Below are 288,358 nucleotides of genomic sequence, written 5' to 3' on the forward strand. Positions count from 1 at the left end.
TGTAATAGTTTTAGGGACTGCCTATGCTGCTGGTTCAAAGTCACTTTGAGAACCTCCTTCACTCCCCACAAACCAGGTGTCCAGAATGTGTTTGTGTAGTATTCATGTCTCTTTTCATAAAGATGGGTACATACTTACAGTCAGATCCTGCTCCCCCAGTTCAGGCCTACAGTAGATAGTATGACACTTGGCAGGTGATGGGCTCTGTGGAACTTGTGATAGAGTCTATGACTCCCATGAGCTTGATGTAGGTATCAATAATGAAGGCCTGGGATCCTATGTGATTATAATACCTAAAACTGGCTTAACCACTGTCCTTATCTCTGGGCCTGGACCATATCAGGACATTCAAAGACAGTGGAAAAACATAGATCTGGAAATAGAAATCACAAATCTATCTCACAATCTTGACCTACCTTTCCAACTCCACCATCCCTCACCAGTCCTTCGCATCCTTCCTTGGCCCAAATACAGCATAGTAGCCATTGTGGCCTGGGTCATTGCTCTGGGAATGCTGTCTTCCTTCCTCTCAGCCTAGAAGTTACCCCTCCCAGCCTCTGGGTCTTGATCAGCAGCCAGCTGCTTGGGAACATTGTGTCCAGTCCTAGTAGAGCCCCTACCGCCCACCCACCGGTGCTTCTCTGTTTACATCATTTTTGTCCCTTATGGGGATATGTGTTCCTGGAAATAGGAACTGGGTCATATTCTCTGAATCTTTAGCACAAAAAGACTTTCTATAAATATTCATTGAATTACTATTTTCCATATTTCTAAGATTTAAAAAATAGCACATACATGATCAATTGTTTTAAATATTTAGGGTTTCTTTCTTAACCATTGGCATATATTTCCTGACAGTCTATCAAAACGCATGAAAGGCACTTTGTGCTCTTTTTTTTTTTTTTTTTTGGCTGTACTTAGATGACACAATCTGCATCTGATTTTACATCTTAGAAATATCTTTTTTTCTGAAATGAGCAAAATGCCATTTCACTTCATTAAGCAGCTTTCACACCTTTATATTTCAAAGTTAACATAGCTAACCAATGTATTGATAATGATGATTACAATTATTGCTATCTGTTTTGGACTACTGACTTATAATTTATAAAATGTATTTATATTAACTGTTTCATGTAATCTTCATAGTAATACAGCCAGATATCTATTACATATTAGATAATTGAGACTAAGTCAAGCCTAAATGGAGAAGGAACTTGGTTTACAACTGAAGCCTCAAATTTGTAATTCCAAATTTGAGTTTTAATTTTGCAGGGGGTACCGGGGATTGAACTCAGGGGCACTTGCCCACTGAGTCACATCATCAGCCCAATTTTGTATTTTATTTAGAGACAGGGTTTCACTGAGTTGCTTAGTGCTGCACTTTTGCTGAGGCTGGCTTTGAACTTTCAATCCTCCTTTCTCAGCCTCCCAAGCTGCTGGGATTATAGTCATGGTGCCTGGCTGAGTTTTAATTTTAATCAACTCTATTGTAAGCAATTAATCATTTGTTTTTAGTTTCTAGAAGGATATACTAGAAGATGTAATTCTTCTTGAGATAATTTTTTGTAACCAGGGTATTTAGATAAAGCCTGTGGTGCCAGGTGGCTTCAGGAGGTGGCTCACATCATTAGTTCTTCAATAGGAGGAAGCAGAGGGATAATCACATAAGTAAAAAGCCACCCCCATAGGTCAAAATGACACCAAATCTGTCAAGCCTCTCAGAAAATCATAACCATCTTTCTAAATCTTTCCGTTTTATCCCAAGGCCCTGTGTATGTTTCTTTACTGATGTGTCATCACTACTTGGGATTACCTGAGACACATGAAATACTCTGTGTGTGTTGAACGAATGAATGTAATACAAACTATCCTATTGCAACGAGCCTCTGAATATCCATAACCACATAATTCCTTATCTTCAATGGGTGGTTTGCATATATTTGTGGATATGTTCATAACACATTGGCCTCAATTCATCAACACAAACCTACTTCTTTTTTTTTTTTTTTTAGTACAATCAGAAGTGATGGAGGGTATGGGTGGAATATACCATGGGCAGACAGAATGTCTATCACTCCTGGTTGACCTTGTCAGTTTTATTATCTACAGCTCTCATGAGCAGGACCTTAATGGGATTGTAAACAGGTCCAACTCTCCTAGTGCCTGTGTATACTCTGTCCAAAGCACCAAGCATATAAATTAAAGGAATGGGATTAAAGAGGATGTTTCTTGTTCTAAACCTTACTTATGAATAATTTCTGTGATCTGGAATTAATTGCTCCATCATTGCATAACTCAATCAGCTTTCCAAATCCCACCAAGTCTTGGAGAATGGCTCAGTGCTTGACACTCCTGTACTTCAGTTAATACTTACTTCTCCTATCTTCTGACCCAGAAAACCTCTTCCTGTCTACTCCTGCCTCTGCACAGCTTCTTTGACTGGAAGTGTCACTTTTTTCCTAGATCTTTCTCTGGCTCCAGTTTTTCTGAGAAGGCATCCCAACCCATGTTGCTTGGACTCCAGATCCCTCAGAAAATATTCTCAGTAGACAGTGGCATGCATTATGAGGCCTCCTGATTCACAGCTGCAGGAGCCCTGAATTTCCGGATTTACAACAAAGCAGGCTTAGGATGACTACAAAAGCTTGGAAATTTTAATTTTTTAACAAGCCATGCTGAGACTTTAGCAAGGAAAGGAAACACAAAATATATCTAGAAATGGAGAGATAAAGATGTAGAATGGGCCATATTGTTAGAGACCAAAAGGAAAAGAAAAAAAAAAGAGGAAACTCTGAGATGGGGATCATATTTCTTTTGAAAAAGTGGGCTGAATAGATAGACTATCCAGGGGCCAACAAAAAGAAACAAGATGGAGGAGTGACCTCCTCATCAGGGGAAGCATCTCTGTTTTTCCTTCTGCTCTCATCTGCATCCCTTCTCTACACCCTGACTCTCATCTGGTAAAATAGTGGCACCACCCCAGGACACACCATCCTGCAGCATTTACTGGTAGATGACTTCTCCTGAATTGACATCCCACCAGATCATGAAGGTTTTTGTTGTTGTTGTTGTTATTGATTTTTTTTAAATCAAGCAAATTCTTATTTATTTATCTATTTATTTATCTATTTATTTATTAGCTATAGATGGACACAATGCTTTTATATATTTTTTATGTGGTGCTGAGGATGGAACCTGATGTCTCACACGTGCTAGGCAAGGCTCTACTGCTGGGCTATAACCCCAGCCCCAGATCATGAGGTTTTTAAGGCCAGAGTTCATGTCTGTCTTTGATGTTTCCTCCCTCCATTCACAAACTTAGCAATAAAATATCATACAGAATGTGGTATAGACAGTTTCTAGGGCTTCACAGAATACAAGTTAATTCAGCAGGAGGCTTAGGGCTGTCCTTCTCGCACACTGCTGGGATTGACGAAGTCCACTGTAGGCTGGTTATGATTTCCAGATATACTTTGTGTTTCCTTTTCTTGCTAAAGACTCAGCATGGCTTGTTAAAAATTAAAATTCCCAAGCTTTTGTATTCATCCTGGGCCTGCTTTGTCTTAAATCCGGAAATTCAGGGCTCCTGTGGCTGTGAATAGGAGGCCTGGCTTGCTGCCACCCGACTTCCATGCTCAGGGGCGTGGGGAATCCTTTCCACTTATTTTTCAAGTTCTTTCCTTACATCACATTAAGACATTCTTTTCGTCCCGCCCAGCGGGTGAGTATTAAAAAAACTCATTTGCAATAATTGTCTATGGCATATATAATTTGTACATATTGCCTATCTATGTATACACCATTCTAACATACTGTGTATGTACTATAGTTTGTATGTGAAATGTCCCCCTGAGGCTCATCTGTTGAAAGTTTTGTTCCCACCCTGTGGTACCACTGGGAGGTGGTGAAAACTCTAGGAAGAGGGGCTAGTGAGAGGGAGTAAGGTCCCTGGGGACATGTCCTTGAAGGAGATATTGGGACCCTGGTCCCTCCTGTCTCACTCTTTGCTTCCCAGACACTTTGGGATGCGCAATTTCTTCTCCCATTTGTTCCCTTGCCATAACACCAGTGGCAACAGGGCCAAGCAACCATGAACTGAAATCTCCAAAGCTGTTATCCAAAATAAACTTTTCTTTCTTTCAAGTTGGTTACTGTAGTTCCATTATCAAAGTTAACAATATATATATAATTGTATATAAAAATACATTATATGTAAAATATTTTATTCTAGAATGTATACATATTACTATGTATGCACATATTTTATAAGACATATTTTCATGTAAATATAATTATAAAATAATATGTACACATTATAATATGTGTGCATATAGAATATAAAATAAATGATACACATATAATAGGTATACATGTACATATATATCATATCTTTTTACATTTGAAGGGGAGAGTTTATGTCGACTTTGAAAAATTGCTATAAATAATATCCCCAAACATTTCCAAGTTGGTCACAAATTTTTGTATGTCCCCTAGGATGGCATCATGTCAACAATTCTCAATTCAACTTAAGAATTAAGCCCATATAAAAATATTTTTTTGTCCCTGAATTGGCTTCATTTTTTTCCTTTTTGTTGAGTATGAAGATATATGCCTCAATGAAATTGGTTACATTAATTCTGGAATTTTTTTTCATGAAAATTAAGAAAAAAGTTTCATATTTATCAAATTAATTAATGAAGATTACATTTTTTATTATTATTATCCTGGTGGTGTACAAATGAGTGCATATATATCTGGTAAAAGCTCAGAAAGCTGTATGGATTGTGCCAGTGTCAGTATCAGAGTTTTTCTGCTTTGCTATTGATATGTACGATATTAATATTGTGGAAGTAAATTTGGCATCTTTTGCACATTTTTTCTACCAATTTCTGTGTATCTACAACTATTTCACAAAAAAATAAAGTTTTAAACAACATCATGATACTGTTACTTTTGCTCCATATTGGGAATGGATCACTAGCATGGATTGGTTGCTCTGTTAGACTGCTTTCCCCATACTGGTCATCAGCAAAACTTAGAAAAGTTTCCAAATGAAAGAGCAGCAGGTTTCCAGGAAAATGTTTCTCCTTGAGGGGATGGCCTTGCTCACTCAGACACCCAGGAGATATTTGCTTGAATGAGGGTGTCACTAGACATTTATGGATTGGTTTGAACTTAAAATTCATTTCAGATACACCAGAAGAGAATGGTACAATGAGGTAGAAGCGGAATTAGAATTTTGTACTCAGCAAGAAAACAAAAATAAAAGATTTCTTTCTTCATGTTTCTCAATCTAATAAGATTTAAGCACTAGATAAGCTACATAAATATGTCTCTGTTTTTATGACTTATAGAGGGTAAATTATGATCAGTTTATTCTTCCTGTAAGCAAGCGATGATAGATCCCTGTTCTCGATGTCTATGTTCTGGGAATACAGTAGTGAACCAAGCCAAGAAGCCAAGAAGCATGTTTCGTGACATTAGCATTTGTATGGTCAAAGCAGTAGACAAAAGGCAGTATATCCAGAAATAAAAATATTTCAAATTTTAACACACAGAGATTTTTGAAGGGAGATTTTATGGATTGTGGATGGCTTATGTCCTGGGATATTTCATGTTTTTCAAACATTTCTCTCTGTTTCCAGCTTGAAAACTAGTAGTGGTGCCATTTTCCAAGAAATAAGAAATTTATTTAGGTGAGAGTAAGCTTAAGAGATTCATTGTGGGGATATAAGAATGAACATTTAATAATTCCATAAAACAAGGATCAATTATGATAATATGAAATTCGTAGATCTTTCTGTACTGAACCTTCACAATCATGGTAGTGACACCCATCATTTGTCCCTCTCTTCACTTGTTCTGTCAATATTAATGCTTTTAACCATCCCTTGGGTCCAAAAAGAAAACACTAGAGTACTGTTCAGAACCTAAAAGCAGTTCTCAGAGTGATTTCACAAATGCTTATCCTGTCTTTCCCTCATGAAAATCCTGGGATATACACATTAGTATCTTCACTTTCCAGATGAGAAAATTGAGCCTCAAAAAGGATTTGGTTGTTAATGTTTATTTAATTGCTAAGCACCAAAAACATCAAAGCTAAGAATCAGCCTTATAGCCTCTGCTTTTCCCAGAGTAATTTGTATGGGAACTTGCTCTGCCATTCTGGGCATCTGCCACTTACAGGAGTCCTCAGGCTGGTCATCCAGATGTAACTCTTTGGACCAGATAGACTTACAAGAAGTCAGGGAACAGAGAGCTACATCATAGAACCATTCTGAGGAATTAGGAACTAGATGATGGTATCATGAGGTGACAAAAATAGAAGGTGTTTATAAACTATAAAGCACCATAAAAATATAAGAGAATGATTATTTTGAGTTTTCAACAAGGAATGGAAACATTCTTTGAGAATAGGCTTAATATTCTCAAATTGTCAACATGACCTTTCCTTTTAAATGAAAAAGCTTTTATTTTCTTCTTTTCATAGGAAAACCACATAACCTTTCCAAAACAACTCTAAAACATTTGAGTGGTACAATCATGAATCATGCATAGGAAAGATTTGCCATATTCTCTGCTGGTACCATGAGCAGATGCCTGAAGAACAGTTGTGATAAATGAATGCACCCACACCAGGCTATTTCACATAATCTTCTGTAAATTCACAGCCTTCCTAGGAAGCCATCAAAAAGTTCCCTCGGGGGATTCATGTCCTTTCATAAAGTTCTTTCCAGGAACAAATGGTCTCAGCTAACCAGAGGTAAACCTGGGATTACTTTAGATTGACAAGGGTTTTGCCTTATTTCTCTGAAGTCAATAAAACTAAATGTGGTATCAGAAATCCATCTGGTCTTACAAGAGTTCAAAGACAGCCAGCAGAGGCATGAGTTCCTTCCTTTAGACCACATCCCATCAAGGCAGTAGATTGCACAGGTGACAAGGTAATGACAAACAGGTGTTTGCTTCATTTATAAAAACTGAAGTAATAGTGCTTAGAACTTAAAGCATTTGGAAAATGCGTTCCTACTCCTATTATCCCCTGGATCCTCTTAAATTTTTAAATCCCTGCCCAAAATATTAGTTTGGATGCCTGCTGTAGATCTTTCATGGTGGGAAAGGAAAGCAAAATAAAATACTGACCACTGTATTATAACGGTTCCACACCAGTTAGGTTACAGGGTGATTTCCTCAGGATGTCAGGAGCTTTGGGGAGCCAGATTGTCTAACTGCAAGATGGAGTTGTCGACTTTAGGAGTTTTCTGCAAAGAATAGATAAGACAAATAATAGAAAAAAAAAAATCCTCACAGAAGCTGCCACAGAAAGGGCATGAGATAAATAATAAAAATTATTGTTAATATCTTTTGTGGCCATTCAAAATTCTGTATTATTATCATCTTATGGGAAGTCCAAACTCTTTCCTCCTCCTCCATCTAATTTCAAATATACCAAACAATCCATCTGAAAATGTAGTTTCGCACAAAGAAAACAGATGTGGATACTAAACAGAACAAAAAGAACAAAAGCTCAATCTACACCAGGGGCTATGGCGCATGCTTGTGATCTCAGCGGCCTTGGGAAGCTGAGGCAGGAACGTCTTGAGTTCACAGCCAGCCTCAGCAACTTATCGAGACACTAAGCAACTCAACATGATCCTGTTTCTAAATTAAAAAAAAAAAAAGGCTGGGGATGTGGCTCAGTGGTTGAGCCCCTCTGAGTTCAATTCCCTGTATCAAAAAGATTTAAAAAAAAAAAAAAAAAAAAAAAAAAGCTCAATCTTTAGTAAAAGTTCTGGCAGGCCAGGCAAATGAGCCTTATGCTAATTTTATGGTTATGTATGAGCCATGTTGCTTCATCCTGCATTGGCTACTATTGCTTCTCCAACAGAAACCAAGTCATAGGAAGTTCCTAATTTCACAGGCACATACATCTATTCCAAACAACTTACACTTGTCTTTAAAAAAAAAGAAAGAAAGAAAAAAATTCCTTCAAATTTAGTGTATCGATCATATGAAAGTTTGAACTGTGAAATAATGATGGAAAAAAAATGGGCTGGTTTTAATGATCTTGAGAAAGTAGTTTATCTTTTTCCAACTTGGGGACATGCTTGAGTTGGATTATACAGGGACAACCATGTGATGTCTTTAAAACATCAATATGTTTAGCACAATATATGCATCTATATTGAATAATCAAGAAAAAATAGTTACTTTTTCCTCATGTTTTGGTAATTAGATTTTACATAAGTTGAAAATAAACAAGGAGAATTCCTGAAGCAGCAATCCTGAATTTCTAGGGTTTTGTTTGTTTGTTTGTTTGTTTGTTGTGTTAAAAAAGAATTCTTTTTCTTGTAATTCAAATCCATTTATGTTTCAAAGAAAATACAGTCCATATGTTTCTTATTTATTTACACTTACTGTAATTCATCAAAGTACAATTTAATAAGCTATTTAATGTCCAAAGAGTCACAAGGGTTTTTTTTGTTTTCTTTCATCTTTTGTACCAGGAAACTTTGCTTTTCTTTGAAATAAGGTTCTTAGTTTGGAAAAATGTGACCTTCCCTTCATATTCTGTAATGTTACTAAGTCTCTCAGTAAGGCTAAGAGAAGTGTGGGTTTGAGCAATGCCTTCATGAATTTAACCAATTCTAAAATGAGGATTAATATAATCCTCCAAATTCCTTAAATTAATAGTGGGGGTACGTTTTTGGAAGGGAAGGGTAATATCCTCTGCTTTTCTTCAGCAATCTCTCAAAAATGTCAAGCAAATACAATGTGCCTGACATTATCCCATCTGTGCAAAAGTTATCTTGACTTATTAATATTATCAAAATGAATCATCCTTAATTGCCGGAAAAAAAATTGTTCTGTTTTTTTTCCTATGGGTATGTGTGTCCATGTTTCTATGAATGTACATACATGTTTGTGCACAACAGTGCATATGTGCATGCATGTGGTTGTGTACCTATCCATGTGTATGCATGTATATGTGTCTGTTTTGTGCACATGTGTATGTGTTTACTTCTAGTGTATGTGTGTATGTGTCTGTGAATAGTACACGTGTGTGCCTATGTGTATGTGTGCATGAACACATGTGTGCATGTTTTGTGTTTATATGTGTGTGTGCCTATGCATGTGTGTATGTGCATGTGGGGAGTGTCTATAAGTGTGTGTACATATATGTGTTGTGGTACTTTTTCGTAGCATATAAGCATTAGATAAGATGGAGAAAGGCATTTCAGGCTAACCAAACACCTAATACCATGTAAGTGCTCAAGACACCCAGTAGAAGGTCTCTTAAAGCCTCCTGTTGCAAGATTTCAAGTCGGCTCCTTCCTCTGGCTTGGAACTCCCCATTTCTCCTGGCAAGCATGGATACTTCTGGAGAAGAAATTCCTGACTACCACTGAAAAGACCCTCAGGTAACAATTCTGCACGATGTTGTTTTTGTTGAAATGCTTTAAGTTTTGGAGAAGACAAGACAAATTTTAGAAGCCAGAGCTCCATTTTGAATCTCTGTAAGTAAAATCTGAAATGAAAAGAAAAAGCTGGAGCATCTGCCAACTTCAGTTTATATGCAGCCTATCTTCTTGGTTTTATGAATTTATTTTCTTTTATTAATTCAATAAACATTCACAGACAGCCTACGTAGTTGGACAGGTAGCAAAGTATATAAAAACAAAACAATCATTTTTCCTGCTGTTGAACAATGGTTTATTTCTATAATAGATACTTCTTTGAAGAGGAAATCCTCATACCAATCAATACAGAAAACACTGGATAATTTTAGGTTCATTTACCCTGCTTAGTTTTGATAACAACCCTTTGAGGCAAGGTCGGGACTTGACGTCCAAGTTAAATAACTTGCCCCAAATCATGCAGATGTTTCCAAGACAAACTGGAAATTGGTCCCTGATTTCTGAATGTTATCTCACTAATGCAAATTCCATGAAATTTCAGGGCAAGAAGGGATTTAAAATGTACTGAATTTGAGATGTGAGTCTCCAAATCCATTTTTGCTCCATCAAAGTGTTACCATAGCACACAAATACCACCATGAGCCAAGGGCACAGGGGTTTCTTCATGACATTGACTTTTGATCCTAGAGACAATTTTCATGGCTTTGGGTGGGAACAAGTGTTGGCAGGAGGACCTTAGCCTGCTCGGTAAGGAGTGCTCACTTGGATCAGTATAGCCTGGTGAATCCGAGGCCAGGTGGCTCCATGATTGTCTACCTTGTGTACTTCATATAAATTCACTGATCCTCAATTTCTTCACCTATGAGGTGGATAATAGTGCCCCACCTCACAGGGCCATTGTGTGGACTGAGTGCATGGAACATACTCTCTGGTGTATACTTGTCAAGGTTCATTTCTTTAAGCCCTGAGTCCAGGGCCACTAAACTTCAACTTCTCATAGATTTAGGTGCCTTTGATCTCTGACCCACTCAAGGATGAGAAGAGTGGTTTCCCTTTCAGCATGTTTGTACTTGAGAGTCTTTGGAAAGGTGAATGGAGGATGACTGTCCCAGAAAAGACGGGTTTGCAAAACCCACTGGGTCTCGATTGCAGGCAAGGATGAGTGTGGGTGGGGGGCTGTTCTTTAGGCTTTAAAGAACATTAAATTGCCAAATGCAACGTGAGATTATAAAGGAGGAATACAGGTTTCCTTGTGAAATTCTTGTTATGAGATTGGGAGTTGGGTTAATAGTTGTGGATAGTGTAAGAAAGGTGATTTTCTTTCGTTTCTCTAGAAAACCCTGGTGGCTATTCTGTATCCTGGGCACTATAGTGAGCATATCCCACACGACATGAAAGATCCACATGGAAGCTGATTAAGAAAAAGGCAGAGGCTTGGTCAGGATACTTGCTTACTCTAGACACAGATCTCAGAACATGACAGTCTGATGAATGTAGTTGCAACCATGTCTCCTTTTTATCTGTCTTGTAATTATAAGAGAGAGAGAGAGAGAGAGAGAGAGAGAGAGAGAGAGAGAGAGAAAGAGAGAGAGAGAGAGAGTGTGTATGTAAATGCATGCACATACTGTTTTCTTGATGATAATAAAATTTCTCCTTTGTGGCCATCAGGGGATTATGGATAACTATCCAACCCTAAAATAATGAGAAAAGATGTGTTCTTTTAAAACAAAGTATTTATATTATTTATGTGTGTTGATATTTGTATATTATCACTTTAAATATAAGAACATATTTCAAAAAAGGAAAAATTTTTGAAATCATAACACATAAGCAAATTTTATGAGCATTTGCACAGTCAATTTTTCTGAATCCTGGACTTTGGGAAATATGGTTCAGAGTCAGAGAAGGGCCTCAATCCAGGTGAGATTCAGAGAAGGCTTTAGGGCAGAAACATGGTTGAGCTTCAAGGTGAGGTTCATCTACTTATCCCATCCTTCATGACTATGAAGAAACACACACCAACCCAAGTGTGCAAGATGAACTCTGTGACAGGTCAGAGGTTGCAAAATATTAGAGAAAATAATCTATTGAAACTAGATCGTAAGTGCTATACTCTGGTTTTCCTTGAAGGCTTGCTTGAAACTTAATCACATGATGATTTGTATTAGAAGAGTTTTGTGTTAAAATCCTGCAGGCAGATTAGGTCTTTCCAGGTTAGTTTTACAGCTTTCTAGAAGGTATTTCCCCACTTTGCTTCTCAAACTAAGGAATAACCAAAGTTCAGAAGAAACAGAAAGTGGAAAGAGCATCATGATGCCACTGACATCCATTTAAAACATGTTAAATATACTTAACTGTAATGAAAAAACAATACTATTATTAAATGTTTGGAAGATTATAGCTTGACATCTAATTATTGATATACACATCAATAATTTTTCCTACATAGTTACCCTAAGATTAAATATTACTTATTATGTTTCAAATATTATGAAACACTGCTTAGAATGATTTACCTATAAATGCAAACCAGTAAACATAAATGGTTTTATCTTGCTTTCTTTTACTGTTTTTAAAAAACCATGGCCTCTTTATTATGTAAATTCACCGTAGCCTGATTTGTATTATTATATATTCCCTCTTTGGTTATACTCGGTGCTATACAGTTTTTGAAATTTCTATAGCCTCCACATATCAGAGAAAACATTTGACCTTTGGCTTTTGGGGTATGGCTTATTTCACTTAGCATGATAGTCTCCAGACCCATCTATTTGTTGGAAAATGTCATAAAGTCATTCTTCTTTAATGGCTAAGTTGTACTCCATTGTGCATATATGCCACATTTTCTTTACTCCGAGTACATATATGAAAACAACACAGTGAGTTCCACCATCATGTACATCCACAAGACTGGGATCCTAACTAGAATAAGATATATATTCCATGCTTGTATAATCATATAAAAAGGATTCTACTGTCATATATAACAGAACTAATAATAATAATAATAATAATAATAATAATAATAATAATAAACTTCTATAGCTTTCTTTTTTGCCTGCTGTCATTTATCAAAATGACCTAAGTGTTGGTGATATTTGTGCCTATTATCAGTCCATGGAAAGGATGGTTTTCATTGGGTTTTTAGGAGTGCCGTGGTGTTTTCTCTTAACTTGCTGAGTGAAGCTTTCTTATGTTTTTCAATATCCTGAAGTTTTCTTCTGCAGTTTTCTCTCCATTGGTGGGAAATCCACTCTGAACCACTAAGAAGAGGCAGAAATTATATAATCAGGAGAGACACAGAGGACATTAGGGTAGGGAAAGGTCATACTTTCATCTGGGGAATCCTAGTTAGAAGAATATTTATGACAATGGATTTAGGCCAGAACTCAGAACATGGTCTGGTGAATGCAATCACAAGGTTGTCTCTTTAACCTTCTTGATAACTGCACCGTCTTTCAGGAAAATGAAAACTTGCTATAAAATGACTTGGCAAATCTAGTTCTTAATATGACACAAGAATGACAAGAATAAACTTTGGAGTGAGGAGGTCTTGGATTTAAGTCCCAAACCCTGCCACTGTTCTGTTATATTTTTTAAACCTAATGATTCTTTTTCTCATTCCTAAAATGAGAATCATAACGGCCCACAAAGAATTGTGGTGGGGATGAAAAGAAGTAGTGTAAGTTAAACGTTAACTCCAATACCTGGTACATAAGTACTCAGTAAACAGCACATATCTAGGCTTATGGCTTATGCCATTATTATAATTTGGTCTTTGCGATTTAAAAACTTGAGCTTAACTGTCATTTTAGAAGTCACATAGGTAAATTATTTGCTTAGATAAACATAAGCACAATTTCATGGAAAGCAATCTAGATAGATTTTTTTTTTCTTTATTCCTGAACTAGTTTATGCAGGTTAGATAAAGTATGCACACAACTTCAAACTTAGGAAAAAAAAAAGATGAAAACAAGATACAGAAGAATTAGATGGCAGTCATAGTTATGGATCTCTTTCGGTTTTCTTGGTACTGGGGATTGAACCCAGTGCTATATCCCAGTCATTTTTTTTTTTTTTTTTTTTTGTGGGAATCCGATCTCGCATATGACTGAGATACCTCCCTGACTGGGTGTGAGGTGCTCAGACCAGCTGAGTCAGAGCTTTCCCCACCCTTTCCGGGTGCCAGGGCTTGTCCATGTGGGGGTGTGGCTGACCATTGACCTGGAAACCAACCACTGACCCTGACTTTGGAATGCTGTCTCCCTTGACCTTCATTGGATGGAATTTTCCCCTGAATTTTTTGTTTCCCTAGAAAAAGCCCACTCTCTGGGCTGACTCTGAGCTGGGCAAGAAAAAGGTAAATTGAGTTTATGTGTCTTTATTTTTATCTCACTAGTTAACTTCTATGTTTAGGACCTCTAGTATGAAGCTAGCTTGCTGGTCGTATGGCAGATTTTTTTTTTTTTTTTTTTTTGTATACTGGGCATTGAATCCAGAGGTGCTTAGCCACTAAACCATATCTCCGATCCTTTTCATTTTTTTTTTCTTTTAATTTTGAGACAGGATCTTGCTAATTTGCTTAGGGCTTCATTAAGTTGCTAAGGCTGGCCTGGGACTTGAAATCCTCCTGCTTCAGCCTCCTGAGTTGCTGGATTATAGTCATGTGTCACCATGCCCAGCATTACAATCCTTTTTATTTATGTATTTTTGAGACAGGATCTCACCAAGTTGCTGAGGGTCTTGCTGTGTTACTGAGACTGACCTTGGACTTATGATTTTTCCTACTTCAGTCTCCCAAGAATCTGGGATTGCAAGCATGTGCCTCTGTGCCTGGCCTATGGAATACTTTTAATAACAATCAGAATTTCTGATTTGTGGTTCAGTTATTATAATAATTTTACTTTGTGTTTGTAGAATATTTGCCACATATCAAACACCATATAAGTGGTTCAGAATAAAACAATTTATTTAAAAGATTTTCTGTAGTTAAAACAAAAATTATATATTTTTTAAACAGAGCATCAACAGTGTACTGTGTTCATGAAACTTCTGCTGCATGGAGATTAAATATATCTGTCATCATGTGGCATTTGCTTTCGTGGATTAATCTGATGTCTTTCTAAATGTCATTATTTTGTTAACAACCCCTCTCTCCCTCTGGAGCATCTTAGGATTTTGCCCCCACCCCACCCCCATGATTTGGGTGGTACAGAGTCCCACTCTAGCATGTTTAGATGTAGATGAGGCTATAATTTTGTTTAATCTAGGATTCTGTGTGGTCTTTGGATTTGAGGAATCCTTTCTTTATTTATATATAAAACCCTCATCAAATATCTATATCCTTTGTTCTTTTCATGTTCTCCATCTGCATATCCTATTAGAGGCACATGCCACCTTCCTTCTCCTTGTCTACAGTGGAAACATTTGCTTCTGCCTGTTCGTCAGGCTGGGATAAAAAGAAAATTCCAGCAGCACAGTTAGCAGGAAGCAATATTTCTCCCAAGCACACATTGCTGCTGTAGTATCTCAGAGCAACTCCCTTTTTTTAGTGACAACTGGCTTTTTACTGGGAAACTTTGCTGTCTAAAATCATGGAAGTCTGGTCGTGTGATATTCTATCAGTAGGGATGAAACATCTGCCTCTCCTCCAAAGGATTTAAATCATAGAGAAACGAAGAAGCAATCTCAATATCCAGCCCAGACCCAGAGTTCCACATCAGGGATTTCTGAGGACAACATTCCATATTTTATCTCTACTTCACAGTTTCCAAGAAAGTAGAACACTGGGTCCACTTTGTAGTGCAGACCTCACATTAACCATTTTGCAAAGAGCCCTGATGGCTTGGAATCTATCCAAACTCTGCATTATTCAAATGTCACCTATTCCTCACTCTTTCCATGGATGCTGTAACTAGTGTGTTGTTTTCTTCATTTGGTAAAAAACAAAACAAAACAAAACAAAAAAACACCATATTTCCTCAAGTGTGGCATCCTTCTTGCATGGAAATAATAACACCATGCATATAGATCAGATTGTGCTAGATCATAGGTTTCCCTTGAATAATCGAGCTTCTGGATTGGGCTGCAGCACCCCTATGCAATCAGTTTCTTTTTGTTGTACTTATTCAGTCTCCAATTAACTTTGCACATACTATTTGTTTTATTTTAACGTGTTCTAATTTATTATGAAATCTGTGTACACAGATATATACATATATGCATATGTATGCATGTGTCTTAGTCCATTTTGTGATGCTTTAACAGAATGCTACTGAGTAACTAATTTATAAAGAACAGAAATTTGCTTCTCACAATTCTGAAACCTGAAAGTTCAAGGTCAAGGTGGTCAGAGGTTCTGATTTCCGGTGAGGGCTGCACTCTGCTTCCAAGATGGTGCCTTGGATGCTGTGTCCTCTGGAGGGGAAGATCACTGTACCTTTACACAGCAAAAGGGAGAAGGACACAAGGATTAACTCCCTCCCCATAATATAGCCTTTATTAAGGGCACCTAATCCCCTTCACAAAGGAGGGACCCTTATGGCCAAATTCCCTCTTAAAGGCCCCCACTTTAATGCTATCACATTGGCAACATTTGAGTTTTAAGTAGCACAGATTCCAACCACAGCAACACACACACAATTCATATAAACTATACATACATAAGTATGTATAGTTTATACATACATATGTATAAAACATGTATCACAATTTAAATACCTGGAAACCAGTGTACTGCTGAGCTGAACAATAAAGGCAATGTCTTTGTCATCCTCTGTGATCTTAAATGCCAATCACCTGCCCATGTTTTTTCTTCTCTCAACCTTGAAAGAGCCACTGTTGTCTACTGTTTTACTTTGTATAAAATTCCATTTGCAAATAAATAGTTTTTAGTTTGGTATTTTTTTTATCCTTGTTATAGATTTTATTCCTCTGGGATGATATTCTTCTGTAATGTGCTTTAAAAAATAGTTTTAGTTGTAGATAGACACAATACACTTATTTTATTTGTTTATTTTTATGTGGTAATAAGGATTGAATTCAGAGCCTCACATAGGCCCGGAAAGGGCACTACCACTGGACCACAGTCCCTGTAATGTACTTTAAAAAATAAAATTATGTGATTTTTTTAATTTAGTTTTTTGTAGTTGTCAAAACATAGGATTAATTTTTTTATAAAATAGTGGTTATAAAGGTTTTTTTTATTCATTCATTTAGTTAAAAACTGTTTTTCATTTGTCCTAATTAGTTATACATAACAGTAAAATGCATTTTCATTCATCATACATAAGTGGAGTATAACTTCTCATTCTCTGGTTGTACACGGTGTAGAATCATACAGGGTGTGTGTGTCCACAGGGTAATGCAATGTGCTTTTATAGACAATAGTGCTTTTAATTTTATGTGTGTAGTTGCATTTTATTATTTTGTATTGCCATAGAGTGTCCTAATACTTAAGAATACCACAATCAATTTTTCCATTGAATTAAAAGATGGACATTTCAGTTATTTCTACTCTTTTGACAGTATGAACAGCTTTGAGTTTGTGTCCTGTGAAATGGACAAGGGACACTCTGTGGGACATCCAAGCACTTCAGTTACTGGGTGTTAGATTAGACACATCTCCACATCTTCAGCTTTATCAGGTACTATGATGTGGTTGCTCCAAGTGGTTCTGTCAATTTCTATCCCCCTGATGGAGTTTGCAGTATGTGATAATGTCAGACTTCCACAAGTCCCTACATAGGATTTTTAGTGTAGCTCTTTTCAGAGCTAAGGAGGCTAAACTTATTCTCCTCTTCCTTTACTCTTTCAAATTTTTGCTTCTGATCAAGTTATTGGGATTTTACCTTTTTCTTTCTTTCTTTCTTTTTTTCTTTGGTACCCGGGCTTGAACTTAGGGGCACTCAACCACTGAGCCACATTCTCAGTTCTTTTTGTATTTTACTTAGAGACAGGGTCTCTCTGAGTTGCTTAGTGCCTCATCATTGCTGAAGCTGGCTTTGAACTCTCAATCCTCCTGCCTCAGCCTCTAGAGCCACTGGGATTACAGCCATGTGTCACCACGCCCAGCTGGATTCTACCACTTTCAATACTGGTTTTTCAATAGTTATTTATACATCTGTATACTAATCCTTATAAAAACAAAGTAACTTCGTGTGGGGCACAGTGGTGCACACCTGTGATCCTAGGACAGGGGAGGCTGAGGCAGGAGCACTGTCAGTTCAAAGCCAGCGTCAGTGACTTAGCGAAGCCCTAACCAATTCATCCTGAGACTGTCTCTAAATAAAATATTCAAAAAGGGCTGGGTATGTGGCTCAGTGGTTAAGCACCTTGGGCTCAATCCCTGGTACAAAACAAACAAACAACAACAACAACAATGTCTCCCTGTATTTAACTTGGTTAACTTCCTTTTTGGCTTCTTTATGGATCTGTGTGTTTTTTTAGTTTAATATAACTGAGGCTAACAGTCTTTTTCTTTATGATTTTTATATTTTATTGGAGAAATCTTTCCCTCTTTGAAAGTCATGAAGAAATCTTCCTATCTAGTCTTCTTAAGATTTTAAAGCTTTTCCTTTTATGTTCAATTCATGAAGATAAAATATTTCCTTGAATAGAGAAAACTCTCCAGGACCAGGTTGTTTCTCCTTCCAATTATTAACACGGGTTTTCCCCCATCATGAATGTCACTTCTGTCCTATACTTATTTTCACAGGATCAGTCCACTTATATACTCCCTATTTTGTTTTGTGGGTCTGTTTATTCTTTCCTATTCTTTTAGAGAAGAAAACTCCTTTCAATTTAGAGAAGAAAACTCCTCACCGCTTATTATTATTTATGAATCCATAAAAACATTAGAATCACTTCATCTAGTTCTAGAAAAATCTTGGGATTTCACGGAAGTCACACTGAATCTGCAGCTCTCTTTGGAAACTCCCCTTCCTCTTCCAGCATTGATTTTTCATGAGACTGTAAATTCCTACATTTCCCAAATCTCCTTTGCTTTCTTTCCATAAAATTACAATTTTATACACATAGGTTTGGCTAGTATTTGTCAAATATCTTTTTAGAAATTGTTTGGTTTTATTGCTATTATAAGTAATACTGAAAAATATTTTTGTATTTTCTAATACCTTTGTTTAATCTTTTAGGATGAACTCATTATTTTTCTCTTTATCCTTGTTTTAAAACAGGCACTCTTCCAATGGATTTTATAACATAAAACACCTTTGCAACATTGAAATAATACAAACTTAGTTGAGACATGATATCATTTTATAAATTGCTGGATCTGGAGTTTTTTGGTATGTTTCCTACCTATTTATACCATTTTTGGTCAGGGCCAGTGGTCCATGTTTGTAATTTCAGTGACTTAGGAGGCTGAGATGGGAGGATCATAAGTTCAAGGCCATCTTTAGCAACTAAGTTGTTCCTGTCTCAGAATAAAGTATAAATATAACGGGGATGTAACTCAGTGGTATGGAGCACAAATTCAATCCCCAGTACCAAAAATAAATAACTTTTTAAAAATATGTTTTAGTTGTTGATGGACCTTTATTTTATTTATAAATATGTGGTGCTGAGAATCAAACCCAGTGCCTCACACATGCTAGGCAAGCACTCTTCCACTGAGCTACAACTCCAGCCCCTAAATAAAAAACTTAAAAAAAAAATCTTTAAGTAAAACTTTTATATTTTTTTAAACTCTAAAACATCAAAGCAGCACCAATGACAGTGACCCAGAAGCCTATGACATAAATCTAGTAAAAGAAGGATTAATGATATAGTGGTACCTCCAAAATACATTTTGTTTCCACAGTTTCAAATGAAATACATTTAGTGGCTTGATCACTTTTCTCAATAATATAAACAACTCCAGAATACTTAAGGACTTTATATTTTGGTAGTTCTCGCTTTATAAACTATTAAGGGCTTATTTACTACATCATGGTATTTATTTTCAATTTCCTTTGTTTTTAATTTGCATTTTTTTTTTTTTTTTTTAGTGGTGCTCAGGATTGAACCCAGGACCTAGTGATGAGAGGCAAGCACTCTACCAACTGAGCTATATCCCCAGCCCCTTCCTTTGTTTTTAGATTTTCAGTCTATTATATAAGTAGCCTGTGCCTCCTCCCACATCTTTTAAAAGCTAGTTTCTGGTAAGCTTTTTCTTCTACTGGGCAATCTGAGTCATTTCTATTTATTAGGAGTAAGAGACTACTTAAATTTCAATTTATTTTTACCTTGTTAGTTTATGGTATTTGGGCCACTTTTCAATGATTCATTTGCTTTTCTTCCTTTTATGGATCATTTGAATTTTTCTTCATTTTCTTCGAGATCTTATAAGTGTGAAAGTTATCTACTTTTCTTTTCTGTTTGCAAATACTAAAAATTTTAACATTCGTATTTAACCTAACAAAGCCTTGTTGGTTTTTCCTCTCCTTTCAGAGCAATACAGGAATTTAGAGCTTTAAAATGCAATTCTCTATTGATTTATAGCTAACACTTTCCTCATATTTTAATTTTGTAGATTTCTAATCCTACATATTAGATATTATTTTTAATACCTTTTATTTATTTATTCATTTATTTCTTTTTATGTGGTGCTGAGGATCGAACCCAGGGCCCCACACATGTTAGGTGAGCACTCTATTGCTGAGCCACAACCACAGCCCTAGATATTATTATAATTATTATTCTATGCTATTGAGATTTATTTAGATTTATTCACATGCTTGTAATTTTCTTTGTCCATTCTTTTTTATGAGCCAGATATTCTTATTGAAATGATTTACTTTTCTTGAAAGTCTGCTTTGCTTTTTTTTTTTTTTTTTTTTTTGTCATTGGTAATTGAACCAAGGACAGGGCCTTGTGTATAGCTAAACATGTGCTTTGCCACTGAGCTCCACCCCCATTCCCTGAAAATCTTTTAAAAGTTCTCATCGTTATACAGAATACATGTATGATGTTGTGTTAAAAAAAAGAAAAAAAAAGTGTCACATTAGATTGGATAGAGAGAAATGATGGGAGGGGAGGGGAGGAGTAGGGGCGATAGGAAGGGCGGCAGAATAGAATAGACATTATGATTGCTGTATGTATATAGGTGACTCTGTGACCAGTGTGATTCTGCAATCAGTACAATTAGAAAAATGAGAAATTATACCCCAATGATTCAAATATATGAATTGCCAAGATCATTGTAATGTCACAAGTAACTAATAAAAAAAAATTTTAAAAAGTTCTTCTTGAGAAGGTTTATTGGCAATTTAACTACTTAAGACTATTATTAAAAATATATATCTTTATAGCAGCTCAATTCACAACAGCTAAACTATTGAACCAAACTAAGTGCCCTTCAACAGATGAAGGGATAAAGAAAATGTGGTATATAAACACAATGGAATATTACTCAGCCATAAAAGAACGAATGAAATTATAGGATTTGCAGGTGAATGTATGGAACTGAAGAATATCATGGTTAGTGAAATAAGCCAATCTTCAAAAATCAAAAACCAAAGGCTGAATGTTTTCTCTGATATGTGGATGCTGATCCACAATGGGGGGTGGGGAAGCTGCACTAGGGAAAAATGGATTTTGAAGAGGGGAGGGAGTGTGGGGATGGGAAGGATAGTAGAATTAGTAGAATGAGTTGGATATTATTATCCTATGTACACATATGGCTGGTGTGACTCTGCATGGAATATGGCCAGAGAAATGAGAAGTTGTGCTCCATTTGTGTACAATATGCCAAAATGCATTCTGCTGGCGTGTATAACTAATTAGAACAAATTTCAAAAAAGAAAATATTTTCTCTCAGACAGTCCCATTGGCTCCATATTGGTGTTTTTTTATTTTCTCTCACTGCTTTGAGCATATTTTACAATCTTCTGGCTTCTATTGGTGCAGTAGAGAAATCAACTGGTGATCTATATTTCATGTGTTTATCATGCATGATCTCTAGTTTTCATTTGGCTTTTTGGGAATTCATCTTTTTCTTTACACAAACACAATATAACTTCTCAGTTCCCCGTGTCTCCTAATTTTAAAAAAGATAATTTATTACCTTCTTTCCATACTATATTCTGCTTTATTTCCTCAGCTATGATTTAAACTTTATTAATTCTTTATCGACATGAGTCTGTGTTTTAAAAACTATCAATTAAACCCTAATTTTGATTATTTTTTCCAAGATTTTATTTTTTTTTCTATTTCACATGGCTGTAGGACAATTTTGTATAATATATATTCTAATATATTCTAATAATTTAAAAATTTAAAACTTATCTCTTTAATAATTATTAAATATATTTTTATATTGTGTATTTAATATTAGAATATCTCATTCTGTTTTTCTTTGCTTTGCACGGAATTTTATTCATGGTTAACTCTTGTGCTTGAAAATGTTTTTAATTTGTAAACTCTTTTTCATGGAAATTTCCTCTGCAGCACTTGTTTCCGGCTCCTTTCACCTGTGTTCTTCTAGAAAGCATTTTCACAGGCTTCCAACGTGTGTCAGGACTTTGGACAACTCCCATGTGAATTCTCAACTTGTATTTGTGTTTGTCTATTTGTTTGATGAAGATGGCAAGACTTCATGTCCCAAGCACATAAAGGACAGCGTTTGCAATACCAATTCTCAGGAATCAAGGGAAGATGCGTTTATTTATTTTCTTTTCCTCCTCCTCCTTCTTTTTTTTTTTTTTTTTTAATTTTGGTAACAGGGATTTGAATCCAGGGGCACTTAACCACTGAGTCACACCCATAACTGTTTTTAATATTTGATTTAGAGACAGGGTCTTGCTAAATTGCTGAGGGCCTTGCTAAGTTGCTGAGGCTGGATTTGAACTCATCCTCCTGTCTCAGCCTCTGAGCTGCTGGGACTATAGGCATGGCCAAGACACCTAGCTTACTTTTCCTTCTAATCAAAGACAGGTCGGGTAATGCCAGCTGGTCTCGTCATCCCTCAGAAGTGGCTTTCTGTCAGGCTGATCTTCTGAGCACTCGGAGCTGGTTTCATGCTGGGGAATTTGCTCCCATATCCTCTCTGCACTGGCTCTGGTCACTGATGTCTATCCCCTATGTCCACAGCCTGCATCCATGCACTTACTTCTCTCTTGCACCCCATTTTCTAGTCATTTAGGGCCTCTGTGAACCTCCTCTGTCTTGAAGGCACACCTATGCATTTATTTTTGTATTTTATCTATTGCATTTCCATATCTCATGTTGTGAGGCTTTAGGTGTAATGTGGAGTTTGCAATGTTGTCAGAGAGAAAAACTTTAGTCCCCCCTTCAGGTATATCCCCTATGACAGTCATCACATCTATTAAGAATGGAGGCATTTTTTAAATTGCATGATTATAGTCTTCCTTTCTAATGTAATTTTCATCTTAATTTGCAAACACACACATCCTTAAGGGACCCCTGGACTAACAGCATCAACACCACACAAGAGTTTGCTAGAAATGCAACCTCCATTTGACCCAGCTATCCCACTCTTGAGCATATATCCATAATAATATGTGCCTCCTCTGCCTACACCAGTGATCCAGCCATGCCAATGTTTATAGCAGCACAATTAACAATAGCCAAACTATGGGACCCAGGTGCCCTTCAACTGATGAATGGATAAAGAAAATATGGTATATATACACAATATGAAATAGAACTCAACTGTAAAAAAGAATGAAATTATGGCATCTGCTGCTGGAACTAGAGACTATCATGCTAAGTGAAATAAGCCAGACTCAGAAAGCCAAATGTCAAATGCTTTCTCTGAAATCCAGAAGTTAGTCCAAAATAAAGGGGAAAAGAGAGATAGAAAGGAAAAAAAAAAGTGGCTGGTGGGGGAATTCCATCAAAAGAGAAGAAAGACTTGTGGACTAGGTAAGGGGTACTGAGAGAGGGGGAGAAGAGACAGGACAAGGGAAGAACAGAGGAGTGAACCTGACATAACTTTCCAATGGGCATATATTAATAAGCCACAGTGAAACTCACCATCATCAAGACACTAACTAAAAGAGCAAAACAGAAAAATGTAAGTAAATAGCAGAAAGATTCATAGAGTAGAAGGATGGGAACAGGGGGAAGGGGACATAATGGGGACTGGATTAGAGCAAATTATATTTCATGCTGTTTAATTATGTCAAAATGAATTCTAATGCTATGAACAACTAAAAAGAAACTATAATAATAAGGTTTTTTAAAAAAATGAAGAAGAAGAAATGCAAGTTCTGCAGATCTACAGCCCCTGGGGTGAAGTCCTCTCTGTGCCTTACCAAAACTCTCCCTGAAAATGCACATGACTGATGCTCTTAGTACACACTGGTGCTCAGTGACAAGGGACTCTAGGGAGCAATTCTCAACCACAACTTTATTGTGTGCCTGTTTTCTCTGAAGCCCATGAACTCTCAATGGGAATAACCAAGGACTTTAGGAATAGTATTTTAAATCCTACTTAATTAAATGAATTATAAATTCTCCTGCCTTTCTTAGATCTTATAGTCTTATAAAGCTCCCTCACATTTTCTTTGAAAGCCCCATGAGAAAATTGGCCAAAAAAAAAAGAGAGAGAAAACTTCCAAAAACAAATGAAAAAAAAAATTAATGGTATAAGTTGAATGTTTGCTAGCATACCAGCTATTTTGCTTGTTGTCAGACATTAGTAATTTATGCCAGTGCCTGAGTTCCCCTGAGTTCCTGGAATGTCATTGTATTTTCTCTAAGTCTGCAGAAGTTGACTGTAAATATTGTATTTATAGTGAATAAAGCCACTTAACATGAAACTGCTCAAACCCAGGGGTGGGTTTCAACAGTAGATATCTTTACTATTATCATCATCACCTCTTCTAATATAGTAAAACCCCCTAAATCAGTTAGAATGTTTGAAATGAGAAAGAACTTCCCCAAAAAACACACACAGGTGTGCGTGCATACACACTCTCCAACTCCAAGCCTGATCAGGACAAGAAAGAAAATAACTAGATTTTTTTTTCCTAGTCATCAAAATTTAGTCTATTTTCGACCTTCTTGGAATTATAAGCCTATTCCATAAGACACTTATTAGCAAGGCTTAGAGAAATTTCTCTGAAAATGTGGCTGCCAGAACCTCTCTTTTACCCACTGGGCTCAGCTACCCAGGTCACTGAAGCTGGAGCTGTCACAATAAGCAGACAGCTTCCCAGTCTTCCAAGGCATCCCAGGATCACTCCACACTGCAACCCACCCATGCAAATAACAGCATTCCCTTTAGCCAAAATAGCTCCTCAATATTTTTTAAGTAGATAATGGAAAACTCTTTAATTTCAACCCATGGAGGGAGGAGATGGTATAGTAGAAATGCATAGGCCCAGGATTGCGACAGTAGGGTTTTTGTTGTGAACCTCTACTATACCATGCGGACAGGTAATTCAGAGAATGCCAGATGCTCTCTTGTACTACATTTTCTTCCCCCTTAAAATAAAAGATTTCAACTATGATACTATGTAGTACTTTCAGGCTCTATCATTATATGATGCAAAACTGATGAATTCACAGAAACTAACAACAATAACAATAAAACACTAAAAATATGTTCGTAGAGAGCCCATGGGTATGGGTACCAGATTTGAAGGCTTTTCTTTCACATATAGAAAGGAACATGAGAGGAACACTTAGAGCTAAATTAGGGGAACTCCAAACTGGATTGAATAACAGGACAATGGAAATAATCCCTTCCCACACTGAGAAATAATTCTTTCCTCATAAAACCCAACAGGTGCAGAAGAGAAGTCTTTGGACAGCTGGGTCAACATAATCCAAACAGGGTTTGTCATGCTACATGATAGCTCCCAGCACTGTGAAACCAGGCTCTGCATTTTCTTTTTTTTATGAACAACAAATGTTAATAAAATGCTAATGTTTCCAATGCTGTGCTGTTTCGGGGAGATCTGGTTTCAGAACATCATCTTTCACAGAGATTCTAAAGATGCTTTCAATGTACAATAGAATCTGCAAATACAGTTGGCAAAGGACACAGTGATATGGGAGGTGGCAACTCAGCCTGGTCACATGTTGGGGTCACAGAAATCTTACTTTTGAGGGTATTGTTTTATGTTTAAGGAAATAGATGTCAAGAGAAGAGAAGAGCCTGGAGTCTTTCATGGTACACAAAGAAGAATGTAGGACAGAAAGTCAATAATATGTAGCAGGAGTTGGTCATTTAGCTCAGAAGTAAAGTGCTTGGCTAACTTGCAAAAGGCCTTCAGTTCAGTTATATGTATGTATGTATATATATATATGGCACTGGCCCTCTTGTGTGGAGCTGCCTGGAGTCACATGGCATGCTGCATGACCTTTCTCAACAGTAGGCATATTTTTACCTAAAAGTGAGCATTAACTTGGCCTATGCACAAAATGATTCCACATTCAGATATCCAAGAATCAGCAATCAGAGAAAACATGGCCTTAGAGCATCACCGCCATATGGGTGACAGATTCAACTTTAAGCACAGCATGGAGCCATGTCAAACATTAAAAATGCATTTTGTTGTCTACATCATTTGGATAATACTGGGTGGGGGAAAGAACATTGGACTGACTCAGGACTAAACTAGAATAAATGCTGAACCAGTTAATTGCTGTAAGATTTTGGGAAAATTTCTCATGTGTAAAATGAGATTATAAAACCAAACCTGCCTGAATTTGAAAGGATTAAACATTTAAAACTGCATTCTTTGTACAGACCTTATGCCAGAGTTTGGTACCTAGCAGGCTTCCAATAAAGATGTGAGCCTTTTCCCCTCCCCTCCTCCAGACCTGGGTCTATATTCAGAGTCCTGAGACTCTTCATATCTGTCTTTCTCCCATTATGTGTTCTGGCTTGTCTTCTGCTCTCATGACCAAGAAAACCAGGAGTCACCTCTGAATCTCCCAAGTCTCCATCCACCCTAAGTCAGTCTCCTGAGAAGTTGGCCCAGACTATTCTATCTTAATTGGAGTGTTTTTGTGTTGCTCTCTCAGATAATATACTGTTTTTTCCTTGATAACACTTATGGTTTTATGCACAGATACACACACACACACACACACACACACACACACACACATATGCACTCCTATGGTTATTTGTATTATATCTCAGCTGTTGCATATATTTTTTTTGTGGGGGGGGTGGAACCAGGGATTGAACTCAGGAGCACTCAACCACCAAGCTGCTGCATTCCCAGCCCAAATAGGGCTGTATTTTACTTAGAGACAGGGTTTCACTGAGTTGCCTAGTGCCTGGCTTTTGCTGAGGATGGCTTTGAACTCATGATTCTCCTGCCTCAGCCTCCTGAGCCTCTGGGATTACAGGTGTGCACCACTGTGTTCATCAGCTATTGTATATTTTTACCAGAGAACAGTGTTGGTATATATTCATCAGGGCTCTCCAGACAAACCGTTGTTCCTCCATATCTATGTGTTCTACGTTTGATTGATCATAGCTCAAAAAGTACTTAAATATTACATTTTTAAGTATAAAAATAGTTTATAATTAATTATTCAATATTTTTAAAAATTACATCTAAATACATATAGTCTCATTTTTCTATTCACTAATGAATCACTGTAACAACTATTTATATAACATATTATAGTATGCATTGGAGATAATTTAAAATATGTGGGAGAATTCATAATGACCTTAAAATAATACTTGAGTTGAGTAAAAGAGCTCAACAATGAAAATTAAAGAGCACTGAAGAAATAAATTGAAGAAGACCTTAGACCATGGAAAGACATCCCATGTTCTTGGATAGGCAGAATTAATATTGTCAAAGATTCCATATTACCAAAAGCAATGTACAGACTCAGTTTGCACCCATCAAAATATCTTTGACATTCTCCACAGAATTAGAAATAAAAACAATTCTTAAATCCATTTGGAAAAATAATGAACCCAGAATAGCCAAAGCAATATGAAGCAAGAAAAGCAAAGCAGGAGGCATCACAATACCCAATTTGAAATTATATTACAGAATTATAGCAACAAAAAGAGCATAGTATTGCCACCAAAATTGATATAAAGATCATTGAAACAGACTAGAAATCACAGAAGCAAATTCACACACTTACAGCCATCTAATATTTGAAAAAGGTGCCAAAAACATAGTTTAGTTTAGAAAAGACATTATTTTTAACAAATGGTCCTGGGAAGACCCATTAGCTATATGTAGAAAAATGAAATTAGACCCCTAACTCTCATCCTGCACAAAACTCAAATTGAAATGAATCAAAGACATAGGAACAGAACAGAAGCCTTGCAACTGCTAGAAGAAAACAGGGTCAACACTCCATCATATAGGTGCTGGCACCAACTTTTAAAATAAGATCCACAAAAATGCAGGAAACAAAACAAAAAATCAGTAAGTGGGATGCCATCAAACTAAAAACTCCAGCAAGTGAAATGTTTGAAAACATGAAGAGAGAGCCTACAGAATGGGACGAAATCTTGGCCAGCTACACCTCCAATTAGAAATTAATATCCAGAAGATATAAAGAACTTAAAAATTTTAACATTCATCAATCAGTCAGTCACCCAATCATAAATGGGTAAAAAGACCAAAACAGAAACTTCTCAAAATAAGAAATATAAATGGCCAACAAATATGAAAAAATGTTCAACATCTCCAGCCATCTGGGAATGTAAATTAAAACTACACTGACCGCCCTCAGCAACACAAACAGACAAAGATGTTGTGTCCGCCGAAAACTAAAAAATAAATATTAAAAATTCTCTCTCTCTCTAAAAAAAAAAAAAAATCTACACTGAGATTTCATTGAGTTAACTCCAGTCAGAATGGCAATAATCAAGAATACAAACAACAAAAAATGCTGGAGAGGCTGCAGGAAGAAAAGAACACTGGTGCACTGTTGGTGGGATTGCAGACCAGTATTTACCAGTACACAGTTTCCATCCTGCATTCTGGAAAGCAGTGTGTAGATTCCTCAAAAAACTAGGGAAGAAACCATCATAGGATATTTTAGAAGTAGAGAGATTTACAAGTGGCAGGGCTAGTAGGTGAGAAAAGAGGGCTCATGGGCACGAAGGACGGAAATGAAACAGATGCACTTGGTGGTGAACAGACTGGTGGATGTGAAGGAAGAAGACAAGCATCTTAGGAGAGGGGGTTCCACTGGACCATCCAGAGGGAATGGCCTCTGGAAACAATGTTGTGATCAGTCAGGCACTAGAAAATGCCTATGAGATTCTGTGTGAATGAAAGAAGGTCCTTGTACCCAGATCCAAGGAGTAACCATTGACAGGGCTCTCTGATTGTCACAGACTCTCTTCCTCCAGTACAGGCCATCTCTTTTCCTGGATCAGTTATGATAAGGGAAACTTTGCTGGTCATTTGGTGCATGTTAAATACCAGGGAGAATGGCTGGTTTTAGCCAGTAAGGATGCATCCTCTTGGGGTGCCTTCCAAGCCATCAATGGCCAGTTGAGTCCTTTTCTCACTCTGAGCTCCTCTTTTATGGTCACTCCTTCTCCCACTGATAAGGATTCATAAATGTAAGGGATGATCCAGAAACTGTCCTTATCTCTTTTTTTTTTATTGTTTGTTCACAACATTACAAAGCTCATGACATATCATATTTCATACATTAGATTGGGTGGGTTATGAACTCCCAATTTTACCCCAAATGCAGATTGCAGAATCACGTCGGTTACACATCCACAATTTTACATAATGCCCAATTAGTAATTGTTGTATTCTGCTACTTTTCCTATCCCCTACTATCCCCCCTCCCCTCCCCTCCCATCTTCTCTCTCTACCCCATCTATTGTAATTCATTTCTCTCCTTGTTAATTTTCCCATTCCCCTCACAACCTCTTATATGTAATATTGTATAGCAATGAGGGTCTCCCTTCATTTCCATGCAATTTCCCTTTTCTCTCCCTTTCCCTCCCATCTCATGTCTCTGTTTAATGTTAATCTTTTCTTCCTGCTCTTCCTCCCTGCTCTGTTCATAGTTGCTCTCATTATATCAAAGAAGACATTTGGTATTTGTTTTTTAGGGATTGACTAGCTTCACTAAGCATAATCTGCTCTAGTGCCATCCATTTCCCTGCAAATTCTATGATTTTGTCATTTTTTATTGCTGCATAGTACTCCATTGTGTATAGATGCCACATTTTTTTTATCCATTCATCTATTGAAGGGCATCTGGGTTGGTTCCACAGTCTATCTATTGTGAATTGTGCTGCTATGAACATCGATGTGGCAGCATCCCTGTAGCATGCTCTTTTAAGGTCTTCAGGGAATAGTCCGAGAAGAGCAATAGCAGGGTCAAATGGTGGTTCCATTCCCAGCTTTCCCAGGAATCTCCAAACTGCTTTCCAAATTGGCCGCACCAATTTGCAGTCCCACCAGCAATGTACAAGAGTACCCTTTTCTCCACATCCTCGCCAGCACTTGTTGTTGTTTGTCTTCATAGTGGCTGCCAATCTTACTGGAGTGAGATGGTATCTTAGGGTGGTTTTGATTTGCATTTCTCTGACTGCTAGAGATGGTGAGCATTTTTCCATGTACTTGTTGATTGATTGTATATCCTCCTCTGAGAAGTGTCTGTTCAGGTCCTTGGCCCATTTGTTGATTGGGTTATTTGCTATCTTATTGTCTAATTTTTTGAGTTCTTTGTATACTCTGGATATTAGGGCTCTATCTGAAGTGTGAGGAGTAAAAATTTGTTCCCAGGATGTAGGCTCCCTAATTACCTCTCTTATTGTTTCTCTTGCTGAGAAAAAACTTTTTAGTTTAAGTAAGTCCCATTTGTTGATTCTTGTTATTAACTCTTGTGCTATGGGTGTCCTATTAAGGAATTTGGAGCCTGACCCCACAATATGTAAATCATAGCCAACTTTTTCTTCTATCAGGCAAAGAGTCTCTGATTTGATATCAAGATCCTTGATCCATTTTGAGTTAACTTTTGTGCATGGCGAGAGAAAGGGATTCAGTTTCATTTTGTTGCATATGGATTTCCAGTTTTCCCAACACCATTTATTGAAGATGCTATCCTTCCTCCATTGCAGGCTTTTAGCCCCTTTATCAAATATAAGATAGTTGTAACTTTGTGGATTAGTCTCTGTGTCCTCTATTCTATACCATTGGTCCACCCGCCTGTTTTGGTACCAGTACCATGCTGTTTTGGTCACTATTGCTCTGTAATATAGTTTGAAATCTGGTATCGCTATACCGCCTGATTCACACTTCCTGCTTAGAATTGCTTTTGCTATTCTGGGTCTTTTATTTTTCCATATGAATTTCATGATTGCTTTATCTATTTCTTCAAGAAATGCCGTTGGGATTTTGATTGGCATTGCTTTAAACCTATAGAGAACTTTTGGTAATATCGCCATTTTGATGATGTTAGTTCTGCCTATCCATGAACAGGGTAAATTTTTCCATCTTCTAAGGTCTTCTTCTACTTCTCTCTTTAGGGTTTTGTAGTTTTCATTGTATAAATCTTTCACCTCTTTTGTTAGGTTGATTCCCAAGTATTTTTTTTTTTTGAGGATATTGTGAATGGAGTGTTTTTCCTCATTTCCGTTTCAGAAGTTTTGTCGCTGATATACAGAAATGCCTTTGATTTATGCGTGTTGATTTTATATCCTGCCACTTTGCTGAATTCATTTATTAGTTCTAGTAGTTTCTTTGTAGATCCTTTTGGGTCTTCTAGGTATAGAATCATGTCATCTGCAAATAGTGATAATTTAAGTTCTTCTTTTCCTATTGTTATGCCTTTAATTTCCTTTGTCTGTCTAATTGCTCTGGCCAGTGTTTCGAGAACAATATTGAATAGAAGTGGTGATAGAGGGCATCCCTGTCTTGTTCCAGATTTTAGAGGGAATGCCTTTAACTTTTGTCCATTCAGGATGATGCTAGCCTGAGGCTTAGCATAGATAGCTTTTACAATGTCAAGGTAAGTTCCTGTTATCCCTAGTTTTTCTAATGTTTTGAACATAAAGGGGTGCTGTACTTTGTCGAATGCTTTCTCTGCGTCTATCGAGACGATCATATGGTTCTTATCTTTAAGTCTATTGATGTGGTGAAGAATATTTATTGATTTACGTATATTGAACCATCCTTGCATCCCAGGGATGAATCCTACTTGATCATGGTGCACAATTTTTTTGATGTGTTTTTGTATTCGATTTGCCAGAATTTTATTGAGGATTTTTGCATCTAGGTTCATTAGAGATATTGGTCTGTAGTTTTCTTTCTTTGAGGTGTCTTTGTCTGGTTTCGGAATCAGGGTGATGTTGGCCTCATAGAATGAATTTGGAAGAGCTCCCTCTTTTTCGATTTCCTGAAATAACTTGAACAGTATTGGTATTAATTCTTCTTTAAAGGTTTTGTAAAACTCCGCTGTATACCCATCTGGTCCTGGGCTTTTCTTGGTTGGTAGTCTTTTGATGACTTCTTCAATTTCATCCATTGATATTGGTCTGTTCAAATTGTGTGTATCCTCCTGACTCAGTCTGGGCAAATCATATGACTTAAGAAATTTATCGATGTCTTCACTATCTTCTATTTTATTGGAATATAGGTTTTCAAAATAATTTCTAATTGTCTTCTGTATTTCTGTAGCATCTGTTGTGATATTGCCTTTTTCATCCCGTATGTTAGTAATTTGAGTTTTCTCTCTTCTTCACTTCGTTAGCATGGCTAAAGGTCTGTCGATCTTATTTATTTTTTCGAAGAACCAACTTTTAGTTTTGTTAATTTTTTCAATAGTTTCTTTTGTTTCAATTTCATTGATTTCCGCTCTGATTTTAATTATTTCTTGCCTTCTGCTACATTTGCTGTTGTTTTGCTCTTCCTTTTCTAGGGCTTTGAGATGAAGTGTGAGCTCATTTATTTGTTGGTTTTTTCTTTTTTTGAGGAATGACCACCAGGCGATGAATTTTCCTCTTAAAACTGCTTTCATTGTGTCCCATAGATTCCGATATGTTGTGTCTGTATTTTCATTTATCTCTAAGAATTTTTTGATTTCCTCCTTTATGTCTTCTGTAACCCATTGATCATTCAGTAACATATTGTTCATTTTCCATGTGATGCAGGATTTTTCCATCCTTCTTTTATCAATGATTTCCAGTTTCATTCCATTATGATCAGATAAAATGCATGGTATTATCTCCACCGCTTTATATTTACTGAGGGTTGTCCTATGGCATAATATATGGTCTATTTTTGAGAAGGATCCATGTGCTGCTGAGAAAAAAGTATATCCATTTGATGATGGTTGATATATTCTATATATGTCAGTTAAGTCTAGGTTATTGATTGTGGTATTGAGTTCTATAGTTTCTTTATTCAACTTTTGTTTGGAGGATCTGTCCAATGGTGAGAGAGGTGTGTTGAAGTCACCCATAATTATTGTGTTTTCGTCTATTTGATTCCTGAACTTGAGGAGAATTTGTTTTATGAATATCGCAGCGCCATTATTTGGTGCATAAATATTGATAATTGTTATGTCTTGTTGGTGAATGGTTCCTTTTAACAGTATATAGTGTCCTTCTTTATCCCTTTTGATTAACTTAGTCTTGAAGTCGATTTTATTCGATATGAGGATGGCCACCCCTGCTTGCTTACGAGGACCGTGTGCGTGGTATATTTTTTCCCATCCTTTCACCTTCAGCCTGTGTATGTCTTTTCCAATCAGATGTGTCTCCTGGAGGCAGCATATTGTTGGATTTGTTTTTTTAATCCATGATACCAGCCTATGTCGCTTTATTGGAGAGTTTAAGCCATTAACATTCAGAGTTACTATTGATATATGGTTTGTACTTCCATCCATGTTTGATTATTTATCCTTTTTTAAAAAAATTTAGTTTGTTTCTCCATGATTATCTTTCCCCTCACCCTCTGTCTTTACCGAGGCACTTCCCTCTGATGGTTTTGGTTATTGTTTTTCATTTCTTCCTCATGTAGTGTTTTGCGCAAAATGCTTTGCAATGCTGGTTTTCTGGCTGCAAATTCTTTTAACTTTTGTTTATCATGAAAGATTTTTATTTCGTTGTCATACCTGAAGCTTAATTTTGCTGGATACAGAATTCTTGGTTGGCATCCATTGTCTTTCAGTGTTTGAAATACATTGTTCCATGACCTTCTTGCTTTCAGTGTCTGTGATGAAAAATCTGTTGTTAATCTTATTGGTTTACCCCTGAATGTAATCTGTCTCTTTTCTCTTGTAGCTTTTAATATTTTCTCTTTGTTCTGTATATTGGATATCTTCATAACAATGTGTCTTGGCGTTGGTCTACTGTGATTTTGTGTGCTCGGTGTCCTGAATGCATCTTCAATTTGTATATCTGTTTCCTTTTTTATTTCTGGAAAGTTTTCTGTAATTATTTCATTCAGCAGGTTACTCATTCCCTTGGTTTGAATCTCTGTACCTTCTTCTATCCCGATGACTCGTAAATTTGGTTTTTTTATGTTATCCCATAACTCTTGGATGTTTTTCTCGTGATTTTTTACCAGCCTTTCTGAGTTGGCTAGACTCTTTTCAAGATGATATATTTTGTCTTCATTATCTGACGTTCTGGCTTCTACTTGCTCCACTCTGTTAGTGATACTCTCAATTGAGTTTTTAATTTGGTTTATCATTTCCTTCATTTCTAGAATTATTGTTTGATTATTTTTTATAATCTCTATCTTCTGATAAAGATGCTTAACTTCTTCTTTTATCTGTTTATGTAACTCATTCTCAATGTGTTCTTTTGCTGCTTGAATTTGCTGTCTCGTATCCTCTTTAAGGTTCCATTCCATCTGTCTAAGGTGTTCCTTGAGTTCTTTATATGAACATTTTTCCGATGACTCTAGGTCCTCCTGAATATTTAGGCTGTCCTGCATTGTTTGTACTCCTTTTCTTCCTTGCTTTTTGAAGCTGCTCATGTTACTTCTTGTTCTGTTTGACTGCTGAGTTACTGTTTACTCCTATAAATTTATTTGATGCTTGGGAGGAAAGGTATTAGAAGGGAAGGGAAGAAGTCACTGTAGCCGCAGGATTCAATGAAGCTATCTCCTCCGCCGCAGTCTGATGACATCAGTTCTCTGCCATGGTGGTATCTCTTGCAAATGGCGACAGTTCGTTTCCCTTTGCCGGGTGACCAATGCAATGGGTGGGTCCTTACTGTCTCTCCCAAGACCCGTTTGAAACCTGTGGCCACTACCTATGAAGGCTCGGTTGCCATTACCTCCGTAGGATCAGAAGGGCTGACCAGTTGTTTCGGCCGGATGGATTAGTGCTGAGTCACAGCTGTTTGTCTGCGGGAAGCAGGCGAATGGGAGCTTGAATTCAGCCCATCCGGGCTCAGTGTGTGTTCTGAGAGGTCCAGATTGATCACCCCAGATCCATGTCAGCTCAGCATTGCTTAGTGATCCTGAGCAAACAGATTTAGGCTGTTTACGACTCCCTATGCCTGCACAGCTGAAGAGGTCAGAGACTTGATCTCTCCGCGCCCGCCGCCATGTTGGAATCCTGGTTTTGTGTCCTTATCTCAATCACATCTGCAAATCTCTTCTGCTACTTTAGGGTGCATATTCACAGGCTCTGGGGATTTGGTTGTGGATACTATCAGGGACCATTTTTCTGCCAATGGCATCACCTGAGATGTAGAATCCCAGTTTTCCTTTGCCCTGTCCTTTCCCCATGATGTTCTGCCTCATTTCAGGCCCAGAACAATGCAGCTAGCTGATCATGGACCGAACCTCTAAAATTGTGAGCCCCAAATACACTTTTCCTCTCTCTGTGTTGTTCTTGTCAACTTTGATCACAGCGATGAAAACCTGAATAACAGCCGGTCAAAAAATAAGAAAGATTAGTCATTCTCATCGTTCTCCGTCTGGTCCCATGATACTTCCTGAATCCCAATGTTATCATTCACCAAATATGACCTGTCACTTCTGGAAGGAGTTAGAGATGTGCAAGCCTACCTTCCCATAATGAGTGGGTTCTAGATCTTGCTTCTCCTTTAGAGGGATTTTGAAAATGAGTGTATCAACCCAGAGTCTGTATTCAACCCAGAGTGACATTCATATGAGCAAAAATTAAACATGGGTTTGTTTCAAGTCAATAATATTTAGAGTTTGTTACCAAAGCATAACTGAGCCTATCCTGATTCCTTTATAAAAATTACAACACAAATCAAATTTTTACTTCTAAAATCTCAAGGATTTAAGAAATGTTATGTATTCAAGCTATCGGAAGAATAACCCTACTTGTTGACATCGATAGTGATAATTCTATGAAAATTTCCATTTCAGCTATTCTTTAGTGCTGAGGGTTTAGCTCATTTGGGAGACCAGGTGCTTAGCGTGTTGGAAGCCCTGGTCTGATCTCCAGCATTGCCAAAACCTTTTTCTATAAAGATAATCTATTATTTTATAAATCCAAAATAACAAAAAAGCACATAAGTAGAGGTAAGACTCGTAGGATCTGTCAGGAACTGGACTAAGCAGTTTATATACAGTAGCTTCTTTAACCATGTAGCTACAATTTATAGCTTAGGTGAGTAGAGGATTGGTTACCATTTTATTTACTCTCCAAGGACATGCTTCCAACAACCTAATTCCTCCAACTATACCTCACTTCCTGGTTTCCAATACCTCTCAATAACCACCAACTGGGGACCAATCCTTCTACACATAAGCCTTTGGGGGACATCACAGACCCAAACTAAAACAATGACTCAGTTTTGATGGCTTCAGCATTGCCTGTGGCCAAAGCCACATCCTCGATACATTTATTTAAAAGAAAATGAATAATGGCCACATTTGTTGAGACCTGGGTCTAGATACCTGGTACTCTTGCAAAATCTCCTATTTTTTTTTTTTCCTGACACTGATTCTTTTTCCTTTTTCATTCTTGCAAACTGCAAATTTGACCAGGAATGTCTTCCCTTTCTCTAGCACTTTCAGTCCTTCCCTGTCTGGATCAGTTGTCTTCTTTCAAGATTCCTCTTTCTGTATCTTCAATGGAAATCATTGTAAATCACTCACACAATGAACTCAAAGTTCCCAAGGGTTGAAGGGGATGGGAAAAGAGGAGCAGAAGAATGAGTCAGCAAAACATTCTTTTGACAAGGTAGAAAGTGATATGCTAAAGACAGAAGCCGGGTTGCTCCATAGGAGAATCCATTCATTCTTATCTGATTGGAGCAGAATCAAGATGGAACTGTGGAGTGCTAGGAACATAACCACAATTAGGAACAATGTTACTTCTGATAGAATGAAATAAAAAAAGGAATAGGTGAGAACACTCTTAAGCTGTGGTGTCCATTATAGTTCATTGCACCATGAGAGCCACATGCACTCCCAGTTAGTTGTGATTTTAAAATCCTATCTTTTAACAGATTTGAAGTTGTAAGAATATGTGTAATCATGATGTGATGCCTTCACTCTTCAAAAAACCCAAAGCAAGGAAAAATCCCTGGCTTGGATTATGCCCAGGTTCTGAACTGAGAGCTCCTAGAATTGTATGTGGAGATTCAAAGCAAGAGTGAAGCACAGCCAAGAATGAGGTATCCTGGAGGATGTGCCAATTCAAATTTATTAATCCTGATAATTACAGTAATTTTCACATCATAACTTCACTCGACTTGTCTATTGCGTTGTTCTTCCTAAAGTCCTGATAACACCCTTGAAGGAATTTTCCTCCTCTGCTCATTGCGTCTCAGAGCACTGAGCTCAGGAGCAAAGTATGTATGCAGCAGGTATGAAACGTGGTCAAACCAGCTGGCAAGTCATGCAGCTGAGGAAAATCACCAACGCGTCAGCTCCTCTAGGGCACAGTTTGTGATGGAATTTTTCATGAGCCTCATGAAGCTTCAAAGTATGTCCGAAGACACTTTTCAAATAAGGAATGATCATTGCAGAATGAATGGGTGCAAGAACCAAGGAGCTGAAACAGAAAAGCTGGAAAGCTTCTGTTTCCATAGCAACCACCTCTTTATTTTTTAATTTTAAATTAAGATTGAATAGATGTGTGAAATGATGATGAACTAGTAAGGCTGACTCTGACCTTCTAAGTTCAGTTCCAATGGATGAATCGGCCAGCATCTCTTCAATGTCCACAGAGATTACTGACCTTCTCTTGGGTTGGGGACATCTTTAGCCAAACAAATTCACAGCCAATATAAGTAAATATAAATCTATAAATTTGCTAAATAACACAAGATTAAATGTACCACGAAGTTAAAATATACTATGAAGTATTATTAAGGGGTACAAAGAGCTCTTGATCTCGGGATGCCAGGGAAGGAGGGGATATTAGATTAAAATTAAAACTAATTAAATTGAAGACTAATTTGAGCACAATGGTATAAAGTTAGAAAAGGAACATACAGGAGGTACAGCAGGCACAGAGAGAGAGGACACAATAGTTTAAACAGTACCAAACTCTTATCAGTTTGGGGAAATGGAAATGAAAATCGAGAGTAAGCACAGGTTGAGGCAGGCAGCCTTTCTCAGTGTTGAGCACTGTCAAGTCTGAAAGAGACTGGGATGTTCAAGTTGGAAAGACTTAAATTAAAAACATCATTTTCACACTTCTCCACCAGAAAAACAGAGTTTGGAGCCAAAGAATATGTGTAACCCAGGTAGACCCTTGGGCACTACAGGATTTGGGGCTTTAGAGAGGCTTGACAGTTTCATGATCTTCCTAACTGTCATTCTAACACCAACTTCTTCATTCCTTTCAGATCTTCCATCTGATAAAAAGATTTCATCATCCAGGATGAGAAATTCATTCACTTGCCAACACACCAGGCCCACATTTGGTATAATTTCATAATAAAGATAAGAATTTATCAGATTCAAGAAATATTATGAATTTATGTGTACAATATGTGTGTTCCTGTTTCTACCTGTTTGTTCTTTCACTATGCCACTCTTTTTCCCCACATAAATTTATGTTTCCTTTAACATCAAGACAATTATACATTCATGGGACAGAGAGAAAGAGAAAATTCACACACACAACACACACACACACACACACACACACATTTTTTGTGTTAGCTTTCTATCGCCATGTCAAAATACTAGAGAAAATCGACTTAAAGGAGGAAAGATTATTTTGGCTGATGATTTTAAAGGTTTTAGTCCATGGCCCCTTAATCCCATTACTTTTGGCTGCCAAACTTTGGCACAGACCATAGGGAGAAATTTGAGATCCAAACCATAACACTTATGTTAAAATTTCAGGGTCAGAGGCATCCATCTAAGGTTCAATCTAAGATTATAGGAAAAGTCATATTATATAATATTACACAAAAGGTGAAGGATGTAGTGGTGTGGACTGGAACACACAGAGCTGGCACTGGTCTCTCTCTTTTTTAAAATTTTTAATATTTATTTATATTTTTTAGTTTTTGGCAGACACAACCATCTTCTGTTTGTATGTGGTGCTGAGGGTCGAACCCGGGCCGCATGCATGCCAGGCGAGTGAGCTACAGCTTGAGCCACATCCCCAGCCCTGGCACTGGTCTCTTAATGGAAAATTATCCAGTACAAAGGGTTATATGTAAATGTTGTAGCAAACTCTAAATACCTGTCATTAAAGGATACTGATTTAATTATTCTCAGTACCTAGTTTATCACAATTAGTAAATATAAAAACTTGTTTAGGTATTGTTAAAAATAACTACCTGAAACATCCTGAGTTCTTCACTCATAAGGAAAACAAAGAAGAAATACATGAATTAGCACAAATTTGAAGGGAAATGATGAATATTCCAGCAATAGGACAGTGTAAGATGAACTATAAACAGAATAATAAATTCATGTCTTTGTTTTAAATACAAAATAAGAATTAGATTATTAGAACTTCTCTCTATTCGCATATTTTGCCAAGTTTCTGTTCCTAAATCTTTAAACAGTCATGGAAAATATTTTTACTTCATCAAATTATTTCTTTGGTGCATTCCTTTCCAAATGAAACCTATAGCCTATGTTTAGGTTTTTCTGTTTGAAACATTTACAATTCTCCTAATAGCAACATTGGCCTGTGATGAGAAAAAAATTCAGTCCCAAAGAGAGCTCAAGAATAGTGATGACTCATATCAAAGCCATGCTTGTTAAACACGAAACTCCTATGCTATCTTTTTCCTTTTCCTAGCTCACTGAAAAGGAGAAGGAATTCCAGAAACATTAAGGCAGACAAAATACTGAGTAGACATGAAGTTTGAAAAGGGATTGTTTATCATTATTTTTTTAATGTCTCCCTTGATAATCCGGTGAGTAAGATTTCTGTAACAAATAAAGACCAATGACTTTCTTATCAGATTTCCCCTTTGGATAAATTGAAGTCACAGGGATATAGAGCAGACCAGTGGCAACCAGGGAGTAGGAGTTGGGAAAGAAGATGAGTACAAACGGCAGCATGAGGGAATTTTTAGGAAAGATTAAATCATTCTGTTTCTTGACTGTGGTGATATTTACATGACACTACACCCAAGAGGGGAGTTTACTGTGTGTAAAATAAAGAATAAATTAACAGAAGAAAGAAAACGAGAGAAGTAAAGTCAGAAGATGCTTAGGGATACTAAAAATAAAATGTCAGAAAACTGTAGCGCATGATGGTCTTGAAAATGCTTCTAAAAGAGTAGACAAAGAGGTCAACTATGTAAGTTGCCAATATGAGCATCATAATTGATCACATTTTTTCATAAACATGAGAATCACATACAGGAAAGATTATGTGTCTATGTGTGTTTTTTTCTATTTTTTGCTTGATTTTGTTATTCCATTCCTTTCTTCAGAGAAAGAATATATATATATACATATGCATATATATATTCTTTATATATATATATATATATATATAATGAAATTCAAAATTCAAAATCTAGAGGCAGATATGCTCATTTAAGATTCACTGTATATGATAGTAAGATTCACACAATGATAAGATTCACAGTATATAATACTCCACCAAACATGAAGGATGTGGTGATGAGATGAGGAGAGGACTAGCCAGCAGCAGATTCGCATTAATACATTGGAGGCGAACCAGTTACAAGGTGGTGACAAAATGCAGGATGATTTGACCTGGGAAGCAGGTAATTGAGCAGAAATGGATAAGAATGTCTGTGAAGATCAGAGTCAAAGAACCTGGGTGAACTTCCCACATATCAACCAGACATCCAGAATGATGAAAGAATTTGGGCAGGGCCAAAGTCATTAATGAAAGAGGAAGAGTGACTGTTTTTTTTTTTTTTTTTTTTTTTTGAAGATAAGCAGGTGAGAGGGATGCAAGGACTGGGGTGGACAAAGAATAACCAGGATGTATTATTAGCATCTTAGTGATGATGGTGAAAGCATGTGAGTCTGCTGGGAAGAATCAGCAGAATCTGTGTGAGATGAGGTCATTTCATAAATACTTTAGGAGGCTTGTTTATTTTAAGCACAATCCCCTTTTACTTGTATCCACTAATCCACTAACACTATTTTCAAGAAACAACTTCCATGGGTCAGGATGAGTATTGGGAATATGTGTCAGGTGAGTTGAACATGAGGAATGTTTCTATCCTTCAGATTGTAGGTGACTTGAGCCCCACGTCTCCCCAAGCTTTCCTTTTCGTCATTTATTATGGGCATAAAATTCTACCTGCTGCTCAGAGTCTAAGTGAGATTCAAAACAAATAGATATGCACAAAGAGCTTTGTAAACAAACAAACAAAAAATGCTAAACAAGTAGAAGAGTATGCTACTGGCACTGGTGTTAGAAGAGGAATTTGAGTCAATTAGTGTACCTTTCCCTTTATTCCCATGAGAAGTGTGAGAATCATTGACACTTCAGTTTCACGCCTCCTGCCTGAATCCTGCATGATAAGCCCTGAGTACCAAGCACAGAGAGGGAAGGCCCAGGCACTGGGCCAAGGAGAATGATGCTTTGGAGACTTTATCCTCAGAGCCATGCAATGAAATTGGCCAGCTGTAAATGTAATGACATTAGAGGGTTTGTATTTTGACAACATTGAACTGGTAGCTATGAAAGGACAACTCTTCAAGGGGACACATATGCTGGGAAACTATAGATGGCTCTTCCACAAAGTTTGCTTGCTTGGGCAGAGGGAGCTGTAGGGTGTCAGATAGGTATGTTGCCAAGATAATTTTCCTTAAAGAGGAGAGAGGTTGTAGCATGTTCTTTAGTGGACAGTTATCATTATCTATCCAGGAAAAAGAATTCGAGCCCTGAGCAGTAGGAGGGCTATTAGATAGCACAGAGTTTCTTAGAAGAGGATAATGCTAAGTGAAGTTAGCCAATCCCCCCCAAAAAAATGCTGATTGTTTTCTCTGATATAAGGGGGTAGGGAGGGAGAGCATGGGAGGATTAGGTTAATTCTAGATAGGGCAAAGGGATGGGAGGGAAATCGGGGGAAGGGGATTAGCAAGCATGGTGGAATGAGATGGTCATCATTATACAAAGTACATGTATGAAGACTTGAATTGGGTGTCAACATACCTTATATACAAACAAAGATATGAAAAATTGTGGTATATATGTGTATTAAGAATTGTAATGCAAAAAAGTAAATGTATATGGCATAAATTGGTGTGAACATACTTTATATACAGAGATATGAAAAATTGTGCTCTATATGTGAAATAAGAATTGTAATGGATTCCACTGTTGTCATGTATTTAAAAAAATAATAATAATAAAATTTAAAAAAAAAAAAAGAAGATCATGGATGATGATGATGAGGATAGAAGGTGGCCAATCTGAGATCTTCCTGTTGCACTTTCTTAAAAGGACACCACCCCTTTTCATACCAGAGCTTCCTGTTTTGCATCACAACTCTTGTATCCTGCTACATGGTTCTGAGCAGCATCTGGGGTCCAATTGATTGGTACAGTTGAGTCTGCCACAAGTAAGGCTGACCCATAGGTTGCTCATGGATCTGCACACTTCTGGAATCTGGGAACCTGGACTGCAGACACTCTGCAGAAGTCGCTGAGGAATTCTGGGTACAAAAGTTCAAGCTTGAAAGGCCATCACAGGTCCCTGCATCCTGAGGTGAAGAGCAGTAAGAGTCTAAGAGAACCCTCAGAAGGAAGAGGAGATAACAAGCTCAGAAGGAAAGTATGTGGCATCTGTAATTTTAGATAACAGATGCAAAGTGCTTTAGAGCAACTCATCTTTTATATGGAAGTGAGTCAGTGATTTGCTCACAAACAAATGGATATATTCCATTTTGCCTTTGCAAATTAGAAAAAAGAAAGAAAGAAAGAAAGAAAGAAAGAAATAGAGAAAGAAAGAAAGAAAGAAAGAAAGAAAGAAAGAAAGAAAGAAAGAAAGAAAGAAAGAAAGAAAGAACGAGCATGGAGTAGCAGGAGAGCACTGAGATGTCAGAGTTTATCTAAATTCTACCATTTTTCCACCTACTCTTCAAGCCATATCCCCTCCCAGAGCTTGCCTTGCCATCTGCTGTGAAGGGGATGATGCTGCCCAAAGCCTCTCCTGCTTCAGAGAGCCAGCACCACAGGGTGCCTGTGACAAGGGTCAGTGATTGTACCACACTGACATGCAGCCAACAGTAAGTGCTGGAGGAACCTGTCCACCAGAGTCTGCAGCTCCTCGCAGGTAAGGAGATGTGCCTTTGCCATTCATGCCTGCCAGGGTGATAGCTGAAAATCATAGGTGAACAGCAGGGTGTCAGACAAGAATAGCACATGACAGGTAGAGGACCTCAGAGAATGTCCGGTTTGGTGGACATCAGGAGAAAAAGTGTTTCAAAAGGAATCCAGATGTGGTTTTGGAGGTGGAAGTCAAAGCACACATTTTTACAAAAGTTGTATGCATTTAATATATATTTATGGAGAAAAAAAATATGAACCACATACTATAGAGAAAAAAGCCCCATTTTTGAGGGCTTTAGAGTCGGATGGTGGGAAAAAGAGTCAAAAGATAAATAAATGTGAATTAAGATGAATTTTTAAAAAATTATTTTGGCATGGCAAGGCCAGAAGATTAGGAGATGACTGCTACTAAAAAGAGGGTTTGTCCTCACAGTCTGAGAGGAGGCGGGTGTTGTGCTCCACACAGTAGGAAGATCCAGAGTAGGTCAGGAGGCAGAGGGGAAAGGGAGCAGGAGCTTTGTTGTGGTCTCTGCGGGAAGGAATCCTGAGGTAGGGTAAGCAGGCTTAGGATTGTCTAGTTTGAATCATTTTAGGGTGCTCTAGGTCCAGGGCTGGGACTGGTTATCTGGTATCCAGCCTTGGGTACGGATGGGCAGCTGGAAAATGATAGAGTAAGAACCCCACAGAGGTGAGGGGGTGGGGAGCAGTGAGCTCTGGATTGGTGATTTCCATATGAAAAGACAAATCTCTTGCTGTCTCCAGGAATTGGCTAAACTGGGAGGAGGTAGTGTCCCAGGAGTTGACAAAGCTCAGATATCCAAGAATCAGAATACAGAAAACAAAACGGATGCTTACAACAAAAAGTAAACTATATTATCTAGCAGTACAAACACTCTGAAAAACAAGAATGAAGCAGGTAAAGCAATGCCTTCAGTTGGTGATCTAGTAATAGATCACAGGTGCCCTTGTGGATGGGGTGCCACATTGAGACCTGCAGCAGGCAGTGAAGAAGGAGCCAAGCAGAGTCTGGTGAAGAACATTGCAGGCAGAAGGACTCCAGAGGAGGAGATCTCGAAATATAGCAAGACAACTAGAGGAGAAAAGAGAGGAGTTCTGGAAAGAGATTCAGGACAAGGCTAGAAGGTGGTCGAAGCCATTCTCAGTGACAGGAAAACCACCAAGGGATTTTACATGGAAGAAGCATCTGAGTTTTGTATTTATGAGGTTCATCTGTCTATGGTGTGGGGAACAGACTCAATGACACCATTGTAGAAATGGGAGCTCTCTTAGGAGGCGGCCATGGCCCTCTGAGTCACAGACAGAAGCTGGGGCTTGAGTGTCGGGTAACACGGAGGACGTGAGAACTTGGAAATCGGAGATGGATTTTGAAGGTGGGAATTGTCAGGCCTGTTGGTGTCTGTGGGTATGAGGGGAAGTTATTGCAGGAAATTAATAAAGGGAATGCTCAAGAAGAGGAAGTGGTAGTCAACAACTGTAAATGCTCCAGGAAGAAGTGGGATAAGGATCCATTGACGTCTGCTTGAGTCACAGGGGATGCCGTGGGGGGGACTGCAATGCCTGCGTCATAGTTGCTGTGCTGCGTGCTGGGACACAGAGAAGGGACCTCCAGGAGACATGGGAATGCTTACAAAGAATGGGAGAGACATGGGAAAGACGTTGAAGGCAGGAAGCAACAGGGTCTTTTAGGAAACCATAAATTTTGTTGCATTTCTCCCTTTGAAAAGTCCACACTCTGTCACTGGTCGCTGGAATGTATGTACACAACAATCTCTGAAGGACAAGTAGATTTATTGCAAAAGCCCCATTTGTATGTTGAAGCTGCCTCCATAGCCCAGTCAGGAGAGTGGATGGCCTTCATCACATGAGAGTCTTCCTCAAACAGCAAAAACACTGTTTGTCACTGCCAGGCACCAGTGCTCAGCAAGTGGGTTCCGCTGGGTTCCCAAAAGTCCTGGGTGAGAGATGGAAGAACCTGAGAGAAAGGCAATTATGGAGAAGATCCCTCTGTAAATAACACAATGCCAAACACTCTTGTGTTAAGCATCCTCTCTGCTACTGCTGGCCACAGTGAGCCTGAACAGGTCTTGGGCAGAGCGCACCAGGCAAGGCAATCTGGTGCAGAAAAGGAAGCCCGTGAGGCTGACCTCTCACCTCCCAGGTTCTCTGCCAGACCACACAAATCACATGTTAGGCCAAAGTGGTCATTTCTGGGTCCCTTCCTCCCAGTGAGGAAGACCCTACCAAGGCCAGAGTTCAAATGAGAAAAAAAAAAAGTTTGCCTCAATCTGGAATGGGACAGTAGCGCAGAAAGACCAGGCTTGCCATCTAGCCTAAAGGATCACTGCAAAGTTTTCTTTCAGTGAGAATTACCACTGTGTACATCCAAATACACAAATTACACAAATCTTACAATTGTGCATAATCCTGTTGTCCACTTCCACCCCAGAGGCCTGTCACAAATCCTCCCTTGAGCTCACATTCTGTGGGAGCTGTCACCACTCCATCCTCAGGACATCTGATTTGCACAGGGTATTGAGTAAGGTGTTACCTTAAGGGTTGGGCCTTCTATGGAGGTCAGGAGGCTCCTATCTTGAGTGTAGGCATTGTTCAGAATAAAGGTCTATTGGGACCTTAGCCTGAATGAAATCACAAGGAATGTGGTAGAGGATACCAGGAGATGATGCCATGGGGGAGCTGTGGGGCTCCTGCAGGGCATTTGTTGATCAGGCTGAATTGGGATCCAGGGTTGTACCTGCTTAGCAAAATATATTCTGATGGCTGATGCATCTGGAATGCAAACCCATGCGATCCAATCTGACATTCAATCAGCAATAAAATTGGTAATATGTGACCTGCAGTTTTGCCTATGGATAATTTGGGCCAATAATTTAAAGGCTTCTCACTCTAGCCCACCTAACTGTAGGGAGCCTCAGATACAGTGTGAATAGAGCTAAATCCAGCCCATCAATGCCTGTGCTCCCTTAACAGGCCATGAGGCAAACTTCTTAGAATGCAAAAGCATGCTACTTTGCTACAGTCTGAATATGCCCCCCCCCCCCCCATGCATTTGTCCCTAAGGTGGCAGAGCTGGTAAGTGGGGACTTTGAATGGCATTAGGTGTCCTTATAAAAGGGCTTGAATAAGAGAGTACATCCCCCTTTGCAGTCCTTCTGTCCCCTCTGCCTGGTGAGGACACGGTATACTGGGCAATTTATTTTGTTTAACAGCATAAACAACTAAGACTCATTCCCTTCCCAGAGCCCTTCTGTGGCATCTATCATCTTTATTGTTAAAGCTTGTTTCTCAAAGAAGAATTCTCATCCTTTGGGATTTGGCTCAGTCACACTTTCAGGGATAGGCCCTTGTACTCATGGCCCATCTCCCTGACTAATAAAACTGAAAAATTTTGTCTTTGTCTTTGAACCTCCTAGTGATCTTGCCATCATTCATCACTTAGATAAACCATTTGCATAGCCAATTTGTACCCAGGTGAACTTTTGCTTAAACTGATAAAACCAAATTTCAGTCTTTGTGGACAACTTTGCAAGGTATCCTTCAAATTACGGTCTCAGTGAATAGTATCTCCTAGAGGTATATGGTTCACAGAATGCACAATTGTACAAGACAGCTCTTCTCTGGGATGTCTCCCCTAGAAGACCCTTCTGTAAGTGTTAGTGTGTTCATATGAATTGCCTTATCTGAATCCATCACTTCTCATTGGAATGTTTCATTGCTGATAAGTCCAAAAGACCTATAGCCAAGAACGTTGCTAGGTTTATCTCTGTGGCAACTGCTAACAGTGGCTGGTTCACATGACCTCTTGAACTGAATAGGAAGTCTGCCTGTGCACATGTAGATCTGGCTGGTTGCAGGGCACAGTCCCCAGCTGAGAACCAATTACCATTCTCAGACTTGGCTGCTTGACCAACTGTGAACTCATTGGTGAGGCTGAGGGCAGCAGAGACAGGTCAGTGAGGACAGAATGGGGATGCTGTGGCTAGAAGAGGAGGACTTACAGAGATATCAGGCCCCACCAGCCACCTGTACCATGCTCAGACCTTGCCTTTCTCATTCGGGCAAGGTGATGCCCATCTTCATCTTCTCTCACCAGCTATTTCTGGCAAGAAGCTGCAATCTAAGTTTGAAAGGAATAAAGGAAACTGCCATTATTTCAAGATGACAACAAAGATCAAGTAATGGACACGTTGATAGATGGTGTTCATCAAAGTTCTTGAGAATCAACCCTAAAATTATTAGTGTTTCTCTGTGAGTCTCTGTTTGCTCACAAGAAAGAATACCCACCAGGTTACCAAAATGACACTTACAGATAAGCACCTGGCTTGCTGTCTGAGCCAACTGGGCATGGATGTGGATTACACGCTGTCAGGGACTAGAAGGAAATTCTCCTTCAAAGATTAGCCTGACAGCCCCCTGGGAGACATCCTGCCTGGGAGGCATCCTGCAGCTACCTATCTCCCTGGAACATCCTGCGGTTATCAGGAACATCAGACATCTTGCAGCTGGCAGTTTTACCACCCACATCCAGCAATTGCTGATTAGAGAGCTTCCCCATCCCCAGCATATAAATACCCCTGTGTGAACAATAAAAGTTTGCAGCTTGATCAGACTCCTGTCTTGCTGTCACCTTTCGTGTCTCTTGTCCCTTCATTCCTCCCTATCTAGGTTCCCTGCCCACGTTGAGGTGTCCTGCTGGACGGGACAACACGCTTCCCTTTTCTTCCTGAAAATGGGTCCATGAGTCAGGTAGGCACTGGTCTTGCCACTGTGACCATAGGCACAGATTAGACTACTGAGGAAGCCCAGTTTGAGGTGTGGTGTGGAACACACTGGCTCAGCAGGGAAGCAGAGATGAGGGATTTTTCTTTTTTAGAGAGTTGAACTTGTCTTCCTCCTCCCTTTTCCTCATCACTTTCTCTCTCTCTCTCTCTCTCTCTCTCTCTCTCTCTCTCTCTCTCTCTCTCTCTCTCTCTCTCCTGCAGACCTTCCCAGACAGAAAAAGAAAAGAGCTACAGTGAGCTGCTCCTTGAATCTCTTTCCAAGACTCCGGACTCTTTCCATTATGCAGGAGCCAGAGAGGCTGGATGGGCAGCCTCCTGCTGTGCCTCTCCTGATTAAATTCCCACCTTCCTTCACCATTTTTTTTTATCTTAAACAATGAAAACACAGTGAATTTTACAAAGCATAACAAAAAGTTAATTCAAATCCTAAAACGTTTTGCCAACAGGGAGTCCTTGGGCAGGGCTAAGAATGAGGACAGGCAGTTGTCAGGGCTCCATCTAGGTGCTGGGAGCCACAGCATTCCCTATTGTTATGCAACCTGAAAAGCTTTACTGTAGGGAGTTATTTATTTTATACTGTGAAGGTCTCCAAATTGACTTTTTTTTTTCTTTCCATTTTTCACATGTGAATGGGAGAAAAAAATTTCCTTAGATTTTAACACGTGGATGGTTCATGTGAGACACGATGAGATCTCATGTGATCTAGTTCCAAGATTCTGAATTTCTACCAGCTCCTTGTCTTAGTCCACACTTTTAGTATCCAGTTCCTAAGGAGCCTTCCATCTGTCCTGGCAGGTAGGTGGCCATGAGAACCCTAAGAACAGAATCAGATGTGAGGAAAGAAAGTTGGAAGGTGTCCACCCTCAATCTAGATTACGGAATGCTTTTCCTCAAAAATACAAAAAAATAAAAAACAAACTCAGTATAAGCAGAAAATTTAAAAATAAAATGATGAAACCATTCCTCCTTGCGCAGGTGAAAGTACCACCAGTCAGTTTATGCCCAGTAGGTACATTAAAACTGATCTGGGAAAGAGTCTTTCAAGGTCCAGTAAGTGGGACCACAGGGGCCCCAGAGGCAGAAAGAGTGGGGAGCTAGCGACCCCCAGTGTTGAACCTGCAGTAGGACGCAGAGTGTGCCTAAGCCTGCAGTCACTGAGCTGTGGGCAGCTCTATCAGCAAGGAAGGCCGAGGAAGGAGAGAGAGAGACATGGATGGAGGCAGCAAGACCACCCCCAGAAGAATCAGATGGAATGATACCTCCTTCTCTCTGCCTAGCTCCATGCCTTGCTGGGGCTTCTCACTGGTCAGAGCCTCCAAGGGACCAGAAGGCAACCAGAGAAACATCAGAGAGATGATGTGGGTAGACTAGGAGTAGCCTTATATCCAGAAATCTTTCTGGATTCGATTTATACTTCTAGTAATTTTTTTTCAGATTCTTTGGAGTTTTCTATGAAATATCTGGAATAAACTCTACTTAGTGATATTTTGCAATCATTTTCATATATTACTGGATTATATTTACTGACATTTTGCTAAAAATTGCATTTTATTATTCATAAGAAAGATTTTTTATAGTTTTCTATGTCCATAACTTTAATTTTTGATGTCAGAGTAATACTAGCCTCCAAAAACGAGTAAGAAATGTAGAGTGTTGTTAAAATGGTCTTCCTATTGTTTGGTGTCTTCATAGTATAATATCTCCCATTTCATTAATGATGCTGATAATCTTATCTTCTTTATTTATTATTGGTTTTTGTTTTATAATATCTCCCATTTCATTAATGATGCTGATAATCTTATCTTCTTTGTTTATTTATTATTGGTTTTTGTTTTTCTGGTTGGTGGTTTGTTAAGTAATCTTGCCAAAAGGTAATTGATTGTTTCATAGAGTTTTCCTTTTTCTGTTTTTATTGATTTTTGCTCTTAACATTATTTTCTCCCTCTCATTGTGCTATTCTTTTTCTAATTATTTGAGGTAAAATTATCAATTTGAGACATTTCCTGATTTTTATTGTAAACGTTCTGTATTATAAATTTAGCTCTTGGCTCAGCTTCAGCTATGTCCTGAAAATTTAGGCATTAAATTGTGTAATTGTTCTGTCAATTGTCCAGAGACCTCTCTGGTGATACTTGCTATTTGTCTATTTCTGTTTCTTCTTTTAGTTCTCTCATGTTTTGCTTCATGATTTTCAGCTTTAGTGTTTGTTTCACAGACATTTAATGCAATTATACCAATTGACGCTTCATCATTATGTCTTATTCCTTTCTGGTAACTTTTTCTGCTCTGAATTCAATTTCTTCTCACATTAATATAGCCAGTTTTTCTTTGTTTTCATTAATATTTTCATAATACTTACATCCTGTACCTTTCAATCTTCATAGATCATGAAATTTGATATTAGTTCCTTACTGACAGCATACACTTGGGTCATATTTTTTGATCCTTTTGCCACCTTTCTTTAATTAGCATATTTGATCCATTCACATTTGATGTAATTGTTGATAATTTAGGTTTGAAGTCTTTCATTATTATTTATTTTCTCTCCTTTATTCATTTTCCTCTGTCTCGAGTTTTTAAACTTTTGTTTTTCATCTATCTGTACTGCTTTTACATATTCTCTTTGTGTAAATATATTTTAGTGGAAATTTTAGTTTTCAAGTCGGAGAGATAGAATTGAAATTTTATCAGTTTGAGTAAAGTCTAAAAAAATCCCTCTATGTTCCTTTACCTCCATTATTTATAATTGTCAAGTATTTCCTCTTCATATACTGAATCATGTCAGAAATGTAAAAACGTCAACCGTCAAACTGTACAGGAAACATAAATGAAGGCCTGGGTGTTATGCATACCCACATGTTTATGTCTTCTGTTGTTCTTTTCATCTTTCTGATGTTCCAAAATCCCTTCCTTTTTCATTCTCTTGTCAGTTTACAATACTTCCTTAGCCATTCCTTCAGGGAAGGTCTAACCAGCAACAAGTATCCATGACTCCCCTTCATGTGATAATGTCTTGATTTCCCATTCATCTCTGAAGAATGTTTTTTGCCAGATATAGGGCTATAGATGGACATTTCTTTTCCTTGTTGTTGTTTTTCTTGCAGCATCTGAAATACATGCCACTTCCTCTTTATAGTTTCTGATGAAAAATCCCCTTATCGTTGAAATCATTTTCCCACCAAGTGAGCTGTCATTTCTCTTGCTGTTTTCCAGATATTTTCTGTCTTCATGAATCATAAACTTGATTGTGATATGCCTTAGTGTGGATATTTTGGGATTTAGCTTACTAGGAGTTTACATTGCTTCTTAAGTCTGCATTTTATGTATTTTATAAAATTTTACAAAAATTGTAATTTGTTCACCCACAGAGCCCTGCCCCTCTGCTTGTTTTGTAGACCACGCTTTCTCTTGTGGTTTTTTTTTTTTTTTTTCATTCAAATTAGGACTTTCCTAGTCATTTCTGTGAACATTTTAGGCACTCTGTTGTGATGCTTATTTAAATATTCTGCTCTCATCAACTTCCTTGGCCCAGATCTGGCAGGCCAAGAGATGGTGCTAACTCCCATTGTCAGGGAAGGTAGAAGCATGGCTAACCAAGCCTCTGCTGGTGCCATCCTGGTTGGGAGGAGTAGAGACACCTGGGTACTGCTTCTGGAATGCCCCCTCTGACATGATGGGTGGGTAAGAACTTACTATGGCCCAGTGGGAACAAAATAAAAATAAAAAGCCACTCAGGGAGCCTAGTGGGGATTGAAGTACCTAATGATGATGAAGGTTGATGTGTGAACTCCTCACTTGGTGTTGGCTGATGTTTTCTATATCATCATATTCAATTTGGTTAGATTATATATGATAGAAATTTGTCAACATATTCTAGATTTTCTAGTTCATTGGAATACAAATTTTCAAAACAGTTCCTAATGATCCTCTGGATTTTAAGAATGTCTGTGGTGATATTTTCCTTTTCACCTCTAAGTTTGTTGATTTGGGTCCTGTTTCCTTTGGTTCAGTTTGGGTAAGTGTTTATCAACCTATATTTGGCTCTCTGGTGAGCTGTTCTCTCACTGCTTCAATTCAGGGCTGTGGAGATGTTGAGACTTGCTATTTCCCCTCCACCGTCTCCTGGAGCCAGTTATCTATTTTTCATGCTGAGGTTTTTGAAATAGAGGCCTTTATTTTCCAGAGTTTTAGCTATTGTGTGGTTTGTTTAATTACTTTGTGACCCAAAGTAATGGAACTTGTTAGAGGAGTCTGTATGCATAGTTTCATTGCAGAGTTTCTCTCCCTTTTTGGCTGGCCAGGTGACACACCCCTCTTTCTGGGAGTGTCAGACCATGCTCCAAGGGGAGGAGTGTGGGAGATGTAAGTCTATCTTTCAGTCTCTTCTAGGCTTGAGGGAGATGACTCAGAGGATCACCAGATTGGGTCTAGTGTTGGCTCCTTATCCCAGAGGTCAGATCCCCTGTTTCTTTCTTCTCAGCTTTGTAGATCCTCAGTGCTGAATTGCTCTGCATTGCTCTTGGGGAGCTGCTGTGATAATGTGGCTTCCTCTGATTCGCCTTGTTCCACTCCCCAAAGGAATAAACTACATAGATTCAAAGGATGTTAAAAATATACTTCATTAAAAATAAGAAAATTGGGGTATGAAGGCATAAGGAAGCTTAGAATAATCAAAGGTGAGAGGAGAGAAAGTGAAAGAGAGGTAGCATAGAAGTCCCTAAAGAGGGAGAAAGAGGAGAAGATGAGAGAGGAAAAGATAGGTTCTACTGGAGAGAAAAGCAAGAAGAGTAACAAGTAAATAAGTAGAGCAAAACTACAAACCCCCCAAACCAACCAACCAAACAAAAAGAAACTAAAAAAAAAAAAAATTCAATTACTACCTCCTAGGAAAACAAAAATAGCAACAGATTGATAAAAGAAAAAGAAAGTTGTAAAATAGAAAAAAAAATAGAAATATTGTGTATGTGTATATACATGAGCTGGTCAACAAATATAACCAGAACAACTGAAAAAATAATTTAAAAAATGAAATAGAAAAATATATTAATTAAAAATGTAGAATTTTCCCTCTGATGTGACTGGATTTGTGAATATTTGTATCCTATATGGATTGTCCTTTTTTTTTCTCCCTTACTTCTTAGGCTGTGCACTCTTAGAAAAAGCAAGGGTTGGGCGTTACTAAACCTATCCTTTTGTGACTTTTTGCTACTCTGCCTGCTGGAGTGTCTTGCAAATATAGATGGTTGAAATGGCTCTCATCGTCTTCGCTTTCCAGTGCATGTGGGCATGGAACTGGAAGCAAATTCTATTGGAGTTTTATCCAGATGTCTTAGATTGCTTCTCTTTCTGGTTGGAAGTGGTGCAGAGATCTTTTTAGGATGTTCTAGTGGCTGGGACTGAGCCTTAAATGAAACTGAACCTTTGTGTGTGGTATCTACTCCAGAGTCATTAAATCCTTTCATTCCTAAGGCCAAGTAGATGCTGATATTGACTGGAAGTCAGCATTTCCCAAGAGTTCTCTTGGTAGGGCAGGGTAAACAACCACTCTGGGTGGAGGGTGCACACTAGGTTTCCTGTAGTACCACCAATAAGAATGTCTACATCTCCATCCTGAAATTGCAATCATGCCTGCCTGTTGAATTTCCCCTAATCCTTTCCAGCTGGTTGTTAGCAACACAGAACTCAAAGGCAGAGCAAATTTTACTCTCTTGTCCTTAATGTATTTACACCTGCTTGTTAAATTTCCCTAATCATTTTCAGCTGGTCATTCATACCACAGCACTCAGTGGGTTGCACTTTCCCCCATATCCCTTTCTTGAATCCCCCTGAGTCCATTACTCTCTAGAATTGTTTTGGGATTATGATTTGCCAGGTGCCCTTTGGGTCATGCAGTAAGCTCTGGCAGAGTCAGAGTAGAAGTATTTGCTAAGATCTCTCAGGTTCCCTTAGGAACAAGATTCTGCATGTACTCCTGGGCTTAGATTTTTAACCTCAGTTCTTTGCTTACAAGTTGAGGAAGAAAGGGTGCATTTCAAATGGCAGTTAGCTGTGCAGTCTTTGCATCAGCTAAGTACAGACTGTTTTCTTCAGCTGCTTATGTGCCAAATTTCTCTACTGTGTTTCTCTTTCTCTTTGTATTGCCCCTCCTTTTGCAGTGATACAACATGACTGCTGCTACTGAGCTCAGGTGTATTCCCTTTTATCCTCCGTTTATAACACCAGAATCTCTGGGATTCTCTGAATCTCTAAGAGACAAATAATGACTTATTTCTTCAGAAAGCCACCTTGTTATCAACCATTATTTCTGCTATTTCAATTATGAACAGCAGAGAAAGTGGTAAGTAAATTCTTCCTCAGCCAGCCGTCTTGGAGCACTCCGAGTGTGGTAATATTAATTACTTCTGTATTCCAGACTTACTCTTCCTTGTGGAGTAGTTTGGTTCCCCTTTGGCCATCCAGATAAATCATCCCAGCCAGCATAATCTTGTTGATTCAAAGGCATGATAATGGTGAATGGTATCAGTCCTTTCCAATCCCTTGATTCCTTGGTCAATAAATATTGGCTATGGGAGGAAGATCGTCACATATTAGATACGGATTCAGAGCATATACCGTCTTCAGGCAATGTCCATCCTTGCAAGTTATTGCTATGTATCTGGTGTGTAACTGAGTCTTTATAGGGTCATTCCATTATTCTACCAGCCAGTTGTTTCAGGATGGTGAGAAACATAAGACCAGTGAATTCCACGAGTATGAGCTCATTGCTGTACTTCTTTGTGAAATCAGTTCCTTAATCAGAAGGAATGCTTGCATAGAATAGCATGATGATGGGTAAAGCATTCTGTAAGCCCATGGATGATAGTTTTGGGAGAAGCATTGCATGCAGAGAAGGTGTCTCTTCAAGAAAAATGTGATGCTGTCCTTTATATGATGGGAGTGGTGAAATGTAATCAATCTGGCAACAAGTCACTGGGTGATCACTCTGGAGAATAGTACCATAATAGAAGTTCAATGTTGGTCTCTGCTACTGAAAAATTGGCACTCATAAGTGGACATAGTCAGATCATCCTTGGTGAGTAGAATTTAATGCTACCAAACCCCATGTATAGCCTCCATCCTTGCCACCATGGCTATTTTGCCCATCAGTCCATTGGTTTATAGCAGAGGTGAGTAGACAAGAGAACTGACTGATATCCACAGAATAGTTATCTTATCCACTTGAGTATTAAAATCTTTCTCTGCCAAAGCCACCATTTGGTGATATTTACAAGGAATCCAAAATACCTTAACTTTTTTATCCATTAAGAGAGGTCTATCCATATACTTTGTTCCCAAGTTCTCTAGTCACCAGTTTTCCAATCACATTCCTTCCAAGTCCTTTACCATCTAACCAAACCATCAACTAAAACCCATGGATTAGTATATGATGCTGCATCTGGCTATTTCTTCTCCAAACTAAAACAAACATTCAGATGCACCCTTCAAAGTTCTGCTCACTGGAAAGATTTACCTGCACCAGTGTCCTCTGGAAAAGCTCCAAAGAGGGGTTGTAGTGCTGCATTTGTCCACTTTCATGTGGTACCTGCATATCATACTGAACCACCTATAAACTAGACCTGAGTCTTCTCCTCCTCTGTCAGTTGATCATAGGAGGGCACTCCCCCTGAGGTCATAGGTACATATTCGGAGAAAGAAGACAGCATAGAAGAAGTGGGGACCGTGTGTATATGGGCCACTTTTCAGAAATATTTGTGCCTGAAGGACACGTAAATATCACTTCCATTTGGTGATAGTGTTGCTGTGCACACAGAACTTTATGACATGGTAGGTTAGTCAACACCACATTTGAGATGGATGGGTCAGAAAATTTGGTGAACATGCTCAAATGTTCAGTTTCCACTAATGCTCAGTAATAGGTAAGATCTTTCTTTCAAGAGGATAATAATTATATTTGGGTAGTGGTAGTATATTTATTCAAAATCTCAAGGGTTTCTGATGTGATTCACCTTTAGGGGCTGCTAAATTCTCCAAACAACATCCCTATCTACCACTAATACTAAGTATCATTGGATCTTCTGGATCATGTGACCCAAATGGCAGCGCAGTCTGCACAGCTGCCTGGACCCCTTGCAAAGCCTTCTCCTTTTCTGAACTCCACTCAAACAAACTCACAGATCTGCCAGTCACTTGGGGGAATTGGCACCTAAATGAGGAATATGTTGCCTCAAAATCCAAATAGATCCATTAGATAATGTTCTCCTTTCTTGTTTGTAGGGAGGTCAGATGCAACAACTTGTCCTCTGCCTTAGAAAGGGATCATTCAAAATATCCTATATAACTGGACCCCTATAAATTATACTGAGGTAGAAGGCCCTTGATTTTTAAGTAGATTAAGTTCTCATCCTCTAACCCACAAATATCTTACCAATCCGTCTAGAGTAATTGAGTGCCTCCCACTTCTTATTTACCAGATCTAATTAACATAATGGCATCCGTGTAATGGACTTGTTGAAGGGAAAGGTGATTGAGATTCCTGCGCACTTGATTATGAAACAGGGCTGGAGAGTTGATATATCCGTCAGGACAGTGAAGTTGTATTGCTTGTTAGCTCAGAGTAAGCTGCTTCTGGTACACCTTACCAGAGAAAAGACGTTTGCCATACTAATTGCTGCATGCTGAGTAACGAGATGTGTTAATTTGCTCAAGTAGCAAAACATCTGATGCAGCAGCTTTAAGTATAGTCACCACCTAGTTAAGCTTACAGTGATCACCATCGTTCTCCATCATTCATTTTGTCCTCTGCATAGGTCAAACAGGAGGGGCAAATGGGGAATCATTCTCATTTCAGAGTCAGTGTCCAGTAATCCCCAAAGACCTGATCATTTCTTTTCAACCAATGCTGGAAAAAAAAAAAAAAAAAGTTACTCTGAAAAAAAGTCCTAGGTCCCTTTGGGGAAAGCTGGAGGAAAGATTAATGATATACCTTTTTGGCAGTGTACTTTTTTCACCTCTGAATATTCCACAGGAATTTTAGAGGGACACTTCATATCCAAACCGTAAGACCCTCCAGTGAAGCAGTTCTGGGTCTGTAAATCAGCTCAATTGTGGGAATGTTCTGAGTGATCATGACTGCTTTTATAATTTGGGTTAGACTTTCATTCATTTGGCCTGAAACCTTTTTGCTTATACAGAACAAGAAACACTGTAGAAGGCTTTTTATCTGCTTCACATCCAGGAACACTATGGTTGGCCAATTAGTCTGCCCAAGCCCAGAGCAGGGCAGCTGCCCATTATGGTAATTACACTCATCTTGTTTTGGTGGCTTAGTGTATCCTTTTGGTCCTGTCTACCCTGAGATCCAATTTCTTCAAATTTATTTGAATTTCCCAATTTTATGGCTGTAGTTCTTACTGTAAGTTATGACCTATGGATCACAGCAACCACAGAGCTCTCAAGGATGCAGAGTCCCCTCACAAATTTTTTTTTCTAGAAAACATATAAATTGTGTTTTCTGGACCCTCCCAGTGCCAGCGTTTAGGTCTTAAGTGAAAAATAAGACTCCAACATTTTGTTCTCATTAGGCTTTTGAATCCCTTTCCACATTAAACCAAGGCAAGTCAAGTATTTCCAGCTTACTGTGAACCAACTTCTTGTCAATATTTTAGTCAACCAACAAAAGAGCCTTTTCTCACCCCTACGAGGTGCCACGTTAAACACAGCATTTCTTATTATTGAGCCCATGCCAGTCAGTTGGGTCTGATACAACTTTATGTTCCTTCTACCTTCTTTCACATTCTTAGTATCCATTCCCACACGTATTGAAGATTTATGTCTGGGTAAATCAGAAAATTCAAGTAGTACATTTGGAGTGTAACATACTTCCTCAGGGGTCACATTTGGTACCTTCTCTCCAGTCTAGTTATAAGTCTCAAAGCAAAATAAAATTGTAGATGTGGATAGAGTGGAGAATCAGATTGTCTTGCGAAGGAGATGCAAAGAATAATCCCACCATGGGCGCATAGTCCATTGTCACTTGGCCTGGGGTGCTCTTGAGGCCGGGGGCACGGAGACTATATTGACTTCACCCCTCACTTTGTCTCACCGTGGGCCCCAATAAAGTCTTGTTTGGATGATATTGCTTGCCAATTTATTATTTCTATCTCAGATGGAGCAAAAGATCCCAAGGATGTGCTGATAAGACTAAGATCTGGGAATAATATCCTCCTTCTGTTTTCTGAGTAAACTCCATAATGGTTGTATTAACGTACATTCCCATCAACAATATATGAGAATTCTCCTTTCTATACAGTCTTCTCAGCCTTTGCTATTTCTTGGCTTTTTGATAGCATTCATTCTAACTGGCATAAGATAATATCTCATAGTTTTGATTTGTGTTTTCCTGATGAGTAGTGATGTTGGAAACCTGTTGTTTAAGTATCTGTATACCTATATTTATCGAAGCACTATTTAAAATAACTAAGATGATGGAATAAATCTAAGTGTCCATTGATGGATGAATGAGAGGGGCAGTGGAATACTCTTCAATCATAAAAAAGGATAAAAACCTGTCATTTGCAGCAAAAAGGATGACCTGGAAGGACATTATATTAAATATAATGAGCCAGTCACAAAAAGACAAATACCATGTAATTTCTCTCATTTGTGGAATATTAAAGGAAATTGATCTCATAGAAGTAGAAATTAGAAAAATTATTGCCAAATAAGTAGAAAAATGGGAAAAGTGAAGGTGAGGGAAGAATGGGGGAGGCTGGACAGGAGAACAGAGTTACAGAAAGTGGCAATACGTTCTAGTGTTCTAATGAACTATAAAGTGAGTAAAGTTAGCAATAATATATTTTATATTTGTAAATAGCTAGAAAAGAGAATTTTGAATGTTCTGGCTACCAAGAAATTATAAATGTTTGAGATGATAGATAAGCTAATTACGGAAATTTGATCATTACATGTTGTGTCCATTTATCAAGTCATTACACTGTGCCCCATAATTATGCACAATTATTTCATGTCAATTAAAAATAATAAGACTGTGCTTCAAAGCTGGCACTTGGAAGGTGAGTGTGGAGTCACAGATGTGGCAGCTGCTGCTGCAGCCACCATGGCTGCTGTGGGGCAATAAGTGGGGATCTATCATTGAGTAACTGTGGAAGACTACACCAAAATGGAGAAATTTGGAGAAGGTACTTATGGAGCTGTATATAAGGATAGACACAAAACTACAGGTCAAATGGTAGCCATGAAGGGAATCAGACTAGGAAGTGAAGAGGAAGTGGTTCCAGTGTTTCGACTGGGGAGGTGGTGGGACATATAGAAAGTGGGGAAGGTCGTTAGGTCATTGGGAGCAAGCCTTTGAAGGGACCCTGGACTCCCCTTTCTTCCATTTGCTATTGGGTGAGCAGTTTTCTCCACCACATAATTTTTTCCATAATGTTCTGCCTCACCACAGGCATGAAAATAATTTGGCCAAATAACCAAGGACTGAGATCTCTGAAATTGTAAATTAAAATAAACCTTTCCTCCTTTAAGTTGATTTAACTCAGGTATTTTGTCACAGCCATAGAAAACTGACAAACACAGTTTCTGTCCTGGGATTTGACCCTTTGGGTTTTAATTGCAGTTCTATTGATTATAGAGTGTGTGATCATAAATCATTTACTTAACATCTTAATCTCAACTATAAGAAAAATACCATCAGGTCATTTCTTGAGAGGAGCAAATGAAATGAGGTATGTAAAGTCATTAGCATAGCCTACAGCCCAAGGACCAAGGTCATTAGCACCCCCCAAAAAAGAGGGACTGTGTATAATTTGACCAGGAATTTTATATCTTCAAATACATACATGCATAAAAAGCTAGAAAAAAGACAAGGGCATTCTTCCTTACAGTAGAAGGCAACTCATAAATTGAGAAGAAATAATAGAAAGAGTGTGAAAATCATCACCTTGCAATTATCATTTTAATAGCTGAGTCAGGCAGGAGGAATCAGTGTATAGTAAACTGTGGGAGAAAGTTGGATGATGAACAGGAAAGTTACATAATCTCAAAGCAGCTCATCACAAATGAGTCACTAATTATAATAGTAAAAGTCCACACTGCAAAAAAAGTTGGCAGATGGCATCATAACCAAGTGATTGAAGAGAACACCCCCAATCATAGGGCTTGCTCGTGGCCAGAGACACCTGGAAAGTTACACTGAGAAGGACATGTTGTCACTTTGTGGCATCCTGATGAGAAAGCACAGCTGAACACCATCAGGGAGGAGAGCAGACAGACCCAAATTAATAAAAAAAATTCTATAAAATAAATGAACACCTTGAAATATTTAATTTCTTTAAAAATTTTAAAAAGATTGGGCATAAGTTCTAAATTAAAGGGCATGGGACAGTGATTCTTAATTAGATCCTGAAAAGGATAAACACCTAGAGGATATGTTTGTGACGATTGTCGAACTTTGAATAAGCTCTTTAGATTTAAATGAGTATAGAATCATATTAAATTATTTTAATCACGATATTATGGTTTTCTGAGACAATGATGCTTTTGTTTGAAAGTAATTCTCACTAAAGCATTAACAGGCCAAGAGACTTGATAACTTCAGTCTCTCTAAGATGATTTAGACAAAAACAATGCACATATATGTCAATATGTTATACATGTATATATGGGGGGAGCAAATGATGAAGTATTAGGGCAAAATGTGGGAAATCAGTGTATCTGTACAAAGGGCATGCAGAATTTTGTACAATTCTTGCGATATTTTCTAAATTTATAATTATAGGAAGTTACAAAATGTCAATAGTCATATGCATACACATATATAAACAGAAGAAAGGAAAAAGAAAGTGATCATCAGAATACACAGGAGTTTGAACTATTTTTGTAACTCTTCCACAATTTTGAAATTATTTCAAAGTAACAATTAAAATATACATATACAGATGCAGCCAATTTGGAAAGCAGTATGGAGATTTCTTGGAAAGCTGGGAATGGAACCACCATTTGACCCAGCTATTTTCCTTCTCGGTCTATTCCCTAAAGACCTAAAAAGAGCATGCTACAGGGACACTGCTACATTGATGTTCATAGCAGCACAATTCACAATAGCAAGACTGTGGAACCAACCTAGATGCCCTTCAATAGACGAATGGATAAAAAAAAATGTGGCATTTATACACAATGGAGTATTACTCTGCATTAAAAAATGACAAAATCATAGAATTTGGAGGGAAATGGGTGGCATTAGAGCAGATTATGCTAAGTGAAGCTAGCCAAACCCTAAAAAACAAATGCCAAATGTCTTTTTTGATATAAGGAGAGTAACTAAGAACAGAGTAGGGACGAAGAGCATGAGAAGAAAATTAACATTAAACAGGGATGAGAGGTGGGAGGGAAAGGGAGAGAGAAGGGAAATTGCATGGAAATGGAAGGAGACCCTCAGGGTTATACAAAATTACATACAAGAGGAAGTGAGGGGAAAGGGAAAAATAATACAAGGGGGAGGAATGAATTACAGTAGAGGGGGTAGAGAGAGAAGAGGGGAGGGGAGGGGGATAGTAGAGGATAGGAAAGGCAGCAGAATACAACAGACACTAGTATGGCAATATGTAAATCAATGGAAGTGTAACTAATGTGATTCTGCAATCTGTATACGGGGTAAAAATGGGAGTTCATAACCCACTTGAATCAAAGTGTAAAATATGATATATCAAGAACTATGTAATGTTTTGAACAACCAACAATAAAATAAAAAAGAATCTTGTGATTAAGGAATTATCCAGATTATCTGGGAAAACCCAGTATAATCGTTGGGTTAGTAGCAACACTACTAACACTGGTGGAAAAACTAATACTGGTGCCCACCACAGACATTTTTTAAAAATACTCTGGTCTGAGAGGTTTGTGTTCAATAGTAGGATGAGATCAATGATTTCTAAATGTGAGTCATGCTTTTTCACAGAACATACTTGAAGCACAAAAGCATTAAAATGTATGTTATACTCAAAAAAAATACACATATACATATTTCTGTGACAATTTAGAAATGGCATATCTCTGAATTCCAGGGGCTTTCCATCTTGGCCAGCTGCTTGGACAAACCCTACTCATTGTGATGATCCTTCCAGGACTCAAGTCTCAGACTCAGGAAGAATTTTCCTGGAAGCTGTGTATGAGTGGAGGGTCTAAAGCCAAGGAGAAGGTGACCAGGTAAAGATGGCAAGGGAAAGCAACTTGGGCATGGTGTCAGGGTCAGAAGACAGCAGGACACTGAGAGACAAGTGACCCTTGTTCTTCATGTTGTAAAGACAATCTTACTCATGATCCTTAAGCTTTATGGAATTTAGTTGGTAGGTCACATACGAAATTAACTTTTGACACATAAAACTTTAAAACAATTTTAAAATTATTTTAAGTAAATTTGATAAAGTCAAAGTAGATTTTCCTAAGCACTTAGGACAACTAGGATGTGTGATATTTTTATGATTTTTAACAACTCATGGAACTTCATGAGGGAAACATCAGATCCTAATATATAAACACATTAATGCAAAAAGAAAAATTACAAACCAAAAGGAAATGAACACAAATATTCTAAGTCTGAAATACATAGTTGTGAATAAACTCCTCTGTGAATGCGGAAGGCCAGGTAAGTATCTCAAAATAAAGGTCTATATGCTTTCAGTAGTAAAAGGTGATTACTATATTAAAACCCATTAAATCATGAATTTTTAATTCTTTTAATATTTCAACAAAATTAACACAGGCACATTAACATAGGTTGAAATCATAATCTAGGGCATTTATATTATATATATGTAAGCCTGTATACATATATAATAAAACTTTTTCTCTATTACTTTTACAACATAATTGAACTCTAAAAACAAAATATCTTTTCAAGAATTGACATAGTGGTATATTTGTTGCTCAACTTAAATTTTTACAAGTGTCCTACATCTAGGCAATGAAGCTTAATGGGTTAATCAATATATGTAGAAAAAGCAAAATATATAACATTGCATTAGGAAGTTAAAAAAGTGAAGAGATGATACATAAAATTAATCATGGTGTGGTAAATTGTTATTTTTTAAGTTATGTTTTCTATATTTCTTAAAATTTCAACCAAGGTTATGTGTTATATTTAAAATGAAGAAAAAATAGTAGTGATTGATTGTAAGACTTTGCATTGTTGATTTGTCCCTTTTGTTCCCATTTTATGACTTATACAGTGGTTTACCTCATAGGGAATTTTACTACTGAAATGAACTTCAGAAAATTACCAAAAATTAAAAAAATATTTTAAAAGCAGCCTATTCTAAGAAAAGAGATTTTTGAGTAATTCAGAGATGAGTATCGAGAATAGAGATCTGTCACACATTTTGGCTAAATAACTTTTTGGGGGAGATTAATCTTGAGTTTGTTCTGCAAATACAAGAGCATACCTCTTGCTGTGGCTGACATAATCACAGTTACAGAAAGAGGAACTCCCTGTTTAACACAGGCATCACTTTTCCCGGTGGTGAGACTCTGAGAATGAATAAGGGAGAGATTTCATTGTGTTGGCACAACGTGGCCATCTGATTCTATGTTTTAAAGCCTTAGAATTGGCATTGGAGTTGGAGGAGTAAACAGTGGAAGCTCTGTGCTGATGAGCAGCAAGCTCTAATATGGAATCCCCACATGGAGAAGTTAGTGGGGAAGGGCTCTGAATGGTTACCCATTTGATAAATAAATGTTTATTGGCACACAGCCATGCTATGTCCTCTATGGTTATTTTTTGTGCTACATGGGCAGAGTGGTTGCAACAGTGACCCTTTTATTAGCAAAACCTAAAACCAAATTACAAATTTACAGGAAAGAAAGAAAGAAAAAGAAATTGCCGGTTCTTTGCTAGCCAATCTCCCCAGGTGCCTCTCTTTAACTTGATGATGTTTTTATTTTTTGTTCTTACGGGAAACGTTTGTTGTTGACACCAATAACAAAAACAAAAGTAAAGGTTTCACTAAAGCTTTTGTTCTGTCAAGTTTATAACTACTCCGGAAATTTACCTTGGTAGGAAATGCCATTACTGATATGAAATGCAGACTTACCACAAATTTCAGAAAAATCGTGCATTTAGCCATTATGCTACTACAACTTTATTTACACAGACATTGGGAAGCTTTCCTGTGAACACTGTGTATAGAAAACAAGAGCATAATTTCTGTGATCCTGGGATTCACACAAAACCAAGTAAAATTTATGGTCAAGGAAAACACTCTCTCTAGGAAGTCAATATTATGAAACAGGTCAGAGATCAATGACAACATACATGCTGCCAGATTTCTTTGTGTTTCTCAGTGTTTTCTTCTAAGATGGTCAAAACAACCTTAAGAATTGCAAGATTTTTAAATACTTCCAGAAAATAAAGAACAATAGAAGAACATGGGAGGCCGACAGATCTATCACCTAGAGAATGGTAATAATGGGACAAAATGATGTAGATTAGGCTCAATTGGCCATTGTAGATGTTGGCTCTGAAGTTCAGGTTTCTTTGTACATGTCTCTGGATCTGTCTATGGAACTACTCTCTGCTTTCACCACCTTTTCAGATGAACGAGTCATGTGTTAGTATTACTATAACCATTTAATGATGATAGAATTCAACATTCATGAAGTCAAAGAACTAGACATAATTTGGAGGGATCTAGCCCTTCTCCCAAGCTCTACCGTGTTTAAGGGTTTGAATTCAAAGTTGTACTGCTTCATGTTGAATTTTTGTTTGTTTGCCTCTTCCTGATTGTGTGAGTCTGGGCAGAAAAGAATCTGTCCTGCAATTCTCTCACTCATACAGTGGGAATAATATGCATTGAATGCTTTCTTTGCTTTCTGTGTATCATACTTAGAATGCCTGCCTCAGAGTAAGTCTTCAAGACCCATGAGGGATGGCCTATGGATTGAACAACAAGCTCTCTTTTAAGTTCAATCCTGAAAACTGGACTTCCTATAAGAGTTGCTTGTTTCTCATCAGATGAAGGGGACTTATTTCAGTTAAATATTCTAACTGTGAATAGCTGTGTAAAGTACTGTGCATCTCTCCTATCAAGGAATACCTCAATTGCAAAGCAGGACATCACAAAAAAATCATTTTGGAGATGGAACATGCTCCATGTGTCAAGACAAGAGATATTGATCAGCTTTATAGTGGAAAAAACACTCAAGTTTGAGTGGCAAAGCACTACATGCTAATATTGATGTAGCTACTTCTTTATTCTCATTTTTTAAAATTTAATTTTATTTTTTAAGAGAGAGAGAGAGAGAGAGAGAATTTTAATATTTATTTTTTAGTTTTCAGCAGACACAACATCTTTGTTTATATGTGGTGCTGAGGATTGAACCCGGGTCGCACACATGCCAGGCCAGTGAGCTACCGCTTGAGCCACATCCCCAGCCCTTTATTCTCATTTTTATAGTGATAAATAGATGATCCCATTCCATAGGATTGTTGCATTGGTTAAATTATGGTATAAAATTGCCAGCCCATGGTAGCTCTCACTAATCTTTTGCTGAAGTTCAGCAGATCCATCATTACTCATATTTCACAAATAGTGGCATATGCATAAATTACAGAAAGAAACAATATTGTTCACCTACCAGGGTACCAAATCCAGACACTTGGCTTTTATTATGCAAATTACATTACCCCAGTTCTGAGATCATCCTTTAATGGTATCACTCTTCCCATGATAATTCCAAGAACCACACATCTATGTCCTCATTGCAACAGATAACATCTGTTTATTATTGCTTCAGGAAACTGGAAACAGAAAAGCCTTTGCCACGGGCTATGCAAGCTGTCCACACACCACTTGTGCAGTCCCAGGGGAATCCAAGGGCAAGCCTTTTTATTCCTAATCAGGCAGTTTGCCTGCAGGAAGGGAGTAGCCTGCTCATTTCACTTATATCTAATGTCACTCTCACTACACCAAGGAATTGTGTACCTCCACTCCAAATGCAACACCTTTTAAGGATGCACCTCTATCCACCAACTCAGGAATCAATTTTACCAAGTCACAGCTACCTTGGAAGAATGTTTTGGAAGTCTAGCAACAAACTCATACCATGTCACCCTAGCTTGTTTTTCAGAATTGGAGCAGACACAGCCCTCCTGCTTGTTTGCCTGTTGGACAGGGATCATCTCTTGTACTCTACTCCAATAGCATTACCAAAGGAAAGGTCTGGGCTGTCATATCTTTCTCTTCCTGATTTTCCTTTGTTGCTATTGTCTTACCAGAGATGGCGTGCAATGTTCTTGTTTATCTCCAGTACAAGTATGGAAACATTTTAGACAATGCTTATGAAACACTTTTTGCATCTATGGTAGGTCTTTCTAATTAAGCAATATCACTAGAGATGGAGTACAACACCATTTATTGTTTTCTAATGACAGTATTCAAAGAATGAGCACAAGTCCATTTTGATGGAAGGAAAAGACAATTTATAGTATAAGTAGCTATTGCTAATGGCATGTTCTCATGAAATTCTCCCTGTAAGGTATACCTGGTGATGTAAACAAAGATGAGGGTCATTCATGAGAATTGATGGCAATTAAATGACAGGAAAGGAATTGGGATGGAGATGTGAATGGTAAAAACAAGATTCTGAAACAAATTACACCAAGTAACAAAATTATTCCTCAGCTCTCAAAAATTCAGATCAACAGAGAGAAAATGTGACCATTGAGTGATTTGGGCACTGTGTTATTTAATTGTATTTCAACTTGAGTCAGTGATAAGATGCTCAGACACTGGGTCAAACATGTCTGGGTATATCAGTGAGAGTATTCCTGGATAAAATCAGCATTTGAATGAGTAGTTGTGTTGGTTAAATTATGTTATAATATATTCAGATCTGAACCATTACACATTTATAAAATGAACCTCCCAATGGAGATCAGTCTCATCCAGTCAGTTGAAGTCCCCAAATGGAGCAAACTGACTAATTGGGAACTTCTCCTTCCTGACTGCTTAAGCTGGTATCATAGTCTTTACCAGTATTCAGTCTCAAAAGGAAACATCAGTTATTTTTTGCCACCTTTCAAATGGGAACGTACACAATTATCTCTCCTTGGTTTCCAGTTTGTCAACTGCAGATCATAGGACCTGGAAATCTCCATAGTCAAAGTAAGTCAAATCCTTAAAATGTATCTATATACCTCCCATTGTTTTTTTTTTGTTTTTTTGTTTTTGTTTTTTTTTTTTTTTTTTGGAGCACTGACAAATACAGATATCATGTTACTTTTGCCTCTTTGGACACTAGCTATGTGGTCAACTGAGAGGAATCTCAATTTAAAAGTCCAGTCTAATGTCAGCTTCAGGCATTTAGACAATTCTTGAATCCACTTGTTTTTCATATTGTCATCTGAAAAACAAGATAGGAAAATAATGTTATGCATAAAAATGAAACATTGTTTTGGGAAATTGGACGTATTACCACCCATTTTTCTCTCCTTTTCTATCAGAAGTAGTCCAACCAAAAGGCACATAATGAAATTCAATGTTAGCATATTAACTATTCAATTATGTTTTCAAATATCTGAGTTTAGTGCTTCTAGTTGAGTTATCTTCTTCTCAGCAGTGGATTTCCCATGAAGTTAATGAAGCTGAAATTTCACATACTAACTCTTCTATAGAACCTTCTAAGTTACTGGTAGGGACCCTACTAATAGGTTCATATGGCCATGTCTTGAAAAATTTGTAAAAGTAAATTATTTTGATCACAACTGGTTAATGCTATTTTCTTCTTCACTGAGTGCTGCATCATTCTTGCCCTTATGTCGAATGGCACTGGAGTGGTTTAGAGGCATTTTTAGTACCCAGTTAAAGAGATAATAACTAATTCTTAGTTTAGGTGTACTAAGATTACACATGTCATTCACAAACACTTGCATAGGTATTAACTAAGTTAGTGCAGGCTGGCCCAATGAGGAAATAGCTTCCAGACATACTCCTTCCTCCAAAAGTATCAACAGCTGGCATTGTGACAAGAAGATATAGTATAGCATTTTCATTGTGGTATAATTTTGTCCTGTAACACTCAGCACTGGAAGCAGGTGCGTATCATTAAGGAAACTGTGTATGAAGTACCCAGTGTCAGAAGTTTGCCTGAGGAAAGTTCCTCTACTCATCAAGTGGATAAAGGAGAGAGCTAAGAATTTGGTCCTTGTTAAGACAAGGAAGCTGTCTCCTAGGAGGGATAAACTGTGATGAAGACTACATGTTTATAAAATGTCCCTAAGGCTATTTTTTCATTATGATGCTAATTCACAAAAAATTAGAATGTATCAAAATTCTGTTTCTATAAGATACAAGCTTATGCAGAATGTAGTGTACATTTGAATATTCATGTTTATAAACACATAATGGTTCAGATCTAAAGTGCCTTGTCTTGAGAATGTCAGAAAATTCCAGTTGAATAATGGGCATGCACAGTGGCCCTAGCATAGCTGCACAGGGTGAACACGTAAGTATCCCCCAAACAAAACTTTTGCATATCCTCATCATAAAGTCCACTTACAAACCTGAGAATGGTTCTATCACAAAACATAATTCAACACTTCAAAGAATTCTATTGCACTGAAAACAAAATTATTCTGAAAACAAAAACATTCTGAAAACAAAAATATAGGAAAAAGTTACTCCAGAGTTTTTTAAAAGTATATTGTGTTTCAAACAATTTTATTAGTCATTTTTTAAAAAATTGATTTGTGTTGCTATTTCCTTTATTCTCATAAATATATAACTTTATGTTTGTAATTTTATAATCTTTTATTTATGAGGGACCACAAACTGAATAAAATTCAGACCCCATATTATCTAATTGACTCTGCTCTTAATTCCTCTGTGAATGGGGAGGGACTTTTCCCACAAAGAAGTCATTTTATTCTCTGGATGAAGTGAAATGGAGTAACAATGGATCAGAAAATGCTTGGCTTACTAATCATCAGGGAAATGCAAATCAAAACCACATATATCTAAAAAGAACAAATTAAAAAATTAAAAATCACAATCATATATCACCTCACAGCTATCAGAATGATTAGTACAAAGAATAAAGATAATGAGTATTGCAAAAATATGGAGTAAAGGGGACCCTCCTTGAACACTTCAGGTGGAATGTAATTTTTTTTGGGGGGGAGGGTGCCAGGGATTGAATTCAGGGACACTCGACCACTGAGCTGCATAGTGCTTCACTTTTTGCTGAGGCTGGCTTTGAACTAGCAATCCTCTTGTCACAGCCTCCTAAGTGGCTGGGATAACAGGTGTGCACCACTGTGCCCAGCTGGAATGTAAATTTGTATAGTCATTATGGAAGTGGTATGGAAGTCCTAAAAAACTAAAACAGGATCTAGAAATCCTACTTCTAGGTATATATCTAAAGAAAATGACACTGGTTTGTTCAAGAGTTATCTCCACCCAAATGTTCATTGAAAATTTTTTACAATAGCCAAGATATGAAGGCAACCTGAGTGTTGGTCAATGACTGAATGGATAAAGAAAGGTTATACACACACACACACACACACACACACACACCCCACAGTAGGATAATATTCAGCCATCAAAAGAAGAATATTCTGCCATTTTCAGCAATATCGTAAACCTTGAGGACATGTTGTTAAGTAAAGTAACTTAAATTCAGAAAGATGATACAGTATAATCTCACTTACATATGGAATCTAAAAAAATGTTGAACTCATAGAAGAAGATTGTGGAATGGTAGATGAAAGGGGCTTACAGGTAGAAGAAATATGAAGGTAGTAACTATGGTTGGTGATGGCCATATTAATTTGATTGATGTAGTTCAGTGTACAATGTCTATACATATATATATATATATATATATATGTCAAACATCACAATGAGCATGTATAATTTTTGTCCATTAAGTATTAAATTCCTTAGCTGATTTTATATATGGCGGGAAGAATAAGAATGAGATTAATTTGCTTATTTTTTCTAGAGTAATGTGACCCTTGACATAAAAGTTATCACTGGACGTTCCATCTGTCCTAGTGTGTTGGGGATAACAGAAGCTTAGTGGGATTAATCTTTACTGGAAAATCCTACTGGTTTCCACCTCTTGATCTACTGGCAGGTGAGTCCTCCTCCCCAGATGACTTCTGCTTTATTTAAGTAAAATATTGACTTAAAGGCTAAGCATTTAAGTATAAGTTATATACTTGATTTAAACACGAAATATTAATACTTAAATACTGAGTATTAAAATACTTTATTATTAATGTGTATCTTGATAGATCTGCTATGTGTTAGCTCTAAGTTAACCCAAATTGAATTCAAGCAAAGCTTTTTACGTCTTTAAATTATAAGCCCTTCTCAATAGCAATTGGTTTATTTCAAAACAACAATGTTGTAACTAATATTTCAAATAAGAAAATAATCTTCCCATCAAAATTGTAGGAGGTCAACTTAAGACTGGGCTTCAGAAATCACCTGATAACTCACTTTACAGAGCATAAAATTTAGTCTAGAAGCTGAGAGAGGAAGGCTTAAAGGCTTCCAGGGAGTGCTGGTCAGGACAAGAAGAGAGCTACAATCCCAGGGCCTGACTTCCCTTCCCACTCTGCTCTGCAAGGTCCTGCCCTCTCTCCATTCCATTCAATTGTTGGGCTCCACCGTCACATCCTTATAAGACAACATGGTTTGATATTTAGTCCAGAAAAGATGTCCATTGTTCTAGTAATTGCAGAGAAAACAAAACAAATCATCTCCTTATTTGGCCTACCTTCAACAAAGATATTCTAAATTCTGCCAGAAAACCCATTAGATGGACAATTCCAACCAATTTCAGATCAAGTTAAAAAAAAAAAAAAAGAAGTCAAATGTTTATTTACTTCTCCAACCAAGCCTTTTTTTTTTTTTCTTGCCTTGTTAAGCATCTCTATGATGCACTGGCTCCATTAACTTACCATGGAAAAATTAATGAAATATGTTTTTTTTTCCTTTTAAGGTTAGAAAGATCTAAAGCTGAGTAAATTTCAAATTGACCTGAGATTACTCCAGTGCTTTCCAATGTTTCTAAGTTGTTTCTCCAAAGATAGGTTACTCTGTTCAATGTCATAGAATTTCTGTGTGCCTTCTGGAAGCTTCTCAGCACTGATGTTCAAGTAGGGGAGACAAGAGTTTGCAGGAATCCACAGCACTGCAGAGCTATATAGGCAAATTATTCTATAGCTTGTCTAGCTATAAAAGCCCCCTGCCTGGTTTGACCTTTCCTCTTGCATTCACCCTGGAAACAAATCATGTCCCTAACAACGAGTCAGATAACCCCTAGTGCTCTCTGTCCCCTGAGATTGCTCAACCTGGAAGCCTGCACAGCTTCCCTGGAGGCACATAGACTCTATCCTTCTTAGAAGGATTTATACACATAAATACATATAAAAACAAAGTTATCACTTCTCAGTGCTGTTTTTAAAAGCATTACGAATGAAAAAGTCTGAAAACTGAGTTGAATCAAAACTGCACACCCTTCCCTTAAGCCTCAGAAGGATGGATGAAGTCAATAATCAGTTTGTCCCAGTGTGTTAGGGATAAAGGGAGCTTGAGTGGGCTTAATCTTTACTGGAAAATTCTACTAGCTCCCGCCCCTCCATCTATGAACAGGCACGTCTTCCTCCCCAGATGACCTCTACTGCCTTTTGCAGAAGATTTCCAGACACATTTTTTTCCACGGTCCCTGGGCTGTACACTACAGGGTTGTACGGGACCCTGTGCACGTCTCCTGCAGTACAGATTGGCCTGAGCACATACCATTCTATAGTACATAATGATCACAGGAACCCACAACAAAAAGAACAAAAATTGCCCTTGCAAGGCTTCCCCTTCTTTATATATCAATTTTCCTCACCCCAGAGCCATGCCACCTTGGACTGGGATCCCATCCATCCTTAAACTTCAAAGTTAAGCTATTTCACAAGTGGTCAGCTCTTGTCTGGGAAAATCCCAAACAATCCCAGAGGGGGAGAGGTAAGTGGAGTTTGTTTTTCCATGTGTTGTATGGTTTCCTTTGCATCTGCCTTCGATTTACTTAATCATTCAAACGATATCTTAAGTCTAACTATTGTGGGGAGATTTCTATTCCCTTCTCTCTCACCTAAGATTGCCCTAGTTTATACCTTCCTTAGCATACAAGTACAGATTCTGATAACTGACATTTTTTTAAAAAAAATCACTCTATGATATATATAATTTTTGCTAATTATACCTTGACCAAATTGTGGAGAAGTAAATTTTAAAAATAGCTTTACAAATGTGGCCAGATGTTATGAAGATAATATGTATGTAGAAGAAATACTGTGAAAATACAGTCCAAAACTACTACTTACAAACAATAGAGAAGACCTGAAACCATTAAAAATAAAATAAATTTTTAAAAAAGTCTACTGGTCTAAACAAATTAGATGCCTAACAAATTGAACTTTTCCTTTATAAAAATTTACATGCAGTATTTATGCATATTTATGAGTATAATATGTTGTTTTGGTACCTGTACATGTTGTGAGATGATCACATCAGGTAATTAGAGTGTCACCTTACATATTTCTTTTTTTGTGTGGTGAGAATATTGGAAATCCTCTCTTTTAGATATTATGAAGTGTGTCTTATACCTGATAGTTACCATTAACTGAAGCCACCCTACTGTGTAATCTTTTATACAGCACTGCAGAGCCCTAGTCAAAACCACATTAGGAAAATTCTTGCTTTCTTCTGTAGAATATGTAGCTCATGGGAGCACAGATTTGTGGAGGTGCCAAATGAAAAGTCACCCAACTGAGAACCCAACTCAAAGATATGACTCAGAGACAAATGGACTAGAGATGAGCAGAAGGAAATGAGAGCAGGGAATGAATATGGGTCAGAGAGCTCAGGCAGGAACAAATGGCTGAGCCAAGAGAAACGATGGCACCTAGATTATTCTATAGAGTGCTACTGTGTAGGAGTAGGTAGTGGAAACTTTGGGACTGATTGTGTGCTGTGAACTCCACTGGGTACAGAGTTGCATCAATCAATTGATTAGCATTATTTCCAATGAGACTATGTTCGGAGGGTGTGCAGATCCTGTGACCTAGCGAGCCCAACGCTAAGGGTGTCTTCCAGAGAAATCATTAGGCCTGTGCTTAGGGACATGTAGGGTGCTTCCAACAGCATATTCCATGTTAGTAAAATGGGGACCACCTCAATGCCCACTGACAGTAGAGAGGATGAGATACTGGTGAACTTAGTATTGGATGTCCTATGAACAAATAAATAAAGCAGTGAAAAAAAGTGAATGACTGATAGGCACACCACCATAGTTAAATCTAATAAACTTAATGTTGAAGGGTGGAAGAAAGAACAAGACTATTTATATAACAGCATAAAGTAGACAATATGAAACAAGATGCCACTCAGAAATATAAGCCAGTGAGATCAAAATATTTTTGAGAACATGAAAATAAGTAATATTTGTGGGGAGAGGCAGACACTCAGAAGGCTTCAAAGATGATAGCAGTGATAAAGAGAGATCACTGATCTTTCAAATATGTGCATGGGATATACACTCTATTTTATAGGCATCATGTATTTCATTGTAACAGAAAGGAAAACTAGACAAGAAACTTGGGTGAATAGAATTCTTCCTAGTATTCATGACCCAAATGCCTTCTGCAATATCAAGGAACTCAATACTCAGCTTTTATAGACCTTTGGGAACCACACATAAAAGTTCTTAAAAATATTAATTTCAAAAACAAAAACATCTAGATGTGAGCATGCAGGGGAAGTCCACACCCAACACTTTTTGGCCATGAGTGGACCTTTTCAACCAAGGATGATACTTCTTATTCCATATCTTCTCATCAGCATTTTCTTGAGCAAATGATAGGACAGAAAGAAAGACCTCCTTTCTTCCTACAAGTAGAAATGTACCAGAGGTAAGACAAGCTTTCCAGAATGGTTTTGACTTGCAGAGATGCACAGGAAGATTTTGGATGGCTATGGCTGCAGAACTGTGAGCACATCTAGCAGTTCATGAGCTGGAGGTAACTTCCAGCCAGGTGCTCCCCATCTGTCCCCATCAATTATTAGTGAGAAGTTATATCCAAAACAACAAACTCTGCAAGCATAGGAGTTAAGAGAAGTTACAAGAACAGAGAAAAGGCAGAAATCAGAAGAAACTCTTCAGCCAGTGCAGTGGTGGCGCCTACTAGAGATAGCCTTTCATGCCAAATTGGCACCAAGTTACTGTGAGGGAATGTGGGGCAAGTATGAGCTTGACCTGGACACCCAGTCCTGTCACACCTCTGGTAGCCAGGTGTTACGAGCCATCCATGGGCTGTGTGTTTGAACTATGCACATTGACGTTATATGAGGGGACAGGTCTGGCATTGCACGCTAATTGGGTTGTACGATGCAAGTGTGCCTCTCCTCTCGCTTTGCCTGTGATCCCACACATCACCTAAGATGGGTGTGACTTGCCAAAATGTCAATCAATCTGCTGACCACAAGACATCACAAAGCCAGACTCCACCTTTGAAGCCTTATTTGGTGAACAACATTCCATTGACTCTCTTTTGCATGTCCCTCCCCCCACCCCCAAAAAAATAAAATAAAGAGATTCTGGGTGCACACTCTCTTTCTAGTCCCTTCCAGCATGGAATCTGACCCTTAAGTTTGCAGAGCCATCCTACCCTCAATATGAAAACTGCTTCTGTGTTGAGGGATTTCTTTGCTATTAATTTAATGTTTCAGTCAGCTCCTTTGAACTCAGCTTATCTCGTCAGCTCAGGTCACCAGCGAGAGACAGGGTCAACAGCTCCACCAAGCATCTTCCTTCAGGCCAGAGTACAGACACTACAGTCCCAGGGCATATCACTACCTTGAGCCACTGAATCTGGTTTTTCCACTAAGGAGGGCATTTGGGGGCAGAGCAGAGCCTTCAGGGACAGATAGGTAACCACGTTTACCAGAGACAGAGCACTGAACTGGCTACTTGAGTAAGCAGGTCCTACACAAGCTTCCACTATTCTCCCTCTATGAGATTGTGAAGTTATCATTTCTTTGAAAGAGGAGGAGGATGAACTTTGTTCTATTTCCTTCAAAATCACATGCATCAAGATCCTTTAGTATCAACCTTTAAAACTTTGCTGTGTTTGCTCTCTGACTCTATCATGACAATCCTTATACTTCTTGTCTAGTCAAGGGAAGGATCCTAAGGAGAGAAATTCTGTGAAGCATAAACAGGTTAAAAAGGACAATTTAAACAGTAAAACTTGGAAACTTGAGAAACGTTAATAAAATAGTCCTCCCTTATCCAAGGTTTTGAAATTTCAGTTATTTGCAACCACATTCTTAAAATATAAAATGAACATTCCAGAAATAATAATTCATAAATTTCAAATATCTATTATTGCAGTATCTTGTTGTAATTGTCATACTTTATTACTTGTGATTGTTTCTTTCTTACTGAGCCTTGTTTATAAATTAAACTTTATCTTAGATATGAATGTATAGAAAAACACATGGTATGTAGAAGTTTTTTATTCATACTTGTACACATCTCCTGGAGTCTTGGGACAAAACCCCTACAGATAAGAAGGGAGTACTCTAATCTGAATCCAAATTAGAACTTGACCCCCATAAACAACTCATGCTGCTATACTTTGCTTTTTCTTCTGGAGCCTAATGGAAGTTGTTCTTCCTTCTTGTGTTAAACACCTTGAGTATCCTCCAGACTCTCCCTGGACATTCTCATGAGATTCATGCCTTAGGGAATCAGAGACTATCAAAGCGAAAGGACTTTCTATGATTGTCTAGATCTTGCAAACTGTACTCTTAGGGACCTTGCATTATGGTGCCATGACACTCCCCAGTGCCTGTGATATGAGAAGTCGTGGCCCAGCAGGGGCAGGATGGGGTAGAAATGGGCCCTGTATGCCAGAAAAGTTCTGTTCTTTAGCATATGGCGTCAGACTCACAATTTTGCTGGAATAAATAGTTCTGCAGCTAAAGATGCCATTACAAACCACAAATCTCATAAGTACTCATAGATGGAATACAAAACCAAGAGATTTGAATGTATTCTTACAAGATCAAATCCTATGGACTTGATCTGAGCTTTAGTGACTATGGTTTTCCTACTCATTGGTATAATGCCTTTTGACAGTACCCTACCTACCTATCCTGGATTATTCATTAGCCATCATGTTTCTCTCAACCTGATAAATGCCAAGGACCCTACCTACATGTATAATTTGGTAAGCATGGTGAGGCCTGCTGAAGAATTCTGTTGGTCAGCATGATATTTTGGTAATGGGATTTTCTGAGATCTAGAAATTCCCACCCCCATGATATTCTACCAGAGAAACTGGGTTGTAATACTGTCTGGCGATGCCTTATCACAACAGTGACTCCTCAAATGCTCTGGGTCAAGCCTCCCAAGAGCCTACACTATTCACAATGTTGTGACCAGATCTGGAATGTTTTCTCTGTGATTTGGAGTTTTTGTTTTTGTTTTTTCCCTGGTCCCTCATAGTGTCACACCATGGAGATCATTCACATGGAGGCAGGGGACATAGCATGTTCATATCACAGCTAAGGAACCCCAGACTTAGATATTTTTAAATGGCCAGAAGGAAATATGGCCCTTATTCTGGATAATGAGAAAATCTGCCCCTTATTTTCAAGATAGTGCCTCTATCAGAGGCTGTTTCTTATACCACCCTACATGAAAATTGTTCTAGCACCAAACTATGGGTGATCACAAAATAAGCAGAAATGTGAATTATGCATGGAGAATCATCTCCCAACAAAAAAGTCCTGTTCCCACCCTGCGCCCCAGGGATTAGCCTTAGCAGTCTTAATACATATTTCCTTTCCACCAAAATATTACCAAATCCTGTCATAACTTTCAATATGTTGGCATCTCAATTTTGCTTTTAGCAACAAGAATGATCACAAAATTTCATCTTTTAGATTCTGTGTTCTAGTTTTGATTTTTAGGGAAGGGGAAACTAAGTCCTCCGAGAAACATCTAATTTGTTGCAAGTAGTATAGACACAGCCACATACATCATGGATTCATTGAAATATTCGATTTCAACATGAAAGCAGTCATCCTGGTAACCATGTACTCAGTGTTCAAAAATATCCTGGAGGGAATGGAAATGTCAAACATAAACACAGATCAGCTTCATAAGTGCTGTTGTCCACCATTTGACTTTAGTGAATTGCTCCAGCATACTTGATCATTCCAAGATTTTTCAGTAGAGTTCCTGTCTGAAAGTCACTTATCTGTTTGGTCTTGAATGTGGGTAGTATATACACCAAAGCTTTACTACTCCCATGTTTTCAGTGTTGCAGAGAGAAAGGTCATGCAGTTGCTAAAGATTGTTGTTGTGGCTGTAATTTAAATATTAAACCATAATTGGATAATGGTATTTACCTTCTTCTGCTTTTTAAAAATTTTTTGACAGAATAGATTGGCAGGACAGGGGTACACACATTTGTAAATGTTGTGTGCTAAACTGAAAGATGATCACATGATTCTACTGTGGTTGATTTTCCCAGCTTGTTATAAGAAACAAACAAACAAAATAATCATAACAGACTTTGGGCTGCCTTTTTTATTTTTGAAATTCAAAAATAGATTATTTCTTTTCTCCTTTTATGGAAACCATCCGTGGTTCCTCACGTTGGGGGAATGTGTTACTTGTTAAAATTTCCTAGACCACATTAAAGAAAGAAAAAGATGGTTAAGTTAAAGAAAGACTTAGAATGTTCTAACCCTTGGGCCTGTATAAGGTAGCATTTACTTAACTGATACAGGTTAATTTCCTGTGACTAAGACCAGTCATGGATGTAGAGACAGGTCATGCTCTACCTCTGTGATTAATTCAACTGCATAATGCTGAACAAGGTCATTGTCATAGGCCTTGCCATGCCCACCTGCATTTGCACTTGTATAGCTCCATTAATACCCAAGGTGAGGTCCTTCTGGGGCAGTAGTATTCTGCTGGCACCTATTGGAATGTTTATAAATAAAAAGAACTGGTCTCCTGTCCCCATTTTTGACCTGGAATTTCATAAATAACCTGACCTTCTACTCTTCAGAGAGACTTATAAAAATGTATTCTTCTGATAATCTACCATAGCAATCCATTTTTTCCTTTTTAAAGTTATATAACTAACAGTGTTAAGTTTTTTTGCATTAAACAACTAGATACCTGGAGCATACAGCACAGGCACTTGCACACAATTGGACTCTTTTCCTGCACCACACATAAAAATAAACTGAAAATGGACTAAAGATTTGAACATAACCTGAAACCATAAAGTAACTAGAAGAAAACAGGAGAAAATAGTCTTGATTTTTTGAATATGATACTCAAAACAGAGACAACACAAACAAAAATATGAAATACATGTGGCCAATTGCTATATTAAAATGTGGCCAACATCACTAATAATCAGGGAATGTAAATCACAACCAAAATGAGATATCACCTCATACTTCAAGTTAAAATGGCTCCTATCAAAAACTAATAGATAAAAATTGGATGTGGATGTGGAAAAATGTCAACTCTTGTACACTCTCAGAGAGACTGTAATATGGTACATCCACTACAGAAAATGGTATGGAAATTTTTCAAAAAATGGAAAATGCAATTACCATCTGATCCATAAATCCCAATTCTAGGTATATATATATGTAAAAGAGATCTCAAAGAGATATCTGGACTTCGATGAATATCGTGGGATTATTTATAATAACCAAGATACAGAAACAACCTAAATTTCCATTGGCTGATCCATGGATAAAAATCAATGTGGTATATAATGCAATATTATTTGGAACTTGAAAAGGATATTTTGCCATTTACAACAGAATGAATGAGCCTGGAATACATTATGCTAAGTCATAATAGTCAGTCAAAGCCTTGGAAGACAAAGAAATGAGAAGTTGTCCAGTTACTCAAGATGAATAAACTCTAGAGACCTGCTACACAACATAGTGTCCACAGTCAGCAACAATATGGAAATGAAAAGTTTATTAATAGGGAGACTTCACATTGTATTCTTAACAAACAAACACACACACACACACACACACACACACACACACACACACCCCTATAAGAACTGGAGGAAACTTTTGAAGGTCACGAATATGTGTATTAACTTGAACGTGGAGATACCTCCAGAGATGCATGTATTTGTCTAAACTCATTAAATTGTATGTTTAATATATGCATGTTTTTCCACATGAATTTTCTTCAATACAGCTGTAAAAATAAAAATTAATTATTTGGGGCTGGGGTTGTGGCTGAGCGTCAGAGCGCTTGCCTAGCACGTGTGAGGCACTGGGTTCGATCCTCCGCACCACATATAATAGATAAAAAATAAAGGGACATCAACAACTAAAATATATTTTTTAAAAAGTCATTATTTTACAAAAATATTTAAAGGGGTTACATCTTTGTTTCCAACAAATGAAGAAAAGCAAGGCGAATACAATTACTCCTGTGTTTGGGGGACTAGGGTATTTTGACAATGAGGGACAAAAATCTGGAAAATTATTAGCTCAGAGGAAAAAAAAATGCTCAGTGATTAAAATGATTTCAACTGAATCCAGATGCAGAGCTCATAAAAGTTTACTGGGACCCAAGTTCCCTTTCTCCCTCTCAATTCCTTTCTTCTTTTTCTGTAGTGATGGCTGGAATCAAAGACAGGCTCTTTCTTCTTGGTTACAACATTGCTTTTGGTAGCTAATGGGACCAGAGCCTCTAAGACTCATGAAGGAAGTGTGTGGAAGGACCCTCTCCTTTCTGGAAGTTCCAAGCAAACCTCCTCAATCCTGACTAAGTATTGTGATGGGCAAAACTGAGACCAACAGTATCGGGGAGCATGCCAATTTATTCCATTCAGTTTTAGTTCACTATGTAGCTGGGCATGAGGTGAAACTGAACTGTAAATTTTAGAATAGTAACAATGGTGATTAGAATAGTAAATTGGTGGTTTTCTTAAAGCAGAACATTGATGCAGCAGCTAAAAGGATAGGGACCAGGAGTTGTTCATATAAACCACAATTGTTCTTGTCAGGTCTTTTGGTCATAGTAGCCCAAAAGCTGACTTAAACTAGCTGCATGTTTTATCTTTTTCAATTTGTTAAAATCACTGAATCTCCATAAATTGATGATCAACACTATATAAACATCTCCACCTTCCCTTCCCCACACATCTTTTCAATTAGGGGTTAACTGAGAACTGTGAGTAAATAGGGAGCTCTGCAGATTGTAACAATTGTTTATAAAAGTAAGATTTTTTTTTTAAAGGCAATGCATATAATTATTGATTATATCACATTTAAACAACATTAGAGGAAGTTATTTTGTCCTTCTTATCATAGTTTCATTCTCTATGATGCTGTAGCCATTTCTTAGTAAATGAATGAACTGATTAGTTCAAAATCATTGCTTCAAAATCATGATTTGTTGCCAACACGACTATAAAACCCATGCATGCATTCTTCAAAGAGTAAACACAAAAGGATTTTCCCCTACTGTGACATTATGCCATTTTGGAAAATCAAGATGAATACTTTACTAATTCTTTAAAAGTATTCTGTTGCTGTCTTCCTTTGCTCATTGTCACTAAATAGTCTTGGTTGGAGGGCTTCTGAGGCACACTAATGTTCCCCTTCTAGTTGCATGTCATCATTTGACTTTGGTTTGTCAGAATGAAAACTGTCATATTTTTCTCATGATCCATATATATTTCTTGAGTGGCTAGTGGAGAACATTATGTCATAAGACCTGGAGATTAGTGTCAGTACTGGCTCAAAGTAGATGCTCTGCCTTCCTTTTCGTTCTCAGCTTCTATGCCATAAAAGTATGTAGACAATACAGATTCTATATTTCTGACCTATTCAAAATTTCAATTATTTTACATGTTTTGTTCTGTTCAGTAAAATATATGAAACTTGTGAAAATAGGATCTAATAAATTAAAAGTATTGCCATTTAATAAGTTAGATTACTGAATCAAATTTACTACTAATAAACTAGGCTTTGAAGGTGAATGAGGGAGTAAAGTCATGGAAATGGGGAAGAAGGAAGCTCCAAAAATAGGTCGCTCAATTCAAGCAACCATTGAGCTGGCAAAACAATGTTGGATCCAGAGAAAAACCTTACAATGCAAATGAAGTTTGTACTTTAAAAATAAAGTAAATAAAAGAAATAGCACAAGGTCACAGTAAGTAGTTTTGCTTACCCATCAAGCTTCCCCCATTTCCCAGATTATAATACCATCCTTCAGAATGGAGTGGGTTTCCAGGAGGCTTTGATCAAAGCATGTAAGACATGCAATAATCATAGGTCTCTGAAAAAAGGGAGAGTGGATGGGATAAGCAGCAGAGATGACAAACATCCCGAGAGGGATGCTGAAGAGGGAGATTATTTGGGGGAGGGGAACGAAGCCTCTGAAGGACTGCCATTTCTACTAGAAAACATCACACGTAGAATGTACATGCTTAAGGTTGAAGGCACACTGAGAAAAAACCTGGGAGATTCTAGACTTTCACCTTTAACTAATCTTTGTTCTTCATGTGAGAAGGAACTGAAGGCTAAGGCAGAATTATATATAGTTTAGTTTAGTAGTGAAGGAATGCCCTCCTTGGAGCCAATCTGCAAAGATCGACAGACTATACTTATCAGATTCTGGACATTATATTAACTCTTTGCCAAGTTAACTTCAGGTCAACAGTGAAGATAACAGCACAGAAACTTTAGTGACGACACATGACACAGAATACAATATTTTCAAAATAATTGAAAAAACTCCCTAAGAAATGGATGATTACACCCCTCAACAATACACAACAGACAAACCTAGGGAAGAGAGACTCTGATTTCTAGTGTGACTGCATTATAGTTTTCAAAATCTCAAAATTTCATATCTAAATGGTAAGACATGCACAGAAACTTAAAGTGTGACCCATTCACTGGAACAAGAAGAAATTGACAGAAACTATCATGAGGAAACTCCTGTGGAACTTAATAGATGAAAATTCAACCATTTTAACTATTTCAACAGATCTAAAATACATGATTCATAAAGAAAGAAAACCACTAGAAAAATGTATAAATAAATCACAAATATCAACAAAAAGAAGCTATAAAATAAACCAAATAAAAAAAAATCTCAAGATTAGAAGTATGATATATGAAGTGAAAAATTCAATAGAGGGGCTCAACAGCAGATTTAAGTGTAAAACGAAAGTCAGTGAATATGAAGATAGTTGAAATTATCTTGCATGGGAATTGGAAAGAAAATAAGCAAGGCCTTGTAGAAAAGTCCATTGGTTTTGGTTTTAGGCTAATGTTTTGTTACTTTTCTTTAGTGTATTTACCTCATGACCTGAAAGAATTAACGCAGCTTTGAAATTTTTCTCAGTATCTCACAACAAAGTCTAAAGAGAGAACTAGAGAATTATAGCATGATTTCTCATTTTGTTTCTTCAAAGTCCTTCTGTGAAGTAAAATTTGCCTTAAATGTTAAGGAAGATGTCATTAAAACTGAAATGGTTTGGGACTGGGGCTGTAGCTTAGTGGCAGAGTGTTTGCCTAGCATGTGTGAGGCACTGGTTTCAATCCTTAGCTACATTAAAAAAAAAAAAAAACACAAGTAAATAAAATAAAGGCATGATGTCCATCCAAAAGTACAAAAAAAAAATTGAAATGGCTTGCCATAAGAAAGACTTTTAACAGGGAATATAAATTGGGCTGTCCTGATTTCTGGTTTGTGGCTATTTCTACTGTAAGTTAAAAATCCTAGCATTGCCTGGGGTCTATTCATGCCAACTATGTATTCAGAAAGAGAAAGAATTTAATATTTTTAAAGTTTTCTGAAAAAATAAATGCCTTTAAATAAATAAAACATTTTCTTTTCGTGCATTATTTTAAAGCAACGTAATCCAAGATTTCATGTTAGGATTTACAAATCAGTATTCTGTTGAACTTAGATCTTTATGATTCATTTGTTTTCCTTACAAGACATCTATAATTTGATAAATTATAAGAATTTCAACCAAGTCTTAAGACATATAGCAGCTGAATGCATACAAAATAAGAACAAACTATATGTTGTTTACAAAAGACTCATTACCTGAGAAATAACACACACACTCTGAAAGTGAAGGGATAGAAAAAGATATCTCATGCAATTAAAACCAAAAGGAGGATGGAATAGTTATATCATGTTGAGTCGACTTTAAATTAAAAACTATTTTAAAAGACAAAGAAGGTCAGTGCACAAGGATAAAAGGATCACTAAACAAGAAAGCAATGTTAAATACATAGGCACCCATATGATATTATTAAAATATCCTCACTACCTAATCCCATCCTTATAAAAATGCCAATGACATTCTTCATAGAAATAAGAAAAACAATTACAAAATTCATATGAAAACACTAAGGATACCAAATAACCAATGCAATTCTCTTCCCTAGGAACAAAGATAAAGGTATTATACTACTTTATTTCAAAATATATGACAAAACTAAAATAACCCAAACTACATGATATTGTTTAAATAAAACAGACACACAGGCACATCGAATATAAATAAATTCACATATTTACTGTCAACTGATTTTTAACAATGATGCCAAGAATGCACAGTGAAGAAAGGAGAGCCTCTTCAGTACATGGTGCTGGAAAACTTGGGTATGTATCTGCAGAACATGAAATTAGACCTCCATTTCTCACCACATAAAAATCAACCCAAAATGGATGAAAAAGTCCTGAATATACAAACAAAAATGATAAAACTACAACATGAAAACATAGGGAAATCTCTCCGTGACATTGGTCTAGGGAAGGATTGTTAGGATAAAATCCCGTAAGCACAAGCAGCAAAAGCAAAATAAATAATATTACATCAAACTAAAAAGTTTCTTTACAACAAAGGAAACAATCAACATCATAAAACATAACCTACAGAATAGGAGAATACTTGGTAAAAAATACTTGCACACTGTGTCTGACACAGGGTTAACATCTAGAAGATCTAAGGAATTTGAACACCACAATAGCAAAAAAAAAAAAAAAAGCACCACCAACAACAATCTGATTAAAAAATATGCATAAGACCTGAACTGATAATTTGCAAAAGAAAATATAAAACTAGGCAACAGATATATAAACTAGTTTGACATCACTAATCACCAGGAAATTAAAAATCAAAACTGAAATGAGATGTTTCTAACCCTAATTAGAATGACTACTATCAAGAGGTAAAAAATAAACAAAGGCTGGGGTGGATGTGAAGAAAGTGGAACATTTGTGTACTGTTGGAGGAATGTAAATTAGTACATAATGGAAGACATTATAGAGGTTCCTTAAAATATAGAATTATGGAATTATCCAGTAACTCACTGCTGAGAATACATGACAAAAAAAAAATAAAAGAAAGAGAGAAACCATATGTTGAAGAGATCATTGCAGTCCCATTTTTATTATAGCACTATTCATAATAGCCAAGATATGGAATCAACCCAAGAATCCAATGATGGAGGAAATCAATTAATGTAATCATGCAATCAACATATTAAAAAATAAAAATCATAGAACATCATATCAATATAAGCAGGAAATATTTTGGAAAAACCCAATACCCAACAATAATAAAGACTCAATAAAAGAGGAGCAGATGGGAATCTCTCGACTTGATGAAAAGCATTATAAAAACTAACAGCCAACATGATACTTAATGCTGAAATTCTACATACTCTCCTCCTAAAATCAGGAAGAGATCAAGGCCCTCTTCTCACAGTTCCTATTTAGTATCATACTGTAAGGCCTGCCTGGTGCAATAAGACAATAAAAATAAATAAAATAGATACAGAATGAGAAGGAACAAATAACAGTGACTTTAGACATGAATCCCAAAGAATCAACAAACAAACTTGGAACTACTATATAATTATAACAAGATTTCAGGAAACAGAAAAAGTCAATTGTTTTTAAAATGATTGAAATTTTTTTTATTGGTTGTTCAAAACATTACAAAGCTCTTGACATATCATATTTCATACATTAGATTCAAGTGGGTTATGAACTCCCATTTTTACCCCAAATACAGATTGCAGAATCACATCGGTTACACATCCACATTTTTACATAATGCCCTATTAGTAATTGTTGTATTCTGCTGCCTTTCCTATCCTCTACTATCCTCCCTCCCCTCCCCTCCCATCTTCTCTCTCTACCCCATCTACTGTAATTCATTTCTCTCCTTGTTTATTTTCCCATTCCCCTCACAACCTCTCATATGTAATTTTGTATAACAATGAGGGTCTCCCTCCATTTCCATGCATTTTCCCTCTCCCTTTCCCTCCCACCTCATGTTTCTGTTTAATGTTAATCTTTTCTTCCTGCTCTTCCTCCCTGCTCTGTTCTTAGTTGCTCTCATTATATCAAAGAAGACATTTGGTATTTGTTTTTTAGGGATTGGCTAGCTTCACTAAGCATAATCTGCTCTAGTGCCATCCATTTCCCTGCAAATTCCATGATTTTGTCATTTTTTAGTGCTGCGTAATACTCCATGATGTATAAATGCCACCTTTTTTTTATCCATTCATCTATTGAAGGGCATCTGGGTTGGTTCCACAGTCTAGCTATTGTGAATTGTGCTGCTATGAACATCGATGTGGCAGTATCCCTGTAGTACACTCTTTTAAGGTCTTCAGGGAATAGTCCGAGAAGCTGGGTCAAATAGCTCGGTCAAATGGTGGTTCCATTCCCAGCTTTCCCAGGAATCTCCATACTGCTTTCCAAATTGGCCGCACCAATTCACAGTCCCACCAGCAATGTACAAGTGTACTCTTTTCCCCACATCCTCGCCAGCACTTGTTGTTGTTTGACTTCATAGTGGCTGCCAATCTTACTGGGGTGAGGTGGTATCTTAGGGTGGTTTTGATTTGCATTTCTCTGACTGCTAGAGATGGTGAGCATTTTTTTAATGTACTTGTTGATGGGTCGTATGTCCTCCTCTGAGAAGTGTCTGTTCAGGTCTTTGGCCCATTTGTTGATTGGGTGATTTGTTTTCTTATTGTCTAATTTTTTGAGTTCTTTGTAAACTCTGGATATTAGGGCTCTATCTGAAGTGTGAGGAGTAAAGATTTGTTCCCACAAATGATTGAAATTTAAAATAAAGTTTAAAAAGGCACAGCTCATACTATCACTATTATGGTTCCTATATGAGGTGTCCCCCAAAAGCTGATGTGTGAGACAAAACAGGAAGTTCAGGGGTGAAATGATCAGGTCATGAAAGCCTTAACCTCATCAGTGAACTGATCCTCTTGAGTGGATTAGCTCAGTGAAAGCTGTAGGTGAGCACAGTGTAACTGGGAGAGGTAGGCCATTGGAGGTGTGCCTTTGGGGTATATATCTTTTCCCTGATGAGCAGAGCTGTCTTCCTGCTTGTTGCCAAGTTTTGAAGTGCTTTTCTCTCCCATCCTTCTGCCTTGATGTTCTGTCTCACTTGGGCCTAGAGCAATGGAGTTGGCCATCTATGGACTGAAACCTCTGAAACCATGAAACCCAAAGAAACTTTCCTACTTCTAGTTTGCTTTTTTTTTTTTTTTGTCAACTCTTTTGGTCAGAGCAGTGATAAAACTGACTAAAACAAGCACGCACGCACACACACACACACAAAAAAAGAAAGAAAGAAAAGAAAAATTGAAATACACACGCATTTTTAACTTTTGCCACATTAACTCCAAATTCATCTTAACTCTGCATTTGAAATGCAAAATTATAACATTTCTAGAAAATTATTTATGAAAAGTCTAGTGGATATTGGTTTTAGTAATGACTTTTTAGATATTACACCAAAGGTATTATCCATGGAAGAAAAAAAAAATGGATGAGTCAAAGTGAAAATCTTTGCTCTATAGACTACATTGTCAAATGAATGAAAAATGAACTACAAACTAAAGAGTATTTGTAAAACACTACTTGATAAAGGTCTTGGGCATGAAATATACAAAGCATTATTAAGATTTAATGGAGAGGAACAAATAACTCGATCTAAAAATGGAAAACATTTATGAATAGACACCTCTCCAAAAATGACATGCTGCTGAAAATTAAGCATATGAAAATGTGCTCAGCATCTCATGTCCTCAGGAAATTGCAAATTGAGATTATAATGGGAAAGCACTACTCACCATTTAGAATGGTAAAACCCAAATCACCAAAACAACAAATGCCGACAAGGTTTGTAGAAAAACAGGAACTTTCATTCATTGCTGGTCCAGTGCCTTTGGAGGACAGCCTGACAGTTTCTTGTAAAACTAGACATATTCTCAACATTTGATCCAGCAATTGCAGATTTTGACATTTGCCCAAGTGATTTGAGAACCTATACTCACTTGTAAAGTTTACACAGATGTTTGTAGCAGCTTTATTCATAATTGCCAAAACTTAGAAACAACCAAGATGTTCTTTAATAGCTGAGTGGATAAACTCTGTTGCAGCCATACAACACAATATCGTTCAGTGATAAGAATAAATAAGCAATCAAACCTTGAAAAGACATGGAGGGAACTTAAATTCTTATTGCTGAATTCAGTCAGACTGAAATGACTATGAATTTAGCTACATCATGGTCTAGAAAAGGCACAATTAGTGGTATAGTCCAAGATTGGTGGTAGTCAGGGGTGTAGGTAAGGGAGGAATGAATAGGGCAGTGAATTTGTCCTCTATTACAATGGGGGTTCATATCATTAAACACTGTCAAAACCTTTAGAACTTTGCAACAGGAAGATTGAACCTTAATATAAATTATGGAATCTATAACAATGCATTGATATTTATTGACCATTTTTATGAATATTCCACAATTATAATGATTAATTTTAGGTGTGAAGTGTACCGAGGCATTTGATCAAATATTATTCTGGCTGTATCTCTGAAGTTTTTCTAGATGAGAACATTTAAATTAGTAGACTGAAGGAAGCAGATTGCCCTCCCTCGTCCAATCAATTGATGGCCTGAACAAAACAAAAGGCTGAGTCAGAGGAAACTCCTCTGCTCTGACTATTAAGCTTTCATTGGTTCTTTTCCTGCTTTTGGACTTGAATTGAAACATTGGTTTTTCTTGGATTTGAATCTACTAGATTTCAGACTAGAACCTCCACCATCTATTTTCCTGTGTCTCCAGCTTGCCAGCTGCCCGTCTTGTGACATTTCAAACTGCGTAGTCATGTGTACCAGTGGCTTATCATAGATCTGTCTGTATTTATATAGTCATCCTTTTGGTTTTGTTTCTCTGGAACACTAATGCAAAATATTACAGATAGAAAAACTATCTGCGGAGAAAAAGGGGATTGTAGAAATTCTCTTCATCTTTATTTTCTACATTACTTTTCAAAAAATAACATCTATTATTATTTTAATGTAATAGCAAATAAGGTGAATAAAAATTGCAAAAAATTTATGACAATAATTGAGAAGAAACTTTTTAGTTTGGTTCCATCCCATTTATTGACTCTTGGTTTTAATTCTTGTGCTATAGAAGTTTTATTAAGGAAGTTGAAGCCTAATCCCACATGATGGAGATTAGGGCCTACTTTTTCTTCTATTAGACGCAGAGTGTCTGGTGTAATTCCTAGGTCCTTGATCCATTTTGAGTTAAGTTTTGTGCATGGTGAGAGATAAGGGTTTCATTTCAATCTGTGAGGTGAACAGAGAGCCTACATCCTGGGAGCAAATTTTTACCCTTTACACATCAGATAGAGCACTAATCTCTAGGGTATATAAAGAACTCAAAAAGCTAAGCACTGGAAAAAAAAAATAACCCAATCAACAAATGTGCCAAGGACCTGAACAGACACTTCTCAGAAGAGGATATATAATCAATCAACAAATATATGAAAAAATGCTCATCATCTCTAGCAATCAGAGAAATGCAAATCAAAACTACTCTAAAATTTCATCTTGCTCCTGTCAGAATGGCAGTTATTATGCATATAAACAACAACAAGTGTTGACAAGGATGTGGGGAAAAAGATACACTCATACATTGCTGGTGGGACTGCAAATTTGTGCAGCCAATATGGAAAGCAGTATGGAGATTCTGTGGAAATCTGGGAATGGAACCATCATTTGAACCAGCTATCCCTCTCTTCGAACTATACCCAAAGGACTTAAAAACAGCATACTACAGGGACAGAGCCACATCAATGTTTGTAGCAGCACAAATCAGAATAGCTAAACTATGGATCCAACCTTCATGCCCTTCAGTGGATGAATAGATAAAAAAAAATGTGACATATATACACAATAGAATTTTACTCATCATTAAAAGAGAATAAAATCATGGCATTTGCAGGTAAATGAATGGAATTAGAGAACATAGTGCTAAGTGAAGTTAGCCAATACCTCTCCCCCCAAAAAAACCCAAATGCTGAATGTTTTCTCTGATATAATGAGGCTGACTCATAGTGGGATAGGGAGAAGGAATATGGGAGGATTAGATGAATTCTAGATAGGGAAGATGGGTGGGAGGGAAAAGGAGGGGGCAGGGGATTAGCAAGGACCGTGAAATGTGATGGACATCATTATCCAAAGTACATGTATAAAGACTCAAATTGAGTGTCAACATACTTTATATATAAACAGAGATATGAAAAATTGTGGTATATATGTGTAATAAGAATTGTAATACAAAAAAAGTACATGTATAAAGGCATGAATTGGCATTAACATACTTTATACACAAACACATGAAAAATTGTGCTCTATATGTGTAATAAGAATTATAATGCATTCTGCTGTTATGTATTAATAAACATAAAATCAATAAAAAAGTGACAATAGTAATATGCGTGGCTATGTGTTTTTACATGGGAAAAAATCCCCACATTTAACATTGAAAAACAGGAAAGATATATGTATTTAAGAACCTGGAGCAATAGGCCAAGGTAATGGGGATGACCTTTCATTAAAGCACTTAGAAATATTCCTATTTAAGGCAGAAATTCATTTTTATTCATATTTTTATTGTTGCATTATACATCTAAATAATGGTGGGATTTGCTGTTACCTATGAGTACATGCACAGGCTATAACAGTATAATTTGATAGATATCCATTCCCAGCACTTCACTGTCCCTTCCTTCCTCCCATCCGCTGGTCCCTTTTCTCTAATCTACTAATATCCCTTTGCTTTTTTTTTTATTAGTTGCTCAAAACATTACATTGATCTTGACATATCATATATCATACATTTGATTCAAATGGGGTATGAATCCTTATTTTTCCCACATGTGCAGATTGCAGGATCACATTGGTTATACAGCCACGTTTATACATACTACCATACTAGTGTCTGTTGTATTCTGCTTTGCTTTTTATGTGATAACCCCAACTTTATTTTCCTTTTTCTTCTCTAGCTTCCAAAAATGAGAGAAAGCATACAACCCTTGACCTCCTGATTTGGGCTGATTTGCCTTAATAAAATGAAGTTCCATCCATTTTCCTGCTAATGATATAATTTCCTATTTTATGGATGAATATAACTGCATTGTGTATATATGTCACATTTTCTTTATCCATTCATCTCTTGATGAACATCTAGGCTAGTTCCATAGTTTGGCTATTGTGAATTGGGTATGCATGCATTACTGTACTATGATGATTTAAATTCTTTTTTTAAATTGATTTTGTTTTTAAAATACATGACAATGGAATGCATTGCAATTTTTATTACACACATAGAGCACAATTTTTCATATCTCTGTTTGTAAATTCTTAAGGATAAATACAGAGGGCTAGAATAGCAGGGTCATATGGTGGTTCCATGCCTACTCTTTTGATGAAACTTCATACTGATTTCCACAATGGTCTTACTAATTTTCATTTCCACCAATATTGTAAAAGTGCTCCTTTTCCTCCACATCCTCTTCAGTATTTATTACTGATTGTATCCTTGAGAAATGCATTCTGATTGATATGAAATGAAATATTGGTGTTGTATTGATTTGCATTTCTCTAATTGCTAAAGATGTTGAACAATTTTTTCATATATATCTATCTATCTATATATATATATATATTTTTTTTTATTGGTTGTCCAAACCTTACAAAGCTCTTGACATATCATATTTCAAACATTAGTTTCAAGTGAGTTATGAACTCCCATTTTTACCCCAAATACAGATTGCAGAATCACATCGATTACACATTCACTTTTTTACATAATGCCATACTAGTGACTGTTGTATTCTGCTACCTTTCCTATCCTCTACTATCCCCCTCCCCCCCATCTTCTCTTTCTATCCCATCTACTGTAATTCATTTCTCTCCTTATTTTTCTTCCAATTCCCCTCACAACCTCTTTTATATAGTTTTTTATAACAATGATTTTGTTGGCCATTTATATTTATTCTTTTGAGAAGTGTCTGCTTAATTCATTTGCCAATTTATTAATTGGGTATTTGCTTTTTTATGTTAAGTTTTTTGAGTTTTTTTTATATTCTAGATATTTATCCTCTGTCAAAAGAGTAGCTAGCAAAGATTTTCTCCCATTCTATAGGTTCTCCCTTCACATTACTAGTTGTTTCTGTTTTAGTGTGGAAGCTTTTTAATTTGATGCCTTTTTATTATTAATTCTGGCATCATGTCCTAAGATTTAGGGGTCCTATTGAGAAAGTCATTGTAAGTGCCTATATGGTGAATTTTTGACCCTACATTTTCTTTTAGGAGTTGTATAATTTCTGGCATAATTTCTAGGTATTTTATCCATTTTGGGCTGATTTTTGTGCAGGGTAACAGATAAGGGTCTAATTTCATTCTTCACATATGGAAAACCAATTTTCCCATCACCATTTGTAAAGAGGCTGTCTTTTCTCCAACATATGTTTTTGACATCTTTGTCAAGAATAAGATGACTGTAGATATGTGGCTTATGTACTATTCTGTACTATTAGTCTATGTGTTTGTTTTTATGCTAGTGCCATACAGTTTTTGTTACTATAGTGCTGTAGTATAATTTGAAGTCAGATATTGTGATGCCTCCAGTATTACTGTTTTGGCTTAGAATTGCTTTCACTGTTTTGGGTATTTTATTTTTCTAACTGAATTTTAGGACTTTTTTTTTAGTTCTGTGAAGAATGTCATTGGTATTTTGATGGGGATTGCATTGATTCTGCATGTTGCTTTTGGTATTATAGCCATTTGAACAAAATTAATTCTGCTGATCCATGAGCATGGGAGGTCTTTCCATCTTCTTGAATCTTTCTTGATTGTTTGTCTTCAATTATTACAGTTTTCATTGCAGAGGTCTTTCACTTCCCTAGTTAGTTTATTGCCAGGTATCTAATGTTTTTTGAGTCTATTGTAAATAGAGTTGTTTTTTTTTTTCAATTTCTTTCTCAGAAGATTTATTGTTGGTATATAGGAAAGTGATTGATGTTTGTATGTTGATTTTGTAACCTACTTTATTGATTTTTTTTAGTTCATGCTATCTTTTGGTGGAGTTCTTTGAATCTGCAATCATTATAATTTGACTTCTTCCTTTCTTATTTATATTTTTAAAATCTCTTTTCTAATTATAGAGCAGATATTAATTTGTACCTAAGTCTAAAATAAGTAAAAGAGAATTCTTGGTTCTATGATTAGAGTAAAGGAGAAATGAAAGTCATGAAAGAAGGAGAACATGCATTGACTGGCCATGCAGTAATCCATAGATGTTTCCATTCCTGGTATAGGTCTACTTGGAACCTACCTGTCATTTGGGGGTAGAGAATAGTGGAAGTAGCTACAGGCCTGGGAAATATACTTGAGACCGCTTAATCTACTTCCCATCAGTGAGAAGTGAAAAATAATACTCTGACAGAAAGTCCAAGGAAAGTTCAAGAAGTTCTGTGCCTTTTTGCAATCTCAGGAACTGAAAAAACATAGAATCAGGTATGAAAAGTTGAAATGCAAGGCCTATACCACCAGTTGGACAAGAATACAAGTTTATGTAAACTCCTCCATAAGGGAATCATGAAGCCAAGGTATCAACATAAAATCTCATCCAGGACTATAAAACCTGATAGCTCCCATGAAGAAGCAGCAAAGGCAAATTTACTCCACAGAGTACTCAAATAGTCCAAGGAACTTTGACTTCCCACAAAGAAACCATGCATAAAAAAAATGGAACATGGAGAAGAAGACCCTGTGGTCACATAAACATAGGTCAGATCTTCAGGAATAGACTATTTTAAGAGAAATCAAAAGCATTTTGTGTGTGCAAATGATATAAAAATATAATCTAAAAGTAAAAAGGTGCTAGATAGATATTTATAGAAGGGAAATCTTCTGAAGTAAAAATATAAATCCATTAATAAAAATCTAAATAGGTGGATTAATGAACAAATAAGACACCAGTGAATAAGACTGAATTTACATTAAAAATAAAATCACAGAAGTGACTTACAGTGCAGTATGATGAGATACAAAGACAGAATATAAGGAAGATTGGTTAATAAATATGGGAGAAAAAAATCATTGCTAGATATACTAGGCCCTAACAATGAAAATATGCACCCTGTGGAAAGGTTAGTTGGATCAGTCCTGTATTGAGTGCTCAATGGCTGGGTGAACTTGGATATGTTACTCACCTTTGTCATGCTTCAGTGTCCTCAGCTGTAAACAGGGATGATAATGGAACCTACATGGCAGGGTATTGAGATTGCAAAAGCTGCTAAAACAACTATAATGTATAATATCAAATGCCAAAATCGGAAAAGCACATAGCTGGTGTTCAATGAATGACAGCTATTATTAAGGCACAAGGTTTAGGGTCCTCATAAAATAAGAAACACTAAGACCTATGAGAAAGAATGGGGAAAAGAGGAACAAAACAAAAGTCACTTCTGAAAAATTTCCTCATTTGCAATTTTTTTCCTCTAATTCTTTTTTTAAAAATTTCTTTGTTTTAATTAGTTAGACATGACAGTAGAATGAATTTATGCACTTTGATACATCATACATAGATAGGACATAATTTCTCATTTTTCTGAGTATACATGTTGTAGAATTACATTGGTCACGCAGTCACATATATATATATAAAGTTATAATGTCTGTTTTGTTCTACTATCCTTCCTATCCCCACATCTGCTCCCCTCCCCTCCCTTCACTTCCCTCTACCTAATCTAAGGTAACTTTATTCTTCTCTAATGCCTGCCCCCACTTATTGTGAATTAGCATCCACGTATTAGAGAAAACATTCAGCCATTTGCAAATTAATAGACACATCGCATGATAAATGTCTTCTGGAACATGTTAGACACTAAAAGAACATCTAAGTGAATAAATACAACATTATCAGGATAAATAACAATAAAAAAATGAACATAAGTAAAAGTGGGAGCAGGTATCCATGCATGTGCATAAGTGTGTATGTGTGTATGTATGTGTCTGCTTGTGTGTGTGTTTCTGTTCCGTGTGTTGTGTGCATATGTGTACCTTTGTGCATGAAAATGTACGGGGTGTGTATAAACTGCAGAACATTAGGGCAAAAGTATATATGCAAAAATTAACACAGAACAGGTAGAGAAGCTCCTTCTTCACCCCTAAATATTTATTAGGATGGCATCAGACTTCTCTTTGATTAAAAAAAAAATTTCAGAAGACAACAGAATACTTCTTTCAAAGTGCTGAGAGAAAACAGCTGGTGACTTAACTAAAAACATCATTCAAGAAGAACTGCAAAATAAATATTTTCTTTGTAAAACAAGGACTAAGAAAGTTCAATGTCATTAATAAGAAGTTACAGGCTGATGTACTTCAGTTAGAAGGAAATTAGTCTTAACATGAAAAGTGAAATTCATAAAGAACTGGCAAGCAAATAAACTTCTGAATATATGGGTAAGTCTAAAACTTGATTGAAAATATGTGCTTATGTGTGAAAAATTATAATCTAGGGTAAGCTTAAAACCAGAGTGTCTATCCTCCCCGAGTGAGACTGCATTCCTTGGGATGTTGCTTTGGCTGCCTTGTTTCAATTTCACTGAAAGCATTTAGGGACTTTTGCCCTGACCCAACCACCAACGGATGTTTGGGGTTATTTTTGCCCAAGTAATTAAATTCAAATGATATTAATTGCATGTAATATTTTTGAGTACTCTCTTATGTAAAACTTCTTTCTTTTTTACTATGAGCCTAAGAATAGTGCATTTGGGGTTCATCAAACACTTAGATTAGTCACAGGGAATTTTGATGCACAGTTTATGGCCAGGAGTAATAGCAAATTAGTAACAACCCAAACTGAAAAAAAAGTGGAAAAATTGTATGAAGGTATCAATTCTAAGTGAAATAATAGTTCTCAATTTTAAATTTCCTTTAAAAGTGGTAAGGGAAAAAATAAAGCTGAAGGCAATAGTAGCTGCAAATAAGTGTTCATTGGCACTCTGCACATATTTACTTGGATTTACCTTAGACCACTCCTGATTTCAGTCCAAAGTGCTCATGACAGACATTTACTGAAGATCCTTAAATAAGCAGCCTACTGATGTGGGCTCTCCACTCAATGCCTGCATGTTCTAAGGTACATGGAAATGGGTACTGGGAACATATACTGGGATAAAGAGAAACTAAAATCAGGATTAGTGGACAGTGCTATGTAGGACCTGGAGCTAGGTGGACTGATAAAAATCAATACCCTCTGCTTTGATCTCCAATATGGATGAATTTATACAGACATTACACATAGTTGAATCTTCATAAATCTGCCATTCAAAGAAAAGTGCTATTTCCCAGATGAAACCCCATCTTAAAAGTCTGATCTCTAGTTTTAAGGAATGAAGCAGAGTAGTCACAGGGAATCTCATTAATCAACAAAAATCACTGTCACTGGTATGAAGTTAAAAGGCTCGTCTTTTCTTCAAGTAAACATTAAACTTGTGTTTTTGAAATAGCAAAACTGCTCGACACAATCCTCTTTACCTGCAAAGGACTGACCCAAAACATTTCAATTTCTAATCCTATAACATTAACCATTTTTCTTTGACCATTGGGACATACATCATATACATGGTGTGACCATCGAAAATATTATGAATAAACATGTTATGTATTGGTAACTTTTGAAACAAGAAAAACTATGTTTTGTATATAACTATTTTTTATTAAAAATCTACTTCAAGAAGTCACTTTTCTTGATGTTACTGATACAGTAGGATATAAATACATTCTTGATTTAATAATTTAATGACTTCTTTAATTTTACTTATATGTTACCATTGGATTTGTATTAAAATCTTATAATATGTGTGGAAATTGAAAGAGCAGAAAGTGATAATTAAATAGACTAGGTAGGTAAGGATTCTCAAAGGGTGACATATGAGAAGAAAAGTTACTGAAGGAAAATAAAAAAAAAAACAGCTAATATCTTTGAGGAAAGGGTTTAAAGAAGGAGTAGAGTAAGTGCTAAGACCTGGAGATGGAACTAGATGACTTGCTAATAAACATCAAAGGAACTGAAAGATCCATTTCATTTAAATATGAGCAATAGAGAGGAGTGTGCCTAAAGCCCATAAAAAGTTATTATGAGAAAAAAAAGAGAGAATAATAAGAAGAATGTACCCCAAACCATGAAGAGCCATTAGCATGATAGGCACATGAAATCTAAAAAAAGAGAAAAGATCAGAATATACATTGACATTAGAAAGAATAGAGATTATAAAATAGAATTAAAAGATTTGACAGAAAAGAGAACAGAAATTTTAATAAAATTTTTAAAATCATTTCATAAAATATAAGTAATATAAAGAAAAAGTAAACCCTGGGATAATGTTGTAAGACATAACATAAAATGAAGACAGAAGGTTAATTTTAAAAGAAAAAATAAACTTAAAAAGAAGTAAGGACCACACTTATAGTTGGGTGAGATCAATGAATCCTCTTCTCAAAAAATCCATTGCTGAGATATAGCTGTGGTACAGTGTATGCTTATCAGAGTTCAATCCCCAGAACCAAAAAAACAAGTAAAAAATAAAAACCCAACTATAAATATGGACAAAACTGAAAAGTGACTTTCAGCATCATTTTGAAAATTAACCAAAGACATAAACAAACTTTTGATTCAATCTTAATTAAAATTTTAAATTAGTAAGAACAGAAACCCTTCTGGTAAAAAAGTATCAACTTTTTTTTGTAAGAAACCCTTCATGTTTGATAACAGATTCACAGAACTCAGGAAAGTGCTGTGCCTACAGTTAACTTTTTTTTTTTTTAAAGGCTACAACTTGGGAACATCACAATGGAAGAGACTCATTGTGCAAAATGCCCATCTATTTTCAGTTGAAAACTAAGGCTTTCAAAGCTATGACTTGAGAATATATTTTGGGAATCAAAGACAGGCATTTGACTCTTTTTGACTCTTCATCTCAACTGTGCTCAAAGTACCCTGGGACTATATATGAAGACTCCTGCTACTGCTTCTGAATCCTTGGGGGAGGACAACACACAGGAAGATATGCACCCTAAACAGTGGCACCCATGGGTGATGGTTCAAGATACATTGGAATGGTGCACAACTTTTTCTCCAGGTGGATTAGATTTTAGGTGGTTGTGACTTGGGCATAGTTCTGTTTTCTAATTCTCAATTTTCACATCTTACTAGGTACTATTTGTGTCTTCTCATGGAGCATTTGGCCCTAAGAGTTGACAGTGATATCTGTGGTCATCTAAGGCAGTCAGCTCCCCTTTATCATTTCCATAAACCTTAGTGAGACCTATGCCTTATGAAGGGACTGAAGAGAGGGCTGGTATGGGAGGCGGTATGAGAAATGAAAAACACACAACCCAGCAGAGTGAGTTTTTAAAAGGATACTTATAAAAAGTGATCAGTGCTCTAAAAAAAAAAAAAATGCAGCATATTCCCAAGGAGCTTGGGAATATTTACAAAAGAAAATGGTATTGTACAGAAGCACATTGTTAGCTAGATTTTTGAGAATAAACAATAGCTTTCCAGATAGAGATATGGGGAAAGAACATTCTAGAAATACAGGGCAAAATTATTCATTGAGTCTACTGAGAGTCAGGAAGCTGAGTCATTTCCTCAACTAAATTGTAGTAGTGTTACGTATTTATGGATAATTTAGTCTGGAAATTATCTATATAACTGCCAGTAAAGTGGATAAATGTACAGTTTTCAGAAATGTTGAAAATTCTTTTTCTGAATTCTGATCTGAAAAAGACATCTTGAATGGTTAGGACCATAGTGTTGTGCATTTGTTCTCCCATTTTCCCTAGAGCGAGTTCCTCCCATCTCTCTTCTGTCTGCCCACATTGGCTACTGGTCCCCTATAATGTGTAAAAGAACATTCTCCCCACCATAGCATCTGGAAGTGGGACCCTGGAACAAGGACCCTGGAACAATGTCACCATGACCAAATGGCCCTCATGGATCACTGCTCTCAGGTTCCTCAACATTTCAATGGATGCCCACCAAGCATGAGTGTCTCCAAAGGTTTTCTTGGGTAGCTGGAATCCCACAGAAATGTGGTTACAGAAATGTTGTCTTGTTACAGGTGTTACGGTGTCGTTAAGGACTCCATCTGATGTGGCAAAAGGAGGTAAGCCACAGAGACTTTGTGTCAAGGCTTTATTCCTCAAACTCCAATTAGGTGATGTCATTTTAACAAAATAAAATTTTCACAGGTAAGATGATGTAATCGATGACATTAAACTTCAGTTGTGATGACTAACTAATCGAGGACTGCCAGCATAATTTTTTTACCACACTTATATACACAGGTACACGTACTTGCAGGTGCATGTTCAGTCTTTCTGACTCTCTGACTCACTCTCTGTCTTTTACACAAACACACAACTAACACACATATACACATATTATATTAACCAACAGATGGTTTCATCACAATAAGCAATAGGTTACCAATAATAAACTGTTAAAGAAAAATACATTTAGGATAAAAATTATCTTGTTGGTCAGAGCCAGGCAGTCTACATTCAACTGAAGTCACATACTGGATATTTGTTGCTTCTTTATTTTGCTTCTTCTGTATTTGTTGCTTCTTTATTTTACTATGGTCAAGACAGAGGAATGCAAAACAATGGGGTATGATAACATGGGTCTTGGCTACTCCACCCCACCTCAGCCCAAAGACCCACATTCTTGCCTCTATAGTGTAAGTCTTAATTTTCAATCATGGGCTAGAATAGACAGCACTATAAGACAGACAGTTCTGGATTTTCTATGTTATCTGCTGATGCAAGTATTTTCTACTAAGAGAAGTCCATTCCCCTAAAAAAGTTCAATTCAACATCAAGAACATTGTAACTTTTTTTTTTTTCTCATTTGGGGCTTGTCTGTTGGGGTTTATCTCAAAATGTCCTAGCATTTATAGTTAGTCTCAAAACTTTTCCTGCCTTGTGTTTCATATCATAACAAATTCTAGAATAAAAGCAATGATACAGTGAGAGCCCACATTGGTCAGTGTTCAAGATGTGCCAGGCACTGGGCTTCTGACACTCGCTACAGCCTCTAGAGATGGGTGCTGCTGTTTCTACAACAGTGTGGGTGTGGAAAGTCACATTTAGGGACATCAAGCAATTTGTCAAAAGCCACAGAACAAATAAGTAGGGTAGACTGCACTTGAATCCACACTTTCTGCTTCTCCATCCCATGCTCCATTTTCAACAATGCAACAACTGTATTCATGTTTATTACATGTGTATTTTTAAAAAAGTATTGTATAAGGTAATTGCTAACCAAATTTGAACTCCCAATCCCCATGCTTTGATCATTCTGTCTATTTATTCTTCTTGTAATCCATTCGCCCTGCGGTGAGGCTGTGTAGAGATCAGGCAACTGTAAGGTGGGTGAGGGCAATCAGTTCCAACAGGATAACCTAGATCTTGTGGGCCAGGAGAAGCCAAAGAGCAAGAAAGGTCAGATTCTTAATGTACATAAATCAAATCAACTATTCAGTAGGGGATGGATTTGTGCACCCAAGATTGAAGGTAGGGAACCCAGATAGCTGGTTTTCAAATAGTGCCAAGGGAAGAAATTCTGTATGCCAGTTACTATCTTGAGAGGCCTTGAGTATTTGGAGACAGAAATAGAGAGTATTTGTGTGGCAGGAAGGGATGCTCCCCAGGACTAGACAGACTGCCTATCTGAGAAGCAGAGTCTCATACAGGAACCTGACTGTGGGAAGAGACTTTCTAACAGCACCACTGCATGCAGGGGGCATTGACCTGCAGTATCAGGAAAAGTCTTTCCCCGCAAAGTCTAAGCCTTTTTTAATTTTATTTTTTTTCGGGATTAAGCAGCCTGACTTTGACTGCAAAATAAATTCTAGTTAACAAACAATTTAGAATTTAATCTAACTTTTACTAATTTCTAGAATAATAAAAAACAGCTCCCCATTAGTTCCTATAGATTTTTCTATATATCCCTTCAAAGCTAAAATTTTCCTTAAATTCTACCACTGAGAAAGACCATGAGAAGTGTTGGAACTGGCAGGGGCTTTGTCTTGTTCAAACCTCTCCTGTATGGATGACATTCAGAGACAGGAAGATTAATTCCCTCCGATGTGTGAATTGCCTGTGGAAACGAAGTCTCCCTTGCAAGGAAGGAAGCTCATTGTGCAATTTGGAGAACACAGTGAGGTCTGTGAATTTATAATTCTCAATTATAAAGAATTACAAAGAAGAAACAGGAAACAAGATTTTTGTTTCTAAATTAGAAGGCCTGTTTGGGAAAATTGTAAAGTTTGGGGTCTGACAGCTTCCATAATTGTTCTAAAACCATTCTTGGGCATTCATGATTCAGCATTCTTTTAGCTCTAGTTGAACATCAAAGAAAAAAAGTTTCCTCTCATATATTTCAGGCAGTTCTTTTTTTTTTTTTTTTCAGATGATGCTGTGACAGACATTTTTAAACACTGTGGTTGTATAATAACTGCCTGGCCCCCGACCAGATTAGCAATTTGTTGTAAATAATGGGAATGTTTAGAGAGCAGTTTAATAATATTAAACTTTGTGAACTTTATCTTGTTTACTGATCACTCATGGTAACAGACTAAAACATGCAACCGTCAGGCACTTTTAAAATGCTGGACAGAAGTTGTTTGATACATATTTTAAAGCGTAGCAATTTAAAGCTCCATACAAAACTGTTTGACAGATTTCTACACTATTTTTGATGTAGCACCAACTCCCTTTTGATAATGACCACCTCTGGCACAAGGAAAACGTAAAACTATTCCAAAGTGTAACAAATTTCCTACAGTCTTATTTTAAACCTCAACATATAGATGGTAGTTAAATTGAACCTTGACGGGGGCCGGTGGGGGGGAAGACAGTAAATGAAAGAATAAGTGGAAAAGTATGTCAGCAAGGAGAAATAACCTCTGTCTTTTTCCTAACATGAATGCTACTTAGAGGTTTTCTTAATGCCAATTTTCAGGTACATAGAATCAAAGCCTCAAAATTGAAAAGCAACTTCAGAAGATATCTGACCTGATTTTCTGTAGCCATACTAGTAGGAAATTTCTAGGACCTGTTTAGATATTTCCATTAATTGTAACCAATAAATAAATAGTCGAACCTCTCATTGAATCTAGAGGTGCAATAAGAAACTTCCAGATAACTTTTTAGGTAGTGTGTGAAATTAAACCATTTTCAATCCATGACTAAAAGTGGAAAAAAAAATGTGACATTGGAGGAGCACTATGAGGATCACCCACAAATGCATCTTAGTCATTACAACATATTTTTATACTTGTTCTTTATAGATTTATTTCTGACAGTAATTATCTGTATATGCTCTATGATTCTCCCAATAAACATGGTAGCCCTGGTCATAATTTTCATTATTTCAGAGATGACTTGCCAGAGACCCAGAGAAGCTAAGTAACTTGCCTTAAATTAGACACAAATCATGATGTAAGGACAGTCTGTTTCCTTTTCACAAGTCATCAGGTTGCTGGAGGGTTAACTGGTTATTTTATGAGACTACATTTCCTAGTCAAGGAGAGGTTCCTAACAAAGGGAACATAGCTTTGTCCAAAGTTTGCTGGGGTGAGAGATGACACTTCAGAGCACACGTGGGCAGCAGATGGTTCCCATACTTTCTTTTTTTTTTTTTTTTTACAATCCAATAGAACTTTTTTTTTAATTTTATTTTTTTATTGGTTGTTCACAACATTACAAAGCTCTTGACATATCATATTTCATACATTAGATTGAAGTGGGTTATGAACTCCCAATTTTACCCCAAATGCAGATTGCAGAATCACGTCGGTTACACATCCACAATTTTACATAATGCCCAATTAGTAATTGTTGTATTCTGCTACCTTTCCTATCCCCTACTATCCCCCCTCCCCTCCCCTCCCATCTTCTCTCTCTACCCCATCTACTGTAATTCATTTCTCTCCTTGTTTATTTTCCCATTCCCCTCACAACCTCTTATATGTAATTTTGAATAGCAATGAGGGTCTCCCTTCATTTCCATGCAATTTCCCTTTTCTCTCCCTTTCCCTCCCATCTCATTAGATTATGCTTAGTGAAGCTAGTCAATCCCTAAAAAACAAATACCAAATGTCTTCTTTGATATAATGAGAGCAACTATGAACAGAGCAGAGAGGAAGAGCAGGAAGAAAAGGTTCCCATACTTTCATCTTTCTTTCCAAACCAGAAACTTAATGATCCTTTTTACTCTAAAGATATGTGTGCAGGGACAGGGGATTACAGGTATTTTATTGACTGTGCCATTAATCCTCTGTTCCACACAGTTACCAGGCACTCTCCTAGACAACACCTGATCTCTTCTTTTGGCACCTTTTAAAAATACTAATGTGAGAGAAATATAGGACTTGAAAGACCTGCATATCTTCCAATATACACTGGACCAATGCAGGGCTGGGGAGGTAGAGTGCTTGCTTAACATGCCTGAGGCCTTGCTTCTTTTGCCATACTAAGAAAATTCTACCACCTGCTTAAATATTTCCACAGATTCAATTTTTTTTAAATCTAGATGTGGACTAAGAAACTTCCACATATTCTTCTAGATAGTGTGTTTGATCCACAGCACTGCAAAAAGAATAAATAAATAAAATAAATGAAAAATAAATATGCTGGAATAAGAAGAGAGCTGGACTGAGATGATGTATTTCTTCTCTCAAAACTGTTTGCAGTTCATGTATCCATCTCATCCAGTTTGCCTTGTTGGTTTTGAAGTCAGACAGATGGGTCTGATACAAAAATTATTTAACTTTTTGATCCTGAGCCTGAAAAGAAAGAGGAGGGAGAGAGTATATCATTACTTTTTTTTTTTCCAAAACTTCATTTTCAGAAGTAAATAGAATTTTGAACACATGTGAACTTCCTAGCATGGAACCCCATTACCCCAAAGTGAATTTTCCCAAAATGTTAATGGTTGTTCTTCCTACCACACCACTTTCCTAGACAAGATAGGTTTAGCCCTAGGCACTTCCTTAGCTGGTAGAGATTGGTGTTTCCTCTGTGTGCTCTGCATAAAACAGCCAGAAATCTTAGATATTTTACTAAAAAGTGTCCCAGGGCCAAAATTCCCCATGGGAATGATGAGGTAGAAAAAAAAATTCTGTAAAATCTGCAGTGTTCACTGTTGAGTCGTAAAGAAGATGATACAATTAGTGTTTATCCCAGGTTGTGGCTTCAGACGATGCCCTCCCAATCCAGTGCAAATGGCGGGTGAAATGACCCAGAGGAGAGCCTGTGAGATGGTAGATTTCAGATTCTCTCTAGTGCTGTGAGTTCTCATCTTCCACTGATGATAGCAAGACAAATGAGGGGAGCATTTTAAAAGCATCTTACAAAAGTTATAAGAACCTACAGATTCACCTTGAACTTGCTCCAATATATGGAGGTATACATAATCCGAGCTTTCCTCTTTCATCACTTTTTAGTAACAAATGATTAGGCCAATCCTCAGGATGAAGGTTGGTGAAAACTCCTGTCCTGGTGGTCACAGTCGTTCATCTCTGGTGGGCCAGGAGAAGATGGTTTCACTCAGCACCACCTGTTTACAAAGACTCTATTCTACCTGAATAGAAACCAAAGGAATTTCTTGATAGGAAGTTTGCTTTTTATATTTTGTTTCTCATTTCTTTTTCTTCAACCCTCAGCAGCCTTGACCCCAAGTTTTAAGACAGGCCAGAGCAGGCTGATGACCTCAGTGTGTTCAGCCTCTCTGTGCTCGGGGCGAGATTGCTGTTTTCCCACAATCTGCAACTGCCCAGCCAGAGCGAAAGGCTGGTGAGCTTTGGCCAGCAGCCATTATTCAGCAGCCAGATCAGAATTTTCTAGGAAACTTATCTCTCTTCGTTTTTGTTTCCTGCTGGCCTTGGAAGTTCTGACGCCAAGGTCAAGTATAAAATGTCAACCCTAAAGCTTCTCTTTGACCCCCATGATTTCTTTTTTTAATCCTCAAAATACAGCATGGGAAGAGTCTGGGCTAAGAACCAGCATTTAATCTCAGCCATGACCCCGTGGGTAGGGCCGGGGCCAGGGCCATATGGCTTCCTCCATAGTGCTGTGGGTTCTGGTCTTCAACTGTTGATAGTAGTTATATGGTGCTAGGTCAGGGTGCTTGTTAAACATCCTGCAACACATGAATATATGTTTACACTTCTGTCCTTTTATAATTAGCTTCTCCTAGACTTGTGTTCATTCTGAAGCACAGAAGCTTAAAACACTCAAGGGCTGATAAAGACTCCAGATGATTGAATAAATGACAAGCCAACAGTGTGGCTCCAAGTTCAATCTCACAAAATAATTCCAAGTATCCTCTCCAGTGAAATTTACTGTATTCAGTAAATTTCCTAGAAACTAAGCTTAGTCTATACAAAATTATTATCATTTTATGAGTTAATGTTAATCTTTTCATTTTATATTTATAAAGCACAAAAACTTGGGAAGCTTCCCTGAGAAATAGACGTTTGAGATACAACTGAAAAACCTGATTTTCAGACGACCACACTAGTAAATACATAGATTAAAATTCTTTTTTTTTTTTTTTTTTGGTCTGAGTTTTCTCTCTTCTCTTTATCTCATCAAATCCAGAGTTTTGCAAAACTTTGTGTGTGAGTGCCATGAATTCCTTGTTAATTGAAAGAATTTAGGGATCCTTCTCAGAGTATTAGACTTAAACACCGAATACAAACACACACAGCAATTACAATGAAACTGGAAAAATATCTGCAATTTCAATTGAGGAAAAAGTCACAGATATTTCTGACACTATTTTATTTTTTAAAAAACTAGATTTGAAAAGTGCTCAAGTGCTAAATTTTAGTTGGTAATTAGTGAGTTTAATAATGTCGGATTTTTTCCCAATTTTTGAAACATGATACCCTCCTCACACCATCCTCCCCAAAGAATTCTACCCACAAATTTTGATCAGTAAGAATTGAAATACTTAATACTAAGTATAAGGCAGAAGAAAAGTTATAAAAGTATTTTCTTTTTCATTTTTTTTTGGGGGGGGGGTGGAGCGGTGGGCACCAGGGATTGAACTCATGAGCACTCGACTCCTGAGCCACATCCCCAGACCTATTTTGTATTTTATTTAGAGACAGGGTCTCACTGAGTGGCTTAGTGCCTCACCATTGCTGTGTCTGGCTTGGAACTTGTGATCCTCCCTCCTCAGACTCCTGAGCTGCTGGGATTACAGGCTTGCACCAAGGTACCTGACACAGAAGGATTTTCTTTTTCTGTTCTTGAACAAACTTACTCCTGTTTCCCTAAGTTGGACTTGAGTGGAAAATCTTGAAGGAAAGAAGAGATGAGAAGACTCAGGAGGATTAGAATAACTTTTCAAACGTGTTGATCACAAGCACATGCCATGTTTTGATTTCAAACCAGCTGCAAAGGGGAAAAGGCCATTGGAAATCCAATTCAAAGAATTCTCTAAGGGACATTTACAGATAAAAAAGGAAGCAAAACATGAGGGAATATTTACTTAGGGATTCCTAGAAGAGTTTCAGAGTGTTTAAAGGGTTGCTCTACTGTCAATGTCTTGTTCCAGGAAGTCTGACAGTAGAGTAGGAGAGGCAAATCTTCTTTCCAGAGGGATTATTAGTCTTATCTAAGAGTATCAGTAAACTGCTCAAACACTTTATCTGGATTCTAAATACTCCCTAGAAAAGGGGTATAATCTATATCTTTAGAAAGATTTGGAATAATTTTCTTTTTCGGGGAAAGAGAGGGAAGGGCAAGGAACAAAACAGACTTAACAGATACCAGGAGGAAATGGCCTTGGAAACAATGAGCAACATTTTACGTGGTCACACGTGGGTGGGTGGACATTTCCCAGCAAGATGCAGGATTTGAAGGGGTGAGGGTTGCAGCTCCAGGTCATGGTAGTTGGGTAAGAAACTCAATCCACTGAAACATTAGTTTTCAGCTGCTTTCAGGATTAAATGTGACATATCTGATGGTTTGTACAGTGCCTAGTGCACGGTGTATATTTCCAAAGCTATAAGTCATGCTTTTTTACTTATTATCCATTCTGTAACAGTTACACAAAGTAGTATCTTGACTTTGCAGTCTCATGTCTAATACACAAAAGATAATCAATCAGTTTTTACTGAGGTGTTTGAAAGCCCCTCAACTCATTTCAAACATGACTTCCTTTCTTTTTTAAAATTTTATTTGTTCTCTTTAGGTAAACATGACAGTAGAATGTGTTTTGGCATATTATACACACACAGAGTATGACTTATTCTAATTAGGATCCTAATCTTGTGGTTGCGCAAGATGTGGAGTAACAGGCTGGGGTTGTGGCTTAGTGGTAGAGCATGTGTTTGCCTAGCATGTTTGAGGCACTGGGTTTGATCCTCAGCACCACCTATAAATAAATAAAGTAAAGGTTTGTGGACAACTAAAAATTATAAAAAAAAAAGATGTGGTGTTACCTTGGTTTTGTATTCAAATATAAGTCTAGGAAAGACATATAAATTAATTCTACTCTTCTTCCTGTTCTCCTTTCTTCTCTTCATTCCCCTTTATCTAATCCAATGGACTTCTATTCATTCCTTCCCAACCTTCCTTTGTTGTAGGTTAGCATCCACACACCAAAGAGAACATTTGGCCTTTGGTTTTTGGGGACTGGCTTATTTAATTTAGCATGATAGTCTCTGGTTTCATCCATTTACCAGAAATGCCATATTTTTATTCTTTATGGCTAAGTAACATTCCATTATGTATGGTCAAAAAATATAAGACTTCATTTCATTATACTTATCCCTAAGTTTGTCTTCTAAGAAACAGGCAAAGTATGTGTTATTGAATTGAACTTTCTTCTTGTCTATAAGAATAATAGATATAGTAATAGATAATCTGAGTTACTAATAGATAAAGATGAAATATCATCACAAAAGTTCCAACTCATATATTTGTCTTTTACACTATTAGCCTATTTCTTTTTTTTTTTTGAGAGAGAGAGAGAGAGAGGATTTTTTACTATTTATTTTTTAGTTTTTGGCAGATACAACATCTTTGTTTTTGTAAGTGGTGCTGAGGATCGAATCCGGGCCACACGCATGCCAGGTGAGCGCGATACCGCTTGAGCCACATCCCCAGCCCATAGCCTATTTCTTAATACTCCAGCATCTACCCTTCTTCCCAATTACTATATTTTTACTCTAGAAACCCCTCAATCACAAGTGTACCATCTGTGGCATTATCAGAGCAAAAAAGTGAATTTCTTATTATTTTAGGATTCCAGATCCCAAGACTAATTTCTCCCTTGCAGATAGGGCCATAGCCATCTGTTCACACCAACCATCTTTCCTGCCCATAGGTTCTCTATCACAAGGCACCAATTTTGGCTGCTTATCCTCCTCAGGTTTCCTGACTCCTGTCATCCATCTGTGTTTGAGGGGTCCTATATTTCCAGGGTGATGCAGACTAGAACAGTTTCTTTCTGTTTTTTTTTTTTTTTTTGCATGGGGATTGAACTCAGGAGTGCTTAACAATTGAGCCATATCCACAGCCCTTATTTTATTTTTTTTAATTTTCAGACAGGGTCTTGCTAAGTTGCTTAGGGTCTCGCCAAGTTGCTGAGGCCAGCCTTGAACTTGTGATCTTCCCGTGTCAGCTTCAAGGTTCAGGAATTACAGGCGTGCACCACTCTGCCTGGCAGAATTTCCTACTTTTACTGTGTCTGAATCAAGTTAAGGATTCTACTGCTGTAGAACTATAGATAGAACTGTAGCCTATAGATAAGAGGAAACCCAGGACAGAAATGGGTCTGGGTTCTTCAGCATCCCAACAGGCAGTGAATTCTTACCAGTTCTGGCTCTGCTCTTAGACAGCACCTGAACTCTCGCTCAGTCCACGATTCCTCAGGATGGAGCTGAAAATCATCCCCTGTCCTACTTAACCTCAAATCAGTTTCCTCCAGAGAAAGCACCTCTCTCCATCTGAAGACCAGGATAGGAGGCAAAGCTGAGAGAAGCCCAGAGTCCTGAACAATGGGACAACTCGTGCTTATTCTCTAACTCTTACAGGTTAGTTACACTCGGGGACCCTGACAAATGCCCTCAAGACCCTCTCTCCTCTCAATGGCAGAGATAGGCTTCAGGAAGAGGGAAGCCTCACAGCTTTCTCCTCATCCAGGTCTCATTTCCTGAAGGAGCCTGAGCCACACCTGGGCAGGTAGGATAAAGCCAGTGCTCTCTCCACCAGGCCTGGCTTTCTCATTCACGGTGGAATCAGAACACTATTCCTTTGAAAACATCTTCAGAACGTTTTTTTTTTTTGTTTTTTATCAGAGGTGCTGTACTAGCCACCCTAGGGAAGGAGGGTTGGGCCAGAAGGAGGATTTCCAGATCCAGGCAGACTTGACCAAGTGTGCTGTTGGCCAATGATGCTTTGTGGATATTAGCATCGAAGTAGGTTGAGTACAGGATGGAGGACACTGTGAGGTTAAGCAGTTCATGAATTTAACATTCACTGTGCTTTCCAGGTTCTCTGTCCACCCCCAGCCTTGGCCCAGGGATTGGTGGCTTCTCATGTGAAGGAGGATCTTTCACAATCTAAATCAAAGCCATCAACTAAAAATTTGAAAACTATTAAATTACACAGTTCTGTAAGGGTCATTTTAGTTCAGTCATCTAATTTTGTTAAGTATTTGTCTCGTGACCATTCAGCTTCTCTTGGACAATAGTAGAGATGATCCAATCAACTCATCAGTCATCCTTCTCTTCTTCCTTTTTTCGTTCCTTCTTGCTTTTTGTCTCTTTTCTTTTCTTTATTTGAATGTGTAGAGTTCAAAGTACATTTTTTTTTTAAATCAATGTTTTGTGTTTCCATAAATTATTAAGTGTTAGGGATGGTCAACCCATCCCAAGGGCCAAAAGACAATGCAAATATATAGATTAAATAAAGAGTCCACAATACAAAATATTTGAAATAGATTTTATTTTATTTTTTCCTTCTTGATTAGATAAGCTTCAAAGAGTAGAAGTTGCCAGTGGAAACAGTGTCATGGGCATGAATATATTTGGAAACATGTCCTTGGACAATTCGCTTGGGGCAGTGGTGGTATGGTCAAGTGTCATGCATGGGGCATCGGGACCTGGATTGAGGTCTTGGTATAGAGGAATGGCTGTAGGGTTAGCCTCTCTGGGTTTAATCTTCTCTAGGTTTGGAAATGCTTAGATATAAAATGTATTTAGTAATTTTACCTACAAGATAATTATATGGGCTTCAGTTTTTCCATTTCTGAAATAATTTTCTTAGGATAAAAAAATATTAACACACATCTGAGTACTACTTAATAAATGGCAACTATTAGGACTATTTCTAATTTTAGATGGTTGTTTTAGAGAAAATCCTTTACCACTTTGAACTTCAGTTTCATCTTTTATCAAAAGTGTATTTATACATCTCCTATCTTCCATGTCCAACAGTGACCTGAATCCAGGCAGACTTGACCAAGTGTGCTGTTGGCCAATGATGCTTTGTGGATATTAGCATCTAAGTAGGTTGAGTACAGGATGGAGGACACTGTGAGGTTAAGCCGTTCATGAACTTAACATTCACTGTGCTTTCTTTTCTCCAGAGCTGTTGAAGGTGCTCCTGCAGTGGTCAGCATGAAGACCGACATGGTAATCTGACAGGCAATCACATTCATGTTTCAAGGGGTTTGAATGATGTTTTGTTAAGATACAGAATGTTCTTTGATATTCCACCCATTCATCTTCACTCTCTTCTGTGGAAGTGAATGCCCCATTTCTTCTAACAGAATTTGAAATACTAGTCACTCAACTGGAGTCACTCCTGCACCCAGCTTCGAAGCTGGCTCCTTCCTCAGATTCTATCAGATGGCAAACTCAGCTCATGACTTTCTATACTACTGGTGCGTGTGTTTGTGTGAGTGTGTGTGTGTGTGTGTGTGTGTGAGAGAGAGAGAGAGAGAGAGAGAGAGAGAGAGAGCGCACAAGGCCAAACACCTCTGCAAAACTCGATTTGGGGCTAAAGTTTTAGGATACTATCCATGAGAAAGTTATTCTATGATAAATCTCTTATGAAATCATTGGCTAAGTTTGTTTCAATTTTGCTTTTTTTTAAAAAAAATTAATATTACTGGAAGAAAACCTTTAAACTGAGAAATGAGAGACTCTAGGTCAAATGAGAAATAAAATAATCATCTGGAAAGAAGTAAATTACTTAAACTTTAACCCGTACCTTTTTGTAACCTTCTGAAAATGTTTGTGTAGTTGTTCTTTTATATTTTTAATACTTGACACTCCTTGTTCTTCTTGGCTCTGGCCAAAATGTGAAGCGGACATGCCAAGATAATGGAAGAGTGATTCTGATGTCCCCAGTTCAAATAAAACATAAAATAAAATTGAGCTCCTCTTCCTCATTTTCAATCCCAAACTCCTGAAAAATAAATAATGAGCCCTCCTTAGGTTTGATGATCTTATCTTTATTTAAATAAAAACTTGCAGATATTAAAAATAACTGAGGTGACTTAATTTAAGGTTCATATGCATATGGTTAAAATGAAAAATAAAAAGCTTTGAAGAAAGAAGAGATATAAATATGTCAGTCATCTTGACATATCCTTATGATGATTGAACATCAAATTGACCACTTCTGGGCATCTTCACAGGCAATAGAAAATGGGAAACACTATTGCTCAAGTGGTCCTCATGGCCATTTTTTTTTAAATGAAACCTATTCCATAACCATTAAAGTGTTCCTAGCATTTAATTCTAACAGAAATGTACTATGATAGTGCATTTTCACAGAATGTTTTCTAATACAACAAATAAGAGTTCTTTAAAATGTGTTTCTAAGACACAAATATGAAAACTATAGATACAACATATTTACAGCATCAAACCCCAAACCTTCAGCTATCTGTGCCTTTTGTGATCAAACATACTAGAGACTTGTTCCTTTCTTTTTCACCATTGTTGAACTAATTTTTTTACTACTTCAAGTTATGCCAAAATTGTTCTCTAAACTGCTGGCACCAATGTGCAAAGACTTTAATAGGAGCTTGCAATAAATTTGAGAAAAATCCCTGATAACTTGGTTAATTTTTGCAAATCATGTAAACATCTTTTCTGACAACACTATTCAAGAAAACAACACAGACAAAAAAAGCATTTCAGAGAAGGTGAGCAGACCAGGCAAGCAGAACACCCAAGTTCATATAGATTTTCATCTGGCCAAGTGCTAGAGAATGTATGTTTATCATCTTTGCAGGAACTTGTTCAGGCACAACATACAAAAATAATAAATTAATTGAATAGCATGAAGGGATACCAGGTGAGAAGCAAAATCCTAACTCCCACATGTACCATTATTAAGCTTCTTATCAATCTTAGGAATTTGTGATGCAAATATGAACAGAGGGGTGTGTGTGTGTGTGTGTGTGTGTTCATATTTTACAGATATTTACATAAATATGGTTACTATTATATGATTTTCTTTTGAACTTAACTATACCTTAACTACATATGTCAAACATGTTTACAGAATGGCTTAAATAGATTATTCTCATAGCTTTTTAGTATAGTATTCAAATATGTAGATGAGTCTTTGTTAATTAACTTGTTTTCTATCAGTGGCCATGTAAATATTTTCAATTTTTACTATGATATAATAAAACTTGGAATTGATTCAAGGTATAGTGTGCAAATATATCTGAACATAAATTTTTAAAAGTTGGATCAAAATGTATTGATATTTAAAATTCTGGCAGATTACTGAATTATTGTCCACAAAGACTGAATTAATTTTTGTATCCACCAATAGTATGTGAGCATGCCTATTGCTCACTCATTGAAACAAAACTCTTCCCTCATTGCATAGGCAAATATCATACATAGGTGGAAAATAAATTCTTATTCAATTTGAATTTATTTAATTGTGTGCAATTAAACATTATCCCTTATTGCATTTTTCTAATTTCCTTTTTTTAATTTTTAATTTAATGATATATATTATTTAGATTTTACCATCATTTGTATTATAAATGTAATTCTCAGTTTATCATTTGACTCAAAATTGACTGAAATGTTTAAATATTATGCAGATGTACATGTATTCTGATGTGGTATCCAGGTTTGTTTCATCCTTAGGAAGGTCCATATTCAGATCTCAAAATATACTTATAATTGACAGCCAAAAAATCTATTAGTAAGTGTTTTCTGAATGCACAGAAACATGTAACTGCTATGACTCAAGATTGAGGATGCTTTTTACATGAAAGGGCATCCTCAAAAGAGGAACTAGAAACATGTGTAATGATATGGGTGGTTTACATGCTAGAGCATCACAACACCATATCAGGATGTCTTTCTTAGGGGATGATTGGAAATTGCCAGGAGGAGAGAGTGGGAGCCTTTATCAATGAGCAAGAATCACACCAATGGCTGTATTCAACCTGATAGATTTAAGGAATATATCATCATTCTCCTTTTTTCCTTAACAGCTAGAAACCACAGATCTTTTTACTATCTGTATAGTTTTGCCTTTTCCAAAATGCCATAGGGTTAGAATAATATTCATGTTTTCCCCCATGTCTTTTTTCTGGCTTAAAACTTATTTATTATCTTCAAATAATATTCCATTGTATGGATGAACCACAGTTTATTAATCCATTCATTTACTGAAGGACATCACAGTTATTTCAAGATTTATAATCATGAATATGGATGTTTTAAACATCCATGTGCAGGATTTTGTGTAAACTTATGTCTTCAATTCCTTTGAGTAAATACCAAGGAGTATTTGGTACTGGATTTCCTGGGTGACCCAGCCACATGCAACCAAACTGGAGTCTCCCAGAAGCAGACCTCCAGGTCGCAGTAGCAGCGGTAGTGGTGGTGGTTGTTGGCAGCAGGCAGCAGGTCAGCAGCAGTGGCGGCTGCAGCAGTGGCTGCATCGGCAGCTGCAACTGCAACTGTGAAGGCAGCCTCACCAGGCGATCTCCAGGAGTCGGCAGCAGTGTTGGCCTCAGTTGCAGCCAGGGCAGCAGTGTCTTCTGTGACAGCAGCACCCAGAAAGAAGACCTCCAGGTGACCTCAGACTGGCAGCAGCAGAGTCAGAGGTAGCCCCAATGGCAGTAGCAGGGCAGGCCATGGTTGACTGACAGGAGACTTTCTCAGCGGCAGAGACCACAAAAGTAGCCTTGGAAGTGGTGTTGAAGGTGACCAAGGAAACGGAGGCTATGCTCAGAGAAGAGACTCTAGGCAGGATGCAGTGTCTGCAGCAATGGCCTAGCTGTTATTTCTTTAGATTTGGAAAATGGGACTTTGTATTTGTGACAATTTAGTCCACAGAAACTTTCCTGTGTGATTTTTGGACTGCTACAGTTTTCTCGTGCCAATGGGCTTTCATTAGCCCAGACCCTGTTGGTGTCACCTGGGGAGACAAAAAGTGTTTCCCATCCAGGTGTCTTTCCCTTGGGAAGGACTATGGTGGAATTCCTTGCTGGTACCAGACAGGCAGCTTTGGGATAGACAGAGGAGTCTCAGAAAAAAATCTTCAGACTGACCTCTTAACTGTGGCTGTAGTCCCTTTTTGGGTTCCACTTGCCCAGCCCAGTATTCCAGTCAGGAGAGAGGGCTCTCAGGATGCTACTATAGCTAGGTCTCATCTGCCACCTACCTACAAATGCTCCAGAGTATGTATCTCTTGATTCAAAAGAAAATCTCTGCCAACAGGGAAAGCTACTGATTTCTGGAAGGATTCCCAGTCAGCCCTCCCTGCCTGTAGTGTTAATCTGGCCTTTTTGTGTGAGAGAAGTGAATTCAATGCATGAGGAGAGTGAGACTTCTGGACTGGCTTTGTTGCTACATTGAGTATCAGGAAATTTGAGTAGGGGGTGGCCACATTTTTGGGGGCGTGAGGTTGACATAAGACACACTAGCTTTGTGTTCTTTTTTCAATCCAAGGGACCCACAACTAGCTCTTCTATCACTTTCAGAGTCATTCTTTGGTTGTCTTTTGTGCCATTTCTAGGATTTATGGTAGAGCCCTGCAGGGAGGTACAGAGAAGAACAAATCTGCATCTCATATTGTTCGGAATGGAATCCCCCCATCCCACAGACTTTTATGTTTCACATTCATTTATATCTTGTTTTATGCAGTTTTCATTTACTTGAGACTTTCTTTTTGACTCAGGGATTATTAGAAGTGTTATTTAATTTTCAAGTGTTTGGACATTTTACTGTCCAAACATTTTACTGTGCCTTTCTAATGTTGATTGCCAGAGTTTGACCCACTGTGGTCAGATAGCCTATGCTACATGATTTCAATTATTTTAAGTTTGTTCTTATTTTTAACAGCAAGGATATGCTCCATATCAGTAGATGTGACATGAGGACTTGAAAAGAACACGTATTCTGGCATTGTTTACTGGATTACTGTGTAAATGTACATTAGACCTCCTTGGTTTATAGTAAAATTCAATTCAATAGCTTTGTTTACTTTCTGCTTATGACTCCTTTCATTTGTTAGGTGTGGTATGTCAATATCCTCAAATAAAATTTTAGTCTTGTCTATTTTTACTTTTAGCTCAATTGACTTTTGCCACATATATTTTGAAGCTCCAAATCCGGTGTTCATGTACTAAAGAATGAACATCGAGTACCAGTCACAATAATTTAGTTTTATGAGTGTTCTTCCCACAAAATTGTTAACCACAGAAGACAGGGGATTCTGAAATTCAAAAACAAAGATGCTATAAATTTACTGCTTTATCTTTGTCTCATACAAAACATGCATTTGATGCCATTCAGCTATAGTAACAAAAATGACATGATATTTGCATCAACTTAGACTTGTAGACCAATGGTACAGGATAGAGGTCACAGAGACAAACCCACATAAATATGGTTATCTCATACTAAAAAAAGGTGCCAAAAACATTCACTGGAGAAAGATAGCCTATTCAACAAATGGTTCTGGCAAAACTGGAAACCCATATGCAGCAAAATGAAATTAAACCTCTATTTCTCACGCTGCACAAAAATTGACTCAAAGTGGATCAAAGACTTAGGTACTAGAACAGAGACCCTGAGACTAATAGAAGAAAAAAATAGGCCCAAATCTTCACCACGTTGGCCTAGGATCTGACTTCCTTAATGAGACTCCTAAAGCACAAGAAATAAAATCAAGAATTGATAAATGAAGTGGAATCAAATTAATAAATTATTATCATAAAAGAGAATAATCAATACCATGAGGAAATAGCCTACAGATTGTGAGAAAATTTTTACCACATGCACCTCCAATAAAGCATTAATCTTTAGGATATATAAAGAATTCAAAAAAGTTAACATCAGAAAAACAAATAACCCAATCAATAAATGGGCTAAGGAACTGAACATACACTTTACAGAAGAAGAAATACAATTGATCAACAAATATATGAAAAAGTGTCCAACATCTCTAGCAATTAGAGAAATGCAAATCAAAACTTCACTAAGATTTCATCTCACTCCTGTCAGAATGGCAATCATCAAGAATACAGGAAATAATAAATGTTTGCAAGGATGTGGGGGAAAAGGTACACACATACATTGCTGTACACACATACAAAACAGTATAAAGGTTCCTCATAAAATTAGGAATGGAACTACCATTTGACCCAGCTATCCCACTTCTTGGTTTATACAAAAGGACTTAAAAACAACATACTATAATAATTCAGCCTCATCAATGTTTGTAGCAGCTCAATTCACAATAGCTAAACTATGGAGCCAAACTAGATATCCCTCAATAGATGAATGGATAAAGAAAATGTGGTATATGTCATGTATAACTAATTAAAACAAAAAATTAATAAAAAAAGAAATAACATCTAAAATAAAAGGCTTACATATGACCCATTATGCCTCTAGATATTGTGGACAAAATGACAATTAAAAAAAATCCATCTTATAAGAAACAATGAGATCACAACTTGAATGCTAAAAGGTACTCAACTTGATGCCAACACCAAAATGGATATAATGCTAAAATTACCTGTCAGGGAATTTAAAGCAGATATCATAAATAAAAGCTTCAACAGAAAATTGTAAATTATTTTGTAATATATGGAAGCATCTGAAATTTCAGAAAAGAAATAGCAACTAATAGAAGAGAACAGAATGAAATTATAAAAAAAAGAAAAGAAAGAAACCCACAATAACAGACAAAAACAATTATATTTGCAAGAATGCTTCAGTAATACAATGGAGATGACAGAAATTAGAAAGGGTGAGCTTGACCACAGGTCAATAGAATTCACCTGATCTGAACAGAGAAAAGAAACTTAAAAAGAATGATCCTAAATTCAAGAAACTGTGAGACAATAACAAAGTCTTAAAATTTGCATTTTTGGAGTCCCAGAAAGACTCCAAGAGAAAGAGAATGAGGCTAAAAATTATTTCAAGAAATAGTGGCTGACAGTTTCCCCATTTAGCAAAATACATAAGCCTGCAGATTCAAAAAACTGAACAAACCACAGAAGAATAAATCAAAAGAAAAGCATAACAAGGCACAGAATAATTCTTTGAAAACAGAAGGAAAAAAAAAGAAACATAGAAGCAGACAAAGAGAAACAAATGAATTACCTATAAGGGGATGGTAATTTTAATGACAGTAGATATCTCATCTGAAATAATGCAGCCAGAAAAAACTGAGTGAGTGAATGAATATTTTCCAAGTGTTCAAAGAAAAAAAAAAACACCTATGCAATATCTGGCGAAAGCATCCCTACAGAATGAAATAGAGAAATCCACCATTGTGGACAGAGGCTGCAACCCATTCTTTACAGCAACTGCCATAACTACTAGAAATATAACCCAAAAGAATATAGACACTTAGGAGAACACAGAGCAATGGCAGCCAACTAATAGGTCTCATTGCCACAGTATTCGAGAACAGCAGAATGCATTTTCTTTCAAGAGTCCCTCGAACATTCACTAAAGTTCATCAAATCTTGGGCCATATAATAAGCCTCAATAAATTTTTTTAAAAAAGTTGAAACTAGGCAGAATGTGTTCTCTAGACACAATGGATTCAAACTAGATATTGATAATAGAATGATAACTGAAAAATCTTAAAAACTTGTAAACCAAACAATGCACTCCTAAATAGTCTACAGATCAAAAAAAAAATCTGAAATGCAATTTTAAAATATACACAGTTGAATAGAAATGAAAATGCAATATAAAAATATAAGCTGTGTCACACAAAGCAGTTCTGAAAGGCAAATTTAAGTTTATTAAATACTTATATTAAAAATGAGAAAACATTCAAGACAGTAATCTTAGTTTTTCTCTGAAGAATTATTTTTAAATCAGAATTCTAAATAAAAATGATAAAGTAACCTTTATATAATTTTGTGAAGAAGGATGTGATCCAATGAATTTATTGTACTTTATGGATCAATGTAAAAATGATGTATGATTTTAAAATATTATAACTACATTGAACATTTTAACAACTTAATTAAAACTAAACTCTGCACAAAATTAAAATTTAAAGACCTTGAAAACCAATGTTTAGTTAAAAATGCAATAGAAGCTTTCAGGAAAGGAATGATTTATAAGTTTGGTGTTTTTTTTTTTTTTTTTTTTTTTAGCTTTAACCTATTCTAAACTGATAATTTATTTTCTTATTACTGGCCTTTATCCATAAGTGGAGAGGCATTCAAGTTCATACATAATACAATTAGAGATAATTTATCTATAAATTTGGCAAAAGAAAAAAAAACACAATTAGTGTGAAATAAAAATTTCAACATACACTTCTAAAAATTGCCTGATTTAGATCATAAAAAGTTTATGTTTCTATATACTGGAAAGTCATTACTCCATTCATGTCTATTTTCATCTCTTTAAAAATAAATTTTTGATATCAAGATAGTAAAAACATACTATGAAATGCAATAATTGTTATTGTTGTAACTCTTGATATAAATTTGTATAACCTGACATTTTCATGTACATAATATATTACATAAACTACCAAAAAAAAAGAATTAGAAAAAGAATAGCAAAAACCAAACCAAAACAAAACAAACAGAAAGGAGAGTAAACAAAACCAGAAAAATCAGTAAAATTAAAAATTGGGAAAAATTAGAAATAAAGTCAATGAATAAAAAAAGATGGTTTTTAAAAACATCAATGATATTGATATATCTCTAGAAAGACTGAAAATAATAAAAAGAGGAAAAAAACACAAATCACCAATGGCAAAAATAAAATAGAGGATATCCATGCAAATGAAAGGAGTAATGTGAAAGTACTCTATGTTCATTAACTCTACCACTTCAAAAGAAATGAATCAGGGCCATAGAATGTTTGCCTAGCATGCCTGAGGCCCTGGGTTCAATCCACAGCACCATACAAAAACAAAAAAGAAAGAAAGAAAAGAAAAAAAGAAATGTATCAAGTCTTTGAAAATGAGAAACCACCAAACATCTGGAAGAAAAGAAGTTTGGAAGTTTATTATAAAAATAGATATACAATTACATTGAAACCATTATCCCAAAGAAGTGAAAACTTGTGTTTACACAAAAATCTGTACACAAATGTTCAGGGTAGCGTTATTGAAAATAGAAAAAGGAAAAAAACTGGAAACAACCCCAGTATCTTTCAACAGTGACTGGTTGATGAAACCATGGTAGTAGATCATACCATGGAATAGTTCTCATCAATAAAGAGAAGAACAACCTGGAGGGAAATAAAGGGAATCACGTACTATTGGTGCTCTTGTTATTCAAATGGTAGATTCATAGAATGTGTAAAGGATACATAAGACCTCCCTGTGCACTTTACTTAGCACTTCATTATGAATTCCTTCAGAATAAAAAGTGAGAAATAAGTAAGTTTTGTGCTGATCATGATTGAGGTGCTTCACACTCTTCATACAATCATGGACAGCTCCTAATGCCGTGCTGTATGTTGTAGAATTGACCTTTGGATTTATGCTCAGTGTTACTGGATGCTGAACCTGTGTCAAGTCCCTGGTCAATGTCACAATTCAACTCAAAGTGCTTCAGGAGCTTCTCCATAACTTCCTGGCAAAAACCCATCTTTCTAGAATGATATATAATAAGTCCGGTTTAATACATGGGGGAAGTGTGCAATGAGTCCCCCATGGATGCCTAAAATCACAGATCCTACTGAACTCTATATATTCTATGATTTTTCTTTACATATACATCTATGATAAAGGTTAACTTATAAATTAGTCATAACAAGAGATTTGCACAAATAACTAATTATAAAACAAAGCAACTACAAAATGTATTGTATTAAGATTATTCAAATATAATCTCTGTCTTTCTCTCTCAATATATAAATTCCTCATTGCACTGTATAGAGTAATATTTTGGACAGTAGTCAACTGCAGGTAATAAAATCATGGAAAGCAAAATTACAGAGTAGAGATTATGTAGAATCACTGTAAAATATCTAGCATAGCCTGGCCTCCTGCTACCTCTCAGACTTCATCTCATCTTTGTCAACAATGAACAGTATCTTAGAATCATTGGTCAAATATAAAGAAGATGGCCATTCCAAAAAAAAAAAAAAAAAAAGAGTCATCATGGTAGCATTGGCCAGGTTTTCTTCACAGATACATTCAATTTTTGAAGGCAGGGGAACAATACTCAGAAAGTACTTGAGATTGAGATAAATATTTTGATTAGACTTTAAGCATGAGAGAATTCAGGGAATCCAGCACTCCAGGTCCATCTTGAACAAAATGTCATTCTTTCCTTAACAAAGTGTAAGAGGACAAACGTCAGCCACCTATGTAATGAAGCCAGAGAGGATGACAAAGTGAACGATAGCAGTGAGTTCTTAATTGTAGGACTAGGGCAAAACTAACATGAGATTTGTGATTGGAAAATAGAAAGGAAACAAGACCTGAATATATGGAAACAGCATGTTGAATAGAAATTTAAGAGAGTAAATGGGAGAGAAGAGGAAGTAAAATGATTTCTCCTTTTATGATATAGAGACTTTGTCATTTAAAACTATTTAGTCAAGTCACAAATCTACCATGTACATTTCAAGGAACATGAGTTAAGCTGAGTTTGGGTGATAAGAGGGAGAGAAGGGAATGTAGAAAAATTATCCTCATTCTGTCATTGTTAATGCTGGTGAGTCAACATATACTCACACGTATAATACTTCTAGAAGAAACTAGATGATTAATTAAGCACTGGGAAAAAATGCATGCCTTCCAAATTTCCATTGAAGCACATAAAACTAAAACATTAGTGACAAGAATAATAATCCAGAACCATTGAGGAAAGGAATAGTGAAAAGGTGAAAAGGGTGGAGGAGGAAATAATATGACTCAAGTAGAAGAACAAGCCTATCTATCCTATTAACAAAGGTACTAAGCTTACATGGCTTATGCTCACCTCCTATAATGATAGTGTCACAAGGCCAAACCCATGAAACGTATGAAAGGACAATCAGACTTCTGGGTCTATATGCAAAGCAAAGTAAATGAGCATACAAAGAGATAGCTGCAAGCTCCTTTGTATCATGGCATTATTCATAATAGCTAAGATATGGAATCATCTTCAGCAGGTGAAGGGATAACAAAAAACAGAGTAGTATTCAGGCACAAAGAAGAATAACATCCTGTTCTTTGCAGCAAAATGGATGGAACTGGAAGATAGTATGTTATATGAAATAAGTCACACAGAGACAGACAAGTGTCTCATGTTCTTTCTCCTATGTGGAAGCTAAGAAGAAGGAGAAGGAGAAGGAGAAGAAGAAGAAAAGAGAAAAGAAAAGAAAGGAAGGAAGGAAGGGAGGAAAGAAGGAAGTGAAAGAGAAGAAAGAAAAAGAAAATTCAACCTGAAAGTGAATAGTGATTGCTAGGGACTGGGAAGGGTACTGGTGGTGAGGGAGAGTGAAAGAAGGGTAGATGGATATAATCAGTGCACACTGTATGCATGTTTCATATATCACATATGTTAATATGTTCAACTAATGTGTTTTAATAAAAAGTAGATATTAAAATTTTTTAAAAATTTTGCTTAATTAAAAAACTATAACCCTCCCCCACCAAGTTACTGCAAAATGAGGTGTGAAGGACCATGAATGAAGGCCAACTTGAATTCAGCAGAAAAGTAGGTAATTGACAGAGGAGACAGAGAGAGAGACAGACATGGAAGGAGGGGAGAGAAAGAGGAAAGAAAATATCTTTATTCCTTTCTTTTGCTAATGCTAGGGAGGGAGAGAGAGAGGAAGGAGGGAGGAGCTGGTATATGCTGCATGTATTAAATAAGATTTTTTTTTAAGTTTTCAGAGAGAGTGGGAGTTCATCAACTAAGCAATTTCTTAATGTCTTCCACATCTGTGATTCTAAGTCTGTCTAAGCCTGGGCTCATACATCTCTTAACTCCTTTAAATCTCATGTATGTCATATTCTAAATAAGTCTAGTCACAGATTTGGGGGATCCAGGATGGTGTACATCAAAGTTTTGGAGACGTGCCTGTTAAATGCATAGTGTTCATTGATCTGCCCAAGAAGATGTTTCTCAAAGAATGTTTTAGCTAAGACTTAAGCCAAGCAGTGTCACCCTACATATTTCAGACCAAAGAACATTTGTCAGCCTCTTCTTTGGGTTTATATTTGAGCTAAACTCCTTAATCCACAGATATAAGGAATACATCATCTTCTAGGCTGGTTCTCTTAATGTCTATAAATTAAAATCTGTTTATCTTTTTCAGATATTTTAAAGATAAAAGCTGTTTATCTTTTGCCTCTTAAGAGGCCAAGCCACAAGACGGGTCAAAGTTTACACTATTATCTTAAATGGAAGGAATCTTGGTTATGGAAAAGGAAGGGGATGAGAAACTTCTAATTCTATTTTTTCTTCCTTATTGAAGTGAAATCAAACAAAGGATTAAACATGAGGATCACATAGCAATATTTAGCTTTATACTACGATACTACATGTTGGTAAAATGAAGACCAGAAAGTCAACAGCAAAATATTGCCTCTGTTTTCAGCAGACATTAGTATAATACAAAGCTGCCTAAATTGGGAGCCCCATCCTTGAAATAAGAGCTTTGTTGAGATAGAATTTATGTATCTCACGATTCACCCATACAAAGTATACAATTCAATGGTGTACAGCATAATTATAATCAGGACATTTGCAGAAAATTTGCATCATTCCGAAAAGACACCCTGTATTAATTAAGAGTCTCTCCCAACCCCTCCACATCACCCACTCCTAGTCCCAGGCAAACACTAACTTGTTTTCTGACTCTATAGATATGCTTAATCTGGACATCTTATATAAATGGATTCGTACATGATCTTTTGTGACTAATCTCTTCCTCTCATCATAATAATGCCAGGCTTCATTCATGTTGTAGTATGTATTATTACTTCTTTTTTGTTTATTGTAAAATAACATTACTTTGCATGACTGTATCACATTTTTATTATCAATTCATCTATTGATAGACATTTTTATCATTTCCACTTTGGGGCTGTTTTTCTTTTTCTTTTTTCTTATAAATATGTAGAGAGGAAATTGCTGAGTCAAATGGTGTCTCTGTTTAACCTTTTGAGGGACTGCCAGATGGTTTTCCAAAGTGTCTGCAGGACTTTACATTTGCACAGCAATGTGTCAGGTTCTGATGTTGCCCCATCTTCACCAACTAATTATGTTATTATCTATCTTTTTTTTTTATTATACCCATCCCAGTGGCAGTGTTGTAATGTCTCATACTTGTCATGACTTGCATTTCTCTGACAACTAATGATGCTGAGTATCTTCTCATATGCTTATTAACCATTTGCATATTTTGCTTTGGAGAAATTACTATTTAGAACATTAGCACATTTTAATATTTAATTATTTGCTTTTTTATTACTGAATGTCAACTTGAAAGTTGGATAGTGATTACTAAGGACAAGGAAGGGTACTGGGGGTGGGGGAGAATGAAAGAAGAGTGGATGGGTATGATCAATGCACTGTTGTGCACATATGGAAATATCACAGTGAATTACACTAATATGTGCAATTAATGTGTGTTAATAGAAATCAGACATTAAAATATAAAATTATTTTGTCTAATTTTAAAAATAACTACAAAAGAACCTCAAATTATTGCAAAACAAATTCTGAAGTCTACATCAAAGAGGATCAGTAGGGAAGGCTCAGACCAAAGACCAAGTTGAATTCAGCACGAGAGTAGCTAATTGAAAGAAAGAAAAGACAGAAGGAAGGAAGTTCTTTATTTAAGTCTATTGTTTGAAAATATTTGCTTCTATTCGCTGGATTGACTTTTCATTTCCTTGATGGTAACCTTTAAAACACAAAAGTTTAATTTTATTGAAGTCCAATTCATTATTTTCTGCTGTTACATATGATATTACCTCAAAAGACAATGTCTAAGAATCCTTTGCTAAAAATGGAAATCATCAGTTCTCCGATATGGAGATGTTACACACAACAAGAGTGGGGGGAATAGAAGTTCAGTGGATTAGACAAAGGGAAATGAAGGGAAGGGAGTGGGGATAGGAATAAGAAATAGAGTAGAATCAATCGGACGTAACTTTCCTGTGTTCATAAATGAATATGCCACCAGTGAAACTCCACATCATGTACAACCTCAAGAATGGGATTCTAATTAGAATAAATTATATTCCATGTATGTACAATATGTCAAAATATACCCTACTGTCATATACACCTAAAAAATAAAAAAAATTTACAAAAAGATCAGCCAGTTAAGTTCTCACTTTAAATGTTTGGACTATTTTGAGTTAATTTCTGAAGTGTAGTTTCAGGTAAAGATCAAACTTCACACTTTTGCATGTGACTTTTCAGTTTCATAGAATGATTTGTTGAATAAACAATCTTTTCCCTATTGAATGGTCTTTTCTGCCTTGTTGAAAATTGGTTGATCACATTGCCATGCTTACTGTTGCTTTGTGTAAATTTTGCAGTCCAGAAGTGTCTGTCTTACTTTTTTCTTTTCCAGGATTGCTTTTGTGATTCTGAGTACCTTGAAATTCCATATGAATTTCAGACTCAACTTATGAGATTCTACAAGGAAATCACCTTGAACTTTGATAGGGATTTTGCTCAATTTTCTGGGAGGTGTGGGAGGTATTTCAGGGATTGAATCCAGAGGCACTCAATTACCGAGCCACATCCCCAGTCCTATTTTATATTTTATTTAGAGACAGGGTCCTACTAAGTTATTTAGCACCTTGCTTTTGCTGAGGCTGGCTTTGAACTCAAGATCGTCCTGCCTCAGCCTCTTGAGCAATTGGGATTACAGGTATGCAACACTGTGACTGGTGGGATTTTGCTCAATTTTTATGTCAATTTGTGAATTATTGTCATCTTAACAATGTCTAGAATGTTTCCAGTGAATATGGGATGTTTCTCCATTGATTTAGATTTTCCTTAATTTTCTAAACAACATTTTATAGTTTCTGCTATGAAAAGTTTGCACTGGGGTTTTACTAAATTTATTCCTAAATATTTCTTATGATGCTATTATGAATGGATTTTTCTCTCTTAATTACAAACATTGTAATTGCATGGAAACACAACTGATTTTGTGTATTGATGTTCTGTGCTAAAATTTTGCTAAGCTAAATTATTATTTCTAATATCTTTTTAGTGAATTCCATAAAATTGTCCAACATGATATCATGTCACCTCTAAATGGAGACAGTTTAATTTTTTCCAACTATATTTTATTTCTTTATCTTGTGTAGTTGGTCTGATTAGAAGCTCCAATATGATGTTCAATAAGAGTGGTGAGCAGATGTCCTTTCTCTGCTTTTGGTACTAGGGGAAGGTGTTCAATTTTTTCCTCCTAAGTGTGATGCTGGCTATGAGTTTTTTATAATGTTCTTCACCAGGTTAAGGAATTTACCTTCTATTCATAATTGATCAGTTTTATTTTTCTCAAAGGGCGGTGAATTTTGGAAAATTCTTTACTTACTAATATGTGGTGTATTTTTATCATTTTTAAAATATAAGATGTTTTACATCAATTAATTTTTACATATTAAACAACTAAGAGTTCCTTGGATGTAATCTATCTTGTTTTGCTGGGTTTTAGTCCATTTTTGGCTTCTGTGACCAAAAAGACTTGACAAAAACAATGGAGAGAAAAAAAAAAAAGGTTATTTGGGACTCACAGTTTTAGAGGTCTCAGTCCACAGATGGCTGACTTTATAGTTCTGGGCCCAAGGTGATGCAGAATATCATGGAGGAAGGGTGTGGTGAAGAAAAGAAGTCAGGACATGGCCACCAAGAAGCAGAGAGAGCTCTGCTTACCAGAGACAAAATAAAATCCCCAAATGCACACTCCCAGTGACCCACCTTTCCAATCATACTCTACTTGCCTGTAGTTACCACCAAGCTAATCCATTTCAGTGGACTGATCCATCAATTAAATTTAGATTCTCATAATCCAATAATTTCACCTCTGAAAATTCTTGCACTAATATATGAGCTCTTAGTTGACACCTAATATCTAAACCCATAACATGCTATATGATGATTTTTATGTATTTTAGTTTGGTAGTTGTATTGTAAAGGATACTTGCATCTATGTCCAAAATACATATATTTGTTGTTCTTTGTTTTTGTATGTTATCTTTGTCTGGGTTGGTATCAGGATAATATTGGCATTGTGGAATGAATTGGTTATATTTCTCCTCATCTGTTTCTGGAAGAGTATGAAGAATATACATCAATAGTTTATTAAATGTGTGGTGACCTTCACTCAGGAAGCTTTTATATGAAAATATGTTTTATTACTATTTTAAAATCTCTGCTTTTTATATGCAGGTGACTTTCTATTTATTTTTAATCCATTTCATTAGTTTGTGTTGTTCTAGGAATTTTTCCATTTCAGCTAGATTATCTAATTTGCTGACATAGAATTCCATTATCATCAGTTTATTTCTCTAAGGTCAGTGGTAATGTGAACCCCTAATTTCAACAATTTAAGGAAGTTGATCCTCAGGGTTATACAAAATTACATATAAGAGGAAAGGAGGGGTAAGAGAAGAATAATACAAGTGGAAGAAATGATTTACAGTAGAGTGGGTAGAAAGAGAAGAGGGGAGGGGAGGGGAGGGGAGGGGGGATAGTAGAGAATAGGACAGACAGCAGAATACATCAGACACTAGAAAGGCAATTTGTCAATCAATGGAAGTGTAACTGATGTGATACAGCAATCTGTATACGGGGTAAAAATGGGAGTTCATAACCCACTTGAATCAAACTGTGAAATATGATATATTAAGAACTGTGTAATGTTTTGAACTACCAACAATAAAAAAAAGAACTGAAAACTCCTAGTCTCTCTGTCTCTCCCCTTCACCCCTTTTTTACTTAATAACAATATCTATAGGTTTGAATATTTTTATTCTTTTAGATGAGTCATAGTTTTTTTATGATTTTTTTATTGTTTACTAGTCTCTAGTTCATAGCATCTACTCTAATTTTTATTATTTACTTCTTGCTCACTTTAGTTTCACTTTTCCCTAAACACAATTTCAGTATTTTCTGGCAGAAGGTTTATTAACATTTTATGTTGTTAAATATGTATTTTTACATTTATAAATTTTTCACTAGGCACTTCTCTGCCTTCATCTCAAAAGTGTTGGTATGCTGCAAATTCTTTCATTCATCACACAGTATTTTCTAAGGTCTGGTGTGATTCTTCATTGTTCCTCTTGCTAAAGGGCTATGTGGGCTATGCTGAAGAACAATCCTTGTGCACTTGAGAAAAATATGTTCTGCTATCCCAGTATAAAGTGTTCCATGGATGTGTTTTAGTAGCCATAATTTAAAAGTAAAATGCAAGTGTATGAAAATAAATCAGTAGTTTTAAAAATACTGTAATGGAGAAGTATTGAGGGAAAGAACCATACAAAAAGCTTTTATTCCTCATCCTTTTGGCAAACATTTTTGGATGAACCCTCAATGCAGATTACAAGGCTGTACCCATCCCAAAGAGGAGGAGTTACTGTCTGCGTATGCAGTGTGACAAATCAGTAAGCTATCCCTCTGCCATGAGTATGAGGAATAGTTCATTTCAAATGTGTCTCTGTATAAGTAATATATTCTAGTGTTGTGCTTCATTATGTTCCTCATTATCCCCCAAGTGTGCTTGTAGATAATTTCTTCCCCATAAAACTTTAATATCACTTCAATAGCATAGATAATTGGCAAATCTATTCCTATATTATGTCTATGTAATTTATAAATAAAAGTGTAAGTTATATTTTAGCACTCCCAAACAATTTTTTCTTTACATATCTGTACTGAGATTACATTTTTTAGTCAATGTTTTCCAGAAGTCAAGTGAAAAAGAGAAGTTTGATGAAGCTTTGGAAGTGAGGAGAAAGAAACACCAAGACTAGGAATTTCTTAAACTAAGAGAGTGCTATTTCTATATTTTAGATGAGATAAAACAATCTCCAGCCAGAGTGGCAATTATCAAGAATACAAGCAACAATAAGTGTTGGCGAGGATGTCGGGGGGAAGGTACACTCATACATTGCTGGTGGCACTGAAAATTGGTGCAACCACTCTGGAAAGCAGTATGGACATTCCTTTAAAAGCTTGGAATGAAACCACCATTTGACCCAGCTATCCCACTCCTTGGTCTATATCCAAAGGACTTAAAAATAGCATGGTACAGTGACACAGCCACACCAGTATTTATAGCAGCTCAATTCACAATAGCTAAACTGTGGAACCAACCTAGATGCCCTTCAATAGATAAATAGATAAAAAAACTGGGTTTTATATATTTATTATATAAATATATTACATATATATTATATATATTTATATAATATATATATATAATATTACTCAGTATTAAAGGAGAATAAAAGTACGGCATTTGCAGGTAAATGGATAGAGTTGGAAAATATCATGCTAAGTAAGCCAATCCACAAAAACCAAAGGTCAATTTTCTCCCTGATAAGTGGATGCTGATCCATAGTAGGGTGAGGGCATGGAAAGACTAGAGAAACTTTGATTGGGCAAAGGGAAGGTTGGGGAGAGGATGAGACATGGGAGTAGGAAAGATGATAGAATGAGATGGACATCATTACCCTAGGTCCATGTATGACTGCACATATATGGTATGACTCCACCTTGGGTACAACCAGAGAAATGAAAAGCTCTGCTCCGTTTGTGTACAATGAACTGAAATGCATTCTGCTTTCATGTATAACTAATTAGAACAACAACAAAGTCTGGTTAAAATAAAGTAGGTAGAGAACAAGTGAGAGAAATAAATTTTGGAATGAGAATTATCAGGAGGAATTTCTACTAATTTAGTGGGGAAAAGTTAATGAATAGAAAAAGAGAGGCCCTTAGTTGATTTAAAAGGAGGCTAAGATGCCTTGTATATTAAAATAAAAAGAATAACATCTGTGGATATAGAGACTGGAAGAGATCATGGGATTATTAGCGGCTCCCTCTGGCTAAATCCAGAGGGAGGAGTCATTTTAACATGGAGAACAAATAAAGAGGAGAGGTACAAGAGAGTTCTCTCTATTGGTAGAGAGCAAGCCTGTGTAGCCCAAGGATGCACAGGGACTATAGAAGGGTGTCTGACAACAGAGGTGCTTGACCTTGGAGTTATAATGGATACTTTCATTATTTAAACTTCAAAATAATGTCCAGGCTCTCCCCACATGTGTTGTACTGAGCAGTTCTACTAGGGAAAGATGGAGATACAACACAATGCTGTTCTCTCTTGGAGGCAGCCAAACAAACACAGAGTTAGGCCTGGATTATGGAGGATATGGGCTAGGGTATGGGGGTAGGAGTGGGATGAATGTAAGTATCAGAGCTTGTTGGGGACCCTGAGAAATAATCGATGCACTCAATGGATAGCACAAATAAAATAAATCAAGTCTCAAGAGTTTTCTTCTGGCCACTGGAGAAAAAGTGAAGCCAGAGGACTGAACAAATTGGAATGGGTTTTTTTTTGTTGTTGTTTATTTGTTTGTTTGTTTTTCCATATGTGCTAGCACATTAATATTGCGATTGCTTTGCTTTGTATGTCACTAGGAATTTCAGTCTCCATCTCTCTCAATTAGACACAAATCTTATGAAAATACAAGCCTTGTTTCAGTTATAAAGGTGGGTACAGATTATCTAATTCTTATAAAAGAAATAAACTAAAACAGCCAAAACAAACAAAAAAAAAGTAGGCAATAGTTACGTTCCAATGTGTTTCACTTCAGTAGACAGCATCTTGGTCAGGCTTGACTTGAAACTGTAGGACTTTAAAATTAAGAGGGCAGGAGTGCAAACACCACTGTAGCTCAACAGCTTCTGCAGGTCTCCCAAATCAAATGATTTATGGAGCCGTGACCCTGCTTTTCATCTAAAGATACTGTATTATACACCCATAAATTTCCTAACTCAACACATCAAAGGTATTTTTAAATAGCATTTTGATGACTATTTTGTCATCTAAGTGTACAGAGATACAATGTTCTCAGATATTTAGATGAAACAGAGGGTGACTCCTATTTTCATGGAGGTTCAGTAGTGAGATGAAAAAGATATGTATCATATTGAGTACTGTAAATTATTAACAGAGCCTTGGCTCAGTTACTGCAAGTCTCTCAATCTTCCCAGAATTTACATTTCTTATCTGTAAAAGGATAAAACAGAGCCATGCTATCTTAAAAATTTATTTATTTTTCAACACAATCAGGACAAGAGAAAGGAATGATACTGTGTTCCAACTCTGGGACCTCAAGGTCACACTATAGAAGAAGAAAGTAGTATAACGGAGAACTACTTTGGCTCTGCACAAAGTTTCATTACTTACCCACTAAAGAGGTCATTGTAAGGTGACATTCCTGAAACTGAGCAGGAATTCCCTAGAAAAAGACACATAACTGTGAGCAGAGTTCCAATAAATTTTGCATTTGAACATATGCAAATGGCTAAAGATTTGATACTTTGGTTTGTAGTTTCTTATTTAACCCATAAAAGGAGTACAGCCAACATGGTGGAAACTCCAGTTAGTTTTAAGAGCTGTCATGTCAGAGATATCTACGCTGGTACTATGTAGCCTCAAAAAGAAAACTCAGAAACCTTTGAAGTACTTCACAAGAAGACATCATGAATAGAATGGTATATCAACAGGGCAAGTGGTGTGCTGGCTGTTGCTGGTGCTCAGGCAAAGCATGGAGAATCAGGCACGGGGATTTCCCAGACACCAGCAGTGTGGGCATCAGGTGGTTTGTTCCAACCTTAAGGCTCTCACTGTGAATGTCAGTCACCAAGAGTTCACATCACTTCCGCAAACACACATGAGGACTTACCAGATCCCCAAAAGTATTTTAAGAATTAATGTTTTTTTCTTTCTTTTTTTTTTTTTTTTTTTAGCCCGTGGCCAGCACAGGCTTTATAAATGAAGGTTCAGCTACATGAGAAAACCTAAGGGAATTTGAGTTAAGGAGACAGGCTCTAATTACCATTAAACCAGCTCCAGGATGGCTTCTCCTACCTCCAGCCTCCAGCCACCTATTATGGTAGTGAGGTTTACTGAAGAGGCTAGTGAGAGAGAGAGAGAGAGAGAGAGAGAGAGAGAGAGAGAGAGAGAAAGAACACTCCGGGGAGTGGACTTTTATTGGGAAACAAAAAATTCTGGGGAAAATCCCATCCAATGAAGATTAAGGGGGGCAGTGTCCCAAGGTCAGGTGCAATGATTGGGTCTTCGGGGTAGTGGCCAGACACGCCTTCACATGGACAAGCCCTCGGACCTGAGAAGGGTTGGGAAAGCTCTGGACACAAGGATATATTTAAGCACCTTTTGCCCAGCCAAGGAGGTAACTCAAATCACATTCGAGGATAGCCTCCCACAGGTTTTGAAGGTGAAAAATAAAATAAAAGCATTAGTTTGGAGGAATACCCTAGTAGAGATGGAGAGAAATCCATACTAAGAAATAACAGGACCTCATTGCTATAGGAGCTGAAATATGCTCAGTCAGCCTTCCCTGACCCTCTGACCAATGCAAGATCCTTATGGGACTCCTCGCCAACTGTGCTTATTCTCCTGTGTCTCTTGTCTCTCTGCATCTGATTGAGTCACTGGGGGCATTTCCATTAGACAGCATGTTCTTTTGTTGACAGGATCTTTGTCTTATGTATGATAGAACAACAGTACTAGATACAATAGGAAGCACACAATGAATTGTTGCCAAACTTTGTTCTGAGAGTACATAACAAGTCGTATAACGTGGTTTGCTAATATTTTATTGAGTATTTTGCAACTAGGTTCATGAGAGATTTTGTTATGCAGTTTTATGTTTCTGTAATGTCATCTGGTGTTGCTAAAGAATGATGCTGGCTTTATAGAAAGTGTTAAGAAGTGTTTCCTCTATTTTGGTTTCTGATAAAAATCCTAAATAAGCCTTCTCTCTCCCTCTGATTTTAGTTACTTTTTAAATCATTAGGTTTGGAGGTCATGCAGCTGAGCAATATATTATCAGTCTTTTCCTAGCTTTGCTGTAGGCGATACCTCTGACTGAAGCCACCTAATGGGTTAAAACTATTGGTAAAGAGTTGTATTTTGATATCCAGGGGAAGTTGAGTTTCCATTATCTTCCCCTGTTCTCTGGGGGGAAATTACCTTTCACTATCTGCCCTTGTTCTTCAATGAAAAATGCTTTATGTGTCTTGATTAAATACACATTTAGCTAATCTTGGGGAAAGGAATTAAAAGGACATGGATCGTAAGATGTTTTAATCAGCAACCTTTTTCAGATTCACAGAAACCAGAGCATCTGTTGACCTATAAACAACAGCTGCTACCTGCCAGTGAAGAAGTAAAGAAGACCATGTTAAATTTTTACTTATGGTAGAATTTGATAACTACCCTGGTGTCCACTTATCTGATTGATATACCTTCCTGCAACCCCCATATAAGTCTTGTACCTGCACCAAAGTGAGATGTTCTTTATTGGTGGTGATAGCCTCCATTTTCTTTGGTTTGCTAACTAACTTTCCAAATAATTACTTTTCCTGTCCCAACAACTTGCCCTCTAGGCACTGACCTTTTCAATAGGCAAGCAATGAACACAGGCTCACTTCTGAAAGCCATTGTGTGAGAATTTATATCTTTTCATACCTAAGTGTTGGGTAGAAATCACCAATAGAACCATGTGATGTTGATATTTTTCTTCAAAATGTATCAATTATTTGTTTTATTTAATAGATATAGGTGTATTCCGTTTGCCTAAGTTCCATTAGTTTGTGTCATTAAGTATACTTGAAGTATGTGTCTCATAGTATTCTCTTATTATCCTTTTAATCTCTGCAAATTATATCTAGATAAGTGTATTCCAAAGAAAACTAGAAGGTGACTGTACCCCAAATATCAGGGTAAGATGATGAAAAAGCAGCTTTTTCCAGGTAAGAAGTGAAATAAAACTGAAATATATTTTAAAAATTACAGATATCCCCCATTTTTCATATTTGTATTTTCTTTTTTTCATTTATCGGTCTAGAGGTTTATCAATTTTATTGATCACATTAAGAAATTAACTATGTTTCACTGATTTTTCTTTATTGTTTTTGTTCTAAGTTTTATTTACTTTTGCTCTTGTTTGTGTTTCTTCCTTCCATTTTCTTGCTCTTGGTTTATTTTGTTCTAGTACTCGTTTCTCAAGATGAGAATTTAGGTTATTAATTTAAATCTTTCCTTATTTTTTAATGTAAGCATTAGTACTATAATTTTTTCCTATCTGTACTACTTTAGCTTAATTCCACAATTTTTCTTTGTTGTAGGTTCTTCTTTTATAATTTGTTCTTTTTATATATACATGTCATTAGAATTTATTTTGACATATTATACATACATAGAGTATATTATATTCTAATTAAGATCCCATTCTTGTGGTTGAACATGATGTGGAGTTACACTGGTTGTGTTTCATATATGAATTAGGAAAGGTAGATTCAGTTCATTCTACTGTCTTTCCTATTCCCATTTCCCCTCCCCTCCCTTCATTTCACTTTAGTTAATCCAATGAACTTCAATTCTCACCTCCCCCTGATTGTGTGTTAGCATCCACACATCAGAGAGAACATTTGGTCTTTAGTTTTTTCGAATTGGCTAATTTCACTTAGCAGGATAGTCTCTAGTTCCATCCATTTACCAGCAAATGCCATAATTTCATTCTTCTTTATGGCTGAATATTTACTACATTTTTTTATCCATTCATCTGTTGAAGGGAACCCCAAGTTGGTTCCATAGCTTAGGTATTGTGAATTAAGTTGCTATAAACTTTGATGTGGGTGTATCACTGTAGTATGCTGATTTTAAGGCCTCTGGGTATATAACAAGGAGTGAGATAACTAGGTAAAATAGTAATTCCATTCCAAGTTTTCTAAGGAATCGCCACATTGCATTCCATAGTGTTTGTAACAATTTGCACCAGTAATGTGTAAGTGTACCTTTTTCCTACATCCTTACCAATATTAATTGCCACTTGAATTCTTGATAATTTCCATTCTGACTGGAATGAGATGAAATCACAGTGTGATTTTAATTTTAATTTCTCTAATTGCTAGACATTGAACATTTTTTCTATTATTTGTTGACCATTCATATTTTTTTTTTCCGTATAGTGCCTATTCAGTTTCTTTGCCCCTTTATGATTGGGTCATTTTTTTGATGTTAAGTTTTTTGAGTTCTTCATATATACTGGAGATTAATGTTCTCTCTGAGGTACAGATGGCAAAGATTTTCTCCCATTCTGTAAGCTCTCTCTTTATGTTCTTATTTGTTCCCTTTGCTATGAAGAAGCTTTATATTTTAATACCATCCCATTTATCAATTCTTGATTTTACTTCTTGTGCTTTAGTAGTCTTGTTGGGGAAGTTGGTTCCTAAGCCAACATGATGGAGAGTTTGCATACTTTTTCTTCTAGTAAGTACAGGGTCTCTGGTCTACTGCCTAGGTCCTTGATCCACTTGGAGTTGAGTTTTGTGCAAGGTGAGACATAGGGGTTTAATTTCATTTTGCTACATATGGATTTCCAGTTTTGCCAGCACCATTTGTTGAGTAGGCTATCATTTCTCCAGTGAATGTTTTTGGCACCCTTGTCTAGTATGAGATAACCATATTTATGTGGGTTTGTTTCTGTGTCCTCTCTTCTGTACCATTGGTCTACAAGTCTATTTTGGTGCCAATAACATGCTGTTTTTGTTACTAAAGCTCTAAAGTATAGTTTGAGGTCTGGTATTGTGATGCCTCCTGCTTCACTTTTCTTGCTAAGGATTGCTTTAGCTATTTGGGGTCTCTTATTTTTTTCAAAAAATTTCATGATTGCTTTTTGTATTTCTATGAAGAATCATCACATTGGCCTAGGATCTGATTTCCATAACAAGACTCCTAAAGCACAAGAAATAAAATCAAGAATCAATAAATGGGATGGATTCAAGTTAAAAAGCTTCTTCTCAACAAAGGAGACAATTAATAACATGAAGAGAGAGCCTACAGATTGGGAGAAAGTCTTTATCACATGCACTTCTGATCTCTAGGATATATAAAGAACTCAACAAAATTAACACCAAAAACACAAATAACCCAGTCAATAAATGGACTAAGGAACTGAATAAACACTTCACAGAACAAGAAATACAATTGATCAACAAATATTTTATTGTTTGTTTCTATTGATTTTCTCTTATTCAGAAAAAGTCCTTGTTTCTGTTTTCTTGATTTCCTGTGAGCTGCCAAGTATTTTTAGGATTCTGTCTTGATTTATTTGTTTTTTTAGTGTATTGCTTTGTGTAGTTGTTATAGTTGTTGTTCTGGATATCATAATACCCTTATGCAAGTTTCCTTCCTGCTGGGAGAATTTCATTTAGACAATCATTTAGAATAGATCTGGGAACAACAGTTTTCTTAAGTTTCTCTTTATCTGAGATTGTTGCATTTCCCTGTTGTTCCTGAAGAATGTTTTTACTGGTCACAGAAGCACAGTTGATGACTCTTTTCTTTAAGTACTTAAATGATGTTGAGCCCCCTTCACTCTTTCTCCTTGGTATGAGTGAGAAGTCTATGTCATTTGAATTGGTGTTCCCTCACAGATAATGTGTGGATTCTCTCTGGTTACTTTAAGGATTTCTTTCTTTTTTTTCTTTTTGTATTTAGTTTCAGAATTTGAATTTTGTGACTTGGTATCCATTTGAGGGTTTATCCTATTTGAGATTTGCTCAGCTTTTTGAATTTATAAGTTTGTCTTTCACAAAATTTAGTAAAATGTCAACCATTAGCAATTTCATCCAAAAGTCTTACAGCCCCACCCTCTGTTTCCTGACCCTTTGGCATGTTAATTAAGTGAATATTTTGTTATTGCTTCACAGGTTCATATTTTTAAGTCTATTTTCTCTGAGTTGTTTGAGTGAATTCTAATTTTCTCTTTTCAATTCACTTGTTTTATCTCTTTCATCTCCACTCTACTATTGAACCCATCCAATGATTTTCCCCTATTATTGTAATTCTCAGTTATATAATTTCATTTGGTTATATAAGTCTTGTCAGATAGTTTCAACTACTGGTTTATTTTTGACTTGGTGTCTTTCAATCTCAGCATCATTACTAAAGATTGTTTAGAATAATTTTTCAATATTGAAATATAGTATTCAAAGTCAGTACATAGGGAATGATTAAATGTTTAGCTGAGAAATGTATAAAACTAGAAGGGCAAAAGTTGAAAAAAAATCTTCTGAAGATTGAAAATAGTAAAAACTAAATCATAACCTAGTGGCTGAAATAAATGATCTATAGGATATACTGTGTCCCTACCCTGGTAATAAAAAAAAAAAGGTAAGATGAAGGAAAGATAATGTTATATTGGTCTATCTTCTTAGGTAAAAGAAAAGGATGGACAATAGTCAGAAGTTGATAAAGTTGAATAGTCATGAATAAAGAGTAGTGAGTGAATTTTTAAAGAGCTTCCTGGTGGGTCACTAAATAGGGAAGAATACCTGCTGCAGGTGTGAGAAAAAAGATCACACAGTAAAGACAAAGCAAGGAAGATTTAACATCTTGCAAAGGTGAACATGAAACAGTCTGAAGTTCACAACTATTTCAGTGGGAAAATGGGAAGAAAATTTGTAAAGAATCTGAAAATGGTGCTGTACCCCATAGCTCTTTAAACATCTTTGGTTTGAAGCATGATTTAAAACATCATGTGTAGGGTTGGGGTTGTGGTCAGTGGTTGAGTGCTTGGCTATCATGTGTGAGGCACTGGGTTAAACTCTCAGCACCACCTATAAATAAATAAAAATAAAGGTCCATCAACAACAACAATTACAACAAAACCATAATGTGTAATTGGTCATCAAGAACTTTGGAAAATATAATCTATGTGTAGGTGAAAGAAATAGTGTTGCATCTAAGGGAGAGCAGTGAAGGAGGACTGATGTGCCAGGCTTCTAACCACACATGCAGCAGGGCAATCCTGACCCAACAGCACCCTCAGGAATCCTGGCTTCTGGAGTGTGGTCCAAGTGTGCCCTGAGACTTCCTCTCTGGCATGCGCTGCACACACTGACCATACTCAGGAGCCTTCTGAACTTGCATTTGGTTCTTTCCTGTCTGATCTTTCCTCAGCTGAGACATTGATTATCACATCTCGAAAGTTAGACCAAAACAAATAGAAAGGCGACATGTTCTTCATTTGTTCACGTTGAAGAGTGGACGTGTTGAACAATTTTTTTTTCTCTGCATTGGGTACATTTTCTCATGTTCACTAAATATTTTTCCTTTGTTTTAAACAGGACATCTTTGGCCTGATACATGCTGGACATAGACAATAAACATCAACAGAGGAAGTTTCACCAACCTCCCAACCTTCCACTACCCACTGCAGTGAAGTAGAAGACGTGGGAAGATGCACTGAGCTCTTAATCTTGGATTGAAACAGCCACCGCTCCTTCCCTAGGGGTTCTAGAGTCAGTCCACCAAGGAGAACACTGAGCACAAGAGACTTCTCATCTAGATCTCCAATCCAGCTTTGGCTCTGACCTGTAGATAGCTATGTCCAAATGCCTGCTAGTACCACTCTGTTGGGAACCAATGAGAAGCTGCCAGTTCAAACAGAAAATTTCCAAAGCTGTTAATATCTTCTAAAAAATCTAACACTCTCTGTTCTGTTTCTTAAATTCTGGATGTGTATTTGGCATCCATGAATCACAAACTGCGTGCCAAAGTGTCAACCTCTCTCCTCAAAGTCTCCCATGCTCCTGGTCACCTTCTTGTCTGACTCAAACACCAACCCAATACTTCCCCTGCCCTAAATTATCCCAGGACCAGGGATGAGGCAATGGACCCCCACCCCCATAAGCCCAAGCCCTCTAGAATCCTTAACACAAGCCAATCTTGGGTTGTACACTCTTCTCTGCATTTATCTTCTACAGAAATTCTAATGAAAGTCTGGCCTACACCTTCCTTTTATTTCTACCTTCAAACTATCCAGAAGCTTTGCAAGGTACCCTGCATGGTATGGTCCCCTTATGTTAAGAATCATGAGCAATAAATCTTTCAATGACCTTGATTTTTTTCTGCAGGGTCATTCACCTTCGCAAATTAAAATCCTGTGGGTACAAATACTATTTGTAGCTGGCAGGTGACAACCTCAGTCGACCTCCAGGCAAGCTCGCTTAATGTGGAAGTGATTACAATTGATATATAATGCGTGTTCCAATCATACATAAGCAAGTAGGTTATACAACATCTAGAAACCAATAATCTTATGATTAATGTAAGCCACACTATGAGGAAGCTCTAAATATTGCTGTTGTGATGGAAGGCAGTCTGGAAGGGCCTTTGTCCCTAAAGGAGGGGGGCTTTATGGGTTTGGGGGTTTCACGCCCTGAAGCACCTGCCTCTTGGTTTCCTGACCTGGTAGTCTGGTAGCTTGGCAATGCTGACCACAAGTACTGAGAATGTGGTTTCACTGATGGCTGGCTAGAGCAGAGCGCCCCGTCCTGCAGGTAGGTGTTCCTTTTCAGGCCTGTGCAAGCGCAGGTTTTCCTAGCACTCTGAGTTGCTTGTAGCTACTAGCTGTGAACCAAAAGTTATTCCAACACTTACTAAAGATAAAGAGGGACTTACTGTCAAAATGAGAAGATTTCAGTTCCCTAATACTCCTGTATTTCCACACCTTCCTCTTTACCATTGAATACTGGCTGGTCCTTCAGGAATTTGTTGTGAAATGGTACTTGTTGAGTGTAAGATGTGAACTAAACACAGATGGAATTGGAATGAATCTGTGTGCAATAAGGTGTGCATTTTTTATGCCTCTTGGTCTGTCAGGTATGTAGAAACCCATTAAAGTGATGCAATGGTCCCCAAGATCCTGTGCAGTATCTGCTCTTCCCACAACTCCATCCTGGCTTCTCAGAAGGAACACAATAAAAATGTGACTTTCTGGAAGATTTTCCCCACAAGAGAAAGGATAGGAAGTCAGGGAACCCATCCTGTGATCCATGGAGAGACTTCTCACTCAAGGACCTCCTCCTACATGGTGGGTTTCCAAACATTTTCAAAGTTGGGGAGGTTGGGTCTTGCCAAACTCTTCTTTCTTCAGAAGTTTTTGTTTTGCTTTGTTTTTTCCTGGTTAGGTCAAGGTCAAGGTGATTTAGTGTTAACATCTGTGGTTTTCTGGTATCCCACCTTCCTCAATCACATGTCATTTTAAAGAAACGATTCCCGAAAGATCTGAACCACATTGTGAACCCACATACCAAGTGAAAAACAAAACATTTCCAAGGAGGTTGTACTTAAATCAGTAAGCCATCCTCTTATCTTTTTTTTTTTTCTTGTAAATATGTTGGGTTTGTCCTAAATTCCCAAAGTGGAGTTTATTACAAAGTACTTTCATTTGAACTAGGATATTTGTATACAATTTTGTATGGTTTCCGTGGAAAAAGTGAATAAAACTATCTTAGATTATTGTGGTTTTAAGGATTAAATGTCATTTCTGCCTTTGTGAATTTGCATGGAAAATTTATGCCTGAGTAACATTTTTTCCTATTAGAGAAAACTTTGGTTTTTCACACCCGGCACTGAATCTAGAAAATTAATATCTACCTCCATGATTTCCTCTCACCAACATGAGTGTGTTTACATTGACTATGCTGATGTTACATGATAAGGGATGAATGTAAGATTTTGGAGTTGGAGGGAAACATGACTTCTCACTTAGTGTGTATTCTTAGCAAAGAAAACTAAGGAGCCCAACCTCCTGGAAGACCCAGCAGCATTCTCTGTTCTCCCCGTAACCTCATCTCATCCAGCACACTCTCTCTCTCTGCTGTAGGTTTACCAGCTTTCCCTCATAAGGCCCATGCCTTGGGGTCTTCATACTTGCTTTTTTCTTTTCCTGAACCACATTTGCCCCAGAAGTCTTAGTTGCTCCTCTCAGATATCTGCCCCAATGTCAATTTAGACAAAAGGGCACCATTAGCCCCCTGGAGGACAACGGCCCAGACCCAGCACACGATACCTACTCTTCTTTTTGTCAGTCTTTTTTCAGTCTTCTGAAAAAAGAGCATATTTCCACATTGTTCCACGTGATTTGTGGCATATAGTAGGTGTTCAGTCAATGTCTTCTGAGGGGCTACATATGGAAAAGTGATGGACTTGCAAGTGTTCTGTACCCTAAGAGAGTCTTTGTTCCTCTCAGTTACACTGTGACTTTGCTTAGTTTCAGTGCCAGTCAAAAGTGTCATAAAAGCTGCTCAGATAATATGAATTGATAGCAAGAAGGGATTTCACACTTTCAAAGGCAGCTACTATTGCCTCTTATCACTTTGACTATTAAATAAGTGTGTCTTAAAGAAAGAAACACCTGCCAGACTTGATGGTACCCACCAGTAATCCCAGCAGCTTGGGAGGCTGAGTCAGGAGAGTTGTGAGTTCAAAGCCAGCCTCAGCTTAGTGAGACGCTAAGCAACTCAGTGAGACCCTGTGTGTAAATAAAATAAAAAAATAGGTCTGAGGATGTAGCTCAGTGGTCAAGTGCCCCAGAGTTCAATCCCTAATATGAAAGAAAGAAAGAGAAAGAAAGAAACACCAGGAGACAGTGTGGGGAAAACAATCAGAATCATTCTTTGGGAAAAAGATACTTAAAACTGACTCTTGACTGTCCCAAGTGAAATACAAGTTTTTAAGGGCTTTGTCACATTATGTCATTACCCAATGTTTAGTGCAGTATCTCTGAGGCACAGGGAAAGCAGAGAGGAGGCCAGAACCATCAACTGTGCAGAAATCACTGAGAAAAGGACCTGTGTTTTTAATCTGATTACAGAAAGATTTCACTGAGTTCACATGTCTATTTTTAACCCAATGACACATTACATCATCTTCCAAGTCTCTATAATTTGTACACAGCAGCCAAAGTGATCTTCCTAAATGCAATTCTCAACATGGCCCTTGCTGTCTCACCAAGAACTCCCCTGGTGTTTTCCATTGTCTTCTCCTGTGACTTCCAAATGCCCTTGGACAGCATATACAGACAGACATGGAAAATGAAAGGAAACTCACAAAGCAATGCTTTCAGGCTCTCTGTTTTCAAACTAGGCTGATGTTCTCTGCTCTAGTCTACTTTGCTCTGTTGCAATTGTCTTTAAGTCTTAGTTATGGTCTACTAGATGATTTTTATAATGCATCCTTAGATCAACGCCAACAGTTGAAAAGTGCCAGGCAATTAGATCCAAATTCCTTGATCTTACAGTGCCCATGCTTTCCTAAACTGATCAAGGCTGCCTTCCCTCTTTATGAACTTCCCATCCACACAGAGTCATCATTCCCCCCGCACACCCTGAGCTTCCTTTCCTTTCCCTGTCAGTTCATCAGGCTCTTATTCTTATGTGTGTTCCTGTGCTTAGAAACTGCCCAGAAGGTGCCTCTATCTAGCTACTGGATGCTCAGCATCAGGCCTGGTCACGTGCATGCCATCTGAGGCTGTGTCCATGCAGGATGAAGGAGTTCTTTCCTGTGTCCATGTGAATTATGTTCACAACCTCACAACACTTAACACAAACTACAGCTATTGCTCTATCTGCTCCTTCAGAGTTTGAACCTTACATTGTTTTTTTCATAACATCATTGTCTAACACAATAGCCAAAGCTGAATTAATAGATAGCATTATTATTAAGATTATGATTGATATAGGACTGGGCAATAAATTCCAAAAATGATCCTTTAATCCATTTATTCTATTTATGTGACACATGCTGGCCTCAGTCAAGAGTGTTAAAGATTTGATAATCAACTGGAACAAGTCACTTTGTGATGCTTAAGTAGCAAGGAAGAAGAATGTTTTCAAAGAACTGTTTGTTTATAGTATTTCTTTTTTTCTCCTCTAGGATAAGCACATAAAGTCTTAACATGTTGTCATATAAGAGGAACCTGCCTGCAATCTGAATTGTCAGTTACCCAAAATGATCCACATATTGCAAGCAGTTCCATCTACACTGTGGTACTTACATCATAGCCTCCAGTGCCCTTGAATTTAATGGCACGCTTCCATGTGTATTTCAAGGCCCGGAACAATGATCACTTCCTTTTTATAGGCTCTAATTACTGATATAAATGACACGTGCTGCCTGTTGCCTGGGAGCTTACTCACTACTGCAGAAGGATCCCTGGGAATGTCCCTAGCACTATGCTCTGAGGATAAGATGAAGATGTGAACAATGTAATAGAGCAAGACAGAGGAAGTGGGTCACTCTCTTTACAGAGAAGAATGGGGAACTGGTTGGAAAAGATATCCCAACAGAAGGGACAGAAGATACCAATGAACACATGAACAGACTTCAAAGTTTTAGTAAGTATCCTGATTATACTCCTCTCTTCTGAGATGTGTGGAGATCCTGTTGAAATGGGTGACATTTTGGAGAGCTGGTTTTAGCAGGTGCAAAAATATGCTTCAAAGGCTGTGTATATCTGTCAGCGAGTAGAAGCAGGGAAAGGAAGAGGGCAGGGGCCTGGCACCTGTGGACTGAATGCTGTGGATCTGGAGACAGACAGAGTTCAGCGATCATGAGACAAATGGGTATTTTTAGGCCACCAACAAGAACCAATCCTTCTCAGGAAGAAAAACATGTAAACAATGTTCATGGTGCAATGGAAGTCACATGGGGCAAGGAATTATAATACTACAGTGGAGGGGGTGAGGGAAGGTTACACGGCAGGCTCTGAGCTTGATTTCCTCAGATGAGATGACTCAACAGGAGAGAGAAAAGGTCAGCAGAGTGAAAATATAACTCTGCCGAGCTGCCCAATCCCAATGCCAGAATCCCTGCCCAAGCCATGTGGCATAAGGAGACAGAAGATCTGTGTGCAGATGGTAAGTGGCACAATATATATTGCAATTGCATGGCTTGTGCTTTGAAATACAGACTCCAGCTCCTGAGAAAGAATCTGTCAGAGCTGTTTCAGAGGACACTGCAACAGGAGGAGTCTCCTTGGGGACCTTAGCTGATGCTACTGTGAAAACTGTCCTGTCACACAAACATCTTCAGCACCCCTGCCCCGTGAGACCAGACCTCTGTGTTATTCTGAAGATTCAATATTAGAGCAGCAAAGAAATTTAAGGAAGCTTATTCAACCAAACTCTCAATCTTTATCCAGATTTTTGAGGAAAAAACAAAGGCAATCCTTTATTGACCAAATTATATTGTTATAGTGTGTATTGTGTTCATGTACAAATATGTAACAACAAATCCCATCTGTTTGTACAACTATAAAAATGTGCACTAGATCTGGTTCAGTGGGATCTCCAGAACTTATTGGTCTTATAACTGAAACTTTGTACCTTCTCACCAACATCCCACCATTTCCCCTACCCCTGAATCCTGGAACTCCATTCTATGTTCTGCTTCTGAGTTAACTGCAACAGGCGGAATCTCCTTGGGGACCTTGGCTGATCTTAACTTTAAGATTCCACATGTAAGTGAAATAATTTCCTGTTGTGTGTCTGTGCCTGGCTTATTTCACTTAGCATAAAAACTTCCAGGTTCATCCACATTGTTGGGAATGGCAAAAAGTCCTGTTTCAAGGTTGAATAATATCACTGTGGGTGGGTGGGGGAATGAGAGTGTGTGTGAGTGTGTGTGTGTGTGTGTGTGTGTTTCACATGCTCATTCACAGACAATCTAGGATAATTGCCCACTTGTTGCATCTAATTTCCCATTAGTCTCCTATGTCCATCTGCCTCCTGCCCTGTCCCATGTGATGATAAGTCTTATTTACAAACTGACTACAACAGACTCAAGGCAACTGATTGCATTTTCATACATAATCATGAAAACATTTTAAATTTAATGTATGTGGAACTAGGAAAGTTAAGCTGAAAGATGTGCATTAGGATCTAATAAATCTCCAAATATGTTTTCCTTAGATTTAGCATTGAATAAGTTAGGGTTTTATGTATATGCTCCTTGAATGTACAGAAACCTTGAAATAATTTTCACTTTTCCATCTAAAAGCCTCATGCCAGGAATGATTCAGGAATACCTTGATGTTCTGGTTCCTTCCATATTCTACCCTGCACGTAGAAATGGCCTTGAAGTCAAAGAGGCCCAAGTGAAAGGCAGACACATTTTAAATATGCTTCCAAGTCCATTCACTAACTCTGCTAAAACCCAGAATAAGACATTGATTAATGATCCCAATAACAACTGAAGAGATTGCACAGGAAGAAGCAGAACAAATTAATAACCATAAAGGGGAAGTACATACTTCCTACACTTCAATTTTTTTCTTTTAATCTACTATACTATCAAGCTTAATAGTGATTGAGCAGGATGAAATCATTGTTTGCTTTTCATAAATCCACAGGGGTGATGTGTGAATGAAGAAAGATCCGGCATTTCACCATTCATGAATGCATAGCTCTATTCATATTCATAATTACATAGCACTTTTATATGCATTTTTTGACTTTCAACTCAAAGTTCCCCTGCAGGATCTATATTTTTACTCCAGTTTTACAAATTAGGAAAATGAGTCTCAGATTGCTTCATATACTAGTGAGTAGGAAACTACTGTCTTGTGAAGAAAAGGACAGTGGATGCTACTACAGTTTGTCAAAAATTTTCCAAGTTGGAAGTTCTTGGGCAGGTACCTAAGATCAAACAAGTTTGTGTTCTTGGAGTTAGAATATAAGGTTCCAAAATCAGATTGTCTGGATTCAAAACCCTATTCTGCTGTTTTACACATTTTTCTAGGTTTCAGGGTTGTTTTTTTTTTTTTTTAACCTGCAAAGTAGCAATTGAATAGTATGTTTAAAAATTTAAATATGCCAATGCAAAAAATATCAGAAAGAATGGATTAGAGATAAGAAATAGGTGGTACAAAAATTAGTTCAGATTTTTTTTTGAGAGAGAGAGAATTTTTTAATATTTATTTTTTAGTTCTTGGCGGATACAACATCTTTGCTTGTATGTGGTGCTAAGGATCGAACCCGGGCTGCACGCATGCTAGGCGAGCACCTACCGCTTGAGCCACATCCCCAACCCCAGTTCAGATTTTATCTGGTGCTTGGCACTCTCTCTATATAGACTCTCTATATCACTGAAATTGCTATTATTCTCCTAATCAAGAGTGGTATTGAAGAACAACACATGGATTAAGAACTACTCAATGGAAAAAGAGAGTCCCCTGGAGCTCTAAAGTAATGGAAATAGCAGAGGCAGGAGCATAGACCTGGCATCAGATTCTGACCAGTAGAGTGAACCACGGATGGAGATACCAGAATACACAATCCCAAAATAAGACTCACCTCCCTCCTCTAGCACCTGAGTCTGGACACCACCATGAGTGTCCTCTTACCCAATGTTTATGATGCACTTCTGTCTCTTCATTTCAAATTAGAAAGGAATTGAGGAAAGAGCTTGAAATGAAAGGCAATGGATCTTGGGGAACCAGCAGCAGAGAAAATGACCTTGCATATGAGATACTAAATTGGGATAAAAATAAGAGGTGAATTCAACTAGAAGGAGAGAATTGGAAGGTGGAGAAAAGAAGAAATGATATGAGCAAAGGCATGCAAGAATGACTTTGGATTGGTGGAGTGGCATTACCAGGACCCTGTTGTGGTCTCTCCGGGTGGGACTCATGCAGGAAACCTAGCAGCCAGGGGAGGAAGACACAACAAATTCTTTTCTCTGCTCCCTCCTTCCTCTTGGATTAGTCAATTTTGGTGGAAACATAAAAAGGAATTACAACTATTCTTCCTTGTTTGATGTTTTGTTTTTCTTCCCCTCCTTTTTGAAGCATCGTTTTGTGTCCAGCCGTTTGTCCAGTTTGTGGACACAGTAGGACCTTGAGTCAGTCCATGAGCTTCTCATTCTGTCCCTGGTGAGTGACCCCAGTCATGTCACATACAAGAAGAAATAATGGAACATATGTCTTTCTGGGTTATTGGGAGGAATAAGTTAAATAGTTATGGAACACATCACTCAGGAATATGATTTTAGTCGTGCTTCATAAAAAAATAGCTCGTGTTTCTTGACATAGTGTAAGCCATAATCAAGCATAGTGCCTCACAGGAGACAGAGATTCAATAGCAAATTTTTTAGAGAACAAACAAAAGAAAGATGAGTTAAGCAAAGGAGAGAAGAATTACATCAATTTGGCCTTGAAACAGGGACACAACCTTAGAATAACTTTCTTGGGGAAGGTTATAGGCCAGAGATGAGACAAAATGCAGGAGCCTATTTAACTATGTACCTAACACCAGCTAAAGGACAGGTTGTGCAAACACAGTTAGGCTACCACCATCCAGTCCCTGGTAGAGCAAGACTCTCAGAAGCAGCTGGAGTCTATGCAAGGCTATGGGAGGAGAGTCAATTGACAAAAACAATCTGTCTTAAAAAGGTTTGCTTCATGCAGTTAAGTAAAATTTCAATAAAGTAAAAACTAAAGGATTCAAAATTCAAACTCAGAAGAACATTGATTTTTGTTGTTGTTGTTGTTGCTCTTATTCATCCAGAAGACAAGGCCAATCACTTGAGAGCAGGCTGGACCAGATGACTTCATTGTACAGGACAGAGAGGAAGCTGATCTCACAGCTCACTCCAGGGGCCCCACGACCACCCCCTCCAGGAAAAACATTTCCAGCACATGAATCCTGGCACAGCCAGAGCCAACCCACCCCTTGTACTAAATTTTTAGAAAATCTACTGGTTTTGATGTAATCATCAAAGGCTAATGGAAAAAAAGTATTATTTCATAGTTTAAGGAAAAAGAAAAGGACATCTGGAATTAACTTTGAATGGGAAAGATACTGACCTCATAGACAATGCAGAGGAAAAAAATGGGATAAAGTCCCTGAGGCAGTCAACACCAGGGACTACAGTCTGAAAACATAGATTATTTTAACTATTGAGGTACAAAACTAAAGAATTATTCTATGAACATCAGGCCTTCTATATACCTGCGTTCTGATACATACTGGCTTGTTTCAGTTTTAGAGAAAATTGAGCTTGGAAATACTAAAACATGGTCCTTAGAATCAGACAAAACAGTCAAATTCTTTTTTTTTAATATTTATTCTTAAGTTTTAGGTGGACACAATATCTTTATTTTATTTTTATGTGGTGCTGAGGATCGAACCCAGTGCCTCATGCATGCTAGGCGAGTGTTCTAACCACTGAGCCACAACCCCAGCCCCAAACAAGTCAAATTCTGATTTTAACTCCCAAAAGCTGGTTGTTTTGATAGAGAGTAATTCAAGTTGTGGCCCTGAGTTCAGGGTTGAGTTCAAGATAAAATATAGGACACCCATATCTTGAATAAGCAGCAAATAAGGTTTTAGTATAAGTTTGTCCCCATGGAATATTCTAGTATAAAACATCATTTGTTACTTATCTAAAATTCAAGTTCAAATGAACATCTGTCAACCTTAGTGGAGGCATTCATCTTTGACAGTAGGAATAAAAATATCAACCTTTGTAGTAGGGTAGGGACAAATATCAATAGAAATACATCATTAAGCAGAGGGCCTGACACTTAGGAAATACTCTGAACAGTAACCACTAGTATTTTTTTTTTGTATTTTAATTTCATCAAGAATAAAAATAATGTATTATATATTTTATTTACTCGGATTCATTTTTGTTAAAGTATGAAGTTAAATCAGAGATAATTTCCATAATGAAACTTACTTAAAAGCACTTAATAAGTATAAATATCCAGACAGATAGATAGACAGACAGACAGATATGTCATATATACTGTACCTATATTTACACCTAGGCTGCTCACTGGAGTCTTCAAAGTGTTTTCCATCATGCACTTGCATGCACATCTGCATGTGTGAATGCACAAATGCACATTGCACTTATCCATACAGTGCAATGAACCGCTGAAAGGCAGACAGGTCATGTCCCAGGGTGCTCAATAAGAGGCTGGGCTTGGATGCACTTGCCTTCAGGATGCCTTTATTTAGTGCTGCTGTGTTTATGCAGTTAAACTTGAGTAGCTCAGAAAAATGTCTTCCAGGTCCATTCATGTTGATACATGTGGTAGAATTTTCTTCTTAAAGCTGAATAACATTCCATTGTATGCACATGCACCACATTTTAAAAAATATATTCATTCATTGATGGACATTTGGGTTATTTTCGTATCTTAGCTATTTTGAATAATGCTACAACGAACATAGGCATGCAGATACCTCTTTGAGATCCTGATTTCAAAATTAATTTTTTTGTATTTATACTTAGAAGTGGGATAGCTGGATCATATGGCAGCTCAATGGGTGTACTGTTTTATTTATGCAAATTGAATAAATTCTAACAGTCTGTCACACAGCACCATGACTGCAGTTAACAATGCAATATTGTGTACTTTAAAATATGTTAAGAATAGGGAATTGTGGTGCATGCCTGTAATCTCAGTCATTCAGGAGGATGAGGCAGGAGGATCACATGTTTGAGGCCAGCCTCAGCAAATTAGTGAGAACCTAAGCAACTTAATGAGTCCCCAAATAAGAAAAATACAAAAGGACTGGGAATGTAGCTCAGTGGTAAAGTATCTCTGAGTTCAATCCCCAGTACCAAAATAAAATGTGTTAAGAGTGTATTTGGAGTAAAAATGGGAGTTCATAACCCACTTGAATCTAATGTATGAAATATGATATGTCAAGAGCTTTGTAATGTTTTGAACAACCAATAATAAAAAAAGATCTAAAAAACAGAGTGTACATCTCATATTGTGTTCCTATCATATTAACAAACAAACAAGCAGAAAAGAATACTAAGGGTTTTATTACCTTGATTGTAGTGATAGAATCACAGCCATATGCATATGTCTGAATGTATATAAATGTGTGTATGTATCATATATGTCTCAATATAGGTTTTAATAACTTGAACAATTCAAAAGCATCTAATTTAGAAAACTTGGCCTAAATAACAATGCTTCCTTACCCCTAAGATGGAAAGAAGGAAGGAATCAGTCTTATGTCTCCTTTTAATCGAATGTACTCGGGCATTTGTCCTGTGAGCTGTCTTCTGGAATCTCAGAAAACCCAACAAAAGAGCATTATAGGCTTCTTGCTGCATCTCAAATGAAATGGGTAAGTTCTCAAAACAGATAGAAGAAAAAGGGAGGCAGTGGGAATAATAAGTGAAATCATATGAATATACATGAACACAAATGTGCATGAATGTCCATGACAGAACTCAACCCCTATGGTAGATGCATCACTATTTGTTAGAAAGAAAGGGGTACCTTAAGAGCTAGATCTTATTTTTTGCATAATTTGAATTATTGATCTCAGAAATGGTAGGGACAACAACAAACTAAAAAATTCCAGCAAGTTACTTAAACCTGGGCACCTGACCAGCTGGTGGTAGGGCTGAACTTGGAAGCTGGGTGTCCTGCAGCCCAGGCACAGGCTCTTACCTGGGTCATCTCAAGTTGCCTGACACCATTCTTTCCAAACCACTGCTCAGAGAGCTCTTGGAGTGGACAGATGCAAGCTCCTTGGATCAGGTCTGCCCTTCCTTCTGTTCTTAGTCTGGTTTCAACTCTCAACCAGGGAGTTTCTGAATTTGTCTTCTTTTTTTACTTCCTTTCACCATATTTAAATTGTTTTCACTTTCACAAAAAAGCAGTGAAGTATTATGATAAATATCTGTGAATACACAACTGTTACTTAAAATATTTTTTCTATATTATCTTGAGACCTTAAAAACAAATAAATAAATGACCCATTTTTCAATAACTATTTAATAATTTGAGGACTACTTATAGTCATACATGCAATGATGTACTGTGACAGGAAGATTTTCAAGACATTCTTTCCAATAGAATCTGTCAGTAGGTGACACTTCGACAATGCCAGGAGCATTCATAGGTGGGGGGAAGTACTTGGAATCTAAAGTCTTTGGTTATGGTCCTGCTACCACATATTTACTATGGATAAGTTCTTTGACAAGTAACTTAATTGTTTCAAATATTTCTATATTGCTTCTAAAATCAGAAAAAAAATATCATTCTACCCACCTTTCTGGTTTTGGATGAGGATGAGACAATGTATAAAAAAAATTTAAATTCTAAATATAATTTGCAGTATCAATGTTAATATTATAATGACACTGTGAGAATTTGGTGAGTAATCTTCAAGACTTAAAAAGGTATCTCATTTTGTACTCAATGATTCGCTTGAAATGCAAAAGCTACTAAGTGGCACTCCAATGTCTTTTGTACCTGATATGTCACTCCTGATATTTGGCTGCTGATGGTTAGTGGGGCAATGTCAAAGACAACCTCCACATACACACAGACCTCATTCATGTGAATCATACACATGGCCTAACTTGTGCACACTTAGACAGTAAGACTCAGATTGACAAGTTAATATCTTTTTCTGTTTCCTTCAACATTAGAAGCCTAAAAATTGGATTTTTCATGGATCTTTATTGGAACAAAATGTGAAATCACATATTCTTTTTCTTTTTCCCTAGTTAATGTACCTAGTTAAAACTAAAAAAAATATATTTAAAATTATTCATTACTGGTTTAATTTCCTTTTGTGCCTTTTTTTCCCCTTAATCCCTGAAAGCGCCATACTCCTTTCTTGAGAATTGAGTGTGTGAGGCATGTGGAAGGAGCAAAACTTGAGGATATATTTCTGTGATTGGATTTTGAAAGGCTTGTTGTTTGCATTTTCTGAAACCTGAGCATAACACAGATCTTAGTTTTTCTATCTTCAGTCGTTCCAAAAGGGTGGTCGGTGGAAGACAGGTGGAAGGAAATCAAATCTTTGTAGTTTGTGCCAAAAAAGTTAAAACTGAAAGACCTGTCGAAAATTTCATAAGCTTTCCCTTGGAACATATACATTAAAATACATTAAAGTTAATTCACCTGAAATTTTTGATCAAACTGAGGAACACTAGTAGTCAATTATGTGCATCCCTCTCATACATGAGTGATCCCCACATTGCCCACTTCTGCAAAGCTCCAAACTCATATCCAGGTGCCTGCTTAAGTTTCACTGAGATTCATGGGCTTGCCAAGAGCAATGTGTCTAAAATTGTGTCCTTGGTCTTTTATTTTCCCCATCCTACCACACCCACTTATCCAAACCCAAACCATCCAGGAGGGGTAAAAGAGAGCCTCTGTCCTAAGGGCAGCTGCCTCCAGTCAGGGCCAGGATGTGCTTCCATCTAAGCTCCCCACTCCATGTCGTCAGGAGCTGTACTGTGTTATAAATCACATGACCCTGTTCACAAGGAGGTAATGTCATGTGATACAACTTCATGGGACTTCAAAGAACCTGTTGTTTTCTTTATATTGGACATATCCAACCATTCTCCACTGATGGACACTGATTGTCTCCAAGTTTTCACTATTACAGATGCTGTACCATTTAAAGTCAGCATTGCTATAACACAATTTAACAGAGGATATGTTATGGCCACATGCAAAAGAGCTCAGCTTGGAGCATGCCCCTGTTCAATTTTACTGGCTATTTTTAAATTGCTCTCTAAAGTTGTGCCAACTTATGGGCCCTTGAGCAAGCAAAATATCTGCCCACATCTTCAGCACCATTGGTATTATAACATTGTTGTATTGCTGCCAATCTGATTTGTGTGAAGATGTTACTCAGTGTTAGCTGAATGTCTTTATCTCTGACTGAGAATCTTTTAGCTGTTTATGAGGCACTCAAATTTTCTCTTCTGTTAACTTTTTATTTGCATTTTGGCAATTTATAATTTTTGTATTGTTTTCTAATTTCAATAAGTCCTTAAAAGTCTAGATATTGATCAGTCTGTTTATCAATCTCTAAACTAATTTTAAAATGAATTTGATACCAGTTAAGTTAATCCATCTTCTTTGTTCATTTTTTTGAAAACTTTAGGTCTCTCTCTGGAGAGAGAGACCAATTCCAAGTGCATTTTAGAACACATGTATACCTCTTTTTTTAATGGGTGACAGTTTTTATAGTTTTTTAATTTGTTCTTTTTAGTTACTTGTGACAGTAGAATGTATTTTGCATAGTATATATACATGGAGTATAGCTTCCCATTCTTGTAGTCATATATGATATGGATTACACTGGTCACGTTTTTACATGTATAACTCTTATTGCTCACTTGGAAATGTTTTCGATTCATGCAGCCATAAATAACAACTTTATAACTTTCATTCTTTTTGTATTAATTAATTAATTTTAATTGGGTATATATCACAGCAGAATGTATTTTGATTCATTGTACACATTGCAGTACAACTTTTCATTTCTCTGATTGTACACGATGTAGTGTCACACTATATGTGCAGTCATACATGTATCTAGGGTAATGATGTCCATCTCATTCCACCATCTTGCCTGCCCCCATCCCCTCTTCACTCCTCCCTCCCCTTTGCCCTCCTCCATTTTTTCCCATACCCCTGCCCCCATTATGAATCAGAGAGAACATTTGGCCTTTGTTTTTTTGAGATTGGCTTACCTCACTTAGAATGATATTCTCCAACTTTCCATATTATATAGACCTTCTCATTACTACTTTACTCTTAGACATCTTCAATAATATTTTATATTTTCTGCATACTATTTTGATGAACACTTCATTACCTTGATTCCTGGGTTAACTCTTAGCTGTGTTTCCATTGCAAGTTTTTTGGTCCTACTTCTGCATTTTCTAATTGCTTCTCATTTGTCCACAATATACATAGATCATATGTCAAGGTACACTGATGAACTTACATTTTCATTTTGATAGTCTCTAGATTAATATAGCTTTCTGAGCCTTGGTTTAGCTACTTCCACAGTAAAGTCAAGATAATAGTATCTACATATGAAAAAGACTCTGGATATTTACTGAAATACATGATGTATATATACATCCATATAATAAAGTCATGATTCTCAGCATATAATATTGCAAAATGAGCATTCATTTTCTTAATTTTTCTTTCCCATAGAAGAATGCAGCAAAAATTATGATGTCATTTTATATGTTAACTCTGATTTACTATTCTCTTCCTGTCTATAATACATTTTTTTTAGATTAGCTAGTCATTTCTTAGATTTGCCTCATGATGTGTCCCAGGACCTACAGCATAGTGGGCATTCAACTGATAAAGGAGGAATGAAAGAAATGATGAATTCAAACATATAATAACTGAGGAAGATCATAATTTTTTTCAACCCAACATTTAAAGTAGAATTTGCTACTTTGACAACCTTACTCTTAATCTAATATTTTTGAGCCTTACTTCATTTAGTCAAATTGTGTTGAAGGTAATTTTCTTTTAGTCACATAATCCGCCCACCCATTGATGTTCTAATTGGTGGACCATCTTCATGAAGGTTTTCTAACTTATCTTTCTTTGGATTTTGCATAGCTCTCTATGTGCCCAGCCCATTGACTATTCCAGTGTCTAACTCTTGACAAGAGGTCTCCCAGGCAAGACTTACACTTCTCAGGGTATATATTGGAGATTACACTAAGTGCCTTTGAGCCTTCTGGACTCAGAACATCTCTGTACTATATACCTAGTACTTATTGCCTAGAGTTTATTGAACGTATTGGAAACTAATAAGTGAATATTTGCTATATTTCTCTGTACACTTGGTTTCTTGTCTTTCAAGATTAAAACCCATCAGCTATCCCCATCACTTAGAGGCATGTTCCAGGACTCATCCCATGGTCTATGAGTCTGTTCACTGTGACCAAAATTCTGCCAGCTTCCCACATAGATGATGTGCGTGCACCCCATCAAGCATCTGCACATTGCACCATTTCACTGTGCTTGGGAGGCCTCCATGTGGATGTGCATTTCCCGTAGAGAATAGATATCTCAGAACCTCACACTTGAGCCATTACTCTTTGTCCTTTACAATAAACACACCTGGAAGGGATTTCATGAAAGTCACAGGGAGATCAGTAAAGGAAAGGGAGGGAGGAGTGGAGGAAAAAGGGAAATACTAGGGAATGATATTAACCAAATTATGCTGTTATACTGTGTGCATGCATGAATATGTAACAAAGGATTCCAAAATTATGTACAACTATAAGGCACCATTAATAAGAAGACAGATAACCTACCTACTCCTATCTGCCACTTCACCATGCCACTGATGCGCGTACAGCCCTTAGTGATGTATACTTTCCTCAGTCTCTGAGGAAAAGAGCTGTCAGTCATTAGAAACCTGTCAGCCGCGACAGTCTCTGGCAAATTATAAATGATGCAGAAATGCTAAGCTTTACACTCCTTTAAGATAACAGCTTTAAAAAGAACTCCAGAGGCAATCTTGGTTTGTACTAAAACCAAAGAGCAGAGATTTTTGCTTATTAAGATCAGTCAGAAGAACCAGGAAGATGTTGTGGAGGCTCCTTCGGTAGGGATTCTGACTGGCTGATTAAATCAGATTATGGTACCCATTCTTGGAAAAACAGTCGATGCCAGTGTATGCACTAGAGACTATTTGACACATAGCACAAGGCCATGAACTCAGCATTTACATGGCTTTTCCATATGTTATATGTACATCATACCTGCATACATCTGTTTAAGAAAAGGAAAAAAAAAAGAAAAGAAAAGCATATCTAGCCTCCAATTTATATTACACTTGGAAATAATTTTGATAGGCACACACACAGTTTACCTTTTCCTCATGATGTGCCTGTTTCTGTCTTCTCTGCATATACCTCACTGTTTATAGTGGGAATTAGTTCCCTTTGTCCCCAGAAAACATGGGGAAAAAAATTCAACATTGTAATCAATGTGCTGACTTGAAATTTTTTCTCAATCTCTCTCAAAGATAATTTGCATTTTGTTAGATATTATTAAAGAGAAAACAATATATTTTAATCATGAATGTTGGTCAATAGTTATATTTTTAAACTAGTGTATATATATATATATAATATATATATATATATATATATATAAACAAAAAGACTTGCTTTCATGATTAAAATATTTTTTTTATAAAAATGTACCTAAACGTTAATACCAAAGTTTATTTATGGTAAGTGTCTTTTGTAATTTCTGTAGCGCAAATAAGGAAACATTTAACAATGGAATCTTAAAATTTACCAAAGCATTTTGCAAGGGAGTTGATTATTTACAGGCTTTTTTTCCCCCTAATGTTATAACAGCAAAATAAATGTGATGCACTTTAGAAGCCTTAAGCAACATCTATTGTTTCACAAGAAATTCTGTGTGCACAGAGTCCCCCTGGGCCACACCATGTGTCAGTAATAACAAGCAGCTATATTTGGAAGTTGAAATGCTTCCATCTGTAACAGTGCTGGGGGGCTTCCTCTCAAAATGGAACACTAGACATGGCCTCTTTTCCTAACCAAAATTGTTCCAGGTGGTTTGTGACAGATTTTAAATTTGAATCATTTAACATGTATAAGTTAAAAATCGTCCAGAAACACAAAATTGCTGAGGCAGTGGTTCTTTCTTCTTCTGATAGGATTTTTATAGTATTAGGCCCCCTACTTCTCCCCCATGTAGCCTGTGTGCCTGAGGGCAAGAAGAAACAATTAGACCCCTTAGCAAGATTAATTTAGCTAAATGCCACAACCTGTCCCCCATCATAGAGGCTTGGCTATTTGTTTGCAAAAACAAGCCAAATAAATACATGAAGATGTTTTCCTGTGGCTTCCAGAAAACTTCTTGTTTCCCAGCTCTTCACTCCCATTCTCTTCCCTTCTGTTCTCTCTCTCTCTCTCTCTCTCTCTCTCTCTCTCTCTCTCTCTCTCTCTCTCTCTCTCTCTCTAGTTTAAACAAGGACTTGGGATACTAAATCCAGACCACATTGAACTCTGACCCATAATCTGCAACAAGCAGCCCAGAAAGCCACTCAATTCTCTACAGTAGCCTGCCCAGGACACCACCCTGCTCTCTACAAGTCACTCTTGCAGGAAGCCAAATCTCTCACACTAGCAACTGATTTAGGAAGCCAAACAACAACCACCATAATAATTGGTCCCAAATAACTAGTATTTGATGAATAACTTACAGCTTCCCTAATTTTACCCCTGCTTCCAATTTAGGACTAATTGAAGAAAGCCAAATATGCCCTCAACCAATCACACAGATGTCCCAATTCTACCTTCCAAGCCCACAACCACCATCAGGGCTCAGTGTTGCCTGCCTGTAAGTCTCAGTCACATGCAAGAGAAGGTGGATGGTGCCCTAGTAGTAAAAAGCTCTGGATGAATAGGTTTTGCTTGTTATCATTGGGCAGTCTTCCCTTACTTGCATGAAAATGAAACAGATCATCTCTCAGTCAGGAAATAAGACAGCATGATCCCACTCCCCCTGACTGACAGCACCCTAAGGCTTCCCCATCTCAGATATCAATTGATGAACTCAAAACTATCTTTCATCACTTATGCCAATCCATCTTTTGGTTTCTATCATTTGCATCTCAAAAACTAGTCAAAAATAAGGATTTTAAAAGTTGGTGCAGAACTTGAAATTGGCAGTGCTGGCAAACCAGACTCTAAAATATCAATCTAGCTGAATGACAGGGGTATGCCTGGGGGTAATAGGGACCCCACTATTCTGAGCCAGAAAATGATTAAACCATGGTGATATGTGCCAAGCAGTGCTCTGAGGTGGAGAGATGTAGTAGGACTTAGGCAGCCAGGGCAAGATGGAGAGTGAGGAGGTCAGGGGCAGGGGCAGAACAAAGGAGCATGGAGAGGGTCTTCTAATGAGGTCAACTTCTGGTTGACAAAAGTGCTTCTGGGCACAAGCAGAGGGAACCAACCAGACAGACATTTCTATATTTGTGCTCCTAAATGGAGGACCAGAAGAAAAACTAAAACAGATATGTGGACAGAGAGGGTACTAATCAATAATAGTGAGGAGAGTGTGGACAGAGGAGGAGATAAAGAAAGGAAGTAATTCCAGAGACCATAAAAGGGACAAGTCTAAACTCCCCACCAGATTCCCATTTCTGGGGCCCCTTTTCTTTGGAGAAATCTCTCTCTGTGACTTTTACAATAAACCTGCTGCTTGTTTGTTATCTCTTTTCTTCAATTCTTTGCTTAATGGAGACAATAAACCCCTAGTTGATAACACTCACTCCTGCATTGGAGAATGTAGTGAGGAAACTTCAGGACATTGATATAAAGGGTGCGGCTCCAGACAGTGAGGAGTTGGTTGTATTCAGGCCATTACTATTGGGAGAATATTTATCAATACAAAGAGTCTTGGGGTGCTAAGGCGGGAAGACAAGGGAGGCACATGTGAGTCTTGTGAGGTGGGACTGATTGGGAATAGGCTAGGGTAGGCAAGGGGGTTCCTGTAAGCACACAGGCTCTGGGGAAGTTTAACATTGTCATCAGCATGTGTTGGCTTGTGGCCTTTGCTCAGAACCTGCCAAGAGTCCAGGCTGTAGGCTAAAGTATTAGGCTTTAAGATGGCCTGCCTGAAACTGAAAAGAAATAATAGAGCATTCTTGATAGTTGAAAGTCTTTAAAAGGGAGAAAGAAAGGTAAGCAGATTTGAGGGGTTAGCAAGACACTAATGTAGATTCTAAGTAAAAATGCATTAGGAGAACAGGTAGATGGGAGTTCTAGCAGAAGCTGAGATTGCCTGAGACAAATCTGATCCCCTACCAACCACTTCCTATGAGGCACTGTCTTCTTGAGACAGATGGTCTTGCTTTGAGAAGATGAAGCTCAGATGCATCCTGATACTGGCCTCTTTTTCTCCTCCACACTTCTAAAGCAGAAGCTGAAAGAAAGTAGAGTCTAATAAACTTAATTCCAGGGGACAGATAGCAACAACTTGTAGCTAAGATACAGAAATCTCTAGATTCAAAGGAAAGGGCAGACAAGATCTCTGGTTGACTAGAAAGAATTACTAAGTATTTAAAGGATGAAAATTGCCAAAGAAAGACAACTCTTGGCTTGCATACCCCTTAAGGCACCATAGCTCAGCACCACATCAGCCCAGTGTTCAGTGACAAGACTCAGATAACTAGAGTGGAAGTCTATGGGAGCAATGGGAGCATCAGACACCTCTCAAAGATTTCAGTGGGCAAGATCAGCCTTCCCAAGGAAGAACTTGCCACTCAAGCCACAGGACAGTGGAGATTCTCAGAGTGAGCAGAGCTCAGAGGCCAGACTTGACTCATTAAAAAGGCATCTATGCTGTACTTATCCAGGAGACTGCCAGCAATTGGTGACTGAAAATATTGTTTTTCTTCATGTGACAAATAAGAATGCCCTTTTTCATATTGACACTGCATCCCTGAACAGCATAACAAGCTGGGTTTGAAAGGTGTGTTTGCAGTGAGAGAAGGAGAATGCTAGAGTGGATGCCACAAGAGCCTCAGTCTGGACTTGGATTTGCATTCAGAAACTAGACAAGACTCTTGGCTTCTCCATCAGATTACACATTGAGTATCCATGTGCAGGTGGGCATTTTTAATGTGAAATGAAGACAAGGAACAAAGATGTGTGTTGGGTTTCTCAATATTCTAAGAGATCAGCTGTTGTACATTAGGGCTCTCCTGAGATCAAACATGCCTTGGAGTCTGGGCATATTTGTGCCAATGGATCTGTTAATTCCAAACATTCCAGACACATAATTCTATGCACAGACTTCAGAGTGACAAGCTGGGGCCTCTCTACTTGGATATCACTTCTGAGTTGGGGATTGTGCTGGAAAGGACTGATTGATAAAATCTGAGAATGAACTGGAAGGTAAAGTTTCTGAACACTCTGGGAAAACATTTCTTAATCTGAAGTAAAATAAAAGATGGCCTCTCTTCTGAGAGTGATCTTACACAGATGTGAACACCATAACAAGTTGGGTTTTGTAAGGTGGATTTACACCTTACACTGCTATATATACCTACCTCCAGCCAGCAATGAGAAGCCCAGTCAAAAACACACCAGGAAATAGAGGGACAGCCATGGGATTGAGGACTCTCTGTATTTGCAATGTCAGCTACAGGAAACAAAAATTCTTCACTATTAGACCAGTTTGATTAGAATTTCCCATTCCTTACAGCTCAAATATCCTAAAAGTCTTAGATTATTGAATACTGTGTTTTCTTAGCAAGTTTTAATCTCTCTGGCTGGGCACAGTGGCACATGCCTGTAATCCCAGCAACTCAGGAGAATGAGGCAGGAGAACTGCTAGTTCAAACCCAGCCTCAGCAACTTAGCAAGGCCCTAAGCAACTCAGGGAGACCCTATCTCTAATAAAAATATAAAAAAGGGGGCTGGGGATGTGCCTCAGTAGTTAAGCACTCCTGGGTTCAATACCTAGTACTCTCCCCCCTGAAAAAGTTTTAATTTCTTTGAAGACCATTTTCTTTATGTGTTTTTCTTCTATACATTGTCAAAGAACATAGCGAAAATGCAATAAATTGCTTTTGTATTTAACTACTAGCTCAAGTGTTCATTAAACAGTATAAATAACTTTATGAAATGTAATTGTTGAAAACTTTACACTCAATAATAAGTGTGTTAAAATGAAACTTTGTAAAGTTAATGTTAGGAAATCCTTGCTAGGCCATCAGAGTAGGGGCCATTCATTTGTTTTCTAACCCTGGTAATTATACTCCTGGCACCATAAGGTAGCAGCTGCTCAATGACCATGTGGGATGAATGAATGGGAGACAGTGGCATTATGGTCTGCACAACAGTCACACACCCTGGTATTGTTGAGATCTTCAGACAAAGAAGCTTAGAACAGTCAGGCAAATGCTGCAAGATCAGACCAGCCACAGAAGGTTTGGGATTAAAATGCAGGTCATGTGCTCTCAGAACACACCCCACAGCTGCATAGAAGCCATCCTGGTGTCCTTATGTTAACACAGACCAGCTGAGTATCTCAAGCAGGCTTGGAAGAATGCCCCCTTCTTTTAAGGCTTGTGTCACTGTGCTCAGATTTCTCACTTTTAAATAAAACTTGAATACAGCATTGAGGAAAAGCCTCTGAATTTTTTTTCTTAACAGAAGAAACAAATAAACATAGATGCATTGCATGTATTCTTTCTCAATATTTTAAGGAAAAATTCCAGTCCACTAGTCCAACACATTATTTGAACATTCTCTTTTCTGGTCCAGAAAAGTTCCCCCTTAATGCTGTCAATAATATAGTGATTGCAAGAAGCAATCAGCACATTTCTACTTTTAGCGGGTAAGTGAAGAAACGTAAATATGGAAATGCAATGTTCCACTCAAAGTCACAGGTGAGGTTACTGATGAGTCTAGACTGGAATATTCATCAGTTGACTCTGAGTTTACATCTTTCCTAACATCCCACACTTATTACTAAAAACTATTATTAGCCAGGCACTGTGGTGTGCATCTATACCCTCAGCTACTGGTAGGTTGCTGGAGAGTAGTTTGAACCTAGGAATTCTAGAAAAGTCTGGGCAACATAATCTCAAAAGAGAAAAAAAAAACTTTTTAAAATAAATTACTTTTAGAAACATTTTAGATTTATAGAAAAACTGAAAACTTAATGAGAAGTGTTCACAAAAACCTCAGCCTCAGAACCAATCTTCTCTACTACAAACATCTTACATTCATATAGGGCATTGGTTATAATTAATGAGCAAATACTTGATGCTCTATCATGTATCATTTCTGATGATGGGAATTCATGTGTTCAATGTTTTCATGACTATTCTGGCTAACGATGTATCCATTTTGTTAATCTTTATGAAGAACCAACTCTGATTTTTCTGATATTCATAATTTATAAGATTTTTTCAAGCTAATTGATTTCAGATCTTTTATTAGTTATCTTCTTCCATTTGCGTTATGTCAAAATTGCTGTTCTTTATTTAGTTTCCAAAGGTTGAGAGTTAGATAATTAATTATGGATCTTTCTTCTTTTCAAATATATACACTTTATAATATGCACATTTGTTATAGTTTGGGTCTGGAATGTCCCCCCTAGGTTTATGTGTTGGTCCACAGCTGGTGGCACTCCTGGGAGTTGGGGGAAAGTCTAAGAGGTGGGGCCTAATTGAAGGAAGTGGGTCATTGGAGGTGTGTGCATGAAGGGTATACCTTGCCCCTTTCTCTCTTTCTCTCTGCTTGTCAACTGCCAAGAGATGAGCAGCTCTGCTCTTCCATTTGCTATCCACCAAGATATTCTACCTTGTCTCAGTTCCATAGCAATGGGAACCACGTGCTCATGGACTGAACATACTTTGATTTCCATATTGTACCTTTACAAAGGCCATTTTATGTTCCATAATCTGGTCTATGTAGGGGAATGTTCCATGTGCACTTGATAAAAACATGTACTCTGTTGCTGTTTGATGGACTATCCTGTAACTGTCTATAGTGCCGCTCAATTCGCTACATCTTTGGAGTCTGTGGTCTGCTTGCTCCTTCAAATATCAACTTAAATTTTTGTTTGATATATTCTGATTTAATTTCCCAAAGTATCTAGGATCTTCATACTAAGGACATAATTCTGTCAAGCACTTTTTATCCTTTCTTATTTGCTTTGTTCTTAGGAAAGGGGAAAACACTCTATAATCTTATGATTACATTTCAGTCTTAGTATACCATGCCCCCAAGATGTGGTCATCTTTAGTGTTTCTTACTTTTGATTTTGCTCCTTTAGGTGAGACAGGAAGGCAAGGGCAGGGTGGATATATTTAAATTTATTTCTGAACATGTGAGAAAGTCTCTGTTAAGCCTTTCCCCTGGAGGGAAGTACTTTTTATAGAGAGGCTCTTAGTCTATTTGACTATAGTTATCTTCACCTCACCACCTGCAAGAGACAGGAGGTCACGTTTTTCAGCTCTTTATGAGAAGCAAGTGGAGTTTCTAAATGTGTAACCATGAAACCCATGGGAGTGTAAAGGACCCCTAAGACTGTGACTCCAGCAATTTTTCACACTAAAACCAGTCTTGATTCATCCTCCAGCAATTTGTCAAATTTATCATTACCAGTTCATAAGTCTGGAGGCTTCTAGCTAAACTGCTCTCAGGTGAGATTCTCTATTCACCTCTCTTTCCAGATTTTAAGTTGCAGTTCACCCTGATTCTCTGATAGGTCTGAGCAAAGACACTGATTTTTAGTTTGTTCAGCTTTTCTTGTGTAAAGATAAGAGAAATAACTTCTAATGTCTTTGCACATCAGGACTGAAACCATTTAAATAAATTTTCAGCATTTGTCTTTTCTCTCAGAAAAAAAGGATGTGACACTGAGTTTCTATATAGTATTTTGTGTTCAACAAACTTCACTCCATTGATTGCTCATGGATCATTATCTACAGTTCAGAGGGATCAAGAGTTCTAATTGATTAGAAGTCAAAGTATATTATGAAGAGAAAACAGAAAGAACCAAATCCTTCTAAATACCTTTATTCACAATACAAGTAGTTTCTTGGTAACACCCAATTCTAAAAGGAAAATGAAACCTAAAGTTTGCTTGTATTTAAGCTGAATTAAATTGTTCTTATATTAATAGAAATTTTCAGCATTGAAACCACATTTAACTGCTCTTGATTGAGTAAGTCTTAAAACCACTTTTTTTAAAAAAATACATTTTATTAATTTTCCATAGCCAACACAACAACAGAACAAAAAACACACAGAGAAGAAACACATCTTAAGAAAAGGGTTATAATTGTTTGTCCCACATTTTGGATTTTTCACAAAGGAGAATAGAAAATAGAATAGGTGAGAAAAAATAATGTAACTAAAAATGTTCAACAAAATCATGTATTTGGAAATTCAAAGATTTGTGTGTATAAAATCATAAGTTAAGAGCATGTTAGGATCATATATACATAAATAAACTCTGTGAATGTGTACTCTCATTTTACTTATTTTCTAACTGGAAAAAAAAAAAAAAAACTTAGCCAGATCACAGTGCACCAAGTCCACAGAGAAAATAGCTTGCTTTCAAATACACAAAATATGCTTGTACATTATTTCACATAAATGTTAAAGGCTATGAAGGAATACAAAAATAAATAAGCCTATCTCAAAACATAAAACATGATTATGTAAAAGATTTACTGCTTGGAAATTTTTGTTCTCTCCTTGAATTTTGCTTTCCTATACACAAGGTAAAAGACTGAAGCCAGAGTGTTTGCAAACTCCTCTGTAACTCTTGAAACATATGGTTCTATGATTAAAATGACCATGATATAAGTGAAGGCTGGCAAATGAACATCAATTAGAGAGACTGGCTTTTAATAGGATGATAAACTTCAGGGAGAATCTAAATTAACACAGTTTCTTTAGGAAAGGGTTTAGCAATTACACTAAATTTAAATGTAAACCTTCCCCATGGCCAGGCAACTCTACTTCCAGTAGGATGTGACCAAGAGAAATACATCACATCTGCATCAAGAGACATGTAAAAAAAATGTTAACTGAAGTATCATTTGTAATGTATCATTTGTAAGTATCATTTGTAATCAGCCCAATCCCTTGCGCTATAGGAGTCTTATTAAGGAAGTTGGGGCCTAATCCCACATAATGAAGATTAGGGCCTACTTTTTCTTCTGTTAGACACAGAGTCTCTGGCTTAAGTCCTAAGTCCTTGATCCACTTTGAGCTGAGTTTTGTGCATGGTGAGAGATAGGGGTTTAATTTCATTTTGTTGCATATGGATTCCCAGCACCATTTGTTGAAGAGCATATCTTTTCTCTAATGCATGTTTTTGGCACCTTTGTCTAATATAAAATTGTAATTTTGTGGGTTAGTCTCTGTGTCTTCTATTCTGTTCCATTGGTCTACCAGTCTGTTTTGGTGCCAATACCATGCTGTTTTTGTTACTATTGCAGCCAGCGAGGCTCCCAGGCTCTGGTGGTATTCTGGTCATTGGATCTGCACGACATTCAAGTGGGTGCCTTCCTGTGATGGTTTATTGATCTGTATATTTAGATGTTGGTTTCTTTTCAATTTTCTCTACATGAGCTCTATTTCACAATAAACTAAAAGGTTTTGTTTGTTTTTTTAAGGAAATTGGAATGAATACGTAATAGTGAAGATTGCATACAACAGCCACAGAATTAAGGATTACAGGATGCAGAAATTGTGGGAAAGCATGAATCCCAAGGCAAGGGATGCTTAAAGATACTACGCTTAAACCTGGAAATGCTCTAAAGCTTTTTAATCCTGTTCACTAAAAAGTGGGAGATAAATGAGCTTTTAAAAAATATGATGTAGTTACTGTAGTACACGTTTCTGGGAGACTTGGACACACAGGTCTGCCCACTTTTCTTACTTTCAGTGTTCCAGAATAATTGTAGAATGTGCGAATGGTACAAAATCCTGAGATGGGTGGGGCTGCTGATCAGAATAGCTCAGGCTCTGTTGCGTCCTTCCAACCCCCAGAAATCGACCTTCATTTAACACTTTTTATCCCAGGGACTCCCATTACTCTGAGAGATTAATTGCAGTGTGAATGGCCCACCTGGCCCCCCGCCTGCCATGCACACAATGGAGCACATGCAGAAGGAAATCTATCCATCCTAGGCAGTTTTCCTGAGCCTTGCAGGATGAGCATGGATGGATTCTAGGCTTCTGTTGTTTCTTGCCACTTATCTGTGAGCGATAAACCTGCTCCATGTAAGTAGCTATGTGGGATTTTCTGTCTCACGAGATTCAGACAAGTTGGTGACAGCTCACAGTGTTAATGTGCTTCACAGTGGCTCGGGCATTCATTCATAAGCTTGCATTTTGTCTGCAATAAAATGAATGTGAGGATAAAACATCAAGTCTACTAGAGTAGTGTTTGTAATGACATTAAATGATGAAATTGACTCACTCAAAATCACATTTTGAAGTAGAGTACATTCCCAGCAAATCTCTCAGGCATGAAAACTTGGACACAGTTAATATCACAGAGTCATTTCTGAAGCAGAGACATTTGATTTTTCCTAAAATCAGTAAATAAATGAAATATTTATTGATGCCATTAAGCTCCAATTTCTAAAATGACTATCAAGCAATATAAACAAGAGGTAGGCTCCAACTCAGCCAGTCCCTTGTCTTTCCCTTCTTGCATTATGGTCAGCCCTGTATTGGGTGGCATGGGACATCATAAGTCAAAGGACAGAGTGGGACAAATAAAGGGCTTTCTTTTGAAATTTTTTAAAACATTATTTAACTGACATGATATTTATAATTGATTACATAATATAGTGTCATGTTCAATGCATACAAACAATGGGTAATGATCAAATCAGGGTTATTAGCATTTCCATATTCTCAAATATTATCATTCTATACATTGAGAACCTTGAGACTCTTCTCCATTAGTTACTTTGAAGTGAATAGTGATTATCTTAGACTAAAGTTGCCCTATTGTGCTACACAGTATCAGAACTACTTCCTTATTCAAACTATATTTTGGAACCCATGTCCCACCTTCTCCCTAGCCTCCTTTCTGTACCCTTTCCTAATCTCTATCAACCTCTATTCTACTTCCTGCTTCTATGTGATCAAATTTTAGCTTCCAAATATGAATGAGAGATTGCAGAATTTCTCTCCCTTGCTTATTTCATTTAGCATAATGATCTCCAGCTTCATCCAAGTTGTCAAAAATTACAAATTATCTTTACTTATAATTGTGTTTCCTTGTGTATAGATGCCATGCCACTTTTTTTTTCTTTTCTTTTCTTTCTTTTTTTTTTTTTTTTTTTTTTTGAGACAGGGTCTCATTGTGCTGCACAGGCTGGCCTCAAACTTACCTCCTTTCCATCTCACAATAGCTACAGCTTAAACTTTTTTGTTGCACATGAATTGCAAAAAGGTGGCTGTGACAGCATGCTCCACTCCCGCCGAGGTCTCTGGATGGCTCCTGTGTTGGGCGCAAGATGGCACTGCTCCTGCTCCATTGCACAACCACTCATCCCTACATTGTTAGCAAGCTGCTTGTCTCTGGTTGCGCACTCTTTCCTGGTTTTATTGTTTCCCTTTATTCACTGGACTAAGAGCAGCTACTTGAAGCAAGTAGAATAGAACAGCTTGTTCCCTATGTGCTATGTGCTCGTCATTTGCCTGCATGGGCATCCAGCCCTACCCTGGAATGTTCTTTATTTTCTGTGAGCACAACTGGACATTATTAAAACAAAAATGCTTATGACAGGGCAAGAAGTCTCATAATTACAATCTTTTCTTTTGTGTTCACTTCTTTGATGATTGCTGACAAACCTTCTCCAAAAATTAAGCATTATAAATTCCTCCAAAGTTATCCATTTATTCATATTTTTCTAGAGGTTATTTTTTAATGTGTCAAGCCAGAGATAACTTCAGAAGTGAATATATTCAAGCAATATAATTTGGTGACATTTGTTCATCTAAAATAAACTAATTTTTTAATATCACAAAATTCTTGTTGTATGCCCAATTCTTTTTTCCAAGTACAATTAATTTCCTCAAAGGACTGGAACTGTATTCAGTCCTAAATTTCTACAAATGATCTCAAATTGAAGTCAGTCTGTATACTGTCCAACTAGGGAAAAAATAGCTAAGCTGTGAGTATTTATACATTTTTTAAAACAAAAATTAACTGAGAGATCTCTAGCTGTCTATGCACTATACTAACATTGGAATTATAAAAATACATATAATGAAAGCATTCTTGTCCTTCAACACTATATCCTAATGGGCAGAGAGTATTTATAAGCAAATTGTTATAATAGATTACCATAATGTTAACAATATAATTTCATACTAGGTAAAAATCCATGTGTACATTGAGTTGTTGATTCTTTAGCTCCAAAATTTAGTTTAAATGTATAATAGAAGTTTTGTAGTTATAAAATGGGAGGTGTGTCAGAAGAGGTGTGGCCAGAGATTCTAGGGTAGAAAGAACTTGGTGGTTTGGGGAAACTAAACTGAGTAGACATGGTGAAAACTTATAATCTGGCCTCTAGTAATAAAATAGGAGAGGTGGGCAGGAGACTGGGCGATGGGACATGCTAGGAAGCTTTGACTCTGTCCTGAATGTTTGCCTAATCTCACACAGGTAGAATTCAGGTACCTAAACCTCTAAGTCTCTGATGCCTTCAACTTCCAAGATGCTGTAACCTACCACTCAGGTTTCACAACTGTACTTTGTAATTAACGTGTTTCCAGGGGCTATCATTGAATGTGTCTGAAAGAAGTTTCCATGGCTCATTGAGTCATAACTAATCTTCATGATCTCACACGTGAAGTTCATTCCGTATAGCATAAGCATAAAGTCCTCAATACACTGTGTTATCACATTCATCTAGATGCTAGAATAAGCCTGATGGCTTGTGGTCAAAGTGGTAGGCTGTCATTTCATGACCCAACAGTCACATGCCTTTCAGCTTTTCGGGTCCTCCCTGGGGAATATGAGAAATATGTTTCTCATAGTTCTCAAACACCATCCTGACCCTAACTTAGTTTATTCCATATCTAAAACAAACAAGTAAACAACAATACAGAAGAAAAAAATATTCTCTTTATAACACTTCAAAACACATCAAGTCCATCATAAACCTTGCCTCTAGCATGAAATACTTCCCATAGTGACCTTTCAAACTGTAGGATTATTCACTATTTCACTGCAGATCACACACCTGTGGTATCTATAGTGTTCATAAAATATTCACCAAAATATACCATATTCTGGGTCCTGAAATAAATACTTAATAATTAAAAAATATTTAATTCTCTAAAGAAATTCTCAGATTCTTTTAGAACTAAGTAGAAATCAATACCAGGATGATATCTGGAAAATCTTGAAAATTGAAAATCACTAATAACATAAATTAGAGAAGACCTAAAATATGGAGAGATACACATTGTTCATGAGTTGGAAGCCTCAATATTATTAGAATGTCAAGCTTCCTAATTTATGTATAGATTTAATGCAATTTTGATTATTATACCAGAAGGGTTTGGGGTCAACCAACCCACTATAAAATTTATGTAAACATTCCAAGGAATTGAAATGTCTAAAGAAATTTTGAAAAAGAAGACTCATTCTATCTTATCCATTTTAATCTTTTCAGAATTGTTTTAAACATTATAGTGTCTTATAAAGTATAGAAATGATGATGTTGAGGTAGCAGAAAAAAAAGAGACAGATAAATGGAATTGAATAGGGAATCAAGAAATAGACTCATTTACATGAGGTAGTGATTTTCAGTAGATGTGCAAAGGTTTCATGGAGTAAGTATAGTGTGAAAAAATATTTTGCCTGTCTGCCTGCCTTTTGCTTGCTCATCACCCACCTTTCACCAGCAAATCATCCACTGCCTGACATTCAGCAGCACATTGCCCGCTGCCCGCTGCTGCCTGGAAGTCCATTGTCAAGATACATGGTTGTTGGGTTACATGCAGATACAGTCATCTTGGGACAATGGTCAGGGTCTGAGAGATCAGGGCCAAAGAGCCTGTAGATTTGCTACTGCCACCACACCTGGCCACCTCAGTCAGGGAACCTGCCAGGGCCTGGAGATCTATTGCCTGGATACCTGCAGGTCTGGTTGCACCTGAGGTCTTCCTGCTGGGTTGCTAGTGGCCACCATTTGGCTGCCTCTTTGCAGGGTCACTCCTTTGCATGAGTTTTTCTGTGGTGGTCTCTCTGCAAGTTGAAATGGCATTGAGATGTTGGGACTGCAGCAAGTCAGAGCCTGGGGAATCTGATACCAGGTCTGTCAGACTGCATCTGGGTCTTCATGGTCCAGTCTGGGCCTGGCAGACCCTTGGAAAGCTGGAAACTGCAGGCATTTCCCCTGGGGGAACTCAGGTTGGAGAAACTGGAGAGAACAGGGCTCTCTCCAGCTCAAGGAGTCCTGAAGTGTGCAGGGATAGAAGGGGCCAGCTGCAATAGGTGGGAAGACTGGAAGAGAATATGAGGGCATCTTGCTATTGGCTCACCCAGCTAACCCCACTGGCACCCACCAGACTAGAGCTGCCATCAAAATTCAGACAACCTCACCTTCTGGTGAAGAAGGGAAGCTGAAAATTTTTTGAAAGCCAACAGAAATAATTGTTCTGTTTTTTTATTGAGACTGTTTTTCCCCCTTTTCTCACATTACCATCTTTGAATCCAAATATTTTTCAAGTATCAATTTATTAAGTAATGGGATGTCTGAATAGTATAATACAGTTTTGTTGTGTATTCTTATATTTTTATTTTAAAAAAATCTGTATATATTTTTTTTCTCACTTATCTGTCATCCTGGATTCTCTTTCTTACTTCTCTCAAGCTAACAGCCAACCTCTATTAATTCCTCCCTTGCTCTTACTAAACCCTTTTAGCAAACTTACTATTCATATTATAGACAATAATTGAACATATTATTTGTGTTTATTGTGACAAACCAGTAGACAAATTAACAGGAGTTATTAGATTTATGACTGTATATTGTTTGCATTGGGTGCGTTAATATTTACCTCCCCCTTAAAAGTGAGGTACTAGAAGCCTTCAAGGACACTATAAGACTAAAGATTTGAAACTGTACTGCCTCAGATCCATACCACTAGATGGGAAGACACACAAACAACATGAAAAAAGAAGGGAACAAAGTGCCTCAAACAAACCAAGATGTTCCAAGAATAGAATCCATAGACAACACAGTAGAAGAAATGTCAGATAAAGAGTTTAGAATATACATAGTTAGACTGATCTTTGAAATAAAGGATGGTATCAGATATACCATCAATCAACAAATATGTGAAAAAATGTTCATCATCTCTAGCAATTAGAGAAATGCAAATCAAAACTACACTAAGATTTTATCTCCAAATTAAAAATTCAATGGAAAGCATTACCAATAGACTAGACCATTTGTAAGACAGAACCTCAGGCAAAGAAGACAAAATATATATTCATGAAAATAAAGTCATCCATACAGAGAAGATGGTAAGACACCATGAACAGAACTTCCAAGAATTATGGGATAACATGAAAAGACCAAATAAGATTTATCAGGATAGATGAAGACATGGAGATACAAACAAAAGGAATGCACAATCTCTTCAGTGACATAATATCAGAAAATATCTCAAAACTAAAGAATTAAATGGAAAATCCACTACAAGAGGTTTACAGGACCTCAAATGTTCAAAATTATAGCAGACCCACACCACGTCACACTATAATGATTATGATTGACATAAAGAATAAGAATAGAATTTTAAAGACTGCAAGGGAAAAAAATCAAACTGCATACAGAGGGAAAACAATTTGGTTCTCTGTTCATTTCTCAACTCAGACACTCACCACCAGGAGGTCCTGGAATGATATATATCAAGCTCTGAAAGAAAATGGATGTCAATGGAGAATTTTATATCCAGCAAAATAGAGCTTCAGATTTGAAGATGAAATAAAAATGTTCCATGATAAATAAAAGTCGTAAGAATTTACAACTAGAAATCCTGCACAAAGAACATTCTCAGCAAAATATTCCATGAGGAGGAAATGAAAACAAAACAAAACAAAAATGAAAGCTAGCAATGGGAGGAACTACACTAAAGGAAAAGTCAATCAAAGGAGAAACTAAGTCAAGTTAAAAAACAAAAATAAATCAATATAACTGGGAATACAAATCATATTTCAATAATAACACTAAATTTTAATGACCTAAATTCATCAATCAAAGGACATAGAGTGGCAGATTGGATTAAAAACAAGAACAACAACAGCTGTCTTCAAGAGACTCATCTCCTAGGAAAAGACATTCACAGAATAAAGGCAAAGGTTGGGAAACTAACATATGACTCACATGGACTGCATAAACAAGCAGGGGTTTCCATTCTCATATTAGATAAAGTGGACATCAAGCCAAAGTTAGTCAGAAGGGATAAAAAAGGACATTTCATACTTCTTAAGAGAATCATACATTAACAAGACATAACAATTGTAAATATTTATGCCCAAACAATGGGGCATCTCTGTACCTCAAACAAATTTTTCTCAATTTCAAGAATCAAATAGACCAACAAAACAATAACAGTGGGTAATTTTTACACACCTCTCTCCACTAGACAGATCTTCCAAACCAAAACTAAACAAAGAAACTAAATAATATAATCAATAATTTAGACTTAACAGGCATATTTAGAGTATTATATCCATCAATGAATGAATGCACTTTCTTCTCAGCAGTACCTAGATCCTTTTTTAAAATAGACTATATGATATGCCACAAAACAATCTTAGCGAATACAAACCATAGAAATTACTCTGTCTTGAAATGAAAGATCATAATGGAATCATAATGGAATGAAACTAGAAATCAACAATAAAATAAAGAGAAGCTACTCCTACACCTGCAGACTAAATCACATGCCATTGAATGATGAATGGATAGAAAAAAATCAGGGAGGAAATTTTTAAAAATGCTTAGAGGTAAATGAGGACCCTGATATAACATATCAAAGTCTCTGGGACACTATGAAGGCAGTGCTAAGAGGAAAGTTCATTGCAATGAGCTCATTCATTCAAAGAATAAAAGATCAATAAATCAATGACTCGATAATGTATCTCAAAGCCCAAGAAAAATAAAAATAAACACCAGAAGCAGTAAAATACAGAAAATAATTAAAATCAAAGCTGGAGGGCTGGGGATGTGGCTCAAGCAGTAGCGCGCTCGCCTGGCATGTGTGCGGCCCGGGTTCGATCCTCAGCACCACATACCAACAAAGATGTTGTGTCCGCCGAGAACTAAAAAATAAATATTAAAACATTCTCTCTCTCTCTCTCTCTCCTCTCTCTCAAAAAAAAATCAAAGCTGGAATCAGTGAAATTGAAAAAAAAGAAACAATTGAAAAATTTGACAAAACAGAAAGTTGGTTCTTTGAAAAAGTAAATAAAATCAATAAACTCTTAGCTACTCTAATGAACAGAGAGAGAACACTCAAATTACTAAAATTTGTGATGAAAAAGAAATATGAAAGATAAAACTGAAATACAGAAGATAAATATAAACTATTTTGAAAATTTATATTCCAATAAAATAGAAAATTTCAAAGACATAGACAAATTTCTAGAGACACATGATCTACCCAAACTGAAACAAGAGGTTCAATCTCAAGCAATGAAATATAAGATTCCATCAAAATATAATATAAGAAAAGTCCAGGACCAGAAAGATTCTCAGCCAAGTTCTACAAGACCTTTAAAGAAGAATTAACATCAATACTTCTCAAATTATACTATAAAATAGAAATGGTGGGAACCCTTCCAAACTCATTTTATGAAGCTAGTATGACTCTGATACCAAAACCAAACAAGGATACATCAAGGAAAGAAAACTCCAGACCAATATCCCTGATGAACTTAGGTGCAAAATTTCTCAGTAAAATTCAGGCAAATTGCATACAAAAACACATTAAAAAGATAATGCATTGCAAACAAGTAGGGTTCATCCCAGGAAAGCAAGATTGGTTCAACATACAGAAATCAATAAACGTAATTCATCACATGAATAGACTTAAAGACAAAAATCAAATGATCATCTCAATAAATGCAGAAAAAGCATTTGACAAAATGCAGCACTCTTTCATGTTCAAAACACTAGAAAAACTAGGTATAGAAGGAACATACCTCAACATTTGTCAAAGCTATCTATGCTACACCCAAGGCCAATATCATTCTAAATGGAGAAAAATTGAAAGCATTCCCTTTAAAAACTGAAATGCCCTCTTTTACCACTTCTATTCGACATAGGCCTTGAAACTCTAGCCAGAGCAATTAGAAAAACAAAAGATATTAAAGGGATACAAATGGGAAAAGAAGAACTCAACCTATCACTATCTGCCTATGATATGTTTCTATACTTAGAGGATCCAAAAACTCCACCAGAAAACTTCTAGAATTAATGAATTCAACAACGTAGCAGGATATAAAATCAATACCCCCAAATCAAATGCATTTCTATTCATCAGTGATGAATCCACTGCAAGATAAATTAAGAAAAACTACCCCATTCACAATAGCCTAAAAAAAAATGGGAATCAATCTAACAAAAGAAGTGAAAGACCTCTATAATAACAAATGCAGAAGACTAAAGAAAAAATTAAAGAAGATCATAGATGATGGAAAGATCACTCATGATCTTGGATAAGCAGAATTAATATTGTCAAAATGGCCAAAATACCAAAAGCATTATACAAGTTTAATGTAATTCCTATTAAAATTCCAATGAGATTCTTCATAGAACTAGAAAAAGTAATCATGAAATTCATTTGGAAAATTAAGAGACCTAGAATAGCCAAAACAAACAAGCAAGAAGAGTGAAGCAGGAAGCATCACAATATCAGATCTTAACCAATACTACAGAGCAATAATAACAAAAAATTCATAGAATTGGCACCAAAATAGACATGTAGAACAATGGTACAGAATAGAAGACAGAGAGACAAACCCACATAAATATAGTTATCTCATACTAGACAAAGGAGCCAAAACTATACATTGGAGAAAAGATTGCCTATTCAATAAATGGTGCTCAGATAACTGAACCCATATGTAGCAAAATGAAATTAAAACCCCCCCTCTCTCAGCCTGCACAAAACTCAACTCAAAGTGGATCAAAGACTTAGGCACTAACTAGAGACGCTGCACCAAATAGAAGAAAAAATAGACCCAAATCTCCATCATGTTGCTTAGGACCTCACTTCCTTCACAAGATTCTTAAAGTGCAAGAAGTAAAATAAAGAATCAATAAATGGGATGGATTCAAACCAAAATGCTTCTTCATAAGAAAGGAAACAATGAGTAATGTGAAGAGAGAGCCTACAAAATGGTACCACATGCACCTCAAATAGAAGTAATATAATATAATATAATATAATAAACTCAAAATTTAACACCAGAAAAAACAAATAACCCAATCAATAAATGGGCTAAGGAACTGAACAGACACTTCACAGAAGAAGAAATACAATTGATCAACAAACATATGAAAAAATGTTCATCATCTCTAGCAATCAGAGAAATGTAAATCAATAGTACTTTAAGGTTTCATCTCACTACAGTCATAATGGCAATTATCAAGAATACAAACAACAATAGTGTTGGTGAGGATGTGGTGGAAAAGGTACACTCAAACATTGCTGGTAGGACCGCAAATTAGGGCAACCACTCTGGAAAGAAGTCTGAAGATATCTCAGAAAACTTGAAATAGAACCACCATTTGACACAGCTATCCTACTCCTCCATTTATACCCAAAGGACTTAAAATCAGCATACTATAATGATGCAGCAACTACAATGTTTACAGCAGCCCAATTCACAATAGCTGAACTATGGAACCAATCTAGATGCCCTTTAACAGATGAATGGATAAAGAAATTGTGCTATGTATACACAATGGAATATTACTCATCCTTAAAGATAAATGAAAGTATAACATTTGCCGGTAAAAGGATGGAGCAAGAAGATATCATGCTGAGAGAAATAAGCCAAACCCCCAAAGCCAAAGCTGAATATTTTCTCTGATAAGCAGATGCTGATCCATAATGGGGGTGGAGTAGGAAAGAATGAAGGAAATTTGTAGTGGGCAGAGGAGAGTGAGGGGAGGGAAAGGGATGTGGGGGTGGGAATGATGGTGGACTGAGATGAACATTATTATCCTATATACATATATGACTATACTCTTGGTGTCTCTCTGACCCATGTACAGCCAGAAGAATGAGTTGTGTTACATTTGTGTACATGCGTCAAAATGCATTCTACTGTCACATATACCTAATTAGAACAAATTTTTAAAAATTTAAAAATCTTTTGCTATATTACATAATTCCATAACTATAAACATGGGCAGCAAATCTAGGTCCATAAAAACATGAAAGGCAGGATTCTGACTCAAATTGCCAGATAGCCATTTTTTCCCTTTCTTTCTAGTTGTTTCCCATGAAAGGGTTTGTTTAAAATGACCCAAATTTGTATTCCCTCTGTGACAAGGAAAAACCAAAAATGCAAAGTTTTTTAAAAAGCTATGTATGAATGAATATGATAATAAGCTTCCAGAAATCTTGCCGAATTAGATGTCAACTTCCATTTTTTTCCCTTCGTTGCCTTGGAAATTCCATTCATGTTTTAACCGAAATGGGCATATTTGAAAAGTATTAATGTTGAAAAATAATAACAGAAATTTTATATATTTTGTAGTACTAAAATGCTCTCCCTTTGAGGTTATCATGTTGACCCAAGCATGACTGTAAAATTATCATGTAATTTCATGGGAAACATGCATGGTGTTTACATGCTGAGGCAATTTCATTTATTCTGCTAAATCACTGATAAGAACCAAATGGTAAGCAAGAAGGAGCCTCAGTAGAAGCAATATGAAGCCTTTGCATCATATACCATAATGCCTATAATTTCTTTGAATAGACAGGTGGGTTTTTTTATTGGTGCATTATAATTACACTTAATAGTGGGATGCATTATACCATATTTGTACATGTGCATAATGTCATGTAATCAGTCTCATTCCCAGAAGTTTTCCTTTCCCTCCCTTTACCTGATCTGCTTGCTCTACCCTACTAAACTTCCTTCTATTATTATTGTTTTTAAGTTGGTGTATTGTAATTGCACATATAAGCAAGGATTCATTGTGGTATATTTGTTACAATGAAATAAAAATATTTGATAGAGTTTCTTCCCCAGCACTTCCCTACGACTTCCCCCTTTTTTTTTCCCCTCTTCAGACCCTTCCTCTAGTTTCTTGATTCCCCTTCTGTATTTTTTTTTCTTTTTAGTTTTATTGTTTTGTAGTTGTAAACAGACAGCAGGCCTCTATTTGTTTTTATGCAGTGCTAAGGATCAAACCTAGTGCCTCACACATGCTAGGCAAGTGCTTTGTCCAGCCCCTTCTCTTCTGTTTTAATGAGATCCTTTTTATTTTTCTTTTCTCTCTCATGTGTGTTGACCCATATGATACAAAACATTTGACCCTTAGATTTCTGAGTTTGGTTTATTTCATTCAGCATGATGTTATCCATTTCAAACATTTACCTACCAATGACAAAAAGTCATTCTTCTTTATAGCGTGTGTGTGTGTGTGTGTGTGTGTGTGTGTGTGTGTGTGTAAGCCACGTTTTTTTTTTTTTATTCATGTGTCTGTTGACAGGCACTTAGACTAGTTCTATCATGTGGCTATTATGAATTATGGTACTATAAATATCATTATGCCTGTATCACCATATATCTGCTAGTTAGGTTTAGGTCACTGTGAAAAAACTACCTCATATGAACAACTGAGAGGAGGAAAATTTTATTTTGATTTCAGAGTTTTGGTTCATGGTGGGCTTACTCTATTGCTCTGGACCCAAGTTGAGGGAGAACATCATGGAGGAATGGTGTGGTGGAGGATTGTTTCTCTGTTCATGGTGGCCAGGAGGCAGAAAGAAAAAAGTGGAGGAGCTTCAGGGGAGTTGGACCCTCCCAAGACATGTCCCCAAGGACTGATCTCCTTCAGCCATGCCTACCTGCCTACAGTCACTTCTTGGTTCATTCAAACTAGAATGGATTGATTAGGTCATAGCTCTCCTAATCCAAACATTTTTACCTCTGAATACTCCTGCATTATTAGCACAGAAGCTTTTGGAGGACACTCCATATTCAAATCATAACAATATAACTTGCTGATTTTACATCTTTTGGAAAAAAACATCAAGGAGTGGGATATCTGAGTCATATGGTGGTTCTATTCCTAGTCTTTTGAAAAAAGATACTGCTTTCCAAAGTGGTCATACTAATTTATAGTCCCACCAGCAATGTTTAGGTATATCTTTTTCTCCATATCCTCCCCAGCAATTATTTTTATCTGTACTCCTATGGCTGAATTCTAACTAAAATCAAATGAAATCTTACTGTAGTTTTAATTTGCTTTTCAGTGACTGCTAATGATGTTGAAGATTTTTCATGTATTTGCTGGTGATTTTTAATTCTTCTTTTTAGAAATGTGTTTAGTCATTTGCCCAATTGTGAATTGGGCAAACTAATTTTTGTATATTGGATTATTGATTTTTGTATATAAATCTTTTATCCTGCTATATTGCTGAATTTTTAATCAGCTCTAGAAGTCATCTGGCAGATTTTTTTGAGTCTTAAAAGCATGGGATCATTAGGTGAGTTCAAATGCAAACCTGAACTAGCACTAAATAAGCTTTTAAATACTAACATGCAAAAATAAATAGTGATCCTAGATTGGGCATATGCAATACAAATATTTTAATATGAATATTAAATGTTTTTGGGGCCAGGTTGTGAATTGTTTTGAGACAAAATGTACAAAAATCAAGATATGTACATATCAAATGCTGATCAACGATTTTTTAAGTGAAAAATTCACTCTCAGTTTTGTTGAATTTATTGAGGAGCATGTTTGCCAAATTAAGTATTGGAAGAATTATGAAAAGACTTTTACAAATATTGTCAGAGTTTCTAAGTAGGTGAGGATAAGCATGAGAGACAAATTTCAGTCAGAGGACTTGAAAAGTATATTATCTAGAGATAATAAGAAAGAAGTAGTCAAGGAACATAATGCTTGCTGGTGCCACTCTGATTAGTGAATATGTAGTCATTCCTTGACTCAAGTAGTGTTGAATTTACCTGCAAAAATGATGACTTATCAATGTTTATTTACTATTCTTGTGTCTATAAAATATTTTTAAAGTGAGTTTTTAAAATAATATTATGAATTTTTCTTTTGTCCAAATAAATTAATTTTATGCCTTGCCTATTAAATTTATTTGATGAAATAAAAGATCTCTAGAATTTCTTCCCCTACTTCTTTTCTTGTTTTAAAATCTTAGCAGAACATTGACATGGAGGAAAGGGTAAGAGTACTCTATGCTCAGCAATGCATTACTACACTACATTAATGTATTCATATCTTGATTGCAACTAGATTTGGGTGTTTATAAGTATATCTATTATAAATATGAATGTGTATGTTTTTGTGCGAACAGAAATTTTAAATGCCATTGGCTAAATTAATAAGAATGCCAATTGCTTTATTACATGGTAATACTGTGTTCAATTTATTAAGAAACTGCCAAACCATATTGCGTAGTAGCTGTACCATTTATATTTCAACTAGTAAATAAGAATTTCTCTTGCTCCATATCCTGGCCATAATTTAGAGTTATCAATTTTTTAAAATTAATACTTCTAATGGGTGTGTAGTGGTGTCCCATTGTGTTTTTCCAGTGGAATGTAGTTTATTGGCTCAACATTTTCATTTAGAAGTTCTTTGTCTTCTCATTGTATATGAAGAATGAGAAAGCTTCATTATATTTAGCTAACTTAGCAACATTAACTTGAAATTTGCTAATGTGAAATTGTGATTTCTTGTGTGTAGTTTCCCTATGTATACTCTTTTAGTATAATGTATGTTCAGATAATATGCTTATCTTTTAATTGGCTAATTTGTTTTCTTATTATTAAAGTCTAGGAATTCTTTGTATGGTTAATCAAATATGCAAAAATTTTCTTCCCTTGTGGCTTGTCTTTTCATTTCATTTAGAGTGTCTTTCATAGAACAAATCTTTAAAATTTTAATGTAGTTTAGTTTACTATTTTTCATGAATTATGTTTTTGCTTTTTTATCCAAAAATTTATTACCTAATACTCTAGGTCACCTAGATTGAACATTTATTTTGAATAATAATTTTCTCCTATATTCTAGAATTGTCACACATTTTGCATTTTATATTTAAATTTATAACCAAATATGAATTATTTTTTTGGAAAGTATAAGATCTGCATTAATTTTTTTTGGCATTTGCTAGGATCAGAGATTTTCAATGTTCTCACCACACACTCAAAGAAAAGAGATGCTTTGCACAATGTCTAATTGTTCCAGCATCATTTATCAAAAGACTACTTTTTCTCCATTGAGTGATTTTATTCCTTTGTTAAGTGTCAGTTGACTATATTTGTTCTGGTCCATTTATGGGCTCTCTATTCTAATACCTTTGATCTATGGGAATATTTTTTTCACCAATACAATCTGTCTTGACTTCTATAGCATAGGCTACTATGTACATACTACCTGATCAAGAAAGGCACCTGCATATCTCACGAGTGCACAGGAATGCTACTTAAAATGATATTCTTGAATCCTTAACAGAAAGTTACATCATGTTCCATATTCTACAAAGAGACTGGAAAGTAAATGACCTCGTTGTCTTTATGTATTTCAAGTTACAAAAGTTATATAAACTAATTATAATAATATGAAACACAAAATGCCTACAATAAAAAACCTTCTAATTCCATTATTCAGAGGTAACAACTGCAAATAATAATGAATACTATTATTATGTTAAAAACATTTCTGCAAATGGCCAATAACTATAGGAAAACAGACTCAACACCAGCAATAATCAGGAAATGCAAGTCAAAACCATTGCAATTGCAGTGAGCTGTCACCTCACACCTATTGGAATGATAACAAATGTTGGTAGGATGTGGAGAAAAGGAGATCTTGTATTCTATTTGGTGGGGAAGTAAATTAGTATAGCCATCATGAGAAGTAGTTTGGAGGGTCCTCAAAAAATAGAACAAGGATATGATCCACATAGTTCACTTTATATATATATGTGTATTTAGAGTTGTTGCTATATATATATATATATATATATATATATATATATATATATTTAGAGTTGTTGAGATATATATATATATATATATATATATATATATATATATATATATATCTCCAAAGGAAATGAAATCAATAAGTCAAAAAGATACCTGCACTCCTGTGTCCACTGCAGTATTGTTCACAATAACAAAGATGTGGAATCAACATAATCATCTATTAAGGATGAATATAAGTATAAAATGTGAATGTATACACACACACAGAGGAATATTATTCAGTTATAGGAAGGAAGGAAACCTTGCGATTTGTGACAACATGGATTATGAACCTGGGGGACATCATTATACCAAGTTAAAGAAGCCAGGTGCAGAAAACTCAAAAGCCACATGATCGCACTTATAGGTGAGAAAAAGTTGAATAATGAGAAGCAGAGAATAGAGTGATGATCATCAGGTGCAGGAATGGAGAAATATTGATTCAAGGGTACAAAGGTTTAATTATATAACAATAAATTATTTGCTTAAATTTTGCTAGGATCAGAGATTTTCAATGTTCTCACCACACACTCAAAGAAAAGAGATGCTTTGCACAAAGGAAGGGGATTAGTGCCACACACAAAAAAATAAAGATTAATTATTGTCCATTAGGGAATTGGCATTGAGGTAAATGAATCAGATCCTATAAACTTTGGTACTGTGAATCACTTACCCAGAGATGGTTACCTGTAAATGAACTTGAAATTTGATTTCCTAAACTTCCATGTCTGAAGTCCAAACCCAAGACAGATGGAATTAAATTGTCCACACATTTCTGTTTCCCCAACCACTGTGGATAAATTATGTGCTTTTTGGCTAACACATAGGATAAAATGTTTAGAATAATTTGCAAAATATGTAATTAACTGACCTTGAGAAGGAAATATAACACATTCAGGAGCATCGACTTTGGAGTCAACCAGAATTAAATTTAAATTTTGGTTTCTTCATTTATAAGTTGTGCTGTCTAGACAAAGATTATTTCTTCTGTTAGTTTTCTCATATGAAAGATAGAAGCACACACATGCATGAACACACACACACACACACACATTTTGTTGGGGTGTTACAACAATTAAGTGAAAAACTACCTCTATAACATATATTTAGTAGCATCTAAATTGAGAGAATGACAAGCTCAAAAGTCTATTTCATTATACCTGGAATTTCATCATTCTCAAAACATATTAGTAGTAGAATTCAATTCAATTGTCTCATTGGTGTGGATTTATGTTGCGTGATCTTAAATTATTTTTAGAATGATGAAATTCCAGGGGATATCAAAAAAGAACATCCTTATTTTGAATAATTGTCCAAGATAAGTTGGTTTCTCTTTAATGCAATTTTACCCCCAAATTTTTAATTATATGCATATAATTAAAAAGACAAAATGACAATTGAATTGAATTCTACTACTAACATTTGTCTCATTGGTGTGGATTTATGTTGAGTGATCTTAAATTATTTTTGTTGGCTTTGGGGTTTTAGTGAGTATATGTTGGATTCTCTAAATAAGCAAGTAAATACTCCACTCTAACATGTTCCCTTTCATCTCCTTAAAAAAATCATAATACTTAGACATATGGATGAGGTATAGTGTGGGGTTTTGATTCATGTGTATATTGAGTCATGATCAAATGAGAGTAATTAGTATATCCATCAAATTAAACTTGTATCATCTTACGGTAAAAGCATTCAAATTTCTCTTTTAACTGTTTTGAGATGTAATGTTTCATTGTTAATCTTATTCACCCTGCTTTGCCTCAGCATACCAGAATTTATTCCTCCAATCAAATAACATTGTACCATTTACTTTTATGACATTTTGTTGGATTCCTCAAAGAGAAATTATCAAGCACTTTGACTATATTTAAAATGAATATAGTAATACCAACAATCAAATAATACCTTTCCCTTGTTTGGCTATTTTAACTAGTTAGGTACTATGCAAGGCACTTTATAAATATTTCCTCATTATAAATCCCTAACAAAATGCAATACAGGTATCATACCAAGACTGAAGATGAAAGTGAGTATCTGAAAGAGCAGTGACCCTTGAGATCACAGGCAAATGCAAAGTAGGTAAATTTTAACCTGCCATGAGAACTAAATCATCATTTGGTTAGTCATATTTCACCTCTGAAATTCATCTTCCTAGCTTTCAGGTCTTCTGTTAGCCTCAGTTTTATGAGGAGGGTGTATAAGGAAAGAACATGCTTGACTTAGCCATGTGGTTACCGAAGACACTGAACAACCCCCACTTGTGAAATAAGTAGTTAAATCATACATAATTTTCTGTGAATTATAACTTCATGTCATATTTGTTAATATATTTATGCAAGTTATTACAACCTCAGAATGTTCACAGATGTCAGCAGGGCATTTGCCCACAGGAGAGATGAAGGTAGTCATGGAGGGAAAACAGCTTTTGGAGTGAACATAGGTCCAGATGTGATCAAGTTACAGAGCAAGTCATACTTTGAGAGCTTTTGCACCATAGAGTTGAAGTATCAGTGTTTCTGGTCTGCCTTTCTGTCAAATCAACAGTGAGAAAATGAATGACCAATTTAGGGAAAAAAATATGGATAAACATTTAAACAGATACTCCATCAAAGGAGATATATGAAAAGAAATTAAGCACATGAAAGACACTGATCATCTTAGCCATGAAGAAAATATAAGTTAAAACCACAATGAGATACCTGTAAGAATACTTTAAAAAGAACTGAAAATAACAAGTGCTGGTAAGGACAAAATGCCTTAAGAGCTCTAATGCTCATGAACACACAATAGTGTGGTCACTTCAGAAAACCCTCAGAGAAGTGGAAGTGCTGCTGCTGAAATCAGGCAACTTATGAGTTGTGCACAGAGTAAGAAACTACAGGTGGGACTTCCCATGTCTTAGCAACACCCATGTAGCTGAATATCCATCAGAATTCACTGCAGGCTCTGTCAGGTTCTTGCAAGCCAGACAGGGCAACCATAAAGTTCCATTGTCTTACAGTTCCCGCAAGGCTTCTCACTCATCCCTGACTCAAAACTACAAGAAAGTGGAGGAAAAAATAGTTATTTGCCACCAAAGTCAAATACAAGCAACACAAAAGCTTGTATACCAATGCCCTACCTGTGCCCAGGTGAGGCTGCGTGGCCCAGAGGAGAACACCCAGGGTGCTGAGAGTGTAGGGCACGGCTACCACAAAATGCCAGAGTCTGGGCAGTGTGAGCTTCCTGAGTGGGAGACCAGGAAGAAGAACCAGTAGGAGGATAAAGACAAGAGTGAGGAGGAGGAGAAAGATAAAGAGGGAAGGAAAGGAAGTGGAAGCCAGAGTGGAAGGTGGTAAGGAAGGAGGGGAGGGAGAGCAAAGAAGGGAAGACAGAGGATAGGGTAAGAATGAAAAGGGAAGAAAAGAGAAAAGTAGTTCAGGTTGAGGGAAGGGAGGGAGAGAAGATGATGGGAATAAAGGAGAAACTGGGGGAGAAAGGAGAACTAAAGGAAGAAACAAAATGCCTGATGTGGAGCATAGGTCCTCACAGGTCAGATTTTAAGATCACCCACCCACATGGCCATAGGTCCAGAAAGGCAGCTTTTCAAGCATTCTCCAGGGGCCCATGCTGTAGTATTGGACAGCCTAAGGCAGGCACGGTCCCTAAGCCACATGCTTGTTGTTTAAACAGAGAGGGGGAGATGTTGAGAGCCACAGCCAAAGGGGCCCCAGCAAACTTCCAGCTGCCAGCAAACTTCCAGCTGCCGGCTGATGATTGGCTCACAGCGGCCCCAGCAACATCTAGCTGATTGGCTCCTCTGCGGTGATGTTCATTGGGCTGTTTCCCTGCCCTTTCAGACCACGGAGCTGCTCATTGGGGGACTTCTTTGGCTCCGCCCACACAACCCAGCCAATCGGCCTCAAGAGCAGGAGGATTGTGGGAGGTGGAGAGGCTGGTGTTGGGGTGAGAGGCTGGTGGGATGCCAGTGGTGGTAATTGGGCTCTGAGGGTTTTTTCCTGAGGAGCTGTTTTGTTTGGCGTTTGTAGTTCTAAAAGTAAAGTTAGTTTCTTTTGACAAGTGGCTCCTGAATTGTGCCCAGCCAGACTGCGGCATCATGCTCTTCATAGCTCTAAGAGATTAAAATATCCTGACTCCTGTCGTGCCATGGATAGTGGCAGACTTAAGATAGGGATATGCAAAAAGAGCCCCCTGCTGAGACTCACTTTATTTCCTCTCTTTTTTCCTCTGGTAACTGTCAGTAGTTTTTTCATCAACTTTATTGGGCAAAATTTGCATATACTTAAATGTGCTCATTTAAAATGTATGGGTCAATGAGTTTTGATAAATGCATGTCCTCACAGCAACACCATTTCAATCAAGGTATAGAACATTCCTAGCATCCCTAAATGTTATCTTAAGTCATTTTTTGGTCCACCTGTTTAAAGCCAGGCCTCAGGAAACCATATGAAGCTTTCTGTTAAAATTGATCAGTTAATGCCAGGCACAGTGGTACATGCCTAAAATTCTAGTGGCTGAGAAGGCTGAGGCCATAGGATCATGAGTTCAAAGCCAGCCTCAGCAAAAGCGAGGTACTCAGCAACTCAGTGAGACTCTGACTCTAATAAAATACAAAATAGGACTAGGGATGTGGCTCACTGGTTGAGTTGCCTCTGAGTTCAGTCCCTGGTACAAGAAAAAGAAATTTGATCAGTTATGCTTTTTATGGAATTTCACATAACTAGAATTTACAATTGCACATTAATTTCTCAGATTATATTCCATATTTCTGTTAACTTCATCTGGTATGGTATAGAAACTTCACTACAAGCAGTTCTAATTGCTCCTCTCATTTGTGATATGATTGTGATTTGCATTATGTTTGCATGTGTTATAAAAACAGTAATATAGGGCTGGGGATATAGCTCAGTTGGTAAAGTGTTTGCCTCACATGCACAAGGCCCTGGGTTCAATCCCCAGAACCATAAATAAATAAATAAATAAATAGACAGATAAATAAATAAATAAATAAAAACAGTAATATAGTTTTTACTTTATGTCATTTCATGTTATTTAAGGCAGATGAGAAGTGAAAAGAGTTAGGCAGACATTTATATCTCAGCCTTTTCATCCAGCACTTCTGGCTTACTTCATCTCTTGTGCAATTTACTTACCACATGGTGTTATTTCTTTGCTCTAGTATAACTTCATTCCTGTCCACCTTCTGTTTGCTGATTCTTCAAATATATTGATTTGTATATATTTCTACCCAGTAGTTCAATTGTTTACTTGTTATTTTATGCAAATGGCTTTTAAATAAATTAAAGGAAAAAAGAAATGATGCAATGATACCATACTTTGTAATTACCTTTTCTGGTGATTTTTGTTCATTTTTTCTACAGTCACCATACAGTACCTTGGCTTTTCAACTTATTCATGCTATGAACACACACAGACATTTGTCATCATGTATAAACTGATATGTTAGTATAAATTAAACCTCATATTTAGATTACCTTCATATTTATCTAATGCCTTTTTTTTTCTGTTCCAGGATTCCATCTAGGATACCACATTACACTTAGATATTATTTCTCCTTAGGCTCCTTCTGACTGTGACAATTTCTAAGACTTTCCTCATTGCTGATGACCTTCACAGTTCTGAGGAGGACTGACTAGATACTTTGAGCAATGTTCTTTAATTAAGATTTGTCTGAGGTACACATAATGAGTCCTTGGATTATCAGTTTGTGGTGGAAAATAGAGATAAAATTCCCTTTCCATCACATTATGGAAATGACACAGTCTATCAACATGTCTCGCACTATTGATGTGAAACTTGATCACCAGACATTTGTCAGATATTTCCATTGTCAAGCAACTTCCCCACCTCCCCAAACTGTGCTCTTTAGAAGTAAGTCACTATGCAGAGGAAAAGAAACTGTATCTCTCCTGAGGCTCAAGTATCTACACAATTTTTTTTTTACAAAATCTTCTGCATAGTAGATAGTTCTTTTCTGCTCCATTTATTTAATTATTCAATGGATATTTACTTTATATTTTGGATTATAATGCAATACCACTTTATTATAATCAATATAATAAAGTTTATTTTCTTCCTCAAATTGTTCCACCTTTGGCTATTGAGAATTCTTTCAATTGGTTCCTGTGTCCATTGGACACACCTCCATCATGGCAGGGATTTTAGTTTGTGGAGCATTGTTTTACTTTCTTATAGTACACCACACTCCTGGTTCATCTTATGATTTCCTCCTCAGGTTCTAGAGGCAGCCTTTTCTCCAGGTAGCTCCACTTCCTTTTCCTGGGGTATGAGATAGGAAGCAAGAGCTAGGTTATAGGTATGCTTAGTTCTGGGGGAGGGGTCAGACATTTTATAATAAATTTTTAAAAGACGGATGTGAATATCTTAGCCTGATAGGCATATATATCTCTAAATATTTTTCTATGTGAAAAGCTTTGTGTCTATTAAGTTGAACATGAGTTCTTGCTGATGTCAACAACTCTAACTTATTGCCACACGAATCACTGTGGCCTCCTCCCCCAACTGATCTGTAAACACCCTCTCTAAGTCTGGCTTCCAACATCTGCCATCCATTTACTTAATTGTTCAATTCCAGTCAGGATACATGTTAAGCTGTCTCAGAATTGTTAACCCATACCCCATGGGGTACACATTTATTAACTAGACTGCATGTTTATGTAGAATTTCTTACACCATTAGTCTTACAAGCTTCATTCATTTCCAGAGTTACTTAGGTCAGAACCTTTCTCCCCTTCCCCCTTCAACAGGATTATTTCATACATTTAGCTATTGCCCTTCTCGGACTATTCCCTGAAGACCTTAAAAGAGCGTACTACAGGGATACTGCCACATCGATGTTCATAGCAGCACAATTCACAATTGCTAGACTGTGGAACCAACCCAGATGCCCTTCAATGGATGAATGGATTAAAAAAATGTGGCATTTATACACCATGGAGTGTTACGCAGCACTAAAAAAATGACAAAATCATGGAATTTTCAGGGAAATGGATGGCACTAGAGCAGATTATGCTTAGTGAAGCTAGCCAATCCCTAAAAAACAAATACCAAATGTCTTCTTTGATGTAATGAGAGCAACTAAGAACAGAGCAGGGAGGAAGAACAGGAAGAAAAGATTAACATTAAACAGAGACATGAGGTGGGAGGGAAAGGGAGAGAAAAGGGAAATTGCATGGAAATGGAGGGAGATCCTCATTGTTATACAAAATTACATATAAGAGGTTGTGAGGGGAATGGGAAAATAAACAAGGAGAGAAATGAATTACAGTAGATGGGGTAGAGAGAGAAGATGTGAGGGAAGGGGAGGGAGGATAGTAGAGGATAGGAAAGGTAGCAGAATACAACAGTTACTAATAGGGCATTATGTAAAAATGTGGATGTGTAACCCATGTGATTCTGCAATCTGCATTTGGGGTAAAATTGGGAGTTCATAACCCACTTGAATCTAATGTATGAAATATGATATGTCAAGAGCTTTGTAATGTTTTGAACAACCAATAAAAAAGAAAAAAATAATAAAATAAAATATAGTTAGATTGTCTTGTCACAGTCTTTATTCAATTCTGGAGTCCATCAATCTCCTAAATTATTCTTAAAACTTGCATGCAATAAATTTCATTCTTTGGGATGTAAAGTCTTATGGATTTTCACCATTACAGTAACACACCCCCTGCCCTTCAAAAAAGAAACACCCTATTCAAACTTGGAACCCATGGTGACCATTGACTTCTTACTTTTGCTGTAATTTTGATTTTTTTTCCATATTTCATATAATTGGAACCCTAAATTATTTATTCTTTTGGTACTGGCTTTTCTTTTTATTGCTTAGCAATTCATCCATTGTGTTTCATGGCTCACTAACTCATTTCTCTATAATCACTTTAAATAATACTCTATTGGATGGATGTACCACACTTTCTTTATCCATTCACATTAGAGGGATCCATTGGTTACTTCCAGGTTTTGCTAATTATGAATAAACCTGCTACAAATATTCACAGGTAGAATTTTTTTTTTTGCTGCAAAAATAAGGTGAGTAAAAACTTAGAAGCCCAAGAAATGAATCTCATGCTGTGTAGTGTCTTCTCTGACATTTCCCTATTCAAAACAATAGGGTTTTCTTTGGTCTGTTTTTGAGTTTTTCAGATACCAGTCCTTTACCAGTTATGTGTTTTGCAAAGATTTTCTTCTGATGATTGCTGTGTCTTTTTATTCTCTTAGCAGTTTCTTTTGCAGAGCAGAAGTTTTTCATTTTAACAGCTTAACCTATCTTTTTTTGGTCTTTTATTGATCATTCTTTTAGTGTCAAATGTGAAAATACATAATTGAACTCAACATAATCTGGATTTTTCTCCTGTATTTTTTTTTATTTTCTTCTTGGAGATTTTTACTCTGCATTTCACATTAAAGTAGATGATCTATTCTTTTAAAATAATTTTTGTTAAGGTTGTAAGACCTAAGTTTAGGTTTATTCAATTTTTTTTTATTTGTCTTGCACATACATACCCAATGCTTTTAGTGCCTCTTGTGGAAAGAACAGCTCATTTTCCACTGAATACCCTTTGCTCTTATTTCAAGACCAGGTGAATATATTTTCATTTGTCTTTTTCTAGGTTCTCTATTCTATGGCTATAATCTGCATGATTTCTATTTTTTAAATTGTATTTTATAGCCAAGATTTGGTCTATCTTGGTGCCTGTTCTATGTGAGCTTGAGAAGAATATGTATTGGATAGATTGAGCTGTTGTTGGATAGAACATCCAATAAATGTCAATTAGATCATGTTGATTGATAGTGGGCTTAGGTCAAGTCGATCTTTACTAATTTTTGACTTACATGATATCATTTATTCATAAGAAAATCAAAAGGAGGTCACTAGAGGAATGGGAGCAGAGGAGGGAGGGGGCAGTGCTGGGAAGTGATATTGGCCAAATCATATTGTTATATTGTGTTAACGTATGAATATGTACAATTATAATACACCAGTAAAAAAAAAAAAGTGGTCAAAAAAAGAATTTAAATGATTTTTTTTTACAATGCCAAGGGGAAAAAAAAGAAAATGCAACATTCCTTTCAGTTCCATTAATAAAATAATTTTTGAAAATGGAACTTGCTCCCCAAAATAGAATGAGTGCTACCACTGGACAATAACAGAATAGTGGGTTTTGTAAGGTAGTAATAAGGAAACAGAAAAATAGGAAAAAAAAGTTTTTTGGTTAACATCAGATTATTTCAGCATATCTTTTTTTTTTTTTTTGTACAGATAAAGCAGATCTTAACTCAGAGAGATTAGATAATCTTCTGTTTTCAGGAAACATTACTTATTGTGGATCTGCCTGCTTCTGTAACATTTCTATTTAAGTGGCATTTAGCGTGTCTGACTCTTTTAATCTTTTCACCTGGAGCTTTGAGTAGAATCTCAGTCTGAAGCAAAGGGCTCCCATAGTTTTGCTTAACAATACAATCTGTCTAGGTATTGATAATATTTACCTTGGTTGGATCTATGCTTTGTCATTAAATATAAAAGTTCTCAGCCACTATTACTCCAAATATTTCTTCTGTACTTCTCCATTCCAATTGCACGTTTCACTTTTGAATTCTCCCAATTGTACTCTGTCGTTGTTATTGTTGTTTTTAATCATTCTTTTTCTCTTTATGATTTTGATTGGTAAGTTTTTATTTAAATTGCATCAAGATCACAGATTTTTTACAGCTATGTTCAAGCTTTTGATGAGTCTTATCAAAGACATTTTTTCATTTCTGCTATAGTGTTGTGTTTTAAAAAATTTTTCTCACTTTCTTTTAATTCTTTTGAGTTGCTACCCTTCTACTTTTGCTAACCATCCATTCTTACATGTGGTCTACTTTTCTATTATGATATTTTTTTTACATTTATTTTGATACTTCTTAAATCTGTCATATTGGAAGCTCGTTCTGATGCTGGATTGTCTTTCAGAATATATTTTCCTGTTTTTTAGCATGCCTCAGACTTTAGTGTTAAAAACTGAACATTATATGCCAGGTAACAGGGAATGCAGTAATTGTTTTATTAGTTCATCTGGCTAGGAGTTGGGCTGTTTGCTGAAGTTCTGTGTGCCAGAGGCTTTACTTTTCTTCAGTATCCTTTTTTGTTTCCCTTGTCTCCCCTGAAATCTTTTATCCCTGAGAACCACCCTTTTTTTTAAATTTGTTTTGTTGTCTTTTTGGTGCTGGGGATGGAAACCCAGACTTTGTATATGACAAGCACACGCTCTTCTCTCATGAACTGTGTCCACAGCCTGAGAACTTTTTCTTAAATGAGCTCTCAGTCTTGGCGGGCCTGCAAGTGATCCACTGTTATTACCTGAAGCCCTGATGACATATGGCGACAAGGTATAGGGGTAGGCAAGCACTTCATGATCTTATGAATCATCTTCGTGTCTTAGTAGACCTATGTTCCAGGGTAGTGACCTTCATGATTCTTTCTTACATTCATTGCTCAACTCCACTCCCTACGTGGGATATAAAGACCAGAAGGTATCAGAATTGTGTCATTTCCTTTCCTCCTTTGTTAGATTAAGAGGGTAAAGTCTTTTTCTTTGAAGAGTAGGACAAGATTCTGGACATATTCAGAAATGGTTCCATCTCCCAACCCTTTGCCAAAGACACAAGGTGATTTTTATTCATTTCTTTTGAAATTTTTACCTGGATGAAGTTTCTAAAACCTGAAAAAGAGTGGAGGCCCCCCCATATATGTGCATACCTAGGAGTTTCTTACTGTCTTATCTAGCCCACATTCAGCCTTCATTTCTTTTGCCATCTTACCGGTGATGTATTTAAGGTTCCATGGATATTTGCTCCCAGTGAACTGATAGAAGCTATGCTTCTCTGTTACTGTGTATTTCCAGATTTCTTGATGGTGGATTCCCCTGTGATCTCAATTTGTTTTTTTTTTTTTTAATGAAATCAAGAAAAGTTATTGATTCTCAGTATGTTCTTCATTTCACTAGTAAGAGTGAAGTGATGCCTTTTAAATGTTCACCTATTAGAACTGAAAGGAAAAATCACTTTACTTTCATTTATGGATAAGTTTTGTTGAATAGGAGTTTCTAGGTTGGCAGGTTGTTTTCTCCTCCAAGGACATTTAATATACACTATCCATTGTCCTTAGCCCTCTGTTGTTTCTTATTGAAAGTCCCAATTACAGTAGGCTTTCACATGTACAGGATAGTATGTGATATGTCATTGTTTTGGTTAACTTTTCATTGCTGTGACCAAAATACCCAACAAGAACAACTGAAAGGAGAAAACGTTTATTTTTGGCTCCGTTTCAGAGGTCTTCGTTGCTATGGACCCAAAATGAGGTAGAACATCAAGGGAGAAGGCTACATCTCTCCTCAAGGCAGTGAGGAAACCCAGAGAGGGAGAGAGGAAAAGTGCCCTGGGAGAAAACCCCTTCCAGGCCACATCCACTGGACCCACCTCCTCCAGCCACGCCCCAAATGCCTAGAGTTACCACCCACACTCCATTCAAACTAGAATGGGCTGATTCTAGTCATTTCCCTGTGATTATTTCTGCATTAACAGGAAATCAGGGGTACACCTCATATTCAAACCATAAGAGCTCTTTTTCTCTGTTTGTTTTCAAGATTCTTGTTTTCACTTTCAACATCTGGACTGTGACATGTTTGTGTGGCTATCTTTGTGTTTTCCTTAGCTGGAGTCCATTGAGCTTCTTGAGTGTGCAGCTTAACGGTTTTTATCAAGTATGAGACATTTGTGACCATTATTATTCCAAATATGTTTTCTACTCCTTCCTCTGTTCTTTGGAAACAGTAATTTTGGGTATATTTGTGCATATTATGGGTATAATTGTGTGTCACATTCCTCTCCACTTCACTTCATTGATCTTAATTATTATTTACTTTTGTTGTTCAAATTGTGTAATCTGTTCCATCAAGTTCATTCCTTTCCTTCTTTTTGCAGGATCAAATGTATCTTGAGGCCTTCAAACAAATTTTTCAATTTTGGTATTTTACTTTTCAACTCCAGAATCTCCATTTGTTTCTATTTTTATAATTTCTGTCTCTTTGTTGGTATACTCTACTTGGCAATCAATTATCGTCACATCATACTTAATAATCCAAAAAATAATCTCTTTAATTTTGAGATATTTATAATATCTGCTTTAAAGTCTTTGTTTGCAATGTTTAATAACTGAGCCTCCTCAAAACTATTTTATATTGCCTCCATTTTTTCTTTTTTCAAGTCTCATAACTTATTATTTAAATTGAGCAGTTAAAATAATATATTATGCCAACTCTGAATACTGATTTTCTCTATACCCTGAGGCTTTTTATCATTTGTTTGCTTTTTTTTTTAATTGACTCAAGTGGAATAATTCAGAGAAGTTCTTTTCCTCAGAAATGCTCACCCTCTAATATCCCCACTCAAAGCGTTTTTCCATGTGTTTGTCTTTAAATCTGGCTTCCAAGGGATTTCCCCTGGGTAAAAATGGTTTAGTGGTCAGTCTCTGGTCATATGTCTTGCTTAAGCCCCTAAACCAACAATGTTTCCATTTTTTCCTGTTGGACCTGTGTGTGGTTTAGAGACTGCTTTTATAGCTCAGAAAATTCATGAGCCTTACCCATGTTCATCCAGAGGCTTGTAACTTACAAGATCTCTTTGTAGTTGCTCCTCAGAAGACACAACTTGGAGCATGAACACACATCCTGACGACAGGGATGAAGGACTGGTTCTAGCTAGGGCCCTGTCTTTTTCAGATTTCCTCATAAAACCTCTATCACATCTGCCTCTGTATCGGTATCACACCTGGCTCTAATCTTCACCCATGGCTGACTGATTTCTCCACATTCTAACCCATACAAACGTGGACCCCTTGGCAGGGACAGCATGATGTCAGTCTTTGACATTTGCTCCTTTCCTCCCCTGGACAGAATCTTTGAGAGGCAGAACAGGAGATTGGGAGAATGAGAATCTCTTTCTTCATTGGCTACCTTAAGTGGCTTCTCCTTATGATGCAGGTGTTTTTCCCTGGGTGAGGAGACGGTGCTATCTAATTGCCACCACCACCCGGTAGATTGTCCACAGCCCAAAGTTAAAGAGGATGGGATCTCTCCATGTTTATTAAATGCAGAATCTACCCATAACAGCTCCAAAAATCCAAAGTGGAATGTGGAAGAGATTGAAGTTACTACTCCACTGTCAAGATCACAGAAGCAGCTCTTGTGCAACACAGTACAAGTCAGGTCAAGGGACCTCACTTTACTAGCTCACTAAGATCTTTCTTATATGTGGGAGCTGGGGATAAGAGATTTTGTATAGTCTGTTCCCCGTCACTATTGTCTTTCTTCAGCTAGGGGAAAAATGGGACTCATCAGTGTTTATATGGGCCACTTGTCCAACTAGGATAAGTCTTCTAGCCCAGGGAGCTGGAAGATGGGTCCCATGAGTTTGGAGCAAAGTTCCACATGACAGTGATAGGGCTGTGGGACTCAGTTCCTTGCTTGTCTGCCATGACCTTCTGTCTTCTCACCAGGTTTCCATAGATTTTGGTGGGAAAATACCTCTCAATTTGATGTAAGTTTTTTTCATAAACCCCAAAAGACCTTGAGCAATTATATTCTTGCTGACTTTGGCCAGTTTGATAGATGATCTCTTTGGGGGAGAGGTTTTCTCTGTAATCTCACACTACCATTCCAGAAGTACCATGTCCAAACCATACATTTTACCCTTGCTGAAGATTCTCTGTCATGTAGAAATATTAATTTATTATAATAAAATAATTATAATATTATTATAATATTATATTTAAAATATACTAAATAGAAAACAGAATTCTTCTTAGTGTATTTAATTATGTGGAAGATTAATGAATAATCAGAAACAACATATTTCAAAATATTAAATAGAAACATAAGATACAGGCAAAAACAAAAACTTCTTTTTCCATGGGCACATATTCCAATTCCTAAGTGGCTTCTATGATCATCGTAGGGCAAGAACCTGGTCCTGATATCTACCATTGTACATCCCTAAGGAGCGCCTTTCTTTTGGTTGGAACCCTGAACCAATATCTCCTATAGGAAGGGCCAGAGTAGCATTGGCAGAAGTAATTAGCTCTACCAATCAACCACTATCTTTTGAGAAAGATTTTTAAAATTCATTTCTTTCCTCTTTTACTTTAACATATTTTTAATTTTTACTTTAACATTTTTTTAATTGCCAAAGCATGGAGAAAATGCTTTATCCATCTAAGATACCTTTGTGATGGAGTATTCATCATTAAAAATAAAATTGGAAATCCCACTCCTCTTCTAGTTGAGATTATTCCAGGATCAAGCAACAGAAGGAGAATGGTGGTCATATACACAGATTCATATTTCTCACTTCTCCAGTCTAGCCTAGAGGAAGGGAGAGGAGAGAAATGAGGGCATTATACCAACAAGGTCTATAACTTAGTCTTTGCTGGGAGGTGTTGGTTTTCACTGACAGTCATCAATGAATATTCACAGAGTAATGAATGAAGAAAGGATGTGCACATCATGGGGGTCCTCCATGGCTCAATAATTCAGAAAGAGATACAGGAACAGGCTCCAGGCTAAGAGGCTGAACACAAATTATGATGGGCCCTCAAGTGAAGCCAGCAGAAGGAGCAAGGCCTCTGTCCAACTTGAGGCCAGATAATATGGAAAAAATAAACAACACAGTTCTTCCTTTCACAAGTAAACTCTATTCCTGAATAGAAAGAGGCCATACAGGACCCAGGTGCAAATCAGGGCATTGCCCAAGTACCAGTCACTGGTGGATTTCACACTCCAGGGTCTCGCATCTTTGCAGCTACCAGGAGGATCAATAAATGATGTTTTCTTTTTCCACAAAGAAAGATGAGCTCAAAAGAAAGATGAGAGCACTAGAAGGACACTGAGCATTTTTTTTCCCAAAAGAACACCCCTTATACTATATTAAGGATTGAATCAAATTGGATCAAATGTCCAATTTTGTTCTTCTAGACACTGGTAACAGAGGCCCCAAATAAGTGCAAAAGAATTCTGGTGTAAAGGAAAAAAAAAAAAAAAAAACAGCAACTCACATTTTCTTGGCACATTTGATTTCAGTGAAGTGAAAAATGTTAACTCTATTACAAATTTGTCCTTGCTGATTATGAACCCTGTTAATAGCCACCATGTGCACGCAGGGCAGACACTTCACAGTGTATTAGACCATATGATTCTCACATGATCTCATTTTATAAATGGAGAGGCTACAACAGCAAAAAATCAAGTACCTGGTTCAAGGTCAAACTCTCCACGTTATCAGTGTGAGCCTTTCAGGGGGCAGGTCTGGCCCTTGACCCTGCTCACTCTGTAAGTCACCCCCACATATCCTGGTCTCAGGCAAAGCAGGCCTGATCTTCAAGTTTCCTCACATGGTCATCTTCTCTTGGGTTTGTGTCCCAGGCAAACTCTCATTCACTAATGTCATGCTTTCTGTTGTTCATGAGCCACACTCCTCAGGACTATGACAGGCAGTTTTCCTAGGCAGGCCTAGGTTCGTGCTAGTTTTGCCTTTCTCCATTGTAAATGTCTATGCATTCCTGCCCTCCTCTCTATCAGATGGAACCTTGGCAAACAAATAACTCCTTGAGCAATTTTGTTGTCTTTTCTCCCCCAGGAAGACTTGACAGCATATTCCTTTTGGGATGGGATTAATGTCAAGTTCTACTCCCATGGTGGTGGTTGTTTCCCTTCCTCTTCCAGTTCTGGATTCTTTTACATTGCACGTTTTCCTGTGGTTTATTCCCACCCTACACCCTCAATCCATTCCAACCCAACTGAGCACGTTTATTTTTTTTTCTCCCTGGAGTGTTTCTCACTATTCTGCAGAACATTCACTCCCTGGGTTTGGTTTCTAGCTCTTTCTCAATGCTTAACTGTGCCTCCAATTCACGTCTACCCATCATTCCCAATTTCTTCATTATTTTTTCCAGATGCCAAACCCATCAGCAGGCCTGGAATATCTATCTTGGGGCACGGAGTATTGTAAATCTCAATGTCTGTGGCAATTTGGTGTTTATACTAGTTTGGAAACAATCAGCAATCCTCTTTATTCCCTTAAGTACTAAAAAAATCTATGAAAGGATCATCGATCATGTTATTCATTCAGTGATTTACAGCAATAAACCAATAATTTTGTCAGATAAATGCTAAACAGTTACAGAATTTTGCCTAAGTGGAGATGAATTCTGATATTTTTTCCTGAAAAGTCCCCTGTCATGAATATAATTTTATTATGCACTCAAAGTAGTACAAATTATCGAGGATATTTTTATGATATATAAAATATTCAAATTTTTCTGATAACCCTATCAATATATAAGTATTATAATAATTGGTCTTAAGGTATCATCAATGTATTAATCACTTTTTTTTAAAGTTTTTATTTGCAGTGCTGGGAACCCAGGTCAAACCCAGAATCTCTCAAATGCTAGGCAAGCACTTTACCACACCCCCAGGCCTTTATTGCTTTTCAAAGAAGAAAGTAATCACATTTATACTAAATATCCATATATATTGTACAGCACATACTTATTTCATGTTTGTTAAAATATAAGCAAAATGTGCATTGTAGAAACAAGGAACCACAATAACACCTCCCTCCAGCAGCACATGCTAATGGTTTCCTGATTAGCAGTAACTATGTTCAAAATAATGTCCACTCAGGTTAATAACAACTAGTTTTTGTTCTCAAATTTTTCTCAGAAGAGTGGAGAAGCTGAAAATTTCCAAAGAAAACCACATTATAATATATGTGGCATGGAAAGTCTTGGTTTAATATCTTTTGAAGAGTTTGGGAATTAACACTGTGCCAGTACTTTCCCATTAAAAAGGCAGAAAAAAAGAAAGGGGCGGGGATAGGAGAGGATTGTAACCCTAGACTGGATGTTAAAAAGCATGGTAGCATGGAGGGATGGAGGGCAAAGGGCAGGGCACACCCTGAGAACACCAGGCAGTAGCTCACAGGTGGTATTAGGTGTGGGGATGGGTGAACTCAAAGTAGCCCAAGGGCAATACATAGGGACAAAGGTGGTAAGAGTGTAGTAAGGTAATGCCAGTGTGTCCATCTCCCAAGAAAAACTGAAGTCAGGGAAATCCTCCAGTTTATCATAGTTTCTCATTGTCCTTACCCCTATCCTTCTCTCCTACCTCTTGTTTCCTCCATTTCTTACTACCCCCCTTCTGTCTCCCTGTGTCTCTCTTTTCTTTTTCTTTCTAGAGATGTACAGAAAGAATTTATCTTTCAAGTGTTTGGGCCAGAAGTACTCGACCATAAAGGCACAAGGTAATGCCATAGTGTGAACTGATGTTAGAACGTCTCTCCTGCACCGCCTCGTTTCTACTCTCATTTCTCATCTTCTCCCATTCTATAGGTTGAGAGCCTCAGCTACCATGGTCAGCTGCAGAAGTCTCCTTCCCTGGTCAGCTGCAGAGTTTCCTTGTCTTGACCAGACTTATTATTTTCCTTTTACTCAAAGATGTTTTTGTACCTGGTAATGCTCCTGAAAGTACACACTAAATGTTATTTGGTATGTCAAGAAGAGGTGCTAGTCTTATTTCATGTGTTTAGGGAAAGAAGCTTTCTCAGGGTTCTTTGAAGGAAGAAAAATTTCTCTAGTTGAAAATGCATGCCCCTGGGTTGCATGCTTTTTGATTTTGCACCACTCCTGCCCCATAGGGAGGGAGCTAGACTCAACTCTCCTGTCCTGGGTCTCACAGCCTGTTAAGAAAGAACAAGTAAGGAACAGCTCACCATGGGTGGATCCATATTACCAAAGAAAGGATTCAAATATTGAAAGCTCATATCAGGGTTAGTGAATTTTTCAGGTTTCTCTTTAGAATTTCAAGACAAAAGCCCAACATGCGCTGCCCCCAGAATTCCTGGGAAATGTCTTTTAAATATAATCTTTTTTACACCTGATACACAATAATGGCCCATAGTACCCTGCCTACCTTTTTGGAAAGTTGAGCAAAAATGAGGTAAGAGATATCTGCTCACTCACCTATACATGGGTAGCTACACAAATGCAAGGATGTCTGCTATGTTTACCAGGATGTGTGATCTCAGCAATCAGTTGGAGTGAGATGGGCAGAGACAGACAGTCAGAGATATGGAAACACAGGGAAAAAAAAATAGAGGAAAGGGAAGAGAGGAGGAGGTAAAGAAAGAGAGACTCCATGTGACCCAGAAAGTCAAGGATGCCAGGAAAGAAGCTGCCACATCGTGGTGCTGGACACGGCAGCCTCCATGAAATGGATAACATTCCATCCCCAGGCAATCTGTGATTCTGGTACAATCTGGTTTACAGGTGTGGGTTCAGGAGGGCCCCTCTCAAAGTTGTCTGATTATCCCTACTAACCACAGCCAGTAAGAGGATCTCCCTCTCCATCCCTACTTGGGTTTTTTTTTATCTTCATCTGTCTGAGCAGAGAGAAGATTATGTGTACCCTTCCCAACATCCTCTATCTTCACTTCTTGCCTGAAGACAAATACAGCCAGAATGTTAGTAAATGCAAATGTCTATTCAGAAAGCACATTGAAAAGGCACCAGCAATTAAACCTATTCATGACAGTATAAAGCAAAGGGGACTAGGCCAGTTTTCCTGGAGCTCAGGCATGCTAATTATAGCACTGAACCCAGCTGTGAGCTGTAGGAACTAAGATGACATCACCCAGACTGAGCAGGGAATGAGCCAACTTTGTTTCCCAATGGTTCCCAAGGGCAGCTGATCCCTGGAAAGGACTGGAGAAAATCCAGGTGAGACTTGGGCTGAGCTACCCTGCTCACCACAGAGGTCTCTCCTTTGCTATTGAGGAGTAGGAATAGAGTGGAAAGGGCTGGGATTAGAGCTGCATTTAATTGAATGTAGCTAATTAAAAGTCATGAGGCAACTTGACTAAGGCTTACTCACAGCAGAGATCCACAGAACAGATTACTGGTATTATCCTTCGAGACCCGGTTGTCTTTTGAGATCCACATTGAGGCATGGAAACACAGAGGCCGTGGTGCATTCTGTGAAAGATCCGTCCTGTTGCATTGGCCTTCTGTGGAGGGTTTCCAGTGTATTCCCAATTTGCAGAGTTGGAAGCAAGCAAGGAACACTTCTTGGTAACTGTCCTTTCACTGCCAGCAACTCTGCTGGGAACAAACTGCATGCACCCTTGTAAAGAGATACAGGGAACATGGGGAGGGAGGCCTCATCTCCGAGAAATATCTATTGGTCAACCCACAGAGCACAAGCCGGCATGTAGTTAATTAGGGAACTGAGAGCTCTGCATGTGTTTTGTGAGGGAAAAAAAAAAATCAGATACTGGGAAATCTCTTGAATCTCTTCCTAAGCTGAAAATATCTTAAGAAATGTTTGAGTTTAGATCAAGTCAGATGTAAGCCTCCCACACTCTTCACTTACTGCCAGGAATTGACTTCACTTTAATAACATAGACAATAAGGATGAATGCTTCCCGCTTTCAGCTTTGACCAATCTTAGAGAGAAATGATTTATACCGTTTTGAATTTTAGAGCATTTGTTTTGCTCCAGATTAAAAAAAAAATGTGCTGTCATTGATGTGTGGCACTCAACTCTGAGTGATTGAGGCACATCAGCACTGGGCAAATGATAGTTGTTTTTATTGTAATTATTACCACACTCCTCTTCCTCTGGGCAAGGAAACTGACAGTAATGTTGTGTTTTCTATTATTATTATTATTATTATTATTATTATAAAATGGGCCATTAGGAATATCTTTTTTCTTTTTCTTTTTTTTTTTTTTTTTTTTTTTTTGGTACTGGGGCATTAGACCACTGGACCACTGAGCCACATCCCCAGCCCTATTTTGTGTTTTATTTAGAGACAGAGTCTCACTGTGTTGCTTAGAGCCTCACCATTGCAGTGGCTGGCTTTGAACTCACAATCCTCCTGCCTCAGCCTCCTGAGACTCAAGGATTACAGGAGTGTGCCACTGCGCACAGTTTAAGAAGATCTTCTGAAGAAAGAAAGAAAGAAAGAAAGAAAGAAAGACCTTTAGTTTAGACTTAGTCTGCCTAAGGCTCATAAAACTAAGAGAAAGAGGGAAAAAAAGAAGCAGCAGAATTCCAGAAGAGGATGTGTTGATTCTTTCCAGCAACCTATTCTCATCTTTGTGTAAACGATAGGGAAGGGTTACATATAACCATGCAGGTTTAGTGGAACCAGGAAACGTTCGAAGAGATTCATTTCTGATGGTGGCAGTTGCTCCATGGAGAAGCCTAGGACTGAGTCTGTCCTTAGGTTCTGGACCATCTGAATTATTGGTTCTAATAGTCTCCAAGGTGCTGGATTTACAGTGCCTTTGAAAACACAGCATAGAAGAGACAGGACTCAGAACCCTGAAAGCACCTCTTTTCCTTTATTCTGGCTCTGCTGCCCTCTTTCATTGCTGAAGAAATTTAGAGAATCTGTCAGGATAGATGCTTGTTTTTCAAGGAACTTGCAGAACCCAGGGACCCAATAGGAAAACGACTTGATAAAAACAAGAAAAAGACCTGAAATAGTCCCTCAAAACCTGGAGCATAAGCGCCATTAGTGTGACATAGCCAAATGAGATCAGCCTCAGAAGAAGCAATCCCACATAAAGGAAGGAGGATGTGGTTAAGTCTGCATTTTGAAGGTGGTGGAGAAGCCTATCTGCTGGGAAACCTGAGCAACTCCTAATATGAAGCACAAAGAGTTCTACCTTTAATTGTCGCATAATGTTTCCTTAACTTACTCTTTCCACCATTCTTGTTCCAAAGAATTCCTCTTAAAACTTCAAAATGGCAATATGTTAAGGATCACAAGATATTTTTTAGATTGAAGTATTCCCCTTAGTGTCCTGGTTCTTCCCCTGGAATTACCATGGGGTTCATTAATACTCAGAGAAACAGTGGACCCAGTCCACAAAACTGTTCTCTACTCGGCGGCCCTAACTAATAAATTCAAGTCAGACTAACCACAAATGAATCAGAATAATCCAAAAAGAGTAATTAAATATGATCATTTTTGAAACCATTAAAATTTTAATTCATCAATTATTTTGCTTTGTTTTAGTCTTTTTTTAAAAAAAAATAGCTATCAAGTTATAATTGTACATGTTAGTGGATACGGTGTGATATTTCAATGATTTATTATTTTATCAGATTTTTCCCTTAATTTTTATTTCTGAACACAGAATTGTAATTATGCTTGAAATAGGTTCCCATTAAATATAATCCGTGCTTCCTTAGCTTAAACTAAGTTTTATTAGATGAGGATATTTCTGAAGACTATAAGTATTAGTATAATTAATTAGTATAATATTACCGATTATAGCAAATATACCCTTAAGTGCCTAGTGGTTTGACCAAAACAGAAGTTTATTAATAAAAGAGTTGCTTTTATTTCTTGGATAAAGAAGGTCCAAGGTAGTTGTTCAAAGTGAATGCACCTGGCATTTGGGAACCCAGGAACCATTCATCTTGGGATCCCATCGCTCTCTGAGACATCATTAGAATCTGTATTTAGTGAATTGTAGGGAAAAGAACAAGGGAACCAGATCTGCTTCTTTAAGGTTATGGAACAGCAAGGAACTTGTCACTTCCATTCACACTTCATGGCACAATAGGTAATGGTGCCTACCTATGTGCCCAGAAGGAAGAAGAGGCCTCTCAAAACATGCCTTGGGTACAGCCAATAAAAGGATACCACATGAACTACAAATTCTCCATAAAGGTAGCATCACAGAATCATTCAGTATCAATGAGCACAAAGAGATCACGTAGGCACAGAGCAAGGTGGTGGCCACCTACAACCAAGGAAAAAAAATTCAGAAGGAAAGCTATCTTTTTTGCACCTTGAACATGAACTTATCATTCAGAAATGTAACATACAAATTTTTGTTGCTTAAGTCACACATTCTATTGTAACTTGTTATGGCAGCCCTAGCTGATTAAGACAGCATGAAAAACACAGTGTACAAAGTAGAGACAAAAAAGAAAAACTTTAAAGTGTTCTCAGAGGAATTGGTAAGAATAGGACAGAGGTCAGCAAACAACATATCACAGGTTGTTATGCTTTAAGTATGAAGTATCTCCCATAAAAGCCTCATGTTAAGTAATATAACTATGTTCAGAGGTGAAATGATTACATTGTAAGGACTGTACCCTAACCAATGGATTAATCCATTTGATGGATTCATAATTTAAATGGATTACCAAGTGACAACTGTAGGCAGGTGAGATGGGACTGTAAGAAGTAGGTCACTGGGCTGTGCAACAGGACTGACACTTTGTTCTTGCCTCCTCCCTTCTCTCTCTCTCTCTCTCTCTCTCTCTCTCTCTCTCTCTCCTTCCTGGCTGCCATGAGCTATTATCTTTCCTCTGCCATGCCCTACCTCCACGTTGTTCTGTTTTACCTTGTGCCCAGAGCAATGAAATTAGCTGACCATGGACTGAACCTCTGAAACCATGAGCCAAAAAAAAAAAAAAAAAAAAAAACCCTTCCATTTCTAAGTTGTTCTTTGGTCACAATGACAAAAAGCTGACTAACACACAGTTCACTTTTAATCTGTGTCTTGTTTTTGCATAATTTTTAATCATGTACTAATTTGTGAACTTTAAAAGTTATTAAAAAAACAAAGAGAAAGAAGAAGAGAAATATGATGATAATGACAATCAGGAGGAGGGATAATATATACCCTGCAATGTCTAAAATACTTAACACTAAGTGTCTGCCTGCTCTGATATAGAAAACTGGCAAGGCACATATTTATTTATGAATAAAAACAAACCAAAAGAACAACACAAGTATTTAAAACTATAACTCAAGAAATTTGTCATAAAAATTCTAGGTATAAGTTGGTACATAATAAGAAGGTATATTGCATACCTACAAAATTTTATGCTGTGTAGTAAACATGAAAAGAAAACCTAGTAATATACTAAGAAAAAAAATATATATGTATTCTTAGGGGTAAAAAGCTTTTGTTCCATTGTTATTAACAGCAGCCACTTTTACCTTCTCAAGTGCTCTAGTTTAGACAACAAATTTTAAGGTCATCTTGTCATAAAATAAAAATATAAAATAAAATTAGATTCTATATGAACCTTCTATAATAGAAGTCACATGAAGCTATGTTAAAAATGTTAAAAGAAATAAAATATAAGCATGAATTTTAACCTATGGCAAAGAGTCCTTAATTCTTAAAGTCTGAGAACAAATGGGTCCAAAACTTGAAGATATTTAGAGATTGTTTTTCTTTTTTCATGAGCCCTTCCTATAAAATCTTAAAAACAGGCTCAGAATAAAAAAAATGATTGAAGAAAATTTGCAATAATAGTGAACATTAAGTATATTTAATTGTATTATTAAGACCAAAATCTTGGGCATGGGTTAGAAAATATTATAAGACATTGGATGCATTGATAATGCGAAAACAAAGCAACTAATAAAAAGAAAGGGAAGTGGAAAGGTAGACAAAAAGAATAGGATCCTTAATTAACTCTACAGTGTTAGCTAAAATTAAAAGCAATTAGCAGAAAAGTAGAAAGTTGGGTGAAAATAACTTTATTAGTTAAATCCCTTCTTGCTCCTAGTAGAAAACAACAGAATGAGAAAAGGAAATCACTAAGAATACTACAAATACACTGGTTTAGAGTTATAAGCGACCTCCACAGGGCTTGCCCCAGAAACAGATCACCGTGAGACAGGAAGTTGAACAGTTTCAGAAGACCTTGTTCAGGAAGGAGGAAGTGATGCAAGGAAAGGGAAGACACGAAGATAGAGTGGGTTAATTAGTAAGTTTGTGCTGCAGGCAGAGTTGGCCCATTCCCAGTTGGCATCTTTGAGAGAGATTATATAGAACATACCTACCTGTTGACCTACAAAAATGATAAGGGAGCTGGAGTACTTACCAATCTATTTCCATCCCTTCTTAATGGAGGATTGTTCCTGGAGAAAGTGATACAATGGCACTCTTGGCCTTCTCTGAGTATGTTTCTCTAGTCAGAGGAAGCCCTTATGAAAAGAGTCACCCAATCCTATAAGAATTGTATGGAAACTGACAAAAACTGCTACAAAATCTTCCCTAAATATTAAAAACAAATGTTGAAAATTTTTGAAAAGAGGAGAGAAATCCAAATAAAAAAGATTTCATACACATAATAAATATTACTCCATAACTATATCGTGGAGGGGGATATTTCTGTCTCTGGAAAGCTGGAGTGGACATACCTTTTCCTATTCCTTCTGATACATATAGTTAAAAATCAATGGGCACCCTATATAAAACAATTATGAGAAGACCTTGGAGAGTGGAGAGAAGTCATTCACACCAGACAGGGATCTTCCTAGAAACACACAATACACTTTCTTCTGTTTCCATTTTGCTTTTTACATCCCAAATTGGTTGCTAGAGTGGCTGGCGACTGAGAAATCTCAAGAGAAGCAGACAAAAAGCACTGAAAAATTGCCAACCTCCTTCCTCTACCCAATGGGCAAGGAAAGGGGCAGGATACCAAGACAGAGAATGTTTATACAAGAATCCTTATATTCCAGTCAAGCACTATGGAGACTGAGAAATTCCAAGCATTGAGGGAGACCCACCCTCAGCCCCACCTGAGCAGACAGAGTTGGGAGGTTAGGTACAATGAGGATCACTTTCTGCTGAAGTGGTGGCATATAAGGTGTAGTAGAAGCCTAGAGTTTCACTAATCTGGAAATAATGATGTCCTTTCTCTACCTTCAGGGTCAGTGAGGTACCTTTGGTCTTCTCTAAGTCTTTCTCCTCCTCACTGAGAATCGGTCTTATAGCTGTGATGATCATCATCGTACTGAAGTGGTGTGGTAATTTGTTGGGGAGGTGAAGTGCTGTGACATTATAGCTGGAATTCCATTGGGAGACAGAAATTCCATTGCCACTGGTTGCTACAGAGCTGTTTCTATCCTATCTGCAGGAGTGGTATCAGGGCTTAATGGAATGAGGACTCTGTCTATCCCTACCACACACAGGATCAGTGGAGGCTCCATGGGAAGCAATAATGGCATGCCTGCTCTTCCCCAGTCAGGGCAGCAACAGTACAGCCTAGTGGGGAACAGAAGGTCCACAGGCAGCTCAGAATGAAGACGGGTCTTCACCCCACTAGAATCAGTAAAGGTCAAGTGGGAAACTTGTATTTCTACCTCAGTCTGGAAGTACAGAGGCAATATTTCTCTTCGTTTGCTAGAGCATTTTCAAAGGAGAACTGCTATGGTCAAGGATTTAAGTCACATCAAGAGCCTCAAAATATAATATCCCAATTCTACAGGTTGCAATTGAAAATCACTCATCATGCCAAGACCCAATAAAATCATATTTAAATAAGAACACTCATCAATAGAGGCCAACAAAGATGTCACAGGTGTTAGAATGCTCTGACAATCATTAAATTTTGCCATAATAGAGCTACCTTAGCAAGCAATTTCAAATACTACTGGAATAAAGAAAAAATTATTAAATCTCAGCAAATAAATGGAATGTCTTAGTAAGTGAATAGAATATCTAAAGATGCAGAAGGTAGAAATATAAAAACTTAATAATACCATCATAATAACAAATGGGTTTAGCAGAATTAAGGGGGTAAAGAGGGCAGAGAGGGCTGGGGTAGTAGCTCAGTGGCAGTGTGCTTGCCTAGTATGTGTGAGGCACTGGGTTTGATTCTCAGCACCACATATGAATAAATAAAATAAAGCTCCATCAAACAACTAAAAATATTTTTTAAAAAAAGAGGGCAGGATAAATAGTTAATTTGAAAATATAATAATAGAAGATGCCCATTATGAACAACAAAAGGAAAAATAAACAGAAAAAAATTACATCTCCAGTACCTATGAGACTATAACAAAATATCTGGTTCTAGATTATATCATCAAAGTCCCAAAAATAAGAGAAAAGGATGGAACAAAAAAGTATTTGAAGAAATAGTGATTAAAATTCTCCATGTTTGGCAAGAAAAAAAAAAAAACCTCTAATCTACATATACAAGAAGATAAGTGAGGCCCAAATAGGATAAATTCAAGAAATCCACAATGTGACCTATCACAATCTTTGGAAAATGAAAATATGAATGGACTTTAAATATATATTGCAAAATTATGTAAAAATGTGGATGTGTAATCGATGTGATTCTGCAATCTGTATTTGGGGTAAAAATGGGAGTTCATAACCCACTTGAGTTGAATGTATGAAATATGATATGTCAAGAGTTTTGTAATGTTTTGAACAACCTATATATATTGCAATATATATATTGCAAAGTGGGGAAAAGTTTTGAAAAGGTTACATATCACATAATTCCAATAATAAGACATTCTAAACAAGTATGACTGTAGCATAAATGATCCATTTCCAGGAGTTAAGGGAGATACAGAGGATTGAACAACTGAGGCACAGGAAATTCTAATATTTTTAGATCAGACTGTTCTGCAGAAGACTGGGATTATATAATTGTATATACATGGTACAGTTCGTTTATCAAAATGCATATGACTTTACAATAGGAGGCTGATGCCCTGAGGTCAGCTCATCCGAAGACGGGTAAGGACCATATGTAGTATTGGACAACCTAAGGCAGGCACGGTCCCTAAGCCACATGCTTGTTATTTAAACAGAGAGGGGGAGATGTTGAGAGCCACAGCCAAAGGGGCCCTAGCAAACTTCCAGCTGCCAGCAAACTTCCAGCTGCAGGCTGATGATTGGCTCACAGCGGCCCCAGCAACATCTAGCTGATTGGCTCCTCTGCGGTGATGTTCATTGGGCTGTTTCCCTGCCCTTCAGACTACGGAACTGCTCATTGGGGGACTTCTTTGGCTCCGCCCACACGACCCAGCCAATCGGCCTCAAGAGCAGGAGGATTGTGGGAGGTGGTGTGGTTTGTGTGGTGAGAGGCTTGTGGAAGCCGGTGGTGGCAGTTGGGCTCTGAGGGTTTTTCCTGAGGAGCTGTTTTGTTTGGCGTTTGTAGTTTTAAAAATAAAGTTTGTTTCTTTTGACAAGTGGCTCCTGAATTGTGCCCAGCCAGACTGTGGCACATATGACTTTACAATACTGAATAAAACTTACTGTGTGCAAATTAAAATCATCATTTAAACAACAAGATATTTCAGGATAGAATTCAGATTGTGACAAAACAATCTAACTCTGCCTAAGCTATATAAAACACCTAATGGTAAAGTATGGAGGACACTGCTGATCTAAGTAACATTATAAATGAGTGGAGTCTGTAATACTAGAGGCAAATACATAAGCACTGACTGATAGCCTCTAATTGTCAATCTTTGTCCCAATAGGTGACTGATTAGCAATTTTGATACTTCCATACACATACATTGGAATTAAACAATTAAGCAAATGAATGGCAGGTGATGATAATTCCTCACTATTGGAGTGGGAGTATAGGGAACTAGTGACTAGGTCAATATGTTTGAATCAGAGACATCAGTGTGAACTCATGGTTTGATAATACAAATACATATGGTCACCTGTATAAATATTCAGATATACATGTCTAAACACACATTAGTATACATATATAAATATTTCCTGATTCCATCAACTAAGAGACATCCTAGAGGCAATAAGTACACCCAACTCCCAGATCTTGTTTTCTAGCACCATTCTACATTGAGTCCCAAGGGCTCCTTAGAGAAATGGTTGATTTCTCTGATTATAGGAAATACATCAAGTCAACCTGGATCACCCCATATTTCCAGAAAAGGAAATTCTAAACACATACACAATGATGATGATATGCTGGAGACACAGAAGCTAACTGAAAGAGCTCTCAGTACCCCAAACTCAAAGAATTTGACCACAAAATAAATAGTGTAACATTGGATTAAAATACAAAGAAAAAAATAAATTTCCATGAGTTCATACTTATATAAACAAGTGGCTGACTGAATAAATAAATAAATGGAGGAGAAAAGACAAATCTCTCATCCAGAAGAAGTATAAATAATTTAGATAGATATTTCACAAGCTGTTGGAGCTTTACTCCTCTCCTCTTAACTGTGGGGTGAAAAGAATGACCTTTCCAAAGAAGACAGTATGGAAAGAAAGAAAGAAAAGAGTAGCTTTAATTCCACTTCCTTTGTGAGTCTACAAGTGAATAAATTTTCTTTTCTATTGCCCAAAGGAAACAATGAATGACCTTCACATGTGTCAAATTAAAAACACTACTCCAGCCGGGTAATATAATTCAACATCAATATTAAGACAGGTTAAGGTTAAGTAGATGCATTTTTTTTCTAAAGAATGTCACAGGCCTTTGTCGACAATTCCTTGGTGGTGTAGGGGGGCATCCTCTTAACCTTGAAATCTCCTGAATGATATAAATGTTTTTGTTATTGATGGTGGGCTCCTGGGGCAAGGACTGAGTTCATACTAATGAAGAGCCTCATGATCTGATACTCCCCTAGACAGTTTTGATGTGTGTCAGAAAATCCAATCATATCTTTATTGGAATAGGAATTTGAGGCATGAGACATCAGCCCAACATTTGGAGAAGTGAAGGAAGCCTGAGGTTAAGTTCACTCTCTCTACCAATAACCCAGTTATGTGTAAACCGTGAAACTTCACTGAAAACTCTAGACACCACAGCTCAAGTGAGCTTCCCTCATTGGTGACACACAATGTCCTTACTTGTCCTAAGGGTGGACACAGAAGCTTTACATTTGGGACCCTTCCAGATGTTACCCTATGCGTCTCTTCACTGGTCCTGATTTGATACCTTTATAATAAAACTATCATGCTAAGCATAGCATTTCTTGAGTTCTATGAGTCATTCTAGTGCATTATTGAACTTTACTTTTGTAGTCAGCTGATCAAAATGAGGTATTCTGAGGATGCCCAAGCTTAAAAGTGGTGTCTGAAGTGAATGCAGTCTTGGGGAGGACTGTGCTTTCAACCTGTGAGGCTTGCCCTAACTCCAGGTAGCTAGAGTCAGGACTGTATCTTATACCCTCAATATGACAGAATTAAAATGATACTTCATCTCTATGCCCTTCCTTCCTTCAAAAAAATCCATATCTACAGTCTAGCCATGAGAGAAATGAAATAAATTCCAATGGAGACATATTCTACAAAGTACCTAATCAGTTTTCCTCAAAATTGTCAAGGTCACCAGAAACAAGGAGAGTCTCAGAAACTTTCAGTCACAAAACACCAAGGAAATATGACAATTAAATGCCATTTGTTAACCTGAATGAAACAGTGAGAGAGAAGAAGGACATTTGATAAAACTGAAAAAAAACCCCAGAATAATATTATACATTTTAATTAATAATATGGTTCCATTTGGTTCAGTAGTTGTGATGAGTGTACATTAGTAATGTAAATCCTAATAATATAAAAATTTTTCTATACTGTCTTCATAAGTTTTCTGTAGATCTCATATTCTTTTGAAAATTTCTACAAACAGAAAAAAAATTGTAAGCCATATGCCTCAAGAGCTGTTCTCATATTTAGAATTCAACAGTAAAAAAAAAACAAGCAATCTTATAATAAATCGTCAAGTTTCTGAATAAAATTTCACAGAGAGGATAAGCAAACATAAATAGGCATATTAAAAATGTCTGGTAATATGACTCTTTTGACAATAATAATTTTGCTTATCCAAGAATATGGGAGATCTTTCTATCTTCTAAGGTCCTTCTCAATTTCCTTCCTCAGGGTTTTATTATTTTCATTGTAGAAGTCTTTCACCCCCTTGGTTAGATTTATTCCCAAGATTTTATTTATTTTATTATTTTATTTTATTTTGTGGTTATCATGAATAAAATGGTTTTCCTGATTTCTCTCTCAGTGAATTCATTATTGAAGTATAGGAAAGCTATTTATTTTTGTACATTGATCTTGTGTCCTGATATTTTGATGAATTTGCTTATCACCTCTAGATGTCTTCTTGTGGAGTTTTTGTTTGTTTTGTTTTGTTTTTTTAGACCTTCTAGATGTGGAATCAGATCATTAGTAAACAGGTAATTTGACTTCTTATTAGTATCCCTTTAAATTTCTTTTTTTTTTTTTTCCTGATTTCTCTGGCTGGAGTTTTAAGAACTATATTGAACAGTAGTGGTAAAAAACAGACATCTTTTTCTCTTCCTGACTTCAGAAAGGCTTTAATTTTTTTTAATTCAGTGTGATGCTGGATTTTGGATAGTCATATATAGCCTTTATAATACTGGGTAAGTTCCTTATATCCCTATTTTCTCCACGATTTTTAACATGAGTGCATGCCAGATTTTATTGAAGGCCTTTTCTACTTCTATTGCAATGATCAAGCATTATTTGCCCTTAATTCTATTTATGTGGTGGATTACATTTATTTTTAATTATTTTTTATGTTTGCATATCTTGAAACTCAATTGGTTGTGGTATAAAATCTTCTAATTTGTGTTTGATTTGCTAATATTTTATTAAGGATTTTTGTGTCTATATTCATCAGAGATATTGTTCTGTTGTTTTCTTTCCTTGGTGTGTCTGATTTTGCAGAATTTTTATTGTCAAAATGGCCATACTACCAAAACCAATCTACAGATTCAATGCATTCCCCTCAAAATATTAATGATATTCTTCACAGAAGCAGGAAAAATTTCTAAAATTCATATGGAAGAATACAAGATACAGAATATTCAAAGCAATAACAAACAAGAAGAGTGATGCTGGAAGATTTTCAATATCTAATCATAAATTATACTACAGAGCTATTGTAACAAAAATAGCATGATATTATCATTGGAATAGACATTGAAAAACTAATAGAATAGAAGAAACAGAGACAAATCTACATATTTATAGTCATCTGAAACCCCACAATGGTGCCGAAAACATAAGTTGCAGAAAAGATAACTTTTTAAACAAATGGTATTGGCAAAAATAGATATTCATTCATAGAAGAATGAAACTAGATCCTTATTTTAACCCTTCACAAAAGGCAACTCAGAGTATATCAGTTACGTGGAAATTAGATGAGAATCTTTGCAAGTGCTGGAAAGAAGAAAACGTAGATTTACTACTCTAACATATTGACTCAGGATCTCACTTCCTTAACAATAACCCTAAAACTAAAAAAAAAAAAAATCAATATATGGACTGGCATAAAATTAAAAACTTTTTCATAAGCAAAGGACACAAGAGAGCCTACAGAATGGGAGAAGATCTTTGTCAGCTACTCTTCTGATAAGAATTAATATTTAGAATATAAATAACTTGGAGAACTTAACACCAAAATTAAATAAACAGTCCAGTCAATAAATGGGTAAGAAAACTAAACTGACATTCCTCAAAAGAAGAAACACAAATGGCCAAAAAATATCTGACACAATATTCTCTAATAATCAGGGAAATGCAAATCCAAACAACATTGAGATTTCATCTCACTCCAGTTAGAAGGGCAGTCAACAAGAATACAAACAATAATAGAATGCTGACAAGCATAAGTCTGGGGTAAAAGTAATATTCATGCATTTTTGATGGGACTGCAAATTTGTATGGCATCTTTGAAAAGCAGTATAGAGATTCCTAAAAATACAAGGAATAGAACCACCATATGACCCAGGTATCCCATTCCTTGGAATTTAAACCAAATATAATAAAATCAACATACTGTAGTGTTACAGGTACATCAATGTTTATGGCAGCACAATTCACTATAACTGGCCAACTTACAGAACCAGCCCATCAACATATTAATAAATGAAGAAATATATATATTATATATACATATGCATACACACACATACACAATGGAGTTTGACTCAGTTATAAAGAAAAATGAAATTATGGCATTTGGTGGTAAGTTGATGGAACTGTAGAACATCACACTATGTGAAGTAAGTCAGACTCAGAAAATTAAAGGTTAAATGTTTTCTCTCATATGCAGAAGCTATAGAGAAATAGGGAAATGAAGAAGGAGGGTCTCATGAAAGCAGAAGGTAGGTCAGTAGAGTAAAGGGTTGCAGGGAAAGGAGGAGAGAGAGGGATAAGAAAAGGAAGAAACTTTGGAATGAAATTGACCATGTTATGCTATGTACCAACATGGATTCCACGATGATGAATTTCACCTTTACGTGTATCTCTACAGCACTAATTAAAAATTAGCAAATAAATAGAAGACTATAAAAAGATGCCTGAAGTCAGTAGCCACTAAAAAATGCAAATTAAGACTATTTGGACATGTCACAACACACGGGAAAAAATTAAATTTAAAAATATCAATATTGTCAAATCATATGGAAGTTATCTAGAAATGCTGTCTCTGATGCTTTGGTAGGAATGTAAAATAGAACAGGCACCCTGAAAAATAGTTTGGTATTTTCTTCCAAAATAGCATATACTCCCCAAGACATCTAGCAAGTACACTCCTGGATGTTTAATCTAGAGAAGTGAAAATTTATATCCACATAAAAGCCTAAAGATGATTATTAATTACTGTTCTGTTTCTAAAAACAACAAAAAATACTTTTTCAGTAGATGAATCGCTAAACAAACTGTAGCATACATATATCATTCTTCATGACTCAGCTATAAAAGAAAATGCACTGTTGATAACTGCAATAATGTTTATAGTTCTCAAGAGCAGTATGCTGAGTAAAAAGGGTCACATGATATGTGATTTTCTTTATATAGTATTTTCAAAATGCAATTTATAGGGATGGGAATTGAGTGGGGTGGTTAGGGATTGTTGTGTTTGGTAGAATTCAAAAGGGGCAGCAGGAAGGGGGTTTTCTGATTTGGAACAGTCTGAGTCAATGGTGATGGTCATTACATGCATCTGCACATGAGATACAATGACATAGAGCAGCACACACTTGCTGAACCAATGTAAAATTCCTGGTTTTGATATTGTGCTATAATGATAATGGATGAAAATGAATGAAGGAGACATGGGATCTCTCTGTTATCTTTTTCAACCTCCTACAAATAATTAATGCTAAATTTTAAAAACTCACAAAAAAGAGGCAATGAATTAAATTAATAATTTTAAAAACTATAGTCGAAATGGAAATGAAAACTATTAAGATGTATTAATGTAATAAAACAGAAAAGTAGAAAGTTCATGGTATGCAATAAAGAAAGACACATACACACTAATGATAAAAGTTATTCTAGGAATTTTCTTATTCCTAGAGAAACAAATGGATATGATATTTTTTTAAAAAGTTCATTTAGAAGACCTAAACAATATTTATTTATTAAAATCCATTATCAGATAATTAGAGACAAATTTGTATTCATAAGGAATGCTTTCAAAATTTGGCAATTCTTCCTCCTGCCCCTTGGGTACCAGGGGCACTCAACCATAAAGCCATATCCTCAGCCCTATTTTCTATTTTATTTAGAGACAGGGTCTCATTGAGTTACTTAGTGCCTTGCTGTTGCTGAGGCTGGCTTTGAACTCTCAGTCCTTCTGTCTCAGCCTCTGAATTACAGAATTCTCGATTCTTCTGTCTCAGCCTCTGAATTAATCCTCTAGGATTACAGGTGTGCACCACCATGCCTGGCTAAACTTGGCAATACTTAATAAAACTTTTTTTTAAAAAAGGAAAAAAAGAAGAAATAATTCAATTGGTATTTTCTGACTGCATTAAAGAAAACTTGTGCACTAGATACTATGGGTTGCCTCCACCCAAAACCCTCCCCTGCACAGGAAATCACCAGCAGACAAAGCTGCCCTGGCTGATTTGTCTCTGGTTTTGACCTCCCAGTGCATGAAGCCTCCAATGGATAAGAGAACTTCCCACTTGTAGGAGACAGGGAGGCTGCTAGGGCCTCAGGAAGAACCTTCAACTAAGGAGAGGTGAAATGTAGTGAATTAATATTCTAACTTCCTCAACTATGAAGCAGGTGGGGATGAAGGGACTCTTCCAAGATGTGTCTTCCATGATCTCTCAGAGGGTGCTGAGTGGAACTGAGCCCCTGTAGGTTGGAGTCATATAACAATCATTATCTCTGTGCCACATCTTTGGTCCCTTACTATGCCTCCTAGGATCACTTCCCAAATATATGTCCTGTACTTAAATAACCGTATCTGCTATAGAGAAACTCAAACTAAAACAACTAGAAATTAGTAATTTATATACATACCCACACAAATACAAGGGCCCTTTTATTGGGAAATTAAATATTCTCTATTAAAAAAAAACAAGTTAGGAAATACAAAGAATAAAATTAAATAGCAACATTTCTAGAAAATAAGCATAATGAAAACAAAACAAATTATAATCTACATAAAGCAGCTACCACAGAGCATAGAAGAAAAGTCATTGCAGTAAATGTCTATATTGCTAACATGAAAATATTTGATTTAAATGTTCAGTCAAAAATCTAAGAAAAAATGATAATAAAATTAACAGAAAGTAGATGAAAGTAAGCATAAGCAATTGAAAATATAAATATAAGGAACTATCAAAAAATAAAGCAAAGTAAAATAGCATACCTAGATGAACTTCCTATGAAAATAGAGAACACAAATTCATAAATTTAGAAATTATGAGGGATGAGAACTTTGGATCCAGTTTTTTGAAAATAGAAATGACTAATTCCAGAATCCAGGAAGGAAAAACAGAAATGATACTGAGACTTTGTTTATTTATTTATTCCTTTATTTATTTATTGGAAGTTAAAATTAGGAAGCAACTTAAAAGGATTCTCATTTGCTCAAAATGATATAATTTGAGAAACAAAAGAATAGCTATTATAAATGATTAAAATATACTGAATTTATAAAAAAAATCTATGAAATCTGTAATGATGAAAAATAAAGAAGTAAATTCTGGAAATCATTGAAATTCATCAGGGCTCAGAAAACCCATAAACAGAAAATTAGGATCAAGAATCTCTCAAGTAATAACTAATGGGAATTCTTGCCCATCAAAGCAAGGAAGGAATAAAGGATTCTGACTTAGGCAAACCTATTATAAAAAGCCCATTAAAAATACTTACAGAAACATGAAAATAGACTGTGTATTCAATGACATTAAGATATTAATGCTACATTTGTGAGGTGTGGTAATTGTTAGGGGTTAAAAATATCATCAGCAGGTTTGGGGTTGTGGCTCAGTGGTAGAGCACTCGCCTCGCATGTGTGAGACCCGGGTTCGATCCTCAGCACCACATAAAAATAAATAAACAAAATAAAGGTATTAAAAATATCATTAGCCTTTTTGTAAATGCATATTCAAGTACATGTAGGTAAAAATCAACAAATACATGAAAAAAATGTTCATCATCTCTAGTAATTAGAGAAATGTAAATCAAAACTACTCTAAGATACCATCTCACTCCAGTCAGAATGGCAGCTATTATGAAAACAACAATAACTGTTGGCAAGGATGTGGGGGAAAAGGTAAACTCATACATTGCTGGTGGGACTGCAAATTGGTGCAGCCAATATGGAAAGCAGTATGGAGATTCCTTGGAAAACTGGGAATGGAACCACAATTTGACCCAGCTGTACCTCTCCTCGGTCTATACCCCAAAGGATATACTACAGGGACACAGCCACATCAATGTTTATAGCTGCACAATTCACAATAGCTAAACTTTGGAGCCAACGTAGATGCCCTTCAGTAGATGAATGGAGTTTTAAAATGTGGCATATATACACAATGGAATATTACTCAGCAATAAAATAATAAAATCATGGCATTTTCAGGTAAATGGATGGCTTTGGAAAAGATAATGCTAAGTGAAGTTAGCCAATCCCAAAGAAACAAATGGTGAATGTTTTCTCCGGTATAAGGTGACTGACTCATAGTGGGGTAGGGAGAAGGAGCATGGGATGAATAAATGAACTCTAGATAGGGAGGGTAAAGGAGGGGGCAGGGGGTTAGCAATGATGGTGGAATGTGATGGACATCATTATCCAAAGTACATGTATGAAGACATGAATTGGTGTGAACATACTTTATATAGAGAGAAACAAAAAAAAAATGTGTTCTATATGTATAATAAGAATTGTGATGCATTCCACTGTCATGTATTTAAAAAATAAAAGCAATTTAAAAAAGATTTTTGGAGGGCTGGGGATGTGGCTCAAGCGGTAGCGCGCTCGCCTGGCGTGCGTGCGGCCCGGGTTCGATTCTCAGCACCACATACCAACAAAGATGTTGTGTCCGCCGAGAACTAAAAAATAAATATTAAAAATTCTCTACTCTCTCCTCTCTCACTCTCTCCTCTCTCACTCTCTCTAAAAAAAAAAAAAAAAAAAAAAGATTTTTGGAAAACACTTAGTAATTAAGAAATACAGAAATAATACAATTTAAAAAAGTATCTCTCCTATTGTTTCTGACAAATTATATTTCAAGAAGAGAGATGTCTCCTGTGTGGAAAAGATCCAGGTAACCAATACAGAAGGAAAGACTGAACTAGGAAGTCATAATTTTCAGCCTCCAATGAAATAACAGAGTTAATCGATAATCTGGAAATAAAGTTCCAGACAACAGGAAAAGGGAGAAAGTGAAGAACTGACACCATAAGGAAGACACTGGTCTCTGGGTGTCAGTGGTCCAATATATGTCTACTATGTGCAAGGCCCAAGATTTCATACCTACCACTGCAGGAGCGAGGGAAGCAAGACACTGACCACTAGGACCTTTCACTGAATAAGTAATGGGAATGTTTCAATGCCCTTCAAAGGAAGGAAGGAATAAAGGATTCTGACTTAGGCAAACCTACTGTAAAAAGCCCATTATAGATTCTTACAGAAACATGAAAATAGACTGTGTCTTCAATTATTCAATGACATTAAGGAATTAATGCTACATTTGTGAGGTGTGGTAATTGTTAGAGGTTAAAATTATCATCAGTATTTTTGTAAATGCACATTCAAGTTCATGTAGGTAAAACTAAATTATTCTTCAGTTAAAAAAAGTGGGAAATCAATCTATTAAAACTAGAGTAAATTATTGATGGTTTTTTAAGATAAGGGATGGGCATAGAGAAATGTAACATTACTAGGTTAACTTTGAAATTTTTCATCACAAATTTTTTTTTTAAATCCTTTGGGGGGAAAAACACATCCTAGAATACTCTGTGACCTAACTCCTTTTTTTTACCCCAACTTCCTAGCTTACTCTACTGTATTTGAGGGGAAAAAAATCCAAGAAATAGAAAGCAACTTGTAAACTTGCTCCAAAAGTCATTAAAAGAATTCAGATTATAACCCAACGTTTCTGATGCATCTTTCTCAACAGTGAACTGATGTAATGATGAGTTTATTTTAAGAGGAACAAGAATGTAAACATAGGGGGCAAGTTTGGGGTCTTGGAAATCATAGCTGTAATATCTATCCAGAAACCCAGTTGCACATCATGTAAGAATCAATGTGCTGAGTGCTCGCCTACAAAATTATCAAATCAAATCCCAAAGGGTCTTTTCTCCTAATGCCATCACCTTAACATACTCTCCTCATGGAAATCTTGGGCACTACTCTGTGGTCTTCAATATTATAGAGATGAAAGAACTGAGAGAAAGAATTTAATGATATTTCAAAAGCATGTAGCAAATAAATTGGTGAGCCATAAATTACAGCCAAATTCATCCCAATTCTTAGCTGAATTTCTGAGCTCTGGTGTAGCAGAAAGCAAAGAGGCATGATTCTTAGGAATAATAAGTGCTTCACAGATACCATTTGTCAACAGTGGCCCATTGGTTGCAGCACCAGACAAATGGTTTTAGGGACACAGTTCGTCCATCAGGCTTTCCTAGACCTTCTATATGGAACATCCATGATGCCAGATGAGCACCAACCCAGCCACCCTACACCTGGGATAGAAGAACACCTGCACATCAATGCTTGGTGTCCATAGGTAGGTGATGAGAAATAATATTTCTAAAAACAGAATGTATATGTTTAATTATGCCCTTCTCTCACTTACTGGGAAATGAAGGCCTGTAGAGGGGAATTTGACCATAAGAAATGCATGCAGAATATGTCAACACTCACGACTAGATTCATAGTTCCCTGCCTTCCAGCAACTCATATGGGGATGACAATCAACATAGGAGAAGAAACCTCAGGAGTTCCTAGGAAAATTCAGGAGAAAATACTGCACAGTTCCTAATGCCTAAGTCAGCAAGCTGAGGCAAGGTTGACTGGCATCTATGTGATCACTATGGCTGAGCTCAAAAACTGGAGAGGCTGGGGATGCTATGCACCATTCATCACGAACAAAAGACAGAAACAGAGTTCCTACTGGAGACCTGTACAGTGGCAGAGCCCTAACAGGAGGATCCAATGCTGCAGCCTCTCTCAGCTCTATCATTCCTCTGTGAGATTAGTACATCACACTGTTCCTAAAAGAGAAGAAAGAACAGGGATAGATATCACAGCGTGCATCATGAAAGGACAAAGCACGTGTGCCACAGTATTTTGTCATTCTTGTAAAAACCACATTGGCAACTGAGCTTGGGAAGTAAGGCCCTGTCTAGGTTGGCCACATACCAGCAGATCTGGGATCTCATTGCTTGTTGTATCTAAAATTCTACCTGTGTTCACTACAGTGAATAACTCCAAGCCAACTTGTGAGTTATGAAAACCCAGTGAAGATCACAATTCTTTTCAAAGTTCTACCTGTGAAATTCAGCAAAATCACATCTAGTAACACACTAATTGGTATACAAGCTACCAGTCCCACTGAGGAAACAGACCTTCATCAAGCAAGGTGAGTAGAAACTGGCTAACGTGCTTAAGCAAACTAGCAAAATGTCCAACACTGGTCGGTCAGTGAACACACCTTTTCCTTCTCTGCCTACCAGTCTTAGGCTCTCCATAAAGGACTTTCAGTGCCTTTCCCCCCATTCTTCACCTCCATTCAGTTTTAGGTCTAGAATTCTCACATGTTACCAAACCATAGAGTTGCTAGCCTAACCTGAGCCAATTGATCTGCTGAAAAGAAAGTGGAACTGAGGAGATACGGAGCCAATATAGATTATACAAATTGTTCACAAGTTAGAAAGAAAAAGAGAGAGGGAGGGAAAGGGGGGTAGAGAAACAACAAAAAGAGAAAGAGAGTTGGGGGGGGGGAGAGAGTGAGAGGGAGGGAGGAGAAGAGGAAGGGAGGAAAAAAGGAAAGACGGAAGGAAGGATTTACTCCTGAGATTGAAAAGCAACTCGGGTTAGTGCTGAAGTGCATTAGTAAGAAGAAAGGAAATTTTAAATAATTTCTATAATAGCTTTACTAGTCATGAATCATTTTGAGAAATGACATGACATGAAAAGGAAAAATGGAGGTTTGCTGAATTGTCTAAGTGCATTTTGAAAACAATAAATCACTACTAATTGTGTATAAGCATGACATTCAAGATACTTTTGAACAAGCCACATGGCAATATTGAGGCTTTTCAATAAGAAAGAGATGTAAACATCACACAAAAGGCAGAGTGAGGATAAACTCCCTCATTTATCATGACTGATGATTAACGACTGTAGTTTCTCTAGCCACAGCATGGGGGGAGCACTATGGGTTTACCAGCTGACGGAAGGCAATGCAATAATTCCTAAGGAAGAAATGACATTTTTCAGGAATTTAATTCTAAACAGAACTGATCACATGGTACCTTCTATAAGGACATGCTTTATAACAAATACAAAAAATAATTTTTAAACATATAAAAGATGATTCATGAAAATAGACCAGGGCATAACGTCCTACAACTCAGTGAGACAGAAAACTTTTCAGGACCCCAGTGTGTAGCTCCTTGGAGCTCTAAAGCATGCCTGAATGCGGTTCTTGTAAGGATACTTGGGGAGGGCTCCCTCTTTACAGCCTTCTGTGAGCCTCAATGGCCCACTGGGTTTTGGTAAGCTCTGGCCAGCAGTAACGGGGCCCATGCTTCCTGTGACTTAAAATCCCTGGATCCACTCTTCTTTGGATGACAGACAACCAGGCTACAGGTTGATGAGCTTTCTAGGGAGGCAACAACAAAGTACCACCAGGCTTCAGCAACAGGAGGGCATTGCCTCCCAGTTCTGGAGGCTGGAAGTACAAGATCAGGACGTCCACAGGACTATGCTTCCACCTCTGGTTGCTAGGGAAACATCTGTCCCTGGCCTGTCTCCCAGCCTCTGGAGGCTTGCTGGTTCTGCCTTGAATTCTGAATTATTGGATCTTAGATATGTCTGAGTGTTTCTCCAGATGGTTCTGTTCTTATCCAAGCTTGGAAACTACTGATCTCTCAAGAAAGACCTAGTGTAGAGTATTAGAAACTAGAGAGAGAGATAAAAATAATGTTCCTTTACAGTTCTGAGTTCTCAAGCTGGGAATCTTATAACCAAAGAAAGACTAACAAAAAAAAAGTTTATTAACATGCATGTTTCATATAAGTATCTCTATGTAAATATATATATATATATATATATATATATATATATATATATATATATATATATATGGGGGTATGTGTATACATACATATCTGAATGAGAAATTCTCCAAGCAGTGACTTGGAACTCCATTTTGTAGGGCATCTTCAAGAAAGAAATACATTTTCAGAAAAGGGACAGGTCAAAAGAAGATCTTCAGAAGGACTGAAAGATTACAGAAAGGCACATACACGAGAAAGTCATTGAAGATGCAGATTATTTAGCAAAGTCTGTGACGGAGAGTCCTCTGTTGTGATTAGGCCCTAGTCATCTTAGATCATCAATCTTTGTCCTTCCTGATACAGAGGGGGAAAAAGACGTTTTTATATATTTATGTCCTGATTCTAGTAAATAACTTTCATATCTTCTTTTCTCAATTACTCTCTTCTCAGAAAGAATCCTTTTGTCAGAATGACATATTTGGGTGACATATGGCACTATTTCATGAGTATGACCTCCGCTAACCTGTCTTCAGAGGTGGGCTTTTTCCCCTCTTCATGTAGTTTTCATACCTTTTAAATGAAAAAAAAAAGCATCAAGACCCTAATTTTTCCTGAAAAACATATGATTTATCACATTGCAAATATCTCTTTGAATTTTCAATTAAAGCAAAACATTAAGTCTCACCTTGGTCTGATGTGTAGGAAGGAGATCAAGTTGAGTAGAAATATTGGAAACCTCCCCACCCTGGTTTGTGGCTTCCTCCAACCCCCTCCTTTGAAACTTCATAATACTTTCCCTCTTCTTTCAGTCCTCCCCATCCCCCCACTCCCCAGGGCATTGGATACCATTAATACACATTAGAGTTGTAAAAACAAATTTGCTTAACAGTGATCATTCAAATACTGGTTTCACGTAAACAACCAAGTATAATAAGTTTGTAGTGTAATAATTTGTTTTTGTGAAGTGTTGGTTTTTTCTGTTTGTTTGGTAAGCCATAATTAATTCTGGTTTTTATTTGTCTACTCAATATAGTTTCTGTTGAAACTGCTCAGTGTGGTCTGTCTTAAATATTTAAAACATATGCTTTACATTACCTTTAAATATGTACATGTGAAATACTTAAAGTGATTGGTCCCCCTGTCACTTTTCTAGTAGAAACATCTGTTGTGAATTGTAAAATATTAATACCTAACCCTCTCTATAAAAATGCTGTTTATCCTAAGCAGAGCCTAGTACAAAAAGCTGGTTAGGAGTTCCTGTGTCATTGATAAATTCTTTTTTTGTGTGAAAAATTGTTGTCTTCATCTGTTTTCTGTTACTATAATGAAATACCTGAAGTTTGATGTTTTATAAAGAAAAGAGGTTTGTTTAGTTTACAGTTCTGGAGAACTAAGGTCATGGAGCCAGAATTAATTCTTCTTTGATGAGGAAATGAGGAATTCATAGCAGATATCATCACAATGGTGAAAGTATGCAAGAGGGAGAGTTCTCATTAAACGCACACACACAAAAACAAACAAAACAAACAAACAAAACAACAGAAAATCAAAAAAGAGAGAGGATCTAGGTTTGTTCCTTTGTTACTGATAACTAGCTCAGGGTCCAGAAGAACTATCTAAATTCCTTCTGAGGTCAGTATTCCCAATGACCTAACAACCTCCCACGAGGCCCCACTTTCTAAATGTTCCACTTTGTATAAAACTTCCAGTGGATAAAACATTTCAGGACAAATCACTTCCAAATCCTGGGCAACTTCCCAGGAAGTCTGTACCTGACCATGGAATGGAGTAGAAATGTGTGAATGTAGTCTTCTCTATCCCATCCTGACTCCTCTTTGACCTTGGGTCTTCAGCTGAAGTAGAAATAAACTATATCCAGAAAGTAACTGAATGTATATCAAATCATCCCCAGGGTAGTACTGTTGTTTTTTTTTTTTTTTTTTAAAGAGAGAGAGAGAGAGAGAGAGAGAGAGAGAGAGAGAGAGAGAGAGAATTTTTAATATTTATTTTTTAGTTCTCGGGGGACACAACATCTTTGTTTGTATGTGGTGCTGAGGATCCAACCCAGGCCGCTCACATGCCAGGCGAGCGTGCTACCGCTTGAGCCACATGCCCAGCCCCAGGGTAGTACTGTTCTATGGAGAGTAAAGGACTTGGTGATGAAGAAGAGCCCATGAAAGCCCCCAAACAGCTGTGCTTCAGCTAGGGGTATAAAATCTACTTGATGATCATCCATCTACAGGGTTTCTCCTCTAAGATATCAAGCCAAAATACGTAATAGAACCTGTGATTCATGATTTTTCTAGACAGTGTCTTCTGAGATGTCTTAAAAAGGGTTCTCAGGGGAAAAATTCCAAAACATTTCCCAAGACAGTTTTCTGTTAAAAATAACTTTACCCAGAGTGCCCTTATGTGGCCCATGATGATTGTGGAGAATGAGTCTATGCCGATGGAGTTTGTGTGGGTAAAGATTTCGTGTGAGGCATCACCTCCCTCTTGGCATACATCAAAGATATCCTGTTTCCAAACAGAACCATCTACTACCCCTGTGTTTGTCCCCTTTCTTGGGTATTATATGTACCTACGGAACTTTTAAACCATGCTGTATCCTGGGCTCCAGCTGAAACTAATCAAAATTGTTGAAATGTTCTGGAAGCATTCTCAGCACCGCTGGCCTACAAAACCGTAGAGGACATGGAGAACTCAGATTAGAGGAAAACCACACAGTAATGGCCTTGCTTAGCCCCTCTATCCCAATGGGAGAGAAACCAGGGTCCTGCCAGAGGGACACTGTGTTCATAAGAATATCTTTCTGTGCATCTGCCCTGGTTCTAAGAACTAAGTGTTAGACTACTCAATTCCCCCAAAACAACCGAAAGGAGAAGTCCTTCCAGACTGGATGTGCAGTGGAGCTAGCTCAGACAGTAGGACCCCACACACCTGCACCAGACTTGCACTGATCTGAAGGAACAAACTACACTTCAACTTTTATGAGGCACAAAAGTAAAGATTGTTGAGATTCTTGATTCAAATAGCATGGGGCCATGACTTATCTGTGGCTTAAATGATCAGCTAGACCTCAAATCAGATAGGATCACAACTGTAGACTGTCCCTGGCTGAACATCTACTAACTTGCTCAGTGAGAAAGAAGTAGAATCTTATCAATTTCCTATAAATTGTCTGTAAAACTTGAAAGCATACATATATATGTGGACTGCTTGTGGCAAACAACTTATATTCTTGTGATAAAGATTTTGGAGAGTGGTGATTTGAATCATGATCTGACTCTCTCATGGCTGCATTGCATTGGAAATGCCTATACAAAGGTACAGGTCAGGATGACCCAGTTGCGATGATGCTGCTGGCCTAGGGAGGCTATGCACAAAGGCACACAGCAGTTATAAACAAGGCCATGAGTTCAGACACTACCTCCCAGGGACAGAGAATTCTGAGCATAACAAGATGACCCTAATGTCTTGCCAGTCCTGTGTCCTCCAGATTGCCTTCTTTGCTAAAACTTTTCCCCAAATAACCTTTTGATAAAACCTTTATAATAAATGTACTGAGCTACTTCGGATCACTGCATCTCCAGCAAGGAGCAGTGCTCACCTGGCACCCCCTTTTTCTCTCTATGTGTGTCTGCGTATCTTTTCTTCATTTCCCATTGGCTTCTCACCAGTTTTCTGAATTAACGGCTATGCAGGTCACAGCAAAAGATGGTGGATTCCATCACTATCAATAAACCCTTTTGCCTTCAACAAAACCCAGGTCTAGAACTGCTCTGGCTCTTGCTGTCTGGCTATATGAAGATCCAGGTGTGGCCTGACTGAATGGTGACTCAGCCATGGAACGCTGCATCACAGACAGCATGTACCACCTCCACAGCTCAATCCTAGTCTGGGTCTGCTGTGCCTTTTACATCTCATACCACCATGGAAATGCAAATGTGTGGCACATATAGCACACAGAAAAAAAGCTCTTAATTTGAATTCATGAATTGTTCTATACATGGAAGACTTTAGGGAGTCCTGCAGGGAACCCAGTTATTATCTATTGGATATTCATGCAAAACCTGGCTTTAATCTCTAGTCTGAATTTGGTCTGGCCTTTTTTTCCACTTCACTTGTAAAGTAGGGTTGCCACACAAAACACAAAACATTTCCCTAATATTGTGTGAGACACACTTAGGCTAAGAATTATTATTTGTTCTTGATATGAAATTCAAATTTAACTGGTAATTCTTTATTTTGTTTGCCAAATCTGACAATCTTACATATAAGGAAAGGTGTTTTTATGACTGGGTCCCTCTCTCTGGGTATCAAAAGAGATGGAGGTGTCCACCGTGGTAAAAGTCAGAAACTCTGTGGGGACCACTTGGCGCCCTCTGAATTACGGGGCAAGTTAAAGAAATTAAAAACAGATGTGCCCCTGAATGTGACACTACTTGCTTGTAATTACAATGATCTTTACAGACTCTTTATTGAGCCTCAAATTGAAGTTTAGTGAACATTTGCCAAAAAATGTGGGGCTTCCCACGCTACATGTCACAAGGAAAACTGCATTCAAGCCGAGTCCCTTGGGTCTGTCGCCATGCCTACAACATCCTGCAATTAGATGACACAGTTGGTCACTGTATTTATCTTAAGGAAGTTTATAATCTCTTGGAAGGAAACTGTAAACTTCCTCTTTATTCAGAGTCTTACTTTGGATAGCAAAAACATAGATGTCTTGGTTTATACTGAAGAGAAAAACCACTTTTCTGGAAGCTTTAGAACTGCATTTATATCCCAACAGTGCTTCTTATTTATATAAAAAGTAATTATTAAAGCGATTTTAAAACATTTGCACATATTTCATGCTACCAGTTTGGGATCACGATTCTTATTCAACTCATTATGTTCCATATTTTCATCTAAAAGGATGAGCTAATTGTTTTAATTCTAATGCAATGACTTCATTCTTTTCTATCCTTCATGTTTTATTCTTTTCTCATTTCTATTCTCTATTCTCTTTTCTTTTGTTCTGGGGTGATGAATAGAACAAGACTGATTTTAGTGAGTTCTCAAATGGAATAACACTTCTAATAATTAGACCCCAATAAAACACTCTTTTCACTGTAAGTGATTTTTATATTCTAATATCAAATGTTAACATATTCAGTGACCATTGTGTACCAAGTATGTGCCGCTCTCTTGTCTACTGTTTGTATTGAATTCTAATAAGATACCTCTATGTTAGAAATTTACTGACTAAGCTCAGTTTCATAGCTGTACAAATTAAGGCATAGTACTTATAATACCTAACTATATTGCAAATCATCTTCTTTAAATAGAGTAAAAAGCATAAGTATCAAAATGTTGGCCAAATAATTCTTCAGAAATCATTTTGAATTATACCTATGTGAAGTTTCTAGGTCAATAGTTGAGTTATTTCAAATGCCCAAAGCTATCAGCTTGTATCTTGTATAGCAAAGTAAAGTTAAGATTCCGACTCAAAACTTAAAAATACTCTGTTGCATAGGCTGAGGCAATGCTTTCTATAGTGAGTTTTAGGGGGAAAAAATCCAACAAATCATTGCCCAATTCAGTGTCATTAGATTTTTCCTTATGTTTTATTCTCAGAGTTTTATAGTCTCTTAGGTCTTACATTTAGGTTAATTTTGGGTTAATCCCATTTTGAGTTGATTTTCATACATGATATGAATAAGGGGTCAACTTTATTCTTTTGCATGTGGATATCCAGGTTTTGCAACATCATTTGTAAAGGAGCCAGTAAACTCTTCACTACACAATTTAACTGTAGTCAGAGGCTATAATTTTACTTCATATATTTACTTTTTCTTCCCTTTGAAAACAGGAAGTCCTTTTGCTGAACCCATGCATAACCTTCATCCCTACCCGCATGGCCACTGTGTTCATGAGCTCATTGGGTCATGACAGGAGTGACTGGGCATAGAGACTGAGTCATGCAATCAACTTGATCATGAAAATCCTTCTCTTTTTACATAGGAAAATAAGTTACTCAGATAGTAAGAATTAGAGCAGAATCTCAACCCAGAAAAAAGGTTGCAAATTTTATTCTCCATTTTAGAAAAAAAAAAAAAACTCTACAAAGTAAGATTATTGCTGGTAATTGAATCTAAAACTTATGTGCCTGAAACAGAGGGAACCCTAAAGTGCCAGGTGGGGTCTGGCTCTCACAAGCACAATCATTTTCTTGCTGATCCTTGTGGGCAAGACACTTCCAGTGCCAACCTCCACTTTACTTTTTTTTTTTTTTTAGAATTTTAATATTTATTTTTTAGTTCTCGGCAGACACAACATCTTTGTTTGTATGTGGTGCTGAGGATCGAACCCGGGCCACACGCATACCAGGCGAGCGCGCTACTGCTTGAGCCACATCCCCAGCCCCTCCACTTTACTTTTGTCAAAGAGATTGAGACAAAATCACTAATGCTTCTTTATTTTGAAAATGATATGAATTCACCATTCCTGCTACTTTCTTTCACTTTTAAAAGAAGGACTCTCCATTAGGAACATAAACAAAATAACACAGATAGTGTTTTTTCCCCCCCTAAGGATACTTCATAGCTCTACAAATCATTTACAGCTTTTACAATGGAAATTTCTTAAGATTCTGAAGCACTGCAACCATTTAAGTTTTCTTTTTTCCAGGATACAGGGAAAATCATAAGTAAGGAAAATGTGGAGAGAATTTTTTTTCCATAGAAGTTGCCATTTAATTTTTGCTTGAAAAAAAGAACTAAGAACACTAAAATTCCAGAATAAAACTAATTTCCATGTTACTCTCAAAAGTAGTGGCAGAAACTTGGTCTTGTACAATATCCACACAGACCTGGTATCTGGCAGTCCCTGGCCCCAGACAGTTCCTTCAAGGGTGTTGAGAGCCACAGCCAAAGGGGCCCCAGCAAACTTCCAGCTGCCAGCAAACTTCCAGCTGCCCGCTGATGATTGGCTCACAGTGGCCCCAGCAACATCTAGCTGATTGGCTCCTCTGCGGTGATGTTCATTGGGCTGTTTCCCTGCCCTTCAGACTGCCAGCTGATGATTGGCTCACAGCGGCCCCAGCAACATCTAGCTGATTGGCTCCTCTGTGGTGATGTTCATTGGGCTGTTTCCCTGCCCTTCAGACTACGGAACTGCTCATTGGGGGACTTCTTTGGCTCCGCCCACGCGACCCAGCCAATCGGCCTCAAGAGCAGGAGGATGGGGGGAGGTGGTGTGGTTTGTGTAGAGAGAGGCTTCTGGAAGCCAGTGGTGGCAGTTGGGCTCTGAGGGTTTTTCCTGAGGAGCTGTTTTGTTTGGCGTTTGTAGTTTTAAAAATAAAGTTTGTTTCTTTTGACAAGTGGCTCCTGAATTGTGCCCAGTCAGACTGCGGCATTTTTTTTTTTTTTTTTTTTTCAAAAGAAACAAACTTTATTTTTAAAACTACAAACGCCAAACAAAACAGCTCCTCAGGAAAAACCCTCAGAGCCCAACTGCCACCACTGGCTTCCAGAAGCCTCTCTCTACACAAACCACACCACCTCCCCCCATCCTCCTGCTCTTGAGGCCGATTGGCTGGGTCGCGTGGGCGGAGCCAAAGAAGTCCCCCAATGAGCAGTTCCGTAGTCTGAAGGGCAGGGAAACAGCCCAATGAACATCACCACAGAGGAGCCAATCAGCTAGATGTTGCTGGGGCCGCTGTGAGCCAATCATCAGCTGGCAGTCTGAAGGGCAGGGAAACAGCCCAATGAACATCACCGCAGAGGAGCCAATCAGCTAGATGTTGCTGGGGCCACTGTGAGCCAATCATCAGCGGGCAGCTGGAAGTTTGCTGGCAGCTGGAAGTTTGCTGGGGCCCCTTTGGCTGTGGCTCTCAACATCTCCCCCTCTCTGTTTAAACAACAAGCATGTGGCTTAGGGACCGTGCCTGCCTTAGGTTGTCCAATACTACATATGGTCCTTACCCGTCTTCGGATGAGCTGACCTCAGGGCGTCAGCCTCCTGTCTTAGGTTGGTACCATTGTAATTGGATCTTACCCGTCATTGACTACCGGTCCAGTATACAGCCACACCTGTGGAGAGGTACCAGCGGGGGGGTGAGGTTCTTAGCCTCACCTCTGTTGGCCCCCAAATAGCTGAACGATCATGACAAGCAGAAGGGAGGAAGATATACCAAGCCAATTGACAGCTCTTGTTGGAAAAATTGTACCACCGATGACATCATCAGCAAAAATACTCCAACACTACCACAAGTCGCTGCACCAACAGATAGTTCACAATGCATACAAGTGAGTTTACAATGCATACAAGTGACACATAGTTTAGGTAAGTTCTGTAAGCGGTTCAGTGATGGCTATTGCAGAAACTGTAGATTAGTTTTATCTTTGTCTTCACCGGCACAGGGATGAAGATAGGAATTCTGGCAATAATGGCTAAAGAAAAAATTATATAACATTCTAGAAGCTACTAAAAGAAAACAATTTTCTTAACAATTTACACTGTCTTCACTGGCACTGGGATGAAGATAGAAATTCTGGCAATAATGGCTAAAGAAAACATTGTGTAACATTCCAGAAGGCACTAAAAGAAAACAATTTTCTTAACAATTTACATTATCTTCACTGGCACTGGGATGAAGATAGAAATTCTGGCAATAATGGCTAAAGAAAACATTGTGTAACATTCCAGAAGGCACTAAAAGAAAACAATTTTCTTAACAATTTACATTATCTTCACCGGCACTGGGATGAAGATAGGAATTTTGGCAATAATGGTTAATATTAATAATTGTGTAACATTCTAGAAGGCACTAAAAGAAAACAATTTTCTTAACAATTTACATTATCTTGAAAAGAATTATTAAATATAATGAAAAGGATAGGTGAAAGTAAACAAACAGATCTGTTAGCCTTTTTTTGTTTACATATTAAAACAATTCTTAACAGTTATTTACCCAATTTAAATTAAACCATTTAAATCACGTGAATAAAAAAAAAATTTTTTTGGATCCATTTTTTTTTTTTTTTTTTATGAGCGCTCATCATATATGATATATGGACATATGTACATTCAAACACAAAACACAAGTGTGCACACATAATATAATACATACAACACATAACATAATGGTAAAGGCCTTATAACTTTTTACAGGTGAAATCTCCATTGCAATGTTTAAAAACTCTATAGTAAAAAAAAAATATATAGAACTGATCAGCAAAACATTAACCTAGGTCTATATGAGCTCAAAAAACAAAATAGAATAAAATAGATATTGAAAAAAGCATCCTGGTTCTGTTGCAGATGTAAGGATAGCCAAATTGGAGTTTTGGATATCAGCTGTTATGGATTTGAGCCAAATCATCTTCTTTTTGGTCTGTAGAAATTGCTTTAGTTAATCTCTCTGGAATCCAAATCGGCTGCTGTTCTCCCTGTGGAAACACAAAAACAGGCCCCCGACTCCAGACAATCACTGGGTCAGGACTTTAGTTAATCTCTCCGGAATCCAAATCGGCTGCTGTTCTTCCTGTGGAAACACACAAACAGACCCCCGACTCCAGACAATTACTGGGTCAGGACCTTTCCACTGTCCTGTTAGAATATCTTTCCAAAGTACCTTGGGCTTATGTACATTTTTTGGACACATATGCCTTTCTGCAGCACTAAGTCCTGATGAATCCAAATTTAAAAAGTTTAGAGTAAAAAGGGTTATTTTAAGTTTATCTTTGGGGAATATATACCCCTTCCCAATTCTGTCTTTTTGCTTTAATAAGTACATTTTAATAGTTTGATGAGCTCTTTCAACTATGCCTTGTCCCTGTGGATTGTATGGGATTCCTGTTATATGAGTAATGCCAAATGATGAACAAAATTGTTTAAAAGAAGTAGACGTATAACCAGGGGCATTATCTGTTTTTAACTGTTTTGGAATGCCCACAGTGGCAAAATTTTGTAAGCAATGAGCTATAACATCTTTAGTTTTTTCTCCGGCATGAAGGGAGCCCATCAAAAATCCAGAAGAAGTATCAACTGTAACATGCAAATATTTTAATTTTCCAAATTCTGGCAAGTGTGTGACGTCCATCTGCCAAATATGGTTAGGTATCAATCCTCTAGGATTGACTCCAAGATTAACTTGTGGTAAAAAGGTCACACAATTTTGACATTGTTTTATTATTTGTCTAGCTTGTTCCTTAGTTATTTTAAAACGCTTTTGTAAAGTATTAGCATTGACATGGAACCTTTTATGAAAATTTATAGCTTCTTCTAGTATAGAGAAAATATGAATGTCATGTGTAGTTTTATCTGCTAAATCATTGCCCAAACTAAGGGCTCCAGGCAATCCTGTATGTGCCCTGATATGTCCTATAAAGAATGGATCTTTTCTGTCCCAGATTAAACTTTGTATAGTGGAAAACAAAGAGAAAACAGTAGAAGAAGGGGAAATCCTACCAGCATCTTCAAGGGATACTATAGCATTAACTATATACTGACTATCAGAAAATAAATTAAATACAGAATCTTTAAACATCACAAAAGTTTGTAATACTGCATTAAGCTCTACCTTTTGAGCTGATTGTTTGGGTACTAAAAATGTAAAAGTTTGATCAGGGGTAACTATTGCTGCTGTACCATTATTTGATCCATCAGTGAATATATTTGGAGCATTCATGATAGGTGTTTTTCTTGTCATTTTTGGAAAAATTACAGGATGCAATGACCAAAAAGACAATAAAGGATTAGATGGTAAGTGGTTATCAAATGAAACATTAGATTTGCACATGATTATTGCCCAAGTATTTAACTCATTAGCTAATTCATCAATTTGATTCATAGTATATGGAGTAATAATTTTATTAGGAGAAATTCCAAACACTGCCTTTGCTGTTTTTATTCCTTTGAGTATTAATTGTTCTACAGCCTCAGGATACCTAGTAAGAATATTGTTAGGAGAATAAGATAAATGTATCCATAATAATGGACCTTCTTGCCAAAATACTCCTGTAGGAATATTTTTTGTTGATAGTACAATAAATAATAAAGGCAAACTTATATCAATTCTATCCAAATGCATATTTTCCATATATGTTTCAATGATTTTTAATGCCTTTCTTGCTTCAGGCGTTAACATTCGGGGTGAATTTGGATCTGATGGACCTTTTAGGATATCAAATAAAGGTCCCAATTCTCCTGTTGGAATACCTAGATAAGGCCTTATCCAATTTATGTCTCCTAATAACTTTTGAAAGTCATTAAGTGATTTGAGTTGATCTACTCGTATTTGAATTTTTGGTGGACGGACCATGGTTGAGGATAATAGAACTCCCAAATAATTAATTGGAAAATTTAATTGTACTTTATCTATTGCTATCTCTAGATTATAATTTTTTAATAAGTTTGTAAGTGTGGCATAACATTCTAGCAATGTGTTTTTAGCTTTGTGTGCTAATAATATGTCATCCATATAGTGAAATATTTGTAGCTCAGGATTTTGATTTCTAAGTGGCTGGATTACTTTGTTAACATAAATTTGACACATAGTTGGGCTGTTAGCCATCCCTTGAGGGAGTACTTTCCATTCATATCTCTGATCAGGACCTTCATGATTCAGTGCAGGGATAGTAAATGCAAAACGTGGACTATCCTCAGGATGAATTGGAATTGAAAAAAAACAATCTTTAATATCTATAACTAAAACATACCAAGTTTTTGGCAAAGCAGACAACTGAGGAATCCCCGATTGAGCAGGTCCCATAATGACCATTTCATTATTAATGGCTCTTAAATCTTGCAATAATCTCCATTTACCAGATTTCTTTTTGATGACAAAAATGGGAGTATTATGGGGAGATACAGAAGGTTGTATATGTCCTTCCACTAATTGTTGTTTGACCAGATCATGGGCTACTTGTATCTTTTCTTTAGTCAAGGGCCACTGAGGGACCCATACTGGTCTTTCTGATTTCCAGGTAATTTTTATTGTCTCAGTGGCCTTTTGTGAAAATCCAACCCATGTCTGTCTGTTCCTTGATTTATTTGTATTGGTGCTGCTATACCTTGTTCTTGTTTTTCTAATCTTTTTCCTTTCCTAAAACCTTGTCTAGCCATAATAGTGGGTGCATTTTGATTGATATTATTTGTTAATGTCAAACCTAATTGATCTAAGACATCTCGTCCCCATAAATTTACAGGAAGATGATCCAATACATATGGCTGTATAGTTCCTTCACATCCTTCAGGATCCTTCCAATCTAATACCATTGCACTTTTATCGGGATTATTCGCCACTCCTAGGCCTCGAAGCGTTTGAGTGGCTTGTTGTAATGGCCAATGTTTTGGCCATTCTTGACGAGAGATAATGCTAAGGTCTGCACCTGTATCCAGTAGCCCATTAAATTCATGACCTTGAATATTTAGTTTTAGCATGGGGCGAGAATCTAAATTTAAAGAAAGCATAGCCCAATCTACACCTGTGGAGCCTAATCCCTTGGAACCTCTTTCTACAACATGACTGGAAAATTTATCATGTAGGCTTGGTATTATTAGTAATTGTGCTATTCTATCTCCTGGTGAAATTACTGATATACCCTTTGGAGAACTGGCTATAATTTTTATTTCACCTTCATAATCGGGATCAATTACCCCAGGACTTATCAAAAGTCCTTTTAGAGTAGAAGAGCTGCGTCCCAATAATAAGCCTACTGTTCCTTTGGGAAGAGGTCCTTTCACCCCTGTGGGAATGATTTGAACTCCCATCTCTGGAGTTAGTACTGCTCTGGCAGAGGCGCAGATGTCCAACCCTGCGCTCCCTCTGGTTTGTCTGATGAGGGATCTGATGCCCTGGGCACTACCCTGATGGGGTTGCTGGGGTTGCTGGGTTCCTCCAGAGCTCCGTATATTTGTGGTTTGGGGCCCCGGAGCATTGGGGCCCCCTGTCCATTTTTTGGCAACGGAGCCCGATGCCTTTGTCCACGATATTGTGGATAAAAACCTTGTCCTTGTTCGTTTTTTGATAATGGAGTACCCTCTATGGTGGTTTGAGAACGGCATTCATTAGCCCAATGTCTCCCTCTACGGCATCGTGGGCAAATACCCGGTATTCTATTCCTTTGATACCTAGTATTGTTAAACCCTCCTCCTATGGGGCAATTCCTTTTAAAATGTCCTGCTTGTTGACAATTGTAGCATGTTCTTAGCCCGGCATCTAAAGCCTGTTTTACTGCAGCTGCCACAATTTGCCCTTGTTCATTAATGTCTCTGGCATCTAAAGCCTGTTTTACTGCAGCTGCCACAATTTGCCCTTGTTCATTAATGTCTCTGGCATCTAAAGCCTGTTTTACTGCAGCTGCCATGACTTGCTCTTGTTCATTAATGTCTCTACACAATTTAATATATTTGTTTAAATCTTCCTGTTTCCATGGTCTAATGATATCTCTGCACCAACGATTCGCTTGGTCATAAGCCAGTTGTTTTATTAATGGCATTGCTTGTTCTGTATTCCCAAAAACTCTGGTAGCTGTTTGAATAAGCCTATCTACAAATTCAGCATAAGGTTCATTAGCTCCTTGTATTATCTTAGATAATTGACCTTGTAAACCTCCATGTCCTTGTAAAGTCTTCCATGCCTTAAGTGCATCTATAGCAATTTGTGCGTATACACCAGGATCATATGCAAGTTGTTGCTGCCGATCCTCATAAGGTCCCTTTCCTAACAACATATCTAGATTTCTCTGAGGATAACCAGCTGCTGCATTTCCCATAGCTGTCTCCTTGCAAAATTCCTCATTAGCAACCTTCCATAACAGGTATTGTCCTCCAGTTAGCACAGCTTTACACATATTAGCCCAATCTGCTGGCGTCATGTTTAAGTTGGTAATGGATTCGATCAAGCTTACAGTGAAGGGTGCTTGAGGACCATAGGTTGTTACAGCCTCTTTTAGCTCCTTCACTGTTTTGTAAAATAAACCCTGGTGAATTCTTAACAATTAACAATTTACATTGTCTTCACTGGCACTGGGATGAAGATAGAAATTCTGGCAATAATGGCTAAAGAAAACATTGTGTAACATTCCAGAAGGCACTAAAAGAAAACAATTTTCTTAACAATTTACATTATCTTCACTGGCACTGGGATGAAGATAGAAATTCTGGCAATAATGGCTAAAGAAAACATTGTGTAACATTCCAGAAGGCACTAAAAGAAAACAATTTTCTTAACAATTTACATTATCTTGAAAAGATACTTGTTCTAGACAATTTTTTTTCCTTGTCAGATGTTTTAGGAAGCCGCACTCCCTCAGCTCTATCCTGAACTTCAGAGAACATGGGTCAGCAGTTGGATGAGAAATTTTTCCAAAGAACAACTTCAACACAGTTCACTGCTTCTTTAAGAAAAGAAATTTCTCATTATTGGACAAATATGCTTTCTTAAAATGGTACTTGCAAGGTTGACAGGGTTAGAACACTCATTTTTATGGTGGCTTTTGATTTTATACTGTTGCTCCAAAGTAGATCCAAACATGCACTGAATGGCTTCAGAGCCCCTGACCCTCTGTTATGAAGTGCTATGGATTCAAAGTCCCCTGATTTTACAGTTCTTTTCTAGGAAATGTTCTTGGGTTATTAAAAGAAACAAACATTTAAATAGAACAGAGTGCAACCAGATAAAGCTGAGTAATAGTAGTTGTAGAGTACAGTCACTAACCTTGGCCCTTTGTGGCTTTGGGGTCGATGGTAAATAGACCTTATGCCTATTATTTTAGGGTGATAATGGGAGGGTTTTCCTGGTAACTTGTTAACATGTCCCTACTACACTGGGTTGCACTTGGGTACCCTGAATGTCCTTTTGGTTTACTCTGGCAAACTCATACTCTTTCACTGTAGCGGGGACTTTCTGCCCTCAGTGCCAGTGCCAACACATGGCATCCTAGACTGGCTCACTATTTTTTTCCCTGAAAGATACATACAGGCATTCTGGCATTATTAAAGCACTTCTGAGCCCACCTCACTTCAACCAAGACTCTCTGACTTAGTAAGAGCTTAGATGTAGAGGGCTGACCTGGATACGTGGCCTAGATGTGTCCTGCCATTTTGAGGATAATGTCTCAGTGCGTCTTCTGTGCTATAACAAAATACCCCAGACCATGTAATTTTTAAAGAATTAAAGTAAATTTGGCTCACAATTCTGAATAAAGGGAAGGGCATAGTGCCAACATCTTGGCATCTGACGAGGATTTCTTGCTTCATCCTAATATGGCAGAGGATGTCATGGCACAACTAGGCAAGAGTGCTAGCTCAGGTCTCCCTTCCCCTTCTTAGAAAGCCACTAATGCCATCATGTCAGTCCCCACCTTCATAACCCCATCTGATCCTAATCCCCTTGTGAAGGCCTACAACCAAATACCATCAACATATGAATCTGGGGATTAAGTTCAAAACACATGAAAAATTGGGAGACACTTTCAAACTATAGTGGCAGATAAGTTACTAAACTTTTTTTTGAGACAGAGTTTTCTCCTTAATAAAAAGAGAAATGTCCATTCTAGAGGGACATTGTGAGAATTGACTGAATTGGTTCATAAAGAGTGCTGGCATATACTTGCCAGTTGATAAAGGACCTTATTGGACAATGCCCACTTGAGATGCTTTCTCACACAGGCTGTCAGAAGGCAGACCTTCTTCTCTGGGTAAGATAAAGTCTGAGTTTCTATTCTCCATCTGAGACAATCTATGGTCATTCCTTTTAGGCTAATTCCTTTTACCATCAGACTATATAAATTCTTAGACAAGGATCATTACACTTCATTCCTCCAGAACCTAGCAAAATGCCTAGGAAATGGCAGATAATTTATATATTTTTTCAAAACAAACATGAAAAATGCTGGGCTGAACTTGACCATCTAGTCAAGTCACAATAAGTTAGTGAGTGAGGCCATTGCTCCACTCCTTCCCACCACCCTCCCTCTGCAGCTACCTGGGTATATGTTTCTCCTTCATAGTAGGCTTTCTGCATTTGCTTCAGGTTGGTGATTCTGCCATCAATAGCTAATGTGCTAGAAAATATGTGATACCTCCCACATTTAGGTATATAAAAGCAGGCATTGTGATAAGCTGTTGCTTATAGTAAACGCTAATGTAAGTTTCCATATTGTTCACTTATGAAACAAACTTAGACCTGTCTCTACATTGGTTAAAATATCCCTACTTACACATTGTACCCCAACATTGTACCATTTTTATTGTAGTAAGAACATTAAATTTTAACAAAATTTTAGATGTACAATATACTATTGTTAACTATAAATAGAACATCAAATATCAGAAAATATCTAAAAATTTTTAGCCTGTTTACCTGAAATTTTATAACCTTTTAATAGCAATTCTCAAATTCCACATCCGGCTGACCCCTGATGATCAATATCTGTTTTTATAAGCTTCATTGTTTCTGTCCCTGTGTGGCTGGCTTATTACACTTACCATAATGCCCTCTAAATCCACATTGTTGTGAGTAGCAGAATTTCCTACCTTTTTAACAATGAATAGTAGTACCTTGTATACTGCATTTTTCTTATCCATTCAGTCATTGATTGGCTTCTACATGTTTTTGTATCTTGGCTGTAGTGATTAAAGCTGTTATGCATATGTAAGCACAGGATTCTGATTTCAAGCATTATGGATAAAACCACAAGACTGCTGGATCACACAGTAGATCTATTATTTTTTTAAAGAAATTCCCATGCCATTTTTATTAGCATCCTTACTATTTCAGTGTACCCCAAGAAATGTGCTTAAATTCAAGTTCCACTTCAATACTAACACTTATCTTCTTTTATCTATAAAACTCTCCTAACAGGTATAAGATAGTATCTCATTTATGGTTTTGATCTGTATTACCCCTAGTGCATATTAAATGCAATCCATATCAACACCATAAAGATTTCTTTTTTTTTTGCAGAAATAGAAGAAAAATATTAAAATTTATGGCAATCTAAAATTCATAGGAATCTTCAAATTCATAGAAAAATTCACTAAAGACTCTGAATAGCCAAAATAATTTTGTGAAAGAACAAAACTGGAAATATTACATTTCAACATTTCAAAATATATTGCCAAGAGATAGTAATTGAAATAGTAGGGTGCTGGTATAAATCAGACATGTAAACCAATGGAACAGAATACAGAGCCCAGCAATACATCTGTGCATACATGAGATGGTTAACTGTTCTTTGACAAGTGTGACAAGAATAAACAGTAAGGAAAAGATTGAGTAACAACTGGTGCTTGGAAATTTGATGTCTAGATGTAAAAGGATGAAGTTTGATCTATAGCTAACAAATACACAAAAATCAATTCAAAATGGACTCAGGAATAAAAGATAAGTAACTCACTTGAAACTAATGTTTGAAATATGATATGTCAAGAGCTTTGTAAGGTTTTGAACAACCAATTAAAAAAAATCAGAAACTGTACCACTTGTAGAGGAAAATATAAAATAAAATCTTCATGAGTTTGGTCTTTGCAATAATTTCATTTTCCAAACACTGAAAACATAAAATAAATGCAAAATAGAAAAATGGGACTGTATCAAACTAAAAAGCCAAAAAAAGGAAAAAAACACAGAGGGGTTATACAAAGTGTTTGTAAACATGTCTGATAAAGAATTAACTTCCAAACTACACTATAAAAGTCCTGCAGTTCAGTAGCAAAACAACAATAATTACAAGAGAATAAGAACCCAATTAAAAATGGACAAAATCTTGATAGATATCTCTACAAAGAAGATCCAATGGCCACCAGATATACAAGTGTATGAGAAGATGCTCTACACAAAACACCATTAAATGGGAAACACAGTGATGGATCTCTGAGCACTTCTCTTTCTAGTGCACTCTTCATCTCTGTCTGACCTCTGCCCCCTTTCAGTTCCTCCAGTTTTCTAGAAGGAAACATCTGAACTGGGACTATTTCACTTGCTGTATCCCCAAAAGGTATGACGTATTCCCATTTTCCTGGAACCCAGCATTGCTAGATGTGCTGGTAAAGGCACACTGCAAAACCATCTGACATAGAAATCTCTCCAAAGTCCAACCCTGAAAACCAGTTGGTGAATTAAAAATATTTTTGGTCTGTTTTGAGAAAATGCAAAACTTTGTAATCAGATGTTCTTTTCTTAAAAAAAAATAGCATAGAGAAAACTTCTTTGTTTGGAATTTCCACCCTAACGGATGTAACTGGAAAGATTAAAATAAAGGAATCTCCATCTCATGATACATGGAATGATGTGGCCCAATTCAGCACTCATGAATTTGTGAAGCCCAATTAAAAAAAAAAAAAAAAAAGCATGCTATCTTTTTGGACTTGCACCATTAGCTGCTAATGACTTGATTTAGTCAACTCATCCTCTGGGAAGTATGTCTTCCCTGCCAGGAAATCTGAGCTCACTCCCTTTTCCCTGCCAGCCAGCCACCCACATCCTTTCTTATTCACAGGCCCCTGTTCTCCCACACAACCAGCTGCCCACCTGCCCCTTTTCCCAGCTCCCATTTCAATGCCATCTTTGTCCATCTCCTCTGAATACTGAGCATTCTCTTCAATGGTGTCTCCCTCTTTCTAAATCGGCCAACACATCTTCTTGCTCATGCATATTTGCAGGCCCCTTTTTAAGAGCCTCTGACTTCCTGACCCACCTGTGCCATCCCCTCCTTATGTCAACTGGCCTCCCCTTCCCCTCTCTCTCTACCGCCCTCTTTGATCCTGGTAATTGCCTAACTTTTCCCTTCTCTCCCCATTCCCATTCCTTTCTACACTCACCTCTCTCCTAATCGCAGAAGTGATGATACTTCTTTGCTGCTTCTCTGTATTTGTTTTCATCTTGTCCACATTGCTTCCTATCTAAAGTTGACAACTAGACAATGCTTGGTGCTCTCAATTTTAACAAAGACTTTTCCTTTGATCACCTTGTCAGAGCCTCAAAACCATGGTAGAGGAGTTTTCACTCTTTGGTGAAGGACTTTGAGGTTCCAAGAGTTGGTTAATACCAGTGGTGGCAGCAACAGTCCTGGTCCATTGTCAGAGCCATTTTCCTGATGCCCCCTCTGTTTGCTCCAAGGGCTTTCTTTCCTTGCAGCCTGCTTCAGGATTAGGTTGCAGAGATCTTGTTCCCCAACTCTGCCCTCAAGGATCTCCATATCCAAATGGAATTTCTCTTTTGCCCCATCCCTCCTTTACTTTCCCTCTATTTGTTTTCTTTTTCCTCCCTTCATTGCATATCAGGAGTAAAATAAGCTTGTTTTTATTATTTTTCCAAATCCAAGTTTCTCAACCTCAGTCTCGACTGGGGACTGTCCTGTGTACTACAGGGTCAGCAACATCCCTGGCTTCTGCCCTCTAGGTTGCATTGCCTTTGCCACCCCAACTCCCCTCCATTACAATACTCATAAATGTCTTCTGCCATTGCCATATGTCCCTGGGGTTTGGAAACAGTGTCCTAAAGGAACATGTGAGTTAAAAGTAAGTCTGTTCTTTACCAGGGATGGGACAACAGACTTCTATTTTTTAAAAAAACAGTTCTAAGAAAAAGTACACAAGAGAATTTGGAAATGTCCAGCTTAGACTATAGTCCCTCAGCCTGGGGTAGCCTTCCCCTTACTGCCTAGTGGCTGGTGCACCTTGAGGTGATGCTGCTGAACAGCCTTGGTCCCTCTTATAAGACATTCATTGTTTCCATGTCTTGTGTTCTCTTTTACTTGACAACAAATGATTGAGGAGGCATGTTCCCAGAGTGCCTGTCAGACATAAAGGGGAAGGAAACCTGTAAGTGTTGGGTGGAGTTGAAGCCATGGAGTGAGGAGAGGACTGTGATGGGAACAGATGCACCTACCTAGGGAGGCACACAGCTGGATTGTGTAGAAGGAGACAGGAGCAGCAGGGATGGAGAATGCAGACAGGATCCTCTGAAACAGAAGCTATTCTTAAAGGGACGGAGTGTGGGCTTATTCTTAAAGGGACGAAACTGGGGAAAGATGGCAGGAGGCAGGTAGCTGAGGCAGACAGGTCAGGAAGGACTGTGGCCAGCACACTCTCAGGATTGCCTTGTCAGGAAAGCAAGAGCCCTTTATTTCTGGGACTGAGGAGAGAAGACAATGAGAAAGAATGCAGAAGAAAATGTGTATATGAGTGAAGGGGAGTGAGGATTTGAGGGAACTGATAATCACTGAAAGGCTGTGATTTTTCTATGTGAGCCAAGAAACCCAGCTCTCACCCATGCATTAAATAGGAAAGAAGGGTTTTAGGACTTGACCTAGGAAGGAGAGTTTTGATCTACCTGATGGAGATAAGAGAGCAGCACGAAGAAGGAAGGATGGATCTCCAGGGCCATGAATGGGCTCCTGGGTGGTTTAGGTCCAGGTGTCTAAAGTTGTGGTGCCTCCTCCCCAAGGGGCATGACCCAGGGACTCTCAGGCTGCTCCATCTGGCTCAGTCACAAATGTAGTCAGTCTGCTACTATAGAAAAAAAAATGGTACAAAAAAACCCAAGTTATTTTATGTTATTTTTAACTCCACAGAACTGAAAGAGAAACAAAATTCAGAACCAGAGGCATAGCCTGGTGTTTGTGGTTTTATTTTTTTTTCTATTTTATATTTGTAACCATTGGAATTACTAAGTGTTGATTGATGTTATTTTAGCAGAAGGATTTAGAACAGCAAGATGATATTTTCTCTGCATGTGTCTACTTTTATTCTTTGAAAACATAAGCAAACATAGTAACAGTGAAGATGGTGAAGAAGGAGACAATCCACATATAAAGAGACCCGCCATTTTGGCCAAGAGCTCAGCATATATTCTTGCAAAATAAGTGCAGCTCTCCTGTCTACCAGTTGCCCCATATGCCCAACAATCACAGTGAAAAGTCAATGGGAATAACTCGAAGTCCCTGTGAGCTGCTCTAATATAGAATATGCTTATATGTACACCCTCATTCTATTATCACCACATTCAGGCAAGCCACACCACACCCACATGCCACACAACCAGTAACCTCACACTCACTGGAGTCAGTGCTGTAGTCCAAACATGCAGTCATGCATACACATGTAGGACATGCATCCCACCCTGTCTCGAGACACAAGGACCTACTCATCATTGCTACCTCTCAGGCACAAACTCTAAACTCTCCACCCCACTCTGTCTCACATTCTCTCCTCTTGGTCTTCCTTTCTCTCTCTCTCTCTCTCTCTCTCTCTCTCTCTCTCTCTCTCTCTCTCTCCTATCCTATCCTAAAGTTCTCTCATGTACTTTTGGGATGGCTTTTAAACTCACATATGCACACTATCAGCCCTTTCTGTATCCACACGTTTGCACACAAGTGCACATGTTTTGAAACATTCTCACAAAGCCAGTCCCCAGACCCAAACACTATTCTCTATCATGTTGGCTCACTAAACAGATGCAAAAATTCTCAGGCTCCTCCTTTCTCTTTCACCTGCTTCAATCCTCCTGAGCCTTCTGTCTTTATGCTGACATACACCCATCCACCCTCACTGCCTGCACACTCCACAAACACCTTCACACTGTCTCCATACACCCTTCCAGAGTGGTTGTGCTGATTGATGTCCCACTAATAATATGTGTGAGAACTGATTATCTCATTCACAGAATCCTCCCATACAGCTACACTTTACACACACACACACACACACACACACACACACACAATTCCTCATATCACATACCTCCACACAAGCAGACCATGACTGTCTACTGGACACCCCAACATATAGCTACCCTACACTCAGACCCCCACACAGAGAGCCTCCAATTTCCACAAAGCTTCCCCATATAACTTGCAAAGATCACCTCTCACACATACACAGGTCATCGAAAGCACCCCTCCCCCGTCCCTCCTATGGATGCACACTAGCCCTTTAACATACACCTTCTCTCACCCAACCACAGTGGTATTTCTATCAACCCAGTTGCACAGGGTACAGACAGTATATTAACTGAAGACAAAAATACATAGTAAAATGTATTTTATTGACATTTACTTCTGGAAAAAACGAAGTAGACGCATTTGCAATGAAAATCCCTAGATGTTATTATATACTTGAAATACTCCTAAGAAACCTCTGCAAAGAAAAAAGAAAGCAGACTGGCCAGTGAGGGCAGGTCTCAGGAGTGACATGGTGGTGCGTTCCCTGAGTTTTTCTTTTGCCTCATAGGACTCAGACTTAAAGCCATAGAAGTTAAGAATTTGGGAACACCAACAAGCACAAATAAAAGAAGTCCCAACAAAAGATCACTTTTTTTTTCCTAACAAATCACCAAGAAAAGGGCAACCTAGAAGATTGAAAGCCTTTAGACAAGGTAGCTTGATCCCCACTGTATAAACCGTGGCCCCATGGCACAATGACCAACAAAAGCCAGCAGGGATGCTGAATTTGAAGCCTCAATGCACACCCCATCGTGAGGTGCCAGAGAAGGCCAAGCCAAAGGATCTGGAATTTTCATTTTTGCCAATTGGAAGCATGACCCTCCATGCACATGGTGCCCATGCAGACCACACAAGGAAACAATTTCCCCTCCCTCCCAGCAGTAACCAGGGTGCTGCCTTTGTCTCCCAGAATGGCTTCAAAGGGAAATGTTATAGCCATAACCTTCCCAGTGCCCAGTGGTCACAGGGCCACCCCACTTCCTATGTCAGTGGAGACCACATGGGAAAGTTAACAAGGCTCCCTTCCCCTTCTACTCAGGGTGATGTCTTCAGGCTCACTGAGAAACCAGAGCTTGCATCCTCAGAGCCAGGAGGAGCCCTTTCCCACTGTGTCACCATAGGCCAGAGAGGAGCCTGGGCTTCTGTCCCCACCTGGCAGTGATGAGGTGCTATCCCTAGTTCCCCACTGGCATGATAGAGGAGTCCTCATAAAACAGAATATGTAAGTAAGTTTATCACCTCATAATTTGGTACTCAAATTATCCAGTTTTCAATATGAGAAAAAAAAAACAAAACCTCAGATCAAGAACCAAGAAAATCACAACTCGAGTGAGAAAAGACAATCCATAGAGGATAAAACTGAGATGACGTAATTGTTAATTTATCTGCAAGCATTTAAAAGCAGCTATTGTAAGGATGCTTCAAGTAAAATTACAAACATGACTAAAATCAAAGCTTCAGAAAAAAAGAATAGAAGATATAAAGAAAGGAGGGAAACTTACCTTGGTTTTCTCATCAGAAACCATAGGGCCAGAGGAGCACCCCAACTTTCTTATGCTCTGAGAAAAAAAGAACCATCATCCTGGAATCCTCTGTCCACAAAAGTACAAATATCTCTTCTTCAGGAATGAAGGAGAAATCAAGACCTTGTCAGGTGAAGGAAAACTTAAGCCTTGTGGGCAGCAGACCTGTCCTAAGAGAATGGCTAAAGGAAATTCTCGAAACAGAAAGGAAGTGATCAAGGACAGAACATCAAGAAGAAAGAACAGCAGAAAAAGCAAAAAGTGGGTAAGTACAAGTAATTTTCTTTAAAAGTTTAAAACCACATTTAATGGCAGCAACAGAAAGAATAACACACTGTCTAATGTTTTCAAAGGTTGTGGAGGGGATTTTTATTATAAAGGAGGGAGGATGAAGGGAGGTAAGATTCTCATGCTTTACCTGAGCTGTTCAAACAGAGACTGTGATGTGATGTACATATGTGACGTAATGCCTTGGCAACCACTAGGAAAACTGCATGAGGAGAGACACTCAGAACTATAGGCACTTCAAAATGGAACTCATCATTTTCAAAACTCACAAGCGAAGGCTATCAAAAGAAATCAGAAATGAAACAGAGCAAACAAACTAAAAAATATAAACACTAGAAAGGAGAAAAACCCAATGTTTTCATAAAAAAAGTAAAATTAATGAATGGATAGTCAGACTGGATTTAAGGACATTATAAAAAGAAATCTACTTATTTCTAAATATTATCAAGAAAATAAAAATCAGATTTAAAAACACCATTTCCAAGAGCTTCAAAAATACCAAATGTCTAGGAATTTATACGGGAGAGACAGAAATGCCCATTAAGAAATATAAAGTGCCCAACACAGAAAACTAAAATTTATTGAGAAAGACCAAATAAAGCCTGCATAATGAAGGTATAAATGTGAGTCATAGTTTTAAAGATTCAGTACTGAGATGTTCATCAGTTCCCAATTGATTTATAGATTTGATAAAAATCACAGTTCAAATCCTAACAGGATGTATGTGTTACAGCCGTGGCAACACTATAGACACTACTACAGTATCATGCAAAATGATTTCACTGTACTAAAATTCCTCTGTGCTCTGCCTATTCATCCTTTTCTATGCCTTAGACCCTAGAAACCAGCACTCACACACCTGTCTCCCTAGTTCTTCCTTTTCCGATGTTTCATTATCTGGAATTATGCAGTGTATGTCCTTTCAGATTGGCTTTTTCACTTGGTAAGGGCCTGAACATCACTCCATCGTGTGCGTGTTCTACAGTTTGTTTATCCACTCACTTACTAAAGGAAAATTTGGTCGGTTTCAAGTATAAGTAATTATGAATAAAACTTCCATAAACATCCTTGTGCAGATTCTTGCATGGATATGCTTTCCAATGATCCAGGGATCACCACAACTGGGTTGCATGGTAAGAGTAGGTTTTGTTTTATAACAAACGAGCTGACTGGTCTTCAGACTGGCTATGCTCTTTTCTAGTCCCACCAGCAATAAATATTGATAATTCTGATTGCTTCACAACCTCACCAGCATCTGATGTTTTCAGTTATTTGTGTTTTCACTGTTTTAATAGATAGGCAACGGTTTATCATTATAATTTATCATTTCATAATGATATGGGATGTTGAGTGTCTTTTGACATGTTTAATTGTCATTAGTATGCCTTCTTGCTAAGATATCTGTCCATATAATTTTTTTGTGCCCAATTTGGGGGGGATGTTATTTCCTTAACATTAAATTGTAAGAACTTTTAAAGATATTTTGGCTACACATCAGATGTATGTTCTATTGATATTTTATCCTGGTCTGTAGCTTGGTTTCTTATTCTCTTGCCAGTCCTCTATCAAATATATCTTTTGTAAATATTGTCTCACAGTCCGTGTCACTGACCTTATTCTCTGTATAGTGTTCTTCACAAAGCAGAATTTTTTTATTCTGAAATACAATTTATCACTTCTTTCCTGGACCATGCCTTAGGGGTTGGTTCTAAAAAGCCATTAGCAAATCAAAGATTGCTTAGACTATAGGAATTTCATGATTTAGTTTTTTTTTCATTTAGACATATGATACAATTTGATAATCCTTTTTGAGGATATAAGGTCTGTATTCATATTTTTATGTATGCATGTGTGTGTGTGTGTGTGTAAATATCCAGTTATTTAAAATGGTATCATTAGTTAAACTATCTTTTCTCTATTGCATCATCTTTGTCAAAGATCCATTGGCAATATTTATGTGGATCTACTTCTGGGCTCTCAATTCTGTTCCACTGATTTGTCTCCTTTTCCGCCAACATCACCCTATGTTGATTGCCATAGCTTTATAGTAAGTCTTAAAGTTAGGTAGTGTCAGTCTTCCTATTTTATTTTTCTCCTTCATTATTGTGTTGTTATTCTAGGTCTAGATTCATAATTTAATTTTACAATCTCTATTTATATGTGAAAGAAGGAACTGGGACTCAAAACATTATCTAATTATCTAATATTGTCAGTTATTCACCTAATAAGTGACACACCTACATTTACTTCCCCCTCAGACGTTTTGAATCAAAACAGTCCTGTAAGCTTATTATTAAATGCATATATTCTTTCTACATTCTCAAGCCATCCATTTTTCCCTTGTCTGTAATTGTGTGGTAATAGAGGAAAAATGCCTTCTTGACTTTATTTGTAGGAAAACAAAATGTTCTAAAACTGCGAGTCTGAGGATTCCTATAACATTTCATAACTCTCAACCCAAATGTTCAGTTGTTTGTACATATTTCTGCTCCATATTCTCCCAAAGGAATATCCAGGAACAAGAGAACAGACCACCCCAAACATTAAACTTCCACAAATAAATCCCTAAAAATTATAGAAACAGTATGTACCAAAACTCCACCAAAATAAAGGAGCCACAAATTAGAGAAATGAACAATAAAATTTATTGAGTTTTCAAGTAACTCATAATTACTTGAAATTCTGCACATTTTGATCATAAAATCTTAGCCACTTCAGAAAAACCAATAAGCCAGAACTGGGTACATCTCAAGGCACAGGCCCACAAGCTTATTGCAATTTATGAATAAATACAGGACTCAATAAATAGCAATGATCCATGCTTCCTTACTACCAACCCCAAACTAAAGCAATCTGTGAATTGAAAAATGACCTCATTTCAATCACTGACTTTTACTGAATTTATGTTATTTGTCTTTGTGGTTGACCTTAAGAAAACAAGATGGATTAGGCATGTCCATTGCTCTGAGGCAAGGACTCAGGCTCAAAAATAAATCATGATAAATATGGTACAGGCCACCAAGAAAGCATGACCCATGTGATGATGAAACTCAGTGTGAAAACGATGTGTCAGGGAAGGTATTGTTGAAAGGTTGATGCCACAAAGCTTTGCTTTCTCTAATTCAGCTCAACTATAATGTGAAGAATTTCAATCCATTGTCTTAGTGTCTGAGGCAAGTCCAGGCAAAAGAAGGATCTCACTGATTAGGAATCATGAGGCCACAAGAAGGTGGGATGTGGAATCAGCAGGTGGTCTTTGTCATACAGAGAATGTGACCCCTTAAAATAACTTGGAATATCCCTGACCCCAACTCCAATTTCTTCACTAGCCCCACTGTCTCTATTTTTCTTAGCCTTGAGCTCCAAGAGCAAGCATTATCCTGCTGGGCCAGGATGAATTTGTCAGAATCACCTCAATAATTCAACAACCCACACCCAAATGCCCCAATCTTTGGCTCTGGTGTTATTCCAAACCATCACCCACAGCATAGAAGCTCACTGTCCTGGGAACCTTCCCTTATGACCTTGGATATTGGACCTATATGCCTAAGCCACTGATGGTTCTCAAACTTCTCATTTGATTAAGGCTGTTTTTTGTTGAGCACTGCCACCTGTGACTTCTCTATTTTTTATTTAAACTGCATCAATTCTGTAGCTTCCAGACTCCTCTACCTAAATGTGAGTTACCACTATTCAAAGCATGAACTCCATCCATTTATCTGCAAATACCATTTTATTCTCTTTTAATGCAGAGTAATATTCCATTGTGTATATATACCTCCATTTCTTTATCCATTCATCTATTGAAGGACACCAAGGTTGGTTCCACAGCTTAGCTATTGTGAATTGTGCTGCTATAAACATTGATGTGGCTGCATTATTATATTATGCTGTTTTTAAGTCCTTTGGGTTTTATACCCAAAGGATATAAACCAAGGAGGAGGATAGCTGGTGGTTCCATTTCAAGTTTTCTAAGGAATCTCTATACTGCTTTCCAAATTGAATGCACCAATTTGCTGTCCCATCAGCAATGTACGAGTGTGCCTTTTTCCTCACATCCTCACCAATACATATTGTTGTTTGTATTCTTAATAGTTTCCATTCTGACTGGAGTGAGATGAAATTTTAGAGTAGTTTTGATATGTGTATCTCTAATTTCTAGAGATGTTGAACACTTTTTTCTTATATATGTTGATTGATTTTATATCTTCTTCTGAGAAGTGTTAGTTCAGTTTCTTAGCCCATTTATTGATTGGGTTATTTATTTTTTTAGAGTTAAGTTTTTTGAATTCTTTATATATTATGGAGATTAGTGCTCTATCTGTTGTGTGTATAGTAAAGTTTGCTTCCATTTTATAGGTTCTCTATTCACCTCACTGATTGTTTGAGAAGAAGCTTTATAGTTTGAGTCCATTCCATTTATTGATTCTTTGATTTTATTTCTTATGCATTAGGGGTTTTATTAAGGAAGTAGGGGTCTAACCTAACATGATGGAGAATTGGGCCTACTTTTTCTTCTATTAGGCACAGGGTCTCTAGTCTAATTCCTAGGTTCTTGATTAATTTGTGTTGAATTTTGTGCATGGTAAGATATAGGGGTTTAATTCCATTTTGCTACCTATGTATTTCCAGTTTTCCCAGCACCATTTGTTGAAGATGCTATCTTTTCTTCAATATATGTTTTGGGCACCTTTGTCTAGTATGAGATAACTGTATTTATGAGGGTTTGTCTCTGTTGTCCTCTATTCTTTACCACTGGCCTACCATTCTATTTTGGTACCAATACCATGCTCTTTTTGTTACTATTACTCTGTAGTTTAGATAAAGTTCTGGTATTATAATGCTGCCTGTTTCACTTTTCTTGCTAAGAATTTCTTTGGCTATTCTGGGTCTCTTATACTTCCAGATGAATTTCATGATTGCTTTTCTATTTCTATGAGGAATGTCATTGGGATTTAGATTGGAATTGTGTTAAATCTGTATAGTGCTGTTGGTAGTATGGTCATTTTGACAATATTGATTCTGCCTACCCAAGAACAAGGTAGATCTTTGCATCTTCAAGTTCTTCTTTAATTTTTCCTTTAGTGTTCTGTAGTTTTCATTGTAGAGGTCTTTCACCTCTTTTGATAAGTTGACTCCCAGTATTTTTTGAGATTATTATAAATTTCCTAGTTTCTCTTTCAGGGGATTCATTACTGATATACAGAAATGCCTTTGATTTATGGGTGTTGATTTTATATCCTGCTACTTTGCTGAATTCATTTACTAGCTCTTGAACTTTTCTGAAGGAATTTTTCAGATCCTCTAAGTATAGAATCCTGTTGTTGGCAAATAGTGATAGTTTGAGCTCTTCTTTTCCTATATGAATCCCTTTAATTTTTTCATTTGTCTAATTGATCTGGCTATAATTTCAAGGACTATGTTAAACAGAAGTGGTGAAAGAGGGCATTCCTATCTTGTTCCAATTTATAGAGAGAATGCTTTCAATTTTCTCCATTTGAAATGATGCTGTCCTTGGACTTAGATATCCTTTACAATGTTGAGATGTGTTCCTATTATCTCGAGTTTTTCTAGTGTTTTGAACATGAAATGGATGCTGTATTTTGTAGATGCTCTTTTGCATTGCACATGGCACTAGCAGTCAGCCAAATGCCCTAAAATTTGCCCACTGAGAAGCCATGAAAATGGCTTTGGTGCCTCAGGAGCTATTGCTTAATCATGGACTTGGCTACAAAGTCTACTAAGTGTTCTTTCACAACTTTCTTACTTATCTCAACATTATTTTCTTCTTTGTAATATGTGATCATAACATCTAAATTATCTTTTCATAGCTAGAATTGAGCAAGTTAATGCTTATGTACATACCTGTTAGTAATAGATACTCAATAAATAATGAATCAGATCACCTATTTTTAAGAGTTCTATATGTGAGATATAATTTTAGGCTGATCGTATGTAATATAATTTTGATTTTGCACAAGTGTAATCATTGTCTTTATTTCATGTCACAACTGGCTGGCATATTATTCTAGTATTCAATTTTTTGCAAGATTGAATTGAAATATAGCTCCTCAAATAACTTAACATTTTCAATTTTGGGGTGAATTCAGTTAGAACCTGCATGATAATCCAATGCATGGGCTGGACCATGTGGCCTTACAATAGAAAGGAATACCATTAACCTTCAGGTTTATTTGTCAACAGCTTTAAAGAGAGGGTTATTCTTTTGTTTTACTTGTTTTTAAAGATATGTGTTTAATTCCAAAAGGGAGTTGTCTTTTATTGTTGAATTGTCAGTGTTCTTTGTATATTCTATGTATAAGTCCCTTGCCAGATATGTGATTTGTAAGTAGGTTCTTTCATTAGGGTTTGTGGTTTCCCAGCACTTGTAATAGTCTTTGAAATACATATTATTCATTTGGCAATGACCAATTTATCAAGTTTTTCTTTTTTTCTTTTTTTTTTAACCCATGCTCTTTTTTATTTTTTATTTTTTTTTTAATTTTATTTTTTTTTATTGGTTGTTCACAACATTACAAAGCTATTGACATATCATATTTCATACATTAGATTGAAGTGGGTTATGAACTCCCAATTTTACCCCAAATGCAGATTGCAGAATCACATCGGTTACACATCCACAATTTTACATAATGCCCAATTAGTAATTGTTGTATCATATAGTTGATTTTTATACTAGTTTGTACATGTGGACATGTCCTCATCTTTTTTTTTTTTTTTGATATTTATCTTTTTTTTTTTTATTGTTGGTCATTCAAAACATTACATAGTTCTTAATACATCATATTTCACAGTTTGATTCAAGTGGGTTATGAACTCCCAATTTTACCCCGTATACAGATTGCTGTATCACATCAGTTACCCTTCCATTGATTGACATATTGCCTTTCTCTTGTCTGATGTATTCTGCCGTCTGTCCTATTCTCTACTATCCCCCCTCCCCTCCCCTCCCCTCCCCTCCCCTCCCTTCCCCTTTCTCTCTCTACCCCTTCTACTGTAGATCATTTCTTCCATTTGTATTATCTTGTCTTACCCCTCCTTTCCTCTTATATGTCATTTTTGTATAACCCTGAGGATCGCCTTCCATTACCATGCGATTTCCCTTCTCACTCCCTTTCCCTCCCACCTCTCATCCCTGTTTAATGTAAATCTTCTTCTCAAGCTCTTCGTCCCTACCCTGTCCTTGTTTACTCCCCTTATATCAAAGGAGTCATTTGGTATTTGTTTTTTAAAGATTGACTAGCTTCACTTAGCATAATCTGCTCTAATGCCATCCATTTCCCTCCAAATTCTATGATTTTGTCATTTTTTAATGCAGAATAATACTCCATAGTATATAAATGCCACATTTTTTTTTATCCATTCATCTATTGAAGGGCATCTAGGCTGGTTCCACAGTCTTGCTATCGTGAATTGAGCTGCTATGAACATCGATGTTGCAGTGTCCCTGTAGCATGCTCTTGTTAGGGCTTTAGGGAATAGACCGCCATGCTCTTTTTTATTTTTAAAGATTGGAATTTATTTTTTTTAATCTCAAAAAGTCTTAAAGGAATTATTTAAATCTCAAACCATTTGTGGTGGTTTTGTCATATGTCAACTTGGCTAAATGAACTACAGTTCCCAAAATTCCTTTTTCTGAGGTTTCCAGTTATGGTCAACTATTCTCTTTTTAAAAATTTTTTATAGTTGCTCAAAACATTACAATGATCTTGACATATCATACATTTGATTCAAATGTGTTCTCACACTTATGAAGAGTTTGCCTAATCAAAGTTCAGGAATATTTGTTCCTGTATTTTCTCCTGAGAGTTTTATAGTTTTCATTTTTATGTTTGAACCTGTAACCCATTTTGAGTCAATTTTTGTTTATGGTGTGAGGAAGGGGTTCAAGTTCCTTCTAAATGAGTTGACTGTAAATGTGAGGACTTACTTTTAGACTGTCAATTTTATTCTGTTGATCTGTCTATCCTAATTCCAACATTGAATTGTTTTCATTATAAAGAAAATTTTGCATATTTCTGATAAACCTGGATTACTGGGGTTATGTGGCAATTTTTATATGTAACCACATTTGATGCAGTAATATTTTTTTTAGGATTTTTTGATCTACAATTAGAAGACAGATGTTTTGTTTTCTTATAATGTTGTAGTCATATTGTTTTTATAAATGTTTTCAAGTCTCTTAAAATAAATGTCAAAATGAGTTTCTTCTCTATCTACACTCCAAAAGAAATGTATATGATTTGTGATAAAGCTTCCTTATATATCTGGAATAATTCAAATTTGGAAGAATTTCTAAAATTGGTAATTTTGGTCTTGCATTAATCAGGGTTCTGCGGAGACACAGAATGAAGAGAGTGTGTGTAGGTAAAATATAAGTGTAAATAAAGCTATTTATTTTATAAATAGAAAAGAAGGAAATTTTTGTGTATGTATGTATATACAAACACACACCACATTCAACACATAAAGAAATAGAGACAGAGAAAATGGAAGGTTGACTTACTTGGGAACTGACTCACACAATTATAGGGCTAGCAAGTCTGAAATCCACAGGGTGAGTGAGCAGATTGAAGACAAGGAAAGAGCTGATGTCACCACTTGAGTCTGAACACCATCTGGAGACAGAATTTCTACTTTGCAGGGAAACAGTCTTTCTCTCTTAAGATATTTAACTGGTTAAGGCTCACCCACATAACAGAGGATACTATGCTCTTCTCAAATTCCATTGATTAAATACTAATTTCCTCTAACAATACCTTTACAGAAGCACATATAGAATGGTATTTGCCAAATCTGGATTACTTGTCCTAGTCAAGTTGACGCATTAAGTTAACTATCAAAGGTCCTGTCCCTTTCTCCTTTATCAACCCTGAAAAGGGTTCTGGTCTTTTAAAGTAACTCTTTTTGACAATTCCTTTTTTTTATTTTGTTCATTTCTAACCTCTTTTTTGATCATTTTCTTCTTTTTATGTTTTATTTTATTTTATTACTTATTTATTTTGGTCCTGGGGATTGGACTGAAGGCCACTCTACCAACTGAGTTATATCTCTAAAGTCCTTTCTTTTTTATTTTGAGATGGAGTCTCTATTTCAGTCAGCTTTTTCATTGCTGTGACCAAAAGACCTGACAAGAATAATTAGAGGAGGAAAAGTTTGTTTTGAGGCTCAGGGTTTCAGAGGTCTCAGTCCATAGAGGGCTGACTACATTGCTCTGGGCCTGACGTGAAGCAAGATATCCTGACAAAAGGGTACAGAGGAAGAAAACAGCTCAGGACATGGCAATCAGTAAGCTGAGAGAGAAAATAAGATCAGCTCACTGGGGACAAAATATATACCCTGAAGGCATACCACCAAATGACCTACCTCCTCATGCCATCCCCTACCTGCCCAGAGTTATCACCCGATGAATCTCTATTGATGGATTCGTGCACTGATTAGGTTAATGCTCTCATAACCAATCATTTCATTTCTGAACTTTTTTGCATTGCTTCACACATGAGCTTCTGGGGGACACCTAATATCTAAACCATAACAATCTCCCTAACATTCCCAGACTGGCCTCAAATCTACAATTCTCCTACCTTGGTTTCCAAAGTCACTGGAATTAGAGTTTCTGGGCCACCATTTCAGCTCTTCTATTTTTATTGAATTTAATTTACATTATTCTTGTAACTTCTTGTTATAGATACTTAGAACATACATTTTCTGTGTCTGTTCTTTCTAGCGTATGCATTGGATGCTACACATGTTCCTCAAGCATAGTGTTTGATAACATCCCACAAATTTGATAGATATGATTTTAAATTGTATTTACTTCAAAATGTTTTTTTTAATTTCCTTTCAGATATCTTTTTTATTGACCCAAACTTATTCAGAATTATACTAATGAACATTCAAACATTATTGGTAACTTCTTCTTAGGTTTCCATTTGTATATTTTGCATGTCACTGGCATTTAATATGTGCATTGGGCCTGCATATTGCAGCCCATCCCAGGAAACTTTGGGTGGAGACAATGGCCTCTGTGTGGTGACCCAAGGGCCCAGGGCTGAGCAGGCTCTCACTCAGAAGTAGCAAAGAAAAGTGAAGAATGCCTTCAATAATACCGTGGGAAACTTCCATTCTGAAATAAATAACCACAGGAAAGTACACTGGCTTTTGTTTTAGGCCAAGGAACTCCCAATATGACTGTACCTAGATATTATGTTACTCCTAAGAACAGTATTTTTATTTGCCTTTGAAAAAATCACATTTGAATTGCAGCTTACTCAAGGATAGCCAAATATCAGAATTTACATTTTACCTGCAAAGGAAATAGAAAAGTTCCTGTAGTGTTTCTCTGATTTGTCAAGAAATATAACCAGTAGGTCCAGCACAGAAAAAAATAAATAAATAATGATATCTAGACAAATGTAACATAACCCATCAGTGCTCCTCTTATTTAAATGAAAGCCAACAAATAAATGTTTGACAGATGACAAGGCCAAGAGAAAGACAAGTGTTAATGATACCTAACTATTCCCGCATCAAAGTTAGGAAATTTTGTCGGTCTTCCATTGCACAGAAAAAGCTCTTATCATATCTGGAAATAGAAGAACCCATGGTCTTGGAAGGAGATACATTTCTGGTACACAGCCTGGACAGATGCCTAAACATCCCCTAACTATATAAGTCTCAGACAGAAAGATCCTTATGGAGCTTTTTAGCTCTAAGCTTCCATGATATGAAAGATAACTCAACATTGCTTGTCACATGTTTATCTACATATAAAGTTGAAACAGTAAGAACCATAAATTTCCCCTGCTTAGGTGTTGACTTTAATGGGCTTCCAATCTGACCCAAAATATTTTCTGAGTCTCTAGAATGTACAGTCAGTCACCTCATAAGTAAATACAACACAGTTAAAATAGTGAAATTCTCACAGGTGACTCCCATAGGAAATGCTAACAACAAAAAACAATGGCAAGGATGGGGAATTTTCATTAATCAGAAAAGATTTCTGAAACTGTCTTAATACAAGATAACCTAGAAAAGACAAGTTCTTAGTGTTGTGCAAAAGCAAATGAAGGAGCACTTTCACAGTCCAGAATCTTCATCACCAGGTAAATGAGGTATAAAAAGCCATGAATATGGTGGCATAGCTTCCTGGTGGACTTGTTCCTTGGGGAGACAGAGCAGCAGGGAGTCAGGGGCAGGAGTGGGCAGAAGAGAGCTCTGTTGCACCCATAACAGTGTTGTCCTCCAAAAGAAAACCTAAAGTTTAGTTTATTTATTGATTTGATATAGTTGTTACAGGATGTACCAAAACATTATAGTATGACCTATAAATTGGTACAATAATGAAGTGTCAATTAAAAATTAAATTTTATCTTTTCTTTATGAGAGAGACACTGTTGTAGGTGTGACAGTGCCACCATAGTCATGGCTTTAAAAATACTAAAAGGACACCCATAAAACAAGAGATGGCAAGCCACAGAATTAGAATCACCCTCACCAACCCCAACATGAAATTCTGGAGAAGGTGAGTACTGACTAGATCAGCAGCACAAAAGGAAAGACCCTCAAACTGAAAGGACCCCATTCACCTATCTACCCAGACTTTGAAAATTGCTACAAGCAGAACACCTTTTGGTGAAAGTTGTAAGACATGGGATTGATTCCAGGTGAGAACCAACAAGCAACTCATTGACTCATAGTCTTTCTGAGACTGTGAAACACATAACTTCCATCACATTGGAGTGGAAGTTAAAGTCACCATTGCAGATGCCAAACTCAACTACTTTAAAATATTCATTATCAATTATTAAAAAATAAATGAATAAATAAAAACAAATAAAAATACAGATTTTTAAATTAAAAAGAAATTGTGAAATACCTAAGTGGAAATGTAAGAAAACAGCACTAACAAATTGTGGAGGTCACAACTGCAGGAAGCAGCCATTGCCCAAAAGGCAGGGGAGAGAAGGACAAGAGGCTGAAATTAGTAAAACTCAAAAGCTTGGGAGAAGGCTTACTCTGGTGGAACCCAAACTTCTGAAAAGAGCCCACCAGATGCTGGTTCTGGAAGAACAGAAGGCTGCATTCAGCTACTTCTGCAGGTAGGAACCTCTCTGGGAGAGATACGTTGCTGGGGGATTCTCACAGCAGCAGGAAGCACAGGAAATAGGGCAGGGAGGAAGCAGGAAATCTCTCCTAGTGCCCTTAGAACTCCTATCCTTGCTAGAGCCTCACAGGGAGCAGATGGCAAAGCAGTTCTATGGTTTTCAGTTTGGTCAAAAGGTACAAAATTTCAGTTATACAGTAGGAATAAGTTTAAGAGATGTATTATACAACATGGAGACTATAGTTGAAAACAGTATATTGTAGTCTCAAAGATCACTAAAAAAGTAAATTATAAATTCTTCCTACAAAAACATTTAGTAGGTGAGGTAATAGATATGCTAATTATTAAGTTCAACGTAGCCTTCCCCAAGTGTATACTTATTACTAAGCAGCATTATGTTGTATAATACAAACATATACATTTCTGTCAAGTAAAAATGTAAAGTAGGATAAAGTTTCTTTTCAATATTAATATAGTTTATTTGTGTAATAATTTGATACTACTTTCAATAATTATTAGTTCTTTGTAATAGCACACTGACAATCTTTTTAATTCCTAATTAATGCTGAGTAAATAAAACCATGGGAATGTTTCTTTTAGTCAGACAGAACATAGCACTTTTTCCTATGAATTGTTTTTTTCAGAGAAGCAGCAATTTTTGACCAAATATTTTTATTCAAAGTTGTAGTCAAGCAGCTTCATAGTACAGAGGAAAACTGCACCACAGAATGAGGTCATCGTGCACATTGAATGGTTACTACTTGGATATTCACTAACAAACCACACACAAGGGGGGGGTGGAGAGGGAGAGAGAGAGAGAGAGAGAAACTTTCCTTAACTAGAAAGAGGTCATTTCCATTACCACTCTCCAGGCTTTAAAAGTTGAGGCATTGTAGGGCTCTATTAATCTCTCAACATTTAAGCAGAATTGATAAGATATTTTTTGCAAGAGTTTTTAAGATTCTTATAAAGTTATGTTGCAAGACATTAAAAATATAACATTTACAATTTAATTTTTAATATTGCCTCAAAGATCCAATACAACAGAGAATAAAATATATACAAATACATACAGATATACATATATTAAAAACATAAGATAAAATGAGTGGTTACTCATTTAAATAAGCATATTGAAGTGCATAAAAATGTGACAGCATCCTTATACAAAATGGCAGAAGATATCAATTCAGCAAGCAACTTTATTTTAAATATGTATTCTCACTAATAGTATTTCAAATTAATAAATTTTATTTTCTTTCATTTTATAAACATTTTAAGTAGTAACTGCAACCATAATGATTAGTTATGGCAATACTTAAATCCTGGAAGATATGGTGACATTAATACATATTTATGTTTATGATGGAAATTTAATGTGATGATCATATTCTCAAAAATATAATAAAAAAGTTAAAATCCTCCATTACAACATTCTCTAGTCTTCCAGATCTTCTGACTATGCAATGCTATGCTTAGAAATCTTTTCTTAAAGACCTATTACAAAGAAGTAAAAGCATATTTCAAACGTCATCTAAACAGGACAAAAGATACAGGAAATCTTAAATATTCTGTAATCAATTCCAGTATTCTGATGAAATAAGAGGCATTTCCAAAGAGAATCCTCCCTGAATAGATCCTCAGTATATTCACTGTGACCACTGAATCAAATTGCTACATCTCCTTTACAACTCTGAAATTATTTTTGCATCTACACAAAAACAGAAAGAAAATATAAGAACAGGTTTGTTAAGATAGTGGTAGTTTGTGCCTTATTTTATTCTCCAATATGTATCATAGTGATCTTAAACAAAATTTTAGTGTGGAAAAGAAGCCAGAGCATACATCCTGCTGAGGTATGTGCTATCCAGGTATGACATGCCTCCTAGACCCAAGATAAAATCCGTTAGGCTGGAAGCTTATGACAGCTAGTGGCTTTTCAGTGGGGGAAGGACATTTCCTTTTAAACCTGCACAAATTCTTCAGTCAAGTGATTTAATTAGAGCTTGCTTTTCCAAAATTGCTTGTGTAGAAATCCACAAAGTTTATAATGCAAGCCAGGAAATTGATTCAAACACAGATTGTTCTGGTAGGCGCCAATAAAAGTTCCTGTCCCAAATCACAAGGTTTAACGCTGTACAGAAGTGGTGCCACAAAGTCTGAGAAAAGACAGCCCCATTTTATTAGTAGGATCAAGGACACCACCCTACCTTTATTTAAAGTATTACCATATGTTGTAGATAATATGATAAAACTAAAGCTAAGTCTAGCTTGAACATTAGGCCGCTAATAGGAAATAGGAAGCCCAAAGACTCCTTTTCCTAAAATCTTGAAAATTAGTTTTCTAACTGACAAGCACACATGCACCTTTATTTTTGACTACTTAGTACTTCAAAATGTTAGCTCTGTGTTCTCCTGAAACCTTGAAATTTTATTTTCTTTCCTTTCTTTTTTTTTTTTTTTTGTACTAGGGATTGAACCTAGGGATGCTTAACCACTGAACCACATCCCCAGCCCTTGTTTTTATGTTTTTTTTTTTTTTTCATTTTGAGACAGAGTCATGCTAAGCTGCTGAGGACCTCACTAAATTGCTAAGACTGGCTTTAAAGTTGTGGTTCTCCTGCCTCAGCCTTCCAAGTCAATGGGATTACTGGCATGCATCACCATGCCCAACTAAAATTTATTTTCAAGATCAGTCTTGGATATATTTTCTTGCTGCAGATCTTTGTATCTATTGTTTACTATTGGTTATTCAAAGGTTAAATTTAGAAGATTAATCCCTTTTCTACTTCTCCTCCCCATCCCTGCAGTGAGACCCTTTGAATTAGAATACTGAAACAGGCAGCAGTAGAAGGTAATTCAGGTGAATTTTCAGTGGCCTGCCACCTAGTGAAATTGACTTTTTTCCTTCCTGGAATTGAGTCATAGTTAAACAGATTATGAACATCAATAATGTGAGGAGCCTTCATTTGCTGCTCAAAAAATGTGGCTGAAGGAACAAAAATAATATGCAAATCAATGACCTTAATTGAATCAATTGTAAACCATATATTCCCCCCCAAGTAATCTCTTTGAGCCTAATCACTCACCTACAAATGAGAGTCGCTAAGTATGACTTCAAAGAATTATTTTCAAGCATAAATTCAACTTGTAAATATAAAGTAAGGTGTTATTATCCTGGGCTTTTTTTTTTTTTTTTTTTTTTTTTTGCAGCACTGCAACTCAAAATTATTTTAAGTCAGAAACTTTAAGCAACCACTCTGGTAGATTTTCCCAGCCTTTTAGTGTGGTGTTACAGGAATGGCATACCTTCAGGGTTCCAATTCTTCCCTGGTCTTTGCACTCATTTCTATTAAAGACAGTGGAAGGTAGGCATCTATAACATGTGAACACCTTTCAGGGGTGACCAGCCAGAAAGGACTGAGCATAGAGTAACAGACACTTCTCTTGCTTATTTTGCTGTAAGGTTGTCTGACATCTGACCACTTGATATTCCTTATGCTTCATGGTGGAAGGAAGAGTTGGCTTGCCATTTTTTTTTTTTGGTCAGTATCCTTGTTGCTTTCATATAGAAGAGAGTTTTTAGAGCTTGCAAAGTGCTCATTGTGTGCTGGGCATGGTGACAGACATCTGCAATCCCAGCAGCTCTGGAGGTTGAGGCAGGAGGATCTCAAGTTCAAAGCCGGCCTCAGCAAAGTGAAGCGCTAAGCAACTCAGTGAGACCCTGTCTCTAAATAAAGTATGAAAAAGGGCTGGAGATATTGCTCAGTGGTTAAGTGCCCCTGAGTTCATTCCCTGGTACCAAAACACAAACAAACAAAAAAAGTGCTCATTTTTTTATGATGTTTGTGAATGAGAATTTTTCCCTAAATGTCACAGATTGGTATGAACATTTAGCTAGTCAGTTTGGCCTCAAAGAGCTCTTTTCAGAAACCATGATTCCCCTTCCTCCTTTGACATAAAGGAAGAACTTTAAAAAACTTCAACCCATATGTATTATCAGGTGTTATTTTAGGAAATTTTGTCTTTGTTTTTATCAATGAGAACTCTTTACCATTTACCCTATGTTCCTGCAAGTAGCAAAATGTAAAAATAAAACTGGCAGGATAGCTCAGTGGCAGAACATCTGCGTAATGTGTATGAGGTCCTCATTTCAATACTCAGTACTGAAAAAAAAGAAGTGGGGGTGGATGTAGAAGACTGGTATTATCTGGTATTAGATCAATTCTTCCTTGATAAGAAACTACTAAGAACCCATAAACAATGCTTTAACTTTTATAGTACTTGCCCCAAAAATGTACTTATATCAGGTGACCCATATGAATTTGCTGATTTAAAACTCCAAAAGTGGTTAAATATTGGCAATTTCTAATAATTTGTTATGGTATATGCAGCTGAACACATTAACTGCATATTCAATCACTAGATTTTATGCACTCTTGCCTGTTTTCCTCATCGTGTTTAAGATTGTGAAAAAAAATGACAATCAGTATATAAATGACTGAATCTACAGAGTGCGAGAGGCTAAGCAGGAGGAATGTTGCAAGAGAGAAAGTAGAACATGGCATAGGATGTGTGCCATGTTTAAGAACTGGTAGCTTCTTCTTGCATAAAACTGAGTTTCTTGCTTTATTTTGGACATTAAATGCTTATAAACATGACAAGGATAGATAACAGTTTTGGGGTTGTGGTTTTTTTTGTTTGTTTGTTTTAGGAAAACCAAAGAGACAGGGAGAAATGGCCAATAAAGTCAAAACTCTTTCAAGGTGAAATGGAAGGAATTGGATAAAGGACATAGACTGAGAAAGAATGAGGATAACTAGAACAGAATTTAATGCAGGTGTGGCCAGGACTGTCAGATTACACAGAGGACAATTAGGATGATCATTGAAAGCAGTCTGTCAGATGGAGCAGTGAGGTTAACAGTACCTTTTTCAAAGATAGATTCAGTGAAATTGTAAGGTAGAGTTGTGTCAATCATGTTCAGTCAGGAGAGTCTCTGGTGCATATGTCAGTCAGGAACTACTGTGTCCTGCCTCAGAGAGAAATGGAAAAGATGCTGATGCACTAGATGAAGTCTGAGGATTCTCCTTTTTTTATAATTTCACAATTATAATACTCTATGGTAAAACCCTTGGTTCAAGTTTTCCTCCTTATTTGTGAAATTATATCAATGACTTTTCCTCCCCTTTTTCCTACTTTCTTTGGATATACATGCTTTTAAAATTTTGTAAAAAGTATAGAAGCTGCTATAGACAGACTATATATGTTTCTCCAAAATTCATGTTTAAATCCAATGCCCAGTGTGATAGTATTAGGAGGTGGGATGTTGTGAGATGATTAGGATATGAGCACAGAGTCCTCATAATGGGATTAGAGTGGCCCCAGAAGGCTGCCTTGCTCCTTCTGCCATGTGAGGACACAACCAGAAGATGCCAGTTGTTCCCAAACACCACATCTGCTGGTACCTTGATCTTGAACTTCTAAAACTGTGAAAAATAAATTTCCATCATTTGTAAGTCACCCAGCCTAAAAGACCAAGGACCTCCTTTCCCCAAAAACAGGTTATCAGACATCCGTAGACCTCAGGTTGTAAAGCAACAGATTGAAATATTTGAAAACTATGCTGGTTAGTTGAGAATCATTGTGCTATTTGAAGTCCCTCCTTAAATGCTCTTTTTTTAAAGGTAGAATTTGCTTATCATCACAATTCTTTTTTATCAATGCATTATACTTATATACAATACTGGTGTTCATTTTGACAAAATTATACAAAAATATAATTTGTTCCACTTGTGTTTCCAGTGTTTACTCTTTTCCTATCTTTGCACTATTAATTTCAGTTGCTATTTATTCAATCACACTGCTCATGGCTCCTTGGCATATTTTCTTAGCTCTCATCATAATGTCAATAACTTTACAATAAAGCCTTGCTCATAGCATTTATTTTTAATTTTCAATATCTTCTTGGCAATTGAGTTGGAAGTTTATTTGTTTATTTTAAAAGTTATTTGTTATAACTCTCCTTCTTAGCTATCATTTTATTTATAGAGTTGCCTGGGGATTTAATCCAGGACAAATGATCTTTTCTTCGTCATGACCATATCTAAGATTAGAAGATATCCATGCATAGTCAACCAGATTTAGAATTAATTTTAATGGTCCTCTACTGTGCTGTCAACAATTACTATATAAAGAAATCTCTATAATAAATGATACTTTTAAACCATTAATTCTTAATAGTAATGAAGCAAATGTAAATAGAAGCAAGATAAAGGCAACTCTTGTAGTCACTAATGAAGAAATACAGCATTATTGAGATTGCAGTAAAATTTGTGAACTTATGAACTGCTAGAAGCAAAAACCTGGAGAATTAAGAGCTTACACTTGCGGTTAACTCTTTACATTTGTGGTAACTCCACATGCCAGCCATTGTGCTACATGTTGATTAGAATTTTTAACAAAGTAATCTCCTCTATAATTAACGTATGCCAGGGTAATTCCCTGAAAGCAAAGAGTCACATGTCTAAACATTATTCACTAACGTGTCATTTATATTAGCAGAAAACATGGATTAATTACATCAGGATTTGAAAGTTTAGTAAGTTAAATAGAATATTATATGATATTACAAAAATTATAGAGCTCCATAAAATATTTAGCATATAAAATTAATTGAAAACAAATGCTACTGTTAAAATTTTAAACATTTAAAATGTTAATGGAAAAATAAGCACTGTTGTCTTTTGTGTTAGATTGGTAATGGATAATACATCTCACAGATTTAGGACAGCAAAACTTATATAGCAATACTGCTATTATCTCTGCTGTAGAGTTTTCATTGATCTACAGTGAGGACTGGGTTTTCTACACTTGGTGGCTGGGTCACAGTATGGTGTCGAATCATTTGGATGAGCTGTCAATCATGATTGTTGAACATTGCCAGACAAAGGGGAGTGTTCCTGGAAAGCTCCACACCCTTTCCCACCTTTCTCACCCTGTGCATCTCTCCATCTGTATATTTGGATATATTTTATAATAAACCAGTAACATGAATAAAGTGCTTCCTTTGTCTGTGAGAAGATTGAAGAATTTATTCAAGCCTGAGGAAGGAGTCATGGGTATCATCAACTTGTAGCCAACTGATCAGAAGTTTTGGAGGCCCAGACATGACTGGGGCAGTCTTGTGGGACTAAGCCCTTAACTTGTGGGTTTGGACACTACCCTCAGGAAGCGTATCTGTGTTAATCAGTTTTTCATTGCCATGACCAAACTTCCTGACAAGAACAACTCATAGGAGGACAAGTTTATTTTGACTCAGAGTTTCAGATATATACATCATGGTTGGCAGACTCCATTGCAGAAGATCATGCTGGAAGGGCATGGCAGACGAAAATTATTCATCTTATGGCTGCCATGCAGGAGAGAGTGAAATAGAGAGGCTCAGACAAGGACCCAGAGACAGACAGAGTCCCAAAGGTTACAACCCCAGCCTCCTCCACCCATGCCCTACCTGCCTACAATCACTGCCCACTAGTCCATTCCAATTATTAATCCATCAATTAGATTAGAGCCCTCAATATCCAATCATTCCATATCTGAACATGCATTGCCTAATGTGTGAGCTTTGTGTGTGGGGGTATATATCAGATCTATGACAGTGTCAGAACCAAATTGAATTAGAGGACACTTAGATGGAGTCTGATGCCAAACTGCTTTGTTGGTGTATATGGAAACACCTCAATCTGGTATCACAAGTTTTAAACTGAGCGTATAAAACTTGGTTTTAACACTATAAATTTCAGACCATGCTAAAATGATCACATTTAGCTTCTGATTTCTTTGTTCAAAAAGTCAAAACTGAGATACTGGAGAGAGTGATGTCCGATTTACCTGAGCTTCCCACATTCTGAAGAGAGGCCCCATCCACAATGTATCCTTGTGAATATAAGCATTTTCTTTCTTTCCCAGAAACACCCAGTTGGTACCATATGCCTCTTACCTTGCTCTCTCTGACTTCCTGCAATTGTTGACTTGTCCACAACCACACCAGGTAATTAGACAAAGGGGATTTAATATATAAAATTTGTTACACAGATGTTTCAGGACTGAAAGAGTAGAGAGGGAAACCCTGAGGCACCACAGAAACCAAAGTACAGGAAGCCTTCACACCCCTTCAGCTTGATATCCTGAGGAAGACAGCAATTGTCATCAGCAATTCAGTTATCTGCCTCAAACAAGGACCAAGTGCCTGTGGGGGGTCTTCCTAACAGGGGAGACTGTACAACTGAGAAAAAGGATGATCCCTTTCCTATCCATCATGAAGGATCGTGTCCAACATCTCTTAACAAAGACAAGAAGAGAAAAGAACTGCAAATTTATTTGATCATAGTCACATGACAAAGGAGCCTTCAGATTGAAAATTCATGGACCCTCAGTGAACACTCCATTTTTATGCTTCTTCTCAGTGAAGCACAAACAGACTTATAGAAATAAGACTGGACACAAAGGCATGAACTACTAGTAACATACGGGGAGGAAAAAAACCAGCAAAGCCTGGGTTTTACTCCTCATTTGTAGCATTTCTTCCTCTTGAATGTGGGGCCAGATCCTTCTAGAATGAGTATTAATTTCTTTATGGCCAGCTCTGAAACAGAAAGACGGGAGAAAAAGTAATATATTTTTGGTTTTATGGAAGGCTCTTGAGAAAAAAAGGGTTCTGACCCGCATTTAGGAAGAGAAACTGTTTCTTTGACTTGCTTTGAGGAGAATGAGGGCAGCAGTGTGAGAAACCTTGCTGCCGAGGCCTTCACTTTGAAGTATAGTTCTCTGAGCCTCAACCAAGCATAGAGCAGAAATGTGAGATAACCAGATACCGTGGAAAAGTTACTGAGCAAGGGGAAAATTAGATGCAGAATGAAAATAATCTAATTGCCCAAGGATTACAGGCAGAATGCCTGAATTAATTCTGGTGCAAAGAAATGGAGAGGAGGAGGTTTTCTGTCTGTCAGTAGAAGGCAAAATCAGCATAAGCTGGGGTCTGGTGAGATGTGGAGAGATGAGGGAGTGGGAATCTTCCAGGTTTCCAGGAAGCCCATCCAGGTGGAGTTGATTCCATTAGCCAAGAACCTATACATAGGAGAAGCAGGACTGCAAGGGGCATGATGGACATAGAAAAAATTCTCCATGCATCTCTAAAGGCTAAACACTGTACTTTCCACGTAATTCTCATTCTTTAGGAGTCAGAAATTAAAGCTCAAAGGAAAAGTCAAGGAGTCTGAGGTAGGAGCAGCTGAAAGCTTGGCTGACACTGAAGCTGACCCTATTGCACCCACCATGGCCCTTGCACTGGATGGTACCTGTGCAGACCGAGTCTGTCTGTTGGGGAACATGGGCTGAAAAACTAAGCTGTCAATCACTCTGCCCAAGTGCAGTACACAGAAGGAGGCCTGGCAATTCCACAGGGCTTCTGCATAAATGGCTCCATAAATGTAGTGTGCAAATATGGTGCCCTCAGTCATCTTTTCCCAGAGTTTCCTATTCTGGACAATGGCAGGCTGGCTTTCCACTCTTGCTAGCTGCACTTTGTGCTGAGGTCAATGCCCCTGCTGCTGCCCTGGCTTCCCAGGAACTTGGTTGAGGAGGAGTTTGGGTTCAGACACATTTATACATCAGAGACACCATCCTGCAACTTCCCTCTTTAGAGTCCCCTCTAAACTTTCTCTCCTAAGTCAACCCTCTGTTTAGTTATGGGAAGAGTGTCATGATTCAGGGGCAGGCTGCTCTGGGCCTTCTCTATGAAGCTCTGTGAGCTCTATGAACATGGGAAGGTCACCTGGTCTCTCTGTACCTGAGTTTCCTCCTCTGCAATATTGAAATGATTAACAGCACCTCCTCCCTCACGTTTTTGTCACTAGGATTATATGAGCTAACATCTTATAAAGCACTTAGAACCCAACACACAGCAAGTGCCATACAAGACTTTGAGAAAGAAAGGAGGGAAAGTTGGGAGGGAGGAAGGAAGAAGAAGGAAGGGAAAGACAGAGAGGAAAGGAGGAAATAAAGGGCAGATGATAATTTTTAAATTTTAAATAAACTATTAAATTACCAGAGTCAAACTTTCAACTTGACATTAAAAAGATCTTACAGTCCTAAAATCTAATGTGATACAGCCCAAATTTTAAAAATATGCCACGTTTATAAAAGATTCATTGAGAAAAAGTGTCACATAAGGGTTTAAAAAATAAATTGATATAATGGAAGAAGAAAATAAATGATCACGGATATACCAGCCAACTTACAAATAAACAAAGGAGTGGTTGCATTTTCTGTTTTTAGATACTGCTATGGATTGGATCATAAATTCCCCCAAAGGCTCATGTGTTAAAGGTTTGGTTACCAGCTTGCCATGCTACTGGGAGGTAGTGAAGCATTTAGGAGTGGGACCTAGTAGAAGGGTGGTAGGTCATGGGAGGCATGTTCTTGAAGGGGATATTAGAACTCCAGCCACTTTCTGTCTCTCTTTCTCTATGTTTGTTTCCTGGCCACCATGAGATGAGCTGCCTTGCTCTACCATGCATTCCAATGCCTCAGAAGAACCAGCACTGCCTTTTTAATTTTAGGTTTTGCCTCCCCACAGGCCCAAGATGACCAGGCACTGGAACTCCTGAAACTATGAAACAAAATGAACCTTCCTCCTTGAAGTCCTTTATCTTAAGTATTTTATAACAGTGATGAAAAGCCAAATGACACAGATGAAGAGATGTGCCAGGTAAAATCCATTACTTGCTATTTTTAAAAAATTGTGGCTCCACAATGAAGTAATAATCACTCGATTTTTTCTTTCTTTCTTTATTTATTTATGAAAAGCAACACATTGAGATCTATAAAAGACACTGAAATACAAATAGCAATAGGAGGCTTGCAATAGAAGGTCTGTAACTTTGAAATAAGAAATACAGAAAACATAAATGCAGGTGATAAAAATAATGTAATGAGTCATAATGGTAATGATATCTTCAATAGACAGCATGAAAGACGTCACTATCAACAATCTACAGATAAGAAAAGGGTGGCTTGTATAACTTGCTAATGGTGGTCAGAAGCAGAATTCAAATCCACAAATAAACTTTACTATGTTAATAACACCATCCTAGGATGAATGGGAAGGTCAAACTGCATCCAAACTGGGAGAAAACGGTACAGATATAATACCATTTCTTCTCCTTCCCTTTCCTCCCTCCCTCCCTCCCACATCTCCCTTCTTTTCTTTCTCTTTATTTTTTCTCTCTCATCTTATTGGTATTTTTAATGTTTAGATTGTCTTTCTTATTTTATGTTTATTAGCACATTTTAATCGTACGTATGAATGAGATTCAGTGTGCCATCTCTCCACATGCATAAAACATGAGCTGATCCAGTCCACCCTCCTTTTGTTTTGTTTGATACCAGGGTTTGAACTTAGGAGCACTCAATTACTGAGCCACATCCTCAGCCCTATTTTGTATTTATTTAGAGACAGGGTCTCACTGAGTTGCTTAGCACCTTGCTTTTGTGAGGCTGGCTTTGAACTTTCGATCCTCCTATCTCAGCCACCTGGCCACTGGGATTCAGCCTCCTTTTATTCACCTTCTCCCTCATCCTACACACAGCCTTCCCACTTCATAGTAATCACTAGTCTATTTTCAGGTTGACATACTTTAGCTTCTACATATAAGAGATCATACATTAATTGTCTTTCTGTGTCTGGCTTATTTCATTTAATGTTCTCCAGTTCCATCAAATTTCCTGAAAATGATAGAATTTCATTCTATTTTATGGCTGAATAATACTCCTGTATGTGTGTGTGTGTGTGTGTGTATATGTGTGTGTGTGTGTGTGTATGTGTGTGTGTGTGTGTTTGTGTATGTATATATATGCCATATTTTCTTTATCTGTTGTTTGATCACTTGGGTTAATTCCTTGTCTTAGTTATTGGGAATAGTGCTGCAATAAACACAAAAAATGCAGGCATGTCTTTCAGCATGCTGATTTCATTTCATTTGCATATATATCCAGGAGTGGGATAGCTGAATCATGTGATAGTTGTGTTTTCAATTTTTTAATTAACCTCTACACTGACTTCATACTATTCTACATAATAACTGTATTAATATATATTTCTACCAATGGTGTATTGTCACTTTTCCTTCATATTCTCACCATCATTTGTTATTTTGTTGTTGTTGTTGTTGTTGAATAATAGCCCTTACAGCTGGGGTGACTTGATATCTCATTGTAGTTTTGATTACTTTAAAATCTTAAGGGTAGAATCCCTATCTCAAGCACCTTTGTAATACCCCATGTACTATGGGGTATCAACAGATACTTTAAAATTTGAAAAAATAAAAATGTGAAAAAGAAAGTGAAGTAAGTAAACATTAAGTAAACATAAAATCTTAACATCTGGTATGACATTTTTCTTTTTTTTCTGTTTTTTTTTTATTGTTGGTAGTTCAAAACATCACATAGTTCTTAATATATCATATTTCACATTTTGATTCAAGTGGGTTATGAACTCCCATTTTTACCCCGTATACAGATTGCTGTATCACATCAGTTACACTTCCATTGATTTACAAATTGCCATTCTAGTGTCTGATGTATTCAGCTGTCTATCCTATTCTCTACTATCCCCCCTCCCCTCCCCTCCCCTCCCCTCTTCTCTCTCTAACCCCTCTACTGTAAATCATTTCTTCCACTTGTATTATTCTTGTCTTACCCCTCCTTTCCTCTTATATGTCATTTTGTATAACCCTGAGGATCAACTTCCATTTTCATGCAATTTCCCTTCTCTCTCCCTTTCCCTCCCACCTCTCATCCCTGTTTAATGTTAATCTTCTTCTCTAGCTCTTCGTCCATACCCTGTCCTTAGTTACTCCCCTTATATCAATGAAGTCATTTGGCATTTGTTTTTTAAGGATTGGCTAGCTTCACTTAGCATAATCTGCTCCAATGCCATCCATTTCCCTCCAAATTCTATGATTTTGTCGTTTCTTAATGCAGAGTAATACTCCATTGTGTATAAATGCCACATTTTTTTTTATCCATTCATCTATTGAAGGGCATCTAGGCTGGTTCCACAATCTTGCTATCGTGAATTGTGCTGCTATGAACATCGATGTAGCAGTGTCCCTGTAACATGCTCTTATTAGGTCTTTAGGGAATAGACCGAGAAGGGGGAATACCTGGGTCAAATGGTGGTTCCATTCCCAACTTTCCAAGAAATCTCCATACTGCTTTCCAAATTGGCTGCACCAATTTGCAGTCCCACCAACAATGAACAAGTGTACCCTTTTCCCCACATCCTCGCCAGCACTTGTTGTTGTTGGACTTCCTAATGGCTGCCAATCTTACTGGAGTGAGATGGTATCTTAGGGTGGTTTTTATTTGCATTTCTCTGACTGCTAGAGATGGTGAGCATTTTTTCATGTACTTACTGATTGATTGTATGTCCTCCTCTGAGAAGTGTCTGTTCAGGTCCTTAGCCCATTTGTTGGTTGGGTTATTTGTTATCTTATTGTCTAACTTTTTGAGTTCTTTGTGTACTCTGGATATTAGGGCTCTATCTGAAGTGTGAGGAGTAAAGATTTGTTCCCAGGATGTAGGCTCCTTGTTTACCTCTCTTATTGTTTCTTTTGCTGAGAAAAAACTTTTTAGTTTGAGTAAGTCCCATTTGCTGATTCTAGTTGTTAACTCTTGCGCTATGGGTGTCCTATTGAGGAATTTGGAGCCCAACCCCACAGTATATAGATCATAGCCAACTTTTTCTTCTATCAGATGCCGCGTCTCTGATTTAATATCAAGCTCCTTGATCCATTTTGAGTTAACTTTTGTGCATAGTGAGAGAAAGGGATTCAATTTCATTTTGTTGCATATGGATTTCCAGTTTTCCCAGCACCATTTGTTGAAGATGCTATCCTTCCTCCAATGCATGCTTTTAGCCCCTTTATCAAATATAAGATAGTTGTAATTTTGTGGATTGGTTTCTGGGTCCTCTATTCTGTACCATTGGTCCACCCGCCTGTTTTGGTACCAGTACCATGCAGTTTTTGTTACTATTGCTCTATAGTATAGTTTGAAGTCTGGTATCGCTATCCCGCCTGATTCACACTTCCTGCTTAGCATTGTTTTTGCTATTCTGGGTCTTTTATTTTTCCATATGAATTTCATGATTGTTTTATCTATTTCTACAAGAAATGCTGTTGGGATTTTGATTGGCATTGCATTGAACTTATAGAGAACTTTTGGTAATATCGCCATTTTGATGATGTTAGTTCTGCCTATCCATGAGCAGGGTATATTTTTCCATCTTCTAAGGTCTTCTTCTATATCTCTCTTTAGGGTTCTGTAGTTTTCATTGAATAAGTCTTTCACCTCTTTTGTTAGGTTGATTCCCAAGTATTTTATTTTATTTTTGAGAATATTGTGAATGGAGTGGTTGTCCTCATTTCCATTTCAGAGGATTTGTCGCTGATATACAGGAATGCCTTTGATTTATGCGTGTTGATTTTATATCCTTCCACTTTGCTGAATTCATTTATTAGCTCTAATAGTTTCTTTGTAGACCCTTTTGGTTCTGCTAGGTATAGAATCATGTCATCTGCAAATAGTGATAATTTAAGTTCTTCTTTTCCTATTTTTATGCCTTTAATTTCTTTCGTCTAATTGCTCTGGCCAGTGTTTCGAGAACTATGTTGAACAGAAGTGGTGAGAGAGGGCATCCCTGTCTTGTTCCAGATTTTAGAGGGAATGCCTTCAATTTTTCTCCATTCAGAATGATGCTAGCCTGAGGCTTATCATAGATTGCTTTTACAATGTTGAGGTAGACTCCTGTTATCCCTAGTTTTTCAAGAGTTTTGAACATAAAGGGATGCTGTACTTTGTCGAATGCTTTTTCCGCATCTATCGAGATGATCATATGGTTCTTATTTTTAAGTCTATTGATGTGGTGAATAACGTTTATTGATTTCCGTATATTGAACCAGCCTTGCATACCAGGGATGAATCCTACTTGATCATGGTGTATAATTTTTTTGATATGTATTTGAATCCGATTCGCCAGAATTTTATTGAGGATTTTTGCATCAAGGTTCATTAGAGATATTGGTCTGTAGTTTTCTTTCTTTGAAGTGTCTTTGTCTGGTTTCGGAATCAGGGTGATGTTGGCCTCGTAGAATGAATTTGGAAGTTCTCCCTCTTTTTCTATTTCCTGAAATAGCTTGAAAAGTATTGGTGTTAGTTCCTCTTTAAAGGTTTTGTAAAACTCTGCTGTATACCCATCCGGTCCTGGGCTTTTCTTAGTTGGTAGTCTTTTGATGGTTTCTTCTATTTCCTCTATTGTTATTGGTCTGTTTAGGTTGTCTATATCCTCCTGGCTCAATCTGGGCAGATCATAAGACTCAAGGAATTTATCTATGCCTTCACTATCTTCTATTTTATTGGATTATAAGGATTCAAAGTACTTTCTTATTATCTTCTGTATTTCTGAAGTGTCTGTTGTGATATTGCCTTTTTCATCACGTATGCTAGTAATTTGGGTTCTCTCTCTTCTTCTCTTCGTTAGCATGGCTAAGGGTCTGTCAATTTTATTTATTTTTTCAAAGAACCAGCTTTTAGTTTTGTCAATTTTTTCAATTGTTTCTTTTGTTTCAATTTCATTAATTTCAGCTCTGATTTTAATTATTTCTTGCCTTCTACTTCTTTTGCTGTTGTTTTGCTCTTCTTTTTCTAGGATTTTGAGATGAAGTATGAGATCATTTATTTGTTGGTTTTTTCTTTTTTTGAGGAATGAACTCCAAGCAATGAATTTTCCTCTTAGAACTGCTTTCAATGTGTCCCATAGATTCCGATATGTTGTGTCTGTGTTTTCATTTAACTCTAGGAATTTTTTAATTTCCTCCTTGATGTCTTCTAAAACCCATTGATCACTCAGCAACCTATTGTTCATTCTCCAGGTGATGCTTGATTTTTCCTTTCTTCTTTTATCATTGATTTTCAGTTTCATTCCATTATGATCAGACAAGATGCATGGTATTATCTCTACCTCTTTGTATTGTCTAAGAGTTGCCCTGTGACATAGTATATGGTCTATTTTTGAGAAGGTTCCATGTGCTGCTGAGAAAAAAGTGTAGCAACTTGATGTTGGGTGGTATAGTCTATATATGTCAATTAAGTCTAGGTTGTGAATTGTGTTATTGAGTTCTATAGTTTCCTTATTTAACTTTTGTTTGGAAGATCTGTCCAGTGGTGAGAGAGGTGTGTTGAAGTCTCCCATGATTATTGTATGGTGGTCTATTAGACTCTTGAACTTGAGAAGAGTTTGCTTGATAAACACGGCTGCACCATTATTTGGGGCATATATATTTATGATTGTTATGTCTTGTTGGTGTATGGTTCCCTTGAGCAGTATGAAGTGTCCTTCTTTATCCCTTTTGATTAGCTTTGGCTTGAAATCTATTTTATTAGATATGAGTATGGACACTCCTGCTTGTTTCCGTGGTCCATATGAGTGATATGATTTTTCCCAACCTTTCACCTTCAGTCTATGTACATCTTTTCCTATCAAATGCGTCTCCTGTAGACAGAATATTGTTGGGTCTTGTTTTGTGATCCATTCTACTAGCCTGTGTCTCTTAATTGGTGAGTTTAAGCCATTAACATTTAGGGTTATTATTGAGATATGGTTTGTTCTTCTATCCATATTTGTTTATTGATGTTACTATACCTGATTTGTTATCCTCTTTGACTACTTTCCCCCCTTTACTGTCCTACCTCCCATTGTTGGTTATCAATGTTATTTTCCATTTCCTCTTCCTGTAATGTTTTGCCAAGGATTTTTTGAAGAGATGGTTTTCTAGCTGCGAATTCTTTTAACTTTTGTTTATCGTGGAAGGTTTTCATTTCATCTTCTAACCTGAAGCTTAATTTCGCCGGATACACGATTCTTGGTTGGAATCCATTTTCTTTAAGCGTTTGAAATATGTTATTCCAGGATCTTCTAGCTTTTAGAGTCTGTGTTGAGAGATCAGCTGTTATCCTGATTGGTTTACCCCTAAATGTAATCTGCTTCCTTTCTCTTGTAGCTTTTAAAATTCTCTCCTTATTCTGTATGTTGGGCATCTTCATTATAATGTTTCTAGGTGTGGATCTCTTATGATTTTGCATGTTCGGCATCCTGTAGGCTTCTAGGATTTGGAATTCTGTCTCATTCTTCAAGTCGGGGAAGTTTTCTCATATTATTTCATTGAATAGATTGTTTATTCCTTTGGTTTGGAGCTCTGTGCATTCCTGTATCCCAATGACTCTTAAGTTTGCTCTTTTAATATTATCCCATAATTCCTGGATGTTCTGCTCATGGTTTCTTAGCAGACTTGCTGAGCTATCTATGTTCTTTTCAAGTTGAAATACTTTGTCTTCATTGTCTGATGTTCTATCTTCTAAGTGATCTACTCTGCTGGTAGTATTCTCAATTGAGTTTTTAAGTTGGTTTATTGCTTCCTGCATTTCTAGGATTTCTATTTGTTTTTTATTACCTCTAACTCCCTGTGAAATTGATCTTTTACTTCCTGGATTTGTTTATGTAGTTCCTTGTCAAAGTGATCTTTCATTGTCTGATTTTGCTGTCTCATGTCTTCCTTGAGACTCCAGATCATCTGAAGCATGTACATCCTGAATTCTTTGTCTGGCATTCCATCTGTTGCAGCTATTAACTCTTCTAGAGTTGAGTTGACCTGTATTGCTTGTGGTCCTTTCTTTCCTTGTATTTTCATACTGCTCGTGTTTCTTTCTGCTTGGTGAAACTGTTGTGTTTTTGAAATTTTCCCTCTATTTATTTATATTGCTCTTGTATAGTTTAAAAAACTCCCTTGCAGGGCAGGTAGTGGCTGTGATCCTCCTCCAATTGGGGTGATCTGTCTAACACGGTGGTAGGCCGCTAGGTCTGCTCTGCCGATCGGTCGCAGGTCAGCCTACCCTGCAGGCATGTGGCGCAGCTCTGTCACTCCGCAGGTTGCTGGGCCTGACCTGCTGGTGGGTCGCAGGTCCACCTACCTCGCAGGTGCGGGGGGAAGGGGGCGGCTCCGCCCCTCAGCAGGCCGCTGGGCCTGATGTGCTGGTGGTCAGAGTTCTGGTATGGCATTTTTCAGTCTGCATAGTTTTCACATTTCCATGACAACATTGCGATAATTTGCTGAAAATTATCTTTCCTTTTTTTGTTGTTGATTATGGAAGAGGACTATTAAATCCAATTGGCCTTTGAAGGTAATGGTGTCAAATTTAGGAGAAAAAGAGAGAACAAAGCAAAAATAAGAAAGATCCCAATTTGTTTCTCTTGAGATGTGTATCACAGCATTCTTTTTATCTACAAAGTTGGTGCAAATTGAATCATCTCTGATGTAAGGTTTTAGGTCACACAAAGTATTTTTTAACAGGAATATCATCATCCTCCTTATCACAAAAGAAAATCCTCATAAGGATGATGGATAAGTAAAAGCCTTTAGGGAAAACACAAACTCCTCCTTTAAATCTAATTTGAAATTAAGTGCCTTGAGTTCTGTCAGTGCCTCCTGCTTTCTACATTCTTCCCCCTGATCCAATTCTTCACAGTTTCAGTGGGAACATGAACAAGAGATCCAAGAGAGCCAAGAATAATACTGCCTGCTTAATCAGTATTCATGTCTTAATGGTTTTTTTATTTCTTGCTTAGTTAAATACACACACACACACACACACACACACACGAATTCACTCTGGCTTGGTCCTTGGAAGCTCTTAAATTAAATGGACCTCTGGGGTGCACATACTCTTTAGGCAAGAACAAGGCCTGAGATGCTCTTCTCGTGTGTGGCTCAGGTCTGGCTACAGGCCACTGGGTTGGTGAGCCCATCAGCTGAATTCTTCAGCAAGTCAGGCTGATCTGAACACTGCCCTACCCACCTGGGCTGGATAGGAGCTCTCATCCTGGGGCACCTCTGAGGAGGCTGGATGAGGTTGGGTGGGCTGCCATAGAACCTTTTGGGACATTGCTGCTTCCTGTGTGACCAGCTCAGCAGGTGTGGGAGAACCAAGCCGTGGGGAAGAAGGCTGGCTCTGCTCTCTTTCTGCTTTCCAAGCTGCTCCCCACCATGGCTACACTTTACCAAAGAACAGAGAACAATCAAGGGTTCCCTCACTTTCACAGTTTTCTATGGAATCCATTTTCACTAACTTTCTGTGCTATTTTGGGATGCCCTAGGGATCATTTATATTATTTATTTTGCTTAATTTGGGGTGGGTTTTCATGTTCTGCAGTCAATTTAAATTCTTTTAAATTCTGTTGATTTGAACTATATTAAACTTAAAATTTACTTTGTAAGAAAAATATAAAAATAATCCACATATTTATACTTCTTAGTACTCAAAAATTATTTAGCCTAGAATTAAAATTCTTCCAACCTAGAATTGAATATTTGATAAACCAACCAAGCAGTAAATCTGAAAATTAAGATTTTAATAAAATTGGTGTTTAGTGGGAGTGCTATAAATTGGACCTAGAACATCTCCCAAAGATTCATGTGTTGAAGGCTTTGTCCCCATTGGTAGGTGCTGTTGGAGGTGCTAGAACCTTTAGACCTGGGGCCTAGTTGGAGGAAGCAGGTTACAAGTGGCATGCCTTTAAAGGGTGCATTTTGTTGCTGGTCTCTCTTTCTCTGCTTTCTGACCATCATGAGGTGGGCATTTTTACTTCCTCATGTGCTCATGATGTCCTATCTTTCTCCAAGCCGACAGCCATAGAGACAAGTAACTGGGGGCCTAAACCTCTGAAACCCTGAGCTAAAACAAATTTTTCCTCCTTTAAGTCATTTTTCTTGGATATTCTGTCACAGTGATGGAAAGCTGACCAATACAGGAAAAAAGATCATAAATACTCAAGCTTTACTCGAAGTGACAACTACGTGGGCTGGTTTTGTAGAAACTCTCTTAATAAGATAAAAAATGATTGAATAAATTAATGGCAAAGGAATTATTGAGACATCAAAATCAAACTCCATTTATTGTCAGATTTTAAAATAATTATCTTATTATTTCAATTATGGTCACTCATTTTAGGTGAATTGATTAGGTTTCAAAAATACAATGAACTTCATTAAGGTCTTCTTCTCTAAACTGGAACAGCCTAAGAACAAGGTGACATATTTGATTCTAAGGAGAAATTTCAGGAAATGATGCTGCATATAAATATTTTAATAAGAGGAATCATTGTAAAATATAAGAACACTTTTTAACAAATAAACCAATAACAACAACAACAACAAAACAACAAGAAATTCAATGCACTTTCATATCAAGGGCTGACAAAAGAATTCCTTTAATTTGAAGAATTATGAGATACATTTTTATAAAATGTAAAGTGACTATGAAATATACTTTTCCTAATGTGTTCAGCCCTTAAGTATCATTAATTAATCTACTTTAACTATTTGGAAAATAGATGGAGAATAAATATTGACAAGTAAACATAAAATAAATTTCATATTTAATTAACCTTTCACATTCTATTAATAACAAAATTTACATATCACACTGATTTCAATATTAAATAATAATTATTCAATCTAAACCTTAAAATTTCAGGGATAAGTATGACTATAAATTTTATAGAAAAAAATGTTTTTGTCTGAGATTTGAATTTCTGTGATTATCCAGATGATTGTTCCGCACCTCAACAAATGGCAAACTCAATATTTCTGGTAATATCTTATTCCATCTTTAGGCAGTTCCACTGCTTTAAAATACTTTCTCATATTCTACATTTCCAAGTGAGTCTTCACAAATGGATAAATATTTGTTTTGTTCCTTCAGAGACTAACCCCTCAGTTTATGTTTCTCACCTTGGAATGGTTGAAAAAGTTTTGATGTATTACGTAGAATCTTATAAAATTGCCACTTTTGAGACTGAAGTGGTTGAATATCAATTTCATGTGGTTTAGCCATGACAGCCCAGGTCATCTCTTCTCTCAGACTCCACAAAGTCCTCATTCCTTCCCAATTATTGGCCTTTACCACCTACTTATTGTTTGTGTCCATTCATTCCAGAATCTTTCACAGTTGTTTACTATTAAGGTACTGATTCCCAGAAGAACCAAAAGATGATTCTCAAAAAGATACTTGTTCATTCATGTTATTGAAGCATTATTTGCAACAGCCAAAAGATGAAAACAAAGTTGTTCATCAGTGGATCAATAGATAACTAAAATATGATCTATACACATATAAAAAGTACATTTAGCCTAAACAAGGAAGAAAACTTTGACACATGCTACAACATAGGACATTATGTTGAATAAAATAAACCAGTGATAAAGAGATTAAAAAAAAGAAGTGCTGATTATAGGGAATAGAGATGCTGAGTTAACTTCTCTGTTGTGGCATGCAAGTTTGGATCAAGCAAGTAGAACACTTGGTTAAATGGGAGAAATTAAGACATTATCAACTTTTTAAAGCTGCCATTTGTTAGAGATTTAAAATAACCTTTCTAAATTTAAAATCTTCTTATAGCTGAGAAGACTATGTAGGTTATAATAGGTGTTCCATGTAACAAAGTCTAGATTTGCCCCAGATATGTTTGGCTCTGTACTGTATTCATGTCTTTTACCATAACAATGAAACCACAGGGCCAGATATGTGTTGGACATTGGAAAATGTTGATATGAAGGGAGATCACATGGACTAAATTCCCCAACAGCATTTCTATACAAGCCCTTTCAATTAGTCACAGATGGACATAACTTATAAACACTTATCCATTACTCAAAGTCATCTACCCTTTGATATATAAAACAAGTTAATATTTTGTGCATGTGTCAATGTATGTGTGAGGGTTCACTGGTACTGAATTATCTTGATATTTCAAAACATGTGGGATAAAGTGGGCCCATTGTTTTCTAGTTGAATGTAGTAAAATGGGTATTCTTGTTAAAATTCTGTTGCTAAGTCTTTGTTACTTCCATTACCTGGGACAGCCTTCATATTTCCAAATCTTTCTTCCAAATTCTAATTTTATTTATAAACTAGATGTTCTTTTGTCTCCCAGTATCTCATCCTTTTCGAAGAAGATCAATGTGGAAAGAAAACAGCCATGGAAAATGGAAGGAGACCCTCAGGGTTATACAAAATTACATCCAAGAGGAAGTGAGGGGAAAGGGAAAAACAATACAAGGGGGAGGAATGAATTACAGTAGTGGGGGTAGACAGAGAAGAGGGGAGGGGAGGGGAGGGGAGGGGGGATAGTAGAGGATAGGAAAGGCAGCAGAATACAACAGACATGAGTCTATCAATATGTAAAGCAATGGAAGTGTAACTGATGTGATTCTGCAAGCTGTATACGGGGTAAAATGGGAGTTCATAACCCGCTTGAATCAAAATGTGAAATATGATATATCAAGAACTATGTAATGTTTTGAACAACCAACAATAAAAAAAAAAGAAAAAGAAAACAGCCATGGAATGGGTATAGCTGAGAAACATCTCAGAGTGAGCAAATAGGTATACCTGTTTGCTCTAGGACAGGCCATTGGAAACATCCCCTGGTGACCCTTCCTGCCATCCTCAACTGCTTGGCAGGCTTTCCTACTTCCTTATAGCATGGTTAGTTTTGACCTTTATGATGATTGGCTTCAAGATATTGTACTGTTGGCTTGTGCAATTATATTTGGTAGACATGTCCTATGTAAACTGTAGCTCTTCTGCAATAAAGTGAGTTCAGTGCCATAAAGCCTGACTCCCAGAGTCTGTTCACGAATGTTGACTCTGTCGCCTCACCTCCTCACGGGATGCAATCCCACAACCACACCACAACAGGTAAAATCATGCCCCCACCCAGAAATGTTCACACACAAATTCCCAGAACACATGAATGCACTAAGGGTAAGACAAAGGGAGTTTTGCAGATATGATTCAGTTATGGATCTTAAAATTGGGAGATTACACTGGATTTTTGGATGACTCCCCCAAAATTCCATAATCCCTTATAAGTAGAGATTAATTAATTTTAACTAAATTCCAATGACATTCTTCATAGAAATAGGAAAAGCAATCAAGAAATTCATTTGGAAAAACAGGAGGCCCAGAGTAGCCAAAGCAATCCTTACTGAGAAAAGTGAAGCAGGAAGCAACCCAAGACCTTAAATTGTACTACAGAGATATAGTAACAAAATAAGCACAGTGTTGGCACAAAAGAAGACATGAAAACCAGTGGAACAGAATAGAGGATACAGAAACAAATCCACATAAATACATTATCTCATACTAGACAAAGATGCCACAAATATACACTGGAGAAAAGATAGCCTCTTCAACAAATGGTGATGGAAAAATTGGGAAACCTCTATCTCTCACCCTGCACAATACTCAACTCTTAAGTAAATCAACACCTACACATTAGACTAAAGAGTCTACTAGAAGAAAATGTAGGCCCAACTCTCCATCATGTCTGCTTATGACTTCCTGAACAAAACTCCCAAAATGCAGGAAGTAAAATCAAGAATCAATAAATGGGATGATATCAAACTAAAAAGCTTCTTCACAGCAAAGGAAACAATCAAAAGTGTGAGGGGAAAGCCTATAAAATAGGAGAAAATCTTCACCACCTGCCCCTCAGAGCATTAACCTACAGGATATATAAAGAGTCAAAACTTAATACCCAAAACCCCCAAAGAACCCAATTAATAAATGGGCAAAAGAACTGAACAGATACTACACAGAAGAAGAAATATAAATGATTAACAAGTATTTAAAAATGTTCAACATCTCTAGCAATTTGAAAAATGCAAATTAAAATTATGCTAAAATCCTTAGCAGGAAGAATGAAGCAGTTGGCACCACTATACTAGACCTTAAACTATACTACAGAGTAATAGTAACAAAACCAGCATGGTATTGGCACCAAAACAGACTGGTAGACCAATGGTATAGAATAAAGGACACAGAGACTCACTCACAAAACTAAAATTATCTTATATTAGACAAAGGTGCCAAGAACATACATTGGAGAAACAATAACCTCTTCAACAAATGGTGCTGGGAAAACTGGAAGTCCATATGCAACACAATGAAATTAAACCCCTATCTCTCACATGCACAAAACTCAACTCAAAGTGGATCAAGGACTTAGGAATACAATCAGAGAATCTGTGTCTAATAGAAGAAAAAGTAGGCTCTTATCTCCATCATGTGGGATTAGGCCCCAACTTCCTTAACAATACTCCTGTGGCGCAAGAATTAGAATTGAAAATCAATAAATGGATGGACTCAAATTAAAAATTTTCTTCTCAGTAAAAGAAACAATTTGTGAGGTAAACAGAGAGCCTACATCTTGGGAGCATATTTTTACCCCTCACACATCAAAGAGCACTAATCACTAGGGTATATAAAGAACTCAAAAAGCTAACACTAAAAAATAATAATAATAAAATAAATAAATAACCCAATCAATAAATGGGCCAAGGACCTGAAGAGACAGTTCTCAGAAGATGATGTACAATCAATCAACAAGTACATGAAAAAATGCTCACCATCTCTAGCAGTCAGAGAAATGCAAATCAAAACCACCCTAAGAATTCATTTCACTCCAGTCAGAATGGTAGTTATTATGCAAACAACAATAAGTGTTAGCGAGGATGTGGGGTAAAAGGTACACTCATACACTGCTGGTGGGACTGCAAATTGGTGCAGCCAATGTGGAAAGCAGTATGGAGATTTCTTGGAAAATTCGGAGTGGAACCACTATTTGACCCAACTATTCCTCTTCTTGGTCTATATCCAAAGGACTTAAAAACAGCATATTACATATATACAGGGACACAGCTACATTAATGTTTACAGCAGCACAATTCATAACACCTAAACTGTGGAACCAATCTAGATGCCCTTCAATAAATGAATGGATTAAAAAAGTGTGGCATATATATACAATGGAATATTACTGAGCAATAAAGGAGAGTAAAATCATGGCATTTGCAGGAAAATGGATGGAGTTAGAGAAGATAATGCTAAGTGAAGTTAGCCGATCCCAAAAAAACAAATGCCAAATGTTTTCTTTGATATAAGGAGGCTGATTCATAGAGGGATAGGGAAAGGGAGCCTGCGAGGAGTACATAAACTCTAGATAGGGCAGAAGGGTTGGAGGGGAAGGGAGGGGGCATGGGGTAATTAATGATGGTGGAATGTGATGATCATTATTTTCCAAAGTACAGGTATGAAGACACAAATTGGTGTGAGTATACTATGTAAACAACTGGAGATATGAAAAATTGTGCTGTATATATGTAATAAGAATTATAATGCATTCTGCTATCATATATAAATTTAAAAAATAAAAATAAAAACATAAAATTATGCTAAGATTCCACCTCACTCCAGTCAGAAGGTTAATAATCAAGAACACAGGTAACAATAAATGTTGGTGAGGATGTAGGATAAAAGGTACACTCATACATTGCTGGTGGTACAGCAAATTGGTGCAACCACTATGGAAAGGAGCATGGAGATTCCTCAAAAAACTAGAAATGGAATCAACATTTGACCTAGTTATATCATTCCTCAGAATATATCCAAAGGAGCTAAAATAAGCACACTACAATGGAAAAGCCACATCAATGTTTATAGTATTTAATCTCACAATAGGTAAACTATAGAACCAAACTAGGTGCCCTGCAACAGATGAATGGATAAAGAAAATATGAAGTGTGTGTGTGTGTGTGTGTGTGTGTACATACATATATATAATAACCATATACCAATGTACTCATCTGTATCATGACTACATTGTGAGCTCACCATGAGGCAACCATGATGTGGCCTGAGGTCCACAGTGAGCCCTCCAGGGGAAGGCACTGACATGGTTTACTCTAATGCCTTGCTTTATCCTCCAACTTTCCTCCAAAGGTCACCATAAGGCTCACTAAGGAAACAGACAGATAAAGAAGACAAAGAGGTTGAGTTTTCTGAAAATATCTAGCAAGTTTTCGTACATATAACCCAGAAACTAGTCATTGTTTCTTTTCATTTTAAATTGAGTAGAGAGAGTCTGAATGGGCAAGGGCTGGCGAGTCCCCAAGTTTGACGATGGCTATACTTCCATGAAACTGAAACTCCCATTCCTCTTCATTTCCTTTAAAGAAAAGGTAAAAGAATCTCAGAGAAATGAAATGATTTGCCCATAGTCAACCCAAACTTGAAGTCAGGACTCAGAATGGCCTCTCTTTACTCGGCTTGTGTTAGTCACCTTGTAGCACAATTCTTGCAGGACACTGAGTCTCAGAGCTAAGTCAGCAAATTTATTCTTACCCTAAATCTTTGTTACCCCTGACACACACACACACACGCACACACACTATTTAAAATAACTACAGACGTGGCTCTACTCACAGGAAGTCATGTCTCATGGCTGCATCACAAACTGAAAATAGTATAAGCCAAAAAAATGTATTTAGTACAACTAACCTACAAAACACCATAGCTTAGCAGAGTCTAACTTAAACATCCAGAACACTTACAGTAGCATAGTTGGGAAAAATCATCTAATACAAAGCCTATTTTGTCACCAAGTGTGGAATACACCATATGATTGATTGCACACTCTATTGAAAGTGAAAGGCAGAGTGAATGTGCAGCTGTGCTTTCATACCACCAGAAACTAGAAAATGTTAGGTAAAACCATCATAAGTTTGGACCATGTATATTATAATACTTCCAACCTAGACATACCATGCTCAGGCTCTCCATTTCTAAATGTGTCTCTCATGTCCCCTCAGCCACCCAGCAACTAGGTGATGGAGAACTGGCATTAGGTGCAGGTTGACTGGTAAAATGGCTGAGTCCTTCAATTCTATGCTCCACTGAGATGTGGGGATGAAGGTGGTGTGTGAAAGGAAACACCATACACTCAAAAGCAAAGGAGTTAAGACCCTTCTCCATGTCACAATGTATATGGCTGATTCTGCTTCCAAAACTATTTCTTTACATAATAATTTAGGGGACACAAGAGTTAAAAAAAGTAACATATTTATGCCCAGAGAAAAAAAATGGTTACAATGAGATGTAACAATTAGGAAATGACATCTTCTTTTCATTATGCATGTAATTATTTTACAGTATGTGCTGACTTTCCTAGATCATACCAATTTAAATGAGGGTTAACCCCAACAATCAAAAGATTGTAATGCTTGTACCTAATACTTTCTAAACTGGCTTTGGAATAGTCACTACTTCACCACATACCATTTCATTTTATGTTCATGAAAAGGAAAGTATTGCTCTAATTGGTAACATCCACATTATAAATAAAATGTTTCTACTCCAGAGCTGACAGCCACTACTCCCTCTCCCTCCCCCCCAACCCTGTGTGTGTGTGTGTGTGTGTGTGTGTGTGTGTTTATGTATTTATGTGTTATTGCAGTGTGAACACCTGGGAGGACCATCAGGCTGCCCAGTGGTGGGCCCTTCCTACCATTTTCAGGACATCAAATCTCAGGGCTAAGTCAACAAATTTCTCCTTACCCTAACTCTTTGTGTGCCACCCCCCAACAATTTAAAATAACTATAGATGTGGCTGTAGGCCTAGGTTGCTTCTACATCCTATAAAGCCACAGACTCCAGATCATATTTTCACTGCTTCCTTTTCCTTCACACCTTTGTTCTCTTCTGGGTTCATTCTGGAGGTGCATCTGCAGGTGTCACAGACACTGCCCTTGCTCTAGATAGCCCCTGAGTCTAAAGAAGCCTCCATGATAGAGTTTCTGGGAAAATCAATGTGAACTATTCATAACAGTATCATCACAATAACAGGTCACTAAAAACATAAATGATACCATAGAGACAAGAACAGGGAGAAGGTGTCAGGACACCTGAAATGATTAATGTGGACAGTAGGCATTGATTTTTTTCTTGTTCAACACTGTCTTCCTACTACTAGGCTTGAAGCCTGGCAGGTAGGAGTCTACTCAACCAAAGTGTACACCCACTCTATTGGACAAATGAATGAATATTTTTCAAACAAATTTTGGTTTTTACAAAATGAGACTGAATATAGTTGAAAATTGAAGACTGGGTGCATTCTGAAACTCTAGCTCTAAAAAGCTAAGGGGAAGCCTTAGACATGAATGACAATATAAAAAAACCCTGTCTTGATTCCTGACCTTACTGCTTGCTAAGTGTCTATAGCATTTCCATGATTACATGAATACAGGTAGAAATTAAAGAAAAAAAAACATTGTTAGGTGTAGGAAATCAGAGCAGGAACATAGGAACAACAGAGCTGGCCATGGTGCAAGGAAAGATGCTTGGCAAGTTTACAACTGAAGCCTCCATATTTCACTATTTCTATGTTTTCCATGGACAGTTTGGATCAGGTCTTGGTGTTTTATGCAGAGTCCTACTTAATGGCACCAGTTTCCTAAGATTCTTACAGATTCCAGACCTTTCTGCAGAGCTCACATAGGGTTCTGAAGCATCTGGCTGTTCTCCCATTCTTCACCTCATGACTCATGATGGATGCCCGGGGCAGGAATATGAAAAGGTGCTGCTTGTACAGTTTTATTTTCATCACTTTCTCTAGGACAGATAAAGAATACAGGGACCTTGCAAGGTGGCACAGAGATTCTGCAAGCTGTTTGACATGTCAAGTAGTAAAGCAGAATCAATCACAGAAACAACCCCTCACTGTGGTTGGGAGATTAACATCTTTACAAGATAATAAAGCCAAGAAATTATATCTGCCAGCACTCCCAGAAGGAGACTTATAAAGCAATTCTTGGTTAAGCAATGAGGCTCCATGCTCTGGCCCATCAGATTCAGAGAGAAAGCTGAAGCATGGGCTGAAGGAAACCACAGACTTGGTCTGTGTGGCTAAAGCAGTAGACCATCCATGAATGTCACTAGGGTCAGCTCCAGAGGCTTGACAGGGTGTTTACAAGGATTCATAAGAAGGGCAACAGATCTTTGAGTTACCCCAACTATTCACCTTTCCATCTCCTACCCATTTATGGTGGCCATGGATTTAATCTACTCAGATCTTTAAGGCCCCTGCTTTAGGGAGCAGAGTCAGTGGGCCGACTTCAAGGGAACACGTTGGAAGTTATCATAGTGTCTGGCTGGGGTCCCACTTTTCCTGGTCGTGTCAGCCAAGTAGGGCAGTGACCTGTTCATTTCTTTCTAATGTGAGTCTTCTCAAATAGGCACTATTCTCCTTGGTGACTTTGTATCAGCCTGACTAGGACATTTTCAGAACTACACCCCAGGCAGAACTTACTCTTCCAAGTTCTTCTTGTCCTCTCTGCTCTCACAGGTGTTGTTGGAATCATGGTGAGAAGTCTCTCCTCACCTACTCCTCCTCCCTCCTCTTTTATCCTTCACAGATATTTTCTGCCAAATCTCATGCATGTCTATCTAGATAATACCAGCAATCCAAATTCAGAAGCTTATTAAAAGGATTACACTCCTTGACCAAGTAGGACATTTTCCAGAAATAAAATATTGGCTCAACATAAGAATCAATCACTATAAACACCATATTAAAGGGATAATGGGGGAAAGAAGATCCTGCAGGATCTTTGTAATAGATTCAGAAAGAACATTCAACAGCACCCAATAATACTCCGTGATAAAAACACTCAACAAACTAGGATTAGAAGTGAACTTCTTCAACCTAATAAAGGGCATCTTTTTAAAAACCCATGGAGAACCTCATATTTAATGGTGAAAGACTGACAGAAAGCTTTCCTGCTAATACAAGGAAATTCACTGTATTCATACAATAATATGAATCTAATCTCTTAGGATATCTAATGCTGCTATAGTACTTCAACACTGTAATAGAAGTTCCAGCAGGAAAACTGGTGAAGAAAAAGAAAAAAAGGAAATCCAGAAAACCGAAATTATTAAAAAGTAGCAAATTTATCACTATTTTCAGATAACTTGATCTTTTCTGTAGAAAAACCATAAACGAGTTACTCACACATACTCATGCAAACGTACACACAAATCTGTTAGTACAAATAAACAAATTTAACACATGCATAAGAATATGAAAAATATCAATTGAGTTTCTACACACTAGCAACAATTAAAAATTAAAATGAAGAAAACTAAAATACTTATGATGGAATTTTATCAAAGCATAAGACTTGTATACTGAAAACTGTAAAATGTTGTCAAAGAAGATCTAAGTATACGGAAAAGCAGTCCGTTTTCAAGGATTGAAAGACTTTGTTTGTTAAAATTACAATGCAAATTGATCTATAGATTCCATGTTATTCCAAATGTGATTTTTGTGGAAATAAATAAACTAATCCCCAAATTCATAATGAAATACAAGACGTGATGAATAAACCAAAATAATCTTAAAGAAAAAGATCAAAGCTGGACAAAGATTTCCTAATTTCAAAATATACCCCCAAGCTAAAATAATCAAGACAGTAAGATACTAGCACAAGGATAAATATATAAAGCAATGTTATAGAATTGAAAGTCCAGAAATAAACACAATAACAACTGTAAACTGCTTCACAACAAGGATACCAAGCAATTCAATGGGAAAAGAGTAGTCTTATTAGTAATTGGTGATAGGCACTGGATTTTCACATGCAAGAGAATGCATTTGGACTCTACCTCACTCCCTATATAAGAGCTTAACTATCACAAGGAAACAAATATAAATCTGTATGCCTTTAGATTAGACAATGTTTCTTAGATATCACATGAAATGTATAAACAAAAAATTAAAAATACATAAATTGGACTTGATTAAAATTAAAACTTTTTTCTTTGAGTGAAAGAACATCATTTGTAAAGGAAAAAGTTAATCCAAGGAGGGAGAAAATAATTGAAAGTCATATATCTGATAAGAGTCTAGCATCCATAATATATAAATTTCTCAACATTTAAAAAAAGTCAAATTAAAAAAATGTTAATAGGTTTAGATAGAAATTTCTTCAAAAAATATATACAAATAAACAAGAAGCACATAAAAGCTGTTCAGTATCATTAATCATTAATTAAACACAATAAAAATTACAATGTGGCACCACTCCATGTCCATAAGATAGCTACGATATTTTTCCAAAAAAAGGAAAATAACTTCTGTAAGATGAGCATGCAGAAATACTGGAATGCTCATTCATTGCTACTATGACTGTGAAATGGTGCGTTCACAGTAGAAAACAGTTTGAGAGTTCTTCCAAGATTAAAAAAAAAAAAAACTTATCCTACTTATCCTGCCATCCAGCAATTATTAATCTACCATATGGGAAGTTGTGTTTTTTTAACTTTAAATCCTTTCCATATTGATGTCATTATGAGAAAATCATATGAGTTATTACATGTTATTATACCATCCCAAAGTGTCAATAAATATTTCTCCTGTGATGAACATGCTTAGAAAAAAATAAAGATTTTGCTAAGGGATAGATGAGCTTGGGGAGAAAAGCTCCTCACTTATGGATTGAAATCCTGCCCAACCTTCCTGTGCAGGTAATCCTTGATTGAGGTAAGGAGAATGAGAAGCTGGAAACCTGATGAGTAAAAATGTCACAGATTTTAAAGTGGATCATGTTATTGGTATTTAGTGTCTTCATCTACAAATTTTCAGTGACCTTTATCTCTGCCTCAGGATATTAGTGAGAATGAAAGAAAACGAAGGTTTAAATTTTTATACTAATTTGGAAGGACAGTGTTATGGTTTAGATTAGTGGTATCCCCCCAAAGCTCATATGTGAGACAATACAAGAAAGTTTAGACAGGAAATGATTGGTGTATGAGCATCTTAAACTGATCAGTGCATGAATCCCTCATAAAAATTAACTGGTCCATAATTGAGGGCAGGTTGGATGTGGCTGGAAGAAGTAGGTCACTAGGGGGCATGCCTTTGGGATTTATATTCTTTTTTTCTCTCTGCTTCTATTGCACTGTCCTGAGCTGCTTTCCTCTGACATACTCTTTCACCATGCTGATCTGCCTCACCTCTGGCCCAAAGCTATGGAATCAGCCAACCAAGGACTGAGACCTCTGAAACCATGATCTCCTAATAAACTTTTGCTCCTCAAATTTGCTTTTATTAGATCTTTTGATAATAGCAACAAAAATCTGACTAAAACTGTCAGAGAAACCAGGAGCACACTGTAGGAGGAGGCTTGGATGTGGCCCAGATACCAAATAAGGAGAGAGAAATAAAGGTTTTCCAGGTGTTTTTGGTATTCAATTTATAGGACTTTAGAGATGATGATTTTATACAAAGATCCTCCCTATACATCTCAGCCTGTTTCTTTTCTATTCCTTCCTAATATTTTCCATCTACCTTCTCACTTATTATTGTTCCTCAGAAAACAGCATTTAACTGCATTTCCTATTGACCTGGAAATATGTCTGCGAGTCGTACAAGGCCAGTGGAGAACGGAAAGGAGAAGGAACTTGAGCACCAGTCTGCCTAGGTGCAGATGTCAATGCTCTTGGGCATCAGAGGCAGATCAGTGCACATGCCTAAGATAATGTGCACCAGGAAGGAAGGAGAGACTACAAGAAAGGGGACCTCGCCTCAGTTTTAAAGTTCAAACAAGTAATGTGAACCTCATTAGTGATGAGGGTGATCTTTGAGGT

The sequence above is a fragment of the Urocitellus parryii genome, chromosome 3 (genome assembly GCF_045843805.1).
Source record: "Urocitellus parryii isolate mUroPar1 chromosome 3, mUroPar1.hap1, whole genome shotgun sequence".
NCBI lineage: Eukaryota > Metazoa > Chordata > Mammalia > Rodentia > Sciuridae > Urocitellus > Urocitellus parryii.